The sequence below is a fragment of the Panthera pardus genome, unplaced genomic scaffold (assembly GCF_024362965.1).
Source record: "Panthera pardus isolate Hobbes unplaced genomic scaffold, ASM2436296v1 HiC_scaffold_11, whole genome shotgun sequence".
Lineage (NCBI taxonomy): Eukaryota > Metazoa > Chordata > Mammalia > Carnivora > Felidae > Panthera > Panthera pardus.
In genome coordinates this window covers 83,633,320-83,903,755 of record NW_026526666.1, presented here as the reverse complement: position 1 = coordinate 83,903,755, position 270,436 = coordinate 83,633,320, and the positions used below count along the sequence as shown (strand labels likewise).

At 46.9% G+C, this 270,436-nt stretch overlaps 2 protein-coding genes, 3 long non-coding RNA genes and 3 other non-coding genes across 23 annotated transcripts in view; 6 read left to right on the top strand and 2 right to left on the bottom strand.

The window, feature by feature from the left end:
- The first annotated feature begins 13,536 nt into the window (after window positions 1-13,536).
- Window positions 13,537-19,392, top strand: LOC109255331 (uncharacterized). The gene is made up of 3 exons (XR_002075179.2): window positions 13,537-13,957; window positions 14,232-14,437; window positions 18,806-19,392. It is a non-coding gene; the product is annotated as an uncharacterized LOC109255331 (long non-coding RNA).
- A 389-nt stretch (window positions 19,393-19,781) lies between these two features.
- On the bottom strand, window positions 19,782-21,311 carry LOC128775688 (uncharacterized). The gene is made up of 2 exons (XR_008420621.1): window positions 21,144-21,311; window positions 19,782-20,126 (listed from the first exon to the last, which is right to left on the bottom strand). It is a non-coding gene; the product is annotated as an uncharacterized LOC128775688 (long non-coding RNA).
- Window positions 21,312-81,457: 60,146 nt separating this feature from the next.
- On the top strand, window positions 81,458-214,723 carry PUM1 (pumilio RNA binding family member 1). 16 transcript variants are annotated; one of them, XM_053898238.1, is made up of 22 exons: window positions 81,459-81,616; window positions 86,260-86,633; window positions 122,371-122,439; window positions 140,435-140,540; window positions 141,514-141,692; window positions 151,338-151,504; window positions 153,536-153,806; window positions 164,437-164,530; window positions 166,544-166,648; window positions 171,021-171,172; window positions 176,086-176,224; window positions 177,524-177,667; window positions 178,586-178,882; window positions 179,969-180,205; window positions 192,626-192,893; window positions 194,453-194,582; window positions 196,629-196,763; window positions 200,378-200,515; window positions 202,636-202,761; window positions 204,061-204,182; window positions 209,553-209,745; window positions 212,861-214,723. In XM_053898238.1, exons 1-22 carry the CDS (start codon window positions 81,517-81,519, stop codon window positions 212,990-212,992), a joined length of 3,678 nt encoding a protein of 1,225 aa, XP_053754213.1. In that variant the 5' UTR covers window positions 81,459-81,516; the 3' UTR covers window positions 212,993-214,723. The 16 variants fall into 16 exon arrangements, with proteins under 16 accessions (XP_053754234.1, XP_053754229.1, XP_053754213.1 ...); XM_053898231.1 differs by having other exon boundaries at window positions 81,460-81,616; window positions 140,432-140,540; XM_053898244.1 differs by having other exon boundaries at window positions 81,560-81,689; window positions 140,432-140,540.
- On the top strand, window positions 176,345-176,422 carry LOC128776005 (small nucleolar RNA SNORD103/SNORD85). Its single transcript, XR_008420981.1, has one exon. It is a non-coding gene; the product is annotated as a small nucleolar RNA SNORD103/SNORD85 (small nucleolar RNA).
- LOC128776004 (small nucleolar RNA SNORD103/SNORD85) lies at window positions 197,631-197,715 on the top strand. The gene has a single exon (XR_008420980.1). It is a non-coding gene; the product is annotated as a small nucleolar RNA SNORD103/SNORD85 (small nucleolar RNA).
- On the top strand, window positions 210,584-210,668 carry LOC128776003 (small nucleolar RNA SNORD103/SNORD85). The gene has a single exon (XR_008420979.1). It is a non-coding gene; the product is annotated as a small nucleolar RNA SNORD103/SNORD85 (small nucleolar RNA).
- Window positions 214,724-225,080: 10,357 nt separating the features above from the next.
- On the top strand, window positions 225,081-261,341 carry SDC3 (syndecan 3). The gene is made up of 5 exons (XM_053898224.1): window positions 225,081-225,581; window positions 251,933-252,050; window positions 254,038-254,651; window positions 256,460-256,751; window positions 257,143-261,341. Exons 1-5 carry the CDS (start codon window positions 225,084-225,086, stop codon window positions 257,307-257,309), a joined length of 1,689 nt encoding a protein of 562 aa, XP_053754199.1. The 5' UTR covers window positions 225,081-225,083; the 3' UTR covers window positions 257,310-261,341.
- Window positions 261,342-268,841: 7,500 nt separating this feature from the next.
- Window positions 268,842-270,436, bottom strand: part of LOC109255240 (uncharacterized) — a 1,851-nt gene continuing 256 nt past the window's right edge. The window contains exon 2 of the long non-coding RNA XR_002075143.2: window positions 268,842-269,290. This is a non-coding gene — a long non-coding RNA (uncharacterized LOC109255240). The remainder of the gene's footprint in view (window positions 269,291-270,436) is intronic.

Sequence of the window (270,436 nt, the reverse complement as noted above, 5' to 3'; positions counted from 1 at the left end):
GCAATGGCACTACTAGATATTTATCCAAAGGACACAAAAGTACTAATTCAAAGTTTTCAGTAGCGGTAACAACGATAGTCAAATTACGGAAAGAGCCCAAATGTCCGTTGGCTGATGAACGGATAAAGAAGATGGGGTGTGTTTGTATATAAATGGAATACTCCTCAGCCATAAAAAAAAAAAAGAATGAAATCTTGCCATGTGCAATGACGTGGGTGGAGCTAGAGTGTATTCTGCCTGGCGACACGAGTCAAAGAAAGACAAGCACCATATGATTTCACTCACGTGGAATTTAAGAAACATTAGAGCTGCCCTTTAGCGAGAACTGGCAGGGCTGGAAGGCTGGAGTGGAGCAGGGAAGCGGGAAGCAGGGTTTTTTTGTCAGGAACCGACCTCGGGTTTCTCACAGCCCTGTGTGGATGTGTGTTCTCGGGGATACGTATGTGGCCATGAGCTCTACGTGTAAACTTGGGAGGGCTAGTACAGTGGGGCAACGATCGCCATGAACTGCAGGAGTCAGGCTGTGCCTGGGTTCAAGTTCGTCACTCTGGAACCAGTCAAGCCGGTCTTTCTACCAAACCCGGTGAAGAACCCAGCTTCTGCCATTCCCTGCCCAGCAACCTCCACACATTAGAATAATCCAGGTAGGAGGGGCCATCTTCCAGTAACTGCTGAATCCCAAAGGTACCCAAGGCATTCTTTAAAACAAGAGGACACGAATTCCCCAAGGTACATTTGACAAGTGCAATAGTCTACTGGGATTTATAGACAACACTAGTGTTTTCTTTAATGCATTGGAATTGGATCTTGCAGTATTTTTGTTTTTTAAGTTTATGTATTTATTTTGAGAGAGAGAGAGCATGAGCATGGGAGGGGCAGAGAGAGAGGAAGAGACAGAATCCCAAGCAGGTTCCACACTGTCAGCACAGAGCCCGATGTGAGCCTCAAACTCACAATTGTGAGATCATGACCTAAGTTGAAATCAAGAGTTGGAAGCTTAACCGGCTGAGCCACCCAGGTGTCCCAAGACCTTGCAGTTTCTAAACATATTAGGAATGAGACAGGGCCGGACACCAAGGCCTCACTGCCTTACAGGACTCCCTAGTCCACAGGCTGCGGGCCCAGGACAGTGTTTCTCAAGTTTCCAGAGCATAAGAACCCCTTAACATCCAAATTCCTGATCCTGATCCAAAATGCACAGACCCAACAGCTCCTAGGCAGTGACAGGAATCTGCATTTTTTTTCAAGTGCCCCCTGTGCTCAAGGTTTGGGAAATCCTAGACCTGGGTGAAGAGACGTCCAGACATTTTTGAAGCTCCCCCTAACGCCAATGTCCTGGACGTCCCATCAAATTACGCCTGCCCGCTTCCTCACGTCAGAGCTGGACTTTAAGACTCCCCTGAGCTCAATTTCACTTGTTACCGACAATCAGCGTGCAGATGCGTGTGCGTGTGTGTTAATGGCTTAGTCATTTTAAAGGCTGCGCTCTACTCCTGAGTGTAAACGTTGACATAACTTCGCCACTAGGTTAGTGGGAGCAAAGGTAGGTCCATGCCCGGCCTTCTCCCTCCCTCAGCCTCCGTCATGGTCACCTGGAGGACGTGAGGGGAGTTCCAAGTTGCCCCACTGCCACCTGAGCTGGGGGCCACACCCTCTTCCCCTCGAGCCTTCCCTGGAATCAGACGGGGCAGGCTCAGGCAGGCTGGAGCTGCAGAGAGAGCCCTGTGCCGGGCGTCCCGTACCTAAGTTCTAGTTCCTTCCCCTCCCCCGCATCCACCTGGGCCGCAGGGCAGCTCCTCCGCCTTTGGCCTCAGTGACTTCGTGGGGGAAATCAAAGGGCTGGACTTTGCACGATATTCCTGGGCTTCTTCAAACTGCTGACATTCTGGAACAGGGCTTATCCAACCTAACCCTACCCGGGACGCTTTTTTAAAATACACGATTCCTGGGCGCCACCTGCACACGAGGTTCAAGGGGACCTTGCATACTAATTCAAGGGGACCCAAGCATCTGAATTCATTCTTCAAATATTTATTCAGTACCTACAGTGTGCCGGGAATGGGGGGTACAACAGTGAACAAAGCGAAAAGCAATCCCTGCTCTGGGGAGGGTATCTATTGGGAAGAGGCATACATAAATAAACCAGTAGACTATATGGGATATCAGAGAAGTGTCACAGAGCAAAGTGGCAGGGAAGACAAGTAAAAGACATGAAGAAGGGTAAGTAGGAAGCAAAGGGAGCAACACGTGCAAAGGTCCTGAGGTGGGAGCGTGCCTGAATGTTGGAGGGAAGCAAGGAAGCCAGTGTGGTTCAAAGCAAGGGAAAGGGAGAGTGGTAGGAGATGAAGTCACAGAGGGAGGAGGGGTGGGAGGTGGCACGTCAGACGCTCTTGACCTCGAAGGACATCGTAAGGGTCTCAGCATTTAATCTGAGTGAGATGGGGAGCCACCGGGGTCATAGAGCACAGAGCTGGGGGATGAGCAATGAATGGATACTGTGGGTACTGTGTGATGAACAGACGGTAGGAAGTCAGGGGCTGGACCAGGGAGACCAGGCACACGCCATCAAGGTAATCCAGGTGACAGACGGTGGTGGTTTAGTCAGGGTGGCAGCAGTGAAATGACCGCATGTCAATACATCTCGAGGGCAGGGCCAGCGGGCATTTATTTGTAGACTGCATGGGGAATGTGAGTGAAAGAGAAGGTCAAACAGGACCTCAAGGATTGTGGCCTGAGCGCGTAGGGGATGGGATTGCCCTTGAGATGGGATGACCACACAGCGAAGGTGTGGGGGTGGACTTCAGCATTCTGGTTTTGCACAGGAAAGTCTGAGATGCCTGTGAGACGTGCACATGGAGATATCCAGGGGGTAGTTGGGTACAGGAGGAGAGCTCTGGGCTGATACAGAGAGCTTGGCATCATTAGCGTTAAGACGACGTTTCAAGTCATGAAAATGGATAAAGCCACCAAGGAATGAGTGCAGACAGGGAGGAGGGTTGCAGCCTGAGTCCTGGGGCATTTCCCCATTTGGAGTTGGAGAACATTTTTTTTTTTTTAAGTTTATTTATTTTTGGGACAGAGAGAGACAGAGCATGAATGGGGGAGGGTCAGAGAGAGAAGGAGACACAGAATCGGAAACAGGCTCCGGGCTCCAAGCTGTCAGCACAGAGCCCGACGCGGGGCTCGAACTCACGGACCGCGAGATCGTGACCTGAGCTGAAGTCGGCCGCTCAACCGACTGAGCCACCCAGGCGCCCCGTGGAGTTGGAGAACATTTGATGGAACCACCAGGGAAGGCTGAAGTCAGGAAACCAGCAAACTAGCCTCAGTGAGTCGTCTCAGTTGACTGATTTCATTCTCTGTCAAATGTTTACTGAGCACCTACTATGTTCCAGCCACCATTCTGGACACTGAGGCTACGGCAATGAACAGGACAAGCAAAGGGGCACCTGGGTGGTTCAGTGAGGCTCAGTTAAGCATCCGACTCTTGATTTCGGCTTAGGCCATGATCTCATGGTTTGTGCATTTGCAGCCCGCATCAGGCTCAGGGCTGACAGCCCGGAGCCTGCTTGGGATTCTCTCTCTCTCTCTGTCTCTCTGCACCTCCCCATCAAAATAAATAATAAAAAGCTAAACTTCAAAACAAAACAGAAGAAGACAGGCAAGGCCCTAGCTCTCTTACCCTCTAGGCAGAATTGACATGCATTTTCTTGTTCAGTCTTCATAACAATCCCGAGAAGGTAAGTTCTATTACTATCATTTATGGATGGAACTACTCAAGCTGGGAGAGGTTAAGACACATACCCAAAGTTATACACCTACTCAGTGGTGAGATAGGTGTTCCAATCCAGCCACTCTGACCCCAGGCTCTTTCTCTAGCCATGGACACACATTACCTTGCGGAGAATTTCGGTGCCCAGCTAGGTTTGGGAACCACTGCTCTAGGACCTGGGGGGACCCTGTTAGATTTCTATTGCTGCCTAGCAAGCTACCCCAAATGCAGCAGCTTAAATCCATAGACATTAATCTCACACAGTTTCGATGGGTCAGAAATTCCGAGCACCTGCCAGGGACACGGACTTCCAAACTCTCCCACCCTCTAGGTGAACACTCTGTATGCACTTCTGTCGCCCCCCTCGGCATCCTACCCTTGGAGTGACTCGAGGCTTCGTGAGCAAAGTGGGAAATAAAGCCTCCGGGACCCAGCAGGGAGGGCTGCTACTGACGAGGAGGAGGGACGGGATCAACGTTAAACGCTCACTGCGTCCCTACAATGTGTCCGACTTCCATAATTCTCTTAATCCCCATAGCAACCCTGTGAAGCAGCTGCTGTATTCCTATTTGGTAGATGAGGAAACTGAGGCATAGAGAAATGCAGTAAGATTTCCCAGGTGGTAAAGTGGAAAGTGCCTCATGGGCACTTGTCTTAAGTGATACTGTGCATCTCTTAGCCTTGCCCTTGAATAGCCCACTCTACGCCTCCCATTAGAACACGGGGCGGGGGGGCGGGGTGTCTGGGAGCACGTCTGTCACAGCAACACCTGCTGGCTGGCAATGCACCCCTCCCTGCCCATCAGCTGGCCCTCCTCACCCCCGAGTCCTAAGTCCCCCCCCCCTCCCCCCGAATACCTGGGCATCCTGCTGCCCGGTCAGCGCCCTCCCTCTCCCTCTCCTTTCTTGGCCCAGGAAGGATCGTGGATTCTGAAGTTTGCGGTCTAGCTCTGCCATTTGCTACCTGGGTACACTCAGCCAAGTCTTATCCTCTCTCACTTGAAAAATGCCTCCCTGGGCAGGGTTCTGTGAGGATCCCAGGTGGTGGTGAATGTAAAATACGAGGGGTGAGTTCCCTTCCGTTAGTTAGCCTGCAGGCGTTCGTGTTTGAGGGGCTACACAGGGGGCTGGGGGAGGTGGGCGGAGTCTGGGGCCCTGGAATGCGTCCTCTCTGCCTGCCTAGAGCCTGAGTATGACAGAGGGGCATCCCGTGAACCTCCGAATCTTGCCCTTCCCTGACACCTCACCCTTCCTGAAAGATGGCAGCCCCTGGGATCCCCATGGATGGGGGTGGGGAGGTTTGGGGGCCCCAAGAAGAGGGTAGATGGGGAGCTGGGGTTGGGAGTAAGTCGGTGGGGAGCTGGAAGGAGTGGGCGTGGCCGGACGGTGATTCTCCTTCTTCTTTTTAATGTTTATTTATTTATTTTGAGAGAGAGCGCACGCACACAGGCGCTCGAGTGGAGGAGGGGCAGGGAGAGAGAGGGAAAGAGAGAATCCCAAGCAGGCTCCAAGCGGTCGGTGCAGAGCCCGACGCGGGGCTCTATCCCACGAACTGTGAGATCAAGACCTGAGCCGAAACCAAGAGTTGGATGCTTAACTGACTGAGCCACCCAGGTGCCCCAAGTTCCTGTCTGTTTAATGGGTCACGTTAGGCAGGTTAGCCTGCCGCTCGGAGCCTCAGTATTTCTATCTGTAAAACGGCCCTAATAATGTGTGTCTTCAGGCCATAGAGAGTAAGAGTAAGGGCTCTGGAAAGTGTCAGAGCTGTCCACAGGGGAAGAGCTCATTATATTTGGGGTGGCCCGAGGCCTCCTTGCGGGATCGCACCCACAGCAGTCTGGAGGGACCAGAGTCTCAGCTCCGCCTCCTGTGGGGCTTACAGAGGCCTCCCTGGCCTGGGGGCAGCTCTCAGGGCTGCTCAGCCTTTCCTGCCAGCCCCAGCCTTCCTCCACCTGCCTCTGCAACCCCAGCTGCCCCCTGGGAGGGCAATGGGCAAAGGGCCCTTCTCACTGTCCCAGAACTTGGCCCTGAGAACCAATCAACTTCTTTCCAGCCCATGATCTGCTCACCTCCCTGCAGCCTTGCCCAGAAGCCCTGTGAAGTCTCTCCAAGCCTCCACTGTGATAAGCACTCCCATTACCTAGAGGTGAAAACAGAGCCCCTGGAAGGGAAAAAACGGTTCCAGGCCCTGGGGATGATCACCTCCATCCCGTTGCCTATAAGGACTGGCACACTACTGCCGGGGTCACACCTTAGTGTGGTCCTGGGCCTGGGCCTGTCAGAAGTCAGTAGGTGTTCCTTGAGTAAGTAAGGGAAGGAAAGAAGGAAGGAAGGAAGGAAGGAAGGAAGGAAGGATAGATAGGAGGGAGGGAGGAAGGGAGGAAGAAAAAGAAAGAGTTGAAGGAAAGATAGGGAAAAAAAGAAAGAAGGAAAGAAAGAAAGAAACAGAAAAGAGGAAAGAAAGAAAGAAAGAAAGAAAGAAGAAAGGGAGGGAGAGAGAGAAGGAGGGAGGGAGGGAAGAGAGGAGGGAAGGAGGGAAGGAAGGAAGGAATAGCAGGGTAGGTGCTATGGTTATTCCCCTTTTACAAATGAGGAAACTGAGGCATGGTGAGGCAAAGTGCCCTCTCCCTTGACAGGCCGGTCTCCGCTGCCTGCCTCGTGCAGCATTTTGTGTTCTCCATGGGTGTGGTGGGAACACTTTGCCCAATGCCTTGGGTTTTAAGGGACCTGGGCTCCCCACATTGCCCATCCTCCTCTATCTTGGCAGGGGGCGCCACAGCCCCTCCTCCAGGGTTAGTGCACATGTGCTGGGGGCCACCACTCCGTCCCCCTGGGAGCCGTCCCCCACTGCCGTGACATCTTCAAGGCCTTCTAACCCCTCTGACATGGCCAGGCCACAGTTCTAGGGCTGGAACCCAGGCTCCAGTCCCAGCTCTGTCCCCCCAACAAGCCTCAGTTTTACATGTTTGAAATGCAGATCCATTGCGTGTGTGCGCGTCTCCCTCTCTTTCTTTCTCTCCCTCTCTGTCTCTCGCTCTCTTTCTGGATTGTGCTGAGCTGGTAAAACACCACGCATCGCTGTGCCTGGCACACAGGAGGAGCTCAATATATATGAGCCCTTTCTGTTCCATGGCATCAGCGTGAGGTAAGTCAACACCTCCAGTGTGAGGTCAATGCCATAGACCACTAAGAACTCTCTCAGCTTGGGCCAGCCAGGGAGAGATGGGGTGGCCAGTGACTGCCCGTCCGTCCAGCTGCAGCCCTGCCCGGGTGCAAATGAAGCTCTCATTGCTTTCCTCTTCCCACCAGAAGATCACTCACCTGCCCTCCTGAGTCCCGGTGGCTGCCCAGCCAGCATCCTCGGTCTGGCTGCCCAACGGTCTTGTTCCCTCGGTGCCAATTATCTATTGCTGCATCACAAATCAGCTCCAAACTTTGTGGCTTCAAACATTGCAACAGATCTCACAGTTTTGTGGGTCAGGAATGTAGGCAGGGCTCAGCTGGGTTATTCTGCTCCCCATAGCATCAACTGGGGTCATCTGGCAATATTTAGTGGGTGGCTAGTTTGATCTGAGGTTCCAAGACGCCCATGAAGCTTCACTCGCATGCCTGGTGCCTTGGGGACATCAGCGGTGACAGTGAACCCAGCCGGACCCTCCCTGTGAGTTTGAGTGTTCCCACACAGTGACTCCAGCAGGATTGCTGGAGTTTTCCATGGTGACTGAGAGCTCCATGAGACCAAGGAGGGTACCGCCTAGACCAAGGGGGGCACCTGGCTGGATCAGTTGGTGGAGTATGTGACCCTGGATCTCGGGGTCATGAGTTCGAGCCCCAGGTTGGGCTTAGAGACTACTTAAAAAAAAAAAAAGAAGAAAAAGAAAAGGGGCACCTGGGTGGCTCAGTCAGTTGAGATTCCAACTCCCGATTTCCACTCAGGTCATGATCTCATGGTTTGTGAGTTCGAGCCCCACATTGGGCTCTGCACTGACAGCATGGAGCCTGCTTAGGAGCCTCTGTCTCCCTCTCTCTGCCCCTCCCCCACTTGAGTTGTGTCTGTCTCAAAATAAATAAACTGAAAAAAGAAAAAAGAAAAAAAAAAAGCTGTGTGGCTGGCACAGTATCACTTCTACCACAATCCATTGGTCAAAGCAGCCACAGGCCAGCTCAGAGTCAAGAGGAGGAACCACTCACTGGCCCTACCTTTAGATAGGAAGCCTGGCACAGAGTTTGTGACCACTGTCACCGGCCCCACCACCTGAAGTCTCCCCTCTCGAGGTACTGTTCTCCATTCCCTTGAAATTTAATATAACACATACAGCCTCAACTCCTAATGTGCCGAGCCCTGCATGGGGCAATAGTGATAACATTGTAAAGGCACAGGAAAGGGGACATCTAAACCCCCAGCTGTGTCCTAGGCAGTGGAGAGTCCCTCCTTTCACAGGCCTCTGGTTTCTTCTGAATTCCTTGAGGGGATTAGATGCAGAGACGGGTTTGGAACCAGGGGCTGGAGAGAACGGCAAATGTTCTGCATGACTGGCTGAGAATTTTGGAGGCCTTCCAGGACAAACTGGTGTTAAAAAAAAAAAGGGAGGGGGGCGCTCAGTCGGTTAAGCGTCCGACCTCGGCTCAGGTCATGATCTCACGGTTCGCGAGTTCGAACCCCATGTCGGGCTCTGTGCTGACGGCTCGGATCCTCGAGCCTGCTTCGGATTCTGTGTCCCCCTCTCTCTCTCTGCCCCTCCCCGTCTCTCTCTCTCTCTCTCTCTCTCTCAAAATTAAACATTAAAAATTTGAGAAAAAAAAAAGTTGAGAAAGGGGACAAGCAGAAGGCCTGAGAGAAACTTTGAGGGGGTTTCCCAGTGGAGGATGAACATTCAAGACGGATGTCTGATTCCATATTGATTCATTCATTCATTCAACAGCTGCCTCCCTAGCACCTAGTGAGCTCTGCCAACATGATGGTAAGATCAGTTCCTACTTATTCACTACCGGAGGAAACAAACCAAGAAAAAGTTAAAAGACATGTAAAGTAATTGCAAATCGTGATAAGTCCCATGAAGCAAACTCACGAGTTGCTGAGAAAGAGAATAAAATAGGGATCAGCTTTATATATTAAACCACCCCCCCCCCGGCCCCCAACCTACCCCAAATCTTCAGGAAAGTCTGCTACCCGCGTGACGGGGATTGGTGGCTATCAGAGAAAGAGGATGAATTCTCAATCTGGTTTAACAAGACGTCTTCCGGAGCCAGGAGAATAGGATGGAAATGTTTCCCCATGACCCGAACTAACTCAGGATGAACAGGACCTCAAACTGCCGGCTGACGGCAAGAATCCAAATTCCACCCCCCACGGTATGTTCCAGGGCTTTGCAGACAAAGTGCAAGCACCATGGGCCTCCACAGAGTATGAATGGAGGAGTCAAATGATCCATTACAACCTGACTTCACTTCCCTTGAGGGGTCACGCTCCAATGGGGGAGGTGCCCTGTCCCTCACAAGAGCACACTGGAGTCCAACGTGGCCTGTAGCTGAGGCCTAGAGGAGGGACTTGGGAGTACCACCTTGAAAGGCATGTTCAAAAGCAAAATTCAGGGGCGACTGGGTGGCTCAGTCGGTTGAGCGTCTGACTCTTGGTTTCGGCTCAGGTCATGATCTCACGGTTCTCGAGAGATCGGAGCTCCACATTGGGCTCTGTAAAGACAGTGTGGAGCCTGCTTGGGATCCTCTCTCCCCCTCTCTTTCTGACCCTCCCCCCACCCTCTCTTTCTCAAAATAAATAAGCTAAAACACACACACACACACACGCACGCACGCAAACAAGAAACAAAATTCAGGGGTGCCTGGCTGGTTCATTTGGAAGAGCATGTGACTCTAGATCTTGGGGGCCATGAGTTCGAGCCCCACATTGGGTGTAGAGATTACTTACGTAAGTAAGTAAACTTTAAAGAGTCAAGCAAATGCGAAGATCTAATCGGCTTTATTAAATGATTTGTGAATCGGGCAGCATCTCATCTCGCAAGGAGAGAGCAGCTCCGAGGTGTACAAAATGGAAGATTTTTATAGGAAGGAGGGAGGGCCAAGAAAGTTATGATCAAAAGAAAAGAAAGGATTGTTCCAGGCACGGTCAGTTTCCCTTGGGCGGAAGGACAAGGGGTCTCTTCAGGCACCTCATCTGCCTTTGGGGAATGGAGAGGGGCCATGTGACAGATTACCTCGCTGGTGCTTAGCAGAAAAATTCCGGATTGAGCGGTTAAGACTCGTATTTCTGAAGGAGGCTGCAAGTGCAAATGCAATTAGATTAGGTATGAAGTGCTGGTATGGTGACTTGAACAGGCCCAAGTGGCATCGTTTTGGGCCCGTGGTTCTCTTTTCGACACACATTGCAAGGACAGCTGATAGTTCTGGGTGAGTTCAGAGAGGACTTCACGGTGGAGGGGACCTTTGAGCTGAGCGTCAGAGGTGGAGAAGGAATTCTCTAGGCCTCAGGGAGAGTGAATTAATTGGCATAAGGCCAGGCTGCTTTTACAGAGAGACACCCAACAATGCAGGGGCTTCAAGAACAGGGAACTGTCTTTCTCACAGAGCAGCCCCCATATGAATAGTCCCTGTGGGTGGGTGGTTCTGCTCTCTGTAGTTATTCAGGGACCTGGGCCAGTCCTGGTAAAACTGTCATCACAAAAGCTCTCTACGGTTGCAAGGCCCTCACACCTTGGCTGCAGGCTCCTTTCCTGCCAGGTCACTCTACACCGGGTGAACTCGTCTCCCCACTCCACATGCCTGTGCCTGTCTCCTGGTTCCACAGCAAGGAGCTAAGTCATCGCCTCCTCGAAAAGCCAGGACGGGCCCACATCCAGGCCCTTCCTAGATTGGTTTCACCAGCTTCCCAACCTCGGGAACCAAGTGGCAGAAAGCCTAATGCCCAACAGCAAAAGCACAAAGTTATCAGCCCCAGAGCTGAACAACCCAGGAATAGGCCTGGCTGTAGGGTCTCGCGGGACGTCACCAGGGACTGGTTTCTATCTTCAGCCTGCAGTGACAAGGCCTCTGGACTGGCTCAGCTCTCAGGCCCTCATGTGAATGGGTGCTACAGCCCCCATCCTCGCGGGGCTGTCCTAACTCTAACTTCTTTCCTTTTTTTTGAACCTTTTTATTTTTTTAAGTAATCTCTCCACCCAACATGGGGCTCCATGTCACAAGCCCAAGCTCAAGAGTCACAAGCAAGCAACATGGACTGAGCCAGCCAGACGCTGGGAGGCTGGCCTAACTTCTGAAACCCATTCTGATTGGACTGGTGTATGTCATGTGACCACGCACGTACCAATCATCACAGCCAAGAGAATGTGATACAAGGATGGGACAAGCCAGGTCAGGTGTTTGCTTCATCCCTGATGCTGAGGGTATTAACCCAAGGTCGCCAGACTCTCTAAGTTGCAGGGCAACAGTGGCTCTAAATAAACAGGTTGCTAGGGAGGCATCCAACCAATGACCATTATGGTGCAAACCCCCTCCACTTTCCATCAGCCTTGAAGTCTCTTCCCCCTTCCCCAAATCAGTTAAGCCTGTTCCCGCCTCCTGCCCTTGGCGTGGACCGTCACTTAGCCAGAAGGGCTCTTTCTATTCCTCCTTTTCTTCTTTTTAAAAACAATTTTTATGTTTATTTATTTTTGAGAGACAGAGTGTGAACAGGGGAGGGGCCGAGAGAGGGGGAGACACAGAATCCCTTTCACACATCACCTCATTTAATTGACCCACAAAACATCATAGCACAGTGCTGATTAGCCTTTGTGCACACTCCCTTTTCTCAGACTGAACTTGGGGAAAATCCACCAGACTGTGACTACCTCTTCAGCCTCATCTCATGCTTGTTCTTGTTTGCACGCACCCTGCTGACCTTCCTTCAAGTCCTTGAACATACCGTGCTCTTTTCCACCCAGACAGTAAGTTCCCGTGAGGGCAAGACTGGGGTCTGCTCTGCTCACCAGATGGTTTTACCTAGCACATGAAAAGCTCAGCAAATATGCTGAGCAAATATGCCTATACCTAGCACATGAAAAACTCAGCAAATATGCTATAATCTTAGCAGATAGGGAGGACTTCGGACAGACTTGGCTTTGGGATTCAGCTTGTGCACGGGTTGAGGACGACTTCAGGGAGTTTGGGGGAAACAGTCCCAAGACTGCTTTTCTATGCTGAAGCCCCAGTGGAAAGTATGCTTTCTCGTTGAGGACTGAGAGCTATAGTCAATGAAAGCCTAGAGCTGTTGGTAGCCATCTTGCCTGGCTGCATGGAAAGAAGAATTGAGGGATGCTGAGAGAGGGGGGGCCCTGGAAACTTCTCTTGAGCCCTTAGGATCCAGCCATACCCAAAACTCCTGTACTTCTAGAGTGTGCCAGTAATTCTCCTCCCCCTCACCTCCTTCTTTGCTTTAGCTTGTGGTAGGTTTCTGTCACTTGAAACTGCTAGAAATCTGGTTAATACAATGTTGAAAGGAGTCTGGTCAAGATCTTAAGTGGGCAGGAAACCCAAGTCAAATCATAAAGGGTTTAGGATAGAACCTGGCACGTGATAGGCACTCATTGTTGAGGAAACACTGTTCTTGTAGTTCCCTTACTTTCCCACCAAAATGCAATTACACATTGCAATTTTAACCGAGTAATTATTGTTGTCATTACTTGCTCACTGTCTTCCAACTATACTGTAATCTTCATTTCTGTAGGGACTGTCACTTGTTCCCTGTATTCTTACACCCAACACATGACCTAGCACAGAGGTGATCGATAAATATCTTTGAATGAATGAATGAACGAACGAATGAATGCTAGTTAAGAGCATGAACCTTAGGGTGAGAAAGACTCCAAAAACGTGAAGGGAGACCCAAGGTTTAAGTCCTGCTGCTTGCCACTTACTTGTCTTCATGTGGGCATGCCACATAAGCGCGTGTGAGCTTCGTTTTTCTCAGCTGTAAAATGGGGGTGATAATATTACCTAGTTTATGGATTGTTTCGTGCAATAAATGGAAATGTGTGAGTGAAGTGTTAGTACAGTTATTAAGACAGTTCTTCCTAGCAAGTACAAAATAGACGTCTGTTAAGAAGATGACAGCAAGCCCTCCTCCTCACTTCCGTTCTCGCAACCCACTCTCCCAACACCCGGCAAAACAAGACCTGTCATCGTCAATTCACAGAAGAGGAAACAGGACCACGCAGGAGAAGGACTCGGTCCAGGATCCAGCCCCTAGCGGTGGAGCCTCGGGCCTGAGCACACTGGGGACGGGCGGGGCTGCGGGGCGGGCGGCGCGCAGGTTCGGGGAGCCCATCCGGCGCCCCTTGGCGAGTTCCCCACCGCTCGGCTCTCTCCAGTGGCCGCGTTCCTGGGGTAGGGGCCCCTGCGGGACCCCGCAGCTCCTCGCCCCTGCGAGCTTGGGCCCCGCCCCACTCCCCCCGGGCCCGCCTCTTTCTGCATGGGCCCCGCCCCTCCGCCCCACTCTCAGAATCAGGCCCCGCCCTACTCTGCATGGGCCCGCCCCTCCGCCCCACTCTCAGAGTCAGGCTCCGCCCCACTCTGCATGGGCCCCGCCTCTCCGCCCCTACTCTTAGGCGCAGGCCCCGCCCTACTCTGCATGGGCCCCGCCTCTCCACCCCTACTCTCAGGGGCACGCCCCGCCCCACTCTGCGTGGGCCCCGCCGCTCCCCGCCCCTCTCCCCCGGCTCCGGCCCGGCTCCTTCTTCCCCGCCCTGGCCCCCCAACCCCCCACCAGCCCCACGCGGACTCCCTTTGTTCCAGAGCCGCCCGCCTGGGTCTCGGGAGCCGCTGACTCAGCGGAGTGGAGCCAGCCTTCCGCGCTCCCGCCCCCACCCCGCTTTCTCTGGAGACCTGGGAGCCGGCGCCTGGGGAGGTGGGAGGTGCGAGCGCGCCAGCCCAGCCCTTCTTTTGTTCCCTAGGACATTCCTTTGCTCCAGTCCTCCCGACCTGGAGCGTCCGCGGTTACTGTTTCAGGTTATGTTTCAGGGAAACTGACACCGAGGAAGCAGCCCTGACACCGCGTCCTGGTTGTTGGTCTTCGGGAAGCCCTTCGACGACCCCCTCCCTGAATCTCAGTTTCCTCACTTGTAAAGTGGGAGCCAAAATGCTGCAGTGGAAGGGTCACTATGAGATTAAGTGCGAAAACACCAATATAAAGCGGCAGGTACAAAATGAACGTTAGATACTTGTTTTTGGAAGGTCTCCACAGATCAAACGCTAACATTTATGTGTTGAGGTCGCCCCTCCCTTATCCTGCTTCATCGGGACAATTTGACGTCCCCCTAGGGGCTTTGAAATCTCACTTTCTGGTGCAGACCTTCCCTGATCTCTACGCTACCCCCAGTTCGCCCACACCCCCATACCCTCCAGGAGTTACCCTGTCGTACATTTCCCTAGTATACGGTAACTTCCCTATTCAAATACTTTTTTTTTTTAAGGAGTTATCGTTTACGTTCGATGAGATGCACAGACAGAACTTACACGTGCAGTTCCACGAGTTTCCAGAAATGAAAACACCCCTGTAACCCACATCTCTATCAAGACAGAACATCTCCAGCCCCAGAGAAAGTTCTAAGAGTTCCTACCCAATGAATCCCACACACCCCACCCCAGGCAACCACTGGACTCTCTTCTCTGACAACAGGTAAGTTTTGCCTGTTCTATCTAGAACAATATAAATTAAAGCATACAATATGTTTTTTTGAGTCTAGCTTCTTTCACTCAGCATAATCTTCTCGAGATTCACCCATACCACCTTTTCTTCTTTTTTTGAGAGTCATCCATATTGTTGTATTAGTAATTTTTAAAAATTGAAACTGATGAGTAGTAGTTCATTATATAACTATAATATAACTCGTTTAACCATTTTTCTGTTGATGGACATTTGTATTGTCTTCAGCATAGGGTTATATCAACTATCAATATTATTTTTTTTTAATTTTTTAAATGTGTATTTATTATTTTGAGAGAGAGAGAGAGACAGAGTGTGAGTGGGGGAGGGGCCGAGAGAGACACAGAATCCAAAGCAGGATGTAGGCTCTGAACTGTCAGCACAGAGCCTGAGGCAGGGCTGGAACCCACAGATGGCAAGATCATGACCTGAGCAAAAGTCAGACACTCAACCAACTGAGCCATCCAGGCACCCCAATATTGTTATTTTTTTAAGTTTACTTATTTATTTTGAGAGAGACAGAGACAGTGTGAGCAGGGGAGAGGCAGAGAGAGAGGAAAAGAGAGAGAATCCCAAGCAGGCTCTGCGCTGCCAGGACAGAACCCAACTGGAGGCTCGAACTCATGAAACTGTGAGATCATGACCTGAGCTGAAATCAAGAGTCAGGGGCTCAACCGACTGAGCCACCCAGGTGCCCCTATCAATATTCTCACACAAGGTTTTATCTATCTTGGATAAAAGAGTGGAAGGAATTGCTGGGGACCCCTGGGGGGCTCTGTAGGTTGAGCGTCCTACTTTGGCTCAGGTCACCATCTTGTGGTCGGTGGGTTCGAGCCCTGTGTCAGATTCTGTGTCTCCCTCTCTGTCTGCCCCTTCCCCTCTTGCACTCTGTCTCTCTCTCTCAAAAATAAATAAACATTAAAAAAAATAATAAAATAGGGGCGCCTGGGTGGCTCAGTCAGTTAAGCATCTGACTTCAGCTCAGATCATGATCTCACAGTTTGTGAGTTCGAGCCCCACATCGAGCTCTGTGCTGACAGGTCAGAGCCTGGAGCCTGCTTCAGATTCTGTGTCTCCCTCTCTCTCTGACCCTCCCCTGCTCTCACTCTGTCTCTCTCTCTCTCTCTCAAAAATAAAAATAAATAAAATATAAAATAAAATAAAATAAAATAAAATAAAATAAAATAAAATAGGGGCACCTGGGTGGCTCAGTTGGTTACGCAGCTGACTTCAGCTCGAATCATGATCTTACGGTTCGTGGGTTTGAGCCCTACATCAGGCTCTGTGCTGACAGCTAGGAGCCTGGAGCCTGCTTCGGATTCTGTGTCTCCTTCTCTCTCTGCCCCTCCCCTGCTTGCGCTCTGTCTCTCAAAAAAAAAAAAAAAAAAAAAAACATTAAAATAATTTTTTTAAAAAAGTGAAATCGCTGGATCATAGGGTAGTTGTAGATTTATTCTTGTAAGAACTGCCAAATAGTCCTCTAAAGTGGTTGTAGCATTTTACGTTCTCACTGTCAGTGCACGAGAGGTTCGGTTGTTCCACATCCTCCGGGTCATTTGGCATTGCCAGACTTTTTACTTTACCCACTTAATGGATGCAGTGTATCTCTATGGCATTACTTCTAAAGATAATGAATCAATGTTGTTTTAAATTATTAATAAAAGTATACAATTCCAAAGGTACAAAAGGCTATTCAGTAAATAAGAGGCCCACTTCACTCGATTTTTCACCCTAAGGTATCAGTCTTATGAGTGGCTTTGGTCTCCATTCAAACTGTTCTTTTTGACTGTCTCTTTTCTACTAGAATGTACAAGCCCCAGGAGGAGAGGGGTCACCTATGGTATTCACAGTTGTGAGCTGAGCTCCTCTCCAATGCTAAATCAAAGCCCAATCAATATTGTTGAATGAATGGCAGGCACTGTTCTAGAAAAGACGTATCACCAATTACATTATGCCATTTAATTTTTGTTTAATGTTTATTTTTGGGAGAGAGAGAGAGAGCGTGAGCGGGGGAGGTGCAGAGAGAGATGGGGACAGAAGATTCGAAGCGGGCTCTGCACTGAGAGCACAGAGCCCCATGTGGGACTCAAACCCATGAACTGTGAGATCATGACCTGAACCAAAGTTGGATGTTCAACTGACTGAGCCACCCAGGGGCCCCCCCATTTTTAATTTTCTTTTTATTTTAGAGACAGTGAGAGAGAGAGAGAGAGCATGAGCGGGGGAGAGGGGGAGAGGGAGAGAGAGAGTCTTAAACAGGCTCCATACTCAGTGGGGACCCGACGTGGGACTCAATCCCACGACCCTGGGATCATGACCTGAGCCAAAATCAAGAGTCAGACCCCCAACTGACTGAGGCACCCAGGCACCCTTACATTATCATTTTAAATCAAGAGAGTAGCAGAGTCCTTTTGGACTCTGGAATTAAGTGATATCAATAAAATTTTGTTAAATGAATGAATGTTGATGAAGGGGACCCCTGGGTGTTCTTGCAGGCAGTGCCAACTCGGTTTTTTCTTTTCTTTTCTTTCTTTTTTTCCCCCAACATTTCTTACATGTCAGGCTCTGAGCAAACCGAAAAATACACGTGTTATTTTTGCTGCCCAGCATTATTTCACCCTTCCAGTAACAGGACCTCAATTTTTCTCCGGGGAACTGTCTTTGTCCGCTCAGCCCACACTTCCTTGAGCTCCAGGTGGGCATGTGACTTGAGCCTAACCAATCGGAGAATCTCAGCCCCTTGGCCACAGTGATTGGTTCAGGGATGTGCCCTTTGACCAATGAAAGCCAGCCCTGGGCTTGGGTTCCCACTGGTGGGCAAGCAGGCTCTCTTCCTTCTACTGGACTTGGAATCCTGGGGGTGGAGACCTAGGAGAGATGAGATCAAGGGAGTTGAATTACCAACGAAGTTAGGCAGCACGGCGTAGGGGTGAGGTCCTGGCAGAGGAACACCCCCAGCCCGAGGAAAAACGAGAAGCCCAGTGCAATGGAGTGAAAGAGCAAGAACCTTCACGGAGTCAGACAGAGGGTGGAGTTTGAGGGGCCAGGCAGGCCACGGAGAGGGGTTTGGATCTTATTCGGAGAAGCTAGTAGAAGGTTTCAAGCAGAGGAGTCATAGGCTTCCTATTTTTAAAAGATCATTCTGTGGAGATGAGGCTTGGAGTGAGAGGCAGGGGTGTGGGAAGAAGGGAGACCAGTTAGGAGGCTGTTGCAATCATCAAGCTAGAAACCGTGCTGTTTTGGACTCGGGTCATAGCTGTGGTGAAAAGTAGCGTGATTTAGGGGCACCTGGGTGACTCAGTCGTTTGAACGTCCAACTTCAGCTCAGGTCACGATCTCACGGTTTGTGAGTTCAAGCCCCACATGGGACTCAGTGCTGTCAGCACAGAGCCCGCTTCAGATCCACTGCCCTTCTCTCTCTGCCCCTCTCCCGCTCGTGCTTTCTCAAAATAAATACATAAATAAATAAATTAAATTAAACATTAAGAAAAAAAAAAAGTAGAGCGATTTAGCATGGCTTATTTGGGAATGGAGCCAGAGCAAAAGAAAGCAGAGCTACAAAATTGTTTCTGATGACAATATTTGAGCCACTAGATCCAGCTATGCCTGAAGCTGTTCCTCCTGGACTTTTCAGGTATATGAGCCAAGAAATTCTTTTCTTATGATTAAAGATAGTTTGATTTGGGATTATGTGTATTATTTTATTAATCCTCAGAACAAATTTTAGGATTGCCACTATTAGCCAATTTTGCAGTTGGGAAAACTGAGGCTTAGACAGGGAAAGTGAATTGCCCGGGACCACACGGAGATTACATGATAGAGATAGGATCCAGACCAAGTCACTAACCCCAAAACCTGTGCAACTAACCCTACAGGCCATTGATTGTAAACTCCCCCCCCCCCACCCCACATCCACCCCAGTCTTAGATCTTAGGCACTCGGTTCCTTTTGCTCTACCCTAAAGGAAAACCAAAGGTCTTTTATTTTCATAGTTGGGTGTGTGATCTTGTGCTCCAAAGGAACCCTCGAGGGGTCAGAATCCCACTCACCTCTTTACACCGTGTAAAATGAGTGGGATCTTAAAGTTCTCAAGCAAGTTTAGTATTGACCCTGAGTTCTGCATGGGTGTGAGAGATCCAAAGAGCACGTGTGTCAGTACGGGAGGCTGTGAAGTATGATAGGACTGATTCTCTTAAAAGAGGCAGAAGCCTAGATCAAAGAAGCCGAAGAAAAACACTAGGCAGCTCAAAATATAACACTACTGACTTCAGGTATCGTGGATCCAGGATCTCAGATCACGTCTTCCATTTCTCTTGTGTCACAGGTGCTCTGGGTGAGAAGTGTGATGGCCTCCAACAGTCCAAGACTTCGCTTACAATTTTAGGAAAAAAGATCATTTTCTCCAAAAGCTCTGGGGAAAAAAATATCTCAGGCGGACTCTATTTGACTCAGTTAGAGAGAAAGTATCTGTTCTTTCTCTGATCCAGTCACTGAGATGAGGCAAATAGGATACCCTGTTGGGCAGGACACGGTCATGCCCACCCCTGTCACCAAGAACAGGTAGGCTAGAATTAGTATTGGTCAAACCACAAAGAACAGTTCCTTATAAAAAATAAAAATGAAAATAAGGGAGGATTTTATCCCCCAAAAGAATAAGGAAGGAGTTCTGGGCAGACCAGTACAACCAGTCTACTTTAGAAAACTCTGACCATTCTATCATTATTTTATGTTGTTGAACCGGAGAATTGGCGCCTCCAGCTGAAAAGAGGCCAGATTTTGGAGGCAGACAGGTCTGAGTTCAAGCCCAAGGTCTGACACTGAGCTCTTTGAACCTCCGTTGTTAGCTCCCAGCATTGTAATGTAGGGATTCATTCTTGAAATTCTGGGTAGCAACCTTGAAAGGATTAAAAGAAGTAATCACAGTGCAAGATGGCCACAGAATTTTGACATCGCATGATGTGCTCAAAATGCTTGTAAGTATCAGGGTGGGTCAAGGGCCTTCTCTGTTTGAGAACAGTTTCCTGCCTTCGCCATGTTCTTTCATACTCAGAAGGCCAGGGTCTTGCATGTTACAGTCAAGACAGAGTCTCTCCGGGGCATCAGCTGGGGGCGTTACACCTCTCAGCCATCTGTCTGCCGGACATCATCATAACAGCACGTATGCCCAGGGAGAGCATAGTAAATGCGTTTCACACATTGATCCAAATTCAGCAACGTACCTGTGAAGCCCGTGGAACGAGGGGCAGTTGATGGCACCAGCAGGAATCGGTCACAATGCATTCTGTAGCACAGAACAGGAATCCCAACTCAAACTGGCTTAAGCAAAAAGGATGTTTATCATCTCACATCAGAGAAGGTGTAGGGGCAGGGAGAGCTTCTGGGCTGGCTGATGATGACTCCACAATGCCACGCAGGACGCGGATTCAGGCCATCTCTCTGCTCTGGCGATCTCAGTGTTGGTTCTTATCCTCAGGTCGGTTGAAAGAGCTGCAGTTCTGAGGGCTCACACCCAAGCACCACCGTGTTGAGGGAAAGAGGAGAGTCCGTACCATTCTGTGACCGTCTCTTAGGAGAAGACATGTCCCCGAAGCTCTCCGGCAGAGCCCGCCCAGGTCCCATTGGGCAGAATTGGGTCTCCTGACCAATCTTGAGCCATCGCTGTCTAAGGGATGGAATCATCATGATTAGCTTGGATACATCATCTGGGTGTGGAATGGATGTGGGAGGTGGGGACTAAGCCCGCCACCAGGGACCAATTTACATAAGAGATGTCGAGGGCCTGGTGGGTGCTGAGCTACAAATAGCTCCCTTCTCTTTCTGTCTTGGAATTGATACTGTGATTAGATGGCGTGTCCAAAGAAGGTCAATGTCAGAGAGCTGTCCCATCCAGGGATCACAAGGTCTTTGGCAGGGACCTGGTGAAGGCTATTGGTTTGCAAGAAACTGAAACTGAGCTCCGTTCAAGCTCGATCAAATAAAAAGGGGTTGTGAAATGATCGGGGAGAACTGTAAGACACTTCCCAGCGTCTCCCCATCTCCGGTGGCTCTCTCTACCTGCTCACCATACTGCAGCGGGCTTCTTTTTTGAAAACAAACATGCTGAGGTGCCTGGGTGGCTCCGTCGGTTGAACGTTCCAACTCTTGATTTTGGTTTGGGTCATGATCCCCGGGTCCTGGGATCGAACCCCGTGTCAGTCTCTGCACTGAGCGTGGAGCCTGCTTGGGATTCATTCTCTCTCTCTCTCTCTCTCTCAATCTCTCTCCCTCTGCCCCTCTCCCCCACTCATGCTCTCCTTCTCCCTAAAATTAAAAAAAATAATGAATAAAAACACACGTGTTACTTCCAGTGAATCATCTTATACCTAAAATTCTTTATTTTCCTTTTCATAAACTCTAATCTGCTTTTTGTTGCAATGCCCAGGAAGACAGAAGCACCAGAGAGAGGTAAGAGACTTCTACAGAAGATGCCCTTATCTGAGTTAAATAAATTGTCAGGATTTTCATAATTTTTGGTGGGTGCGTAACTTAGGACCAGGCCTGTGGAAGGCTATTGGCTAATATCTATTTAAAAATTTTAACTGCATAGGGGCAGCGGGCAGGCTCAGCCAGCTTGCTGGCAGGGGACTCTTGACCTTGGGGTTGTAGGTTTAAGCCCATGTTGGGTGTAGAGATTACTTACATTAAAGTCTTAAGGGACACCTGGGTGGCTCAGTCAGTTAAGCATCTGACTTCGGCTCAGGTCATGATCTCGTGGTTGGTGAGTTCGAGCCCTGCGTCCAGCTCTGTGCTACAGCTCAGAGCCTGGAGCCTGCTTTGGAATAAATATCATTTTTGAGAGAGAGAGAGAGAGGGAATGAGTGGGGGAAGGGGCAGGGAGAGAGGGAGACACAGAATCCAAAGCAGACTCCAGGCTCTGAGCTATCAGCACAGAGCCCGACGTGGGGCTCAAACCCATGAACCATGGGATCATGACCCAATTAGAGTCGGATGCTTAACCAGCTGAGCCACCCAAATGCCCTTACGTTTTTATTTTATTTTAAATGTCTGTTTATTTATTTTGAGAGAGAAAGCACCAGCAAGGAAGCGACAGAGAGAGGAGACAGAGAATCCTGTTTTTAAGTTTTTATTTTAATTCCAGTTAGTCAACATACATACATATATTAGTTTGTTTTGTTTTTTAAACTGGGTAGGAAATAAAGGGGCGCCTAGGTGGCTCAGTCAGTTAAGCGCCCGACTCTTGATTTCAGCTCAGGTCATGATCTCCTGCTTTGAGTCCGAGCCCCATGTTGGGCTCCGTGCTGACAATGCAGAGCCTGCTTGAGAGTCTCTCCCTCCCTCTCTCTCTGCCCCTCCCCCACTCTCTCTCCCAATATAAATAAAAAAAAGAGTAGAAAATATATAAATATAAGTATAAATATAAATATAAATGTATGCTTGTATATGCACAGAGTATCTCTGGTAACCTAGTTCTCCTGAGGCAAAGCAAAAATGGCTAGGGACAGGGTACATTCTTTTGTACCAACTGGTGCGTGTGCGGGGGAGGGGCAGAGGGAGAGGGGGACACGGAACCTGAAGCGGGTTCTGTGCTGACAGCAGAGAGCCCAATGCGGGGCTCAAACTCACAAACCATGAGATCGTGACCTGAGGCGAAGTTGGAGGCTTAACCTACCGAGCCACCCAGGCGCCCCCACCATTAATTTATTTTTTTAAGTTAATATCCTAGTGGACACTTATGCTTAGCCCAGATTCCCTTGGATCCTTTTTACCATTTCTATGTGCACCCCCCCCTGTTTGCATGCTGGTGATTCAGTTTCCAGTGCTCACCCCCCCACCCCCACCCCGGGGGTAGGGGGAGCCGTCTACAGAAGCCTGGACTCTGCTTCTGCAGCCACTTTGTCCTGGGGGGAGCTGGAAAAACTGGAGAGTTTAAGTTCCTGGCCTGGCCCCATTCCCTACCCCCGTGTGCTTTAGCCAGTGAGGGATCAGAGCCGAAAGGAAAGCCCCACTCCAATGCTTCAGGGCAGGACAACGGCAGAGACCGTGACCTCCCCTCTAGAACCCCCAATGACCAGGGGGATCAGGCAGATGTTACCCCAGCCCCCTTCAGGATTTTGTCTGAAATCACATCCCTGTTTGCCCTCTTCCCTGGCCCTGTCCTGTTTCCCTTACTGGTTTCTTTCTCTTGGGGGTCCTTTCTTTTTTCTTTTTTTTTTTTTAATTTTTTTTTTAACGTTTATTTATTTTTGAGACAGAGAGAGAGCATGAACGGGGGAGGGTCAGAGATAGAGGGAGACACAGAATCCGAAACAGGCTCCAGGCTCTGAGCGGTCAGCACAGAGCCTGACGCGGGGCTCGAACTCATGGACCGCGAGATCATGACCTGAGCCGAAGTCGGCCGCTTAACCGACTGAACCACCCAGGTGCCCCTTGGGGGTCCTTTCTTAATAAATCACCTGCACAAGAAGCTTCATCTTGGGGTCTGCTTCTGGAAGGAAAAAAAAACAAAAAACAAACCCAACATATTTGTTTATTTGCTTTCATGAAAACGACATCTATCTTTTTGTTTAAGTAAATACATCATACAGACATTTACTCTTGCTGTAAAAATTCAAGTAAAACTGAGCCCAAAGCAATGTTAAATGTCACAAGTCCCAAGTCGGTGGCACCCTGAGGAGGCAAATTCTGCTCTTGATGAGGGGTGTGGCCTTTCAGACCTTCGACTGTATGTTTTCACTCAGACGCGTGTTTTGTCTGCTGGGATAGCTTTGTGTGTTTCACTTGGCCAACTGCCTTTCTTCTTTAAGAATCTGTCTTGAATGTTTTTCCGTGTCAGCACATTTAGCCCAGGCTCCAGGGTGACCTTCCTAAACTGCCTGTGACTTGAAGCAGCTCCCCAGTTTAGGGGCCTTCGAAGTAATGCTCCCCACTGCTCCTGGAGGCCCCGCCCACCACTTCTGCCTCCTCTCACCCTCTTCACATCCCTCCAGCCTCACTGGACTCCCCTTGTTTACTTGAATGTGCCTCAGGGCCTTTGCACGGCCCATTTCTTCTTTCTAGACTATTCTCCCCTTTGCCTAGCTAACTCCTACTTACCTTTGAGGTCCCAGCAGAAAAGCCTTCCCTGAGGCCCCAGGCTGGGTGACATCTCATGCCCTTCGTCTTTATAATACCCTGTATTTTACCTTTGGAGTCCTTGTAAATAATTAAGTCGTCTTGTCATTAATTCGCATCGGTAATCGTGCTGCTAATTAATGAGTTAATTATTCATTTTTTTCTCCCTGACTGGAGTGCAAGCTCCAGGAGGGAGGCCTCCCTTCTGTCTTGTTCGCTCACCTCGCGAGGGACCGGCACAGCTCCAAGCAAGGAAGCTCAGTGGTTGTTGAGTGAGTGGAAGGAAGAAGGGAAAAGCCGCCAGACATCTTCTCTCTGTTTCTGTCTCTGTGAGGAAGCCCTGTCTCTTGTCTCTTGTCTTTTTTTGTTATACAAAAAAAAAAAAAAAAAAAAATACAAAGGGCTTTTTTGTTTTGTTTTGTTTTGTTTTGTTTTGGGTTTAAGAAAATTGAGATGGCAGCTACCACTTTCTAGATAAATTTTAGCTTGCTTCTTCACATTCACAGAGCCATTTGGGGCCATCTGTCCAGCTCTGATCCTCTGGGAACTGACCCCTACCACAGAGAAGCGTGTTATACATATGGTTCCACCCCAGGGGCCATAGCTGATGAGTCTTGAGCTCGAAACCTGTCTCAAACTGGGTCACTCAGAGTCCTTGGGCCAAGAATTTGGAATTTATCACAGAGCTCCAGAACTGACCCGGCAATTTACCGTCAGATGCTGAGGAAAGCAAGAAGGAGGAGGAGGAGAAGGCAGACTACAGAGGGAAGCTAGACCAGACTCTCATTCATTCAGTAAATATTCACTGATCAGGGCGCCTGGCCGGCTTGGTCAGAAGAGCACGCGACTCTGGATCTCGGGGTCGTGAGTTCAAGTCCCACACTGGGCGTAGAGATGACTTAAAAAGAAATTGATTTTTGAAAATAAGTGAATAAATATTCACTGAGTAAGTCAGGCACTATTCTGTGTGCTCAGGATATGCTGTGAAACACGAAAGGAAAAATCCCCGCTCTCTTGAGGGTACATTTTAGTAGGGAACAGACAGTACGTCATATCAACAAGGAAAATAATAAATGGTGATAGGAGCTGAGAAGGGAAAAGAAAGCAGGCTAAGAAGTGGGGCAGGAAGTGTAGGGGCAAGAGAGGGCAAGTCCTGAAATGTTAATTAAGGTGTCCAGCGAGGTTTTTACAAAGACGGGGATTTTTTTTTTTTAACATATATTTTACTTTAAAAAAATTTTTTAAAATGAATTTTCTTATCTTTATTTATTTTTGAGAGAGAGAGCAAGTGGGGGAGGAACAGAGAGAGAGGGAGACACAGAATCCCAAGGAGGCTCCAGGCTCCGAGCTGTCAGCACAGAGCCTGACGCGGGACTCGAACTCACCAACTGCGAGATCATTGGGGTCAACTGAGCCCAAGTCAGACGCTTATCCAACTGAGCCACCCAGGCGCCCCTGGGGATTTTTTTTTTTAATGCTTATTTTTGAGAGAGAGAGAGCACAAGTAGGGGAGGGCGCAAAGAGAGGGGGGGCAGAGGATCCGAAGCGGGCTCCGCGCTGACAGCAGTGAGCCAGATACGGGGCTTGAACCCACAAACCGTGAGATCACGACCTGAGCTGAGCCACCCAGGCACCCCTGCACTCATATCATTCTTTAAAAACCCCACTCCCTCCGTGGGTTCGAGCCCCGCGTCGGGCTCTGTGCTGACCGCTCAGATCCTGGAGCCTGTTTCAGATTCTGTGTCTCCCTCTCTCTCTCTGCCCCTCCCCCGTTCATGCTCTGTCTCTCTCTGTCTCAAAAATAAATAAACGTTCAAAAAATAAATAAATAAAATAAAAACCCCACTCCCGCTCCATCTGTGTAAGCTGGTTGAAAGGGGTTTCCATTCAGGACCAGCTGAAAGACAAGCCCCTCCTGATACACCTGTTCATGTGTCATTTCAGGGGCCTGAAACCTCGTAATTCTTTATATGCATGTCCGTCTGTACTGCTGGACCACGGGCTCCCCGAGGGCAGGGGCTTTGCTGCCCACGTCTGCATCCCCGGGAGCTAGCACAGGGCCTGGCTCAGAAATATCCCTGGTTCAAAAAAGGTGGACGAAATCCTGCCCGCTTCCAGGTGAGTGGGGCAGACTGAACGCACACTTACTCTGTGTTCCTTCGAACTAAAACGAGAGGAAAGCCCATTGAGCCGAATCTACACCGGCGAGGGCAGAGCGGAGAAGACGCCCGACTTCGCCGCGGCGGACCCCAAAGCTCGGGGCGTGGAAGGACCGGGTAGCTCTGGTCTACACGAGAGGGGCGAGAGTTGCTGAAACTCTGTTGGAGGCGAGGAGGCCTGAGGTCCCCCCTGCCTCCCCATTTTACACACCACCAACTTCCAATCTCTCCTTCCTTTCACACTCCCTTTCAGTCCCTCCTTCCCAAAGTTGAATTCTGCCTTGAGGTTATGAACACTTTCAGTACCGCTGAACGGTGATCCTGTCCTCTTGGAAATTTTGGGTTAAAAAAAAGGTCGAATGAATAAAACCTTTTGTAAAGACGGTCGCCACCTTCAACAGAGCCGAACAGTAAGCATTATTCACAAGAAGTATTTGTTTGAGCCATAAAATGTATCTCGTGGAAGTCCATGTACTTTGATGTGAACTATCAGAAGTGATAGTCTGATCCTAAGGAGAAGGCATTGTAACAGTTTGGATTATTCCTTAAATTCATCCTTTCAATAACCTCACGTGCCAGGGCATTCAGATCCATCGGCAAACGTCTACAAGCTCACACAGAAGAGCTTTTCCCAGAATAAGACAAGTATCACCTGAGTCAGGTTTCCCAGAAGGAATTCTTTTTTTTTGGGGGGGGGGTGAGGGGGGTGAGGGTGAGGAAGGGACAGAGAGAGAGAGAGAGAGAGAGAGAGAGAGAGAATCCCAAGCAGGCTCCGTGCTGTCAGCACAGAGTCCGATGCTGGGCTCGAACTCACAAACCCACCTTTCTCATTTCCATTACTTCCAAAGGTGATGTTTCCTTTGGTCCAAAATGCAGTGTTGACTGCACGCAAGCCAGTAAAATCAACACTTTGGCAATTACACGACCGCATCTTGGTTTAAGCTACTCACTGTGTGAGGTTGAAACTACCCTCTTGAGCTGGACCTGATACTGTGAATGAAAACGCACCATCTGAAAGGAATCTTCTCCCTCGTTCTGCACGTGGAGATGCTTTGACAAGTTCCAACCTTCTTTTCTGTGTCAAGTGATGCACAGACATATGAAACAGCCCTTGGAACTCGAATTATGAAAACACCAATGAAATTAGAAACAGTTGGGGCGCCCGGGGGGCTCAGTCGGTTAAGCGTCCGGCTTCGGCTCAGGTCACCATCTCGCAGTTCGTGGGTTCGAGCCCCGCGTCGGGCTCTGTGCTGACTGCTCAGAGCCCGGAGCCTGCTTCGGAGTCTGTGTCTCTCTCTCTCTCTCTGCCCCTCCCCCGCTCCTGCTTTGTCTCTCAAAAATAAATAAATGTTAAAAAAAAAATTTAGAAACAGAACGAAAATTACAGCCAAAGAGTTAGGAATACAGGTGTGGTAGAGCCCAATGACAGAGATGGAAAAGAACAGAGAAATCACCAGAACACCAGAGGGCCAGCCTTGGAGGTGCAGTATCTCAGTCCCAGGAGTTCCAAAGAGAACAGAGGAAACAGAGTGGAGGAAATCCTCCAAGAGCACATTCGAGAACTCGAAAGAACATTGGTTACCATAGCGAGGCCCACTAAGTTCCCAGAAAAGTAGGTGAAAATTGGCCTGTGCCAAGTTACATCGGCAGGAAATTTCAGAACAATAGGGACAGAGAGAAGATGTGAAAAGATTCCAGAGAGAAAAACAAGTTTTCCACAGGCACGCGCGCACGGGGAGTCCGGTGACGGTATTCAGACGTGCTGAACAAAGGACGCGGATTCTGTTCACTCTGCAAAACGCCGCGTGGGTGCGGGGACGTACTTTTTGTGGGAGGGAGGGAAGTGGGGGTGAACTGTCGCTTTGTGTGCCCGGAAGTACACATCGCTCTTCTGGGAAGGGGTTCTGTCCCTCTCTCCTCCACGTACACCCTGCGTGTCGAGTGGCTACTCCCCGGTCTTCTAGGCTCCTTCCTCCCTGGCCACGTTATATCAGAGCCACCTCCAAAATTGTGAAAACCCAGAGCTGGAAAGTCATTACTGATTTCCGGCTGGGTGGGAAAGATGGGAGCTTCTTTGGCGGCTGGCCGCCGCGAGCCCAGTAGATGTTTGAAAGCCTAGAGTCCCGGCAGAGAGAAGCAGAGATGAGATTTGGCAGTTTCCGAGTCCTGAGATCCGGCCGTCCCCGAAAGTAGTCGAAGCTTAGACCCTTACAACTTTCCGGGTGATGTGAGGTCTTCCAAAACAAAACAGCAGAACAAACCGTTTCTCTGACCTGGGTTTCCATCACTGGAGCAAAGTCTTGTGCCTAATACAGAAATGTAAAGGGCAACCAGACTTACCTGTGCAACAAATAATTATAACTGACCTGTATCGGGGCTGACGAGGTGCCAGGCACCGTGAGCGTGTTTCCAGTGAAACAGAGAAAGCAACTGAGGACAGAGCGGGCGGCTTACTTCTTGTTTTCGTTCACACCCTGAGATCAAAGGCATGGAAGAGGCCCTCAGAGACCCTCCCCTCAAAGGGACACCTCCCTCCTGCCCACACTTCCATTCCCCCCACCAACCCCGGCTCCTGTTTTGTCTTTTGCCAGGATGCCCTTTCTTCCGGAAAGATCCTATGCGTCCTCCAGGACCCACGCAAAAGTGTCCCGCCTTGGGGTCCCTGGCAGGGGGAGGAGGAGCACGTGACTCTCGATCTCAGGGTCGTGAGTTGGAGCCCCACGTCGGGCACGGAGCCTACTTAGAAGTGTCCTGCCCTGGTCCATCCTGAACTCGTCTTCAAACGCAGATCACTCCCTAACCTCTTCCCTCTCCTCGCCCCGTAGGCACAAGAGTATGAAATGTAAGGGCATAAACTCTGTTCCGGTGGAGTTTAAACCCCAGCTCTAGCACTGGCCTGTTGAACATACCTGGGCTTTTTAGTTTTCCTCCTCTGCAGAAGGGGATAAACTAGGGCGGCCTGACAGGGTTTTCGTGAGGATTAAGTGACTTGAACACATGCCTACGACAAGTTCTTAGTGCCCGCGTCGTAAAGAGCATTGGCTGAACGTCAGCTAAGGTGATTAGCAGCCCATGACTTCATCCTCAAGCAACTGCCTTACTCTTTCTACGCCTTCGATTCCTTCTCCATAAGCGGGACGTCACGACGGCCCGGCTCTCGGGACTGGAGTGGGATTCAGACCAGCCACTGCTGGTGAAGCACCTGGCGCCGTGGTCAGAACACCGGCGGCCGCTGCCAGAGACTGACGTCTCCATCTATTTCGAGACTTTCCACGACGCACCTTTCCGTGCGGCTCTGTCTCCGCCCCCAGCACTGGCATCTCCGGGACGGAGGCGGTGATCCAAGCGGCTGTTCCCCGAAAGACCTCTCCCTGCCTTTCCAACTGATTGGAAACCCAACATGTAAGTCTGGTCGGGTTCTCTTACTTATTTAATTTTGAAAGAGAGAAAGCGTGCGTGGGGAAAGGGGCAGAGAGAGGGGGAAAGAGAGAGAATCCCAAGCAGGCTCTACACCATGGGGCTCGAACCCACCACCTGAACCGTGAGATCGTGACCTGAGCCAGAGTCGGACGCTTGACCCACTGAGCCGCCCAGGCGTCCCTGGGGACAAATCCCATCTCCTTATTAAAAATGTGTGGAATGGGGCGCCTGGGTGGCTCAGTCGGTCGGGCAGCCGACTTCGGCTCGGGTCATGATCTTGCGGTCTGTGAGTTCGAGCCCTGCGTCGGGCTCTATGCTGACAGCTCAGAGCCTGGAGCCTATTTCAGATTCTGTGTCTCCCTCTCTCTGACCATCCCCCGTTCATGCTCTGTCTCTCTCTGTCTTAAAAATAAACAAACAGTAAAAAAAATTTAAAAAAAATGTGTGGATTATCGCCAAGACTGAAATCCGCTTGGAGCGTCATGCCAATTCCAACCCTTTCAGAGATTCCCACTATTACCGGTCTGATGGCTTATTTTCATTGAAGTTGCTCAGTAGCTGGGTACTTTCAGTCTGAGATCTGATGTCTTTCTTGTGTTCTGGAAAAGTCCTCGCCCCTGACTTCTTCAGGTACTGCCTCTCTGCCATTTGCCCCATTCTCCACTTCTGGAGTGCCTGTAACATGGCCTCAGTCTGGCCTCCAAATGGCTTCATTTCTCTCTCTTTTCCCTCCTCTGTTTTCCTTTTGGGAAAACTTAGTACTATCTTCATTTTTTATTTCCCTGAAATTTGACTGTGTTCTCATAGGCGATGAAGAGTAAGTCTAACACGTCACAACAATTATGAAAAGCATGTGACATGAATATTAAAATGTAACAATATAAAAACTTTAAAAGGAGCGCCTGGGTGGCTCAGTCGGTTGAGCGTCCGACTTCGGCTCAGGTCATGATCTCGCGGTCCGTGAGTTCGAGCCCCGCGACGGGCTCTGTGCTGACAGCTCAGAGCCCGGAGCCTGCTTCGGATTCTGTGTCTCCCTCTCTCTCTGCCCCTCCCCTGTTCATGCTCTGTCTCTCTCTGTCTCCAAAATAAATAAACGTTAAAAAAAAAATTAAAAAAAAAAAACTTTAAAAAACGTTCAATGTAAAAGGTAACTGTACTTCTTTTAAAAGTCTTGTCCATGATGGGGCGCCTGGGTGGCTCAGTCGGTTAAGCATCCGACTTGGGCTCAGGTCATGATCTCGGTCCATGAGTTTGAATCCCTGTTTCGGATTCTGTGTCTCCCTCTCTCTCTCTGCCCCTCCCTGGCTCACACTCTGTCTCTCTTTATCTCTCAAAAATGAATAAACGTTAAAAACATTGTTTAAAAAAAGTCTCGTCCATTTTGAAAAGGTGGATATCGAATTTAAAAATTTCAGGTGGGGGGAAAACATCTGTCTCGCCAAAACATTTCGAGAGCCGTGGGCGAACATCGTATTCTAAGTGCCTTGAATGAACTCTTAAGAGTTGGAACAATCTTTCAAAGGCGAGTAATGACATTCAGCTTGTGAATGCTATCTGGATTTAGCCCAAAGCGAAGTAAAGGTGAAACGGGCCATTTAGAAATAGCCACGTCACCCCTCTGTCTCTGATATGCTGCCCCGCACCGGGGCCCCACGCCTGACGCATGCAATCCCTCGGCCTCACTTGGGAATCCAGCACCATGATGATTACAAAATGATTACAAAATTACACTCCAGGGCCCCTGAGACTGGAGGGCCCGGAAAGCTGGCCAGTACCATCTGCTTTCACCAGGAACAAAGATCTCTCTGCAGCAAACTACGTTTCCAAGACCTCCTTAACCTATGACCCCAACCATGTAAAGTCTTTTTATTGCTTTTCCTGTTTACTAATTATGACTGCAACGTGTCTCAAGAGATTGTTTTTTTCCAGATAGGCTTGCTGTATTTCTGCTTCCTAATGACAGAGAACACTGGCTGTACACAGGGCCACGGGCTGCCTTTTGTCCCTTTTATTGTACTTTGGTTTGTTACCCATCAAAGGTATTTTGGGGGCAGAAAGAAAAGCTGGGAAGTCCATCAGGACGCACACATTTCTTAAGCTGAGTCACCTCCGATAACACAAGACCTCATTTAGCTTGCCCCTGGAGAAAATTCAAGCAACTTTGGTGTTTATTCAAGCATGCAGATCGTGGTGTCAATTTCGAGCATAAATCACAGCCCTCCAGACGTATGTACTTTCAACAGAAAAATAAAAGTGAGCCGTTTAAAAATAATGTTTTCTAAAATGTCATTTGATGGATTTTTATAGCAGGTTGAGTATCCAAAACTCAAGCTTGAGTATTTTTTTGAAACAGACAAACTGAAATGTGTTCACCAACAAAATAAATTCAGCACATGTAGCCGACTTGTTTACAAGGTTTTTATTTATAAAGGCACTAGTGCATTTATATTCTGCAACATTCGATCTGCAAGTCAGGTTGTTTTTATTAAGAATTGCATTTTGTAGATAACAGAGCATCACAAACTGCATTCTAGAGTAAGAAATGTGGTGTTTTGACATCAGTCCACACAAAAACTCCTGTTGAGATACTTTCCCAAATTAGTATTATGTAATCTTTTATTACTTTCCCAGAAAAACATGGAAACGCTATAAACACATTACTCTGAAAGATAAAAAAGAGGTAACAATGGATTGCTCTATTACTTTTGACTGGAAACATTAAAAAAAATTTTTTTAATGTTTATTTATGTTTGAGAGAGACAGAGCGTGGGGGGTGGGGGGCAGAGAGAGAGAGAGGGAGGGAGATACAGAATCTGAAGCAGGCTCCAGGCTCTGAGCTGTCAGCACAGAGCCTGCTTGGCTCTCTGTCTCCCATTCTCTCTCTTCCCCTCCCTCGCCCTCTCTCTCTCTCTCAAAAGAAATAAACTTAAAAAAAATCCAAATTCTTAAAAGAAACAAAAAATAAACTAAAAAAAAACCCAAAACCTAAATCTTAAGGGCACCTGGGTGGCTTAGTTGGTTGAGTGTCAGACTCTTTTTTTTTGATTTTGGCTCAGGTCACGATCCCAGGGTCGTGAGATCGAACCCTGAGTTGGGCTCCATGCTTGGCATGGAGCCTGCTTCAGATTCTCTCTCTCCCTCTGCCCCTCTCACGCTTTCTCTCCCAATAAATTAAAAACACACACACACAAAAACTAAATATTGAGCTCTTTTGCCCATCTTTTGGTATCCAGATTAAAATCAGTGGAAATGAGGGGCGCCTGGGTGGCTTGGTCGGTTGGGCGTCCGACTTCGGCTCAGGTCATGATCTCACGGTCCGTGAGTTCGAGCCCCGCGTCGGGCTCTGTGCTGACAGCTCAGAGCCTGGAGCCTGTTTCAGATTCTGTGTCTCCCTCTCTCTCTGCTCCTCCCCTGTTCATGCTCTGTCTCTCTCTGTCTCAAAAATAAACGTTTAAAAAAAAAAAAATTAAAAAAAAAAATAAAGTGTCTTCTGAATGACAGGAAAAGGAAGTTCTGCTCATTTTACTAATTCCTCATTTTTCTTTTTTTTTTAATGTTTATTTATTTATTTATTATTTTAAAAAATTAAAAAAAAATTTTAACATTTATTCATTTTTGAGAGTGAGAGAGACAGAGCATGAGCGGGGAAGGGGCAGAGAGAGAGGGAGACACAGAATCCGAAGCAGGCCCCAGACTGCGAGCTGTCAGCACAGAGCCTGACTCGGGGCTCGAACTCACGGACCGCGAGATCATGACCTGAGCTGAAGTCGGACGCTTAACCGACTGAGCCACCCACGCGCCCCTATTTATTTTTGAGAGAGAGAGAAAGCAAGTTGGGGAGGGGCAGTGAAAGGAGGACAGAGGATCCAAAGCAGGCTCTGTGCTGAGAGCAGAGAGCCCAACGCGGGTCTCAAACTCACAAACTGTGAGATCATGACCTGAGCCACCGAAGTTGGACGCTTAACAGACCAAGCCACCCAGGCGCCCCCAGCCCCCAATTTTCATCTTGAAGTAACGGCTGCTTTCTACCTTATTCGTGGTACTTTTCTTTGTTTGCTTTTTTGTAGGAAAGGATATGAATGAGGTCAGATCATATTGGTTTCTTATCAGGACGATGTCTCTGTGTCTCTTACATCCTTTTTTTTTTTTTTTTTTTTTTTTTCCTGTTAATATTGCAGGATAGGTTTCCTTTGGGCTTCCTAAGCCTTTGGTCTCTTGGCAACAGTGTTTGGTCAGCTCACAGACGCCCGTGGGTTGGGGAGGGTTGGATCAGCACAGTATCCAAGGCACTGGCTGTAGGAACCTAGGAAGCAGGAAGGCATTGCTTAACAGTCTTCAAAGGCATGGTCAGGTCAATCACCATGTCTGTCAGACGAACTCGACAGCCAGCTCTACAGGGTGAGACTTTTCAGCGGAGTCACACTGCCTGGATTGAGTATCCCATGCACCATGGAAGTCTTGAATGAATGCTGACTTCTGGGTCCCTCGGCGTGTGGTCTTGGAACAGTAACCTGATAGATGTGAGGTGGTGTATCTTGCTTGGGCACAGCACCCTTGCCTAAACCCAGGACCCTCCTGGTCTCTGTGATCAGCAGGTGCCTGGATACCTTCATGCTGGAGAGAGAGATGAGGGCAAACTCCGGGCAGGGATGAGAGGTGGCCTGGCCCAGTGAGGCTGTTCACCCAGCTCTGCCTCCCATCCACGTGTTAATTTGCATGCTTTCTGAAGTCCGTTGTAATAAATCACCACGCCCCTCTCCCCACTTTTTTTTCATTTATTCTCAGTGTATTTATTTATCTTGAGAGAGAGAGAGCGAGAGAGAGAGCATGAGCAGGAGAGGAGGAGGAGCAGAGAGAGAAGGAGAGAGAGAATCCCAAGCAGGCTCCACCCTGTCAATGCAGAGCCTGACATGAGGCTTGATCTCATGAACCAAGAGACGGTGACCTGAGCTGAAATCAAGAGTCGGACGCTAAACCCACTGAGCCACCCAGGCGCCCCTCATTTCTTAACAGACTTAAATGTCTGCAGAATGATGTCCTCAGATTGTAAGTGTGCCGTCGGATGTGTCCGACAAAGGCATACAGCCCTGTAACCCACACCCTTCTCCAGATAAAGAATATTTTCGGGGCGCCTGGCTGGCTCAGTTGGAAGATGGCACTCTTGATCTCAGGGTTGCGAGTTTGAGCCCCACGTTGGGTATAGAGATCACTGAAGATAAATAAAACTTAAAAAAAAAAAAAAGAATATTTTCATCACCCTAGAAAGGTGCCTCAGCGCTTTCCTATTAATCTCCCCCACCTCCGTCCCAGGCGACCTGTACATCCCTGATAATAACACATGGGAGGAGTTTGGCGTTCCGATATTTGCAAATAGTATTAGAGCAACAGCAGCCGTTCGTGGTAACGTATGAACATACATATCGCCCCAATGTCAAGTGCTTCACAAGTATTACCTCATTTATTTCTCACAACAACCTCATCGGGTATCAATATCCCAATTTTCCAGGTGAGGCAACTGAGGCCCAGGTTGGTGAAGCGTAATTGGTAGCAGAGGTTGTAAGGGGCGGGGCCGCTGTTGGAGGGACCCAGGCTAGGAGACCCCCAAGTTCCTGTCCCATTCTTCTCGCATTGCCTCAACATAAAGCCTTACGAGCAACGTGTGTTTCGAAGTAACAGGGCCCTGCTGGGGTGGGGCAGAGGCAAGAGTTGACCTAGAAGGTGCCAGAACCCTGGGTCTGCAGGCTTTTGGGAAGGTATGCTGGAGTCTGCTCACCTGGGAGCCGACCGTTCCATCTTCAGGCTGACGCAGGACAGAAAATCAGCTTGAAATCCGCCACAGTGAGAGCGTTCACAGCGAGGAAATCAGCCAACGCTACAGACCGGAGCTGTCTCTTCACTCCTGACAGCCGCTTGGCGAACACTTAATGGCACGCTGCTGGTGACACCCGTCATGCCGACTGCCCTTTGCTGTGCAGAATCGTCCGCTGCCAGATCAGCCCTCCTGAATAGCCCAACGGAATAGGCACAGGAGACCAGCGTCCGATCTGACTTTGGCAGCTCGCTAGGTGAGTGACCTTGAGCTCATCGTTCACACTTGAGTCTCAGGTTGGTCCTCTGAAAAATGAAGGGAGGAGCAAGCCAGGGCACATGGAGTTAGGGTCCAGATAGCACATCTACCTGGGGCTTTCTGATTCTTCCAGACCGAAGGACCCAGGCAGAGAAGGGCCAGACCAGACAGATTTTAATGGTCTCTTAGCCATTAATAATGTAGAAGGCTGCCTAGTGGCCTTAATTTTTAGTTTGGCAAGAGAAGCTGCTATTTTAAAATTACTGCCTGCTTCCCACCCTAGAAGGACATAGAAAGTCACCTAGGTGCAGAGCAGTGTAGGTAAGGATTCCTGGAGTGACCCCTGTTACATATGTAAATGTAAGACTGGTTTGCTCCTTATCTGTGTGTGTGTGTGTGTGTGTGTGTGTGTGTGTGTGTGTCTGTGTGTGTGTGTGTCTGTGTGTGTGTGTGTAGGTACCCTTTGTAGCCTGACAGAGGCTTCCTCTCCAACTGGAGTCCTGAAGGAGACAGAAGTAAGGAAATTTGCATTCTAGAAATGACCAGATTGAGACCTGCCCCCTTCCCCATGAGCGTCAGTGATCTTCAACCATTTCTGGAGGACTAACGTGTCTTCTCTCTTTCTATTCTCTTTCTGGAACTCCTCGTAGTTAGATGTTCTTCCTTCTGAACTCACTTCTCTCTCTCTTTTCCCAAGTGTGAAGTCAATTTAGAAAAATTGGAGGGGCGCCTGGGTGGCTCAGTCGGTTGAGCGTCCGGCCTCAGCTCAGGTCATGATCTCGCAGTTCGTGAGTTCGAGCCCCGCGTCAGGCTCTGTGCTGACAGCTCGGAGCCTGGAGCCTGCTTCGGATTCTGTGTCTTTTTCTCTCTCTGCCCCTCCCTGCTCATTCTCTCTCTCTCTCTCTCTCTCTCTCTCTCTCTCTCAGAAATAAACACAAAAATTTTAAAGTAATCTTTACACCCAACAGGGGGCTTGAACTTATAACACCTCTATAGTGCATAAATCTGAAACATATACTCGTTAAATTTTAGAAATAAACATACCTGACACGCCTGGCTGGCTCAGGCGGAGCATGTGACTCTTGATGTCACAATTCTGAGTCTGAGCCCCATGTTGGGTGGAGAGATTACTTAAATAAACTTTATTTTTTAAAAAATGAGCATACCCATGGAATCATCTCTCAGATCAAAAGAGAGAACGTTTCCAGCACCCCGGATTTCTCCCTCTTGCCCCTTGCAGTAAGACCGCTCCAAAAGCAACCACTTTGTGTTGTGATAGAGTAGTCTTGTCTGTTGTAAAATTTCGTACAAATGTAACCATGCAGGATGTACCCTTTGACATGTATTTTTTTTTTTCACTCTATTGTATCCATGAGATTCCCCTGTGTTACTGTGTAGGCCAGAGTAGATTCTTTTTACATTGCTCTGTGACATTCTACCACATAAATATAAAACATGCTGGGGCGCCTGGCTGGCTCAGTCAGTAGAGCATGCCAGTCTTGATCTCAGGGTTGTGAGTTTGAGCCCCTGGTTGAGTGTAGAGGTTACTTAAAAGTAAAATCTGGCGCACCTGGGTAGCTCGGTCAGTTAAGCGCTGACTCTTGATTTCGGACCAGGTCATGATCTCAAGGTTTGTGAGTTCGAGTCCCATGTTGGGCTCCGCACTGCCAGAGTGGGGGAGCCTGCTTGGGATTCGCTGTCTTCCTCCCTCTCTGCCCCTCCCCTGCTTGTGCTCTCTCTCTCTCTCTCTGAAAAATAAATAAAATAAAAATACACTTAAATAAAAAAGAAATCTTGGGTCGCCTGGGTGGCTCAGTCAGTTAGGGGCCGGCTCTTGGTTTCAGCTCAGGTCATGATCTCCCGGTTCATAAGATCAAGGCCCAAATGGAGCTCTGTGCTGACGACAGGGAGCCTGCTTGGGATTCTCTCTCTGTCTCTCACTGCTGCTCCGCCACGAGTGCACTCTCTCTTTTTTTTTCGGTCTCAGAATAAACATTTTTTTAAAATGAAATCTTTAAATAAATATAAAACATTTATTTTCGAGTTTTCTTGTTGATGGATATTTGGATAGTTTCTATTTGGGAGCTGTTATCATAAAACAGCTACAAATATGTCATATTTTACTTAAGAGTTTTTATTAGGAACAACTGATCATGCTTTTCAGGCTCAATTCATGTAATCTTACGGGTTTTCTTCCTTAATTAATATCAGTATATTCTTTCACAGCAAATGCACTCACATACTCACAATGAAGCCTGTTTGTATTATAGTCACATACCCTATGAAGGAGGCCGTAGTGTAATATGTTCTCATTATATTGCTAGATTTGAATTGTCAAGGTTTTATTAAGAACTTTTACAACTATGTAATGCGAATTCAGCATGTATCAAGTTTATTAATTTACATATTAAGGTTATGCCAGTTTCATACAAATAAATTGTGAGGCTTTCAATTTTGTGATCTAAAATAGCATTAGGGGCGCCTGGGTGGCTCAGTCAGTTAAGCCTCCCGCTTTGGCTCAGGTCATGATCTTAAGGTTCATAGGTTTGAGCCCTGCATCGGGCTCTGTGCTGACAGCTCGGAGCCTGGAGCCTGCTTCAGATTCTGTGTCTCCCTCTCTCCCTGCCCCTCCCCTGCTTGTGCTCTGTCTCTCTCTCTCACTCCAAAATAAATAAACATCAAAAAAAATACAAAAAATAGCATTAGATATACTTGAGTTTTAATGGTTAGAGAAAATTCAGCTATGAAAGCATCTGATCTGATATCCTTTTTTAAATTATTTTTTAATCATTTTGATATAACCTTAGGCTTACAGAAAAGTCATAAAAACTGTACAAGGATTTCAGATTCAATAAACATTTACATTCTGCCCTACATAAATCTCTCATTCTTCTCTCCCTCTCTCCCTCTCCTTCTCTCTCTCTCTCTCTCTCCCTCTTTCTATGTATGTGAAACAAGACCATTCTCTTATATAACCACAGTACAATTATCAAAAATCAGAAAATTTAATATTAGTGTATTACTATTACTTAATATACAGTCCACACTCACATTTTATGGCTTGTTGCAGTAATGCTCCTTGGGGCTATTTTTTTCCAGGTCCAGGCTCTAGTTCAAGGTCACACACTGCCTTTGGCTGTCCTGTCTTCAGTCTCCTGTAATCTGGGGAACAGTTCCTCAGACTTTCTCTGTTTTTCTGACTTGGCATTTGGGAAGTGCCCGGGCCAATTATCTTCGCGTGGGTTTGTCTGATGTTTCCTTGTGATTAGATCCAAGTTATGCATTTAGCTAGAGCATCACGCAAGCGAGCTGTGTCCCTGCCAGGGCCCAGGACCCCAGGAAACTGCTTGTCCCAGTCGTGGGGTGTTAACTCTGACCATTTGCTTAAGTTGGTGTCCTCTGTTTCTTCACTGCAGGGTCACTGTTTTTTCTCCTTATAATTAATAAATATTTATGGGACATTACTTTGAGTCCACTTAACTACCCTGTTCCTCCTCGAACATCTGGCCTCACCCCTTTTAGAAAAATAATAGAACTTTCATTACCTTCCAGCCCCTTCTCGATGATCGGTGTTCCAACTTTTCTGTCCTTGAGTCAGCTCTTAAAATGTTCTGCCTGTCTTCTTAGCTCTCCATTTTGTGGAATTTTGTCACCTTTCATTTAAAATCTTTTATCTGCGTTAAAAAAAAAAAAAAAAAAAAAAAAAAAAACCAACTCAAGCAATCGTGTAATTAATTCCAAGAAGACTTTCTTGTCCTCTGTTCATTTTTTAAAATGTGCTGTTACTGTTGAAGAGATGACAATAATCGAGGGTCCCCTAAAGTAACTTTGCTGCCTCCAAGATCTTTTTCCCTCCTTGCTTATATATATATTTTTATTTATTAAAAAAAAATTTTTTTAATGTTTATTTATTTTTGAGAGACAGAGAGAGACAGAGCATGAGTGGGGGAAGGGCAGAGAGAGAGGGAGACACAGAATCCGAAGCAGGCTCCAGGCTCTGAGCTGTCAGCACAGAGCCTCATGCGGGGCTCGAACTCCCAAATCGTGAGATTATGACCTGAACCGAAATCAAGAGTCAGTTGCTTAACAAGTGAGCCTCCCAGGCACCCCTCCTCCTCATTTATCTTGGTCTTCCTCTTTCCCTCTTTCCCATGGAAGCTTTCTTCAAATGCCTGGCAAGTCTTGTTTGCTGTGTGCAGTTCTAAGAAGGACGCGGTGTAAGAGCTCTCAGGGGCCTTGCACGAACTTGCTAGAGGCTTTCTGGCTGAAAGCTTCATTTTTGGAGCCGTGGGAGGGGCCCTCACGGTGCTGGAGGATCTCAAGGGGAGATTTATTCAGACAGTAGCCGCCGTCTTCCCCATCCGTCTTCACCATCACCAGAGAGTTCAATTGCTTAATTGTGTAGACAAGAGCCCCCACGTTACAGCCTGCCATTTCGTGTGGCGGAAGGGCGTCTGGGTGATACGTGCAGTGAGTGCCTCCGTTTACAGCCCATCTCTGACTTTACCACGTTATCCCAGTTCTCACTTGCCAGTCAGGAACCTCTCTGGAATTCTGCCGAAAAATAGATTCCCTCTCTTCCTGCAGCCCCTTCTCGGCATTTTCTCACTCGCTGCTTTCACCAATCTGCTTTGCCGCCCATTTTCCACCACCCTGAAATTTATTGAAACTTCTAGTTCCCCCCCCAGGGATCAATCTCCTTTTTTAGGTGCAGATATATACAATGTAAAAAAATGTTGCTATCCTTTCGGTTGCATCACCAGACAGAACATAATACAAGGGTCAGGCTGTCATCTTGGGCCACCGCCTCTCCAGTTACATTTTAATAAAAATGTCCTGTACTAAACTAACCAAAATTTGCATCTGTTACTTGTAACCAAAATATGTTGAAGATAGAAAGGCATGGTCAATTTGTAGCTCTCTGCTGTGGGCATAGGATCCCTTCTCATTCCCTCCGCCTTTCTGCAAATGCACTACAATGCAATTGACTAGCGTCCTGGCTTGTTGCGTGAGATCGCTGCCCGGTCACCTTGGATCAGAGTTTTGGTTGCTCCTGAAATCCTCCATCACAGTTAATTTCCTTTCTGATTCTCGGGGCGCCCGGGTGGCTCAGTCGGTTGAGCGTCGGACTTGGGCTCAGGTCATGATCTGACGGTTGATGAGTTCGAGGCCCGCTTCCGGCTCTGTGCTGATGGCTCAGAGCCTGGAGCCTGCTTCGGATTCTGTGTCTCCAGACTCTCTCCCTGACCCTCCCCCACTCATGCTCTCTCTCTGTCTCAAAAATAAATAAAAATTAAAAAAATATTCCTTTCTGATTCTCAAATCCAAATACCTGGGGGAGCCAGGCATATGTCACCAACGAATGAAGTGGGCTAAGTGAGGACGGGGGCAAACAGAGGGTTTATGCATCGTAGAGGAACAGCTGACACCAGACAACACAAGATCTCTGCCATGTGGACATGTGACCAAAGTTGCCAGGTCTTCTGATTTTGGGGGGTGGGAGGGGGTGGGAGGGCAGATCTTTTGAGTTTTAAGAGAAACTGGGAATCTAAAATTGATGTAAAAATTCCAGATTTTTAAATGTTGGCAACGGATTTTTTTTTTTAAATTTAAAACCCTGTTCTGACTGAAGAAAACATGCTTTAAGGCCACATTCGTTACTTCTAATTTAATCCCATAGGTGTTTAATCACAACTGATTTATGGGACACTTTTATCACTGCTACTGCTGGTGACAATTTTACTGCATATTTACTATTAGGCATTGTGCTAAGTAATTTATGAACATAATTGTATTTCATTGATATTACTTTTCCGTTTTATAGATGAGGGTGTCTGGGTAGTAAGAGTGATCCTTTTGAAATACAGCTCTTAAATCCTTAAATCTGTTCGAGGCTTCCTGTTACCCTTAGAATAAAAGTCAAACTCAAGATCCTATTTTTCTCTTTTTAAAGTCTGTTCACCTGGGGTGCCTGGGTGGCTCAGTTGGTTAAGCGTCCGACTTTGGCTCAGGTCATGATCTCACAGTTTGTGGGTTCAAGCCCCGCGTCGGGCTCTGTGCTGACAGCTCAGAGCCTGGAGCCTGCTTCCGATTCTGTGTCTCCCTCTCTCTCTGCCCCTCCCCTGCTCATGCTCTGTCTCTCTCTGTCTCAAAAATAAATTAAAAACATTAAAAAAAAAAATAAAGTCTGTTCATCTACTTTGAGAGAGAGAGAGAGAGCAGGGGAGGGGAGGGGCAGAGAGAGAGGGAGAGAGAGACTCCCAAGCAGGCTCCATTCTACCAGCACAGTGTCTGACGAGGGGCTCAATCCCACCAACCGTGAGATCATGACCTGAGCCGAAATTAAGAGACACTTAACCAGCTGAGCCACCCAGGTGGCCCGAAACTCAAGATCCCTTAGCGTGGGGCGCCTGGCTCGTTCAGTTGGTGGGGCATGCGACTCTTCATCTCAGGGTTGTGAGTTCAAGCACCATGCTGGGTATGGCGATGACTTAAGAATAAAATATTTTTAAAAAAGAGAAAAGATCCCTTAGCTTGGGTTCACAAGGCACTTAACGCCCAGCCCCTACGTATCCCTCACCCTGCCTTGCACACTCAGCTTCAGCAGCACTGAAGTTTTCTCAGTTCCTTCAAACATAGTAATTCCGCTCTTGCTACTGGGTTTTCTCTACCTGGACACTCTTCACTTCCATTCACTCTTCAGCCTCCACCCCGCTCCCCTTCTCCCCCACCCCCCGTGCTCCCTCCTCATCCTGAATTAAGTTAGGTACTTACACCATGAGTTTCCACAGGACTCAAACCATTTCATTGCCGCATGAGTTTGAGCCCCGCATCAGGCTCTGTGCTGACAGCACGAAGCCTGCTTGGGATTCTCTCTCTCTCCCGCCCTTTCTTTCTGCCCCTCCTGCGCCCTCTCTCTCTCTCTTAAAATAAATAAGTAAATAAACATAAAAAACTGATCGTAAAAAAAAAAAATTGATCGTGGTGATGGTCACATGATTCTGAGTATAATGATAACCAAGGAATTGTATATGTCAGGTGGATGAATTGTACAGCATGTGAATTATACCTCAATAAAGCTGTTAAGAAAGAAAGAAAAAAAAAAAGAGGAAGGCTTGAGAGAGAGAATATGGGGCACAACGGTGTGAACTTGTTGCAATTTATCGCACCGCGAAAGGTTATCAGTAGGTTGACAGAAATCTGTTCAGAGTACAGCGAGAGCGAAGAGGGAGGAAAGGTCACTCCCTCCAGGGAGGTACTTGGTGATACATGAGCTGGGTATTGAGAGACAGGTTGGTGTTCACCAGGCTGACAAGGCAAGGTGGGAAGGGGTGAGCGAGGCATTCTAGGCAGAAGGAACAACTTGGCAAACATCCAAAGATGTGAAACAGCAAGATACGTCTGGGAAACTGTAAGCCTTTCAATACTGTCAGTCCTTTAAGAACGTAGAGAAATTGGGGCATCTGGCTGGCTCAGTCGGTAGAGCATGTGACTCTTGACCTTGGGGTTGTGACTTTGAGACCCACGTTGGGTGTAGAGATTACTTAAAAATAAAATCTTAGGGGCGCCTGGGTGGCTCAGTGTGTTAAGCATCTGACTTCAGCTAAGTCATGATCTCACAGTTCACAAGTTCGAGCCCCACGTCGGGGCTCTGTGCTGACAGTTCAGAGCCTGGATGGAACCTGCTTCGGATTCTGTGTCTCCCCCTCTCTCTGCCCCTCCCCCACTCTGTCTCTGTCTCTCTCTCAAAAATAAACATTTAAAAAAAATTTTTTAATAAGAAAATAAAATCTTAAAAAAAAATGTAGAGAAATGGAAGTAAGGCTATTCTTGAGAATGAGCCTGGTCAGTGGAGCAGAGTTTTAGGGGGCACAGACTTTTTTTTTTTTGAAGTTTATTTATTTATTTTTGAGAGAGACAGAGCGTGAGTGGGGGGTGGGGAGCAAAGAGAGAGGGGGAGAGACAGAATCCCAGGCAGGCTCTGCATTGTCAGTGCAGAGCCTGACGAGGGGCTCAGGTTCACGAAACTGTGAGATTGTGACCTGAGCCGAAACCAAGAGTCCGACGCTTAACCAGCTGAGCCACCAGGGGACTCGGGGCACAGACTCTGGAGGCAGATAGACCTGGATTCAAATTGCCTCCTATCAGGTATACAGTGTGACCTTAGGCAAGGTAATCAACTGCTCTGGTGCTCAATTACCTCATTTATTTGTTCAACTGACTATTAAACACTGATGCTGTGCTGGGCACGGTGCTAAATATTCATAATACAAGGGTGAACGGGGCAGTCAGGGCTGATGGGTGCTTCCCTTGACGGAACTTAAAGTCTATTGGGAGAGACAGACTCTAAAACAAGCTATATTTGGGGTGCCTGGGTGGCTCAGTCAGTTAAGCATCCGACTCTTGGTTTTGGCTGATATCATGATCTCACAGTTGATGAGTTCGAGCCCCGGGTCGGCCTCCATGCGGACACAGTGCGGAACCTGCAGGAGATTCTCTCTCTTTCCCTCTCTCTCTGCCCCTCCCCACTGTTTGCCTGCTTTCTCTCTCTCTCTCAAAATAAATAAATAAACTTAAAAAAAAAAGCTATATTTATTAGATTTAGCTGCAAATGCAATGAAGCCCCAATCAACTGTGATCTGGGTGGTGGTCCAGGGTTTCTGTGTCGTTCTGTTGTCAGGAAATAGGTTTCCTCCAGTTTTGTGGCTCTGCCATGCTTGGTCTTAACTTTATGATGCAGAAAAACAGAACTACATTTCAGAAATGGATAAAGAAGTAAAAAGGGCATTACTCATCACACATAGTCTCTCTCTCTCTCTCTCTCTCTCTCTGTGTTTAAAAAAATATTTTAAACATTTTATTTTAATGTTTATTTGTTTTTGAGAGAGAGACAGAGCGTGAGCAAGGGAGGGGCAGAGAATGAGGGAGACACAAAATCTAAAACAGGCTCTGAGCTGTCAGCACAGAGCCGGACGCGGGGCTCGAACCCACAGACCGCGAGATCGTGACCCGAGCTGAAGTCAGTGCTTAACTGACTGAGCCATCCAAGTGCCCCATCTCTTTAAAAAAATTTTTTTTAATTTATTTTTATTTTTTTATTTAAAAATTTTTTTTAATTTATTTTTATTTGTATTTTTTTAAAGATTTTGTTTTAAGTAATCTCCACACCCAACATGGGGCTTGAACTCACAATTCTTGAGATCAAGAGTTAGCACACTCTTTCAACTGGGCCAGCCAGGCACCCCCACACATGATTTCTTAAGAAGAGTTCATATTTGAGACACTTAAGACTCTTTTTAAAAAAAAATTTTTTTTAACATGTATTTATTTTTGAGAGACAGAGAGACACAGAGCGCAAGCAGGGGAGGGGCAGAGAGAGAGGGAGACACAGAATCCGAAGCAGCTCCAAGCTCTGAGCTGTCAGCACAGAGCCCGACGCGGGGCTCGAACTCACAGACTGAGAGATCATGACCTGAGCCGAAGTCAGTTGCTTAACCGACTGAGCCACCCAGGCACCGCGAGATTACTTAAAAAAAATTTTTTTTTAAGATTAATATTATTATTTTTTTTACTTCAGTTTATTTATTTTGAGAGAGAGAGAGAACCAGCAGGGGAGGGACAGAGAGAGATGGGGACAGAGGATCCCAAGAGGGCTTTGTGCTGACAGCAGATAGTCCAAAACAGGACAGGAGAGAAAAACAAATTTCCACTAATTTTTTTATGAAATTAAAAATGTAAAAACCACTTCCGGCTCGCGAGTTGTATAAAAATAGGCAGCAGGCCGGATTCGGTCTGTGGGCTGTAGTTTGCTGATCCCTGTTCATCACATTCGGTATAAGCGTCCAATTAATCTTCACATCGATGAGATGAGGTGTGTGTTATCCTTATCCTCGTTTTACAGACAAGGAAACTGAGAGAACCCCCAAGAAGTGAAATAACTTGCCCAAATTCACATAATTCTTTTTTTTTTTTTTTTAAGATTTTGGTTTTTTTGGGGGGGGGGGGTGGCACCTGGGTGGCTCAGTCGGTTGAGCATCTGACTCCTCAGGTCATGATCTCACAGTTCGTGAGTTCAAGCCCCGCATCAGACTCTGTGCCGACAGCTCGCAGCTCGGAGCCTGAAGCCCGTTTCAGGCTGTGTCCCTGTCTCTCTGCCCCTCCCCTGTTCATGCTCTGTCTCTCTCTCTCTCTCAAATATAAATACACATTTTAAAAAATCTTTTAAAAGATTTTTTTTTTTTTTTTAGGTAATCTCTAGACCCAACATGGGTCTCGAACTCACAACTGTCAGATCAAGAGCCACATGGTCTGTTGACTGAGCCAGCCAAGCATCCCCCAAATTCACATAGTTCTCAATCTCTCTCTCCCTCTCTCTCTCTCTCTCTTTTTGCAAGCCCCTCTCCCAAATTCACAAAATTCTTTACCGGAGCTGGAATTTGAACCGAGGCAGTCCCACTTCCAGGGTTTGCCAGCTTAACTACCTTGTTGTGCCACACACCTAAGGCACACGCAGGACTTGTCACGTACGTATTTATTTATATATGATTGCTTCCCTTTTTCATCTCACGGGTGCCAGATTGGAGAAAGGTATCTCCAATGGAGAATGAGAAGCACAAAGAAAGAAAGAAGGGCAGAAGCCTTTAGGAGCAAAAGATCTCCCAACACTTCCAGACATGCCCCCAATAACCCTGGGACTCCGTGAGGGCAGATGTGATTATCCTCATTTGACGAACACAAAGCAGCTACTCAGAGAGGTAAAGTGACTTGCCCAAGGTCACACGGCGAGGGTGTGGCAGAGTCAGGATCGGGGCTCCGGACTCCGGGAGCTTGTCTGGGTGCATCCTATGAGCACACTGTCTCTCAGACTCTGTCCAGGCCTGCAGCCTCCTCTGTTGGATGGGTTACCCAAGACCTGGTTTTTCCCGAGAACACCGCGTATGATCTTCGGTTGTGCACCAAATCCCACAACGTTAGAACCCTTGGAAGCTCAGAAGTGGCAAGTCCATGAAAGACCATCAGGGGACCCTCCTACTTCTGTCGTGTCTGTGTACCAGGCCTTGCTGGCTGCTTGGCACTCGTTATTCCATTCAATCCTGCAGAAATCTCCAGAATCTTTCATTTGCGAATCTGTGGCCCCAACAGCAGGTCTCAGCGAAGGGAGTCAAGGCCCTGGGGTCAGACCGCTGCCCGTGGCAATCCTGGCTCAACCACTCACCAGGTCTGCAACCCCAGTTAGGTTGCTTTACCTCTCCGGGCCTCAGTATCCTCGGCGGGAAAATGGGGACAATAGAACTTATCTCGTACAGCTGTTGTAAGAATTCAGATTATTTGTATGTCAGATTCTTCTCAGTGGTGATCCCTAAGGGGCAGGATTAGGGGAGACATATTTCACAAACTTTTATAACTGTAAATATTTTACAATAATTGTGTATTATTTGGGAGCACCTGGGTGGCTCTGTCGGTTAAGCGTCCGACTCTTGTTTTCGGCTCAGGTCATGATCTCCCGGTTTGTGAGCCCGAGCCCCGTGTGGGGCCCCGTGCTGCTGACTGCTGAGCCTGCTTGGGGTTCTCTCTCTCCCTCTATTTCTGCCCCTCCCTCTCTGCTCCTCCCCCACTTTCAGCGCTCTCTCTCTCTCTCTCTCTCAAAATACATAAATATAAACTAAAAAAAAGTTACTTCTGAAGGAAGTATCTTCAAAAATAGTGTATTATTTTGTCAGTAGAAAAATACGTATAGATGAACATATATATACACACACACATACACGCAAGCTAAGTGCATACAGTAAGCACTCAGTTCACTTGCCTGTATATGTATTTGTTCAACAAACAGGGAGCATCTGCTGTCTACTGTTGGCTACAACAACGTGTCTGTGGGATTTGAGCCCTGAAGAAGTTCCCAGTATGATTCACACTGGGTGAGGGTGGGAGGCATCTGCTGTGGTGTGAACAGAGCGCTGTGTGTAGGTGACAAGGCCAGGCGGGAGCGGGGGCCTCTAATTGCCAGTTAGGGGTGATGGAGACACCGGGAGAGGCGGGCACCCAGAACAAAGGGTAGGTTTTCTGGATTAGCAGAGCTTGCCGGAGGGCAGACTGGGAAGGTACTTTCCCACAGCCAGCGACGATTTTTCGCAGGATTATAAGGAAAAGAGTTCTTTGTTTGAGGATGGCTCAGTATGTGTCAACCTCTGTAGCGGGGAAGACACGGCCGTAAGATTTTAGAACTCACCAGGTCACTCGTGGTGGGGGAGGGACAATTCTCTGAGAGAGGCTGGATTGGCATCCGGATGGAGCCCAGCTCCCTTACAGATTTAAATGTTCTACCTACAACCATCAAAGCTCAGGAAGAGGGGTGCCTGAGTGGCTCAGTGGGTTGAGCAGAGGACTTCAGCTCAGGTCACGATCTCGCTGTCCGTGGGTTCGAGCCCCGCGTTGGGCTCTGTGCTGACAGCCTGCTTGGGATTCTGTGTGTGTCTCTCTCTCTGCCCCTCCCCTGGTCACATTCTCTCTCTCTCTCTCAAAAATAAATAAACACTAAAAAAAGTTTTTAAAAAGCTCAGGAAGAAATATGTGAATAAGTTTACAGTGTAGAGTTGAAGAAGGGGTTCCTTCTAAACACCAAGCCAGAAGCCATGTTGTAAAAGATTGATTCATTTGATGGGGGAGGGTGGAGTCTAAACATAGGTACTGCACAAGAGTCCAAAACCAAAAGCAAATGACAGATTGGGGGTAAATATTTATAATAAATGTAACATGTGTGTAGTGTAAGCACAGAGCACCTGCAAATAGCAACAGAAAGACAAAGAGTGCAAATAGGCAACTCACAGAAGAAATAGCTGGGGAACGCAAGAAGATGTTTATCATTCTTACTATGCGAAGCTACAAAAAATCCAACAAAAAAATACGATCTTTTTTATCTATCAGATTGACAAACTTCATGAAGGTTAATGATAGCCTGTGTTGGTAATGGTGCATCTGTATGTCTGTGTGTATTTGTGTACTTTTTTTTTTTTTTTTTTTTTGGTAAACTCTACCCCCAATGTGGGGCTCGAACTCACCACCGTGAGGTCAAGAGTCGTGTGCTCCACTGACTGAGCTAGCCAGGGCTCCCGTGTACCCTTTTTATTTTATTTTTTTAATTTTTGAAATGTTTTTTATTTTTGAGAGAGAGAGAGAGAGAAGTGCAAGCAGGGGAGGGGTAGAGTGCAAGAGACAGAGGTAGACACAGAACCCGAAGCAGGCTCCAGGCTCCGAGCTGTCAGCACAAAGCCCGACGCGGGGCTCGAACCCATGAGCCGCGAGATCATGACCTGAGCTGAAGTTGAACGCTTAACCGACCGAGCCGCCCAGGCGTGCCCTGTGTACCCTTTTTTAAGTGGGTTTGAAATTGGACAACTACTTTGGAGAATAATTCGACCGTATGTATTAATATTTGAATGATTTGCTCTCTCTCCCTCCCCTCACTCCCCAGGAACGTAAGATCCAAGAGGGATCCAAGGACCTCAGTGGCCATCCCTGCTGTTGTATTCCCAGAACCTGGAAGAGTATAGGTATGGCATAATAGGCCTTGAGTAAATACTTAACTTAATGGAGGCATGAATTTTACATTCACGTTTCTCTAAGTGTGGAAATTCTTTTTTTTTTTTTTTAATTTTTTTTTCAACGTTTTTTATTTATTTTTGGGACAGAGAGAGACAGAGCATGAACGGGGGAGGGGCAGAGAGAGAGGGAGACACAGAATCGGAAACAGGCTCCAGGCTCCGAGCCATCAGCCCAGAGCCTGACGCGGGGCTCGAACTCACGGACCGCGAGATCGTGACCTGGCTGAAGTCGGACGCTTAACCGACTGCGCCACCCAGGCGCCTCTTTTTTTTTTTTTTTTTAAGTTTACTTACTTAGTTATTTTGAGAAAGAGAGAGAGAGTGTGAGCAGAGGAGGAGCAGAGAGAGAGGGAGAGAGAAGATCCCAAGCAGGCTCCGCGCTGACAGCGTGGGACTTGAACCCACGAACTGTGAGATCGTGACCTGAAACGAAATCAAGAGTCAAACGATTCACCGACTGAGCCACATAGGCGTCCCTCTCTAAGTGTGGAAACTCTAGTCCAGAGAATCTGTTGAAAACTTCTTTCATGAGGGGACAAAGATGTTCCTCTAAACATATTTATTGAAGGGGCTCAGTCAGTAGAGCGTGTGATGACTCGATCTTGGGGTTGTGAGTTCGATCCCCACATTGGGTGTAGAGATTACTTAAAAAATAAAATCTTTAGAAAAAAAAATATCGGGGCGCCTGGGTGGCGCAGTCGGTTAAGCGTCCGACTTCAGCCAGGTCACGATCTCACGGTCCGTGAGTTCGAGCCCCGCGTCAGGCTCTGGGCTGATGGCTCGGAGCCTGGAGCCTGTTTCCGATTCTGTGTCTCCCTCTCTCTCTGCCCCTCCCCCGTTCATGCTCTGTCTCTCTCTGTCCCAAAAATAATAAAATAAAAAACGTTGAAAAAAAAAATTTTTTAAAAAAAAGAAAAAAAATATCTATTGAAGCATTATATGACATGATGAAAAGAAAATGACAAACAAAATAAATGTTCCCCAATAAGCAGGGTGCATGAAAAAAAGTTTTCACCATGAGTGTGGAATGTCTCTTCGAAATCCTGATTTCATTTCCTTTGGATATATACCCGGAAGGGGGGTTGCTAGATCATACAGTAGTTCTGTTTTAATTTTTTGAGGAATCTCCATACGGTTTTCCATAATGGCTGTAACCCTTTCGGTTTAGTTTGAAATGTTACTCACGAGCACATATTAGAATTATAACTTTCAAAAGAAAAAAAGAAAAGTTAATGAAACATAAATGTTATTTTAGCACAAAAGCACTAAAGAGAAAAATTCAGCAGTCTGCCTAAATCACTGGGGTCTGGATTCGGGATTTTGGTTTTTTTTTTTTTCTCTTCTCCCTTCCCTCCTTTACCAGTTCTCCTCCTTCTCTCTTACTCCTCTTTGATTATTGTTATTTTTTAAGATATTTATTTTTAAGGAATCCCTACACCCAAGGTGGGGCTCAAACTCATGACCCTGAGATCAAGAGTCACATGCCCTTCCTACTGAACCAGCCAGGGGCTCCTTCCTTCTTCTTTTAGATTCAGTATCTTTTTTGTCTCAAAAATTAAAAAAAAAAACACACATGAAAAACAAAATAAAAAAAAATGAAGATGATAATGACACTTCCCACCTAGGGTCATGGTCAAGATGGAGTGAATTGATGTGCGTCAGACTCCTAGAACGGTGCCTGACACTGTTTCACAGATAAAGAAATTGAGGCAAGTCAGCAGGGATTCGTGCCCACATCCCTTGGCCCGGATACAGACACTGAGCACTCAGCACCTGCTGGGTCCTTCCAGTCAGCCCTATTTTGGGAGCCAACCTTTCACTTGGGCTCTGAGGCAGAATGGGGAGGTGGAGTTGGGAGAAGTTCCCTTCTTGGTCCTTCCTGTGTTTCTTCAGCTGTTGAGCACAACAGTGGTTTCCTTAATTAAGCAGGAGGCAGCCTGAGGGAAACCAGAAGCAAGTCCTCCGCTCTCCACAATCCTCAGAATTTTTATGCTGGTTGTAAAGTCAATTTGTGCAAGTCCCTGCCTGGGAGGGTCGCGCGTTTTTGTGGGGGGATCGGTTCCTTGTTGGCCTGAGGGGACTGCTTCTCTTCCCCACCAAGATGGCAGCCTGTGGAGGCAGGTCTGGCGGGACCCTCACAGTTCAGGCCCCGGCCTGCCCCCTACCTCACCCCAGTGACCCCGCGTGATGGCCACACAGAGATATAAGTGAGAGAGAGCTGCATTCAGAGGATTCTTTGAGAGGCACCTGGGTGGCTCGGTCGGTTGAGCATCTGACTCTTGATTTCGGTTCCGGCCATGACCTCACGGTTGGTGAGACTGAGCCCAGAGACAGGCTCAGCACTGTCAGTACCTGTCTGGTTGGCATTCTCTCCCTCTCCCTCTGTCCATGCCCCTCCCCTGCTCACATTTTCTCTCTCTCACAAATAAAAACAAAAACAAACCAAAACAAAACTTTAAAAGTAATGAAAATAATTGGGACTTCCTGGGTGGCTCAGTTGGTTAAGTGTCCAACTTTGCTCAGGTCATGATCGCATGGCTCGTGGGTTTGGGCCCCGCGTTAGGCTCTGTGATGACAACTCAGAGCCTGGAGCCTGCTTTGGATTCTGTGTCTCCCCCTCTCTCTGCCCCTCCCCCAGTTGTTTTCTCTCTCTCTCTCTCTCTCTCTCTCTCTCTCTCTCTCTCAAAAATAAATAAAAATAAGGGCGCCTGGGTGGCTCAGTCGGTTAAGCATCTGACTTCAGCTCAGGTCATGATCTCGCAGTTCATGAGTTTGAGCCCCGCGTCAGGCTCCGTGCTGACAGCTCAGAGCCTGGGGCCTGCTTCCCATTCTGTGTCTCCCTCTCTCTCTGCCCCTCCCCCCCCCGCCCCGTCTCTCAAAAATAAATAAACACTGCAAAACAATTTAAATAAATAAACAAAAATATTAAAAAATAATAATAATACATATTTTAACCATTTTGCTTCAGAAATGTTTAGGAGTGGGGTGCCTGGGTGACTCAGTTGGTTGAGCGTCTGACTCTTGAATTCACTCAGGTCATGATCCCAGGGTCGGGGATTGAGCCCCGTTTCAGGCTCAGGGTTGGGCGTGGAGCCTGCTGAACATTCTCAGTCTCTCTCACTCTGCCCTTCTCCCCCCAGTCAGGTGCGGCCTCTCTCCGTCTGAAATGAAATAACATACTTTAAAAAAAAATTTTTTTTTTTAAAGATGTTTGCGGAAAAAAAGCAGATGACAGGGCGCCTGATGGGCTCAAACAGTGGAGCATGTGAGCGGACTCAATCTTGGGGTCGTAAGTTGGAGCCCCACACTGGGTGTAGATGTTAAGTAAAAAATAAAAGCGAAAGAGAAAGAAAGAAAGAAAGAAGAAAGAAAGAAAGAAAGAAAGAAAGAAAAAAAGAAAGGAAAGGAAAAAAAAAGAAAGAAATTGAGCATATGTGAAATCATTTCTTTTTAAGAAAAGTGAGGTCACAGAGGGAATGTGGCAAAATCCGAGGCTTCCTCTGGGCTGCCCCTGGACCTGCTGGCCCCACACCCCATCCCCTCTGCCCCTCCCTCCCTCCCTCCCTCCCTCACTAGGTGTGTGCGAGGAGGGGGGTACAGTCTGCAGGGGCGTATCCCTCTGGCACTTGGTGACCGGGTCTCGTCGCACCCAAAGGTCTTTCCGCACCCTGCCCCCTCCGCAGACCTGGGATCCTCCCCCACCCCTTCTTCCTACTTATAATTCCGTGTAATGATTTAATTCCTGGGGGGTGGCCTGTGTGCGGAGCCTGCGCGTGCCTTGTGGCAAGGAGGCTGGTTTCTAGTCAACTGAAAATAAAGAATAATAAGCCACAAAATCAAAAGACACACACAAGAAGTCAACGTGGAGAGCAATGTTTATTCCGGTTTTTGCTCCTTGCCCAGGATGGAAAACACAAAATGAAAACACGGCTACTCCCGTCACCGAGAGCCAGCCAACCTTTTTGTTAACAGTTTGTTTCTGCTTTTTGGGTTACAGGACACCTGTGGTGTTTATTTAGCCCGCGGGTGGCGGAAGAGACAGCCACCTGTCCCTGCCTGCCCTCCCCCCCTTACCCCCCTCCAGCATGAAGAGGGCAGAGTCTATGGCTCAGCTCGGCCCTGCATCGGGGTTGCAGCTGTTGGCGCAGAGCCCGCTGTGGATCCTCTGTCCCATACACGTTTGTAAACAATTAAAAATAAAAATATAAATAAATAAATAAATAAATAAATAAATAAAAATAACGAATAAAGCCATCTGGGTGGCTCAGTGGGTTAAGCATCTCTCTCTTTTTTTTTTAATGTTCATTATTTCAGAGAGAGCGAGCATGAGTGGGGGAAGGGTAGAGAGAGGGGGAGACACAGAATCCGAAGCAGGCTCCAGCCCCCGAGCTGCCAGCACAGAGCCGGACATGGGGCTCGAACCCACGAACCGTGAGATCATGACCCGAGCGCCGAGTCGGACGCCCGACCGACTAAGCCACCCAGGCATCCCAGCATCTGACTCTTGATTTGGGCTCAGGTCATGATCTCACGGTTCCGGGGATCATGGGATCGACTCTGCAGACAGCGTGGAGCCTGCTTGGGATTCTCTCTCCCTCCCTCTCTGCCCCTTCCTGGCTAGCGTGCACATGCTCTCTCTCTCTCAAAATAAACTTTAAAAAATAACATTACTAATTATTACAACAACCTTTTCAATTGGAAAATGCAAAACAAAACTTTTTCTTAATGCCGACTACGGAAAGTCAGCTGAGAGGAAATCTGGTCAAGAAATCTGATCTTGGGGGGCGTCTGGGTGGCTCAGTTGGTCGTGTCTTGACTCGATTTCGGCTCCTGTCATGATCTCACGGGTTCGTCTCGTGAGTTCAGGCTCTGCATCTGGAGCTGATGGTGCAAAGCCTGCTTGGGATTTTTTCTCTCTCCGCCCCCCCCCCCCCCACCCCTTGCCTGCACTTCCTGAAACGAATAAATAAACTCTAAAAAAAAACCCCACAAACGCCTGATCTTGGGGTTATCGCAAGCCTCTTGTTATCAGCGATCCCAAACCTGGGGGAGTGGAGGAGGGGCAGGGCCCTGCCCTTTTCCAGAGGCATATCAGGAATGGGTGGGTGTGAGCTGGTTTTATTTACCAGACTTAAAAAGGTGGATTCCAGGCTGAAGGGGGAGGGCCTGGAGCGGAGAGGACTGTACTGATTAGAAAGCAGAGATCTGGGCCCTGGGGTCAAAGGGAGAGCTCGGCAAATTCCAGGACCCGGAGGGAGCTGGAGGGGAGGAGGTGCTCTGAGGGGCCTTGGCAGGAGCTGACCCTTAGAACAAAGTTTCTGCCCAGTGTCCCCAGGGCAATGGGAAGCCACAGCGGGTGTTTAAGTTAGAGTTCTTCGGTTAAAAGGGACAGAATTCCACTGGAACTATGTTAAGAAACTCTGTTAGGAAAGACAAAGCGATCTCTCTCTCTCTTTTTTTTTTTTTTTTTTTGCACTGCTTATTCAATTTTGAGAGAGAGTGAGAGCAGGGGAGGGGCAGAGAGAGAGGGGGACAGACATCCCAAGAGGGCTCTGGGCTGACAGCAGTGAGCCCGATGCAGGGCTCGAACTCACAAACTCACAAACCTGAGCTGAGGTTGTAGGCTCAATGCTCCATCAACTGAGCCACACAGGTGCCCCGACAAAGGGATCTCTTAGAGCTGAAGAGCTAACAACCACACCCAGGAAAGAGGAAAGGGGTGTCCCAGCTGCAACAGTTTGTGTGCTGGCTCTGGGTGGTGAACAACTCCTTTTACCAGGTTCCCACCGTATACCAAACCTTGCTCAGCCCTTCACGTGCATGAACCTATTTAATCCTCAAGGGATGAGGCCTCGGCAAGTATGACCTGTTGCCCCCATCCTCACTGCACAGGTAAGGACAGTTATGTGACTTGCTTTTAAAAAAATATATTTATTTATTAAAAAAAATTTTTTGAGGTTTATTTATTTTTGAGAGAGCGAGACAGAGCGTCAGCAGGGGAGGGGCAGGTTCCAGGCTCTGAACTGTCAGCACAGAGTCCGATGTGGGGCTCAAACCCATGAACCGCGAGGTCGTGGTCTGGCCAAGTCGATCATGATATCGCTGAAGTTGGACACTCAACCAACTGAGCCACCCAAGTGCCCCGAAGGTATCTTGACTTTTACGTTTTTAGTGACACAATGGCATGCACTTGACTTTCTCATTGTAGATTCAACATTGACATTCAACTTTGGAACACTTCTGTTTGAAAATACTTATTCAAAACCCTCCAACGTTTCATCAAAACTGAAAAACTCTTGCTGTGTCGTTCCTAGACGCTATTTAAAAATTCAGTGATGTCAAAGGAATCTTTTACCACATCATTCGCTATCAAGTTTAAAGGATACACAAGACAAAAAAAAAAAAAAAAAAAAAAAAAGATACACAAGGCAAAATAAAATGGATTTCCCTGGAACTCTTTCTCAAGGCTCTTCTAATCCATCATAGTTTTCCATGCATTTCTGCTACATTGTCATATTCCCGGCCCCTGGGGTTATTTCTGTCTTCCTCTTGATTCAGTTTTTGTAAGTAGTCTCCTGAGAATGTAAAATCTTTCCCCAGTTGAGTCATCTGCTAAACAAAATCCCCCAAGATGTTCACACATAGATGTATTTGCATTTTGGAAATCAGCAAATCTAAAATAATTGTTATGTATTCTGCAGAGCTTGTTTCTGGAGTTGTACTTAAAATAATGGAGTAATGTCTAACATCTCTTTATTCAACATGGTCTTATTCGTTGCATCTCTCCTTTTAATTATTTCATTTTGCCTTTTATTCCCTAAACAATGTGTAATATTATTTTGTGTCAATGTTTACATTTCGCATAAAATGTTCTGACATGATTGTTTCAAACTTGGCTATGATTCCTGCCAAGTAAAGAACGTTTCTCATTATCACACTCATTAACTTTTTTTGGATGAGCTTAGATATTCCCTCACCAAAAAGTGAATCATAAGTATCATATGCTCAAAAACAGCACCCAATTTTGTTTTCTCATTTTCACATGGATATCATATATTTTTGGAATCAGATTTCAATTTGGTTGGTGTGCATTTCACCCCCTTCATGTTTATTAGGAATATGCAGGAGACGCTGCCAATCTCTGTGTTCCCATTCTCGTGTTGATTTGATTTTTTCCATCTCCAAAGACTTTACAATGTAGACAAAATATAGAATTCCTGGAGTAGAAATAAAGTAAGGAGGATTTAGTGATTTTTTTTTTTCCTAGAAGAACTGTATTTTCTTTCTTTTTTTTTTTTAAACCTTTATTTATTTTTGAGACAGAGAGAGACAGAGCATGAACAGGGGAGGGGCAGAGAGAGAGGGAGACACAGAATCTGAAACAGGCTCCAGGCTCTGAGCGGTCAGCACAGAGCCGGACGCGGGGCTCGAACTCACGGACCGCGAGATCGTGACCTGAGCCGAAGTCGGACGCTTAACCGACTGAGCCACCCAGGCGCCCCTCTTTTTTTTTTTTTTTAAGTATTTTTAAGTAATCTCTACATCCAAGTTGGGGCTCAAACTCACAACCCCAAGAACAAGAGTCACGTGCTCTCCTGACTGAGCCAGCCAGGTGCCCTAGAACTGTGTGTATTAAGTTTCTAAAACTTTCTACCTATGATGTTATCTGGAAACTTACCATTTCTCACCTGAGATATATCATTACAACTAGAGTTCCCTGTTTAAATTTTTTAATGTTTATTTATTTTTGAGAGAGAGAGAGAGAGAGAGAGACAGAGCGTGAGTGGGGGAGGGGCAAAGAGAGAGGGAGACAGAATGTGAAGCAGGCTCCAGGCTCTGAGCTGTCAGCACAGAGCCGGACATGGGGCTCAAACTCATGGACCTCAAGATCATGACCTGAGCTGAAGTGGGAGGCTTAACAGACTGAGCCACCCAGTCACCCCCAGAGTTGCCTGTTTAATATGCAGAGTTATGTGGTCCGTACCTGTTTAATATGCAGAGTTATGTGGTCCGTACCTGACAGGCAGAAAGTGCATTTGGTTTAATGGATTCTTTTTTTTTTTTTTTTTAATGTTTATTTTTGAGAGAGACAGAGAGAGAGAGAGAGAGAGAGAGACAGAGTATGAGCGGGGGAGGGTCAGAGCGAGAGGGAGACACAGAATCCGAAGCAGGCTCCAGGCTGTCAGCACAGAGCCCGACGCAGGGCTCGAACTCACAAACCGTGAGATCGTGACTGGAGCCGAAGTTGGACGCTTAACCAACTGAGCCACCCCAGGCACCCCTGGGTTAATGGATTCTTGCAGGGTTTTGTTTGCTTTTGTTTTGCTCTCTCTTCCAGTTTTTCTCGAATTCCATCCGTGATGGGGTGTTGAAGTCCAAGGTAAACTCACAACCTGTGAGTTGTGTGAGAGCTACATTTTGCTAAAACTGGTACCTCCTTGTGTTCTGGCAATCCTTCTCATTTTTCCAGAAATCCAGTCATCTAGAGGAGCCATTAAGTTTGGCCACTGGAACCTAAATGTGTAAGAGGGTGCTTAGATCATTGTAAGCAACTAGATATATATATATATATTTTTTTTTTTAATTAAAAAAATTTTTTATGGTGCACCTGCCTGGCTCAGTTGGTAGAGCGTGCAACTCTTGATCTCAGGGTCATGAGTTCGAGCCGCATGTCCCCCCGTCCCAGGAAAAACAGTGTTATTTGGACTGAGAGTTGGAGAATGAGAAAGAACTGAGCAGCCTACTGAGCTAAGGAGTAAGATTAGGTAACCAAACGGCAGACAGAGCTCATCAACCAAATGAACTCCACTTTCTAGCAACCTTCAGTTAGTGCAATCAATAAAGTCCTGCTGGGAAATGTATTTGCCATTAAATCACCGAAGTGTGCCAGCCCCTGTTACAAAAAAAAAAAAAAGGTACAGTTTCTTTTTAAGTTTCTACAACACCTCCCAGCCACAAGTATTGCAAAAGAAAGTTTAAAAACATCACCTTTGACAGATCTTGAGCTTATCTTCGGCATTTAGCTCAAAGGTCTCACCATCCCCCCAAAATGATTCTCCCGCCAACCTCATCAGCTAAAAGTTGTATCCAAGTAGTGAGAAGTCGGTCTTGGCTGGCCCACGGTAATTCTTTTCCCGTTTTCCCCAGCCATTTAGGGCTGAACGGCAGAGTCAGGCTCGGATTGGGGGGTGAGGGAGGAAGGGCTCAAGGGCTAATTTTCCCCCCGTACAAGATGGCTTCTGGAGCTTGATGGGAGAGTGGAGCTGGAGAGGCTTGAGGGAAGCATCCAGGCCCTGTATTCAGAGTCACTGCTGGAAAAGGAGGAGAAGAAATGTTTTCCTACCTTGTGGTGTTGGCGCATCTTTTTCTGAGCTTTCCTCATTTTCTTCCTCATCTTCTTGTCCATCGTCATTCCTGGTCCTACCATGCAGGGTGCCAAGGGATTCACAGGAGGCATGCCAGGAGCAGGGGGTGGGTAGGGAGGGGTGTAGGGGCCTAGGGGTTGGGGTCCTAGATACCCCGGTCGTGCACAGGATGAGGTGGGGGAGAGCTGAATCTCCCTGGGGAGCTGCTGGGGGAGTTGGAAAGGGGCCCGGAGGACAGGCAGGATTGACAGGTGGTGGATGGGCAGGAATGGAATACAATTAGCAGGTTATTACACACAATATGTAATGCACATCATTAACGGTTTGTGCTATCCGTAAGGCTTCTGGTCAACAGTAAGCTATTCGTAGTTAAGTTTTTGGAGAATCAACAGTTACACGTGGATTTTCCAATGCGCGGAGGGGTCGAGCGCCTCTTGTTTTTATTAGATGACATTAGAGCCACAAGGTTTTCATTCTGTTTTTCTTTTCTGAGCAACAAAGTTTTTTGATTATTGTCAAAACGGAATGATATCTGATGACGTGGTTACAAAAAGACACCTCAGTGTATGCTTGAATATTGTTGCATTACGTATGCAGATCACTCGTCTTTGGAGTCAGCAAAATTATAATGAAAAAAAATTATTTTAAGGGGCGCCTGGGTGGCTCAGTCAGTTGAGCGTCTGCCTTTTGATTTCCGCTCAGATCATGATCTCATGGTTCATGGGTTCGAGCCCCACGATGGGCTCTGTGCTGGCATTGCAGAGCCTGCTTGGGATTCTCTCTCTCCGTCTCTCTCTGCCCCTTCCCCGCTCAAGCTCTGTCTGTCTCTCTCAAAATAAATAATCATTAAAAAAAAAAAAAAGATTAAGTAATCTCTATACTCAACACAGGGCTCAAACTTATGGCCCTGAGATCAGGAGTCACATGCTCTACCAACTAAGCCAGCCAGGCGCCCCTATAGTGAAATGTTTTTTAAAATTCTAAATAGCAAAACTCTCTACCACTGTAATGGCACTCCCTTAGATATGGTGGTGTTGTGCAGTGTACGACCTTAACAACAATACCCAGAGGCTCTGCTATGTGAGTGATCAATGAGAATGGTGATTAATGCCCTGGGAAGGACCATTCATCTCAGATGAGGGGCATTATTTGATCCTAACCCCATGACAGTCACTGCCAGGACAGGATGGAAGAGGAGATAAGAGGAGGGCTACAGAGATAGCCTGAAATGACTCCTCGTGAAGGTTACCCCAGTTATCCTACTGAGTGGCCTCTCTCCTCTTTTTTTTTCTGACCTGAAGAACTGGGCCTTATCAGCAACCTGGTCCTTACTCAGGCTTTCTCCTGCCTTGACTAGCTGAGATGCAATGCTCACTTCATTCATTCATTCATTCATTCATTCACTAAGCATATCAGGCTTCATGCTAGTCTCTGGAGGTTTGAAGATGGACCAGTCATAGTCCCTGGCCTCTGGGCCTAATGGAGGACCTAGACAGGTAGACTTACCATGTGTCAGGCCCTGTTCTAAATCCTTTACGTGAATTATCTCACATAAAGGCATTGCAAAGCCTGCTTAGGATTTAATCCTTGTCACACAGTCAGCGGTGGGTTGGAGGAAACCGGGTGGGAAATGGAGGCGCATCGACCTGAGGTTTCGCGGCTGCTCGGATGAAACAAAGAACTCGAGTATCATTTGGGGGGCCACCTGGGTGAGGAGTGATGTCACTTACAGACATGGGGATGAACAGCAGGTTTGAGAGGGGGAGTTAGATGATGGGCGAAAGGCCCGACAAGTTGGGTTTTCGGTGTCTGTGGGCTATCTGTGCAGAAGAGTCTAATAGACACGTGGTCACTATCAGAGAAGCCCGTGCTAAACTCTCACTTTGAGCATACTGGACATAATCATCGTAGCTGCACTGCGTGGATGGAATCAGTGAAGGAAAGACTGATACAGAAAAGAGAATCCAGGGCTAAGAACGTGGATCGCAGCAGCATAAAACGTACACGCTCTGTCTTCCAAGATTTTGTCAGTTGTAAATAATAGAAACCCAAACGTAACTGACTTTAGCAAAAACAAAGCAAAAAAGAGAGCTTTTTCCACTCAGGAGAGAGGACTGGCTTCTGGACGTGGCTGGATCTGTGGCCTCAGTGTCATCAGGTCACCGTGTCTTGGCTTTGTTTTCCTCGGGGCTGGCTTTCTTCTCGGGCAGGCCCCTTATGAGCGGGGGAGGGGCAGAGAACGAGGGAGACACAGACCGGAAGCAGGTTCCAGGCCCCGAGCTGTCAGCACAGAGCCCGACGTGGGGCTCGAACCCACGAACCGTGAGATCATGACCAGAGCCGAAGCCAGACGCTTAACTCACTGGGCCACCGAGGTGCCCCTGGCCCATGTGTTTTGACTTCCGAGGGGAGAACTGGTTAAAGAAATGGTCTAGCAAACAATGGGAATTTCAGAGTCTGCACCCACAAACATGCCTTCCCTCTAGCCATTGTAGATGAACGGTCTTCGCTCCTCTCTAAAGCCAGTCTCTCCTCTGAGCCAGCAGACTCAATGACAGCGATCTTCCCCTTTCCCCAATGTCATCAACTTTTGCTCTCTGCTGGCTCATTGCCACCAGTTTACAGACATTCTATTATTTCTCCCATCTTAAAAAGAAACTCCTCCTCATTCTACCCTTCCCTTCCCCTCCCCACCCCCCACTGGTCACAGCTTCTTTGAGGGGCACCTGGGTGGCTTGGTCGGTTCATCACCTGACTCTTGATTTCGGCTCAGGTCATGATCTCACGGTTCAGTTCATGGGTTCAAGCCCCGCATCAGGCTCTCCACTGTCAGGGCAGAGCCTGCTTGAGATTCTTTCTCTTTCTCCCTCTCTCTCTGTGCCTCCCCTGCTCTCTCTCAAAAAAAACAAAAAAACAAAAAAACAAAACAAAACAAAACCTTAAAAAAAAAAAAAGAATAAACTTCTTCAAAGCCAGTCTCCTCCAAAGAGTCAACCTACTCACTGTCTCCAATCTCTCTCCTCATTCCCCTTTAACCTTTTTCTCCAGTCTGGTTTTTCCTCCAGCATTCCACCGAAACTGCCCTGGCCAAGGTCACCAGCCACTTCCACTTTGTTAAGTTCAGTGGTTAATTCTCTTTCTTTCTCTGTTTTGACCGATCTGCTCATTCCTCAACATACTTTCTTTTCTGGTTCCAGGACACCAAATCATTCACCTCCAGTCCTCCTCTATTTCTCAGTGGACTCCTGTCCTTCTCCCAGACCTCGGTGTAGGAGTGCCCCAGGGCCCCAAGGTTGAGCTGATTCCCTTCTCCACCTCTTGTCACCCCCCCATCTCATCCAGCCTCATGATTTGATTACCGGTTGTGTGCCAGCAAGTTCCAAGCGTGTATTTCTAGCCCAGACCCCTTTCCCAAACCCCAGACTTACTTATCTGCCTACATACCAACACTGCTCAGATCTGCTTGAATGTTGAATAGCTGTCTCAGATTTAAAAATATGAAAAAAAAATTTTTTTTTAAAGTTTATTTATTTTTGAGATAGAGAGACAGAGCATGAACAGGGGAGGGTCAGAGAGAGAGGGAGACACAGAATCCGAAGCAGGCTCCAGGCTCTGAGCTGTCGGCACAGAGCCAGACACGGGGCTCAAACTCATGGACCACGAGATCGTGACCTGAGCCGAAGTCAGACGCTTAACCAACTGAGCCACCTAGGCACCTAGATTTAAAATGTTTAAAACTTGGGGGAGCCTGGGTGGCTCAGTCGGTTAAGCATCCCAGGTCACGATCTCATGGTTCGTGACTTCTGGCCCCGCATCGGACTCTGCTGTCAGCACAGAGCCCGCTTGGGAACCCGCTTGGGATCCTCTGTCTCCCTCTCTCTCTACCCCTCCCCCCTCTCCAAAATCAAGAAACGTTAAAAAATAATAAAATCAAGTGTTCAAAAGTGAACCCCAAATCTCTCCCCTCCCCACTTCCTCATTCCGTAGCCTTCCCCAACCAAATAGAGGACAACTGTCTAGTACTCGGGCTTCCAAATCCTCAAGTTATCTAAGTGACATGCCAAGGTTGGCCGTAGGGGGGTGAGATGGCCACGGGCAGTGGTCTGCCACAGTGGGGAGGGAGTACTTTATGACTTTTTAGACAATGTTTAGAATTGGCGATGCATGATGATACTACACAGCAGATTAACACCTCCATTTTATCATGATTTTAAAATTCTCTACAGACAAGGTACCCCCTTCATCCTTATTGCCTAAATCCAGGGAGAACCATCTGGTTACTATGCTTCCCATCCCTCCCTTGGGGAGGCTACTGTCTGGGTCCCCTCTTTTCTTTCACCTTCTTCGTTCTTTCACGTAAGAAGTTCTAGTAACTCGACCTTCGAAAATATCCCTGGGCGCCTGGGTGGCTCAGTTGGTTGAGCGTGTAACTCTTGGTTTCGGCTCAGGTCATGATCTCAGGGTTTGTGGGATCAAACCCCGAGTAGGGCTCTGGGCTGGCAAGTGTGGAGCCTGCTCGGGATTCTCCCTCCGCTCCCCTCCCCCACTCTCTGTTTCTCAAAATAAAAAGAATAAACTTAAAAAAAATCCAGAATCCAGCTTCTTCTGCCACCTCCACTGATGTCACTTTGAGCCACCACCGTCCCTTCTTCGCATCGATTGTAAGTAGCCGCTAGCTGGGTCTCTGTGCCTCTACCCTTGCCCCTCGGTCATTCCTGACGCCACAGCCAGAGTGACTTCTTTTTTAAGTTTGTTTATTTTGAGGGAGACAGGGTGCCGGCAGGGCAGGGGCAGAGAGAGCGAGGGGGAGAGAGAGCATCCCAAGCAGGTTCTGTGCTGTCAGCGCAGAGCCCATCGTGGGGCTCGAACTCACGAACTGTGAGATCATGACCTGAGCCGAAACCGAGAGTGGGACGCTCAACTGACTGAGCTACCTGGGTGCCCCTGGAGTGATTTTTCTAGAGCCTTGAGTCACATCGTGTGGAGGCCCTGCTCAGTACCCTGCAATGGTTCCTCACCTCCTTCACAATGGCCTCTGAGTCCCCAGTCAGCCCGGCCCCGTAGTCTGTGGTAGGTCTCACAGACTTGGACTCTTGCCTCTCCCTCCCTGGCTCTTGCTGCATCCACCCCAGTGCCTTTGCAAGAGCCGTCCCCATTGCCTGGACTGCTCTCCCCTTAGAGGTCAGCTTGGCCCGCTCCCTCACTTCATCAAGCATTTGTTCAGATGTCACCTTCTCTGAGGCCCACCTGCGTGGACCACCCTCTGGTCATGCTGCGATCTGTGCTGTCCCCCCCCCGCCCCCCCCGACACATGCGTCCTCTCATCTTCTGTTTTTTTTTTTCTTTTTAAAAAAATTTTTTTTAAATGTTTATTTTTTTATTTTTTATTTTTTTTAAATTTTTTTTTCAACGTTTTTTATTTATTTTTGGGACAGAGAGAGACAGAGCATGAAGGGGGGGAGGGGCAGAGAGAGAGGGAGACACAGAATCGGAAACAGGCTCCAGGCTCCGAGCCATCAGCCCAGAGCCTGACGCGGGGCTCGAACTCACGGACCGCGAGATCGTGACCTGGCTGAAGTCGGACGCTTAACCGACTGCGCCACCCAGGCGCCCCAATGTTTATTTATTTTTGAGACAGACAGAGACAGAGCATGAACGGGGGAGGGGCAGAGAGAGAGGGAGACACAGAATCCGAAACAGGCTCCAGGCTCTGAGCCATCAGCCCAGAGCCTGACACAGGGCTCGAACTCACGGACCGCTAGATCGTGACCTGAGCTGAAGTCGGACGCTTAACCGACTGAGCCACCCAGGCGCCCATCATCTTCTGTTTTGAAGGTATAATTGGCTTTATTAAATGATTCACGAATCAGGCCGCATCCTATCTGGCAAGCAGAGGGGAGCTCTGAGGAGGTATACACAATGGCAGGTGTTTATTTGGTTTTAAGCAGGCTCCACACCCAACATGGGGCTTGAACTCAAGACCCTGAGGTCAAGAGTCGCACGCTCTGCGGGACGGAGCCAGTCAGGGGCCTTCAAAATGAAAGGTTTTTATAGGAAGGAGGGTGGCGCGAGAAAGCTATAAGGAAAAGCAAGGATTAGAGCGCCTGGCTGGCTCAGTCCGTAGGATACTGGACTCTTGATCTCGGGGTTATAAGTTCAAGCCCCATGTTGGGCCTAGAGTTTACTTTAAGAAAAGAAAAGAAAAAAAAGGATTATTCCAGACCAGGTCACTTTCCCTTGGGGGGAGGGGCCTTATCGTGCAGATTACCTCTTCCTTTGGGGAATGGAGAGGGCTGCGTGACAGACTGACTGGCGCTCCGTGGAAAAATCCTGGCTGACTGGTTGAGACTACCTTTCTGGAGGGGAGAGGGGCCGTGTGAGTCCTCTTGCCTTAATCTCTGATTTGTTTTTCCTTTTTCTTAGCACTTTCCCTCCCCAAGGTATTACCTAATCTACTCATGATGTGTATTGCTTCTTATCTTTCTCTCCGGGACTGGACCGTCAGCTCCCTGAGGGCGGAAGCTCTTTGTTTATTTATTTACTGATGGATCCCAAAGCTTTGGTGAAAATGACACCTATCATCCCAGCCAGTGGTGAAAGAAGGTGCTGTTTTCTGTGGCTTCTTGGGTGTCCCCCACAACTCTTCCCCAGCCAACAAACGCAGACAGGGTCCAATGTCTTCACTTGCTCATCTGGAAAACTTTGAAGTTGGTGCAAGCAGGCTGGGTCCAGGGACCCAGAGGAGGGTCCTGTAGGACCAGCTCAGAGGGTCCTGGCCTCCCTGCAGGATAGAAATCAAATGGGAGCAGGAGAAAGTGAAGGCAGGGTGTGGCGGATAGGGTAAGTGACAGGTAGGGAATGGCAGAGTGTCTGGGAGACTCAAAAGAAAGAAGAATGAGTGTCCTTGTCGCTTTGGGTTAGGGGTTTATACTGGAAAGGGGTCGAGGATACGTGTTCCTTGAGGAATCCAGGGCGGGGTCCAATCAAAGGGGGGGGGTGCCAGGTGCATAATGGGTGTTATTTTATAAATCACCGAAGGTGGGGGATATGGATGCCAGCGTTGGCTGAGGTTTGTTTGAAGCTAATGTCTTGGAACCTGTTTGGTTCCAACTCTTCTTACATGTTATCAGGTGTTTGGAGCCCAGGACAAAACTCAGAGAATGATTAACTTTCTTGTCTCCTGCTTGGAGTGGGGACATAGTTTCTTTGGCTTATTCAGAGGCAAATTATGGAACATGAGTAAGGGGGGGCCTCGCAGATGGAGTCTTTCTAAAATGGAGTCCCAGGGCTCCTGGGTGGCTCGGCCAGTGGAGCGGGTGACTCTTGGTCTCAGGTTGTGAGTTCCAGTCCCATGCTGGGTGTAGAGGTTACTTAAAAATAAATAAATAGATAAAAAAATAAAGGGGCGCCTGGGTGGCTCAGTCTGTTAAGCATCCAGCTTTGACTCCGGTCATGATCTCACATCATGGTTCGTGAGTTCGAGCTCCGCGTTGGGCTCTGTGCCGACAGCATGGAGCCTGGAGCCTGCTTCGAATTCTGTATCTCCCTCTCTCTCTGCTCCTCCCCTGCTCATGCTCTGTCTCTCTCTCTGCTTCAAAAATAAATTTAAAAAAAATTAAAAAAATTTTTAAAATGTATATAATGGAGTCCCTTTAGCTTCTCTGCATCAAAGGGATCCAAATATATAGTTGACAGCACAGCTGTCCCCATCCAGAATTTTCCATCATACTTCTTACCTCTTTGTTTTCATTCTGAACCCTTTATGATACAGTCTCCCTACTGCTGCCAGAAGATATCTCCTTCCCCATTTCCATCCTCCCCAACCCTCCTCTCCCCTTAAAGACAATCATTTAATGTATATCCTTAGAATTATAATTAGGTAAAATTGTAATTACATTTTAGTACTAGTATTTGTGTGGGTTTGAGTTTAATTTATGAGAATGGGACTGTGTTTCTTCCTTAAAATTTTTTTCTTTCCTGTAATAGTATGTTTGTTTGTTTCCTTTTTTTTTTTAATTTTTTTTAACATTTTTTTTTTTTTTTTTTTTGAGACAGAGAGAGACAGAGCATGAACAGGGGAGGGGCAGAGAGAGAGGGAGACACAGAATCCAAAACAGGCTCCAGGCTCTGAGCAGTCAGCACAGAGCCCGACGCGGGGCTCAAACTCACGGACCGTGAGATCATGACCCGAGCCGAAGTCGGACGCGTAACCGACCAAGCCACCCAGGAGCCCATTTGTTTCCTTTTTAAGTAAACTGTGTGGTGCTTCTCTGGATCCTATGGGGGTGCCCCCAAAGGTGGGGCAACTAATCAGGTAGAAACTGGTGGTGCAGGCAGTGACAAGAATTCACCTGAAGCAGAGCAAAGGAGGTAGAAGTTTATTGAATACTCGACAGGGGAGTGGTGGGCAGGACAGCGGAGGAGAGGCTGTCGACAACAAGGCATTGGGCGGGGGGCCGTATTTAAAGTGGAAAAAGGAGGAGGTATGGGGACATATGGAATTTTCCCTTTTTTGGTAACTGTGCCTCGTTGTGAGTAGTTCATTGGTCAGTTAGGGCCTGTTGCCTGATAGGCCAGTCTATATTCAGCCAAGGAGTTGGGGGTCACTGTGGGCCCTTCTTCCTTCCACTGCTCAAGGCTGTTGGCCTCAGAGGGTCAGCTCAGAGGGTCTACAACTGTACCCCAACTGCTCAGAGGGTCTACAAACTCTACTCCCAACGTGGAGCTCCCACTCGTGACCCCAAGGTCAAGGGTCAGGAGTTGCATGCTCTACCGACTGAGCCAGCCAGGTGCCCCTGTAACAATATGTTTGAGAGAGCTATTCATGGTGTTACGTGGATGGAAGCATGACACTTCATTGAGCGTATCCACCCCATTTCCTTCTTCCCAGGCCTGGATGATGAACGGCAGGTGCCTCCTGGTCTCTGTTGCCACAAACAAGACCTTGATAGATATCCTTGCATAAGCTGTTGTTAGGACGCTTGCAAACATTTCTTTGGAATGGAAATGAGGAGACGGATGATTGGGTCCTGGGAGGTGTTCATCCTTAATCTGATTAAGTTCAGATCTATTGATCCATAAATGGCTGCAGGGCCTGAGGGAATTTACACTTCTCTCTCCTTGACAACATTCAGATTATCTGGCTTTTTACTTTTTGCTACTCTAATAGTGTAAAGTGATACCTCACCATGGTTTAATTTGCATTTTTCTGATGACTAATAAGTCTGAGCATCTCTTCATAAGATCCTTAGTCTTTCGCTTTTCCTTTTCTGCAAGTTATCTGCTCATATACCCTTTGCCAGTATTGATTTGCAAGAGTTCCTTGGTGTTTAGTCATTGTGGGGTTTAATCGTTGCAAATATCTTCTTCCACTCTGTCTTGTGTCTTGTAACTTTGCCCATTGTATCATGCTTTGAATAGAAATACTTAATATCGGGGCTCCCGGGGGACTCAGTTGGTTGAGCATCTGACTTCAATTCAGGTCCTGAGCTCACGGTTCGAGCCCCGTGTTGGGCTCTGTGAGCACAGCTCGGAGCCTGGAGCCTGCTTTGGATTCTGCGTCTCCCTCTCTCTCTGCTCCTTCCCTACTTGTGCTCTGTCTCTGTCTCTCTCTCTCAAAAATAAATAAACATTAAAAAGATTTTAAAAAAAGAAATACTTAATTTTGGGGGCACTGGGGTAGCTCAGTCGGTTGAGCATCCAACTCTTGATTTTGACTCAGGTCATGCTCTCGTGGCTTGTGAGTTTGAGCCCCACATCCGGCTTTCTGCTGTCAGCTCAGAACCCACTTCAGATCCTCTGTCCTCCCCTGTCTCTGCCACTACCCACCCCGCCCCCCCCCCCCCCGCTTGCACTCTCTTTCAAAAAATAAATAAACATTAAAAAAAATTCTTAATGTTAATATTGTCAAAATGGTTTGTGCTTCAGATTTAAATGGTTTTTCCCCTTAGTTTTTATTTTAAAGTAAGATCTACACCAAATGTGGGACTTGAACTCAAACCCCCAAAATCAAGAGTCTCATGCTCACATGCTCCACCAACTGAGGCAGCCAGAGGCCCCAGATTGAAGTTTTATTGAAAGAATACTCACCTGCTTCTAGGTCACAAATGTGCTCTCTTATTAACTCAAGACTTTTGCTTTTTTTTTTTTTTTCATGGTTAGGTCTCTATTTCATTTGGAGTCTATCTTTGTATACAGTGGTAAGCAGTCATCATTTTTATTATGCGTCGATTTTCCCAAATGTACCTACTAAATCAACGAGTCCTTCCGCATTGGCTGTAGTGCAACCTTTCTTGTATGTTAAGTTCTCATTTCTGCCTGGGTTTGTCTCCAAGCTTCCTATTTTATTTCATTTGTCTATTTGTTCTTGAACAATGCTACAATATATCGTGTAGCCTGACGGGTTGGTAGCGTCTTACTATCAGCACAATCGGTCTCCCTTCTTTACTCAGCACTTTACTCAAGTCTGGAGTTAGAATGTTGGGGAGATTGACATCTACTCTAATTCTGAGTTATTTCTCCTATGACATGTCTCTTTATTTATTTGGGTTGTCATCTATACCCATCTATATTCATTACTATGGTCTTCAATTCTCTCTATAGATATCTCCATATTTTTGCTTAGTTCTTCTTTTTTTTTTTTAAGTTTATTTATTTATTTTGAGAGGGAGAGGGCAAGCAGGGGAAAGGCAGAGAGAGAGGGAGAGAGAGAACATCCCAAGCAGGCTCTGCACAATCAGAGTGGAGCCCGATGCGGGGCTTGAACTCTCAAACCACGGGATCATGACCTGAGCTGAAACCAAGAGTTGGATGCTTAACTGACTGAAGCATCCAAGTGCCCCTTAGTTCTTAAATTAAGTACATGTGGTGACATGTTTCTTAATTTTTTAAATTATATTTTCCAGTAGGTTGTAGCAGGTAGAGAGATACAAACTTCCTCCTTGTCTTTTAAAGCATCTTTTGGGTAAACTTCTTTCCCAGATGCTTGATTTTCAGGTTGATGAAATCCCTTCCCTCTTTCTTAAGAGATTCTGGCACAGTAAGAACCTTCTTTTTCTTCTCTGCTGTACCCTCCATGGTTCCAGCTAGAAAAGAGGAAGAAAAAAAGTTTTTTTTAAACTAACAGAATAGATACGTCTCTGGTGAGGTTTAATGAGAACAAAAAAAGAAACACAAATAAATAATATTACAAATTAAAAAGGGGATATAACTATAGAAAAAAAGATAGATTTGAAAGATAATAAGAAGGATGTCTGGGTGGCTCAGTCGGGTAAGTGCCTGACTTTGGCTCAGGTCATGATCTCACGGCTTCTGAGTTCGAGTCCTGCGTTGGGCTCTGTGCTGACAGCTTGGAGCCTGGAGCCTGCTACAGGTTCTGTGTCTCCCTCTCTCTCTGCCCCTCCCCCACTTACTCTCTCTCTCAAAAAGTAATACAAGATAATAAGAGAAGGCCACCTGACTGGCTCAGTCTGTAGAGCAAGTGACTCCTGATCTCAGAGTTGTGAATTCAAGCCCAATGTTGGGTATAGAGCTTACTTAAAAAAAAAAAAAAAGAAGAAGAAGAAGAAGATAGTAAGAGAAAGCTCTCATAATTTTTATGCCAATAATTTTCCAAATTTGTATGAAATGGACAACTTCCTAGAAAATATAACAACTAAGATTGACTCAAGAGAAAAACAAAAAGGCAAGTAATCTTATAATTATTAAAATTGTAGTCTTAGCATTTATCGCAGAGAAATGAAAATAATGTTCACAAAACAAAACACCTGTACACAGTTGGTCATAGCAGCTTATTTTTTTGTTTGTTTGTTTTTTGTTTGTTTGTTTGTTTGTTTGTTTGGTAGCTTGTGCATTACGCTTTTTTTTAAAGTTTATTTATTTATTTTGAGAGAGAGAGAGAGGGTGTGTGTGTGTGTGTGTGTGTGTGTGTGTGTGTGGTGGGGGAGAGGGCAGAGTGAGGGAGAGAGAGAATCCCAAGCAGGCTCCTGGAGCTTAAACTCACAAACCCTGAAATCAATGCCTGAGCTGAAATCAAGAATTTGAGGCTTAACTGACTGAGCCACCCAGGTGCCCCTCAGCTTTACTTGTAATAACCTAAAACTGGAAAGAACCAAGTGTCCTACAATGCTTACATCTGTGGTTCATCCCTACATCCCTAGCCCTGAATACTATTTACTCAGAACGAAAAGGAACAAACTATTGTTACAGGCAGCAACTTGAATAAAACTTAAGGGATGCTGAGTGAAAAAAGCCAATCTTGAAAGGTTACATCCTATATGATTCCATTTATATAACATTCTTTTTTTTTTAAGTTTATTTATTTATTTACATAGAGAGAGGGGGAGATCCCACGAGCAGGGGGAGGGGCAGAGAGAGAAGGAGAGAAAGAGAATCCCAAGTAGGTTTCACGCTGTCAGTGCAGAGCCCAATGCCAGACCCAGGGCTCGATTTCACGAATCGTGGGATCATGACCTGAGCCCAGCCAAAATCAAGAGTCAGATGCTTGACTGACTGAGACACCCCAGTGCCCCAGAGCTCATTCTAATTTTATACAAACTCTTCCAGAGTGTGGAGAAAGAGGGAATACTCCCCTCCTGCCAATTCTATGAGGCCCATATAACTTCAATGCCAGCTCCAACTAAAGGAAGAAGAGGAAAATGATATTATAGACTCATTTCACCTGTGAATATAGGTGCAAAGATCCTAAACAAAACATTAGTGAATAATAGTCAATTATGAATAAAAGAAACAGTATGCTATGACCAGCTTGGGCTTGTCCCAGGAATAATATATCTCCAAGTTGGAATATCTCTAGATGTCACTTAAGAGATTATAAGAGATTAAGGAGAAAAAAGCAATATAAACATTTTAATAAATACAAGAAAGTTATTTGGCACAATTCAACATAACTTAAAAATAAAATGGTGACCCGAAGAGAGATCTATGAAAAACTTACAACAAATGGTAACATAAGCGTGGAAACTTTAAAAGCATTCCTTTTGAAATCATAAATCTGATATGCATGCCAACTCTCATTATTTCTATTCAATAATATGAGGGAGGTCCTAGCCAGGACAATAAAACAATAAGAAGAAACTCATGGCACAACTATGGAAAAGTAAGAAATGAAATGATCATTACACTCAGAGGATACTATTTTCATTAAAAAACACAAAATAATCTATAGACAAGTTATTAAAGTATTAAGAGTCTATAGTAAGGTAGCTGATTATAAGGTCCAAGTACAAAAGTCAATTGCAATTCTACACAATCTTATCATGTAATTATACAAAGAAACCATTCAAGTAGCACAAAACTATGACATGCTCAGAAATAAACCTAACAAAGGAGGTATAAGATCTGCACACAGAAAATTATAAAACTGTACTAAAAGACATTAATGAAAACCTAAAGAAGTAAGAGCTATGCCATATTAACAGTAGGAAGACTTGAATTCAGAAAAAGACAATTTTCTACAGGTTGATCTACAGATTCAACCGTTTTTTGTTTTTTTTTTTTTTCAAAACCAGTATTGGATTGACAAGCTAATTCTGAAATGTATATGTAAGAATAGACCAAGAATGGTGAAGACTAAATTTTATTTTTCAATTTTAATTTTAATTTTTTAAAAGATTTTGTTTTTAAGTAATCTCTATACCCAATGTGGGGCTCACAACCCTGAGATCAAGAGTTGCACGCTGTACTGGCTGAGCCACCCAGGTGCCTTCTAAATTTTATCTGTTATTTTTTTTTTGGGGGGGGGTTAGAGTTTATTTATTTATTTTGAGAGAGAGGGAGCACTTGGGAGTGGAAGAGAGAGAGAGTCCCAAGCAGGCTTCACATTGTCAGCACAGAGCTTGATGTGGGGCTCGAATTCATGAACCATGAGATCATGACCTGAGCTGAAATCAAGAGTAGGATGCTTAACGATTGAGCCATCCAGGTACCCCCTAAATTTTATTTTTAAACTTACTATATATATTAAAATTTTCTACAATAACGATTTTAAAGAATCTTGTCTGTTCTTGGTCTTTTATTCTTCCTATAGTATACTAAAGCTCTCATATACTTGTCATTCAATTTCAACAATGATCGATTCTTGTACTATCTTGTTTCATTTATACTCTCTTCTAACTTCCCCCACTCCAGATTATTTTGAATCAGATCCCAGACATTACATCATTTCATCCTAAATAGGGAACTCTTCTTTAAATGTTTTGACAACATAGCTGCAAGAGGAATATTTTTGTTCTCCACTTAAGTTACTCAGACATTCCAACAAAATAAAATAGCAGCGGAAGTTCGATTGTGTTTCACTTAAATATATTTTCAAACTTCTCTTTAATCTTGCCAGTTTAACAAGCCAACTAAAGTTTACAGATAAATGCAAAAAAAAAAAAATTGTGGAGTTAGTTACCCTTTCTTTTCAAACAGTCCAGGAGAAAAGGGTTAACTGAAATACATCAGGCTGTGGAATTGATTTATCTCAGACATGATATATTGAATTTTGGCCTCAAATTTGGCGAAACGCTTATCGTAATTATGGAAAGTTTTGGTCCGTGATGAATTTTAACTCCCAGACATGTTCGATCTTGTCACAATACATGTCGATGATTATTCCTATAAAAAGTGACACGTACATGCACAGTCTGGATATAATTGGTTATACGAAGTGAGGTTTTCCCAGGAGCTACCATAGGAAGTTGTTGGGGATGTGCCAGGTAAAATGATGCTGGGTGCTGGGTCGAATTAAAGATTTGAAAGTTTCATTTACTTTCATGGTAGCAACTTTATTCCTGCCATGACTCAGATATTCTGAGAATGGCAGCCACATTTTGATGGCGAACACCAGTTGTATCCTTCCAAATTGATGACCGCAGGAAAGAAGTGTGAGACTGTTGTCAAGGTTAAATGTTTCAGAAATATCTCATCAAGTGCATGGTCAGAGTGCCTGGCTGGCTCAGTCAGTAGAACATGCAATTCTTGATCTCAGGCCTGTGAGTTCTAGCCCCACGTTGGGTGTAGAGATTACTTAAAAAAAAAAAAAAAAAGTGTGATTACATATGGAGAAATAGTCCACTTTATTTTTTATCATCTGAACCGACACAAAAGCCTACACATTAGCAAATAGATTCCCAAAGCACTTATTTCTTTTTTATTTATTTATTTTATTTTATTATTATTTTTTTAAATTTTTTTTTCAACTTTTTTTATTGATTTTTGGGACAGAGAGAGACAGAGCATGAACGGGGGAGGGGCAGAGAGAGAGTGAGACACAGAATCGGAAACAGGCTCCAGGCTCCGAGCCATCAGCCCAGAGCCTGATGCGGGGCTCGAACTCACGGACCGCGAGATTGTGACCTGGCTGAAGTCGGACGCTTAACCGACTGCACCACCCAGGCGCCCCTATTTCTTTTTTAATTTAATTTAATTTAATTTAATTTAATTTTTTCTTTTTCTTTTTTTATATTTAATTTTTTTTTAAGGATATACGAATAAGGATATTTATTTAGTGTTGTTTGTACTGGCAAAAACAAAAAACAAAAAACAAAAAAAACAAAAAAACAAAACCCAAGCTGGAAACAACTTGAATGAACATTAATAGGAGAATAGTTGGACTGATTATAATAATCTTTACTAGAAACTGTTATACCAAAATTAAAAAGAGTAAACCAGATTTACATATTTTGAACTGTATGGATTCCAATGATATAATATTATGTGGGAAAAAAAAGTGGGAGATTAATGTACAAGATAGTATCACATTTTCAGATTAAAAAGAAAAATTTTTTTCAATGTTTATTTATTTGTGAGAGACAGAGCACAAGCAGGGAGGGGCAGAGAGAGGGGGAGACACAGAATCGGAGGCAGGCTCCAGGCTCCGAGCTGTCAGCACAGAGCCCGATGCGGGGCTCGAACTCACGGACCATGAGATCATGACCTGAGCTGAAGTCGGATGCTTCACCGACTGAGCCACCCAGGCATCCCAGTTTAACTTATTTTATTTTTAAATGCTTATTTATTTTTGAGAGGGGGGTGGCAGGGGAAGGAACAGAGAGAGAAGGAGACAGAGGATCTGAAGCAGGGTCTGTGCTGACAGCAGAGAGCCCGATGCAGGGCTTGAACTCCAGAACTCTGAGACCAAGACTGGAGTCGAAGTCGGAAGCTTGACCCACTAAGCCACCCAGGTGCTCCAATTTAATTATTATTATTATTATTTTTTAAGTACTTTCTACACCCAACGTGGGGCTCGAACTCACAACTCCGAATTAAAAAGTTACATGCTCTACCAACTCAGCCAGCTAGGGGCCCCATGCTTAAAGCATTTCTAAACAGTGGTATTCCCATATGTTATTACACTCATTTAAGAAGTCAAGTACTGGGCAATTTTTCAGGTTTCGTGATCTCCTCACAATATTGTAATACATTCTGGACAATAGTCACTGCTTGTGTCTATTGACTAATTATATTTATCTACACATTTGCCCACAAATAGATAGTCTTCTCTGGTGATTTTCCATCATTTTTTAAAAAAGCCCTGCAAGATCATGTAATTGACCGTGGGCACCTCCACGGAATGTAAAAACCAACATTTCTCTTGCAGTTTGATTTTTGTGTTAGTATAGCCTCAGCTTTCTCTCATAGGATCCATACATGGTTCTCTTTTCTTTTTCCTTCGGGCTTGTCCTGTAACTTTTACTAACTTCTAGAACTGGATCGGTTGGACTGTTCATTTGGAACAGTTCTATCTCCAAAAAATATATGATAAATAAAGCATTTAAAATGATATATTTTCCTCCAAATACTGTGGGGTTTTTTTCTCTATTCCATAAATTTTGAACTGTAGTGTTTTTCTTATGATTCATTTCATTTTTTCTTATGATTCATTTCTAAGTGATTTCCTTTACACATTGGGAGCGCAATTGTTGCTTAATAATGTAATTTAGTTTCCAAGTATACAGGATGTGTCATTTGTAACAATAAAAAACAAAGTTTTTAGTTTTGCATCTTCTAGCTGGAGAACATGGTCTATGTGATATTGATTTTTTGGAATTTATTGAGGCTCCCTTTACAGTATTATGCACATTCTATTTGTGAACATGTACTATAAATGCTTAAAAATCTATGACTTCTGTTGGCTGGGAATAGAATTTTACATATAACCAGTAGGCTGAGCTTATTGTGTTCAGATTTTTGATATTTTTACTTATTTTTTTGTTTACTTGACCTGTATGTATTTTCTTTTTGTTTTTGTTTATAAAAATTTTTTTAAACATTTATGTATCTTTGAGAGACAGAGAGAGACAGAGCATGAGCAGGGAAGGGGCAGAGAGAGGGAGACACAGAATCCGAAGCAGGCTCCAGGCTCTGAGCTGTTGGCACAGAGCCTGACGTGGGGCTCGAACTCATGAATTGCGAGATCATGACCTGAGCCTGAGCCACCCAGGCGCCCCTTGTTTTTGTTTTTTGAAGTTTATTTATTTATTTTGAGAGAGACAGAGAGAATGCAAGCAGGGGAGGGGCAGAGAGAGAGGAGGACAGAGGATCTGAAGTGGCCTCTGTGCTGACAGCAGAGAGCCCAATGTGGGCTCAAACCCATGAACCCCAAGATCATGACCTGAGCCAACTGAGCTTAACCAACTGAGCCACCCAGGCACCCCTTTACTTTTCTTTTTTTAAGTTTACCTTATTTTGAGAGAGAGAGAGAAAGAGAGAGAGCTGGGGAGGGACGGGAGTGGGGGGGTGGGAACAGAAGAGCCAAAGTGGGCTCTGTGCTGATAGCCCGGAGCCTGATGCAGGGCTCAAACTCACATGAGATCAAGACTTGTGCCGAAGTCCCTTGCTTAACCGAATGGACCATCCAGGCACCCCTCGACCCCATGTCTCTTAAAAGATGGGTGAAAGGACAGTCACCAACCTTCAACTCTCACCTCCACACCAGCCTTGATTTTCCTGAGGTTTCTTGTTTGCAATTCATAATGTTTCTTGAATCCATGCCTTTACTTTTTCATAAGTTTTGGTAAATTAATCTTTTCATGTCAGATATTTCTTTTCCCTACTCTTCGCTTCTCGTCCTGCTTTTCCAATTACTTGTACATGAAAGTGTCTTATTCTTGCCTCTGTGACTTTTATCCTTTCTCTCTTTTCTATCCTTTTACCCCTTTATGTTTCATTCTGGATATTTGCTTCTGAGACCTCTAAATTTGCTAATTCTTTTCAGCAGTGTGTAAATTGGTGTTGAATCCAGTTCAGTGGGTTATTAAATTCTATATTATATTTTTTAGTTACAGAATTTCCACTTGGATGTTTGTATATTTCCTACTTTTCTACTAAGGTGATCAATTTATTTATCTTCTTGAACATATTACATAATTTGATGAGCTGGCTACAATATCTGGGGTTCTTTTGGGTCCTTCTCGATTGTCCTTTGTTGCTGCTGGTTTTTGTTCATGCTATATTGTCTTCCAGTATGTGTGATTATTTTTGTATCACATATATAATACATATATATACATATGTAATTGTTCATAGAAACCATCTGACATCTGAGGCCTAGGATGGTGATCTCTTTTTTTAATTTTTAAAAAATGTTTTAATGTTCATTTATATTGGAGAGAGAGACAGAGACAGAGCATAAGCTCTCTATAGAAGGGCAGAGAGAGAGGGAGACAGAATCCGAGGCAGGCTCCAGGCTCCAAGCTGTCATCACAGAGCCTGACACAGCACTCGAACTCATGAACCTCAAGATCACGACCTGAGCCGAAGTCGGACACAACCGACTGAGCCACCCAGGTGCCCCAGTGGTGATCTCTTTTAACCAGAGACGATTCACTTCGTTTTCTTCTAGATACCTGGAGGCCTTGGCACTCTGGGATCACCTTAACATAATTACAGGATTTGAGACGGTTTGAAACGGAGTTTTGATCTCTGTGAGAGCTTGTCTATTATATTCACATTTACTTTTATTTTATTTTATTATTTTTAAGTGTTTATTTCATTAAAAACTTTTTTAATGTTTTATTTAAAAAATTTTTAATGCTTATTTTTGTTTTTGAGAGAGACAGAGACAGAATGCAAGTGGGTTAGGGGCAGAGAGAGAGGGAGACACAGAATCCAAAGCAGGCTCCAGGCTCCGAGCTGTCAGCACAGAGCCTGATGCGGGGCTCAAACTCATGAACTGTGAGATCACGACCTGAGCTGAAGTTGGACACTCAACTCACTGAGCCACCCAGGCGCCCCTATTCACTTTTGCTTTTAAATTGGAGTCCTTTGGGATCCCAATCCAAAGTGAGAGTTGTTTATTGGGTTCTCTCTCTCTCTCTCTCTCTGGGGGGTTTCTGGGCTCCAGTCTCTGCTCCCCTAACTCCCCAAGGCCGCTAAAAGCACCACTCAGTCTCTTGGCTGCCTCTCAGGAAGTGCCCCACCTGGAAAAGTAGTCCCAAATGTGGGCCTTACATTCCTTAATTTCTCTCTTCCCAGATCCCGGCTCAGTAGTTCTTCACTAATGTTAACTTTCCAATGATTTAAAGATTTTTAGATTTTTCTAGTTTTGCTAGTTTTCCTCGGTGGCAGAGTTGGTCAGAATTACGTAGTCACCAATACTGGAAGCCCAAACCAACCCTCCCTCTTACCTTCTTATGGAAAAAGTGCCGCGATAACAGAGATTTGCTAAGAAACAAAATGACAATGGAAATGTTAACAGTGTAACGATTACCCAAGCACCCACACAATGAGGGGAAGTGCCTCCGAAGGGAGATTCCACAAATATACAAAAACACAAGTGTAACACAGTTTAAAAAGCAACTCAAACCAACACTGGTGACAAATTATGTTTCCAGAAAATTGGGAGAGTTCCAACTTTGCTCAAGAATACTTTATATTCAATGTGCAAATTCCGTATTATAGCAACCTTTGCTAGCCAAAAGCAGTTGGCTGTACGTGAGAATAAAGGCCTGTGGAATTGAATAGCATTTGTCCATTCTGGAATTTGTTAGCTGTCAGCACGGCCAGGTTGGCTGACTCACCAGTTAGCCTCAGACCATACTTTGAGAACCACTACCTTACGAAGGAAGAGGCAACTGTTTGAAATCCTTGAACCAACGGGGGCGCCTGGCTGGCTCAGAAAGTTGAGCGTCCATCTTTGGTTCAGGTCATGGTCTCACGGGTTCATGGGCTTGAGCCCCACGTCTGGCCTTGAGCTGACAGCATGGAGCCTGGTTCAGACTCTATGTCTCCCTCTCTCTCCGCCCCTCCTCCACTTTCTCTCTCTCTCTCTCTCTCAAAAATAAACATTGAAATTCTTGAACCAAGTCTTACTTGAATGGCCTTCACTAAAGTTTCTATCTTGAGATCTCTGTCTTTCTCTGATTAGGTTACAGTGCCGACCAGACAACTCTCAGGAAATAGCCCTAGATAATAACACGTTTGGAGAAACGCTAATCTGGTTCCTTAACCACCCGGAGCCTCAGTTTCCTCATTTTTAAAATGGGAATAATTATGTTGTCCATGTCATAGGTATTTGGGTTTTTTTTAATTTTTTTTTTATTTTTGGTATTTGGGAGTTTGAAATGAAATAGTGAATATAAAAGTCTTAACACAGTACATGGCACACAGGTAAGCATTGTCTCATGAGTTTTTTTGGAAGACGATGCTCTGACAGGGTTGTTTTGGGGCTGGACAGGGGCCGCAGGTCCTTTAAGAGCAATGAAGGGAAACCAGGGATGGGTAACTGGTATTCTGTTGAGATTGCAGCGTTTGACTGGGTAGGGGCCTGGGTGTGGCATAGTTCCACATGGTGCCTATACTGATATTAGAATCTTTATGACTGAGTAACACAAGCTAAAGCTTAGAACTAAGGAGTTAGTTGTGGGTCTTAGGATGAAATCACGGCGCGCACAGCCTGATAAGTTTCTGGAAACTGTAATTTTCTCATGTCTGCTATGTTTCCTCCTCTTCCATGCTTTTCAATTATTGGCTCCTCAGCACTCCGCGTCTCCGCCCCATGGGCCTAAATGTTTTATCTGCTTTATTTCATTTAGTGCTCTTATATTAACCTCATGTTTCACGGGAGAAAATGGAGGCTCAGAGAGGTTAAGTAAGTAATTTCTTGTCTGGCTTAAGAGCTGGCTCTCTGAACACAGCATATTACTTTTAGGGTTGTTGAATTTGAGAGTTGATACTCCAAATGGCTGTTGGATTCATTCATTTAACAAATATTTAGTGAGCAATGACCACAGGGGATTAAAAAATGAATACAAGACTACAGCTACAATGAAACGGCCACATTTATTGAGTGTTAATTCTGTCTCTGGCGCTTTGCATATGTTAGTTCATTAAACTGTTGTAAGCCCCCCTGTGAGAAGAGTATTGACATCCTTATTTTGTAGATGAGGGGGCTGAGACTCAGGGACTTGCCCGAGGCCACACAGCCAGTAAGTGGCAGAGCTCAGGACCTCTAACTTTCAAGTTTGTCTTCTTTTTCGGAAATGAAAATGTCACTTTTTTACTTTTAAAATAAAAATAACTTTTTGTAAAGATTTCATCTTGTAAGTAATCACTACATCCAACATGGGGCTCGAACCCACAACGCCAAGATCAAGAGCCGCATGCCCCACAGACCGAGCCAGCCAGGTGCCCCTGTGAAGTAAAAGTAATCTATACTCAAACGAGTTAAACAACACGAGTGCTGATTTTCTCACAAAACTCGACAAAACAGAGTGTCTATAATCACTGATCATTTTTTTTGCCAGTGTATTTAATATGTGAAAATATTATATTTCGAAGTTGTTTCTTTTATTAATTTTCCCATTTTGTTTACAGCTGTATTGAGATATATTTCACGTACCATCAACTTCACCCATTTAAAGTATATAGTTCAGTGGGTTTTGGTACACAGTATTTCAGAGTTGTGCAGCCATCATTACAATCTAACTAAAACTTTTTCAACACCCGGAAAGAAACCCATACCCACTGGCTGTGCGTCTCCATTCCCCTACTCCGCTACCCCTCTGCCCCCGGCTAGGTATTTTTCTTCCCTTAAGTTTATTTATTTATTTTGAGGGAGAGAAAGAGAGAGCACAAGCAGGTGAGGGGCAGAGAGAAGGAGAGAGAATCCCAGACAGGCTCGGGGCCATCAGCAAGAGCCCACTGTGCGGCTGGGACTCAGGAACTGTGAGATCAAGGATCAGCTGAGCTGAGATCAAGGATCAGTAGCCTAACCAACTGAGCCACCCAGGGCCCCCAGGCTAGTTAGTTATCTTTATGTGTTTATTGGCCACTAATGACTTGATGTCTGTTTACTTTGGATTACGGGTTTTTTTTTAATTGATTAGAGACGGTCTGTATTTATCATGAAGATTAACCATCTGTCTACCATGCATATTGCAATATTTTAAAGCTATTTTCTCAACTTGTTCTCCTTTGTTGGTGGCATCCCTTCCTGACAGATGTTTAAATATCTTTCACTTTTTAAAATAATTTATTGATTTTGACCCATTAGAAACGTTTTCCCTCCTCCAATTATAAAGCTTTCCCCGGTATCCCCTTCTGGTCTTTTGTAGTATCGTGTGGTTTGCCTACGTTTTCAATCTATCTTGGGCTTAGTTGGAGATAGAATAACAGTATCTTACCAAACGCTACTGATCGGAAAAGTCACTTTGATCAAAAGATAGTATGAGTGCTTACGAACAGGGTTGACTTTGTGTCTTCGGTTTTGGTTTCCTGTTTGCTACCGTGGTCTTGCAATTCCTTAACAGTTTTGAACAAGGGGCCCGGCGCGTTCACGTTGCCCTGGACCCCGCAAACTATGCATGGGTCCCGTTTACAAGTCCCGGGGCCTGTACTAAAGATAGCACTGGCTATCTTTAAAAGGAATAATAAGCCACATCGTTTTACTTAATTTTCACGGCCATTCTGTTGAGTAGCTGTTCTCGTTTTCCTCTCTATTCTCCAAATGGGGCGATGGAGGCAGGAAGATTAAATAAGGCCACAGAGCCAGGAAGCTACAGCAAAGGGGTTCGAGGCCGGCACCCGGTCTAGCCAGAGCCCGGTCAGCGTCCCTTCACCCCCCGCAGGCCGGTGCAACCTGGCGGTGAAGCTGGGAGCGCGCGTGGCCGGGGCGTCGCGAGCACCGCGGCCGCTCCTCTGCCGGCGCGGGACCCCGCCTTCTTCCCGCCACGGCGCGCGCGAGTGCCCGGCGCGCGCTCGTCTGGCGGGCGGGCACTCGCGCGCGCAGCGGTTGTGTCGCCTGCGAGTTTCCCAAGTTCACACAGGCCCTGGGTTGGCATGGCAACCGGGCAACCTGTTCCAGAGCCGCCTGCCTTCTCCGCACATGCCGCTGCCCACCCGCCGGAGCCGGGGCCAGAGCCTATCCCAGGATGCACCGCGCCAGCCCCCGTCCCCAGTGGGCCGCCATGTTGTCGGAGTGAAAGGTAAGGGGGAGCGAGAGCGCCGGAGAGAGAAGATCGGGGGGCTGAAATCCATCTTCATCCTACCGCTCCGCCCGTGAGTATCCGCACCCCGCCGGCCCCAAACGCTGCTCCGGACCCCCAGCGAGCAGGCTGTCCCTTTGTATTGGTGTTTGAGAGCGGCTGTAGGGGTGAGAAGGGCTTTGGAAAAGCCGCCCGGGGCCCTGGCTGAGGCTTCTCACTCGCTGTTCCTCGTACATGTTTTGGAGTCAGCAGCAAGGCCCCTATTGTTATCAAAGGAGGGAGGGGGTGGGGAGCGGGGTCGAAGCGAGGAAAATGCCGGGGGTTTAGGCCCGGGCCGTGGGCACAGACATGCCTGTAGCTTTCTGCTGGGCCCTGTTGGAGCCTCCGAAGATTGATGTTGCCATTCGGGTTGCTTTTTTTTGATGGGTTTGCGAAGCCGCGAGTCTTCTGTGTGGCCATGAAGTGTAATTCTGGGCCACCCTGGATTTCTTCGACTTCTTGAGCTTCCGTGGCAGCGTCGAAGCAGGAGGAACAATAAATCGCTTTAGAAGCAGCCTTGGCCCCTTGTCTACAGGCGAGACCCACCATGGGGGAACTTTGCGAGCCTTAAATGTGGAGAAGTGGCGATCAGGAAGTTTCAGATCGCTTTTTAGTCTCCTGGGTGCTTGTGGCCTTTTGTCTCCGTGAGAGCTTGGGTTTTGGTGGGTTCTTCCTCTTTGAGCCTCCCAGTGTTGGTGAGTGTCTGTCTTAACTCAAAGAGGGGCTCACCCCTCGGTAGTAGGAAAACAGATACGCACTACCAGATAGTTTTAGCGCTCACAAAACGTTCTTGGTAAACAGACCTCGTTTGTTACCCTTGTCGTACCACTCCCACGTCAAGTGAGGAATAAGCTCCTGGAACTTTTTTCCCCCCCACTGTGGCACCCCCCCCAATCCCCCCCCCCCCCCCCCGGCGCGCGCGTACACACACACACACACACACACACACACACACACACACACACACACACACAGAGACCCGGTATTAGGGAAGGTTTTTAGCCTCCCCATAGCTTGAAGAATTGTTATTCATTGTCTAATTGAGAGAACACTGTTTTTAGTTGTCGATAATCCAGTCCGTTCACTTCCTGCTCTTCGTGGGATTAAGGATGAGAGTGGAGAGAGGGTTTTTCGGGGTTGTGTTTTAAAGTCAGCCGCTTCTGAAACAATAGACATGTAGCTTTCGCGTTTTGTGTGTTTTATGAAAACACAAAAACCCACCACAACAAGCCTCCTCCCGAGATATGTGGCTCCCGGTGCACTTTTAGTAAACAAAATAAACATTTTGACTCGTTGCTAATTTTAACTTCATAAAACACTCGCTGGGGCTGTTGATTGTTTATTTGGACCTTGGGGAAGTACTCACTGGATTTTGAACTTTGAATTAGTGTTTTGCCTTAGCCACAATTGAATGCATTTTGTCCAAGGCCACATCTTTTTGAAGTTGGGTTTGAAGTTTAGTTTGGGTTTGAAATGAACTGCTTTAAAGTAAATTTATGATCACAGAATTTTTTGTTTTCAGTGTGGCAAAAAAAAAAAAAAAAAAAAACAACCAAAAACCACCTTTTATACTACTAAGCATTTTAGTTTTTTTTTTTTTTTTTTTTTTTTTTTTTTTTTTTAAAGAAAAGGTGAGCTTTTGAGAGATCAAAGCGTATTCCTTTGCTTGAAATAAAATCTATTAGGGATATTAAGACACCTCGGTGTGAACAGTTTGAAAACTTTGGAAGAGTATAGAATCATCACTTCTAGTTGTGTATTTTTATAATGTGCTATAACTCTAAAAGGCATCAGCAGTTTAAATGTTTTATAATATTTAAGTGACTGATTTCTTAATTTTTGTGCTGTAGTTGCCAAGATATTACACAACTGCCCAAGACACATGTTAATTGCTTAGGTATTTGCTCACTTTCAAACTGTCCCTTCTGCCAGGTTTTCTCTTGTTTGAGAAACTGCCTTGCCTCATTAGGTAAAGCAGGAAGTCTTAGGGCATACAGATAGCTTTACAAAAGCCAATTGTTTCGTTTGAACTGTTTTGGAGGAACTCCTCCCCCTCCCCAGCCCCTTGTTAGAACTTAGTTGTGTTTCAGAGGTAACCCTTTTTCATATGGAAATTCCTTGTTAGAGATGTATTGTGGCAAATCTTTTATTTCAGTTAAAGATTGCGTTTGCTATTTTAGGAATCCTCTTAGAGACTGGAGCTTCATTGCCTTCACTGGTGGCAACGAATTCCTGGGGTCTCAGCATGGTGACTTTAAATTTACCAAAAACTTTTCTATAATTTTATTCTGATTAAAAAAACAACAAACAAACAAAACACATTTGTGAGTCTTAGAGAAAGGATTTCTTCCAATTTCTAGGTGAGGAAACAGGCTCCGAGAGGTTGCTAATTTAGTGGTAAAACTTGAGTTTTGGGACTCCTGGCTTACCCTAAAATAGACTATTAGATTGATAGTCCCTTGTAGAAGAAAACTAACATGGCAGTGACTTGGTTGATGAATGGTAACCAGACCTATTGTGGTGATCGTTTTGAAATATATGTAAATATCCAATTATTATGTTGTACACCTGGAAACTAATACAGTGCTCTGTGTCAGTAATACGTCTATAAAAAAAGTGCAGTTAATTCATTTGAAAATCAAATGGGGAGGTATTAGCCTGGTTGTCACTTTGCAATAGCCTATGGTAAACACAGCTATGATTTTCTGGTTTTGGTACTTAAGCATGAACACGATTCTATTCAAGAAAGCACAAACTGTAGTCTAGAAAGCTAGACTCCCCACTACCCTGGTAAAGTTCTGATGGATTAGAATTGTTAACTGAAACTAGGCATTTCCAAGTTAAGCTTTGAACAAATTACAAATTCCGTTGTGTCTCTGGCTTCAAAACATGAATTGTGAGAAGCACATGCTTTATCAGGAGGTTTAATTCTATAAAGAAATAATTGAATAGATTTTTCATAAATCTTGTAAACCTGTTTTTGAGACGTTACAGTTGAGCTTGGTAGAGAGAAGGCATGTGCAGCAGTGGGACTATTAAATTGATAGTCTTGAAATTAGACTCCAGTGACTATAGGCAGGGGTAGTCTAATAGGTTACTGATTACTTTGTGGCAATTTTTTAAGCACCCACAGTTTGACAGATGTTCTCTCTTGTGTACAAATGTAGCTTTTGGTTTTAAGAACCTAAATAGTAATGTTTCATAGTAACATTTCAGAGATTCTTTGTTCCTTCCAGGGAGGAGTTGTTGCAAGTGAGAGATACGGTATCTGTAAGGGGCTGACAAAAGTAAGCTTGAGCACAAAACAATTATTTATTTATTTATAGATTTAATTTTGTTTTATTAAAAAAATTTTTTTTAATGTTTATTTTTGGGAGACAGAGAGACAGGGCGGGGGAAGGGCAGAGAGAGAGGGAGACACAGAATCTGAAGCAGCTGTCCGCTCAGAGCCGGATGTGGGGCTCAAACCCACTGAGAGCGAGATCATGACCTGGGCTGAAGTTGGATGCTCAACCGACTGAGCCACCCAGGAGCCCCTATAGATTTTATTTTTTAAATTATTTCCACATCCACTGCTCGAACCCACAACCCCGAGATCAAGAGTTGCATGCTCCACAGACTGAGCCAGCCAGGTGCCCCCAAAACAGATTTAGGTTTGAGTCCCTCCTCTGCAACTCACTAGCTGAGTGGCTTTGGGCACATCCCATAACTTTTCTGTCCCTTAGTGTTTTCATTTGTAAAATAGGGCTGATATACTCTCTGCATTGTGTTTGTCAGTTATTATTGAAGTATCTGTTTTTTTACAGTGAGATGTTCTATACTAGTAAAGTGTTTGAATTTGGTTTGGTCTCATCCTATTTTTAAGGGAATAGTGATGTGATTACAACTGTAAATTATTGGTAAAAAATTTTGATCCCCCCCCCCCCCCCCCCCCCCCCCCCCCCGCACCATTCAACAGCAGCTAAAATGGTTCAGGCTAAGAACATCCTGTTGCTGTGCTTGGTCAGGGGGTTCTTACTGTTTCTTCAAGGAGCATCCTATGAATATATTAAACATTTTAAAGGGTCTTTTCAAATTTTAGGCAGTCTGAGTCATTGCTAATTATATACTAGGTTTGGATTTTTGTTTGGTTTATTGGCTTTTGTCTGCTCCGTTTGTAAAATGATATTTTGTAGAGCTCTTGTTCATTGAAGAAGTATCTGTCACAGTTGGCTTATGATGTAAAGAAGGTGGGTAGAGGAGCCATCGATTGGAGTCCAATTCTATATTGTTATGTTTGGTAGCAACGTAGGGCTTCCCTGAAGTTGCCGTATTGAACTCTGATCTCAATACCTTGTCAGATTGCCTGCCACCAACCAACTTACACTTATTTCCACATGTGCACATATTCAGCAACTTATAAACAGAGGTTTCAGTTTGGCAAAATTGTGTGTATATGTTCTAAAACATTTAGCTGCTTGGTAGAAATTGGTTGTGGATGTGGTATCGCAAAAGACATGGGGCTCCTATTTTTGTTTTATCAAAGCAAATATATTAAATTATGTACATCAACTTATGTTTTAAAAAATGCAAATTTTAAACGCTTGTAACCTCTTTGTCCTTAGGTGTTGGTGGAATGAGCGTTGCATGTGTCTTGAAGAGAAAAGCAGTGCTTTGGCAGGACTCTTTCAGCCCCCACCTGAAACATCACCCTCAAGAACCAGCTAATCCCAACATGCCTGTTGTTTTGACATCTGGAACAGGGTCGCAGGCGCAGCCACAACCAGCTGCAAATCAGGCTCTTGCAGCTGGGACACACTCCAGCCCTGTCCCAGGATCCATAGGAGTTGCAGGCCGTTCCCAAGACGACGCTATGGTGGACTACTTCTTTCAGAGGCAGCATGGTGAGCAGCTTGGGGGAGGAGGAAGTGGTGGAGGCGGCTATAATAATAGCAAACATCGATGGCCTACTGGGGATAACATTCATGCAGAACATCAGGTAAAAAAAAGTTCACTATTTCAGCTTTGAAACTCTTTTATAATCTCTGTCCACTCAGGATATCTGCTTTCAGTGAATGTCTTTAAAAGCCTAACTGCTAATTTCATTTGGTCCCAACTTAACAGTCACTTGTTTTAAAGGATGAATGTTGTGATGTTGTCACTGGATCATTTATCATTCTGGTGCTGAAGAGGTAACAACCAGTTCATTTAAGAAAAGACTTCAGATTGTTTGGATGTACACGTTACATTTTCGAGTACACTTTTTTTTAAGTTCTTTTTTTAATTTTTTTTTTTTTTCAACATTTTTATTTATTTTTGGGACAGAGAGAGACAGAGCATGAACGGGGGAGGGGCAGAGAGAGAGGGAGACACAGAATCGGAAACAGGCTCCAGGCTCCGAGCCGTCAGCCCAGAGCCTGACGCGGGGCTCGAACTCACGGACCGCGAGATCGTGACCTGGCTGAAGTCGGACGCTTAACCGACTGCGCCACCCAGGCGCCCCTTAAGTTCTTTTTTTAATGTTTATTTTTGAGAGAGAGAGGCGCGCGCGTGTGCACGAGTGGGGGAGGGGCAGAGAGAGAGGGAGACACAGAATCCGAAGCTGGGTCCAGGCTCTGAGCTGGCAGCACAGAGTCTTGTACGGGGCTTGAACGCACGGACCGTGAGCCTGAGCCTAATTCAGATGCTTAACTGACTGAGCCACCTAGGTGCCCCTCAGGTACACTTTTTAAACAAATAATATTTTTTCTACTTTGACATATATTCTTTTTTCTTTTTAAGTTCATTTATTTCTTTTGAGAGAGAGAGCACACAAGCCAGGGAGAGAGAGAGAAGGGGGGAGAGAGAATCCCAAGTAGCCTTCGCACTGTCAGCTCAGAGCTGGGTCTCGAACCCATGAACTGTGAGATTATGACCTGAGCAGAAATCAGGAGTCAGGCGTTTAACCGACTGAATGACCCAGGCGTATTTGGCCTGTTAAAGGATGTGTCCATATTTTCAAAGCCTTTTCTGTTGGGCGTGGGTGACTTTTGTTTTTAAGATGTTACAGTTGAAAGTAGGAAGTTGATAACAAATTAGCTGCTCAAGTGAAATTTATTTGAAATGGAACTGGTATATTTAATGTTTTGTGTCAGAGGAGTGGTGTGGCTTTTAGGTTTCAGCCATCTTTGTCCTCTTGTTGTAAGTGCTTGGCTTCATTTGGTGAATTTTAACATGCTTACTTTTAGTAATCCAAAACCACAGCTGGAATCACAGCGTTATTTTGCTGAGAAGAGAGTTCAGCTTGATCTAGGTTTCCTAACTTCCTGATAGTGACGAAAGGCTTAGAATGTTTTAATCAGGCTATTCTTTGAAATAGGATATAGGTTGAATTTGCAGAGGTTCATTTTATATTGCCAGTGTCTTGAGTACTGACTAGCAGAAGGAACTTTCAGCCTTTCGCTAGGTCCCTGCTGCTTCTGTTCTGCCTTAGAAGTAAATCAGGCACAAGCACACTTGCAAATCTGAATTCTCATTGTGCTTTGCCTGACCCTTCAAAAAAGGCAGCCCATGTGCCATGGTTCTTTATCATACTAGAAATGAAGAGGTGGGGTTTATCTTCTTCTTTACGAGATTTATCGAGCATGTTGATGATACGTCTCTGGTTTATTGGAACTGTCGTATATATCAGTGCTGCTTCAAAAGCACATACTATGTGTAAGTGAGGGACACTAAGAAGTCAGACACGTGGGAGCTTCTTGTGCACTTGGGACACTTTTTGTCTTTAAGGCAGTGTATTTGCTATTTGTTTGGAGTCTTGGTGGGAATCAGATTTTACTCATCTCACTATCCTATTCCCTAGAATTTGGCATATAATAAAGCTTCAGAGGAAATTTACTGATTGCGTGAGTCCTTTATTCTTTGGCTTTAAAATAAAATAGGAGTGGGGAGCCTGGGTGGCTCAGTTGGTTAAGCGTCTGTCTTTGGCTCAGGTCATGATCTCGTGGTTCATGGGTTCGAGCCCCGTATCGGGCTCTCTGCTGTCGGCGTAGAGCCTGCCTCGGATCCTCTGCCCTCCTCTCTTTCTACTCCTCCCCTGCTCGTTCTTTCTCTCAAAATAAATAAATAAATAAATAAATTTTAAAATAAAATTGGAGAAAAAAGACATCGTCACAAAGAGAAGGGCTTTGAATGCCAATGCTAAGATTTAGTTCGGTAGGCTGCAGGGTTTTTTGAGTGTGTATGTATGGATTGGTGTTTGGGAAGATTGAGTTGGCAGTGAGAGATGGGAGTGGGTAAGGGTTGAGACTAATTGGACAGCTACTCTCACAGTCCTGGTGTGAGCAATGGTCAAGAATGTATGAGACTGAGAAATACAGAGTTTGGTGACTGAATTAGAAATCTTAGGTCTGTGGGAAAATGAAGTAATAGAGGAAAAGGAATAGAGACAGTATCTGGTTTGGGGACAAGATAATTAAATTTGGTAATACACCTGTTGAGTTTGAGATGTAGGCAGCTGTACATGTGGGGAGACCAAAGTAGGGGGTGTTTGGTTTGGATGGTATCTGTGTAGGGGGCAAAAGTGAAAGGATTGTAATCTTTGCTTTATTTGGCTAAACACTGTTTAGAAATCATAAACGTTGGTTTTAAAAATCTCTATTATAGCTCTTATGTTGGCTTTCCTAATGATAGTCCATTGGGTAAAAGCTTAAAGGAGAATCAAGGTGCTTGCCTGTCTTGTGTAGTTGGGAAAATCAAACTCTGGGTTAGTTTTTGGCAAAACTCTAAGATCTAAAAATCTGGCTGTGCTGTGCAAGTCAGCAAGTGTTTATTGAAGGCTTAGTCTGGGCTGTGTCTTATGCTAGGCCTTATCATAAGGAATCATATCTGATTGAGCAGTTTTATCCAGGTCGTTTAGCAAACTAGAGTTAACATTGAACGGCAAAACCTGTTCCATACCCTGGGGACCTAAACCAGTGAACCAGCTTGGAATTGGCACTCGTCAGAACACAATTCTGTTGGGCCAGACGCATGATAGAGTGAACAGCATTGGAGAAACTCCGGGTAGTTGCTGTGTTGTGGCTGTGGGCCGCACACAGATTACCTCTTCTGCAGTCATCATAGTGTATTGTAATTTACTAGTTTTGGTGTTGATCTCATCTGTTGGTCTGAACTATGCCAGGGCAAAGACTGTTGTGTTTTTCATGCTGCTTTGCCTGGCGGTGTCTGTAATTTTTGTGTTGATGGTTATGAGGACGAGAAGTTCTTCAGATTTGTACTCGGGTAAAACCGTAGATCTGAGAGTGCAGCTATCCTGCTGGGAAACACTGGGTAACAGGTGAGGCAGAGTGCAGGGTAATTGAAGAGCGGAGGGGCTTATCTTTAGGTGGAGAATCACTGCCGTCATCAGCCAGTGTTACTGATTGGAGGAATAAAAAGGTGTTTGATCTGTCAGGTGGGAACCACTGATGGTGATAGAAACATTTACTGAGCATTTACATTATAGGCCCTGGATCATATATTATTTCCTGTAGTTACTCCTCAGGACAGTCCCATGGGGGAGGTAGTATTCTTTCTGAGAGATGAGAAACTGAAACTTAGTTACCAGGTAAACTCCGATTTTGAAATCAGGTCTTTGTTATTCCAGTTCCCATGCTCAGTCTATATTTCTGCCTCTCCCCCCGGGGAAGAGTTCCAGCCTTAAAAACTAGACCAAACCAAACAAAGTGATTGCAACAAAGTAGCACATTCTGAGGTCAGAGAATTAAAAGCCATGATTTTGCTTGAATTTTAGAGATGATAAACTTGATCATAAGGAGAAGAGTACAAATAATGTTGACATTTCTCCTAGAATTGCAAGAGTCCTTTTTTTCCACAGGAACGGTAATGCTAAAGTCTATTTTTTTTTTCAGATTTGTTTTTATTACATGTGTATTCTAAGTAGTAATTGTGGGAAACTTACCTATATTGAGACAGAATGACTTGCCAGCACATTCTGCCACAACCCTGGGCTATTATTACTGTTTGGTGGGCCTGTTTCATTAGCCTTTTTTTTTTAAAGGCCTTTTGGCAAAATGGAACAACATTTAAGATCAGATTGGCAGAATGCTTTTATCAAAGTGAGTTGGCGAAGTAAAAGAATATCACAGGCTATGATGCCAGTCAATAGTGTTGGAGGGAAGGAAACTATTTATTGTGCCAGGTACTTTACGGCCATTTCTCTCATTATTACTTGCATTTATGAACAATCAGGTTTTTTCACTTAAAAAAAACCTTTCTCTTTCCTTTTGAGTTAGGATTTTCTTGCCTGATGTAGAAATTCTCATAGTGTCTGAGTTTTCCCTTCTTTTAATGATGAGCTCTGTTAAGCTGTGCCTAAATATGTATGTGCCTTTTTTTTAATATGCAAGTTTTATTTTCTAAGTATAAACCTTAACATAATCAGCATGAGGCTCTTTAAAGGCTTAAACAACAGCTTGAGAACATGTGTTGAGGTAATATGCACTACTTAAAAAAATTTTTTTAATGTTTATTTATTTTTGAGAGAGAGAGACAGTGTGAGTGGGGGAGAGGCAGAGAGAGAGAGAGAGACACACACACACAGACAGACACAGAATGTGAAGAGGCTCCAGGCACTGAGCTGTCAGCACAGAGCCTGATGTGGGGCTCGAATTCACCAACTGCGAGATCATGACTTGAGCTGAAGTCGGACGCTTAACTGACTGAGCCATCCAGGTGCCCCTATGCACTACTTTAAAAATCTTGAAAACTTTATTTAAAATGTAAAGTAATTGAATTTTAAATATTTTAAAATTTGCTTAAAATAAAATAATTTAAATTTAAAAATTAAAATGTTTAAATTAAATCTTTGAATAAATATTTAAAATTAGGTGAAACTTAGACACCATAAAAATAATTTTGAGGTGAGGAATGTGTTTAGATTTGTGTGTTTTTTGTTTTTTTTTTTTTTAATTTTTTTCAACATTTTTTATTTATTTTTGGGACAGAGAGAGACAGAGCACGAATGGGGGAGGGGCAGAGAGAGAGGGAGACACAGAATCAGAAACAGGCTCCAGGCTCCGAGCCATCAGCCCAGAGCCTGACGCGGGGCTCGAACTCACGGACCGCGAGATCGTGACCTGGCTGAAGTCGGACGCTTAACCGACTGCGCCACCCAGGCGCCCCTAGATTTGTGTGTTTATTTTAAAAAGTTGTAGTGTGCAAACTCTTTATGGTTGGTCTTTTTGTATTTGTCTTTCTTTCTACCTTAAGAATACAAACATATTGTCACTTATTTTAAGTATTAAAATTACTATATTTGGCATAGTTAGAAACTTCAGACCCCCTTCTCCCCCATTTATGGGTCAAATTGAGGTCGTTGGAGGAGAATGAGGTTAAGAAATCTCATGAATTTTGTTTTTTGGCCTGTTAAACTTAACCACAGCAAGCAAGACAATGGATGTGGATCAAGGTATTATAAAATACTAGAAAGCACATTTTTCTATGTGAGTAAATAATATTTTTAAAAAACGTTGCCTACAAAAAATTTGTGTTCTTTAACAGTGATTTTTATAACCGAAGAACTTTTATTTTGAATAGTATTAAAAGTTTCATCATGTAAAGCCCAAGGTCAAGTCTTTGACTTGTGATTGTTTTATTCTCTTATTGTGAAATCTGTTTTCTCTGTAAACTGCTGTGAGATAAAGTGGGTGATGAAATAGCAAAAAAAATTTAGGGTTGACCAATTGAACTGTGTGGCCTCTGAACTGGATTTTAAGGAACAGAGGTGGGGAGCTCTACTTTGGGTGAAAAGAAATTGAGAGGATGGGCACCTGGGTGGCTCAGTCAGTTAAGCCTCCTACTTCGGCTCAGGTCATGACCTCATAGTTCATGAGTTCAAGCCCTGTGTCGGGCTCTGTGCTGACAGCTCAGAGCCTGGAGCCTGCTTCAGATTCTGTGTCTCTGTCTCTCTGTGCCCCTCCCCTGTCCATTCTCCCTCCCTCCCTCCCTCTCTCTCTCTCTCACAAAAATAAATAAACTTAAAAGATTTTAAGAAATTTAGAGGACAACTCAACAGATCTTTTTCAGTTTTGCTAGTAGTCTTTTGGCACTAGGATATTTTTTTTTTTTTAATATTTAAAAAAAATTTTTTTTTAACGTTTATTTATTTTTGAGACAGAGGGAGACAGAGCATGAACGGGGGAGGGTCAGAGAGAGGGAGACACAGAATCTGAAACAGGCTCCAGGCTCTGAGCTGTCAGCACAGAGCCCGACGCGGGGCTCGAACTCACGGACCGCGAGATCATGACCCGAGCCGAAGTCAGCCGCTCAACCGACTGAGCCATCCAGGCGCCCCGGCACTAGGATATATCAGTATCCACCATAGATTGACAGTTGGTTGGTGGGAGATAATTCTAGATAGCCTGGCAGAATTCAATGGGTGAGCCTTCTCTTTGACTCTGTATCTCTGTTTTCTTTCACTTGGTGTTGTCATCTTCTATTGGTATCTTGACACTTACCCTTGATATGTGTGTCCATAGTCTCCAGTGTCTGTTAGTTAATCCTTACATTTGTAATTAACAATATTGTGTTAAACTAGGAGGGATGTCAAGTATTCCTCATACTGAGAATCTCCTCGTTCCCTGGAGATCTTTTTCTAGTGTCCCTGCCAAATGATTGTGCTAGATTATGAGCCTCTTGTCTTTTTGGGTAGATTGCTTAGATGTTTCAGCATTTGGGCCATTGCCATTGAACGGCATCCCCTAAAGCTGAGTAATCTGTGCTTTCATATCTTGAAGCCTTTTTCATTATATTTGGAGTTCACAAAGACTCAACGTGTTATGTACTCAGTCAAAGGATCCCTTTCTTTGACTAGAACTATTTTCCATTTTTAAGAATTGGGTTCCAGTGTAAAACAAAACAAAACAGCATTCAGTCAGTTGCTCTTTACTAATTCTGTGTGTGGTACTTGATTGTATGTGCCCCCTAGATGGCAACTTGCAGAAGTTTGTGACACATCTTTACTTTGTTTTGTTTCGGAAGATGTTTGGAGTGGAATTAGGGGAAAAAAAATACATAAGATAGGTGGTAATGAGATGTAACCGTGGGGAAACTAAGGGTATGTCAGCAAAATGAAGGGGGTAATGTTAGAATTTCTAAATATGTGCCAGACTGGTGAGTTACAGAATTTGCTCTGGGTGTCCTTGTGGCCAAAGAAAAGAGGGAAATGTGGCAAATTATGAGACTCTTCGTAAGAGAAAACCACAGCAGTTATTCAGGAAGAGATTTCAGTTTCAGATGTGTTTGAAGTGTTTTGTAAAGTAATGTGGTGATGCTGGTTTTCAGTGCATTTTTCTGTTGCTGCACAAGAGTGACACATCTTTTGTGTGTGTGTCCGTTTTCTCTGAGGCAACGGCATTTACTGAATACTTTCTATAGGCTGAGCCTGATTACAGAGTTATGCTTTTGGGTACTGTGGAAAAAATACTTAAAAAAAAGTTCTAGCACTTGCTTAGAATCTCTCCGTTCTAGGGAATGGCTTAACGTTCATAGAGGAACATAGGCCTGCCAATCAATACACTTCCAAGAGCGTAGTTAGTGCTGGGGATAGGGTAAGTAACGTTTTTGTTTTTTGGTTGAGGAATTTCTGGCCCTCTTTGCTTTGTCTTTTACATTCAGTTTCTTCATCTTTGGAATATGGTAAGGAGCCGTAGTGAGAGTGTGGCTTTGGCTCAGTGGACTGCTCTGGCAGTTTGCGCCCTGCCTGTTACTGTTTTGAGAAGTGATGGCCAGCGATTGGCATTAGATTGGGTGAGTTTACTGTTTGGAAATTGGACTAAAGACCTTGGGCCTGAAGGGTGTACCTGGCATTGGTGATAAAGTCCGCAGTTGAAGAGTTACTGGACCTATTGCAGAGGAGCGCTCTTCCATGTTTTTTCCATGTCATATTTTTGGAGAACTGTGGGTTTTAAAGTGCCTTAGTAATGGTTTCAGAAGACTTGGTCTATTTCATGCCCTCAGTAAGTGCTCTTTTATGGTTAAAGTACCCTTCTTAGTGTTTTTATGAATCTCATCAGGAAAATTCTTAGGTTTGTGGAAATTGAGGGCCCTAAAGATTTTTTTTTATAACTGCTTTATTGATACATAATTCATCCATTTACAGTGCGCAATTCATTGGTTTTTAATGTATTCACAGAGTTGTCCAGCCATTATCACAGTTTTAGAACATTTTCAGCACCCCAAAAAACTATATCCAGTAAGTTTCACTTCCAGTCCTTGGCAGCCGCCAGTCTACTTTCTGTGTCTGTGGATTTGTTGGTTCTGAACAGTTCATATAAATGGAGTCCTACAATGTGTAGTCCTTTGTGACTGGCTTCTTTCACTTACCATCATGATTGATTTATTATTTATTATTAACATTTTTTTCTAATGTTTATTTTTGAGAGTGAGAGAGAGCGACAGAGTGCAAGCGGGGGAGGGGCAGAGAGAGAGGGAGACACAGAATCCAAAGCAGGCTCCATGCTGCTCCGAGGTGTCGGCACAGAGCCCAGTATGGGCTCTCACAAACTGTGAGATCGTACCCTGAGCTGAAGTCAGCCGCTTAATCAACTGAGCCACCCAGGTGCCCCTAGCATCATGTTTTTAAAAATTTTTTTTTTTTTAACGTTTATTTATTTTTGAGACAGAGAAAGACAGAGCATGAACGGGGGAGGGGCAGAGAGAGGGAGACAGAATCGGAAGCAGGCTCCAGGTTCCAAGCCATCAGCCCAGGGCCCGATGCGGGGCTCGAACTCACGGACTGTGAGATCGTGACCTGAGCTGAAGTCGGACGCTTAACTGACTGAGTCACCCAGGTGCCCCCCTAGCATCATGTTTTAAAGGTCCTTCCATGTTTTAGCATGTATCAGGACCTCATTTCTTTTTATTGCTTAATAATAATGAATTATATAGGGATACACACCACATTTTATTTATCCATTTGTCGATTGATGGACAAGTTTTTGTATACAAGTTTTTGTTTGGATGTATGCTTTCATTCCTTTTGGGTACCTAAAGATTTATTAAACATTTCTTTTAATGTTTAATTTTGAGAGAGAGAGAGCGTGCGCCCACGCGTGTGAGCCGGGGAGGGGCAAAGAGAGAGGGAGACACAGAATCTGAAGCTGGCTCCAGGGTCTGAGCTGTCATCATGGAGCCTGACATGGGGCTCGAACTCACAAACTGTGAGATCATGACTTGAGCCCAAGCTGGAGGCTCAACCGACTGAGCCACCCAGGCGCCCCTGGGTACCTAAAGATTTTTAAAAGGGCATAAGTTTCATATGTACAGATACAGAAATAATGGGAATTTTTTTCACTGATGCGAGTACTTTTATTTAATTTAATTTAAAATTTTTCATTTATTGATTTATTTTTAAGGTGGTTTTACCTTTAAAAAAATTTTTTTTTTAAGTTTATTTATTTTGTGTGTGTGAGAGAGAGAGTGTAGGTGCAGGGGAGAGGCAGAGAGAGAGAGAGAGAGAGAGAGAGAGAGAGAATGAGAATCCCAAGCAGGCTCCAAGCTGTCAGCATAGAGCCCCATGGGAGGCTCAATCCCACAATCCATGAAATTATGACCTGAGCTAAAATCAAGAGTTGGATGTTTAACTGACTGAGCCAGCCAGGTGCCCCAAGGTAGTTTTACCTCTTAAAAAAAAAAAAAAAATTTATTTATTTAGAGCATGTGCATGCACAGCTGGGCAGGGGCAGAGAGAGAGGGAGACAGAGGATTCCAAGCAGGCTCTGTGCTGTTACCGCCATAGTCTGATGCGGGGCTTGAAGCCATGAACCATAAGACCACAACCTGAGCCGAAGTCAGATGCTTAACCAACTGAGCCACCCAGGCGCACCCGTGGTTTTACCTTTATAATGACTGATTCAAACCCAGGATCTGAATCACAAATTCCAGATGTCTGGTGGCACTTTTCTGTAGGCCTGTTTTTTTGTTTTTTGTTTTTTGTTTTTTTTAATGTAAGCTCTAGGCCCAGTAAGAGTCAAGAATCGCATGCTTTACCAATTGAGCCAGCCAGACACCCCTGTATTTTTTTTTTTTTTTATAACTTTTAAATTTCAATTTTTTATGGAAGTATAGTTGACATATTAGTTTCAGGTATATAACATAGTGAGTTGACATAAACATGAAATGATCACCACGATAAGTCTAGTTACCATTTGTCATACAAACTTATTACACTATTATTGACTGTTCTGTATATGACCCTTTACTGTGCCATGACTTACTTGTCTCATAACTGGAAATTTATACCTCTTAATCCCCTTCACTTTTTTGCCTATCCTCTACCCCATCCCCCCACCACCTTGTTCTCTGTATTTATGAGTCTGTTTCTGCTTTGTTTTGTTGGTTCACTTGTTTTGTTCTTTAGGTTCCACTTATAAGTGAAAATGTACTGTATTTGTCTTTTCCTGTACCATTTATTTCATTTAGCAGAATACTCTCTGGGACCACCCATGTTGTCACAGATGGAAAGTTTTCACTTTTCCATTTGTGGCTAAGTAATATTCCATTGTAAATATATGCACAACATCTTTATTAATACCTGCATCTATCAGTGAACACTTAGGTTGCTTCCATATCTTGGCTATTGTAAATAATGCTGTAGTGAACATATGGGTGCATATATCTTTTCGAAATAGTGTTTTATTTTCTTTGGATAGATACCCACAAGTGGAATTGTTGGATTGTATGGAATTCCTAGTTTTAATTTTTTTGAGGAACCTCCATACTGTTTTCCATAGTGGCTGTACCACTTTACATTCCCACCAACTATGCACAAGGATTCCCTCTTCTCCACAACCTCAACAACACTTGTTACTTGTCTTTTTTTTTTTTTTTTAAATTTTTAAAGTATTTATTTATTTAAAGTTGATGCACTTGAGAGAGAGAGAGGGAGAGGAAGGGAGGGGCAGAGAGAATTCTAAGCAGGCTTCTGCTGTTGGTGCAGAGCCTGATGCGGGGCTCGATTTTATGAACTGTGAGATCATGGCCTGAGCTGAAATCAAGAGTCAGATGCTTAACTGACTGTGCCACTTATGCATCCCACTTCTTGTCTTTTTGATACTGGCCATTCTGACAGGTGTGAGGGAGTATCTCACTGTGGTTTTGATTTACATTTCTGTGATGATTAATAATGTTGAGCATCTTTTCATGTGTTAGTTGGCCATCTGTTTGTCTTTTGGAAAAATGTCTATCCAGGTCCTCTGCATTTTTTTTTAAATTTTTTTTTTTTAACGTTTATTTATTTTTGAGACAGAGAGAGATAGACCATGAACGGGGGAGGGTCAGAGAGAGAGGGAGACACAGAATCTGAAACAGGCTCCAGGCTCTGAGCAGTCAGCACAGAGCCCGACGCGGGGCCCGAACTCACGGACCGCGAGATCGTGACCTGAGCCGAAGTCGGATGCTTGACAGACTGAGCCACCCAGGCGCCCCCAGGTCCTCTGCATTTTTAAATCAGATAATTTGTCTTTTTGGTGGTGAGTTTATGAGGTCTTCATATATTTTTGGATGTTAACTTCTTTTTAGTTATATCATTTGCAAATATTACCTCCCATTCAGTAGGTTGCCTTTTCATTTTGTTGATGGTTTCCTTTACTATGAAAACGTTGTTTTAGTTGAATGTAGTCCTGATTGTTTATTTTTGTGTTTTTTTTTTTTTTCTTTTTGCCTTTGCCTGAGGAGATAGATCCAAAAATACATGCTGAGACTCATGTCTGAGAGTTTACTCTGCCTTTGTTTTCTTTTAGGAGTTTTATGGTTTCAGCTTTTACATTTAGGTCTTTCATCCATTTGAGTTTTTTGTTCTGTATGGTATAAGAAAGTGGTCCAGTTTCATATTTTCGCCTATAGTTGTCCAGTTTTTTCAACATGATTTATCAAAGAGACTATCTTTTCCCCATTGTATATTCTTGCTTCCTTTGTTATAGAGTAATCAACCATGTATGTGTGGATTCATTTCTGGGCTCTCTAGTCTCCATTGATCTGTGTCTTTTTGTACCAGTGTCATACTGTTTTGATTGCTATAGCTTTGCAGTATAGTTTGAAATCTGGGAGCATACCTCCAGCTGCTTTGTGCTTTCTCAAGATTGCTTTGGCTATTTGGTGATGGTGGTTTTTTTGTTTGTTTGTTTGTTTTTTGGTTCTGTACACATTTTAGGATTAATTTAGTTTTGTGAAAAATGTTCTTGATATTTTGATAGGGATTGCATTGAATCTGTAGGTTGCTTTGGGTATGTAGACATTTTAAACAATATTCTTCCATTCTGTGAGCATGGTATACTTTTCTATTTATTTGTGTCATCTTCAATTTCTTTTATCAGGTCTTACAGTGTTCAGAGTACAGCTCTTTTACCTCCTTGGTTGAGTTTATTTCTAGGTGTTTTATGAGTTTTGATGCAATAGTAAATGAAATTAAAAAAAAAAATATTAGTGTGAGCATGAGTGGGAAAGGGGCAGAGAGAAAGGGAGAGAGAGAATGCCAAGCAGGCTCAGATCATGAACTGAGCCAAAATCAAGAGTCAGATGCCTGACTGAGCCGCCCAGGCTTCCTGAGCTTGTTTTCTTAATTTCTCTTTGTCATAGTTCCTTGTTAGTGAATAGAAATGCAACAGATTTCTGTATGCTAATTTTGTATCCTGCAACTTTACTGAATTCATTTATTTTAATAGTTTTTTGGTGGAGTCTTTAGGGTCTTTTCTGTAATAGTATCATGTCATCTGCAAGTAGTGACAGTTTATTTCTTTCTTAGCAATTTGGATGTCTTTTATTTCTTTTTCTTACCTCCTGTGGCTAGGGCTTCCAGTTCTGTGTTGAATAAAAGTGGAGAGAATGGGTATCTTTGTCTTGTTCTGATCACAGCGGAAAAGCTTTCAGCTTTTCACCCTCAAGTATGATATGATGTTAGCTGTGGGTTTGTCATAAATGACCTTTATCATATTGAAGTATGTTTCCTCTATACCCGTTTTGTTGAGACTTTTTGTCATACGTGTGCCAGTGCTTTTTAGAAATAAGCTTGGGAGGGTTAGTTTATTTACAACTTACACCATGGATTTGGAATTTTTCTTTTTTTTTTTAATTTTATTTTTTTAAACTTACATCCAAATTAGTTAGCATATGGTGCAACAATGATTTCAGGAGTAGATTCCTTAATGCCCCTTCCCCGTTTAGCCCATCCCCCCTCCCACACCCTCCTCCAGGAACCCTCTGTTTGTTCTCCATATTTAAGAGTCTCTTATGTTTTGTCCCCCTTCCTGTTTTTATATTATTTTTGTTTCCCTTCCCGTATGTTCATCTGTTTTGTCTCTTAAAGTCCTCATATGAGTGAAGTCATATGATATTTTGTCTTTCTCTGACTAATTTCGCTTAGCTAGATTTGGAATTTTTCTAAGCAATAAGTTTTACTGAAACTGATAGTACCTTTCTTCTCTATGAACTGTTTTCAGGTTAACAGCATAAATAAATTTGTTTACAACTCTGGGAAGAGGTATACTTAAATTATAGAGAACAGGTGTTTTCAGGTAATTGTATTATTTAGATGTCACGAATATACAATCAGTTGATCCACTAATGAAATATCATTTTTCTCTGTTAAAGGAAGTTCCCTAAGGACTTTAACAAGGGAACAGTTCATTAACCTAATTCTAGGTATTGTATGTATTTAAAAGCACCATACCTGCTGTTAATTAAAAAATGTTCTTTAATTTGCTAAGAATTTATTGATTCAAATTGTTCTTTTTTCCCCAGTTGGCCAAATTAAGGAGATCCTACTTGTATGTGTCAGAAGCCCAGTAAAATGCAAACCAATGAAATTAATACATTGTTCTTTCTATGAAGAAACTTAGTTTCATGAACTGAGGAAGAAATTATAAACAAATTTTTTTCCAGATGAGAATTTCAGTGAGTGTCTACTGAAATGAGTGCTAAAGATGGGGCTGTGGCGTGTTTGGGTAACACAAATCAGATGAGACTAATTGTGTGTGTGTGTGTGTGTGTGTGTGTGTGTGTGTGTGTGTGTGTGTGTGTGTGTGTATTTCATTTTATTAAAAAATTAAAAAAAAAAAAGTTTGTTTTTGAGAGACACAGAGAGAGAGAGCTCAAGCAGGGAAGGGCAGAGAGAGAGGGAGACACAGAATCTGAAGCAGGCTCTAGGCTCCGATCTGTCAGCACAGAGCCTGACGCACAAACTGTGATATCATGATCTGAGCCGAAGTTGGACGGTCAACCAACTGAGCCACCGAGGCGCCCCATTTTATTTTTTTGAGTAATCTCTAAATGCAACTTGAACTCACGACCCCAAGATCAAGAGTTGCATGTTCTACTGATGGAGCCAGCCAGGCACCCCAGACTAATTTTATATTGAATACAGTTCCTTCAGTTGTTAATTTATTATCCAGAAAATGGACTTTAAGCTCTTTGTATCCCTGAAGAGTGGTGCACATGGAAAAGGACTGGGAGGAAATACAGCAAATTATTACTTTTATTTGGGTGGGTGGGGAGATTATGGGTGATTCGATTTCATCTTGTGTTTTGTAGTTTCCAAATTTCAAACCCTGAAATTTTTATAGGTTTAAACCACCTGGCTGGCTTAGTCTATGGAGCATGTGACTCTTGATCTTGGGGTCATGGGTTCAAGCCCCACATTGAACGTAGAGCTTACTTACTTACAAATAAATAAATAAAATTGTTAAAAAAAATTCAAAGAAAAATACATATGTAAAAAAAGAGCTTAATTTATTGTACTGAATTAAGGGAAAGTGAATTGGCCAATACATTTGCAGTGGAATTTTGGTATTGAAAAAGATCTTGGAAATCATTTGACTTTTTTTCTGATGCAGTGATCTCCTTTACGTTAATTATCTCTGTTTTAATAAAAAAAAGTTAGTGTTTTGAGCAGATGTTGCCAGGATAGGTTGAGTGTATCCAGTGAGATCTAGAAGCAATTTTAGTATTGAGTACTGCCTTTCTGTATCTAGAAGTAATAATGACATGTAATTCATAAGCTGTGTGCTGGAACTGTTTTAGTCTTTTTTACGTATGATTTGAATCTCCAGTAACTCTTTTGGTTTTCATCGTTTCCATTTTATGAATGAGGAGATGCAGGGTCAGAAAAACGAGCTATCGTGCTTTATGGTCTCAGATGATATATGTTGAAGGTGATTACCGTGTGCTCTTTCTACCAGACCAGTCTGTTTGGAGACCTACCTTTCTTCTTCATGGCGTATTCAACTTCTCCCTAAAACGCACACACGGTCCTCTCTTTACACATCACACATTTTAAGCCCTATCTGCTGTGCATGTATTAAAGTTTAGGGACACCAGTAAGAGTTTAGTTTGTATGTCTAATTATATGTGTGTCCTGGATGCATAATAGGTCTTCAGTGAGTGATATGATGCTGTTCAAAACTGAACTTGTTTAGTGTCTGTCATAACCTACAGCCTGTTTCTGTGGTGCCATCCCCATTACGGGCAACTTAAGAATCTTAGACTCCTCCCTCCAGCCTCCCAACAATTCCAAGGTTATATTTATACTGCCTTATTTGATAGGCTCATATTTCTTGCCAGGACATTTACAGTAGTCTTCTGGTTGGGTTTCTGTGCTCCCCCAGCCCCTCCCTCCCTCCCCCATTTTCTGTGTTGCTGCCGAATTGATATTTCTGAAGACGCAAATCTCTTGTCTCTACCTTGCCTAAATTTTGGTATTTTGTTTTTCAGTTGCTTTTAGAATAACTTCCAAACTCTTCAGCATAGCATAATTTAGGTCCTTCATGTTTTGAGCCAGTTTACCAGTCTTTACTGTTACCCTAGTTCAGCTATATTGAAGTATTTGTAATTTTCTGAACATACATGCTAATTTTATAGTGTGTGTGATTCCTCAGCATAGTTGTGCTATTTTATTTATGCAGTTTTCTCTCTTTGGAACTCTTTTCTGTTTTCATCCACTTAGCCACTTTCTCATCTTTCAAGTTCCAACTGAAGTATCTTCATCTCTGGTAAACTCTCCTCATTATTCCACTCTTTTATGGAAGGTTGGGTGTCTTGTTGGTGTTGCTGTCATACTTCATACTCATTGAAACATTCAGCTCCCTGTATTAGAGTTAAATATTTACTTTTTCTGTCACCATTGGGTGCTAGGAAGCTGGTTCAGTAAACACATTCTTGGGCTTAAGTCCAGACCTACTGAATCCAAATCTCCAGTGATGAGACACAGTCCATGTGTTTTTTTTAAAAAGCACTCCCTGGTGATCCTCATGTGCCCTTTGGTTAAAGAACTACTGTGATGGTTCCTCTTGAAGAATCTTTTAGCCTTGTATCTCCAGCACCTGGCAAGTAGTGTTTACCTCATAAATGATGAGTGAATACAATATGTTTTCAGAGCATATTGAAGAGACTCATTGAGTGGAGTGTTTTATTTTCAAGGGTATTAAGATGTTATTTTGAATTGATAAGGTCTAAGGTGTAACAGAATGTATGGTCTTGGAATACTGAGAGGCTTTTGGGCTTGAAGATAAGGAGCCAGTTAGCATTTCTTGAAAGGTTGTGTTAAAGAACTTTTAAATTATTATCAGCTCTGGTTTTATGCTTTTTCTTTTTGTTTTGCTCCTCCTCCCCCCCCACCCCCCCGCCCCTATTTGACATTTCTTGAAACCCTAAAAGATAGGCAAACAGAAGGGGCTGGAGGAGCAAGGTTTACTTTCTTTAATTTGTAAAACATTAACACTTTGTTCACAGTTACATCGCTTACTGGAAAACAGTGCTGTACTTTTTCAACCTAATACATTTACAAGGTTCATTCCTGTTCTCTGAAGTGAATACTCTGTACTAGCATAGTTGAAGATCACATACTTATGAACATAGGATCAAAGTTGTAGTTTAACCCTGTATTGTCAGTGGTTAATTGCTTTTAAGATTAGTGACTCATTTTTCCTATTTGAAGCTTTTTAAGAGGTACTCTTTGGGTTCAAGCTTTTTACTGGGGTATAGTATAAGGTACAAACTGTGAATTTTATTTTTTATTTTATGTGTTTATTATTTAAATTATTTATTTATTTATTTATTTATTTATTTATTTATTTATTTGTTAAGTGATCTCTACACCTACCATGGGGCTTGAACTCATGACCCCCAGATCAAGAGTTGTATGCTCTGTTGACTGAGCCAGCCAGGTGGCCCCAAACTGTGATTTTTAAAAGGTTTTGTGATGTAGTTCACATACCATACAATTCACCCATTTGTTTATTTAAAATTTTTTTTTAATGTTTATTTATTTTTGAGAGAGAAACACAGAGCATGAGTGGAGGAGGGGCAGAGAGAGAGGGAGACACAGAATCTGAAACAGGTTCAAGCCTCTGAGCTGTCAGCATAGAGCCCAGTGTGGGGCTCAAACTCAAGAATTGCAATATCATGACCTGAGCTGAAGTCAGATGCTTAACCGATTGAGCCACTCAGGCACCCCACAATTCACCCATTTAAAATGTACTATTCAGGGGTGCCTGGGTGGTTCAGTCAGCTGAGTGTCTGATTTTTAATTTTAGCTCAGGTCATGATCCCAGGGTGGTGGGATTGAGCCCTACGTTGGGCTCACACTGAGTGAGGAGCCTACTTAAGATTCTTTCTCTTTTTTTCCTTCTGCCCCTCTACCCTGCTCTTGCTCGCTTTCTCTTTCTCTCTCTCAAAAAATAAAATGCACTGTTCAGTGGTTGTTAGTATTCACAGAGTTGTGCAACCATCACTACAATAAAATTTTAGAACATTTTTATTATGCCCAAAAGAAACCGTGTACCCATTACCAGTCACTGTCCACTTCCCTCATTCCTTTAGCAACCACTAATCTACTTTCTGTCTAAAATGGAATTTTTTTATGATCTAAAGATTTTCATTAACTTTTTCAAAGTAAAATACTTCTAACAGCACAGGTCATTTTCTCTCTAGATGTTTTCTGTGTGTATATATATAAACACAGATTCATGTGTTGCAGTTTTAAGCCAAGTGGGAACATTCTAAGTATATTACACATGTACACATGTGCCTTTTTGCCCTTAATACATTGTGGCTATCCTTTCAGGTCAATAACGTTTGATTCTTCTTTAAGGGCCTTAGTGCATGGAGCTACAGTGATTTATTTTGACTGACTTATCTCACATTAGTGAACTTTTAGAGTATTTTCAGCTTTTGACCTTCTAAACAATGCTGTAGTAACAATAGGTAGTTTTATTTTTGTATTCTGCGGTCATTTCTTTCTTTTTTTTTTTTTTAAGTTTTTATATATTTATTTTGAGAGGGGGAGAGAGAGAGAGAGAGAGAGAGAGAGAGAAATGAATGAGTGGGGGAGGGGCAGAGAGAGGAGGGTAGAAGATCTGAAGTGGGCTCTGTGAGCCTGGTGCAGAGCTCCAACTCACGAACTGAGCGATCATGACCTGAGCCAAAGTTGGGCACTTAACCAGCTGAGCCACCCAGACGCCGCTCTGCTATCATTTCTTTAGACTGTATTTACAGAGGTGAAATTGACCGATCAAGGAAAAGAATGTATTTAAGATTTTGGTACATATTTCCACATTTTTCTCCAGATTTCCACGTTGTTCTACGAATTTAAAGTTTTACCAACATTATATGAGTATTTATTTTCTCTGTTGGTATATATATTATTTTCATAGATTTTTTTTTTTTTTTTTTGAGAGAAGAAGAGGGCACAAGTGAGTGACAGGCAGAGAAAGAAAATCCCAGGAGAGACAGAGAGACAGAGAGAAGCAGGGCTCACCTGAAGTGGGGCTGGTGCTTACCCAATGTGGGTCTCGAACTCACCAACCGTGAGGGCTAGGGCTCTAAGGCTAGAATTTTTCTTTTTTAAATTACCTTTATTGAAGTATAAGTACATAATAAAATGCACACATTTTAGATGTATAATATGATAGTTTTGACACAGAGTATTCACCCATGACAGGATCACTCTAATCATAATGACAGTTCCCATCTCTCCAAAAGTTTCATGGGCCACTTTTAATTCCCCAGCAGCAACTGCTGATTTGCTTTCTGCCTAGGCCTAGACTTTAATTACTGTATTTTAATGGCATTTGGAATGACATTAAAACAACTCTTGTTATTTCTAGAATCACAGGTATACCCCATGCCCTAAGGGATGAATGCTCCTCCATAGATGGCTGTAAAAGTTGCTCCCTCACCTCCTTCCAAGTCCTTTGCGTAAATGTTACTTTTTCATTGAGGCCTTCCATGAATACTATTTAAATTATAGTTCTGTCCCCCTTCCCTACTTTTTCTCAGTGGTCTTTATACCATTTTGTAGTTTTCTGTACTTTCCAAAATGTTTGCAGTGAGGGTTTATTGTTTTTAGAATTCAAAATTACCTTAAACACATTATTTTTAATGGGAGGAAAAAACTCCTATGTGTTTTGGTTTTTAAATCCAGTTTCAAACATTATTCCATGGCACTCACGACACCCATAAATAAACAAGTTTAAAACCTGATAGATTTGCTATAGCTGAAGTTCTTCTCAACCACAAGAGGGAAACTTGCATGCTTCATGACCTCACAGTAATACAAACTGTATTAAGGGTAAGGAACTAAAGGTAGTAACTGTGCTCAAAAAAGGAGCAAATGAAGGTTTACTTGTTTGCATAACATCAGGTGGAATTCTATAAAGAATTAAGCCACGTAAATTAATACCTGCCAGTGCTTAAGAGATTATTTTGATTAGGACTTCTTACTTTTTTTTTTTTTTTAAAGTTTATTTATTATGAGAGAGAGAGCACAAGCAGGGGAGGGGCAGAGAGAGAGAATCCTAACCAGGCCCCGCGCTGCCAGCACTGAGTCTGATGCAGGGTTTGAACCCACAAACTGTGAGATCATGACCGAGAGTCTGAGCACCTAATTGACTGAGCCACCCAGGTGCACCCCCCACCACCACTTTTTTTAATTCAGAGGAGATAAAACTCTGAAATATATTCTCCTACAGATACAGTTTTGGATTTATGTATTATGTACTCTTTTAGGATCATAAAGTCCAGAATGAGCTATTTGATGTGCTTGGTAGCTGCCTTCTTAATTATGTTGCTGTGATTTATCTGGATAGATTTACTCGGTGAGAATTCCTTATTCCCTTACATACTACAATAGAATGCTGAAACAAGGGAGTAGTAAGGGTTTGTGACAAGGCCACTAAATGGAGGAAGACATTTTGTAGGCCTCCTGGTTGAAGACTTGATAGATAATCTGTTTCTTGTGCCAGTTGTTTGTAACTGTAACAATAATAATGAAGTGTTTAACTCAAGTAACTTTGTTATCTCACCAGTGTTTATTCCCTTTATGCCGCCTGGCCTGGATGGCTCAGTCGGTCGGTTGAACGTGCAACTCTTGATATTGGGGATGTGAGTTTGAGCCCCACATTGGGTGTAGAGATTACTTAAAAAAAATACGTATATATGCAGATATGTTAAAACAAGGGTCATTTTTATTGACAGTGAATGTAATTTTGTTTTCATTATGGGCCAACTAAGGATTCTTTCCATGGTTCAATGCCATTCTGTGTACCCTCATAAACAGGGATTTAAAAATCAAATAAAATGTTTTTCCCTCCCATTAAAAATAACTTGTAGGTACTTTTGATTTCTAAAATCAATAAATGCTCATTGTAAATATTTTGGAAAGTACATCCAATTACAAAATTATAAAAACATGCAGGAAACCAACCAACTGTAATTCGGTCTTCTATAACCTTTTATGATAGGTCTGTCTGGTTTTTTATTAAAAAATTTTAAAAATGTAAATAATTATATATTTATGGACAGGAAAATCTCTTTGGTGCTAATAACAAGAACGATTGCTTCTTGAGTTTTGCCTTTTTTTTTTTTTAATCTTATGGGCAGTATGAATTTTTACTAATTATTTTTCTGTTTTGGTTAACCACTGGAGAAGTTAGAGATAAATTTATGGTTCATTTCTAGCAAGTATATTGGACCCAATTACATACATTTTATAAACAAGGCTCTTCTCATTTTCCCTTTGCCTTAATTTTCTCATTAGTTGAATTTACTCGATTTTGTAAGTCACTCTGAATCCTTTTTGGAACAAGTTCAGGTAAAATAAAAACATTTCTGTGATTATAGTTTTCTGTCTTTTTTTTTTTTTTTTTTTTGGTCTAACATATCAAAATATCCTATGACAGAATATTTCCATAGATAATTTTAAGCTTTTATAATATTCCATTATATTTAATGGTCTCATTCTTTTCTGTATTATTTCCTGATATTGGTCATTTAGGCTTCTAAATTTTTACCATTGTAGGTGGTTCTGTAATGAATATTTTGTTCATCAATATTTGCAGTTTGAATTATTTTCTTAAGTCTTAGAATGGGAAAAATACTGCTAGATATTCATAAAGCTATTCTACCTCTTGTGTAATTATTTTTCCCCCTTTTTAAGATACAATTTGTGTATAGTAAAATATGTTATTTTAGTATGCACTTTTATAGGTTTTGACAAATGCAGATATTCTTGTAACTACCATGATCAAGATCAGTTTGACCCATCCCCACATTCCGTGGAGCCCCTTCATAGTCACTTCTTAACTCTGTTCCCAGCCGCTGGTAACCATGAATCTGTTCTTTGCCCCTTTAGTTTTGCCTTTTCCAAAATGTCATATACTGTAAATGTATGTAGTTTTGAATCTGTTTTTTTTTTCACTTAGCATAATGCATTTGAGAATCTATGTTGTTGTTTATAATAATACATTGGTCCTTTTTATTGCTCAGTAGTGTTCCATTAAATGGTTTTGTGACTGTTATCCATTTTGTGTGCTTAATTTTAATTCTCTCAGCTGGAATGCTTGGTACACTCATTACTTGAAAGATGGGATGTGGGTGGCATATTTTTGTTACTTTTCTATATTGTGTTTCTGTAGCCTTTATATGTGAAAGACAGTTGTATCAAGACCAAATCTTTGGCCATAGTTTGTATGTTTTATTGTCTTTGGCATGTAGTATTTTATTTTCTTTCTTTATTTATTTAAAAAAATTTTTTTTAACGTTTTATTTATTTTTGAGACAGGGAGAGACAGAGCATGAACAGGGGAGGGTCAGAGAGAGGGAGACACAGAATCTGAAACAGGCTCCAGGCTCTGAGCTGTCAGCACAGAGCCTGACATGGGGCTCAAACTCACGGACCGTGAGATCATGACCTGAGCTGAAGTCGGCCGCTTAACCGACTGAGCCACCCAGGCGCCCTGGCATGTAGTATTTTAGAGAACCAAGAGTAACTCCCCCCCCCTCCCCCCGCTGGAATACTTAAGGAATACTACAACTTTAGGATAGTTTGTTCAGGATGTGATTTTTATGTGCTATTTGAGTGAGACCTTTTGATGTGCATTGGTTTTTTTTTTGTAGCTTGAGAAAAAGGTTCTTTTGGGTATATATTTGCTTATTTTAGGGTTTTTTTTTTTTTTTGCTCAGGACTATCTTTTTTATGGAACTATCATTTTTAAAGAAATTTATTTTTTTTCTTTATTTTTTTAATTTACATTCAAGTTAGCATATAGTGAAACAATGATTTTTGGAGTAGATTCCTTAATGCCCCTTACCCATTTAGCTCATCCCCCCCCCCCCAACCTCTCCAGCAACCCTCTGTTTATTCTCCATATTTTTAAGCCATATCTTCATTATTTCTTTATAGTGGCCTTTTTTAATGTTTATTTATTTTGAGAGAGAGAGAGAGAGAGAATAAGCAGGTAAGGGACAGAGAGATTGGGAGAAAAAGAGAATCCCGGCAGGTTCCACACATGGAGCCTGATGTGCACGGTTCAAGTCCATAACCCTGGGATCATGACCTGAGCCAAAATCAAGAGTCAGACATTTATCCGACTCAGCCGCCCATCTGCCTGTCCCCCTCCCTCCCTTCCTTCCTTCCTTCTTTCCTATTTTATTTTTTAAAGAGAGTGAGCGAGTGGGGGAGGGGCAAAGAGAGAGGGGGACAGAGAATCCTAAGCAGGCTCCATGGTGACAGTGGAGAGCCCAATGTGGGGTTCGAACTTAACAACTGTGAGATCAGGGTCTGAGCCGAAGTTGGACACTTAACCAATTGAGCCACAAGCACCCCACACCTGTCTTTTTTTAATTTAAAATTTTGATTTAGTTATTGTCAACTCACATACTATTGTAAGAAATAATACAGAGTATAATAATACAGTGTACAATCCTTTATACACTTTGCCAAATTTCTCCCCAGGGGTAACATTTTACAGTATAACATTTGTAGATAACATTTTGTAGGTAATGTTGTGTAATATGACATTACAACTGAGATGCTGACATTGATAAAATTCCATCCAATCTTACTGAGTTTTTCCAGTTTTGTTTTTAATTAAATTTTTTTTTAACATTTATTTATTTATTTTTGAGAGACAGAGAGAGAGAGTGTAAGCAGGGGAGGAGCAGAGAGAGGGAGACACAGAATCCAAAGCAGGCTCCAGGCTCAGAGCTGTCAGCACAGAGCCCTATGGGGGCTCGAACCCACGAATGGTGAGATCATGACCCGAGCCGAAGTCAGATGCTTAACTGACTGAGCCACCCAGGCACCTCTGATTTTTCCGGTTTTGATCTCATTTGTGTGTGTGTGTGTGTGCGCGTGTGTGTGTATTTTAAATGTGGTATGGGAGTTTTAAGATAAAGGGCCTCTTCTCTTTCTTTCTTTCTTTGTTATTTTAGAGAGAGCGAATGGGGGAGGGGGCAGAGGGGCGGGGTGGAGTGGGGGGCAGAGAAAAAAAGAAAATCTTAAGCAGGCTCCATGCTCAGTGTGGAGCCCGATGCAGGGCTTGAACCCACGAACTGTGGGATCATGACCTGAGCTGAAGTCGGACGCTTAACCTACTGAGCCACCCAGGTGCCTCTGAGTAGCTCTTTTTATAACCACATCCACCTTCCCCTTGAGGGGTAGGGGATAGGGGAGCTCCCCCCGAACTCTAATTTCTTATTCTCCAGTTTTGCAATTTTGTCTTTTCCAAACTATTCTGAATGGAATCATCGTATTACCTTTGGGGATTGGCCTTTTCTTGCTCTGCACAAGGTCCTGGAGACTTAGCAAGTTGTTGCATATAGTAGTTCATTCCTTCTTGTAGCTGCACACTGTGCTATTTTGTAGATGTACCACAGTTTGTTTCACCTGTGGAAGGGCATCTGGGCAGATTCTGGTTTTTAGTTGCTGGAAATAAAGCTGCCATGAGCATTCGTATTCAGGTGTTTCTGTGACCATAAGTTGTCATTTCTCTGGGATAACTGCTTTAGGAGTGCAGGTGCTGGGTCGATCATAGGATAGTTGCATGTTCAGGTTTTGAAGAAACTGCCAAATCGTTTTCCAGAGTTGGCTGTGCCATTTTGCATTCTTACCAGCCATGTTTGGTCTAATTTTTCTGAACCCTTACCAGCATGTGGTGGTGTTACGTTTTTTTATCTTGGCCATTCTGGTAGGCACGTGATGGTATCTCATTGTGGTTTGAATCTATATTTCCGTGATGGCTAATGATGTTCAGCATCTTTTCATGTGAGCAGTTATCTTTATTTTTTAATGTGGGTTTTATTCTTATTATTTATATGATCTTAATTATTGATAAAAATGTTAAATTCTGTTTGATACATTTTCCCTGGTCCCTTTATCCAATAACATTTGTGGAACTCTATTTATAAGTTTGATAAAAGATCTTTACTTAATTTATAGATCAGCATTAACTTAGCATGTATTCACTTGGAAAAATTTAAGAATGATTTATTTTTAAACTAGATTTGGCAAACTGGCCTCTGTGCCAAATCTGGCTTGCTGCCTGTTTATGTATGGCCCTTGAGCTAAGAATGGTTTTTTACCTTTTTAAATAGTTGAACCAAATCAAAACAAACCAACCCAAAGAAAGATATGATAAAGACCCTGTGTAGCCCACAAAGCCTGTATTCTCTGGCCTGTTACAGAAAAAGTGTGCCGACTTCTGTTTTTTAAATAACAGCTTTATTGAGCTATTTTTCACATACCTTAAAATTTGTCCTTAAATTTGTAATTCAGTGGTTTTTAGTACATCCACAGTATTATGCAACTTATCAGCTATGTAACTGTAGACATTTTTAGCACTTCCAGAAGAAACTTTGTACTCATTAGTAGTCATTGCCTATTTTCTCCTTTCCCAAGTCCCTGGCAAACCCAAATCTATTCTTGTTTCTGTAGATTTGTTTATTGTGGATATATTATATAAATGGGATCATATAAATATATGGCTTTTTGTGTCTGGCTTCTTCACTTACCTAATGTTTTTAGGGTTCATGCATGTTTATGTATCAGTGCTTCATTCCTTTTTGTGGCCAAATAATGCTCCTTTGTATGATGTACTATATAAATTTTACACATTCAGCAGTTGACTTACTGCCTTGTGGATTTGAATTTTGCTATGAATTTTTGTCTGTAGATCTATATTCTTTCTTCCAATAGGTAAATCATTTTCAGAAATCTTCTCTTTTATATCTTCAGGATGTGATTTCTTTTTCCTCATTAAGTAGTTTACTCCCTGTGGTCTCATGATGACTTACTTCCTTTTGATCATCCTTGAATTAACGGAGAGAGTTCTGGCCACAGATGGGCTGTGTGGGTAGCTGTTACATCTTCAGATACACAGTTGGGCGGCAGAGTAGTGTGCACAGCTCCTTCTCCACTTCTGAGTTTCTAGCAGGCTTTTGTCTGGTGCAGCTTTGTTGGATCTGGATGGGCCCTTTTGTCTTTATTGCCCATTTAAACAGTTGGAGTACCCCAGACACATTTTGATCCCCCGATATAGGACACCGGAAAGAGACACGGGAGTCAGCCTGCCTGGGTCACTTTGGGCGAGTTTTTAACCTTTCTCTACCTCAGTTTCCTCCTCCATTAAAAAAATGGGAAATGGAGGATAATTAGGAATTATTTTATAATTTGAGAATTAAATAATACATACTGCTACCTAGAACATAGGCAGTAAGTACGAACTATTCTGACAGTCATAAAAGGCCCATCCTATTTCTGTTCTGTTTCACAGTGTTTCCCTGTAGAAACTGCTTCTGAATGTACCATAACTAACCTAATTTTTATTTACTGTTGGCTATCCTACCCCTAACTTTTTGTTGAAAATTTTTTTCTTTCTTTCTTTACATTTTTGAAGCTTGTTTGTTTATTTTGAGAGAGGGAGAGCGCGAGCAAGCAGGGAGGGGCAGAGAGAGAGGGAGAGAGAATCTCAAATAGGCTCTGCCCTGCCAGCTCGGAGCCCGATGGGGGCTCGAACTCTCAAACTGTGAGATCATGACCTGAGCTGAAATCAGCAGTTGAACGCTTAATCGACTGAGCCACGCAGGTGCCCCTGTTGAAAGTATTTCTTAACTGGTTTTTTCTTATTGTTAAAAGTAACTACACAGTGAGCACCTTGGCTTATAGAACTTATTCCTCATTGTGGTTATTTAAGATGTTTTTAGAAAGAGGATTATTGGTTTGAAAGTTACTAATATTTTAAAGACATAAATATTGTCAAATTTGTTTTTAGAAGATTCTGATTTTTTTCATAGGCATTTACACAAAATATAGAAACTACTGAAGAAATTTTAACATTTGAGTATATTACCTTAGTCTTTTTTTTAACCTTCTAGTCTTTGTTTATGTCTCTGTATGGAAATGTGTTTGTATCTTTTTATATATGCAGATTTGTTGTCTTTAGAATCCCTACACATACACATTTTTCTCGAACAATTTTAAAGATGTTTTAAATAGCTGCATAAAATTCTGTAAGTGAATATATACTACACTTAACGATTCCTACTATAGTTTAACTTTTTACCACTTTTGCCATCCCATTGCCTGGTTGAAGATCTTTGTTAACACTCTTTGATCGTATTTCTGATGATTTGCTTTGGCTAAAATCCTAGAAGTGGAGTTACTAGAACAGAGGCAGTGAACATTTATAAAACTTGATGCATATTGTCAAATTTCTTAAAAAAAATTTTTTTTAATTGTTTATTTAGTTTAGAGAGAGAGGGAGAGAGAGAGAGAAGGCGAAAGGGAGGGGCAGAGAGAGAGGACGACAGAGGGTCCAAAGCAGGCTCTGTGCTGAGAGCAGACAGCCCAATGCGGGGCTCAAACTCATGACCTGAGATCATAACCTGAGCCCAAATCGGATGCTTAACCAACTGAGCCACACAGGTGCCCCATCAGATTTCTTTCTTGAAAAGCTGTAGAAAAACATGACAAAGTATTCTTTTCAGCAGGATAAGAACCATTTTAAAGAAGCTGGCACTGGAAGTCCTATTTCTGCTATTTTGATCACTCCTGAGACCAAGGGTAATTTCTCACATTACAGGTATTCGTGTGTACTGCCCGTCATGTGTTTAATACTGTGGGGGTGACTTTTAGAGAGAGAAGACGAACTGCCAGTTTTGCTACTTAGTGGTTATGACAGCAGTTAAGAGAGCAGTAGGACCTGTGCGCCATGGTCTTTGAACTTTTGTTTGCATCCAACTTCTGGTTTGCCAACAAGGGAGAGCAAATAACTAGAGAAGTAGTCTTTGCGTAAGGACCTCTCCCACCTGGAGGCTGACACTGTAGGCGAACCTTGCGGCTGATAGTTTCTCCTCCTAGCTTATGTTCCAAAATTCGTAGTTTCCACTGGTGGCCTTAATTGTACATTTGTTACAAATAGTCACTGTCTTGTAATTTGTAGAAAATTCTTATCAGTGACTGTGTAGGCCCTTCATTTGTTTCCTCTGACAAACCCTTCTTACGGTAGGAATTCTTACATGTCTGTTAGTGAGCACCAGGGATGACAAAGTGAATCTCAGAAAATTTGATGTTAGCAAGACTTTGGAAAATCCACTTCTGTACCTTTTTGGGGGGTAAATATTTGCTACTTTCACATAGACTCTAATACTCTGCCAGTAAGATTGTTCCTGATTCCAGTGAGGTCAATGGTGCCTTTGAATTTTGTTTCATTTTTTGAAAAGAGCCTGATACAGATTTGCCACAACCTGATTTAGGAACTTTTGGATGAGTATTCCTCATTTATCTTTTTTTATTTTTTCCATATGTTCTCTCTCGAGATTGGTATTTCAGAATGAAGTTTTTTTACTGCTAACGAACACTTTCTGGTGTGTTCCCCATTTGTAAATAAACATTTTTTTTTTATGTAAATGTAATCTCTATAGTGGTATAGGAGTCTCTTTTATGTTTCTGAATTTTGGGTTTTTTTGGTGGTTAGCAATATGCCAGTTTGCTCTCTGGCTACAGATAGTAGTTTCCAGACAAGAAGAGAGACGATTGATCATTATCTTAAGTTTTTAAGGTGTTTTATTTTTAAGTAACCTCTGCATCCATTGAGGGGCTTGAACTCAGATCAAGAGTTACTGCTCTACTGGGGCGCCTGGGTGGCGCAGTCGGTTAAGCGTCCGACTTCAGCCAGGTCACGATCTCGCGGTCCGTGAGTTCGAGCCCCGCGTCAGGCTCTGGGCTGATGGCTCGGAGCCTGGAGCCTGTTTCCGATTCTGTGTCTCCCTCTCTCTCTGCCCCTCCCCCGTTCGTGCTCTGTCTCTCTCTGTCCCAAAAATAAAAAAATAAAAAAAAAAAAAAAAAAAAAAAACGTTGAAAAAAAAGAGTTACTGCTCTACTAACTGAGTCACCCAGGCGCCCCGATCATTGTCTTAAGCTTTACACTTTTTATTAGGTTCTTCCATAATAATTAAACCGTTTCTTTTTGCAGTTAAAATGGCCTTGCCTTCATTATTGATTTCAGCTTGAACATGATCGGTGAAATTAAGAAAAAGACTGGCAGAACCAGCAGCTGTGAGGTTTTTCTGTGTTTAAAGGTCACTAGTATCATTAAAGATTTTGAAAATGTGTATTAATTCCTTTTACTTTCAAAATTGTTTTCTTTTATGTTTAGGAAGTGCTGACATTTACATGAGATGTATATATTCTGGTAGTCTGGTAGCAAAACAGTTTTGGTAACTTAGTTATAGTAGTTTATTATGTGGGTCTGTTAATCATCCTAGCAGAATGCCACCAGCATATTAGGAAATCTGTAATTCTAATATATTTACCTTAATTAGTAAAAGTAGTAGCAGTGTTTAATGATAGATAATAAAGAAGTGGATGGGGGTGCCTGGGTGGCTCAGTCGGTTAAGCATCTGACTTCAGCTCAGGTTCTGTGAATTTGAGCCCCACGTCAGGCTCTGTGCTGACAGCTCAGAGCCTGGAGCCTGCTTCGGATTCTGTGTCTCCCTCTCTTTCTGCCCCCTTCCCCACTCATGCGCGCGCGCTCTCTCTCTCTCTCTCAAAAATAAATAAACATTAAAAAAATTAAAAAACAAGAAGTGGACGTTCAGTCTAATCCTGGCTGTGGTGACTTCATTTTCCTCATTGTGTATCATAGAAGACAGTATCAAAATAACGTAGTAATTAGTTGCTGGAACAACTGTTGAACCCAGGTGTGCTTTTGTGTGACTTTGACGAGAACAGAGAAGGTAGTAAAGGGTAGAGACTTAAATTTGAATTCCACTCTATCTGCTATATGACTTTGCACAAATTACTTCACTAAACCTTGGTTTCCTTGTGTATAAAGTGGAATAATATCTATTTTTGTAGTACAGTGTCTTGAAACTCAGCAAATGCTGGTGTTTAGTGTTGTTACTGACAGTGAAAAAGAATGGAAACCTTCATGAGTAAGATCACGTAGTAGGGTTTGCAGCCACTTAGGCTGAAAGAGTGGGTTTTTTTGTCAATGCCACCCATCCCCACCCCGCCAAGAAGGATGCTGATTTATTTACATTTTATTTGAGGACCGTAATCAGTTTTTGCTTTTCTTACAAAGTGGGTGCTTTTGTAAGAGTACCTGCATTTTCAAATTATGATTGTTAAAACATACAAAGTATTTATAGGACAGGGTCTGGCACAAAGTAAGGCTTAGTAAGTATCAGTTATTGTTTATGATACTGATACGTAGTGGTACAAGAGCTGCTGTAGAACAGACTTAGTAGTTAATTCTCATGTTCCCTTTCCATATTTTATCGCTCAAGTTTCTCCTGCTTTTTTTTTTAGGGTTTTAGTTTTTTAAGTAATCTCTACGCCCAACATGGGGCTCAAACAGACCAGCCCCGAGATCTGGAGTCTCATGCTCTGCCATCTGAGCCAGCCAGGCACTGCTCAAGTTTCTCTTGCTTTTGCTTGGCTTTTTCTCACTGGTGTCTCCTTCCTGTAATGGTTCTTGGCACCAGCTCCCCTGCTTATATTGTTCTGGATCTGTGCTAGTGAAACAGAGCTAACGTGATCTAGGCTTGCCTGTGCAGAAAATCCTCCAGGAGAACAAAGGTAGTTGTGGAGGAGAAAAGCTCCTCTGACAACTTAGATTCAGTGGTTGAGGAAGCACATATTCTAGTAAAGGCAATTTTAGTCTCAAGGTGTAGAAATATGTTTTAACTAGCAAAAATTCAGGGCTTTAGTGAAAGAATGCCAGGGATTCTCTCTGACCACCCCTGAGTAGAAATGTAAACGTGGGCCCCCTTGGCACTAGGTGGCTTTCTGTTTCCAGCACATTCTTTCTCTACGTTGCTTGTCTTCTGCTTATTCACCAGCTGATACTTGAATCAGAAATGATAGCCCCAACTGCCAGATCTTTAGGAACCTTCATTTTATCTCTCCATACCCGTCAGGCTCACATGGTAAGAGAAGAACCTGATTAGGTCAGTTTATCATTTCTTACCAGGTACCAGGGATTTGGCCATTTAGGGGAATACTTGTGCAGTAGGTGCTGCAAAAGGCATCTCTGCAGTAGGCCAGAGATGATAGGAATCATGAACTTGTCCTTTCTAAGCAGGTGTCTTGAAACATGTCCATTACAGAGAATATTCAGAAAGTATTGATTTGTTGAATTTTATTTTTTTAAGTGCACCATATAGCTCTGAGTTACTCTTTTTTAAAATACTATATTAGGGTGCCTGGGTGGCTCAGTTGGTTAAGCATCCGACTCTTGATTTTGGCTGAAGTCATGATCTTACGGTCCAAGAGACTGAGCCCCCCATTGGGCTCTGTGTTGACAGTGCGGAGCCTGCTTGGGATTCTCTCTCTCCCTCTCTCCCTCTGCCCCCCATCCCTCGCCCCCCCCGCTTGTGCTGTGTCTCTCTCTCTCAAATAAACGTTAAAAAAAAAATAAAGATTTCCAGTGTGATTTAATAAATACCAAGTCAGTGATATCTTTGTGTCCGAGTTTGGTTCTTCTGTACAAGCAACGGAGAACTGGTCAAGCTGGCTCAAGTAGAGGGACATTCTTTGTAAAGACACACTGGGCAGTTAAGAGGAATGCTGGCAGAGTAGGGCCAAGAACCTGACCACAGCGCTGTCAAAACTTGTTTCTTTCTTATGGCTTTTGTTCCGGACTGTGTGGTCTCCCATGATTATTTGCTTCATTCCATTCTTTGAGGTATAATGTTCAACAACACCTGCTTGAAAAATGGATTAATTGTAATTGATTAAATATTTGGATCACGAACTGTTTACATCTGGATGTCTTTGTGCCTGAGTTTGTTCTTTTTTTACCCCCTTTGACTACAATGTTGGTTGGCAAAAAGAGTCAAACATGTGAATAGTGAGGTAGGAGGAGAATCAGGAGACCATAGTGGCAAGGGAAGTTCAGGAATGGAGGAATTTTATAAAGTGGTTTTACTGAGTGTTTTAAAAAATGAGAACTGAAAGAACGTGAGGTTGAGCCAGCGATGGTGGTTTTTTTTTGTTTTTTTTTTTTTTCCCTTTTGGAAGTTTCTGAATGGATGAGGATGGAGAGTGAGTGTTGAAGTTTCTTTGAATTGATGATTTAGCTGGGAATTGAGACAGAGAGATGGATGTACTTTGAGATGCTAAGTTTTAGAAAGTAATTTAGATGTTTGCATGATCTAGGTACTTTTAATACGTTGATTATGGAAATGCTGAACTGGAGAGACACCCACCCCACCCTCCCAACAAGGCATGGCCAAAACCTTAACCCTGGGGGTGTGGGGGGTGGGTGGGGAAAGAAGGGATGAATGGGTGAAGGAGACATTTCAGTTACTTAAAACAGAATAACCTGTGAGGTGGGTACAGTTGAATAAGTGCCTCCTAAGTATTGGGCATTTTGTCTCATTTAACTATTACAACAAACTTGTAAAAGAGTTGGTGTTATCTCAGTTTTACAGATGAGGCAGTAGTGACATGTATATCATTCATTGATGATTCTGATAAGTGTGTGGACCGTTGGGTATGGTAAGTAGGGTTTCTCAAGGGGTGATGGAAAGGGCAGGCACCCTTTCCATGTGATTATCTTAAAGAGAATTTGATAAGAGATTTGTAAAGTGATACTTCCGCTTAATTTTTAATTTTCCAAGTGTGATCTGTAATCCTGGGTCTATTTGTTTTTATTTTATAACTTCTGTGTGGTAAAACATGCAACTTAGTTTGCCAAATTAGGCAACAGGATCTAGTTAGGACAGGATCCCTGCTAGAAGGAGAGATAGGTGTTGAGTTTACGGAAGAAAGTTCTGGGAACTGGGAAATGGAAGGGAAACTCAGAAGCATAGGACCTGTGTATGGATGGTATTTGTGGTGGGATGAAGAGAGGAACATGGACGTGGGTCAGGCACTAAAGTGCTTCTCTTGCTTGCGTCTTCAGTAAAGGGACGGGCAGATGCCTTCATGGGGAGGGGCAGTGGTGGAGCAAGTCCTGGATGGTTATGAGAAAGTTACATGTTACTGGCAAGTAGCCCAAAGACGGAAAACAGGAAATAGGTTTGTGAAACCAAAGGAGATAGGTAAGAGCAGTTAGTGAGAGGAAGGACGTCTTCTAGACATTTAGCAAAAATGGAGAAGAAATTAGTAAGTCGTGCTAGAAATTAACACTAATGAGGCACTCAAATCTAGAGAAGGGAGAAGTAGAGCACCAGGACTGGGAAAGACTGTTCTGTCCTGATGGGAGAATTTACTCCGATTATAATTTGCAGCCAGCTCTTCTCTTTTATGACAGAAGGAGCTTCTTTGTTACCTGCCTAAAATATTTCTTCATTCTTTGATTTCTCTTGATTCCCGAGCATCTTCTTCTGATCATTAGTTTTGTTTCCTAGGAAGAATTTGTGTGGAGAGTCTGCCTGGTGTCGATGACCATACCAGGTATAGCTTCTACTATAAACAGTACGTTCCTGACTAGTTAAAACGTTTTTTTGTGAGAATGATTGGATTTGTCTGGTCTAGTCACCTGTGGGCAAATGGTTTATAATGGAGTTTCTGGACTAGCGTGGCAAACTTTGGAAACTGAGGCTCCTTCTCACCTGTGTGAGGAGAACGACCCACAGGAATTAGGAGGGTAGTGCGCAGAGGTAGGAGGAAGAGTGGTTCATCCTCTGGGTGGGAGGCGGGGGACAGAGGGAGACACCCGGAAAGAGGGAGGGCTGGAGGAGGTGAAGAGGGAACTGAAGAGAGGGAGAGAGAAGAGCTGAGAGAGCTAGCAAATAAGAACAGAGAGAGAGGGAAAGAGGGAAAGGGGGGGGAGGGGGAGGGGGGAGGGAGAGAGAGAGAGAATGAATGAGTGAGTGAGTGAGTGATGGATGGGAAGATAGATCATATAGAAGGGAATGGAAATGGCTCCAAGGGCAGGGTGGGCTGGCTTTGAAGGTGCGGGGGAGGAGACAGTGGAAAGCAAAGGCAAACACTCCAAGAAAGCACACTCCTCAAAGCCCAGGCAGAAACAGAAGGCACTGTTATCTGAGGGGGCGAAACTTCCTGTGGTTGCCTTGGAGGCAGCGTGGTCACCTAGGAAGGACGTTGCATTTTGAGTTGGAAGCCCCGGATTTGAATCCTGGCAGTGCCATTTAAGGGCTCTGCCCTCTTAACAACAGTTGGGAAGGGCATTTCTCAGAGGTTCGGTGTTCTCATCTTTTAAATGGAAATAATCGCTGTGACGTTGTTGTGACGATGACATAAATATGTGTACTGCATGTTCTGTACCTTGCCTTACTACTCTCTTTATATTTCCCTCCTTGGGAAATATAAATAGGATTTCCAACATTCTTGGTTAAAACTATTTGTAGATTGGATTTTCAAGAAATGCCTAGCTCTAGTTAAATGTATGATTGGATTCCACAGAAAGAGCTAGATACAGAGCTTTATGCATTTGATTTACATGCTTTGTAAATGTTCACTCTGGCTTGAAGGTTCAAAATGATTTCATCTGACATTTGTAGTTTTCCAGTTAGCATCTTGTCCTCATTCTCTCCTCCCCCCCACGGCCCCGCCTTTATCTTTACTACCTATAGCTTAGAAGCTTACTCAGTGTGTTTACCTAAATAATGGAAACACTTTGTAATGTGGTCACAGCTTGTTTCCAGGCCCTTTGAAACTATTTTAATCACAGTAAAAAGCTTGGTCTCTATCTATGTCTCTTTGTTCTCATTGGGCTGAATTTTAGCTTCATTTTGAATTTTATAAATTTCCATTTTTAGCAGGCATCCCAAAGCTGCTTTGTCTTAGTGACACATTGTCATTTTGTAGCGTATATCAGCTCTGGGTTTTGAAGATATGTGACTCAGAACAGCGGTGTAACTATATTTTTATGTGGTGTCAGTTCAGTCAAGTTAAGATTGTTGGGTGATAAACAGGCAGCCCTGTTAATAAAATCCTTGAGTTGGTTCTCCTAGCTGTATTCTGGCCCGTGTTCTCCATACTCTTCCCTCTGCCTGCCTGACCTCAGCCTGACCTTTGTGTGTACCCACTGCTGGCGATTGTACACCGACATTGGGAGGTAGTGATGGTCAGATGAGGGGTTTGTGAGAGTCCTGCTTCAGGCCCTCTGCTGTCTTTCTCCAGCGGTCGAAGAGCCTTCCTTGTGAATAAACAAGGGACGGTCCTCTGGCCTCAGGCAGCAGAGATGGCTTGCTGCTCATAACTGAGAGGACCTACAGGATATTAGACAACACAAGGTTTTTTGGGTTACTGTTTCGAACAAACGATCGCACACTTCTTCCTTGATCTTAACCTTATCTTGTAGAAATGACCTTAGATAGGAGTTCATTGAAGCCTGAAAAGATTGTTCCGATGTGGGCAGTAGTTTAATGATAGGTGAGGTTTGAAGGGATTCTTGTGATGAGTGCTGTTTTTTCCTCCTGGAGTTGAGATCCCAAGAGCCCCTCCGCGGAGGTCTTCCAACATGGAGAAATGTTCGGACACCCCACTATACAGTTTGCAGTGCCTTTCCCTGAGGTTTATCCAAGAAATAACTGGGTTGGGTCAAATGAGTCCCCTTGTTTCTACTTGCTTGTCACAGTTGGGGGCAAGCACTGTGGCTTTTGAGTCCAGAGCCATGTTCAGGTCACATAATCGTAGGTCATTGCCCTTCAGCATGTTGGTCTTATACATTTAAGATGTATGAAAAATAGCTAACATAATGCTCATTTGATGGAATATGCTTTTTCTGGATTATGTATTTTTCATGTTGTGGAAAAAAAAGGAATGGGAGGGGAGAAAACAGGGGTCATTGGCTCTGAACCCTGCTGATTGAAGGTAAGTGAATGTTTAATTTCAGTCACTTGCTTATTGTTATGTCTCTGTCAGTATCTGAAGGTAAACCGTTGTGTTTAATGTGAGCGTACAATTCAAGATGCTAACTCGAAACTTTTTCCTTCTCTATTTTGAACGATAGGTGCGTTCTATGGATGAACTGAATCATGATTTTCAAGCACTTGCTCTGGAGGGAAGAGCGATGGGAGAGGTAAGTGAACTGGTGTGTCAGAAAAGTGGGCCTGTTTTTAAGGGAAGTTTGGAGCTGTCTTTCATCAAATGTGTCCGAATCTAGTCTCCAGAAGTATGTGCTTGCTTTTCCTTGTTGCCATCCTCATGATAGGAATGGGATATTGCAGAATTTTGCCAAAATGATTTCATTATAAGAAGAACGTTAACCTTAGCCTAATGTCTTAAAAATAAAACAAAGCAACCAAAACATGAGCACAAATTATTGATGGTTCTATTAGCCAGTCAGCTGTAAGTCGAGGCTTTAAAGTTTCACAAGATAATTTTATATGCATCACATATCCTTACTTTTGCCTCATTTTCCACTCACTAGGTTCTTTTTGCAGCGGAAGGGGGTCTTAGATTGGCTGCTGATCAGAACATGTTGCTAACCTGTTTTTAGAGTAGGTTGAGGAGGTTGTTTGGAGCTCCATTGTGGAGAGGAAGTTGTTAGATTTCTGGTGAAATGATTCCAGAGGGTAGAGGTGTCAGTCAGAATATATAGAATTCAGGAACAAGAAGTTTGGTTTGTTTATCATGTTTAAAATTTGCAAAAACAAATTCCTGTCATCTGCACATCGATAGGGAAGGTTGCCGTAATTCTAGAAGAAATGGGAGTATAAAGCACAGCTGACTTCTGGCCATTCTTGTGGTTGACAATTAGAATGTATTGGTGATAAGGTAGAACATATAGTTTGGATTAAGAGCCAAAGGTGTAACAGGTTCTCAAGCTGGGGGCATTTGCTTGTGGTTCTCTTGTTCTGGAGCTTAACCTTAGGTTTTTTCCTTCTGTTTTATTTTTTGCATATCTAATATTTAAAAGCTCCCACATCTGTTTTAATGTTTTAAAGGAGGGAAAATAGCTGTATTCTGGATTCTCTTTTATATCATTCATTAAACACACTTGTTCTTTGATTTAGCAAATATCCTTTGATCCAGGCACTGTGCTGGGTTCTGAGGGTTCAGGATTAAGGTAATTCTTCTCCTGATGTATAGCAAACATTCATTGACTGCCGTTGTGGTTAGGCATTAGTTAAACTCTTCTGGTGTTTTGGTTCTGAGGGTCTTGCTTCCTGTGTTTTGAGATTTTGTTTCCAACTTTTCCTTGTCATCCTGTGATCAGAGTTCCAGTGTCCTATCATCTTGGGTTCATGGGTTTTGGGCCTGTTCATGGGTTTTTCTCCTAGAGCTTTAAGAGAAGTTAGATAGGTGGCATTATGTCTCCCGTGCCTGCCTAATATTAAAACAGTGCACATTAATAAATCCTCTGTGGTTAATGGGGAAGAGATTTTTCTCAGCTTTTGGAGCAAAATTTGAACAGAAAGTTAGACAGATGAATCAGATATTAAGTATAGATGGGAAAACCGTGTTTCTCTTGTTCCCCACTCCTGTGATTTTAGCCTGGTCCACTCCACCAGAAATCAGTGCCAGTTTTTAAAATTAGTTATACAAAATAAAATAATGCCTTTTGCTGTTGTGTACACTATATAATCTCTAAAGGCTTAAAGTCTGTTTAATTGAAGAAATAGTGAACAGAATCGAATAGAAAGTGAATTTTATATAAATAATGACAAAACTACACACACACACAGACACACACACAAATGCACACACTTTTTTATTTTGAGAGAGAGAGAGAGGAGAGAGAGAAAGAATTTCAAGCAGGCTCCACACTGTCAGTGCAGAACCTGATGTGGGGCTTGTACTCATGAACCCCATGAGTTCATGACCTGAGCCACAATCAAGAGTCAGATGCTCACCCGGCAGCCACCCAGACACCCTGACAAAAATATTTTTTGAATAGTTTTTTCCTTCCAAAAATACCTTTCCCCCTACCCAAGGCTTCCAAACCTCACCTTTCTTATTTGTGTTAGGAAATAGTAGTTTTTTGGTATCTGTATACTCGCACCTGGTTGTGGGCATATGTAGAGAACCAAAATGTACTCCAGCAGTTATGGGGTGTCACTCTTCTTCTTTCCTCATTACGTATTCAGAGAGTAATAATAACTACCGTTTGCTGGCAATGTATTACACAGGTGCTAAGGAGTTTGTCTCACCAGTAACTCTATCAGGACGGATCTCTTATCCAGATAAAGAAAGAGGCTGAGAGAGATGAATTAATTTGCCCAGGGCCACATATCTAGTAAGTGATGAAACTGGGATTCTGACCTGGCTTCCTCTTCAAAGCATGTTCCCTTAGAGTAAATGAAAATCTCATTTTAGTAAGCTGTATAAAAATTGATATTTTGGGGGAGGATTAAAAAAAATGCTTAATATATGTTCCTCCCAAAATACAGATACTGAGGTCGTTTTTTAAAAGTAGACTCTGCCCTCAATGTGGAGCTCAAACTCATGACCCCAAGATCAAGAGTTGCAAGCTCTACCAGCCAGGTGCCCCTGGTTTTTGAAAGCATAACCCACTGGCTAGGCACGGTGTGGACGGACTAAGTATAGAGAATGAGGTTTCTGTACCCAAGGAGCTCTTTAGCTACTTGAGGAAGCAGAGAGTACACTTGACAACAGAAAGAAGGCCCAGTGTTGCCTATATATGTTTCGGGTTTAGAGAGAAGGGAGTGGTCAGTATCGCTTGGAGAGTTTGTGATTACTGTAATGGAAGAGTGTAAGACTTGGGAATTGTTTTCTGGTTTATTTAGTTAGGGTCTGGATAGGTGCAAGGTGGGAGAATGTTTTCTGCAGTGTTACAAGGGAAGTTGGCAAAAGAGAAACGAAGAATTAATAAGCTTTTATTATAAAATAAAGCTACAGCTTCTAATTAGTTTAACCTCATTAAATTTCCTTCCCTTTAAGCAATGAAAGAGAGGGGCTGTGTATAAATGTAGTCTTTACCCCTATATACGCTAAAATTTCAAGTAAATTGCTTTGATTTTTCAGCCAGGCACAGTGTATTTTTGTTTCACTTATTTTGTGTGTATTTGTGTGTGTGTGTGTGTGTGCACGCGCTTGCACTTGTGTGAGTCCTCATTACAGTAAACGATAGATACCTCGTTTTGGTAAACGAAAAGGAGTCCTAGTTCCTTCTGTTAAGAACGTTATGAATCATTAGAATTGAGAGAGAATTGGTTCCATCAAGAGTAATTGAGCTCTAGTAAAGTTAATGCTTCTTGGCTCTTGTTAACATTTTTTCCGTCAAAGCCAACACTAGGCTCTGCAAAATGTAGAGCATTTCTTAGAACTCTTGCTAAGAAGTGGCTGCTTGAACCATCACCTCAGACCTTGTTGGCTGTCCGAGGTACAGTTGTCCTTAGCTGAAGGATCACAATACAAGTGCTTTACCTACCTCTTATTCTAGAATATCAACATAAAAAGGACGATAGTAAAATAAATGCCTTAGGGTTAGGCCACAAATTATTTTCAAATATGTCATCTACTCTCCTTGCTGGTCATTTCCATTCAACTTAAAGGTATAGTCCTGAAAAGCTGAAAGGCACATATTGGAGCAGCTTCTTAAATTTACACATGAGAAGCTTAGGCTGTTAGTTGAGTATTCAGGAGTAGATCTTTGCAGTACTGAGGAAAGGCTCACTAACCTTGGGTAACTGGGCTTGGTTTCTACATTGGTTTGGTTTCTGATTTTGTATAATTTACTTGCTTCACCTGTAAGAGGACAGCAGTGTTCCTACTTTTTGTGTCTTAAAAAAGGATGGATTTGCCAAGGGGAGAGCTGTTGATAGAAAAGGCACCTTGTTTTTTTTTGCATAATTGGTTTTCTAAAAACTGAGGACTTTTTTTCTGTTTAAGATTCCTTACTGTTTTATGTGCAGAAAACTTGATCATTTTCAGGGACGTTGAGATAGTAGTGATTATTTCTGGAATAAATGGGATGTATTTAGATACGTGGCCCTTCATCTTTGTTTTAGAAAGCTGAAGCATAGACAAGTTTGTAAACCTGAGGAAGCAGATCTGGGAGGTGCTTGTGTGTGTGGAGTCCTAATGAGAATCCTGTCATGTTCCTTGGAAGTAGAATAAGGTGAGATAGGGTTAAAATACAGCTGTAGATTCTTTTTTTTTTTTTTTTTCCAATGTTTATTTTTGAGAGACAGAGAGTGACAGAGTGTGAGTAGGGAAGGGGCAGAGCGAGAGGGAGACACAGAATTCAAAGCAGGCTCCAGGTTCTGAGCTGTCAGCACAGAGCCTGACGCGGGCCTCGAACCCATGAACCGTGAGATCATGACCTGGGCCGAAGTCGGACGCCCAACCGACTGAGCCACCCGGGCGCCCCAATCTTTTTTTTTTTCTTAAAAATGTTTTTAAATGTTTATTTTTGAAGGAGAGCGAGAGAGAGAGAGAGAGAGAGAGAGAGAGAGCAAGCGAGCACACAAGCTGTGAAGGGGCAGAGAGAGAGGGAGACAGGATCCAAAGCAGGTCTGCACTGTTAGCACAGAGCCCGATATGGGACTTGAACTCATGAGCCGTGAGATCATGACCTGATCCGAAGTCGCTTAAGTGACTGAGCCACCCAGGCACCCCTAAAATAAAGCTGCAGATTCTTATTGGACATTATATAGGAATTCTATCTGTAAGTGTAAAATTAGCAAAATGGCTAGTAAAGGAAGGAATTTGGTAGTGATTTGGAGAGCTAAAGAACGGTTCACCCAAAGAAAGGTATAACTTGGTGGGATAGAGCACGCTCTAGACCAGAACCCTGAAGCCACAGTCCAGCCTTGGTTCAGACGTTCATCTTCTTTGGACTTGGGCTTTTTTTCATCTGTAAGACAAAGATGTTGACTGGTTTCCCAGGACCCTTTCAAGTCTAAGATTTTGGAGTTTGCCCTTATTTCTATATCTTTAAAAAGATAGAAAAGAGGAATAGTTCTCCTTTTTCTAGGATATGCCAGAGAGCATCTAAAAGATGTCTTTTTAGAGTGACTTCCCCCTTGTGATGTAGAGGTTCTGTAACTTTTCATTGGGTTTTCTAAGTGACTCATTCACCAGTCTGCAGTTGTCTAAGGCGTTGACGTATCTGTTCCTAAGGGCTCATGAGTGGCAATTCTGAAATCAAGGCAAGTGGAAGCCTAATGTGGATACCAAGTCTGTTAAATTCTTTTCTACATCTTTCCATCATGGCAAACAGAATGGCTCATAGAACTGGAGGCTTTTTTTTGAGTAGCTAAAAGTACTTTTAGGATTCACAGCCCAAGAATGGCTACCTTACACTGGCAGTTTCTTGCAATTCGAGTCCCATAAGAATAACTCGATTGACTCCAAAATTGACAGAATTTAGAAAGGAGATATATTGTGTGCCAGCAAAATCATGCACCCTTTCTTGCAGAAGGAAGACGAATTAATAAAGTCTTTGGTGTATTAATATAAAAACATCTGACCAAATAATTCAGTGAATCCCTTTTCCCCCAAAATATAGCTTTTGAGTACAGACAGGAATGGTAAAACTGCCTAGTTCCTTTAGCCTTGTCTTAATACCATTTGGTTGTTGGGCATTTTTGGCATCTTGCTATTAGAATGTTTCCTTAAGAGATAACATACATAGTTAGCCAGACCAAGTGACCTGGAGGTATGAGATCTTAGTTCATGGCTTTCCTGTTTTAGGTTAGTGACTATGGATTAGAGATGAAGTAAGCGACCTCTTTAAGGTATTGTTTGGGGAAGTTCCTGAGATCTTGTAATAGTTTTGGGACTGGGCGTTTTGAAGAACAAGATAGAAAAAGGGGTCTTCTGTATTGAGGAGGGCACCTGTTAGGATGAGCACTGGGTGTTGTATGGAAACCAATTTGACAATACATTTTATATTAAAAAAAAGAAAAAGAAAAAGAAAAAGGGGTCTTCTAACCTTGAGAATGTGGGTGCATCTGACATTTGGAACCTGGTTCTCAATTCTGTCCCACCACTTTGAGACCTGTTGGGAACCTCACTCGTTCCAATATCTGCCTTCTCTCCTGTATTGGGAAGAATAGATAGACCTACCACTGTATATCCTTTGCAGCAGGATGTAGCTTATCCACATACTGCTTAGTCTGTGTTTGTTAAATTTCTCCCCCTTTATCCTCCATTGGTTGAAATGTTTTCATTCTTTTCATCCACATCACTGTGCTTTATTTGAGGGCAGGCCAACTAAATCGCTACAGTAATGCATTAACACTTTTCAAGATACTTTGGCATTGATTTCATTGCTTATGTGAATCTCTGAATAGATTTTTGGGAGATATTAATACCATTTTTTTTTTTTTTTACATGAGGAAAATGAGTCCTAAGGCCAAGTGATTCCAGCTAAGGTGATGAGTATTAAGATGTGGATTTGAATGCCAAATAAGTTCTATTTCAGTAGGCTCAGGAATAATAATAATAGCTGCAGCACATTACCGTATATAATTTTCCAGGTACTATGCCAACTACTTTGTATACGTTACAGTCTTCACAGCGATCCTACAATATTGTGATGCCCTTTTATAGACCGGGCAAAAAGGGATTTGAGAGGTTAACATGATCATGAACCAGCTGTTTGAATTCACATCTCTGTGAATCCAGATCTTACTGGGTTTTTCTGCTGTTCGTTTCTTCATGTCCAGAGTCTGTTATTTAACTTCACTTATCAGCTCCTCTTTATAAAACTTTTCTTGCTCTTACCAACCAGAATCTATGGAGAGGAATTCAAGTAGCAAGTTATTTGTGTCATTCTTATGGCTCTGATTTATTTCATATGTAGTGATTTGTGTAAATGTTTTCTGTTTCCCCGCACATAAGTTTGTTCAGGGCAGGGGCTTCAGCTTAATAACATACTTTGTAAATAGCATCTGCCCATATACTGTGTTGAATGAATCTTACAAAATAAATATTTTTTTCCTAAGCATGGCTTCCTCTTTATTTTCTCTTTTATCCAGAAGTTGATACTGTCCTCCCCGCACGGGACCTTAGTTCAATTCCGTAAATATTTATTGCCTGTATTCTTTATTCAGATTACTTTTCTATCCTAAGGGATGTAGGGTTGTGAAGGGGGGAGGATGAGGAACTGCCAGAACTAAAAAAGCCTCTATTCATTCATCCTTCTCTGCATATTTTTACATTTTCAAACTATTTGATTATTTTGCAAAGAGTAGTACATAAGATGAAGAGTAAATCAGCAATGCTGTTATCAGCCAAGTTGAATCCGATATAAGGGGTCTATTATAAAGGGTCTTTTGTTTAATATAGTTGTAACTCGATCAATGGGACACTTTCTCTGGGTGATCTGCGGGGGCGTGGAAATACCCTCATTACATATACACAACCAGACATAATTGTATTTAGAAAACAGGAATTACTTTTGTTATATTTCTTGTTCGAGTGTGTATTAAACAATATTGTGTGTAATTCTCTCTTCTTTACTATTACTTTACTGATGAGGAACCAGAATTAACCAGAGTTAATCCATTGTTTCTTGATTAATTAATGCATTCTGTGATTCTCATTATAGCAAAGCATGTAGAGGAAAGAATTTATTTTCCGTATTGGTCTTCCTGGTATACATAATAGCCATATCTATGAAATTTTCATCTCCTGGAGTGCATGAAAAAGGGAACTTGTCCATATCTGGCACACTGAGATCTTTGTCTTGTCAATTTAATAATTAAAAATGCCCTGAGGCTGACTGGGCATGTGGGTGGGTTTAAGTATTTGCTCCCATCTTGAGGCAAAGGACTCTTTCTCTTCTCTTAGTTGAGCTGTTTCCTGCTTTGGGGATATGAGGTGGGTAGGTCATGAAGCAAACTAGATGTTTTCATGGTTTTATTCATGAACTTAACAGGTTTCCTATGTGATCTGGAGGCTTATCTTTTGCACATTGGGCTCTTGGGTATTACTGCAGGAAATCACCTAGATAATCATTAAGTCTAGACCTAGTGTAACATGTATATGATTATGTTATAGGACAAACCATGTAGCTTATACATGTGCAAAAACAAATGACCTTGTTTGACCTAGATAATATAATCCTGTTTCCTTACATGCCGTTCCTTTATCCTGCAGAAAAGCCTAGTTCACCTTGGACATTTCTTCATTTTCTGAACACAGTTTACTGTCAGTCTGTCAAGTTTTATGAAGATAGCAGGGAAAAGAAGTTTTGTTTGGTTCTGTTCCAATAATTTGAAGGGGGAAGGTGTAAAGAATTTTACTTTCAATGGATTTGGGAGGTGGGGAGGGTGCAGTGGAGAAAGGATTAGTGTGGAGTTTGCCCCAGGGTAATTTATCACAAAAGAACATGGAGATTGATGTGCTAACAGTATCTCTGAATTTTTTTATGAAAGTATTCTTTCATTTCACGAATGAAGTTAACAGTGATTGTGCTCTTTGTGTGGTAAGGAACTGCTGTGCTCCTTTGAAGAGTTCACACTGTGGAGTTTGGCAGCCATCAGCTGAAGAACTGAATGCACTTCTTTTTTTTTTTTTTAATTTTTTTTTTAACATTTATTTATTTTGAGACAGAGAGAGACAGAGCATGAACGGGGGAGGGGCAGAGAGAGAGGGAGACACAGAACCGGAAGCAGGCTCCAGGATCTGAGCCATCAGCCCAGAGCCCGACGCGGGGCTCGAACTCACGGAACGTGAGATTGTGACCTGAGCCGAAGTTGGACACTTAACCGACTGAGCCACCCAGGCGCCCCTAGAACTGAATGCACTTCTGACTAACTCGTGGTTGTCCTAAAATTTAAGAGCTACCAAATTCTTCTGTCTGCTTGATTCGTCTTTTTGTTCGTACTGTTCCCTAGGAAGCAACCAACCATGGATATTCAGGACAACCTGAAAACTTTACCCATTGGACTTGTGAACTTAAACTTGGAACGCCGTATTCGTACATACTTGGGTTCTGTTGCACGACTCTACAGAATAGACTTCTCCTTAAAAGAATTTCAGTGATAGACTGCCTTATGTATACTTAGTGACTTCATTCTTGCTTGTCATAATGGGCTATGAATCCTCACTTTTGAAATTACATAGGTTTTTTTGTTTGTTGGTTGTTGTTATTATTATTATTTTTTTAATGCTTTGAAAGCCGAGAGAAGCATCTGCGTGGCAGTTTGTATCTTCCTTGCCCGATTTCCACAGGTCCCCTCTCTTACCCTTTCGTGCCTAATTATTGCCTCCTGACATCCATTTAACTTCCCCTTCCCCTTCCCCCATTTTATGGAGGAATGTCAGATTAATTTTCTGAACTTAATTTTTATGACGTTCCTTCCTGTTACTGCTTGTTGGCTTAGAGTGTCGCTGGTCGCTGGACTAGTTGGGCTAGTTAGGCTAGTCCTTACTGCTTCCCTCTGTCGCTGGCCAGATGCCTTTCTTCTTGGTGGGCACCTGCCCGTGTGCTTTCCTTTCTGTCTTTGCTCTTGTTCGAGAGTCCTTCCCACTGTCTTCTCGCTCTGTACGGACTCCGTACGGGAGTCCTGACCAGTCCTGTCACAGGTTAGTGCTCCTTTCTTCATCTGTAGGAGGTTGTGAAGTTCAACAGTCTGAAGCACACCGTAAGTGTGCTTATCTTAAAATGAAGGCCTGGTAGCTGTGTCACTTTGATTCCTGATAGGTTTTTCTTTTTAGGGTGAAGAGTGTCTTTCACTACTTCTGTTTCCAGTAGTGGCTTCTACAGGCTGTGCATTTCAGGGCCTAGTCAAGTAATACTTTACTTTTTGACATCAGTACTTCAGATGCTGAAAGCTTTGAAATTTTTCAGTAGCCAGAAGAGCAGTAGTGGTTTTCCAGATGTGGGAGAGAGCAAATTTTCTCTCATTGGCCAGGCCTCAGTGGCTTGTGTCATTTCTTTAGGGGCGGAAGAGTTCCTAAAGGACATTCAGTGTAACTATTGACATTACTTATGAAAAGTGCTTAATAGCTGGAAAATATTTTTCAAAAAACCTGTTAATTTTATATACTGCATGATTATAATCATGCAAAAAATTCCTCTTTTTTTAAAAGGAGTACATTAGATTTCAACCAAAAGAGACACTTACTTAAGAGACCGTTCATGTGGAAATCAGTTTTCAGTGGTAAGCATCTCGATGCATAGATGGACAGTTTTAGGCAGTAATTACTAGGTGCCAGGTTTTGAATCTGCCTGGTAGAGAGATGTGAAAAAATTATAGCAGATGTTGATGCTTAGTTTTTTTGTGATCTGAATGAAATGAAGCAGTCAGAAACGTTTCAGCACTGAAAAGTGATCTTTACGTGTAAGTATTGAACAACAGTTTAAAGAGAATGGAGGACACTTCCTTAATTAGTAGCTAGATCAACAGGAGGCGTGAATTGAGAAGGTCCTACTCCTTAAACTGGAAGGGAAAATGAAGAGGAAAACACCACCTTCGTTATACTTATTGTCTATTGAAAAGAGTAACTGGCTGTGATAACACCATTGAACTCGTTCGACATTCCTTATTTAGGGTACAGGTTTCAAAGTGGATTAGATGTTATGTGCTTGCTTAAAAATACTTGAGACATACAGTGTGGGCCCTCCGTAAAGTTGCCACTAACTTTTGTTACTGTGAGATTATGTTGCAGTGAAGTGTGTATGCTTAAAAGAAAATGCCTTGTTTGTAGTGAATTCCATACCCCTGTAATCTCAATTTTTATTTGTTAGAAAATCAGTTCTAAATCATCATAAACGTTGATTTTGTAGTAAGTCATTCATAATGTCACCACCCCAGCAAGCACCGATTTCAGGTTTTATTTTTCTTTCCAGTCTTGATCCAGAAGGGAAGGGTGCACCAGGAGAAGGGGTCTTTACCTGTGCAGTTTTGTCTTTTACTTTTAATTCTGTAAACATTACCTAGAGTCTTTATGGCTGTTTTGGGTGAGCTTCCATTGTGGTAGCACAGCTACCTTGCTCCTGATTGTTTTGGTCTTGTACTTTGAATGTAGAGGTGTTTTTTTTTTTTTTTTGTTTTTTTTCCTTTTCTTTTGAATTCCAGTCTTTTGTTGTTGTTGAGATATATTCTCAGGAATGAACATGACTCTTGATGTATATATATTTTCTTTACCCTTTCCAAAAGAATTATCCTAACAGTGAATGAATGGATATACCCTTAAAAAAAAAAAAAAAAAAAAAAAGTCTTGTAAAGTATATTGACATGTAATTTTGTATTTAAACTGTTTCTTGTTAAAGCTTTTTCTGAGTGTAGTTCATAGTATTTATTATGAAAGCACTACTTGATGTACTGTCTTCCTTGATATGGCTGCAACCCTGTATGGTCTGAAGGGCATGGGTAAGGTAGGGCATTAAGATTTTGAGAAGGGCTTTCTGAAAATTACATGATGTTCACACATCAGAACTCTGCCTGTGACTGTCAGTGGTTACAAATTATACTTCTTTATTTTAGTCAGTTCTGAGCGGTCCTTTCTCTGAGTTGATGTCGAATTCTTTTAACGCCATGAGAATGTAATGGGAATATGTACTAAGAGATTAAAAAATTGGGGGCGGCGTCCTGTACCTCACCACCTGTTTAAAACATCAGGTATTTGACTCCTGCACTGGTTACATTCCAGTGAGGAAACTCAGCTTGTGTTGGAAGTTTGCGTTGCCAGGATAACATGATCAAACCTGAGCATGCCTGTAGGGCTGTAGCGTGCGCCCTGTGAATGCTCCTCCTTAAGAAGCCTCATTTCTGCTCTGAGAGGCAGACAGTGTTGAGTCCTGTAAGCAGTTACCTGATAATTTTATTCCTTTTGAGAACAGAGTACCTGTCGGAGTGTGCACTGAGTACCGAGACCATCAGAAAACCTCACCGATACTTCCCTGTGCAAATGTTCGTGGTGGTGTGGTCAGACATACCCAGTCCTTAATAATGATCATGCCTCTTAGTTTCTGCAAAGATGTAATGATGGCTCTTCTTGTGGTGGTTTGTTAGGGCTCTTGATTTTATGGAATTTACACACACACGGGCTGGGTGATGCTGGGCTCACACCTGCTAGTTGAGTACCCCAGGAGCATGTCGTTTGGCTAGCCATTCGTAGTGTGAGGTCTGTTGGTTACCACTTTGTTCTTCAGTCACAGTGGCAGCCGATTTTTTGAGTGCTTGCTCAGAGTTCAGCCTTGTACTACTTTTTTGCACAGATCTCATTTAATGTTCGTGATAGTTCATTTTATAGGTGAGAAACCTGAGGCTGAGAGGGGCTAACTTCACAGAGTTGGGATTCAGAAGCAGGTCGGTTTTTAAAAGTGACTTCAGAGCACCTTTGCAGGCTTCACTACTGTACTATTGCTTAAAATAAGAAGGCTGCAGGTGCTTGATATTATCAGCACTTTATTGTCTCCACCTCTGTTACAGGGCTCTTAGTGGGGGCTAATGTTGTGATTGATTGTGCAAGTGTGGCTTTGTGTATGGTCTCTTTTGTTAGATGGTAAAAGAAAAAAGGTGTTTCCAAACAAAATTCAGAGATTTTCCGAATGGCTAACATTGCTTGTAAACCAGTGCTTGGTTTCTCTTTTGTTCTCCAGAAGCCTCATGAGTATGCTTACTGATTTCTTTACTTTCTGTTTCTTTTCTTTTATAAACCTGTGGTTCAAACTGGGATAAACAGTGTTTTTTTTTTTTCCCCCTCAAAGATTTGAGAACTCACATATTGGGGGGTTTGGGGCAACTAGGAATCCCATTTAATGGGACGATACAGGGAAGAGTACAGAGTCTGTTGTTGGCTGGGGAGGATGCTGGGACCTCCCAAGTCCTGGTTCTCAGTTAGTAGATCTTGAAAGGGATCTTGATCACTAATTCAGAGGTGATTGGATTATGGGATTGACCTATACTAACCAGAACCACAAGAGACTTCTATATGAAAACCAAAATACAGTTTACTAATTTATAAGGAGAAATAATAACTCTCAAGTGGGCAGGATAATTGTGTTCAGTGATCAGCATGCCTGGCTACAGGAGGGAGCCAAGTTCTCGTATGAAGTTTGCTTGCTCAGCAAGAGTCTGAGCCAGGGAAGTTACTTAGATGTTTTTAGTGGCTACTGTAATCAGGCTGCTATCTAGCTTGATGCATTCATTGCTTTTATGAGGATAGACTGTGCATCATATGCCCTCTCCCTAAATTTGCCACCTGGGTAATACTGCCTACATCTGACTCCCTGGGTCTCTTTTGCTTTTGTTGGACCAATTCCTAATTCCAGTTATCTTCCTTTAGAATTGTCAAATCTTTTAATCCTCTTATTGCCTAATCTTTCTTTAAAGTAAATTTTGTAAACCTCTGCTGTGATCCGTTCCTTTTTTTTTTTTTTTCCCTGTCAAAGAACAATTTTATTTCCAAGTTTTTGATGGGGTAAGCAGTAATTCACTTTTCATACAATGGTTGGTTTTAAATTTTTGGTGTTGGATTTAGGTGTGGCTTAAATGAAGGTTTGGCAACTCCTGGTGTTTATGCCAGTGGGTTGGTGAGCCAGTCAGTCTGTTTTAGCCAATACTGTAGATGATACCTCCAGAGGGGTTGCTGTTGCATTTGAAATAACAGATACTCATTGTCACTTTGTTTTATTTTATAATTCAGTAGATTATAGCTTCTTTAACTCTGATCAGATTTGAATGGTGAATGTCGTTATTTTAGTTGACTCGAATATCTGACTGCTACTAGTTTTCGGTAAGCTTAATATATCTAAGCCCATCTAATTTTGCAGAAGTTAGTACTTTTTTTTTTTTTTAATGCAGAAGGGCTATGAGACAAAGTAGGGGAAAATGGGAAATGAAAAGCATGTTATTTTTTCCAAAGTCAAAAGTCCTTGGACTGTAGATACTAGAAAAGGAATGAGAAGTGCTTCTTGAAAACAAACTTTTATTTATTTTTAAAGAGATTTTGTATTATTTATTTATTTTTAAAATTTATTTATTTTTGAGAGAGAGAGAGAGAGAGAGGGAGGGAGAGAGAGAATCCCAAGTAGGCTCTGCACTGTCAGTACAGAGCCTGATGCAGCGTGGGCTCTAACCCATGAACCGTGAGATCATGAACGGAGCCAAAATTAAGAGTCGGACACTTAGCTGACCAAGCCACCCAGGCGCCTTACTTACTTACTTTATTTAGAAAGCGCAAGTGGGGGAGGGCAGAGAGAGAGAGAGAGAGCAAGCGAGCAAGCGAGAGAGTATGTTAAGCAGGCTCCCCACTCAGCGCCGAGCCCCGTCTGGGGCTCCATCCCACGACCCTGGCATCGTGACCTGAGCCCAAATCGAGAGTCGGCTCAACCGACTGAGCCACGCAGGCAGGCGCCCCTATTGAAATCAGACTTAAGAAACGTGTTGAATATCAGAACAGCTGTATTCAAATACATTCACAACTGTATGAGTTCCTGTTGCCACCTGACACGTTACCTCAAAATCTCAAGGCCTAAAACAACAGAGTTGTTTACACCTCACAGTTTCTGTGAGCTGGGAACCCACTCATGGCTTTGGAAGACCTCTCTTTCGGGGCCCCTCCCAAGCTGCACTCAGGATTGCAGCGGGGGCTGCGGCCGTCTCCGAGTTCAACGGGGGACCGGTCTGCTTTTAAGCTCACTCGTGAGATTGATGTCGGGATTAAGTTCCTAACAGGCTGTTGTTCGGAGGGCCCGAGTTCCTAATGGATGGATGGCCCCTGGCCTCTCTTGGGTTTTGCCACGTGGGGCCTCTCCGCAGGGCAGGTCGCGGCATAGCAGCTAGCTTCCTCAAAGTGAGCAAGCAGGAGAGCAAGCAGGAGGGGTCGTCAGTGCTTGCAAGGTAATTTTGAGGCCGACACGCCATTCCTCTTACCATGTGTTGTTCCTCAGGAGCAAGTCACTAGGTCCGGCCCACGGTCAAGGGGAGGGGATCACACAGGGGCATGAGTACCGGCAGGCAGAGGTCCCAGTCTGAGGCTGATGAGCACCCAAGGGAGGGGTGGGGATGGGTATGTTGTGGAGGAAAGTGAGAAAGGCTGGGTTCTGTGTCAGACCCGAGACTGAAGAGCTTTGCTGAGTTTGCTTCCCTCTTCGCCCACGTTGCTTGGTGTGGAATTTTAACTTTCTTCCCATTTGGAGAGCACTCTTGCGACTTGGTTCCGTCTCTTTCCCTCCCAGAATCGGTGTGCTAGCGCCTCCTTCTCCCACCCCTTTTTTCATGATCTCTTACACACTTGCCCTTTCAGGCCAAGCTGTTTGCATTGATAATGGGTCATCGACCTCCTCGCTACTACTTTGCCAGAGCACGTGGACTTCTAGGACTTCTCGCGCTGTTCCTAGTCTCTGTGGAGGGTTTGCATTTACCCGATTGCTAATGGAGACATGGTTGCCTCTCGGTACCTGACAAGGGTCTTGGGGTTTTGGGTGTGTATTCGTTCCTTTGAGACTTGTTGCATCTGTTACTACTTCGAAGTAAAAGCTCCACTTTCTAGCACCTTTCTACATGTCTGTTGTGTTGTTTCCTTTTGAGAGAATTTGGCCTGGAACCAGCCTTGCTTACATGTTCACCTGCTTTTGCTGGCTTTGTATGTTATGTTATGACAGCCTGGCAAGCTATAGTGAAAGGTGACAGGATTCCAGAAGTCATTTTTGAAGCCTTGAGTTCAAGGGCTGCTGCTTTGTCGGCAGTTTGACGAATTACCGACGGATTGTATTTGCATACGGAGGCTGATATTCAAAGAAGCTTTTCCTTGAGTTCTCAGTAAAGATTTCCATATTTGTGTGGAGAGTGATGAGCGCCATTTTGACTCTTTAAAAGACAAATTATGTTTCTTTTTGAGAGAGGGAGAGAGAGAGAGAGAGCGCGCGCGTGCGCACGAGGGGGGAGGGGCAGAGAGCGAGGGAGACTCAGAATCCAAAACAGGCTCCAGGCTCTGAGCTGTCAGCACAGAGCCAGATGTGGGGCTTGAACTCATGAACCACAAGATCGTGACATGAGCAGAAGTCAGTCGCTTAACTAACTGAGCCACTCAGGTGCCCCTTGGCCATTTTTTTTTTTTTTTTGATGACCTTTGCTCTCTTTCCATCATTATGTGGAAAACATCCACTATTATATGGAAATTAACCAGTAAGTGAGGTGTCCCTTCTGCTTTCATTCTTTCTTGTACGCAGAAGAGAAGTTGACATAGACTCCTGTGTGTTCACACCACCTACAAAATGCAGGAGAAAAATCACAATTTTAGTTGGAAAAGATACAACCAATAGGGAAATACTTGTAATCTTGTGAGAGGCCATTTTTGAGACTAAAAGAAGAAAAATAAGTTTAAAAACAAGAATTCTTGAATTGTGCTTGAGTAGTTCACGTTAATTTTCAGTGTCCTTTCTGTGATTTACAGCTATTTTGCCCTGGCGTGATAACACTGAATACATTTATTGAAAACCTGCTGTGTGGTGGGCATTGTGCTAGGCACTCCTCAACAACATCTTTAATCATCACAACCTGAAAATTATTTCCATCATCAGTACAGAAAGAATGAGGCCTAGGGCAGTTCAGTTTGTCCCAGGACACATCGAAGTCGTCTAGTCCAGGACTTCCTGACGCCACTGCTTCTGACCCCACTGCTTAGCTCTCCCTTCTGCCCACCCGCCGTTCCCCCCACCCCTGCCCCCATCTCAGATTAACAGACCAGCTCTGTCTGTCCTTGTTTCCCTCAGAGAATGAACCCACGAGGCATTCTAGGCACCGACTGCTTATAACTGTTCATCTTCAAGTAAACGTAAGCTTACTGAATGCCAGACCAAGATGTGTCTTTTGACACGATCTTGCTAGATTAGAAAATAACAGATTAGGGCCTGAAGAGAAAAGTGTGTGGGAAACGGCTTTGACCAGGTTGTAACCCAGGTCTGCCAGGCAGATGTATAGAGACAGAATTGAAATTACGCTGAGAAACCCAGAATCCAGATTTGGAAATCCGAGATTGATTTCAGTGACGACAAAGTTGAGTTATTCCCCCATTATCGCTGCGGTATGGGTTATAAATTGGAAAGGCAAACCTTTATTATCAAGGAGGAGAGCAAATATTTTGCTTTCTGATTTTTGATTCTGTTCCTCTGAGAACTTCAACTCTCCAGGTGCTTCTTTTATGCTCAGAAGCAGCGATTACTGTCTCAAACTTCTGTCTTTCTTGTCTGACTAGTAGTAGCTGAAGTGAAAACATACTTAGAGGAAATAAGGGGGACATTTTAGTGAGTAAAGCTGATGACCAAAATGAAGAATGATGGAATTCCAGTGGAATTTCACTTTGTAACTGACCCTGGTCGCTAATGCTTTGCTGTTGGGCAAAACTGTACTGGTTTTGCTTAAATGGTACTTTGCATTTCTTTGGTCACAGCTGGTTTAAAGTTCTCATATTGGTTTAGGGCCAGTGATGTATACATTTCTGTGAAGCATGGAGTGTTTTGTGAAGTCACTTTAATGGTATTATTAAGTTTTGTTAAAATTAACTGAGGATAGGAGGTTTTATTTCCCTTCCAGTAATGGGGAAATTGGCTGTTCTGTCTTCCCAAGATCTTGGAATAGGTTAATGTTGTGGTTGGGAAGATTTTGCTTGTTTTTTCTTTCTGGTGATGAAAATGTTTTGGTTAACACGGTCTTCTGTACGAAGGAGGTGAGTTTTGCCTCTAGCATTCCATGGCTGGGGTCTGAGTTCATGCCCCAGCTTGAGTAACTTTGTACGGCCAGTTAGTACACATGTAGGCAAAGGAGTGTGTTAGTAGTTGTAGGTACATTCTTTTTAAAAAGGAGTCTTCTTAGCAAGTATTTAACTAATAGGTCTAATATTACTCCCCTTTCCCCTGCCCCCCATAAAATCTTGGCATAGGTTAAATGGATAATTCTAGATATTTAAGCTGAGCCTCTATTGTGGTGGGTTGATCTGTGGCCCCTCCTGGCCTTAGGCCTCTCTGTGACTTTTACCGAATATACAGTAGTGCTCTGACCACAGTCTGTGTAGTCAGAACACTGCGAGTAAAGCCCTCCAGAGCACATGAGCATCTGCAGTACCTTGTCTGAAAGAAAGTGTTGACTGCTGTACTTTCATCCTTTATGAATTCTTTAAAAGCATCTATTATTTTTAATTTGCAGCAGCTCTTGCCAGGTAAAAAGTTTTGGGAAACAGATGAATCCAGCAAAGATGGACCAAAAGGAATATTCCTGGGTGATCAATGGCGAGACAGTGCCTGGGGAACATCAGGTAATCTAGATCTAGCATCTGTACTGTGATTTATGCCTGTCTTAGAGCTCCTTTCCTCAGCAATTGGCAAGTCATGAATTTCACATCAGTGACATAAGCATGTCAAGCAATGTCCTGTCCTTTAGTATAATTGCCATGAAGGAGCTTATATGATGTAATTTATTAAAACATAATTAACACAAAATCAAATCTTCAATATTTTATTGAAGTGCTAGCCACAGGGGAGTGGTCTGTTTGAAATGACCGTAATTTCAGCTATAACTTCTTGTTCTGTACTGCTGTCAACATACTCGGAATTAGAAAATCCATGCCTGCCATTTGAAGTTCATGTTTCTTTTTCCTCCCCTTGCCCCCCTGTGTACTGTGTATGGGATGATCTATTTGTAAATGTGGTTGGGGCCAAATCAAGTTACTGGGCACGGATGCTCTTCTGACAGACTACCCCTGAAGAGGGATGGGGAGGACCTGTAGAGGCACACACTGACAGCAGAAAGAAATAACAGAGGATAGGGAGGAAGGAGACGGAAATCCCAAAAAGCCAACGTGCTGTGTTACAGCGCAATGTAAAAATGGAACCTCGGATGACAGTGAGTCATCAGAAAATATCAAATTATGTTGTTGGTTTTAAAAAGGGCAGTAAAATCACATTTTGTTTCAGTAATATTACTAATAAAATATATTAAAAAGAAATTCTGCTACTTGAAAGGGGTAAACAATTTATCCACTATACCTAGGTAAACCAGTTATGTGAACTGCTGTATTGTTCTGCTGTCCTGGATATATGAGGAGTGTGTTCCGTTTTCCTTAGTTTATGTAGAATTTATACTTAGGGAAAAACACAATAGGAGGTTTTGGCTCACCTGACCATGGCAGGCTTCCTGATTCCCAGTCATTGGTTTATCCATGAGACATCACTCATAATTTGTTTGAGCCTCTGGCTGCACTGTATCATGCTTGTGTATCTTTTTTGTAGATCATTCAGTTTCCCAGCCAATCATGGTGCAGAGAAGACCTGGTCAGAGTTTCCATGTGAACAGTGAGGTCAATTCTGTACTGTCCCCACGGTCGGAGAGTGGGGGACTAGGCGTTAGCATGGTGGAGTATGTGTTGAGCTCATCCCCGGGCGATTCCTGTCTAAGAAAAGGAGGATTTGTAAGTTGGCTTGAGGAACTTGTTCCTATATCTCTCTTTTTTTCCCCCCCTAAAGCAAAACATGCCTGTTTAGTTTCCTTAGATATTCACAGCACTAATTACAGTGTATTTTAAAACACTTTTATTGCAATTAGATGTCTGCAAACACAGTAGGAGATGTACACTGAACTTTTTAAAAACAGAGACATGATGTTTTTTTTGGGGGATACATTGATAATGATGTGAGGTAGAACCGAAATCTAGTTCTCAGTTCCTTGGTCTATCAGAAGACATTTTTGGTTTAAAACAAACAGACAGACAGACAGACAAACAAACAAACAAACAAACAAAGTAAAAACAGAAGGAATTAAAATAAGAAAGCTGAAGCTGGGAATAGATCCGAGAGCAGCGATTTGCCAAAACCCAGAAATCTTTAAAGTGAACCAGATATGTAGGACCATTCTTATTTTGCTAGCTAGGCTTTAATTATGGTATGGTCTTTGGCCCTCTTTGAACAGCTTTGCCTCTTGTACCTTGCCTGTCAGGACATTAGCATGTCTGTTAGTTCCAGATCTGCACACTTTTGTGGGGGCAGGGGTGGGGGGAGGGGACTGATCATCGTTTGACCTCTGTGATGCTCAGTTGTTGCCAAAGCAGTTCCTCTGTCTATAGCCTCTTCCCCTTTACGTCTTACGCAGTCTTTCTCAAGCATCTTTGGTAGCCTTTCTTTCTCAAAACTGGTTCTTTCTTGTCATCAACTTTCTAGATCTAGAAGTCTTACCTTGAATTTCCATTTGAGTCTTCCTCAAATGTGTTCTGTGACTGGTTTTATATTCCGTGTCACAGCCAGGAAGGTCATGAAAGGCAGCCTGAATCTGTTTTCCCTCCTTTCCTTCTGACTCGACTTGCTTTGTATGTTTTCAGAATCCTTTCTCTGTGAAGTCTTTTTTGGCTAATACTGTTTTTGGCAGTCTTATAAAAGACCGTCTTTTCCCCAAATCCTGTTAATAATTTTGCCTCCATAACGATCTCACTTTACCTTACAGCATTTATGATCAGTATTTTTATTGCCATGTATCTGTTGCTGGGTATCAGAGGCTTGGTCCTCTTTTCCTCATTCCACTTGAAACTTCTTTAGAGTAGTAGGGTATCATTTTTGGTGAAGCTTCCTTATGTGTCAAGTACAATTCTTCAGTATGTTAGTGGACATGAAATGAATGATTGTTGACGTGGTTGGTGTGAAGAGAACAGGTGACATTTAAAGTACCCAGAATCCACGTGGAGTTAGCTTTATTCTAGGCATGTCAAAGACGATGCTTCAGCTAACATTGACACTTGCCATGTGGCTGGAGCTCTTAATTCTACAGAAAAGCCAGAAAAAATGAACTCCTGTAAGAGGATGTTCTGGATTTCTCCCAGCTTCACACCTAGAAATTTGATGTGAGGAATTTAGCCAGAAGAGGATCTTTTATTTTTATAAAAACCCTTAGGGTGATGAAGGGACTAAACTGCGGCTTTTGTCTTGAGTCTTGAGTCCTGGTCATTCCAAAGCTGACCCGATCGCTTCTGGGTCTTTTGACCTTGCAAAGACATAGGTCAGGTTTAGTGGCTTGTGGATCAGGTAGGAAGCGCCTTCTTTATTTGAACCTTCCCAAGAGACTACTTGGGAAAAATAAGATCTACCCTTGGATGTGAGGAATGGGTTTGGGCAAAATGATCGTTTCCTTCTTGTCCCGTGGGAAGGATGGTGTTACTTCTTCTCTTCGTTCACCTATCCCCGGTTCACCTCTTCTTCTGCCCTCACACTTTCCCTGTCTCACGAGCACAGATTTCCCAGGAAGCGTTGCCTGCTAATTTCTGTGTATAACTTTTATTTAGTTATTTATCGCAGGAGAAAGGTTGGTATTGCGCATAGATAAGTTGTTAGTGTGGTGAACTGGATCCTGTATGCCTCCTGCCATAAATTCTCTATCATGTGTGTGCCCAGTTTCTAATTCTTGGGTATTAGCCAGGAGGCACATGCCTGGGTTACTGTAAAGTTTGGAAGCAGGTAGAAAAATAATTGGAATCAGGAGACAGATAAAACACTGGGACTGAATTACTGCGATTTTTGCCTGCTTCTCTCTTTTAAGCATTTATTCCCTCTGTTAATCTTATGACAAAGCAGTATCTTCTGCATCATTGTCTTGTGTTGGATTTTGTGAAGGTGGCTTCCGTCCTGATTTGTCTTGAGAGATTGGTAATTTTCAGCCATTGTACAGTATTGTCACCAGAGGAGTTTAAGACCTCAGGATATAGAGGTCAGAAAATTGAACTCTCAGATAATTTACTGAGCCTCTGAGATTTGCATAAAGATAAATAAAACTTCTCCAGATGTGTTTCAACTTCTTCTCAGAAAAAACTGATTGTGGGTAATGAAATACTATCCCGTATTTGACTTGAGTCAAGGGTGATACAGAGGACTGATCAGTGACATCAGGCTACCACATTGTATATCCAGTCTCTTGGTGAATGGAGGCCCGAGAAGCAGTGAACTACTTTTATCAGCTTCATGACCTGGCTTTGCTCTGCCTGTTTGTTAGACGACATTCGACCAAAGCTCTGGTAATGGAAACCTGAGTCACTTTTTGGTTGTCATAGAATGCATGCAAAAAGGTGAACCTTTTTTCTTTTTTCTTTTTCCTTTTTTCTTTCTTCTTCTTCTTCTTCTTCTTCTTCTTCTTCTTCTTCTTCTTCTTCTTCTTCTTCTTCTTTTAATTTCGTCTGTCATTGAAAGTGTTGAGTTCAGAGAAGAGCTGCTTTGTAGACAATTATTCTGAGTGGTAGTTGGTGGCTTATGGGTCAGAGCGCTCAGATATTTTTACTTTTTGGGTGACCGGACCTCCAGTAGGCCGTGGGGAGACTCCATTTTAATTCTAAGAGCTGAAAACCTCATCTTTGATGGCATAATAAATGTAGACCTCAAAGCAGGTACCAAGGGGCTATTTCTGGATACTGACAACAGATAACCCAGACTCTGACTAACTTTTTGCTAAGGGTAGTTTAGAACTAAAGTAATCTACTCATTCTACAGTGGTTTTCCATTTTCACTAAGTTTGTTTCTTGGTTACAGCTTGAATGAAGGTATTTAACTCTTTGTCTAACTTGCCTGAGCTTTCTGAAGTTCATCTTGATTGTACAGATGGACTCAGTTGAGTAGTTTTGGCTTCTGTACTTTCAGGCTGACGGTAAGAATCCCACAGCAGTATTTTATTCTTAGCACCCACTGTAAAATTTTGGTAGTATTCCACGTATGAATCAAAAACCAGGGTAGCAGGTTTCAGGATAATAGGGAAGCTCAGAATACCAGTTAAGTCAGAGATGAGTCTTTTCGTATCCTTTATTTTATTTACCCCTGGAATAAGACGGCCTTCCTCCCCTGCGTCCCCCCAAGAGCATGGTTTAGAGTGGTTACAAAATCATACGTGACTACCGTATTGTGAGGCTACTGTGTGAAATATCCCATCGAAGGACCTCACTGTTGGCCTTTGAAATACCAGCTGATCTTCAAATAGATTGAAGCCTAGCTAGTCAGCAGAGTGGGTTATAATTTCTACATTTCTGGTTTATGGTGCCTAGGGAAATGAGAAGACTACTTAAACTTCAGCTGAGGTGAAGACCACCTCAACCTTGCAGAAGAAAGATCTTTAGGAAAAAATACCTTGGGCCGGCCTTTCTACTTGTGTGTAGAGACTGGCGGCTTTCTGACCTGGAGGACGTGTGCACGTTCATGGCAGTTCCTTTGGGTCACAAAACTTATAACTGGCTTTTCTAGTGTTCGCTGCATTTGTTTTAGGTAACCAGTGCTACTTAATTGATTTTGTTTAAAAATTATGTGTAGTGTAATGCAGTTAGAAGTCAGGGGTTTGAATTTCAACTGAACCTTAATTTTCTCATCTGCAAAATGGAGTAATTAAAAACCCACAAAGTCTCATTTGTATGGATGTGTAATCTATATGAAGATGCTTTGTAAACCTTACAGAATCTTGCTCCACCAAGTCCACGGGCCAGTAGCATTCTCACGACCTGGGAACTTAACCCCAGACCTACCCCAGACCTATGGAATCAAAACCTGCTTATTAATTGACAGGATCCTCAGGTGATTTGCATGCACACTAAAGTTTGACAAATGCGTAATTTTCTTGGAGGATTAAATTACCAGGAGGCCATGGATCAAATCCAGAAAGGCAGACACAGAATCTGAAGCAGGCTCTGGGCTCTAAGCTGTCAGCACAGAGCCCGACGCGGGGCTCAAACCCATGAACAGCGAGATCATGACCTGAGCCGAAGTCGGATGCTTAACCGACTGAGCCACCCAGGCGCCCCTGGTGGAGCCCCTTTAGATTTGAACTTCTCTTGAACAGGAAATCTGCATGCTCTACTATCAATGTCAAACTTTTAAATACGGACTAGATAAAAAGTTAAAAAACCAACAGCCACCTTTTAGAAAATGGTTTTGTTGTGTTTTCATCTCTGTAATAACAACAAATACCATTCTGCATGGTCAAGATAATATGTTTTTTCCCCCCTCCTGGATCTGGTGGCTACTACGCAGAGAATACTCTTCTTACCTTTTTGCACACCAGGAATTAGGTGATCACATGCGCAGTGTATATTCTGTGTTCCACTGTTTCTAAAGTGTACACCTCCCCACCTTATTCATTTTGAAATTGGAATGCAACTTGAAAATGATAGTGTATCACAGTTTAATTGCCAGTATTTCCTTGTTAGCACATAAAATGATGGTATGTTTTATAAATCGATTTGATGAAACGTAGTAGTTGGTGGTGGCTCGATTCTGCATACATATCTCAAGAAAATCCGTGGTACAAAGGGTCTAACGATTAGAGCTATAAGTTTTTTCCCAGGGGATGGGGAAACATAAGATGTCTAGGACTTTTGAAGCTTTGGGAGGTGGGGGTGGATGTGTCTGAAAAAGGCATTGGGGAAAAGATGTGAAAATGGAATAAAGTACTTTGAAGAATTTTTTTTTGAAAGAGTCGCACTTTTATGTATTGCCTTATTTAAGCATTGAAACAACCATTTGAGGTAGATACTGTTGTCCCTGTGAGTTTATAGATGCAAAAAATGAGGCTTAGAAGGAAAGTGGTAGGGCCTGGATTCAAACTTTGTTCTAATTTCGGTTATGCAGAATGCTCTTTTTTGGAAAGAAGGGCGGAACATTACTAATCTCATTGAATGTGACTTGCCCCATGGAGCGTTGTGGAACGATCACTGCAGTAAGAGAAGAAATTAAATTCTCATTTCTCTGACTCATTCAGAATTAATAGGTATTCTCCTGAAATATTCCTCCTGTTATGTGAGGCTTTTGACAAAGCTGAGCCATAAATGGATGGATTCTGATCTGCACGACATAAAGTTCTTCTCTCTGCCTGCTCTTCTGTCAGTTCTTTATCTACTAGTGGAACACAGTCTTCCGCCTCTGTGTGGGCGGGGGATCTCTCAGAACCCTTCTTGGCCGCACTCTTGAGATTTCGATTGGGCTTGGCTACGTGCATTTTGAGCACTCATTGAATCCTATATTTGAATACTACAGGTTTAAGTTAACATTCATTCAAAGGAAGCCCACAATAAAAGGATGCTATTAATCCTTCTTTGTTTTTTCGTTTATTTAGATAATAGACTTTTTCGGTACTATTATGTGACCAAAACAGCCAAACAAAAACCCTGCCTTTATGATGCTTATGTTGGACTTAATTACAGTGGTTCTCATTTGTGAGTGCTTATTAGAGTTGCTGGAGGAGAAGCTTTTTATAATACTTGTGGGAGCTTCTGCAGACCAATTAAATCAGAATCTCTGGGTGAGAGCCCAGACACTTGTAAATTTTAAAAAGATTGTGATGTTCAACGTTAGCCATACAGCCACTGCACTGTGAAAATGAGTGTCCCTGGGAGGGCTAGATTGGCTATATACTTATATTAGAGTTAAACCGCTTAATTGGGGCATTTAAGAGTTTTAATCTTGATATCATGAATAATGTTACTTAAGAAATACCATCCCAGTGAATAGCTTTTACTAATTATCATAGTACTGTAGTGTAAAATGATTTATACTTCACAGACCTTTTGCATATGCATCATTTTATAACTGTTCTGTTATAATAAAATTATCCCTGTTCTGTAGATGAGAAAATGAAGACTCGGTTTTCATGACCTGTCCAAAGTCCTGTGACCAGTTAAGTGTTAGCAGTCGAGATAGAATGTAGGTTTTGTGCAATCTGGATTAGTCCGTCCTTCCTTCCTTCCTTCCTTCCTTCCTTCCTTCCTTCCTTCCTTCCTTCCTTCCTCTGCATTACTTCTTCCTTCTCTTCCCCTTCCCCATCCCCTTCCCCTTCCTTTCCTGAGAGAGGGCCTTGCGAGCTGAGGAGAGGGGCAGAGAGAGAAAGAATCTTAAGTAGGCTCCACGCTCAGCACAGAGCCCACTGTGGGGCTTGATCCCACGACCCTGGACCATGACCTGAGCTGAAATCAACCTACTGAGGACATTCGACCTACTGAGCCATCCAGGTGCTCCTGGATTAGGTCTTTCTTAAAGACCATATAGCTATGAATATACCCTTATCTTAAATATTAATTAAAAATCTCATAAAATGTACCATCCCATTTCTACCCCTGTTTTACTCTCTCTAGAGTGTTTATATTCCTAAGAGAACATTTTTATGATCCTGAACCCTGTATTCTCTTTTAATAGCAGACTTTTGACAAAAAGTCTTCCCACTTGTGCTCTTGGTATCATTCAGAAATCAGACTTGTGAGCCATTTTTATTTAGGGCTATCGTTGATGTACTGAACTTTTTCTCTTGAGTAAACTTTTTTTTTTTTAAGTTCACTTATATGTTTTGAGAGAGAACACGAGCAGGGGAGGGGCAGAGGGAGAGGGAGAGAGAAAGAATCCCAAGCAGCCCCCTCGCTGTCAATGTGGAGCCTGATGTGGGGCTTGAACCCAAGATCATGACCTGAGCCGAAACCAAGAGTTGGACACTTAACTGACTGAGCCACCCAGGTGTTCCTTGAGTAAACTTTTTACTGAAATGTGACCCAAGTGCTAAAAAGCATATAAGTCATATATGTTCATCTTTATGTGTTTCTATAAAACGAATACACCCAGTGACCATCCAGATCAAGGAATAGAAGCCTCTCTTGGGTCCCCCACCTTCAAATCGAAGGAACCTACTATTCTGAGGAATTAATAGCCTAATCAGAGCAGAAAACCAGGTATCTATAATTTATATGAATAGACTGTACAATATTGTTGAGAAATGGCCCATTCTAGGGATTCCTTTGAAAATCTAGCCCTTGGCAATATAATCGAGTAAGTTAAGTATCAGTGACTGTTTTCAGGCCCTGGCAGTTGGCTTAGAGATAGGCCCAACAGCTTCTCAGCAAGCCCTTCTAAAGTGTCACCGAGGAAAGAAAATGCAGAGTTGATTTGGTGAGAGCGAATCTCTCGTCACCAGGTTTCTTGCTTGTTGGTGAAACTTGCCACTACTTCTTTATCCCATTTTCTCCCTATTTGGCCACCAGACCTTTGAGCTGCATGTGAGACATTGGAGCCGAACTGTTCCTTCTGAGCCAGGAACTTGATTTGTAGATTTCTGGAAGATTACTTAGTTGTGTCAGTGGGATCATCCTTCTAATACTCTTGTTATTGGACATTAATGGTGTCACATACAGGTAGAGTTTGTTATCCAGACCGTGTCACTATCTCCTGGACTCTTACGATAAAGACAGTGGGAAGGTCCTTCTTACGGTAGTAGTAGTTCAGTTTTGCAGGACTTTTTGGTCATTTCAGTTTCCTTCGTCATACTTTTTTTAACTTCTGCCAGGCACTGTATTCAGTACTGGGGATAGGAAAATGAATACACGGTTTCTGTCAGTTTGACCTTTGCAGTAGGAGGGAAGTATTGTTTCTGGACATTTTGGAAGATGTGTCTTTAGAATCCTATCGTATTCCCATCCCTGCTCTGGGATCTCCCTGTGGCACTGAATTGGCTGTTGTTCGTTCGCTCCTTTTGAACCTGTAACGGTCTTACACTTCGAAGATTCTCCTGTGAAAGTCCCATCTCGGTGGCTGCCAAAACGGTAGTTTACCGTCTTGATGCCACATGAGTATGAAGTTGTATATCCTTTCTATGTTCCTTCTTGTGTTCCTTGGTTCATATTAGCCGTGAAACGTTTTTCTGTGTCTTGAACCGAGAATGAATTTGAAAGTCAAATGGGCTGTGACTGGCAGGTGAAAGCTCTAAGAATGTCGGGATTCGTGAGTTATCCTCTCTGGGCCAGAGTTCTCCAGGAACTCGCCTGAGAGCGTGTGTGTATTTTGCATTCGTGGGTCTTGCCTGTTCACAACGGAGCGTCTGCTGCTCCGGCCTCCATTATTGACACACCCCCACCCCCAAAATGTGGTTGTGATGACTGGAAATGCTGTAAAGCAGCTCCTCTTTTTCTCATTGGCTCTTGCCTTTTGCCGGGAGCTTTAATTTGGGCCAGGTGTATTTGTTTCTTCCTTGGACTAGAAGTCGGTGGTGAGGACAACAAGCAAGGTTGCCTCTCCAGTTTTATAAAAGGAAAGGTTACTTACCGTTCGGTAAGATTCTGCAAAGCTCTGTGAACCATGTCAAGTCACTCTACCAAATCTTCATTTCCTTTTGGAAATCAAGGCACATTTGCTTTCTATGTCCTGGTCTTAATTTAGGATTGTTGATAAGAGGAGACAGACTTAATTCCCTTAGAAGATAAGGCATCGGTGTGCGTGGCACCAAGACAGTTCTTTTAGGTCCAGTCTTCCAGTCTTTGTAGCTTGAAACACTTCAGAGGTCAAGTGTGCTGCACCAGCGATCCAGCTGTAGGTGCTCCCTCATAGTCTCATAATCTGCTGTGGGACAGGCAGAGGGTGAGACAACAGATGAGCACTTCTCAGAGTACTTTCTTTTGGTGAAAGACTTTCACACTTAGATTGAACATGTTTTGAAGGATTAAAACAAAAAAATGAAGTGAAGGATGATTGGTGAATTATCGATGCAGTCAGCCCTGAGAACTATTGTGGAGCGGAGGGGGTAGTGGTGCACATTGATTGGCAGGGCACATGTCTCGAGTTAAAGGGTAAGGTGATTGAATTGGACTGATGTCAGACCACACTTAGCACAGTATTCAGAAGCGAGGGAGTTTACACAGGCAGTGGCATAGCAGGAAATTCTTTTCGTAGGCGCAACACCTTCTAACTAGACTGTGAGCTGCCACACCTGGGGCTTATTAGGAGTCATCCTGTTATATGGAATTAGAATTGGAAGTCGAGAAGTGGGACCAAGAGATGTAAAATTGTGGCTGGGCTTTGGGTAGAAAAGAGAAAACGGGATGGTGGGGCACTGGGCATGGTAAGACCGTTCTAAACTCTGTAACATAATTGTATGTCTGTCTCCCCCATTTGGCAAGACTTTCTGCAGTGTTCCTGCCTCTATGTTGTCTGTTAATTAGATTGTACTGTCTTGAAAGGGCCCGGACACTATCCTGTTGTAATTAGCATCTAGTGTAGTCTGGTGTCCACAGTGGTTGCCCGCTATTATTAGTTGATGATGATTAGTGAAGCTGAAGCTATTTTTTAAACAGGGCCCAAGGGATGCAGACAGTGATGAAAACGACAAAGGTGAAAAGAAGAACAAGGGTACCTTTGATGGAGATAAGCTAGGAGATTTGAAGGAGGAGGGTGATGTGATGGACAAGACCAATGGTTTACCAGTGCAGAATGGGATTGACGCAGACGTCAAAGATTTTAGGTTTGTATGTTTTACACTTCTGATTTTTGAATGGGGGCTGTGGGCTTTTGTTTTGATTAGCTTTATTTTGATTTTAGTTTTCTTTTTCCTTCCTTAACTGTCCTTTTTGAGAATTGGGTCTAGTGTAGGCCATACCACAAAGATTCTAAATTTACTGGTAAAGTGGAACTTTTAAGAGCTGTCAATGCCTGGTGCTTTGCCAGAACAGGTTTTTTGCATTCGCATAGGACTCTATTATTTGCAGAAGGATTCTATCCTTATCATTGCAGTGGTTCACAAATAACAAAATCACCTGGGTGGGGGGGGGGGGGGGAGTGGTGGGTTCCTTGGGACTTTCCCCAAGTTTCTCCCAAATCACTATCTTGGGAGTAACCGTGGTCACTAATGGAAGTGTGTCCTAGCTCTCTGGCTTGTTAGTGTGGAGGGAAGCGGTTGAGAACTTACGCATTAGATCATCTGAGACTCATAAGCTCCCTTTGAGGTAGGTGGGTCAGTGTCATCTCCCTCATTTTGAAGACCCAGAGATGTAGCTTATGTGACTTGTTCTTAATTGTATCCCTTCCATGGATGCCTCTCATTCCATCTCTGGTCATGATTGATTTGTAGGTTTTACCCTGTAATTTAATGTACACGCTATTCAGATAATATTGTGTATCTGTCTTGTACATTTGGCAGTATTCTTCACTTACATAGGTAACCTTTAGTGGTGGTGCATCCTCTTCAAAATCCTTAGTGGTTGATGTACAGGTAGAGAATTTAATTTTGAATAATTTTAATGTTAGTCTAAAGCTAATGTATGTGTGTCTAAATACACACACATCTATCTCTGATCCTAATTTCTACCACAGCCAGAATTAAAATTCATTTTGGACCATCGTTTGTAGAACACGATTCAGTTGTTTAGTATTCCTAATCTAATTTTTTAATCTTGTGAGTGTAAAGAATTATAGTCTTTGGAGGAAGTTTGAGGCACAGAGTAATAACCACTTACCTGAGGTCTTTCGGGTGAAGTGGATAGCCTTTCTCTCCTGATTCTCAGGCAGCCTGTAGCAAGGTTTGGTATAGTCGACTTCTGGCCGGGTGGTGGTAGGGCATGTGCGTGAGAGGGAACACACAGTAGCTTTAATTCGTACCAGCTATAGGGTTTCTTTTAGGGATGAAGGGCACAGAATGTACTCACTGGCTATGCTCCCCTTACTAGAATGTAATGTTGTTTTATATTAGTCTGATTCAGAATAACACGGTCCTCAATCCTTTTATATAGGGAGACCATGTATCCTGGGCCACCCAAGACACTACCCGTTTATACCATGTCTGGAATATTTATTAATAGTGCCCTTTTCTTGCTCTTAGGAGTATCCTGGTTTGGATGATAAATTATACCCTCGTATTACTTACAATTCTTAGAATTGTCTCCTCAGCAGGGGCATATCCTAGATAATGAATTTATCGTGTACTGTTTTGTAATGGTTTGCTTCTTCTGGTTGCTTAGAAGGGGAAAATGGGAGACAGTCTTAGCACTGATGAGTAGTACCCAGATAATGCTTAAAATTTTTTTTCACCTATAAAAAAGTTTTTTTTAATAGAATCGTTCTCATTTATGGAATTTCCCCCTAGAAGCTACTTTTTCCGTTGGGTCTCTGTTTAAAGAGTAGGTGTTGTTTTGGGGGGGGGGGGCATGGTTTACTACCCACATTTTGGATCTTGTTTTCATGGATGCCACAGGTAGCATTTTTTTCCAGTTCATTCATTATTCCTCAAATCTGGGCCCTTTGGTTAAAGGGATTTTAAATTCTTAGTGGTTAATGTGGATTTACGGGGTGGGTTGTGGTGGGAAGACAAGGAATAGAAGGGTCGTTTTATGGGGTATGACACGTAAATACCGTAAAGTGTCTCTGGTTGTTTTGTAGAAATAGTGTTAAGTGCTATTGACAGTAAACTGCTCAAGGACCTTGTCCTTAAACTTGGGTTGCTGTAGTGTCCCTCCCCCGCTCAAAATAAGGTTTAATGCCCTTTACTTTCTCTGTTTAGCCGTACCCCTGGTAATTGCCAGAACTCTGCTAATGAAGTGGATCTTCTGGGTCCAAACCAGAATGGTTCTGAGGGCTTAGCCCAGCTGACCAGCACCAATGGTGCCAAGCCTGTGGAGGATTTCTCCAACATGGAGTCCCAGAGTGTCCCTTTGGACCCCATGGAACATGTGGGCATGGAGCCTCTGCAGTTTGATTATTCAGGCACGCAGGTACCTGTGGACTCAGCAGCAGCAACTGTGGGACTTTTTGACTACAATTCTCAACAACAGGTACTGTGTGTGTCTCTGTCACTCTCTCTACTCCCCTCCAGCCAACGCGTGATTCACGTGACTTAAGAATGGGGCGGGGGGTGGGGGGTGGGAGGAGGGTGGCATTATTTCAGGCTACCGATAGGCAGCCCTCCTTACCCCGACGGTGACGTGGGCCCACAAAAGCCTCTGTATCTTCCCCGCAAGAAGCCGATTCCCATGCTGAGATTATTGGCAAGAGATCACTCTGCTCCACATGTCCTTCCTTTGGCTCCTCTGTCCCACCAAGGCCCGGCGAGTGGGTGAGGTAGTGGCGCCTCTCGTGACACAACCCTCTCGGGTGCTGAAACTAGTCTCTCTGAAGATTAATGTAACTGTGATGCCGTTGGTTTGTTTTGTTTTTAAAATAGTAAACTCTGTTACCTGCTGCTGGCAGGAGTCCAGTGCCAGGTCATCGTATTAGTCATGTCTTTTAATTAAGTGAGCAACTATAGATGACAGACATACCTGCTGCCGTTCACCAGAGTTTAAAATAGGATTGGGGGAAAACACAAATCACTCCGTGTAAAATCTACAGTGAAATTCACCAGAGTTTAAAATAGGATTGGGGGAAAACACAAATCACTCAGTGTAAAATCTACAGTGAAATGACTTGGCTCTTTCTTTTCTTCATAATTCCTTAGAAGATACTGTATGTGTGCCTTCTGGGTTTGAACACACGGTGTGACTAACTCTGGGGTTTACTGATCCTTCTGTTCAATTAAAAAACAAAAAGCCACTAACTGTCTAAATTATAAAAGGGGGTAGGTGGCTTCCCCATCTTGTCAGGTACCACAAGTTCTCTCTTGTGGCTGGAAGCACTTTGACGGGCCGCGAATTTCTGATATTCATTAGTTTTGGACTGGAGCATAAATACAAACCTCTAGGCTTGAAAGGTTAAATTTTCATTTCGAAGTTTAGAAATTCTACATCTGTAGGGGAAATTGGCTTATGCATGTGGTCTTTGGAGATCAGTGTATCATACTGTCCCTTTGTTATTGTCACAAATAGTTGATTTTAAATGAATTTTGATTGATAGACAACTGGATAATAAAGTTAATCATATGAAGTTTACAAAAGGAAATCCCTTTAAGGGATGATGTGATACATGTGCTCTGCTCGTATCAGATGGAACTATTGGGCTTAATTAACACACTCTTTTTTCCGGAGAGAGTGAGCTGTTAAGTGTCCACCACTCTCCCTGTGGTTCCCAATAAATACGCCACCTCTTCGTAAGAATGACTCTTTGTGCTTTTTCTCTTCTTTCACTCTTTGACCCTTTCACAGTGGCTCCTCAAGACAGCCGTTTTGAGTGAAGCCAGAAATTGCTGAATTCAGGTGCTGAAGGTAGATTAGACTTAAAATCTGTGCCACATCAGCAAATGTAGGGGGACACTGCTACCACATAGACCTCAGCTGGCTCAGCTTAGGAGAGGAGTGTGGTAGTTCCGTGTCTAAATTGAGGTTTGTGAGTGTAAGCTACTTCTAATCAGAGTTCTTTAACTTGTTATGTCAAGAAGTTTTATCTGAATCTTCCTTTTACTCTTGTCTTCTTTGGTCTGAACTTCCCCAGCAACCGTTACAACTCTGGCCAGTTTTGGTGCTTAGCTTCCCATTCCCCATCTAATTCAGTCTGACCCTCTGCTTGTGAAGGAAAATCTGATGCTCTTTGATTTAATTGTTTTTTGCTTCATAATCAGAGTTGGGATTCTCTTTCGATGTATTGATCTCTGGTTTCGAACTAATTTGACCGACGTTTTAAGAGGCTGGATAATTATTAGAACTTGAATAGATGATGTCCGTTTGCAAACTTCTAAGCAGTTAACATGATTCCATTAAAGATAGCACCCACTCAGATTTATGAAACCTGGGATGCCTTTACACTTCCCATTTCAGTAATTTTGAAAGTGAACGTTACTGTTTTGAAAATGAAACTGTTGTTGGCTTTTGGCTTCCCGTGCACGTCTTGGTTGAGGCAACATAGAGGCATATTGTTCCATAGGTGAACCACCATCATGTGATGTGGTCATGGTTGTTTTATCCCACGGGCCCACAGTCCCTACTTTTCTGCAAAGATTCTTTTACACAGTCTTGTAGCGGGCGCCCTAATAGCATGCCCTGGAACTGTTGGGCCAGGACTCCTCTAACTATTTTCAAGACCCTTACCCTCCTCCAAATGTCTCCTGCATAGAGGCAGGACGAGCTGTTAAGAAGATAGGATCTCTTTTCTGCTGGAAATTGGTGTTTGATCTTCTGTTTTATCCCTCCAATATTTATTGTTATTTTTTAAAATTTTTTAACATTTATTTATTTTTGAGAGACAGAGTGAGCAGGGGAGGTGCAGAGAGAGAGAGACAGAGAGAGAGACACTGAATCTGAAGCAGGCTCCAGGCTCCGAGCTGTCAGCCCAGAGCCCAACGCGGGGCTCGAACCCACGAACCGTGAGATCATGACCTGAGCTGAAGTCAGATGCTTAACCGACTGAGCCACCCAGGCGCCCCGAATATTTCTTACTCTTACTTTCCATTACATTTCATTCCTGTTTCCCTTTCTGCTAATTTATTTTTATTTATTCTTAAAAATTGTTAATGTTTATTTATTTTTGTTAGAGAACAAGCAGAGGAGGGGCAGAGAGAGAGAGAGAGGGAGACACAGAATCTGAAGGTGGCTCTGAGCTGTGAGTGCAAAGCCCACTGTGGGGCTTGAACCCACAAACTGTAAGATCATGACCTGAACCAAAGTTGGAGGCTCAACTGACTGAGCCTCCCAGGCGCCCCTCCACTAATTTAAATTGTTGTCATTCTTGAAGGTCCAGTGCTGCTAACTTTCTTGGTTTCCAGATCAGTAAGTTGTATTATCTGTCTCCTTTGAACTCGGTGGTGCTCTGTGCTTCCCTGAAGAAAAAGAATCATGATGTTCTGCCTTGTGTTATGATTTCTTGTTTCATGGTCCTTGCTAGGTTGTAAACTCCTTGAAGATAAGCCCTGGGTCTTGTTCTTCTGTGTCTTCTGATTGGCTTTAGCAGACCAGGTTTTCAGGAAACTTCTCTCATATCCCTATTATAGTGTCTCAGAATATCCCCCATATTAAATATACTTCCCCAAACTAAAATCTGGAACTAGCCTTCTCAGAGATCTGGAGGCCCCTCTTTGAGGCCCTGCTTGTATTCTAATAAGCGAGTCCTTTAGATCTAGCCCATTAAGCTTGTGCCTCATGTACGTAACTAGACCTTTATCATACCTAGGAAATTACCTCCTTTTTAGGGTCACAGCCCTCTGTTGCCATCTGATCAGAAAACGTACGTAATTCTTCTGCAGTCTAGTTTTGTGGATAACTTCAGGGAGATCGCAGATTTGTGGATTGTGGATTATGACTTTCTTTTCTCGTTTTTTTGTTCTCGCTTGTAGTGGAGCGTATCTTTCATGAATGAGATGGGCTCCCCCCACCCACAGCTCTCCATTTAGTTGTTGTGACTCATTTGGTCATTTAAATAGTGCAGGGAAGTACTCGATGACAAGTCTAGGTCATGCCAATGTCCTAGAAGCTTAGACAAGGGAGAGCATACTCTATTCTGGGGAAGGAAGGACTTATGGAAGAGGTAGATCTTGAGCTGTACCTTGCAAGACTTGTTTATATCAGGAAAAGAATGAAAATTCCATGGGAGGAAATAGTAAAACATAAAGGCTTAATACTAGAAATTAACAGGTACATGTTTAGTAGATAATGTAGTCATCCAAGGAGGTGGGTGAAGTTGAAAAAAAGTGACTTGTGAGATTGCATAGTGTTGTGTTCTCTTACCTGCTTTGCTGTGCAGCCTTATTGACAACGACAAGACATTTCTAAGAAGGAATGACTTAATTATCACGGTTTAGTTTTTTGTGTTGAGTGTTGGTTCAGTAGCAGTTTTAGACCTTCTTTTACCCGTATTAATCTTAATTATTGACGATCGTGTCCTTCTGGGAAGCTGGGTTCTGCTTGTAGTGAACAGAGCTGGTGCTCATAGTAAGACCATGATACGTGGAACCATGTGGGGCAGTTGAGGAACTGTACATGCTAAATTGGTTGGTCAGGAATGCTGTCAGACCAGGGGAGGGCTCCATGGAGATCAAGGTTGTGTACCCCTAACTTGAAAGGTGCGGTGTGTATTGCCATAATTAAAAGAGCAGAGGTATGGAGACGAGATGGGTGTGGTGTGGTCATAGGCTGCCAACAGGAGAAGGTATACTTACAGGGAACAGCAGATGGGTGGTTCATTTGGCGAGTCCAGGTCTCAGAGGCCTTGAGAACCAGGCCTGAGTCCCAGACAGTATTGATGATTGTGAGGTTTGAACCAGAGATCTGCTGTAATACATGTTTTTCCACACATTCTGCTCTTTTATGTTGGCTTTCTTAACTGGGGATCAGAGGCTGTCTTTAGTTTTGAGTTCCTTTATTTGTGATTTTGTGATGGGATCTGGCTTGGAAATTGACAAAATAAACAATTCCTTCTTGTGTCCTATTTTCTTTTATTCCCGACTTGAATTTGGTGTGTAAATTGGTTTCATAAAACTGTTCGTATCAGCTTCTATGGAGATACATAGTAGAGAACAGCCTGAAGATATAGGAAAGGTAATTTTTGTTCAGTTCATTACACACTTAATGGTACTTAGGGGTACTTTGGGTTTTGGATAGTTAAGTTACTTGTCTAGTCATTGTAAATCATAAACTTAACCTAAGGTTTATTCAGAGCAAGTATTCCTTTTTTTGTGCCATGAACCCCTTAGCAGTTAGATGAGATCTGTGGGCTGAATTGTGTGAGTGATGTGTAGTATAGATAGGTTTACAAAGGAACCAGTGATACAGAAATAGTTACAGAAATACTTAACAAATTCAAGATGTATCTGCTTTATCATACGATGCATGCAGCAGAAATATGTACTAGTTTTCATGATGAGCATGAACGCCGCTGTGAGATATCTAGTGGTCGTAAAGGAGCATGAAACGTATTTGACTTCTGTTGATGATGAAGTCACACAAGTGTATTGCTCATGTTAATATGGTTTGTTGCCTGTGGTCATAATTGAAGGACATGGTAAATTTCATGAACATGAGGATAATTTTACCTATGCCAAGTACAGAGATCTGGGATTTAAGTACCCCTAATGTAGGGTGGTTTGAAATGTTCATTGATATCTCTGGAATATTCTCCCTTTTTCCCCTCACTTTTCCCTCATTGTCTTCTCTTTAATTGTATGTGAACAATCAACATTATAACCAGTGACCAGTTAATTATAATGTGTTTGTACCATTTTGTGTTATGATACTTGAGCGAACTTGTTTATTTTAATGAAGAGCCATACAAGTATTTATATTTCCCTAAGTATATTTTAGAAACTTACTGCTAGGTTACATTATCTTTTAATGCTGTGTAGCAGAAACCAAAGCCAGGATCACATCATTATAGATCAACCAGATTAATTGCTGATGTTCTTTATTTAGAATTCAGTTAATCTAAAAATAGCCTAATGCAGTATGTTTTACAAAATTGTATACTGATGTGCTAAAACCCTTAACCTGTTAAGCATGAATTTTACTTTAAAAGTGTTTAATTTCTGTCCAAATGTGTATTTAAATTTCTAGTGAGTTGACATACAGTGCAATATTGGGTTCAGGAGTAAAATTTAGTGAGTCATCACTTCCTTAGAACACCCAGTGCTCCATACGTCGCCCTCCTTAATACTCATCACCCATTTAGCCCACCTCCCACCCCCTTCCCTCCAGCAACCTCCAGTTTGTTTTCTATCATGAAGAGTCTCTTGTGGTTTGCTTCCTGGTAAGCATGAATTTCAGCAAAGAAACCATACTCTGAAAATCATAATTGAAGTACAGATTTGTTCCTTCACAGCCCTAGGCGCAAGGGGGAGGAAGCTGGCACGCATTGCTTTTAAAAGTGCCATACTGATTAGATGTCATCTTCTGAAGCCAAGTTTGTGCATAGTTTTCATACAGGTCTTTAATATTCTCAGCTTTCCTTTCAGTTCACAAGTGAGGAAGACTATTTTTCATTGTTGTGTGTAGTCCCTGGTAAACACTGCCTTTCGCTGGCAGGCTGACCAGTTGAAGCTTGCCTTTATTCTTTGCTGAAATTTTATATGAGTTTTCTTGAAAGATACTTACTGACTTGGTGGAAGGACGTTTTGTTTTTTCCACCTTGTTTAGAGATTATTTTGGGCTCTGATTTTTCATCTGCTACGGAAATGTGAAGAAGGTTTTCTTAAAAAATTCAGCAGCATATGTAGTTGTTTAACCAGAAGTCATTGTCGATCATCATTGTTGTTCAGATAACCTGGTTGAAAATGGGCTCTGATCTGCAAGCTTCGGACGGTAGCAGACTTTCACATATTTTATGTACTACAGCCTGGCTCCCGTGATAAACCTCTTTTCTTAAAAGAGAAATAGTCCCACCGTTGATGTAACACCTTCAGTGTTTGGAATCTCCTTTCTCTGTGAACGCTTACAACAGCCCCATGGGGCAGAGCAAGCATTAGGTTTTTACAGGGAAGAAAATTAAGACCTCAAGAGGCTGAGTTGCTGCAGGTCATGAGACCACAAGTTATGCGAACATCTCTGCCCTGGTGTGTAGCTCTGGGCTGTGTCGTTCCTGGATCCAGTACTGGAAACACAAAGCCTTTTGACCCGTGGGCTTGCCTCACCTTCCCATTCTGTGCATTCGTGGTTTTCTCTGCATGGAGTCTATGCTAACGCATTCTTCGACAACAAGGCAAAAAAGGTTTTTCTTCTGTCCTGTCACCTTTGTGAGCTGTTGACAGCATTTGGTGCTCATGAGCTCAGTGGGATTTTGACTCTCGCATTCACTCTGAAGAGTCTTGACCTCTGCTTTCCTCGTCCTGGGCTGCCTTGTCGGGAGGAGGAGCTGTTCGAGGTGCCTCACAGAAGGGGTGTCTGTATGGGGGTGCTCTTGCCATTCGTCAGGGAGAACATACATCAAGGACTGTTCCAAGTGTGTTACACGTGTTAATTTTAATACTTGCGGCAACCTTATGATTTAGATCTGTCTTCGTTGTCCCTGTTCGAGAGGAGAGTGAGTCAGAGAGAGGTTCTCTTGCCCTGTGTCGCGTAGTCTGTGTTGACGCCGAGCTATAAATCCAGGCTTTCTGGCCCCAGAGTCTCCGCTCTTATCCCCTGTCCACTGTGGCTTTGGCCTTAAACTGGCCAAAAGCCAGGGCTTTTTAGTTGCGAGGGGCAGAGGGATAATCTTGCAGACACCAACTCGATATTGAGGTATTACTCCTCCGCATTCTGAAAACCTAGTAACAGTGTTTTCATGCCAACAAGTGTTATTGATAACAACATAATGACAGTAATAGCTATCTTTGATCACTTAACACTATGCTGGGTGTTTCTGACTGCCCCTTTCTGGAATAAAAACTCTGCGGGGTATCTTTTGTAAGGTCATGTAGTGACAGAGACGGGAGTCAAATCAGCTTGCTCGTGTGGTTCCCAAATTATGCCTTCAATATTTCTTACTAGGAACCTTGATGAGCTTGAAATACTTGATGTATTTTCCCTTGCATTTAGTCTCTTGAACAACTTAAGAATTCTACCCAAGTAAATTGTAATCGGTAGTGGCACATTTATCATTATACCAACCTTAAAACAAGCATTCTCTCCAAATCTCACAGTATTGTGTTTCTCAGTTACCATTGGCTTCCTTTCTGAAAATGATGAAAATGTTAACAGAGCTCAGTGGTTTGCCCAGCAGATGGCATTTGTATGAGTTTTTCAGGATCCTTTGGAATCCATTACTTGCCAATTACCCAATTTTGTTTTGAATACCCTGTATTTCCAGTTAATATTGGGGCATTTACATAAAGAGAATGTGCCAGAATTGCTGTAATCTATGCTATAATAAAATCTGCTTGCTGTAGATGATAGTTTCTGTTAATTGTTTACTGCAAAATGCACTCAAGAAAACAATTCCTTCTCTATTCACCGTAATCACTGAGATATCAATCAACTCTCAAACACAGGGTATGTGGGAGCTCTTGTAGGGTCTGGATGTTTTTAGTTACAAGTGGCAGTTTCTCCTCCTCAAAGTATGGCTGCATGGTGGTGAGAATCACAAACTAATGTCATGCGGAATGGTTGGTATTTACACATGCTGGATATTTATGGATACGGTACGTGAGCATTGAATGAGTTACATGTCATGTTAAAAACATGAAGCGAGGAGAAGTCAGATGGAATGTCAGTGAGTACTGTTTTTGGTTAATAAGAGAACTTCAAGAGTTCTGTTCTGAGCACACTGTCTTTATCTCCCTAGCTCCCCATGTTACGGTGCCTTGCTAATAACGGGTGCTCAAAAAATGTTTCTTGAATGAATGATTTTGTTTACAGCAGGGCAGAGAAGTGTAGACAGAAGAGACTAGCATGAACAGTGCCTGAGATGTCAAATATTTCAAAAGGTTTGAGGCTAGGAAGATTCCAGAGACCCACTGAAGACACAGATATTTAAGTGAAGCTATAAGGTATTTTTACAGCCTTGTAAAAAATTTAAAAACAACTTTGCACTATTTTGCTATTATGTTTTCTCCCTCCTGGCTTCCCCTCTGAGGTGAACTGCCTCCTGTTGGTAGGAATACTCTGGGGCACTATCCTTAGGTAGACAGTCATGTGAAAAACAACCTGGCAAAAATCACAAGATCCCAGTTACCAGATAGTACTGATTGGCTGCCTTCCTGGAGGGATCAGGTCTTTTGATAGGTTGGTCTATAAATTCCAGTATTTCTTTTGAAGACTTGATATTTAATCAGTGCCTGTTAAAGTCGTGCTTGTCTTTTTACCAGCATCATAATGAAATTTCTTTTTTCTTTAACTTTTGAAAATAAAACAATTACTTTTGAAATGTGTACATAGTTACTTTTGATTTACTTTCATACTATAAAGACAAAGGCTAATTTTACTCTGGTCTTTAGAAAGATGAATATTTTACAAAGAGAGGTAACAGGTGAAGTTGGTCAGTATGTTCAAAATATTCACCCCCCCCCTTTTTTTTTTAAGTTTATTTATTTTGAGAGAGAGAGAGAGCACCAGCCGAAGTCAGACCTTTAACCAACTGAGCCACCCAGAGGACCCCTTTTGTTTTCTTTTTATTTAAAATTGTCTACTCATAGAAGTCTCTTCACCACCTAAGATAACATTACAAGTCCAATTCTGACGATAATTAAGCTGAGTTGGTGGGATGACATTATCTTTTAATGTCTGAAACAGGTCTCTTTATGAGGAAATCTGTTATTCAAGATCCATGGTGTCAGTTATATATCATCCAGTGATATCACCTGAGTTGTTGAAAACTCCTATAGAAAGAACAGGAGTTAGGGGGAAGTTCCTTTGTAGGGAGGTACTTTCAATAAGCACTCTGATTTCAGTGAATAAAGCTTTTCAGTGTGACTCCTTGGAAGGAGGCACATCGAGGCAATCCAGAATTCTTTCTTTGTACCAGTGCTATTCGTACTGAAATGTATGACCATTTTAGTCAGTGTTGTATCCTTAGTTCCTCGCACAGTGCCTAGCAGGTATTATTTGTCTCCTGATGTTTGTGGAACGAATGAGTGAATGATTGGCTTTGTATTAAGGTAGAATTTGGGGATATTCTTGGTGTCAGGGTCTTTGTACTCCTTTCCTTTTCTTGGGAATGAAGAAGTGTGCTAGGTCTGGGATGCCTGGGTGGCTCGGTCGGTTAAGTGTCTGACTTCGGCTCAGGTCATGATCTCGCAGTTTGTGAGTTCGAGCCCCGCGCTGGGCTCTGTGCTGACAGCTCGGAGCTTGGGGCCTGCTTCGGATTCTGTGTCTACCTGTCTCTGTGCCCCTCCCCTGTTCATGCACGCACACACGCTCTCTTTCTCTCTCTCTCTCTCAAAAATAAACAAACATAAAAAAAAAATTTAAGAAGCGTGCTAGGTCTGAGCTCATAATCCAAGCTTTGTTAGTAGCAGCTATATTTCTGTTGTTTGATTTCCTACACATAAAGAATAGGAAACTGGAGGGCTCCCAGAAGTTGGCAGCTGTCCGATTTCATCATTATGATAAGCCACTAGTCGAGAAAGGTATCCAGTAGATATCATTTCCCCGGGAAGAGGCAGCCAAGGATGAAATGAACACTTCTCATTTTCCTTTCCAAAATGTGAGTAGGTGAGGAGTAATTCAAAGTGTCTGTGGGGTTCTCAGAAGAACTGAGGAGAGGTAACAGCACGAGGGGCAGTGTGGTGGGTCGTTTTGTGGTAGCTTTAATGTGTGAGTGTGCCTGGGATCAGGCAGGACCCTTGGCCTGTTGGCAGCCATTAGGTCGTTTGTATGTATGTTTGTGCTCTGGGGACACCTCGCCCGGGGAGTGGGAACTGGGTGCACCGAATGGAGGTAAAGAAAGACCCGGGAAGCAGAACTCTGAAGCGTCACGATACCATCGGAGTGGGAATGGAATCGAACACAAGAACGCTTTTGTTTCAAATGCCATTCCTGAACAAGGGCTTGTCGAAGTTTTTATTCAGAGAAGGTTTAAAGTTGTCTCACGAGACCGTTTCTCTAACCTCACCGCATCCTTTTCTTTCTTCAGCTGTTCCAAAGACCTAACGCGCTCGCCGTCCAGCAGTTGACGGCCGCGCAGCAGCAGCAGTACGCACTGGCGGCGGCTCACCAGCCTCACATCGGTAGGTCCCTGGGCGCGGCTCCCGTGCCTGCCTGTGGCCCCCGCTCCAGGAGCCCCGGCGGCGCAGGCCGGGTGGGACAGAGCGCAGACAGGGCTCTCGGAGTAGATGGCCGAGGCGTTCGTCCTCTTATCCGCCTGTCTTTTAGCCACCTGCTTGATTTTTGGCAGCCTTCTAGACTTCGGCTTGTAAGCTTGCCTAGTGTCCGGGGAGTGGTCTGCCTCCGCTGTGCTGTCGGAGGACTCAGAGTCAGTCCTAAACGACAGTTGTGACCAGCATGGACTCTGTTGGTTAAGACTGGATGAAATCCATGACGTAACAACAGTTCTGTTCTTGTTAGGGTCGTCTAGACTGTGAAAATATCAACTTTTCATCTTCTTAAGTAGCAGGGAGTACCCATACGTCCATTTTCCAAGCAGCGTGTATTGATGGTCGTGAAAAGTATTTTCATTTAATGACTGGTTTTTAAAGTAGGTTTTCCCTTTTCCAGTAACATTGGTTAATGTTCTGACGTACATATTTTTATTGCCTAGACTCCCCCTCACCCAGACCTTCTTAAGGTCTCTTTGAAACAAAGTGCTATATGTGTAAACAAGTACATGTACAATTTTTTTTTTAATGCGTCAAAAGGACATGGTAGAATAGAAGGAAATCATGGGTTGAGGTGTGCTGTGGAAGGAGAGACTTGCTTCCAGCCTAAATGTCTTAAGGCGTAACGACCTTTGCCTGGGTCTGGTTTAACTTACAGTTGTAGATGCTAGTCTTAATAAATACCCATACATTTTTCTTTGAGAAAAGCTGTCCAGAATTTTTTTTTTTTTTTAATTTAGAGAGAGAGTACGAGTAGGGGAGAGGGGCAGAGGGAAAGATACAATCTTAGCTTAAGCACGCTCCATACTCAGTGTGGAGCCCGATGTGGGGCTCGATCCCACGACCCCGGGGTCATGACCTGAGCCAAAATCAAGAGTGGAATGCTCTAGGCATCCCTGGGAAATTGTTTTATTTTTGTTTATTTCTTTTTGTAAATACTTTTAAAAAAAATTTATGGGGCGCCTGGGTGGCTCAGTCGGTTGAGCATCTGACTTCGGCTCAGGTCATGATCTCACAGTCTGTGAGTTCAAGCCCCGCATCGGGCTCTGTGCTGACAGCTCAGAGCCTGGAGCCTGCTTCAGATTCTGTGTCTCCCTCTCTCTCTGCCCCTCCCCCTGCTCATGCTCTGTCTCAAAAATAAATAAAAATATTTAAAATAAATAAATAAATTTGTTTATTTATTTTGCTAGAGAGAGAGAGAGAGAGAGAGAGAGCTCACAGGCAGGGGAAGGGCAGAGAAAGAAGGAGAGAGGTTCCCCAAGCAGGCTCCATACTATTAGCACAGAGCCTGATGTGGGTCTCAAAGTCACAAACCTTGAGATCATGACCAGAACCAAAATCCAAGAGTCAGACGCTTAACTGACTGAGCCACCCAGATGCCTCTATCTATCTATGTATCTATCTATTTATTTATAAGCGTTTCTTTATTTTTGAGAGAGAGCAAGCAAGCGAGAGCGTGAGTGGGGGAGGGGCGGGCTCTATGCCGACAGCAGTGAGCCCGACTGCAAGATCATGACCTGAGCTGAAGTCAGACACTCAACCAACGGAGCCACCCAGGGGCCCCTGGAAAATTGTTTTAAATGGAAATAAATGATTCTTTCTATCTCATGACAAAGTCTTTTAAATTGCTTTATTTTAGCCTGTTATAATTTTAATAGTCTGAGAAATTGTGCTGAATTTACAACTGCGTAACAGTTTAAATTGTTAGCAAAAGTAAAAAATAAAAATAAAAAAAGACGGGAGATAAACATCACCCTAATCTTTAGTGTAGGGATTATTTCATCTTTTCAGAGCCCTCTTTCCTTTCAATCTGTCCTTTTTTCTTTTTCTCACCTGCAGCCTGGAGTTGAGTAGCCAAACTGTGTGGGTATTTGCTAGGGTTGCGGTTTTAGTCGGGTTTGTTTTTACTGACAGGTGTGTTTTCAGCAGGTTTAGCGCCCGCTGCGTTTGTCCCCAATCCCTACATCATCAGCGCTGCTCCCCCGGGGACGGACCCCTACACGGCTGGACTGGCTGCAGCGGCGACACTAGGTGAGGTGTTCTGCTGCATGTGGGATTTTATCCCCTGCTGAAAAGTCGTGTTGGCCCGCATGCATTCTTTGTACTGGGTCCCAAATCCAAGTCTCCGGTGGAGATTTCTCTCCTGGTTTCCGGTGTTCTTTCCCTGCCAGCTGGATAGCTCTCCTTAGCTGTAACCTCAGACTCGAGCATAATCCAAAGGCAAGTTAATGAGCTGCCTCCTATGTAGGCATTTGTGATCCATGGAGACACCACTTGCTTGTAGGTATTTGGGGAATTTCTCCCCTTTCCTAGGTCTTCCTACTGCCTGTAGTCTGCCATAGTCCAGGTCCTCATACTCTTTATCTAGACTTTAGCAGCTGTTCTTACATATTGCTAATGTCCTCTCCCACCCCCACCCCCCTGATTGTTCTAGAAAACTATCTTAAACATCGATTTTAACTTCTCACCTTTCAGTTTTAACCCATCACTGATTTGATTTTTCTTTTTCTCGTGCTGTATTATCTTTAATTAAGCAACCCGTCACCGATTTCCGTCTTATCCAGCCTAACAGCACACCTCAGCTGTTAAACGTGGCTGATTATTCCAGCCTAACTGGGTGGTGGTGGTGGTGGTGGTGGTGGTGTGCTATTCCTTGGAATCACCATTTTTAAGGAGCTGCCACGGCATTCTGAGGATTAGTGAAGACTGGAGCCCACTGTGTATAGGGATCTGATCTCTCTCGCCATGACTTGTATGTAGATATCTCTCCACGCATACCACTTTCTTCGCCTCTCCGATCAGCTATTACTGGCTCATACCACACATTCTCGCTGCACTAAATGAATTTTAGCTTGCTGCAGACACCACGCTGGTTTAGGTCTCTGTGTCTTTGCCTCCTGTGGTTTCCTTAGTCCTCTATAGTAAACTCCTCCCATTCTTTGGGAATCTCATTGGCTGGCAGTGTTACCCCTTAGAAAGCCTTCCTTGGCTACCACCCCCTCCCCCATTTTTCTCTCTGTTACTTCTTATTACTTTGTGTTCATTGCTGGTGGATGTTTGAGTGAGTGGTTTTAAAACCCCCTTAAGATTGAACTCTTTCAAAAGCAGGCCTTTCTGTTACTTATCTCTGTAGCACAGTTGCTGGCACCATAATGGGGTCACACGTGTATGGTAGATTGGATTCAATGTTAGGACGAAGTAAGTGTCTTCCAAATCCCTCCAAGTCATGTTAATTGTGACTAAATATTATTGTAAGAGTCTACTTTTTATCTAGCATGCAGTTTGCCATTATGAACTCAAATGTACAGTATAGAATTTATTTATTTTTTTTAGTATTCACATTTTAGCGTGGTTTTGTTGTGTTTGAAAGACAGGAGCAAATCTTGATTTTATTTTATTTTTTATTTTTATCATTTATTGTCAAGTTAGCTAACATACAGTGTAGTCTTGGCTTCGGGAGTAGAGTCCCGTGATGCATCATTTCCACACAACACCCACTGCTCATCTCAACAAGTGCCCTCTGCGATGCCATCGCCCGTTTTCCTCACCCCCCCAAGCTCCCACCACCATCACCCCTCAGTTTGTTCTCTGTACTTAGGAGTCTCTCATGGTTTGCCTCCCTCTCTGTGTGTAACTTACTTTTCCTTCCCTTCCCCTATGGTCTTCTGTTAAGTTTCTCAAATTCCACACATGAGTGAAAACGTGTGATATCTGTCTTTCTCTGACCAACTTATTTCACTTAGCGTAATACCCTCCAGTGCCATCCATGTTGTTGCAAATAGCATGTGTTTTGATGGATATGTATGTAGTATAGTTCCTCTGTCCCCCTCACCTTTGGGGTAGTACAAGTCTCTTTCTAGCAGAACGAGCTACGTAACCACCATTCATTTTTATTCAGCCCTTATTAACCATTCGCCAGACATTATGCCGAGTGCTTTTGTTTCATACGAGTTGTTGGAGGATGATTTTACAGATTAGGAATTTGGGGCTCAGAGAGCTCCTTTTTTCAAAGGTCACACTATTTAAATATCACACAGTTGGGGTTTGAACCAGGTCTAACTCAGAGTCCATGCATGCACTTTACTGTCGTGTCCAGTGCCCGTGCTATCTTGAATTGCCTTCTCTGTACTTTCTTTCCTTTGCTAACTTACTGTATGTTATTTGAAACAAAGAACTGGTTTTAGGGAAGACACACTTGTCCTCCTTGAGATCATAGTTTTGTGATGAGGGTCTTGATCGTTGTATTCATCCCTAAGCCAGACTGAAAAAGACTTGAGCTCTTTCACACAGAACCAGAAATGTTAACCACCTCAACTACGAAACCGCATACGCGTGTGGGGTGTTCGTCACACAGGAATTGGAGCAGGCATCCTGATGAGCCCAGCTCAATTGATGATGCACCCTGGGGGTATTTTCCTAAATGCAGTCAGAGGCCATGTGACCAGGGACAGCAGTAGAAATGCTAGTTGAGAGAACTTAGAGGGTCGTATAAAAGTTGATGGTAGCAGCAGTCTGCGCACAGCTGAAGGTGGTTTTGTTGACTTTTGGTGGAGACTGTCATCGCAGGTTGCAGTCCAACCTTTCGCCCTGGATGTGGCAACACCCTCACCCTTATGATAGCCATTCGTAGGTGAGGAAACTAAGGCATAGGTAAGGTCTCACTGTTGTTTCCTCTTTCGTTCTTTTCGGTAAATGTCCAAGACCACCCCATTTTGTAAACGCTAGTCAGATGAGTTTGGGTATGGTGTCTTAGACTATGCAGGTTCTGAGGCGTTAAAAGGTTTTCATTACCCTTTTGCTTATTATAAAAAAGTTGCTCATACTGTAACCTAGCTTTTCTAAGCAGCAGCATCTTTATTTTGCACCCAGATGTCATATTTCACAGTGGGCAGCCTTATAAACAGAGCTGCTTTTTGGCTAAGCCCACAGGTACAGAAAATACCAAATTAGAAATGTCAGAGCAATGTTGGGCAGGGATGTAATTTGACTCATTTGTATTTTAGAAGCTTAAAACTGGGAAACAAAACACACGTTCCAGTTTATTTTGATTTAATGAAATATATGTTTCTACAGGATTAGCTACTGTGTCAGAATAGATACATTTGAAATAGCTCTTTGGAACTCTGTCTAAAGGCACTGTTGTTATTCAGTCAGGTTGCAAATATTTTAAGTTCTGTGCTTTAAGAAACTTCTCACTGGAGATGTGTTTCAGCAGATGTGAGAAGCTGGCTCCGAGCCCTGGTCTTGTTGGCACAGTGCAGCTTTGGTGTTTCTTGCTGCCATCTTCGGGGAATCTGTGGTTTAGACACCTGCCCCACCCAGGCTGCTGTCTGCTAGCTCTGTTACCTCTGTGTTGCCTCCCCCAAAGAAGGTGAACAGATCATTTAGATTGAAGCAGAATGCTTAGTTTTGTTTAGGATACTCAGCAGGTCTGTAAGAACTCAAGGTTTTGTTCCTGTTTCTTTTCAGCGGTGACTTAGGTTCAAAATTTCATGTATCAGTGTCTGAATGTAGTTGTGTTGACTGACTTCCAAAACAGGAATGGGAGAACCAAGCCTCTTAGAAATTGAGCGGTGGAGGTTCAGTGGCGTGTCTGGGTCACGTTGTGAGAGACTGGTGGATTTTCCTGCTTCGGGAGTTAATGGAGCAGCATGGCCCCTGTCCCTGACAGTCACCTTGGGTGCCATCCTTAACCATTGAGAGCAGGGTACCCTTAATTTTTTGTTGTCTTCCTTCACTTGACGCACACAGACTCTCCATTTATTTCCCTTCAAATAACAAACTTGGTCTCTGTCTATCCCGTGTCCTTTCTTTCTCAGGGAAGCATAGGCCTTTTTGTCTTCTTCCTGACCCAGCACCCGTTCCTCTGTTCTTAAACCCAACCTTTCTGACTTTGATCAGTTATTCTCCCTTTTTAAAATGTTTTGTCCTTCATTAGCTTCTTCCTCTTGGCCTGGAGTATATTACAGGCTTTAGAAGACTTTTATAAAAATATAAAAACATTTTCTGTTTTTTAAAAAACAATCCACGATCAGCTAGAATGAATCTGTATGTTTTATGTTTTTTTTTTCTTTTAATTTTTTTTAACGTTTATTTTTTGAGAGAGGGAGACAGAGCGTGAGTGGGGGAGGGGCAGAGAGAGAGAGAGAGAGAGAGAGACGGAATCCGAAGCAGGCTTCTGGCTCTGAGCACAGAACCCATTGTGGGGCTCGAACTCATGAACCGTGAGATCATGACCTGAGCCGAAGTTGGATGCTTAACCGGCTGAGCCACCCAGGTGCCCCTGAATCCATATATTCTTAATATTTCACGGTAGGATCTGTTGAGTCTGACTTAGCCTTTGGAAACTCTGAGTGGATTCTGACTGGTCTGAACTTCCTTACCTTTCTCTTGATATCTTTAGGCCCGGCTGTGGTCCCTCACCAGTATTATGGAGTCACTCCCTGGGGAGTCTACCCTGCCAGTCTTTTCCAGCAGCAAGCGGCTGCCGCCGCGGCAGCGACTAATTCTGCAAATCAGCAGACTACCCCACAGGCTCAGCAAGGGCAGCAGCAGGTAAGTGTAAAGAGAATTTACCCATCTAAGTGTGCATTTGAGTCCTTGGCTATCATTAACATGTAATGATACTCCTGCTAGAGAAATGCTGTGAATGGGTGAGTGCCCTCCTGCGCATGTTACCTGGGTTCAGGCTCAGACTCAGCAGGGCTCACCGAATGCCTTGTATTCGCAGGTTCTTGGCCTGTGTGACTAGGTAAGATCATGAGATTGGGCACGAGAAGACTGTAGAGAATCGTGTGGTTGAGGGTCCGCGCTTAGCAAGTGGCAAAGCGAGTACTGCTTTCCGCCACACGGAGTCTGCTTCTAGACGCCGTTCTCAGAGTTCTTCTGCCTGCCCGAGGGCAGCTTGCCACCAAAGGGGACGTACTCGTTCTCCGGACTGCCTGTTGAGAACACCAGCTGAATTGGATAGAAATCTGTGACCCTATTGTACCTTTTAACTCAGAGTAAGAAGAGCTTTTTAATGAGTTGGGAAAGAAACTGAGTATGCCCTTTCGTTTTGAATAGGCCATTTTCTCCTGCTTACTAGAGAAACACCTGTTTATTGCTGAAAATTGTGGTAAATTAGAAAACTCGAAGAAAAAAATGCCTCTTGTGAGGAAAAAAACAATATTAATGTTTGGTATTTGTCATTCTAGCTTTATTATTTAACTTCTGATAAAGTCAGGGTTATGCTCTCCACACGGTTTTGAGTTTTTACACTTTTCCATATTATTTAATGCTTTTTAGAAATATTTGCTAGCTATATTTAAATGTATCAGAGTATTCCAGTCTTTTGTTCTCACCAGTTTAACGTTTTTATTTATTTTTGAGACAGAGGGACACAGAGCATGAACAGGGGAGGGCCAGAGAGAGAGGGAGACACAGAATCTGAAACAGGCTCCAGGCTCTGAGCCATCAGCACAGAGCCCAACACAGGGCGCGAACTCACGGACCACGAGATCATGACCTGAGCCAAAGTCGGACGCTTAACTGACTGAGTCACCCAGGCGTCCCATGTTTTCGCCAGTTTATTACTATTATTTGATATTTAGCTTAGCAGTATTTTGATGTTATAAAAAAGATGGACTGATATCCTTTGTATAAGTGTCTGATTATTTCCATGGAGTAAATTCCTAGAAATGGAGTTTTGTTTTGTTTTTTTCTGTGCAAATAAAATGAACAGTTAGGCTTTGATACACATTGTCAAAGCCGTCTTTTGAGGCAAAACACCATATGTGATACGATGCAAACAAGAATGGTTTTTACTAGTCTCACTAAGAGAGTATGTATTTAATATTTTAGATTCCGTAAAGTTATAGAAAAACTCAGATCTTAAAATTCTAGCCAATTCATCATTTTCCAGTAAGATCAGTCATTTTACCGTAAGATAAATTTTTGGAAGCTGATGCATGATTTTCTTTGCAAGGGTACAATTCTTGCACCAGGATATGTAAGGGAATTTAACAGATAATTTGTTGACATAATGGGTGATCCCTGTTAATAAGCCTCATAGCTTACTCTTTGTGGATAGTCAGTACTTATTTGTATGATGATCTTTATGTTTAAATGGCTGCCAAATAATCGTGGATTTGGAAGACAGAAGTAATTGCTACGTTTTCAAAGTAGTTCTAGCAGAGTGCGCAAGAAAAATAGTAGGAACTACTTGTTGAAAGCTTTTTGCTTAAAATTAAGTGCTTAAAAAAATAAAGCTGAGTGTTCCACATAGGATTTCTTTTGCTTATTCTAATTCTGATAGATTATATGATTTCCCTACATAAGATTGAGGAAATGGAATTTGTGTGGCCAGGGTCACACATATATTGTTGAGATTTGAACACAAATCTGTAATTCACAACTTGTGTTATTTTCTGACCGTGTTGTGATATTCAGAGTTCCGGAAAACCTGAGGCCTGGCCTTTGTTTTCCTGTGGCCTGGTTGCACCTAGAGGTCAAGGAGCACAGCTGTTCTGTATTCAGAGAGTCTGTCTCCTGAGCTGTCAAATGGGCATGGCAGTCATTTGCATTTCAGGGATTTCTGTCACCCACAGTTGCAGACCCTACCGAGGAAAGATTATTCACACTGCTTTTTACTTTTTAATGAGCAGCCATAGTTCAGTTCCAAAGTTATTTTGTCAGTTTCTGTTTCGGTCATTTTAGGAAAAAACAGTTTTGTTGGTGAAGTCCTTTGTCATAGTCCTTGAAACGAGAGGCCCTTTTTAAACTTTGCTTTTGACCTTTTTGGCCTTTATGTTTTAATCAGAAAGCATTTGTTGTGTTCTAGGCATGGTAACTGTTCCACACCTAATTGCTGGAACTTTCTGCACAGGCAGTGACATTCCAGCTACTCCATCATACTTCTGATTCCTTTTTCATCCTTTTTGAAGGTTCCTTTGACACCTGATAAAATTTTTGTTCTTTTCTATTTTAAGCGTTTGCTAAAGAAAAACTCCTTGTGTGTTGGGTTGAAGCCAAGGACGCGTTGGCAAACCTGGCAGTGATTTGGTGTTAGATACTGCATTTTGAGAGAGAAGCGTTGAGATTTAAAAAAAAAAAAAAAAAAAAATTAATGTTTATTTATTTTGAGGGAGAGAGAGACAGAGTGTGAGTAGGGGAGGGGCAGAGAGAGAGGGAGACTCAGAATCCGAAGCAGGCTCCAGGCTCTGAGCTGTCAGCACAGAGGGCGACGCAGGGCTTGAACTCACGGACTGTGAGATCATGACCTGAGCCGAAGTCAGATGCTTAACCAACTGAGCCACCCAGGCGCCACTAGAGAGAAGCATTTAGAATGGCTTCTGAACTTTCTAGAATGGAGGAGACTCTGTAGATGATAATTTTACCGAGCATGGTGAACTATAGAAGGATGAATGATTATTAATAAAGATATCCCCATTGAGCATCTCCTTGAGTATTAGGTATTGGTAGATCTCAAATGCTGTATTTAAATTGGTACCTTTTAAAAGAAATTTGAATTTAACAGCTTTTACATCATAAAGAGAGATAGTAAGCTAACTCCAAGGATAGTGTTTTACAAAGTAATTTTTGTGATTTTGTTAGATGTTAAAATGTTACTTATAAATTTTATACATGTGTTTCCATAAAATCCAGACTTGATAGCTACTGATGAAATTAAAATATATACATATTGGCAGTGGACCTAAGAACTTTGATTAGTCATCAGGGCCCCACACAGTTTTCTAGAGACTGGACATAAAGGAAACAACGTTTCTCTCATTAAAACGGGGCTCAATAGTCTGGACTACCTCTTTTTTCAGGCACATTGTCCATTCCCCTGTCCCCTGACCTTTCCTACAACTCCTAACCAAACATAAGCCTAGTTCATAATGCCCAATGATAATGATGGTTTCGTTGATGTTGTATTAGTTCTTGAACTATTAGTATTTGCCATATATGTGTACATGCTGTTTACTTTTCCTAGAGTGACAGCTCTTCTGGATCTTGGTGCAAACACTCCGCTGGGCAACCTCCTTTGACTCTTCTGTGTGGATTAAAGCACTCTTTCTCTTGGAAAGTCTGTTAGATTCCTTAGGTCACAAATAAATATTTCGATAGTAATTAGCTATTGGTTATTGATTATCTCCTGGGTACCAGGTATTGTGCCTTGCAGAAATTAATTCGAATGCTCCCAACATATTTGCAGGATCAGCTGTTACCCTTAACTAATTTTACAGAGAAGGAAATAAGAGACTGGGAGTAAATTGTCTACACATCTCTTCTTGCCAGTGTGGATGGTGTTGTTTCTCTTATGCTCATTTAATAAATAGCTAGTGGTGTTTCTCTTTTATATTGTTTACCCAGTGGTACCAAGAATAATCTGTACCCAGGTTCCTGACCATATGTCTAACTTTTATAAATAGCAAAGTGATAGTGAAAGTGATCCGAGAAGAACTTTGCCTTTGGAAAACATTGCAAAACGCATTTTATAATTTTAGCCTCGGTCTGTGGGTTTTGCATTTTTACTTACTGGAGCATATAGATCACGTGGAGTAGATTCTTCAGAGCATTCAGAAAAAGAATGATTACCAGCATTTTGGTGCCCATGTTTCATTAATAAAAAGTAGATCCTTCATCACAGTGGCAGAACTGGTGTTCTGTACTGAAATGGCAGTGTTCTTGACACGTCTCCATTTAGATTGCTGTCTGTTGTGAAATTTATGAGAGGAGAAATAGAAACAGCTCAGAGGCCTCCTAAATCCAGTCCTGGTGAGCTCATTTGGGACCATTTGGGCCTTGTTGAATACCAATAGTGTTATAGGGTAGAGAAGATGTTCTTATATTCTATAAAGGAAATACAGACTTTTTGGGGTGTGTGTGTGTGTGTGTGTGTGTGTGTGTGTGTGTGTGTTCCCCTTTAGACACAGCTATTTTAGTCTAATTATGTGGGTAAATTACCTCTGTTTACCTATCTAAACTCCCCTTCCCACTCCATCCTCCTCCTCCTCCTCCTCCTCCTCCTCCTCCTCCTCCTCCTCCTCCTCCTCCTCCTCCTCCTCCTCCTCCTCCTCGATGCACTTTTTGTCAGAGCACTGACACTGTGTTTAGACTTAATTATCTGTCTTCGTTCACTGGAATGAAAGCTTTAAGAGGGCAGGGGCTTTGTTTGTCTTGTTTGTTGCCTTGTCTCTAGTACCTGCCAGATGGAAGGCATTAAGTATTTGATTAATGAATCCTCACTTTTATAGGCTTTTGGCTGCTTGTAAAGGTAATAATGTTTAAGAGTGGTAGAATGAGATTTCATTCAATGAAATGCTGTTAATTGAACTTTTATCCTAACAGCCATGCCATATAAAACATTATAGGAGAAATGGTTTACAACTACCAATTTAAAAAAGTTGACCCAACTTAAGCACACGGTGGGTCTTAGGTATTTCCAATGAGAAGAAAGTAGTTGATTTATTTCTGTCTCCCAGGTTCTCCGTGGAGGAGCCAGCCAGCGTCCTTTGACCCCAAATCAGAACCAGCAGGGACAGCAAACAGATCCACTAGTGGCAGCTGCAGCAGTGAATTCTGCCCTTGCTTTTGGACAAGGACTGGCTGCAGGCATGCCAGGTGAGGCTGCATTGTTGTTCCTCATGCTTTGAGGGAAAAAACAGTCTGCTTGTTGGGGGAGACTGAGAGGAAAACAGGCGGTACTTTCGGCTTGCGTAGTAGACTTGTCACGATTTGGGGACTGGCAGGGATGACATACACTTGCCCTCACTTAGACCATCGTTCGTTGATGAGAGCACCTGATTGTTCTGAGCCAGTCTTAATCTTACACGTGTCTCTCCACACACTGCTTGGAGTATGCCGTTGTCCTTTGGTGGTGATCTGTTTTGTCCCTTGGGATTGGGGATGATGGAAGGAGTGGGCAGGCTACTTTGGCGTCACTCCCAGGTTTTAGTCTTTATGCTGATGTCTTTGAACAGTATTACGGAAGAAGTTCCTAGTGTTCCTTGATGGGGCCATCCCTTACGTTTCTGGGATTTCTCCTGAGCCGACAGCAGAGGTGCTTTGTGGTTCCCTACCTGTGGTTGATCTTCACCTCGAGCAGATGTTATTCTTGGCTCACTGTCACCTGGTCCTGTTCTTTGCACAGGTTGGAAGTAATTTGTGCTTCTTCCTTTGAAACAGGTCCTTGTGAGACCTCAGCATAAATTTATGGATTCTTACTGATCATGGAGCATAGCCACATTAACTGATCTACTTAGGAATTCACCGAGTAACTTTGACCTGCATCATTTGTTGTACGAGTTACTAAGCATTCAGCTTTTATTGGGAAGTCACCTGTAATGTCTCCTGTGGCTCAGTAGGATTTGGAGATTCCATGAGGTGCCGAAAGCTCCTATTATTTGAAGTGTGTCTAGGTTTTACCTGGTAACTTGCAGGGTATTTGTGCTCAGACTGTTACGAGGTACGGAAGTACTGCGTTGTAATCATTGATACTCTCTGTTATTTTTGTAGTCGAGGAAACTGTAAAAAAAATTGTCAGGGTATGATTTCTGGTGGTAACCTTGGTTAGCACTTGGAAGAGCGCAGGTGTCCCTGGCCCGCCGAATTCCCTTGCTGACACTTAGCGGGTGGTGAATAGTACTGTACCATACTGTGCCAGACACCATGCGAGATCTTTCGCATTCCTCCTCTGATCGTCTCAAGACTTTTATTATGAGGCAGGTATTCTTATCATCGTCACTGGGGAAATGGGATGCGCAGAGATTCAGGGTCATACCGCTGTCCAGGTAGTGAAGCCAGGATAGAAATCTGCGTCTGTCGGTCCCCACGGTCAAATCTGTGACTGTTTACAGTCTGCTAGCGCCCAGGAGGCCCTGGTAGCTTCCTGTCTACTCACATGTGGCTTGACATTCCCAGGTTATCCGGTCTTGGCTCCTGCTGCTTACTATGACCAAACCGGTGCCCTCGTGGTGAACGCAGGGGCGAGAAACGGTCTCGGGGCTCCTGTGCGGCTGGTCGCTCCCGCCCCAGTCATCATCAGTTCCTCAGCCGCTCAAGCAGGTGAGCTTCCCGCTCCGTGAACTCCTGTCAGAGATCCGAAATGGGCGACGGACGATGTTCTTACAGTCTGTTGAAATGTACTTCATTTGACAGTTCTCGATATAGCAATTCTGCCCTGTAATATTTCAAAGAGAAAAGCAGAAGCAGCAAGTGACCTCGATAGATTCTGTTGACAGCCATGTGCCAGCTGGTTAGCAGCAAGGACCTGCTCCACCGTGAACATAGGAAGTTGGATTACTCACGCACAACGGCACCGTTGGCAGCAGTCCAAGGCTGATTTCACAGAAATCCATGTCCTTATTTTCATTATTTTCAGATAATGTTTTTTTTGTTTTTTTTTAAATATGTTGTTTTTGTTTTTCGGGGTGGAGGCGGGACAGAGGGAGTAGTGAGAAGTGGCAGAGCAATACATTTTGATGGGGGATAAACGATACATAGGTTTTTGTTGTAGGCTTTGTGTGTGTGTATATATATTAGAAATGTAAATTAGGAACGACGGCGGAAACATCTAGAAGAGAGCAATATGTTCAGGAATTCGAGGGACTTGAGTATATTGATGACAGTGGTTCTGGAAAAGTCCTCAACAATGATATTTGTGGAACTTGAGATTTGAGGAAGTAGTTGTAGTTAAAACAGCTACGTTTGACATCTGTACCTGTTTTAAACTGCAGACTCCTTAAAGCCGCCACCATAGTGAATTTGGCTTCGGTGGTATTTTGACTTCACATTGGAAGCAGAAATAGAAAATAGAAGCTTCAGATGAAGGGGTCGAAGGCAGATTTGTGTAGTTGTGTACGAGGCTCACGTCCGCTTCGAAGAGATAGGACGGCGTTACGGGGTTTTCGGAAGGATGACACCGTGGCTGGGGAATGCGGCCAGTCCCTTTCACAGCCCAATGGTTTGCTTTCTTCTTCGTAGCTGTTGCAGCGGCCGCAGCTTCAGCAAATGGAGCAGCCGGTGGTCTTGCTGGAACAACAAATGGACCGTTTCGCCCTTTAGGGACCCAGCAGCCCCAGCCCCAGCCCCAGCAGCAGCCCAGTAACAGCCTGGCATCCAGCTCTTTCTATGGCAACAACTCTCTGAGCAGCAACTCACAGAGCAGCTCCCTCTTCTCCCAGGGCTCAGCCCAGCCTGCCAACACGTCCTTGGGATTTGGAAGTAGCAGTTCTCTCGGCGCCACCCTGGGATCAGCCCTTGGAGGGTTTGGAACCGCAGGTAGAAATCAGACTTTATGTGCTGTTAAAACTGAATTGTAATTATTTTTACAATCTTTATGGAACACTGACAGTGCATGGAATCCTGGACAGATGCCCCAGGCAGATCTGGACCGACCCCCGTGGGAAGCCGGCCGTCCCACATATCTGAGATGATGGACTGTTTAAATCAAGTTTTTAGGGTTGGGGCCGATTTCAGTTTTATGCTTATGTTGCTACTTATTTATACTCTCAGAGTCGATTTGTTTCAGGGATCGGAAAACCAGGGGAGATTTTTTTCAGGCATTGGGAAGAACGTGGAGGGAAGCGTAGAAATGTGGACACTAAAAACTGAGGGAGGAGGACTTACCAAAGACCACAGGGTAGCGTACCCCACAGTCTGCAGGCCTTGAAGAGTCAGGAATTTTCTCCAGTCTTCTGAGAAGAATTAAGGTGGATATTATGGCAAAGTGGGAAGGTGGAAATTAGACCAAGATATTTTTAATGTTTTGATGGGAGAGAAAAGCAGGGAAGGAGTAAGGGAAACAGTGGGATAATTGCAGTGTTTGTAAAACCATGTGATCTCCGAACAGCAGGGCATGTTTGAGAGCGAGAATCTTCAATTGGAATTGGGGGCTAGCAGTAACTCTTGATCGAACCCATTGAGAAAACAGGCTTTCATATGTAAGTCTTGTGTAGGGGGACGATACCCCATTTACAAATCTTTTTTTTTCTGTACTCCATTTTTCTACTAGAACCTTTGGGTTGATGAAAGGCATTCTTTCTAGCCCATTTTCTTTCACCTTTTCCATAGCTTATGTGGCCGTCAGAGCTTTTTAACCCATCCCCACCCCATAATATGTGACACCAAAGGAAGGTAAATTTAGCATTCGTGTGATGGTTTGAACAAAAGTTTCATGTTAAACCGAGCCATGTCCTCTTTATTACTTTACCTGCCCCTAGAACTGCCACATGAACAGTTAGGCTGTCTCTGCTGACAGATTTGCGGTGGTAAGGAGTCTGGATCAAAGTGTTAGGAACAGGTCACTGGGCTTGTTCTTCAAAGAACAGGCCTTTTCTTATCTGCATTGTTTTAATTCCATTTTAGTTGCAAACTCCAACACTGGCAGTGGCTCCCGCCGTGACTCCCTGACTGGCAGCAGTGACCTTTATAAGAGGACATCGAGCAGCTTGACCCCCATTGGACACAGTTTTTATAACGGCCTTAGCTTTTCCTCCTCTCCTGGACCCGTGGGCATGCCTCTCCCTAGTCAGGGACCAGGACATTCACAGACACCACCTCCTTCCCTCTCTTCACATGGATCCTCTTCAAGCTTAAACCTGGGTAAGAACCATTACTCTAACACCACCTTGAACTCTAGAAACCTCTTGCCACTGATGACATTACAAGTACTTTGCGTACGCAAAGGACAGTCCCTTTATCCCAGGAGCGCCCTGGGTGTTCTGTGCCTTCCTTAAGTGCCTCATGTTATATAGGCTGTACCTAGATAGCATAGCAGTTACGGGTTTATTCAGGTTTGGGCGCGTCCCCTGTATATTCACTTCAGCTTCCGTCTGAACATCTTGTTCTTGGTCTACACGTGGGAGTCTTTCATGAGAAACCCAGTACAGATTCATTTTCAGTAAAGCTGGAAAACACAGAGACACAGACAAAGAATGTGTTCACCTAGTGTCACCACTGAAATATCACAATTAATATTTTGCCTTATTTTTCAGACTCCCTCCCCCCCATGTTTACGCTTAATATCTTTTCCACAGAAAACACTCTATGTAAAAAATTTGCCAGATTCTTACAATTTTTTTATATAAACTACCTAGTATGCTAATGAGTATAGAAGTGTATTTCTCAACTATATGTTTAGGTTGTTATTGTGTATGGGGATTTAAAAAATGTTACCATCTAGATCCTAAAATGAGGAAAGAAGAGAGGATTGTAAACAGCAGACTGTAAGAATGAAAAGAAACTTTATATTAACACTTTGGGTGGCAAATTCCTAAATGTTGGAAGAGGTGGAAGACGGTGCATACTTCCTTCCCTTGGTTATTTGTTGGGTGTGGATTCTGAAGCACTGATTTATTCTTTAGGTGGGGGAAGTTGAGGCTTTGGAGTAGAGTGACCATATAATTTATCGTGCAGCCCAGGGCATGTTTGAGAGTGGATGGGAGTGCTGTTAATAATTACTCTGATGGTAGACCTAAACTGGCAGTGTCCTGGGAAAAATCATCATGTTTGGGTACTTCTGGTTTTTGTTTTTTTGTTTTTTAATCCTCTATTTATTATTATTATTATTATTTTTTAAAAAAAGACATTTTTTTAAGAGCAGTTTTAGATCCATAGCAAGATTGAGGGGAAAGTACAGGGATTACCCCCACACCCTCTGCCTTGTGCTCGTGCACGCTCCTCCATTATTAGTGTCCCTCGGCAGACTGGGACCTTTGCAACAGTGACCTCATTAGCATCGTTATCATCCAGAGTTTGTAGTTTATGTGGACTGTTTTAACCAGCAAGGTTAGAAGTGGCTTTACGGGCTCTGAAATGAGAACTGACTAAAAACAAATAGTATGCTTTCATTTGGAAGGACAAAGACCGCAAAGTGATCTATAAAAACCAAAAAAGTCTTGAAGGGGATAGGATAATAGAGTTCTTATTCTGGGACTGGAAAGTGCGGTCGCTGGGTTGGAGTGGTGGGTTTTCAGGCAAAGCTGTGTACGCACATATGCATTTGTGTGAGTGTTTGTGTCCTGCAATCTCCGAGGTCAGAGCTGTTCTTGTAGAACTCATGGGCTCAGGTTCCATATGGACGTTACTTTAGAAAAGTTGTGGGGACGCTCCAGATGGGTAAATACGTGTTGGACAGAGAAGGCAGTGGGGTCCGTCGCACGACAGGGTTTCCTAGTGACAGAATGCTTCCCTTTAAAGACTGAGGGTTAATGCAGATCATTAGGGGTAAATGAAAGTCCCCGTTTAGTATATAGATGGAGCTAACGCTTAGTGGTTATTATTGGCTGCTATTAATGGTTTTGGGTGCTGTACATATGACTCAGGCAGGGATTAGGTATTTTGCCCATGATACAAAGTGAGGAAACTGCCTTAAATATCTTGCCTAGGTCTTCGCATTCTCTGAAGAGATTTAGTGTCAAACCTCTTCGGCCCCGAAGCCTGCACTGTCAGTGTGCATGTCCTGGCCCGTGACATACCCAGGGTATCTTTTAAACCAGTGTTTTCATCACGTCCAGAAAGTCTCTCTTTTTAATTCCTCGAGTTAAACATTTGAACCGTGTCAGCTAATAATCTGACATTTGTAGTAAAGAAACTAAATCTACAAACATTTTTACTTTACTAAAAAAAATTGTTTTCAACGTTTGTTTATTTTTGAGAGAGAGTGAGGGAGTGGGGGAGGGGCAGGGAGAGAGGGAGACAGAGGATCCACAGCAGGCTCCGGGCTGACGGTAGAGAGCCTGATGTGGGGCTCGAACCCATGAACTGTGAGATCATGACCCCGAGTCGAAGTTGGACGCTTAACCGATGGAGCCACCCAGGTGCCCCAATTTTTTTTTTTTTTTTTTTTTTTAATTTAACAGTTTTTTTGGTTAAGAGACAGATGGTAAATATTTTAGGCTTGCAGGTCAGGTGGCCTCTGTAGTAAGTATTCAACTCTGTTGTGAGGTACAAAATTGGCCACAAACAAAATGAGAATGAATGTGTAGCTCTCATGCAGTCAAACTTTATTTATAAAAATAGGTGGCAGGCCAGATTTGTCCTGTGGGCTTTAGCTACAGGTTGGCTCTGTCAGCCTCTGAACTAGGTGCTGTGGTTCTTGGTGTTTGAAAATGGGGCTGGAAACAGTACTTGGGTGCATGGTGCCTTTCCTCTTTCCAGTATATCTGCAATTAAATCCTTCTTAATTATGTTTCCCCTGTGAGGTAGGCAATAACTGTTGGTGTGAGTCATTTCTCATTTTAAGGACTCCTGCTGCCCACCTGGCTTTATTTTTAAACGTATCTTCCCTTTCGAAACAGTTTACCTCATTTAAGCAACTTAGTTGTATGTGTTCGCATTGGACTTCCATTGCTACGCGTACTGTGTAAACCATACGTGTCATTCCTGAGGAACTTTGTGTCTTGATTGGTAGAGCTTTGCCTCTGCTCGGTCTGTTTGCTTGACAGAAGGGTTGTCCTATGCTTTAGTCCTAACCTAGACAAAACAGAGGTGTGGGAATTGCTTTCCTTTCCTTTCTTTTCTTTTCTTTTCTTTTCTTTTCTTTTCTTTTCTTTTCTTTTCTTTTCTTCATTTTCTTTTCTTTTTTCCTCCCCTCCCCTCCCCTCCCCTCCCCTCGTTTCCTTTCCTTTCCTTTCCTTTCCTTTCCTTTCCTTTCCTTTCCTTTCCTTTCCTTTCCTTTCCTTTCCTTTCCCTTTTCTTAAGTTTATTTGTTCATTTTGAGAGAGAAAGAGTGCCCAAGTGGGGGAAGGGCAGAGAGAGAGAGAGAAAGAGAGAGAGAATATATCCCAAGCAGGCTCTGCATGGTCAGTGCAGAGCCTGATGTGGGGATCCAACTCCAGAACTGCGAGATCCTGACCTGAGCCGAAGTCAGACGCTCACTTAACTGACTGAGCCACCCAGGTGCCCTGGGAATTGGTTTCTTTTTTAATTTTTTTTTTTTTTTTTAACGTTTGTTTATTTTTGAGACAGAGAGAGACAGAGCATGAACGGGGGAGGGTCAGAGAGAGGGAGACACAGAATCTGAAACAAGCTCCAGGCTCTGAGCTGTCAGCACAGAGCCCGACGCGGGGCTTGAACCCATGGACCGCGAGATCATGACCTGAGCCGAAGTCGGCTGCTTAACCGACTGAGCCACCCAGGCGCCCCTGGGAATTGGTTTCTAACAGTGTCCATACAGAGGTCCTTAAAGACATTTTGGTGCCGGAAACTTGACATTTCTTTACCAAATACATGTTGGGCCACACCTAGTAGAGTTTCTACTGACACCGCTGCCCTGCTGACACCGGCCATTAGTTCTTGGGTCACTAACCACCATGCTGTGCATTTGCATCCATTGTGTTAAATGCTCACGTAACTCTGTTACACACAGGGAAAATTAAACTCAGCACGGTCTGGTGACTTTCATAAGAACACACAGCTAGCAAGTGTTTGAATGTGCATGCCAGCCTGTATATCTCTCGTTTTCCCAGTGTGGGTCTTTTCTCCATGATATTTTCATACTTCTTCCCCGAAGCCACGTGTGTTAGGATACTATCAAAATGATCAATGACCTGCTTAGTTTACTTAGTTTTTTTTCCTCATTATTTATTCAATAATCATTTGTTAGTAAGACTAATGTAAGACTCCTAAAAATTTTTTTTTAATGTTTATTTATTTTTGAGAGAGAGAGAGAGAGAGAGCAAGTGGAGGAGGGGAAGAGAGAGGGGGAGACACAGGATCCAAAGGAGGCTTCAGGCTCTGTGGTGACAGCTCAGAGCCGTGATGCGAGGCTCAAACTCACAAGCTGTGAGATCATGACCTGAGCTGAAGTCAGCTGCTTAACCAACTGAGCCACCCAGGCGCCCCCAAGACTTTTTTTTTTTAATGTTTATTTTTGAGAGAGAGAGCACATGCACGCCTGAGAGCATGAGTGGGGGAGGGGCAGAGAGAAGGCAGGGACAGAGGAACCAAGGCAGGCTCCCACCTGACAGCAGCATAGCCCAACGTGGGGCTCGAACTCAAGCACCATGAGATCATGACCGGAGCTGAAGTTGGACGCTCAACCTATTGAGCCACCCAGGTTCCCCTACATGAGACTCTTAAATGCTTTTTTCCATTACCCATTGTTTAAAGACCAATATTCTTAAGGACACAACTTTATTGAGTTATATTTTACATATCATAAAATTCACCCATTTCAGGTGTATAATTCATTGATTTTTAGTAACTTTCTGAATTGTGCAACCATCACCTTAAATCGATTTTAGAACATTGTCATCCCCTCGGTAAGATTTCTCAAGACCAATTACAGTTAATCTGTTAGCATTCACACCCTTAGCCCCTGTCAACCACTGGTCTACTTTCTGTTTTTCAATTTGCCTTTTCTGAACATTTCGTATAAATGGAACTGTACAGTATGTGATCTCTTTTGTTTGGCTTCTTCCCTTCTCATGGTGGGTCGTCCTCCTACTCCTTCTCATGTTTTTGAGATTTAATCCATGATCTTGTGTGTGTCAGTCGTTTGTTTCATTTTACTGCCAAATTGTCTTCTTTTTTATGGATATGCCACATTTTGTCTAACCATTCACAGTTGAAGGATTTTGTTGATTACAGGTTTTGGCTCCTGGAGATTATTCTGCTGTGAATGTTTGCATGCAGGTCTTTCTTTGGTCACATGTTTTTATTTCTCTTCTAGTAGAATTGCTGAATTGTGTTTTAGTTTTATGTTAAACCTTTTGAGAAAGTGCCAGATTGTTTTCCAAGTTGGTACACATTTTACATTCCCATCAGCAGCGTACGAGGGCTCCAGTTTCTCTATATCCTCACCAATGTTGTGCTTTTCTTATTTAAAAAGCTCTTCTAGTGGACTTGAAACAGTTTGCCATTGTGGTTTTAATTTCCGTTTCCCTTATGACCAGTCATGTTGAGCGTGATTTCATGTGTTTATTAACTATGCGTATATCTTTGGTGTAATGTCTGCTCATATTTTTAAAAATTTGGATTGTTTGTTTTCTTATTGAGTTGTAGGAATTCCTGGAATTCCTGTGGAAATTCCTTTTTATATTCCTGGATAGAAGTCCTTCATTAGATACCTGCCTTGCATGTAGTTTCCTCTGGTTTCTTCTTGTCTTTTCATTTAAAAAATTTTTTTTCTTTAATGTTTATTTATTTTTGAGAGAGAAGAGAGAGATAGGGTGCGAGCAGGGGAGGGGAATAGAGAAAGGGAGACACAGAATCCGAAGCAGGCCCCAGGCTCCTAGCTGTCAGCACAGAGCCCGATGCAGGGCTCGAACTCAGGAACCGTGAGATCATGACCTGAGCCGAAGTCGGAGGCTTAAATGACTGAGCCAATCAGGTCCCCTTGTCTTTTCATTTTTTAAATAGTCTCTTTTGAAGTGCAGTATTTAATTTCGATGAGGTCCAGTTTTTCATGCTTTCTGGTTCAGAAGAAATCTTTGCCCAACTCAGGGTCTTAAAGATTTTCTCCTTTTTTGTTCTAAAAATGTTATTGTTTTAGCTCTTACAGTTAAGTCTGTCATCCATTTTGAGTTAATTTTGTGATATTGCCCGAGGTGGAAGTTCATCTTTTTGCGTGCACCAGTTTCCCCAGTAAAGTTTTGAAGTTTTCAGTGAACAGGTCTTACGTGTCTTTTGTTAAATTTGTTTCTGCAGATTCTATTTTTCTTACGGTATTGTGAATGGAATTGTATTCTAGGTTTGGTTTTGGATTGTTTGCCACTTGTTTATAGAAATGCAGTTGATTTTTGTATATTGATCTTGTATTCTGCGCACTTGCCATATTTATTAATTAGCCGTAATAGATTTGGATGGATTCCTTACAATACTCTATATATAGGGTCATGCCACTTGTGAATAAAGAGTTTCCCAATAAACAGACAAACAGACAAGAGTTTTCCAGTCTGGATGCCTTTTATTTCCTTTTCTTGTGTGATCGTCTAGAACCTCCAGCACTGTGTTAAATACAGTAGACGAGAGCACACATCCTTGCCTTGTTCCTGATCGTGAGGATAAAGTGTTACTCTTTTCCTCTTAAGTATGATCATTGTATGTTTTTCATAGATGCCCCTTATCAGGTTAACTTCTGTTCTGAGTTTAAGAGTTCTGCTGTGAATGGGTTTGGGTTTTGTTAAATGCTTTTTCTATGTTTATTGATGATTATGTGGTTTTTATCTTTTATTCTGTGAATACTGTATGTCACATTAATAATTTTTGGATGTTAATCCACGCTGGCATTGCAGGGATAAACTCCACTTGGTCATGTTGGAGTTGGTTAATATTTTTGTTGAGGAGTTTTGCATCTATATTCATGAAGGATATCTGTCATTTTCCTTTCTTTGTTTGACTTGTTATCATGGTGATATTGACCTTATAACATAGGTTAGGAAATGTACCACCCCCCTCTGTTTTCTGGAAGAATTTGTGGAGTACTGATATTATTTCTTTAAACTTTTGATAAAAGTCAACACTGAAACCATCCTGGCCTGGGTGTTTACTTGTACTTGTGGGAAGGAGCTCTATTACTAGCTTACTAGCTCAGTTTCTATTTAGGTCTTACAGGGTCAGATTTTCCATTTCTTCTTGAGTCAGTTTTGGTAATTTGTGACTTTCTAGGAATTTGTTCCATCTAAGTTGTCAGATTTGTTGGCATAGGGTGGAAATGTCTTAAGTAAAATCTCCCACCCGTTTCTCTCTGTCTCTCCCTCCCATCTCTCCCATCCATAAATGTGCATAGGTGTATATGCGTGTTTAGTAATGCAAATAAGTTTTTTATGACCCCGAGCAAGTCAGATGTTGAAAATATTTAGTTTGTCTTAGCATGTGTTATATTTCTCAATTTTAAAATACTGCTTTTGTAATTATTAATATTGCTTTTGATAATATTATTATTAACAGTTAGACTTACAATCCTCATTTGTGGCTTCCGTGTGGGTAAGAGGAAGCCTTTGGGCTCTTGCTGGTACCTAAAGCATTCATCTCTAACAAATTTCATCTCTACCTCAGCGAGAAAAAGTAAGGCATGTGGAGATGGGTGCCCCAAAGGTCTGATTCTTACCTAACTAGTTTCATGTCCTGCCTACCCGTAGACCTCTCCATTCTACACCCGTCTCTGCGTTTCCTAAGCTGCTGCTTCATGCTTACGGCTTTCTCCATAATCCCCAGATTGTGCCACTTTTAAACTCTAGGCATCGAGAAGTAGCAGATGTAATTTATTATAATGTACACGGTTGACAACTCCCAGCCTTTTCACGTGCCCTGGAAGAGGAGTACTGTGCTTGGTGATTCCCACAGTGTTGAGATGCAGCAAAAGTGAGCTCAAAAGTTCATGATCTCTCTGTCCGGGGCAAAAAAATACAAGCGTTTAGTATTATGTCATGATAGAATTCCTATATTCTTAAAATGAATTCTTGCTATTCTTTAAATTCAGGGTTGTAGGTACTTAGTCCTTTAAGAAAAGCAAAGTTCAAACACAAGATGGTTTTCTCTGTCCCTGCCTGAACTGCAAGAGATGTTTCTAATTTATTGTTCAGTAACCCGTACTAATTTCAGATTGTTTACTAGTCACGGGTGTGCCTTTTCATGCTTCTCCATTCTAAAAGGTAATGGAGTGTTTTGTGATTGCTCACTTAGTTCTTTGAAAGTGACTTGTCTTCTGTAAAATTAACCATGTGAAAATTAACTTATTTTGGACTGAGTCATATGCACTGAAGATAGTTCATTTTAGGCTTATTTTAATTTAGGGCTAGCTGGCTGTGGTATTAGTATTAGGGAGTGGTTTGGTTGGGGAGAACTTATAAACATTTTGGTGAGTGGTGTTGCCTTGCCTGTATTAAACCCAGAGCTAGATGTTGGGGGCCTTGGGAATTTTTCTTTAAAGGTGAAGAAGGCGGGGTTTTACCCAGTAGAATTAGATCACAGTAGATTAGATCACAGTATTAGATGTGTGAGTACAAAAAGCAAATGAAAGAGAACATTCCAGATAGCAAGAGGGTGGAAAACTAGATGGCTGCTGGCAGAAAACCTTTTCATATACTTGTAGAAAACAACTGAAGTATGTACTAATTTAGTTTAGCGCAGTCTAGTTTTTCCATCCATTTACTTTTTATCTGTATGCGTCCTCATTTTTAAAGTCGATTTCTTGTAGACGACATCTAGTTGGGTCATGCTTTTTTGACCTACTCGGACAATCTTAATTGCTACAATTAGACCTTTGACATTCAAAGGGATTATTGATACAGTTGGATCAATATCTCTGATATTTGTTTCTGTTTTCTATTTGTTGCCTTTGTTCTTTGTTCCTGTGTTGTCTTCCACTCTTTTTCTGTCATTTATAACTGATGCAGGCTCACTTTCAAATAAGGTTATACCACTTGACATGTACTGTGAGTACCTTACAATAATAAACTCCCAGTTCCTTTCTTCTGTCCCTTGTTTCAGTGCTGTTACTCATTTCACTTACATATGAGCATACCCAGCATTTCACATATCTAAGCATAAGCGTTCACTGAATGCATTGTCGCCATTATTATTTTGAACAGACTGTTATCAACTAAGAATAGAAATGAAAGTTTTTGTTACCTTCACCTATTCCTTTTTTGATGCTCTTCCTTTCTTTATATAGATCAGTTTCTGACCTATATTATTTTTTACTTCTCTCCAAAGAACTTATTTTTACTCTTCTCCAAAGAACTTTTTTTTTTTTTTTTTTTTTTTAAAGATTTCTTGCAAGGTAGATCTACTGGCAGCCAATTCCCTCAGTGTTTGTTTGCCCGAGAAAGTCTGTTTCTCCTTTGCTCTTGTGAAGCACAATTTTGCAGGATATGGAGTTCTAGATTTGTGGGTTTTCTTCTCTCAGAACTTTAAATATTTTACTCCACTCTGTTCTTGCCTGTGTGCTTTTTGAGGCAGAGTGAGATGTAATTATCTCTGTTCCTTTTTAGGTAAGGTGTTTCCCCCCACTCTGGCTTCCTTCAGTGTTTCCCCCCCTTTATCTTTGATTTTCTATAACTTGAAGATGATGTGTGGAGGTGTAGTTTTGGGGGCATTTATCCTGTTTAGTGTTTGCCAAGTTCCTGGATCCGTGGCTTGGTGTCTGACGTTAATTTGGAGAAATTCTTGGTTGTTGTTGTTCCTGATATTTTTTCTGTTTCTTTTTCTTCTCCTTCTGATCTTCCCATTATGTGTATGTTACACCTTTTGTAATTGTCCTCAGATAATTTGATTCTGGTTTTCTGAGTCTTTATTCTCTTTACTTTTAGGTTTTTGGGGATTCTGTTGATACTTCCTCTAGCCCAGAGATTCTTCCCTCATCTGTGCCTCGTCTACTAACAAGCCCATCAAAGAATTCTTCATTTTGGTCGCAGCGTTTTTTATTGCTAACATCTCTTTTTGGTTCTTAGGATTTCCATCTCTGCTTGCGTTGCCCATCTGTTCGTGGATGCTGCCTACTTTATCTGTTAGAGCCCATGGCAGATTCATTGTAGTTGTTTTAAATTCCCATTCTGGGGAAAAAAAAAAATTCCCAGTCTGGTAACTTTAGTATCCCTGCTTTGTATGTCTCTGATGCCTACTCTTTCTCTTTACATTGTGTTGTTTGACTTTTTGTATGTCTTGTAATTTTTTCTTGAGAGCTGGGTATGATGTGCTAGGTAAACAGGACTGCTATAAATAGGCTTTTGGTAATGTTGTGAGCTGTTGGGGGAGGGGAGTGTTCTGCAGTCCTGTGGTTGGGGCTCTTTTAGTGATCTCCAACTTCACAAGGGCTTCTCAGTTTTTTTCTCCCCTTTTTGGTGGGACAGGATGGTTTGAATAAGCTGGAGTTGTGTATTTCTCTTTCCTAGGTCAGTCGGTCTCTGATAACCCAGCATATTATGCTCTGGTTAACCAGTTTCCCCAGAGGTCAGGCCTGCTTAAGAACAGAGTGCTCTGGCCTATTTCAAAATTGTTTCTTTTCCCTTTACTTAATTAAGCCTGAGAACATTTTTCTCTCATATTTATTGTGGAACCTGGTTGGCCTCTCAGAGATCGAAGATTTCTGGGGGTTCCCCTCTGACTGGGTCCTCTTCCAGTTTTAACTCTGGAGGCTATCCACTCTGCGTTAATTGCAATTTGCCAGTTACCGTTCAGGTTTCCTTATACTTGTCATCCATATCTGGATGGCTTTTTCAGGAGATTGGTTCTGTTTCTCTGTTGACTTACTATTTTCCCCTAAGTACCTTTGTTAGTGACCAGGTTCCTAAAATATCTGTAAATTATTTTCAGAATTCTGTGTATGCTGTTCTTTCTTCTGAAGCATGTTCCTTGCTGTTCCCACCCTCTGTAGGACTGCCACTGACTTAACTTGATTTTCACCTCTTTGCCCATTTCTCCCCAGTCTCAGGACAGGGAAGAAAGAATTGTTTCTGAAATGGAATAAAGAACAGCCATGTGTGGCTCCTTACCCTTCTCTATTCTTATAAACCTTCTCTCTTTTCTTTCCTTAAAGAGTCCTTTAGAACAAGAAAACTTGATATAACTGAGTCTGAAAATGAGACTCACATGGCTGCAAGGGCACTTATTCTAGAGTCGAGTTCTGTAACTTCCTAGCCATGATCATCTTAGGTTTTGTATCTTTGGGTGAGCATTTCACCTTAGTCATCTGGTACGTACATGGTAGTTTAAAACTCCTTGTCGAAAATAACAGTGAGAATTCAGTGGAAAGTGTGTATGAAACACTTCTAGCGTAGTGCCTAGCATCGGACAGATGCTCAGTAAATGTTTCACAGATTGTAACATCAAGCCTTTTCCTTTTGGTCCTGTTACTTTCTGTGGGATCCAGGCCTTTGAAGCCGAGCCCTGGAATACTGTGGGGAAATCCAAGCTCGTTATCTTTTTGTAGCTGCCATTAAACTCCAGAGCAGACATTCGTTAACATCTCGTGAAGATGTTAATGGACAGTTCACACTGCGTGACTTTTCTCACGGATCCTGAGTTGTTTTTCCTCTGTGTTCTTTGTGACTTTTGTGGTGTTTCTTACCTACTTTGCCTTTTGGTTTAAAAGGAGTGAGGTAAAATGACACACAAAAAGGGCTTTTTTTTTTACCCATCTTTTTTTATAGTGTAGTCTAAAGTTAAGAAACAGCCAGTAAGAATATTGAAAAATATATACTCATAACAATTTATTTATTTATTTATTTATTTATTTTCTATTATTTTACTCATAATAATTTATTAGTCTGCTTTACATTTCGATAAGCCTTTGGTCTTTATTTTATCTCTAGGGCTTCACAGTTATTATTCCCGTGTTGCCAGTTCAAACCACAGTATCAGCGGCAGGAGAGTTGTCGCTGTCGCAGTCATTTCAGCCTGTGCCCCACTAGAAGGTGCTAAGAGCTGCCGTTCCGGATGCAGAACTTGAAAACCTTCCATTGCGAAGCATATGTGCTTTTTTTCGACTCCTTGTGTCTCCTCCTCGGCCTGGGGTGCCTTAGTGATTTTCAGATTTCTGTTTAGTGGCAAAACCATTCTTTGAAAGCTTTTTGGGAGGCTCTTTATATAAAACAGACCAGTCTGGGTACTCTGGTTTGTTTTCTTTTTTCCTTTTCCTTTTTAGAGGAAGGGTTTCCGGTGGGAGTGGGATCATTCCACTGATGGCAGGAGTCTCCCCAGAGCTCAGAGCAGAAAACCACTGAGGTCTCTGTGCGTTGTGTTTTCGGATTTCTGGTGCTCAGGTGCTGGTTCACAGGGCAGGCACTTCCGCGGTCGTTTTACTTACGAGGGGCTGCACTGTCTGTCGTTAGCAGTGCCCTGTCGGTGGACAAAAGCGTCCCCCTCTCAGTCTTTGTACTGAGTAGAAATTTCTTTCTACTTTGGTGAGCTGGCCTTATAAAAACTGTGGCATGAATGGAATTGAATCTTAACATGAAAGCAGCAGAATTGAAGCAAAATCAGAAATGATGCAGGCTTTCGTGTGTGGGATGCTTTTTCCTCTCGTAAACAAAATTCCTTAAGAGCGAGTCTTGAGTTCCCCTGTTCTGTAACCAACAGGAGGACTCACAAATGGCAGTGGAAGATACATCTCTGCTGCTCCAGGCGCTGAAGCCAAGTACCGCAGCGCGAGCAGTGCCTCCAGTCTCTTCAGCCCCAGCAGCACCCTGTTTTCTTCCTCCCGGTTGCGATATGGAATGTCTGATGTCATGCCCTCTGGCAGGAGCAGGCTTCTGGAAGATTTTCGAAATAACCGGTACCCCAATTTACAACTGCGGGAGATTGCTGGGCATATAATGGAGTTTTCCCAAGACCAGCATGGGTCCAGGTGAGGACTTGGCTTTGGCACTTAAGGTAACTGAAATCTTAATGCCTTAAATTCCGTGCCTCAGAGAAGGTAGACACTAGTAAATTGCCATAAAGCAATCGAAAGTTTGCCTTTTTGTGTGCTTCCCATTATGTATTTCAGAGGGATGTAGATGTGAGAATCACTAGATATCCGGGTGATTGAAAAGAGCCGTTTAGTAATCTGGATCACATGCTGAAAACAAACCTTTTTACCTTATTGTGGTGTTCCGAATTCATGGGAACCTCACAGATTATCTGTAATTTAAGGAACAGAAACATTAACACAAAGATATATGCATGCTTTTGCTACTGTATGTTTAAGTTTATAGATTTTGAGAGGAAGTGCATGGGGGAGGGGCAGAGCGAGAGGGAGAGAAAGAATCCTAAGCAGGCTCTGAGCTGTGAGGGTGGAGCCCGATGCAGGGCTTGAACTCATGAACCATGAGATCGTGACCTGAATTGAAATCAAGAGCTGGACACTTGGCGTCCCCACACTTTTGCTATTTTAATCACTATTAAGAGTCTAGTTCTTAAAGAGACATTATTCACATATAAGTTTGGATTTCTCCTGCTCAGGAGTAAGGTAGCTCCACCATTTTTCTTTGTTGTTCCGCTCTGTAGACGTGAGAGAGTCTGCATAGAGGTGAGAGGGAAGAAGGAAGCTGCCATATAAAACAGAGTTTACTTCTCCCTGTTTGGCTGTTCCAGTGGGCTTCACAGAAAGGGACCACCCTGGTCCTGGGGAAAAAGCCTAATTATGGTGACATCATCCGTCCTTCCTTCCCGTTTGTCTCCATGTCTCTTTCTTGCTCTCTGTGCCCACTGAAACAGCTTCTAAAGAATCCACCTCCTCTTTGGGTTCTGCCATCTCGCGACTGGGCGATTTCTTGTATTTGGATCCTATAGACCAGGTTGAGAGACAACACGGTTTTTCTTACATAGTCACCTGAACCTGAAAAATGAAAACTGAGTAGTTACTACTTCAGAAGACATTTGCAGGCATAAATAACAACTCTTCCGCGTCATGACTGACTACTGCTTTGTATTAGCATGAGTTTAAAGAAGACAGTAAGGGCTGTAAGCTCTCAGTTTATTGATGTGGGACTCGTTTCTAAAGGAAAAAGTCAGGTAGGGTTCTCCCTGTGTTCTGTCCACCTTCAACCCCCCCTCTTTTCCTGACCCCCTCCTTGTTTCAGTTTATTTTGAGAGGGAGAGAGCGAGGGGCAGAGGAAGGGGAGGGGGGAGAGAGAATCCCAAGCAGGCTCCCCCCACTGTCAGCAAGGAGCACGATGTTGGGCCTCGAACCCAAGAACCGTGAGATCATGACCTGAGCCGAAATCAAGAGTCGGACACTTAACCAACTGAGCCACCCAGGCGCCCTTCAAGTAATTCATTTAAATAACACTTGTGTGTGTGTGCCCATGTATGCACACACACACACACACAGTTTCAGAACCGATACATTATATAAATTGAGCCAATCCTTATTTCCCCAAGTCTTCCTGAGATGCTAGGATTGCCATTTCTTTTGTACTTCAGATTCATTCAGCTAAAACTAGAGCGAGCCACACCAGCTGAACGCCAGCTTGTCTTCAATGAAATCCTCCAGGCCGCTTACCAGCTAATGGTGGATGTGTTCGGAAATTACGTCATTCAGAAGTTCTTTGAAGTAAGCCTTTGTTCTTTCTATCCTTTGACGTTAGAGAATCTCCAGAGCATTTTGATTTTCATTAGCTGTTTTTAGAATGGCAATCCCATTCCAGTCCTCAAAATGAAGCGTGTGTGGTCTTTTTGAAGAGCTTTTAAATGTTTCTCCATTTAAACGATACGGCAGCAGTATATCATTTAAATACCCAAACAGATGTGCCAGTCTGTTTTAAAAATGTGTTTGGAGAACTGCTGTCCCCATTTAGAAACTAGCACGTTACTTCTGATTGTTATAATCATTTCGCCAAACGTGTCATTTTTAGAGGAAATAATCTTTGTAAGATATTTTAGTAGGATCACGATAAAGTGTTCTAAAAGATGAAAAAAATTAGTTTATTTAATTTTGAAAGACAGAGAACAAGAACATGAGCAGGGGAGGGGCAGAGAGAGAGGGAGAGAGAGAATCCCAAGCAGGCTCCACGATGTTGGCACTGAACCCGATGTGGGGCTCAAACCCACAAATTGTGAGATCGATGACCTGAGCCGAGATCAGGAGTTGGACACTTAACTGACTGAGCCATTCACATGCTCCAAAAATGAATTTTTGTTTTTAGAATTCCTAGAGAGTTATCTTTGAATGTCGACTGTAGTGTTTTTTTATTTTAAACTATAGTTCTGAAGATTATTAAACGCTTCTTTTTAGCTGATCCTTCAGCTTTGGTTTCTTATTTACTTCTATTGTTGTGAATAACATCCACTCTTGTTACCGTTGTTTTTGGAAAGGATTAATAGAGTTGGATTAAAGTCTGTTTCCACCACTAAACTGGTGTCAGAAAGGCAGGTAGACTGATATCAACAATTCCAAGTCCTAAATCCAGAAGGGAATGAAACATTGAGAAGAGTCTGGTACAGAGAAAAATGCCGGAAGTGGACATTACCTTCCCCAATCAAAAGAAATTTGTAAATTTTATGCATCTTGTTTTATGCAGTTTGTATGAAGATTAAAAAAAAAAAAATGGCTCATAGCCTTTGTCTCTCCAACTTTTCTCATAAAGACTTAAGTTTTTTTGTTAGTGATTCGTTAGTGATACACTAAGGAATCAACTTAAAATGACTTACATTATTGATTTTAGAACAGCTTTCACTCTGTGACCCTTTTGTCACAGATCTAAAAATGTAGAGCTCTCCACCTCTAGAGGTTAATATGCAGGTAGAGGTGGCCGAATGAACAGTGGATTATAGCTGTATGACTTGGGACGAGCCAGAGAACGTCCTGGCTCAGACAACGCCCCTGGTCCGTAGTTCCCTTGTGTGGGGAATGAGTGGGTTTGGGAAGCTGATTATATATAAAGTCTCCTTCACTCGCATGATTATGCCGTTCAGATGAAAATAAAAGGCCAGCAATGGGAGATCATTCTAGGAAGAGTTTTGGCACTTGTGCAGCCTGACTTCTTGCTTCAACTAATGTACCCCCAGACTCCGTTGCCTTGTGTAAATAGAACATTTCAATTCTTAGAGTGATGTAGAACCCTACTTCAAAACAGGGTGCCCCTATGTTAAGTTTCCAGTAGATGAAAGAGGAACTTTCTAATCCACGGGCCTTGGACACCTGAGTGCCATAGCTTTGCTCCAAGAAGTGCTTGAGTCTTTCCCATACACTGTCGAAAGTTCCAATAAACAATGTTTCCCACGTGTATTACTATTTTTAGAGTAAATATGTATAAATGCTCTTATAATTAATAGGAGTATAAATTCACTTAATAGTGGATTAATGGCAGCTTTGAGGAATTCCATATTTGTTTCGCGGGTATTAGTAGTGAAACTGCTGTTGTTGGGTATGTGAGAAGCTTTTCAACATTAAAGAGGGTTCCTTGCAGTCAGAGGCTGAGAACTCTTGCCTTGAAGAAACAAAGATTTTTTTTTGAACAAAAAGGTTTAGTTCATTAATCCTAGTGACAGAGCTAAAAGAGGTTATGCCAGTGGTTGATACAGAATAATGGATGTTTTGCCTTCTCTGGTTTCTTTCCTTCTACCTAAGTAATGGTGTTCACCCACACATTATGTCTAGTTTGGCAGCCTTGAACAGAAGCTGGCGTTGGCAGAACGCATTCGAGGCCACGTCCTGTCATTGGCACTGCAGATGTATGGCTGCCGTGTTATCCAGAAAGCTCTTGAATTTATTCCCTCAGACCAGCAGGTAATTGTAAGTTTCCCCTTTAACTTTTCTCTTGGTGTTCGATGTTTCTCCGTGACACGTGTAGTAGTGAATCCTGTACATTTGTCAGTCTTTAGTTTTCTTTTACGGTTTCCTTTGGTGCTTGTGGCTGCCTTTCTGTGCATGGCAAGCATGAGCTGTGTGATTAATTTTGTAAATTTACAGTAGATCAAGTGTGTTTTGTTAATAAGGCTGTTGGTTTCAAACACTCTTTTCATCAACCAGGCTTCAGTAGGTGTAATTTTACAAGAGACACTTTTGTTGGATAAGAATTAAAGCCAGTAAAATACTAGTAAGTTGTTGTTGTGTTCAACTTGAACTAACCACTCCGGCCAATCAAACTTGGATTATCCAGCCCACCTTCCATTTTCCTTCACTTCTTATTCATTCATCCCACCACCTTTTACTGAGCGAGTGCCTGGCCTGGCACACTGACCTGGTGCCCGCTCTGTGCCAGGCGCCAGCGCGGGGAGGACGAAGACTGGTCCCTGCCCACAGAGCGCAGCGTGGGGAAGAGCCGTGGAAAGCTGGGCGTGGGGGGCGGGGGGGGGCATGCGAGAGCACGTGCCCGAGGCTTGGCGGGAGGGCAAGTCTAGGCTAAGGAGGAGCGAGGAGAAAAGGGACGGAAATCTGAAATGTTAAGGTGCTGTGTGTGGGGGAGCGACGCCGAAAGCCCCAGAAGCAGCCCGTGCGTGGCTGGAGGAACAGTCGCAGGGCGGGCCCAGCCAGCAGGTGAGCCGCAGCTGTGTTTGTGCTGGGCGGTGCCGCGAGCCCCGGGGTGCGTCTGATGCGAACCCTCAGCCTTTGGGCTCTGAACTCCCTCTGCCCTATCTGAGGGGAAGGTGTTGGCCTCGGTCTGGCAGTGATGAGCCACTTGCCCTCGCTGAGAACAAAGTTCGGTAATGAGAATCTTTGTTAAGGACTCAAGTTCTGAGCCAGGCGAGGCGCCCGCCGCCTCCAGTTCGCAACACGACGCAACACGACGGGGCATCGCGGTGGTGTTGGCGATGGCAGTCGAAGGCTGGGGGCGTCCGGAGTCCTTCAAGTTGGGAGGCTCAGGGAGAGGTGTGTTGAGACGCTGGTGAAGGCAGAGGGGATGTTGGGGACACACGGGCAGGGTTGGGGTTCGCTCCGCGCTCTGTCCGGAGACGTGGCAGTGGTAAAGTGGTGTGCATGTCGGGAATTAGAAGCAGGGACTCAGCTACTCTTTTTTTCTTCTAATGATCAGAAGCATTATCAGTTTCAGTTTTCCCTGGGATTTTCATGGATGAAAACTTCATGAGTGAATCTTTCTTCTTAAATTTTCTCGTTTCTTTGGAACATGGAAGTTTCTTACTCTTTGACTATAATTCTCACTAGCTCAGAGAAAGGAGGAGTATTATAGTTTCCCAGGAATGTCCCCCATCTTTGCCCTCTCTCAGGATTGTGATAAACTGTTGATATTTATTTATGTATTTATTTATGTATTTATTTATTTATTTATTTATTTATTTATTTATTTATTTATTTATTTAATTTTTTGAGAGAGAGCATGAGTGGGTTGGGGAGAGGGACAGGGAGAGAGAAAAAGACTCTTAAGCAGATTTCACGCTCAGCACAGAGCCCCAACATGGGGCTCCATCTCACGACCATAAGATCATGAGAGCGGAAATCAAGAGTCGGATGCTCAACCAACTGAGCCACCCAAGTGCCCCTAAATTGTTGATTTTGTCTCCATCTTTTCAGAGTTTACTGTTTGTTTTTTTTTCTGATTGGATGGCTACACTGTAGTTGCTTTTCACTCTCCCCTTGAGTTGTTCTTTCTACTCTATATTTCTGTGTTTGTTTTTTTTTTTTTTTCTGGTCTGGTTTCTTTGTGTACCTTGTTGTGGACCTGGTAGGACTCTTCCTGGTGTGGATAGTTTACTGTTATTTGGATGCAAGTTTATTATTTTACATGAAATTAACTCCTCTCCAGTGGAGTTTTTATGGGCTCCAGAAAATATACAAGGAAGCCATCTCCCCTTTATTTTGATTAAAAGTGTTCCTTGTCTTTGTATATAGCTATCATTCTCCATTTGCCATTCCCATAATTATATTTCCAGAATAAATTTGTTTTCCCTGACATTTGATTAATTGCTTTAGGAAACTTTCCTCAGTCTATTGCCTTTGGCTGGTTTGGTCCCTGGCATTGTAATCTTGGATTCCACCCCCCCCCCCCCCCCCCGTATAAATGGGATAACTCTTAGCTGCTTTGACATATTGAGCAACTCAGAGATTTGAGACCTTGTGTTCACAAACATCACCGTTTTGACTGGTTCGTAGTTCCCACTATAAATACATGTTCAGCACAGGGGAGCGAGTAGACAGAGATTGGATCGAGCAAGGAGATTGGGCAGCACATACTAGGGCCCAGCCATGGTGCAGGTACTCAGCATCAAGAAAGGGATCCAGTGAAAATCTCAACACCTTTTTCTTGTCGCTTCCACTCATTCCCTACACATGTGCACGCATGCTTGCAACTCCCACGCTTACAACTCCGGTGTCTGGTCTTCTCCTGTACTTCCGGAGTTTCTCATACACACACACACACACACACACATACATACACACACGTCACGCACTCACGTAACTCAATGTCTGGTCTTCTGTATTCTCTGAGAGTGCTCTCCCTGCTGTCCTTCAGTCCTTGGCCCTGTGGAAAGATCATGTTGGGAGTGACAGACCTGTAACCAGAATTCTGGTGCTTAATCCCTCTCAGAGGCCCCTCCTTCTTAGGTGTGGGCAGTATCATATGTAATTGACACAGGTAATTACTGACCCACGTTGTTTTACCACACAGGCGCCAGATTGCTTGGGTTTGAATCTTGGCAGTGTAGGTCTGTGATTTTAACAAGTCAAATCATTTGTGCTCTGGTTTCCTCATCTGTAATGGTGTCCAGTACACAGGATTATTAGGAGGATTCACTGGGTCAAAGAGTGTTAAGCACTTAAGAGATATGTCTAGCATACTGTAAGCTGTAGATTGATTCTTCTTCTTAATTTTTTTAATGTTTATTTGTTTTTGAGGGAGAGCGGGGAAAGGGACAGAGAGTGAGGGAGACACAGAATCCAAAGCAGGCTCTAGGCTCTGAGCTGTCAGCACAGAGCCTGACGCAGGATTTGAACCCAGGAACCACGAGGTCATGACCTGAGCTGAAGTCCTACGCTTAACGGACCGAGCCACCCAGGGCCCCTGCTCTTCTCATTATTAATAATATGTACCTTACAGGGTTGTCATGTTAAGAATGTGATAAATTATATGTGAAGTTCTCGACGACAGTGTAGTTTGTACACGTTCTTTTCTAGAGATGTCTACGTTTTTATAAAGTCTCTGAGGCCTTTTGCGAGTTAGAGAACTTTTTTGAAGACAGGCTCCTATTACAGGAAGTTTGCTAACATGCAAAAACTGCGTCCTTCACTTGGTGCCGGTGTGCTGTCACAGTGCCACAGCTGTGCTGTCCTGCTGCTTCGTCACAGACTCTCTGCCTGGTGCTTTGTGTTTCGCAGGGAGACTGTCGATTGTCCAGGAGTTTGCTTGCTGTGATTCTGGTGGTGCTTTCTTTCCTTGTCTCCTCTAATAGAACGAGATGGTTCGGGAGCTAGACGGCCACGTCCTGAAGTGTGTGAAAGACCAGAATGGTAATCACGTGGTTCAGAAATGCATTGAATGCGTGCAGCCCCAGTCTTTGCAGTTCATCATCGATGCGTTTAAGGGGCAGGTAAGTGACTTACGAAAGAAACAAAGGAACCAAATTGATGGGTGTTTGCATTGTGAGCAGAGAACAGGGTAGCATTTGTGGGGTGTCCCTAAGTGGCCACCCCACCAGAGATAGCTTCTAGTTTCTCCTATTTACCTGTGTGTCGTAAGAGCCCCTGTGATCTTAGCACCAGCTTCCAGGCAGATGGTTTTTTGTTTTCCTTTTTTTATACTGTGATTTTTCCAGAATTGCCCCTTGATTGGCTGTTGCCATTCATTTCTTTTTCCTGAAGCATCATCCTCACACTCTCCTAAGCTACGCGGAACAAAGAGAGTAAAACGCATCTCCTTCTTGGGTCTGTGAAATTGGTTTTTTGTTTTTGTCTTTAAAGGGAAAAAGATGGTAAATACCAAGTAGATTTTCAGGTGCAGTCATGGGTACTGCTGAGCCTAGATTGAAGTGGGATTTTAGAGTTGTTAGGTTTTGCGGTTTGCTCAATTATAGCAGCGGTAAGGAGATTGCAGGCTTTAACTCAGGGGGGGTTGTTTGGATTTTCTGAGTTAATGAAAAAAGATCTGTTTAACATTTTACATTTATTGAAATTGACAGCAAAGAAAGTAAAAGTAGATTAAGCTACCAAATGGGAGAGAATATTTTCAAGATGAAACTGTCAATTAATAACCGGAATATATAAAGAACTCCTGTAATCAAAAGAGTACAGTACAAATTAGTGTGAAAACGGGCCAAAGGCATTAACAGACAAAAGAAACACAAATTGCCAGTCCATCTATGAAAACATAATTCTGTTAGTCAGGAAAATGCAAAATAAGGACACAGAGGATAGGCATTGTTTGCCCATCAGTCGCGGTGTCCTGGCAGGAATGTGGGATCTGATCACCGGTGGTGGGAATAGATATTAGCACAGCCATTAGGAAAATACTTTTGTATCACCTTCAAGGTTCAACATTTGTATTTCCTATGCTGGCATTCCTAGGCTAGGTGTGTCGCTGGGGGAATGTCTACATGTGGATACTACGAGACATATTTAGACATGTTGAAAGCAGCATTATTCTCCTAGAAAAGACTAAAGAATCTAGATGTCTATCAATCAGCAGAGGGTTGGACAGAAATTAAAATAACAAACTCAAATACTTGCCCAGCAGAAGTTTCACAGTATAATAAGTAAATACCTGAAACATAATGTTGAGTGAAATAAGTTCATTTGTTACAGACTGTGAGTTTTTAACCTTTTTTATAGAATCAAGCAGAACTGTGCTTTATACTGTTGAGGTACACAGTTGTGCATATACAGCTACGTCTAAAAAACCCACATAAAAAGCCCTTAGTGCATTGACACTTGGTCAACATCTAGGAAGTGTGAGCTGTTGTTTCTGTGCTTATTATTCCTGTGATTATTCCTGGTAACAGAGCAGGGGGCAGAGAGGGGGTGCGGGTTTCTCCAGGTCATTCACACTATTCACACTAGGAAGGACAGAATCGAGACTGAGTGATCTGGAGCCGAAGCCCAGGTGCCTGTCTTCTTCCAGACGCAACAAAAGAGGAAGCTTTTCTTGCTCATTGCTGGAAAAACACCCTAATTAAATGTAGAAGATTGCAGCGTTGGTTAGATGAAAGCATTTATGATCCTAGCCCTTTCTTTTTCTGTTTTTAACCCTGTCTTTTGACACCGTGGACTCTTAATTGTTTTTTATGACCTCGACTAATTCTCTGTTCCTTTCTAGGCTTCTTAGAGAAGTCCTTTTCAGCTCAGAATTTATGTACATTTGTGAATCCCTAGAATAGGTAAATGGGTTTACACACACGCACACGCGCACACACACACGCACACACATACACCCTACTATTTGTAGAGAGAACTCAAATGTGTCCTATGTATAATTGGGGCTTTTGAGTCAAGACTAGGACGTAGTACCCCGGCTCTGTCAGTTACTATCTGTATGGCTGCAAGCACATTATGTAAACTTCTAGAAGCTTCAGTTATCTCATTTGTAAGGTAAGAATAATTCTCACTCTCTGTCAGAGTCTTTGCAAAGATTAACAGAATAATGTGTATGTGAACAACACTGAAGCGTTGAAAGTGGCAACTGTCTTTTTTGGCTTTCTTTGCTCGTCTGCCCTAGGTATTTGCTTTGTCCACGCATCCTTACGGCTGCCGAGTGATTCAGAGGATCCTGGAGCACTGTCTCCCTGACCAGACTCTCCCCATTTTAGAGGAGCTTCACCAGCACACGGAGCAGCTTGTACAGGTAGTGGAGTTGCCGGTAGAGTAACTGCAAACACCTGTGGGCTCGTGCAGGCCCACAGCCCGTGCGTTTTCTCAGCACAGGTATCCGTTCCGGAAGAGTTCGCGTTCACGTGTTCAAAATGCCCATTGAAGCTTTGGGGCAGGTTTTCATGTATGCCATCCTGGTTTGTGTTTTGTGACTATGGGTGATGAAGAGAGCCCGGCCTCGGAGCGAAGGGCGCTGCCTGCCGGCCGCCTGTCGTGGACCGGCTCGCGGTGCCACCTTAGGTCGTTTAATCTCTGTGGGTCTGAACCTCATCATTTCAAATGAACTGAGTGGATTAGAGGACTTCTTTTTTGCTTTGATACTTTCTTTTGCTTCTGCCACTAAACATTTCTCCCACATCGCAGCAACCAGTAGAACACTTTCTACAAGTCGGATTATTGTGCTGAAGCAGCATTTTTGTTGGTGTTTGTGGCTTGTTTTGGTGTGAGGTATTAAATACTCACTGTAGAAAAAAATGGTATGGGCGCCTGTGGTTAAGCATCTCTTGATCTTAGCTCAGTTCTTGATCTGAAGGTTGAGAGTTCAAGCCCTGCATTGGGCTCCATGCTGGGCGCGAAGCCCACTTAAAAAACGAAAAGAGGAAAAATTGGAAGTGCAGGAAGTAGCAGTAAAACTGAAGAAAGCATCCGTAATCCTGCCACACAGAAGCAAACACATTTGGTCTGGGCACTTTTCTTTCGAAGTATTATTTGTACACTTAAATTTTTGCATCTCGCAAATCTTTTTGCCACTGAAATTCCTTACTTACACACATTTATTCTCTTAAAAGTATCTTTACCTGTAGATGAGTGAGTACATCCATTGTATGCTTGTGATGTTGTTTAATTAGGTATTGTCTGTTTTGTTGGACATAAGCATTGTTTCCCATTTTTCTTATGAGATAAATTTCTGTTTGAGAGAAAAATAGCTCTTTATTCCTACCTACACAGCCTCCCTCCCTCTCCCCCCCCCTTCCTTTTTTAAACAAGAAGAGGCCTACTTTTTGGCGTCTAGTACTTTTGAAGAACCAAACTAGGATCCTTGGGCATAAATATACAGGACTATTCCATTGTCTGGTAATACGTTCCTGTTTTATAATGATAGAGAAAAATTGTCACTCCCTATCCATTTTAAAAATTCTTCAGTGTTCGTTGGTATTCAGGCAGCCGTCATGGTGCTACAGAAAGGTAGGTAGGTGTTGATTAGATGTAAGGATTTAGGTAACCCACAGAACTAATTTTTACATCAATTTTATTTCTGTTGTTTCTCAAACAGGATCAGTATGGAAACTATGTAATCCAGCATGTATTGGAGCACGGTCGTCCTGAGGATAAAAGTAAAATTGTAGCAGAAATCCGAGGCAATGTGCTTGTATTGAGTCAGCACAAATTCGCAAGGTACGAGCTTTGAATTCATACAAACTCTGTTTTCCAGAAGGAATTATTACATTGTATTTCAAAGCGAGGGAGAAAGAATGAATTTTCATTCTCTTCTTTCAAAAATGTTTTTCTCAAGGTATATACAGCTTAAAACGTCAAATGGTTCTACTATCATAGAGTATAAAACAAAACAGGTCCCTTAGTGGCTCTTCCCGCCCCCAGTCACCCACTTTGAAATATGGGGATTGTGTTTCTGAAGAGCTTAAATCTTGTACTTTGGTGAACTGGGCATTTTGTTAGCTTACTTGTTCTTGTTCTTCACTCAGTTTCCTCTCTGGTGCCAGAATTCAGACGTAGTGTGTCATGTTGACATATAGGCATTAGTACTCTTAGAGTCTCTTTTCCAGTCTTCATGTTGTGGCAGATCAAGAATAAAACGCACTAGTTATTCCCAGGTTGTGAAAGATGTTTTAGGTGACTTACAATCAGCAGTGGTTGGAGAAGAAATTGATGGCCCTTCCAAGGGATTAGTGGTGTGGTCTTCTGAGTGGAATGGGTGTACAAATATAGTCATTTGTAGTTTGGGAATATTTTTCTCTGACTCTTAGGGTAAATTCCAAAGCAGTTGTGATTCTACAACCTTGTTTTTAAATTGTTCATCTCTAAGTTTTTAAATTTTATGAGATGGCAGCATGGAAAATAGAGAAAAGGAATAAACGCGCTCCTAGGTCCAGTGTCTTAGCAGCCTAACCATATCAGGGTCTCTCAGACCTTGTATTGCCTTTTTATTTTTATTTTTTATTTTTTTATTTTATTTTATTTTTTATTTTTTGGACATTTGCCAGGACCAGGGAAGCAGGGGCAGAATCTCTTAGAACGCTTCCTTGGGTCACTGTCTCCTCTTGTTTTTCAGTGCATTTAATATCTCACTCTTAAGTATAAATATTAATGCTACAATAGACTTGTGGTCTGGTAATGACTGAAAAGCTACTTTGGGCCCAATCCTTCCACAGATAACAGACAACTGTAAATTGTGGACAAAATGCCAAAAATTTTGCTGAAGGCATTAGGCGTTACAGTGTGGCCAAGAGCAGGTGGTTACCAGAAGGGGTTGGGGAAGGGGAGGCTTATTGATACTGGGAAGGAGGTAATTGCACTGGGGAAATTCCCCGCCTGCCCCTTTAGATTTTTCTTTTTTTCTTTTTTTATTTTGAGGGAGGGAGGGGGAGAGAGAGAGAGAGCATGTGCAAGAGAGAGAGAATTCCAAGCAGGCTCCACACTGTCAGTGTGGAGCCAGATGTGGGGGGAAAACCCATGAATCATGGGATCGGACCATGAGATCGTAGCCCGAGCTAAAATCAAGAGCCCCAGCTAAAATCAAGAGTCGGATGCTTAACCAAGGGAACCACCCAGGCACTCCAGAGTTTTCTTTTTGTATCGAGTTGTATCGAGATATAATTGACAGCACTGTGTAAGTTTGAGGTATGCAGCATGTCGGTTTGATGTATTTCTGTATTACAGTATGATTACCACAGCAGCATCAGCTAACACCTTTATCATGTCATACATACAATTTTCTTCTTTCTTTCTTTCTTTCTTTCTTTCTTTCTTTCTTTCTTTCTTTCTTTCTTTCTTTCTTTCTTTCTTTCTTTCTTTTCCTTCCTTCCTTCCTTCCTTCCTTTCAATTTTTTAAAAGTTTATTTGACAGAGAGCAGATGCGTGTACACACAGGCCCTGGGGAGGGACAGAGAGAGAATCCCAAGTAGGTTCTGTGTAGCACAGAACCCAGCTTAGGGCTCATACTCCCAAACTGTGAGATCATAACGTGAGCCCAAATTCGGACGCTTAACTGAGCCACCCAGGTGCCCCAATTACCATTTCCTTTTTTGTGTTAAGAATGCCATTCAGATCTAGTCTCTCAGCAACTTAGCATTTTTATAGTGCAGTGTTGTTGACTATAATCAGGAAATTTCCCAGTTTTTAAAAAAAATTTTTTTACATTTATTTTTGAGAGACAGAGCACACGTGGGGGAGGGGCAGAGAGAGAGAAGGAGACACAGAGTCCGAAGCAGGCTTCAGGCTCTGAGCTGTCAGCACAGAGCCTGACGCGGGGCTGGAACTCACAGACCTTGAGATCATGACCTGAGCCGAAGTCTGACGCCTAACCTACTGAGCCACCCGGGCACCCCAAGGGAATTTCCCAGTTTTAATGGCTTTTAGCCTATAGGTGCTTCTCATTCTGCTCCATGCTGGGCTTCTAAAGTTGGCATCAGAAATCTCCAGTGTTCCCATAAGGCAGAGTTTGGGACAGCCGTGGCAATGAGAGTGACAAAGTGACAGGGGAGAAATCCTGGAAAGGAAGAGAACCAGGGACGGGGAGGCTCGCATTTAACCTTCCCAAATACCTGGTTGACTCCTGAATCACATTGGTTTGCATGGGCTGAACCTGAGGCAGCCTAGCTAAGGATGGAAGTGCTGCACTGGGATCCCTGCGGCCTGGGACAAGCTTGCAGTTTGAGCTCAGCCACGTTAACTACACTGAAAAAAGGAACAGATGTCACCTTCTTGGAAGAACATAACAGAACTGTTTCTACGGTGTATCATTTATTATGTCTAGAAAAGAGGAAAATGTGCCGTTGGCCATAATCAAGAAAAAAGAAAAAATAGGAGAGTGAAAAACTGCAGCTAGTTCCACACCACCCTGACATTAGAGTTAGCAGAGAATGATTATAAAGCAGCTATTTCAGTTATGGTCAAAGATGTAAAGGAAGATATGGTTGTAATGAATGAAAAGATATGCTAGTAGAGAATTAGAAGCTTTATTATGAAAAGAACAAAATGGAAATTCTAGAATAGGAAAATAAATCATCTGAAATAGAATTCACTGTGTGGCTTTAGTATCAGCAGATTAGAGAGAACAGAAGAAAGAGCTGATATACTTGGAAATAGATCAATAGAAACAAAACAATAAAATAGATGAGTGACTTTCTGACGTTTTTGGCAGTGACCCAGAATAAAAAGTAACATTTTCATTGACTTTGCATGCACAGGCACATGCATGCACGTGTAACTGAACAACTGTGTTGTCCGTGATTAATTCTGTTTCATTAAAAAGCAGCAGCAGCTGGTCCCAAATCACTAAGTTGATCTCCCTGCCCACAAATGGGCTGGGAGCTCCAGTTTTAGAAACACTAGAATAAGCTTAAAAGACTGCAGGACCATGGGTCATGCATGAGGGTAGAAGCCTTTGGCCAAGTGGGATCCCATGGTGGTAGCTGATTGACCTGCTTGCTTCCTTGGAAGACAGGTCACTGTTGAGGCTTGAGTCCTGTATCCAGATGAGTGAGTGTCCTGTCCCCAATCCAGTTAGGAAGTTCTGTTCTGACGCAGACTGATTTGTTATGGAACGAGGCCTGGAGTGGACAAAGGTACATACAGTCTAGCCGAGCGGTCCTGACAGGGGATGAATTCTTTGCCTGAACATTTGGAGATCATGACTGGCTTTGTGCTCTCTGAACCAGTTCAGTAATATCTTAACTCCCTTTTCTGCTGAGGAGAAGCCAGTGGTCATTAGGAGATTCACTTCCACGGTGCCACACCTTAAGCTCACACTAGAATAGAACTGTATGTTAGTTGTATGTTTAGTGCTACGGGAGGAAGGTGGGAAGAGAAGGTTTTCTATGGTGTGGTGTCAGAAGGAGAGGCTCTTGTCTTAATTAGACTTGATCGATTAGCTCACCAGACTTGATCTACACTGCATATCTTAAGAAATGTCCAGTGGGTTGGTAGTTCTTGACAGTTTAGCTTGAGAATTTGCTTTTCTAAATAAAAGCATATATATAAGCTCTGTGTTCAAAATGATAGAGAACACTGGGAGCTCCTTGGAGCAGCACCCTCTTATGGTGTAAAAACTTGTGGAGTAGGGGATTATTCTGGTGATAGTTACTTAACTACTGAGATATCCACAGGTCTGGCCTCTGGAAGGAGTAAGACACAGAGTACCTGCTCTAAGGTGCCTCGTGAAGTCGGTATATATGTCCTTTTTCAGTCCCTGAAGGCAAAAGTAAGACAAATGAAGAATGTTTAACAGAGCCATTCACCCATATGGTAGGTTGCCCTAGAAAGTAATGCTTCCAAATTATTAGAAATTCCCAAGCAGAGGCTAAATGGCCATCTTTCAGGATTGTCACAGAAGAGCTTTCTTTATTTTTTTTAAATGTACTTTGTGTGTATGTATGTATTTTTTGAGGGGGGGCACAAGTGAGCGAGGGGCAGAGAGAGGCACAGAAAGAGAGAGAAGCGGGGCTCACCCAGAGCAAGGCTCATGTTCACCCAAAGTGGGGCTTTAAACTCGCGAACCATGAGATAGTGATCTGAGCTGAAGTCAGATGCTTAACAGCTGAGCCACCAAGGTGCCCAGGGGCTTTCTACATTAGCTAGGTCTGGTCATTTAAGTTCCTACTCTCTCTGAGTGTTCTGTGACCCAGAGCAGCCCTTCCCCCAGTCACGGACCCTTTACAAAGCCTTCAACTGCCCACCGGCCCACCAGACGTCCTCTTTGCCAGGTATTGGCTCCAGTAATCCACCTTCAGATGGTGTGTATTCTTTGACATCACCCAACTTCCTCATACCCACAGACCCACAAGATGCAGAGTAGTGTTGATTTTTAGAAACAGACATTAATGAGTGAATCAGTCCCTCCTTGATGAGAAATACCCATTGGCACAGCTGTATGTAATTTAATCACCCTCTCTGGCCCCTCTGGATTTAGTGTAGCCACATTCCTGTTTTCCTTTCCCAAGATGATGTATTTCTGAAGTGTTTAGAAATGCCGACAGACCTGTAAGGTGGTTCTTGTCCCTGGACTCTTAGGAGGCAGCCTGAGGTCATTGAGTGAGTGCTGTGGTTCCTCCTCGTACACTCCTGACTCAAGCCTGCAAGGCCTCTGTCTCAAGTGCCATGCTCTGTGGTAGGCACTAGAAATACAGGCAGTAAGTAAGCCTTGTTCCTGACCTTAGTACACTCAGAAGAGGAGAGAATTCATTGATTTTGGTTATGTGTTGAAATTGTAATCATTAACAAGTTCAGCTTTTAGCCAGTCATGTGAGCCTTTATGTAAGTCCCCTCACTCACCTGGGCTCATTACCCTCACCCTGTTAGCGGGTTAGGGCTCGTATTCGCCCGACACCTGGTCCCAGCCATGGGTCACATTGGAAGCCACAGATGACTCCAAGGTGGAGGCTCATAGAGTCAGGCAGTTGATGAATTCATCTTCCAAAAATGTCAGGCTCTCTTCTGCTGCTGACGGTGAGGTCAGGGCAGAGGCCGGACAAGCACAGCCTAACAAGGTTTGTTCTAAGGGTTGTCCCTGGATTTGTCTTATTATAGCAATGTCGTGGAGAAGTGCGTCACTCATGCGTCCCGTACGGAGCGTGCTGTGCTTATCGATGAGGTATGCACCATGAATGACGGTCCCCACAGTGCCTTATACACCATGATGAAGGACCAGTATGCCAACTACGTGGTCCAGAAGATGATCGATGTGGCAGAGCCAGCACAGCGGAAGATCGTCATGCATAAGGTAGGCCAGGCTGGACAGGTCACACTCAGAGAAAGCGTGCAAGGCCCGCGCTTCTTCACGTTTCTGAAATACGGATGAAGGTGGGCATCTTGCTTCTTTTTGTGCAGTTTGTCACTGGGCCGTGTCTCAATATGTTTCTGTTTTCCTTTTATCTAGAGTGGCCATTGTCTCCGTGGTTCATAGTTCACTGGTGTGAAAGAGTCTTAAACTCCATCTTTGTGAGGGTTTTCCCTCCCTGATCCTCAGGCCGTGTGTCTAGTCCTCTGTTCCCACCGCCCCCCCACCCCCCCCACCCCCCCCACCCCCAAGCTTCTCAGTCCCACAGATCAACCCGATTGTCTTACTGCCTTTTCTTCTTCTTCCCTTTTGTTCATCCCACCACCTCTTACTGAGCGAGTGCCTGGCCTGGCACACTGACCTGGTGCCCGCTCTGTGCCAGGCGCCAGCGTGGGGAGGACGAAGACTGGTCCCTGCCCACAGAGCGCAGCGTGGGGAAGAGCCGTGGAAAGCTGGGCGGGGGGGGCGGGGGGGGGGCATGCGAGAGCACGTGCCCGAGGCTTGGCGGGAGGGCAAGTCTAGGCTAAGGAGGAGCGAGGAGAAAAGGGACGGAAATCTGAAATGTTAAGGTGCTGTGTGTGGGGGAGCGACGCCGAAAGCCCCAGAAGCAGCCCGTGCGTGGCTGGAGGAACAGTCGCAGGGCGGGCCCAGCCAGCAGGTGAGCCGCAGCTGTGTTTGTGCTGGGCGGTGCCGCGAGCCCCGGGGTGCGTCTGATGCGAACCCTCAGCCTTTGGGCTCTGAACTCCCTCTGCCCTATCTGAGGGGAAGGTGTTGGCCTCGGTCTGGCAGTGATGAGCCACTTGCCCTCGCTGAGAACAAAGTTCGGTAATGAGAATCTTTGTTAAGGACTCAAGTTCTGAGCCAGGCGAGGCGCCCGCCGCCTCCAGTTCGCAACACGACGCAACACGACGGGGCATCGCGGTGGTGTTGGCGATGGCAGTCGAAGGCTGGGGGCGTCCGGAGTCCTTCAAGTTGGGAGGCTCAGGGAGAGGTGTGTTGAGACGCTGGTGAGGGCAGAGGGGATGTTGGGGACACACGGGAGTTAGAAGCACGTCCGTGACGAATACTTGTGTGCGTACTTAGGGCAAGCCCCCCTTTCGGCGGGGCTTCTGGATCTGAATACAGCGGTGCTGTGCACAGACAGCCGCGGTGGTGCCTGGGAAGTGTTGGGAGGGCTGTGCGAGAATGTGGCAGGGTCTGTTCTAATGTGGAGGTACAGAGAATGCTCCCCGAGAGAGTGACATTTGACAAAGCCCTGAACCTCTCTCCTGGAAGAGCAGGGGACAGACTGGGTATATGAAGAAGTAAAGCGAGTTTGGGAGGGCAGGCCCGTGGTTGCCGGGTCACGTTTACGTTTCACGTGATTGTCCCAGCTGACGAGTGACTTAGACGTGGGGAGGCGGTAGGAGAAGGGGCAGTGAGGAGGCGGGATGGAGACCGTAGAGCCAAGAGACGGTGGTGGCTTTGGGATTGAAGACGGGGGACAGATGGGGTGTGGCAGTTGGCTGATTGAGGGAGCCGAAAGATGAAGAAGAGTCCCACGAATCCCAGCACGAAGAGCTCTGCAGCCTTCTCCGAGACAGAGTCCTCTTGAGCAACAGGAGACGGTAGAGCAGCTCATTACTTCCCACCTCCCCCCGGATCAGGTGAACAGCGGAGCTCGACAACGGCGTACGTGCCTGTGCACAATGGAAAGGGCGAAGGGTAAAGGTTCGCCGGTGGCTGGACTGCTCAGTCGCCGGTCCTAGGGACAGGGCGGGTGAAAGAATTGAATGTCATTGATGTTTCTGAAAGGAGAGCCGCCAAAAAGCAAAAGGGTCTTGAACCTCACGTTCTGATGACCAAGACGTGTCTGGGGCCTCGCTACATCCCAAGTGCAAGTGTAGCATTGTCTCACGTCCTCTCTCCAGAGGAGTGGAGGCGAATGGTGTGGGTCACACAGCTCAGGATTGGGCCCGGGGCTATTCATGGTTCCCCACGCGGGCTTGTAGATGAGGGTGTCGTGGCTGCTGGGTCCGCATCCTGTGGTGCAGAAGCGGTGTCCGGTGTCCTCGACACTCCAGGACATGGCTGAGCAGACGGAGTCGCCACGTGGCCTCCGTGGAGCTCTCGAAGTAGAGCGTGTCCATCCACCCTGGTGTGGGCGTCCAGTGTGAGTGTGCAGGCGCGCCTCAGGATGGGGAAGCAGCCCGGTAAACGCGCTCATTCACTGTCCCTGTGGCACCAGCAGTGGCTAAACCGGCGATTGTGGAGGCAGTGTGCTCCGTGCCGTAGCCAGGCCGTGTAGAAAGCTCCAGGAGCTCCCGGCAAGGGAGCACCTCTTGTGTCTGGGATGGAGAACAGAGGAGAATGAGCCGAACCTGGGTGCTGCAAGAGCCCGGCGCGGTGGGTGGTGCTGTGAGTGCAGAGCCGGGAGGGACCCCGTCCCCCTCCCACTGCTGCGAGATCAAACACCTGTGCCTTGGGAACCATTTGACCTTGGATGTGTGACTCCAGCACTGTGAACGGGGATAAGCACAGCTGCCTCGTGAGGCGGAAATGAACAATGCCCGGCCAACACTAGTCATTTTTATTGTTGTCGTTAGAAGTTTTCTGTGATCCTCTGTGAACTAGAGGCGGGATCAGGTGATGAGCTCAGCTCAGGGTTCGTGGTGCCCAGAAAGAAACTCACAGCTGAGGGGAGCCGAGGCGCCTTGAGTGGGGGCAGAGGCTGAAAGCAGCCTCGGGAGGTGCTGTGCAGCGGCACTGTGGCTGTTGGTCAGGATGCACGTGTTCCGTGCACTGACCCGGAAGTGGTCCGCGACCAGCCGCCCCCAGAACCCTCGTGTCCCATGCCAGTGCTCAGGATAGGGGCTCCTCCTGTCGCCTGCTCGGATGGGTCACCCACCATAGCTCTAGAATCACGGCGCTTTGACTGAACCAGGGGAAGGTGTTGCCTCGTGGGCTCTCGTGAGCACTTGGGTGCCCGGAGCGCAGCGGGGGCCCCCTGGGAGCACAGCGGGAGCCCGCCCAGGTCCGTGTGCAGGCCAGAGTAACACAGCCTGTGCTTCCTCCCCAGATCCGGCCCCACATCGCCACTCTCCGCAAGTACACCTACGGCAAGCACATCTTGGCCAAGCTGGAGAAGTACTACATGAAGAATGGCGTTGACTTAGGGCCCATCTGTGGCCCCCCGAATGGGATCATCTGAGGCAGTGTCACCCTGTCCCCTCGTTCACTGACCTCACTGGCCCACAGGCGAATCCAGCCAGCAACCGGAAATGTTCTAGTACGGAAGCCGACATGAGTAAATGGTTGCTCCAGGATTACCTGCTCCTCCAAAAAAAAAAGGAATCAAATCCACAAGTGGAAAAGCCTTTGTAAATTTGTTTAATTTTATTACGCATAACATGTACTAATTATTTTTTTTAATTGACTAATTGCCCTGTTGTTTTACTGGTGTATAGGATACTTGTACATAGGTAACCAATGTACATGGGAGGCCACATATTTTGTTCAATGTTGTATCTATATTACACGTGTGGAAACTTTCAGGGTGGTTGGTTTAACAAAAAAAAAGTTAAAAAAAAAAAAGAAAAAAATGTTTTTAATCCATTTTGCCTTGCTGGCAAGTTTTGCAAATAGCTCTTCCCCACCTCCTCATTTTAGTAAAAAACAAAAACAAACAAAAAAACCTGAGAAATTTGAATTTTGTTAAATGACCCCAAACTGGCATTTAACACTGTTTATAAAACATATATATATATATACATATATATATATAATGAAAATTGTTTTAGAGTTGCTAAAGCTTCAGTTAATGACATTAAGTTTATGAAACTTCAAAAAATTGCCTTTTTTGGAGACTATTATGCTGAAGAAGATGTGTAGTGTGTTTTGTGAGGAGGAGATGTGAGCTCCTAGGATGTCTTTCAAGGCCGGGCGGGTGTAACTTGTTTACTGCCTACTGGATTTTTTTTTCTGTTAACATTGAAAGGCAAAATCTGATTATTTAGCATGAGAAAAAAAAAAAATCCAACTCTGCTTTTGGTCTTGCTTCTATAAATATATAGTGTATACTTGGTGTAGACTTTGCATATATACAAATTTGTAGTATTTTCTTGTTTTGATGTCTAATCTGTATCTATAATGTACCCTAGTAGTCGAACATACTTTTGATTGTACAATTGTACATTTGTATACCTGTAATGTAAATGTGGAGAAGTTTGAATCAACATAAACACGTTTTTTGGGAAGAAAAGAGAATTAGCCAGCCCTGTGCATTCAGTGTATATTCACACCTTTTATGGTCGTAGCATATAGTGTTGTATATTGTAAATTGTAATTTCAACCAGAAGTAAATTTTTTTTCTCTTGAAGGAATAAATGTTCTTTATACAGCCTAGTTAAATGTTTAAAAAGGAAAAAAATAGCTTGGTTTTATTTGTCACCTAGTCCCACAGTAGCAAGATCCTTTCTAAATGTTATTCAAGATGATTCAGTTCACACTAGTGTTTTTTTTTAATCCTAAAAAAGTAATGTTTTGCTTATTTTGTGACAGTCATAAGGACGTGCAAAGTTCAGCCCTGCCCTAGCTTTCCTTACAATCAGAGCCCCTCTCACCTTGTAAAGTGTGAATTGCCCTTCCTTTTTGTACAGAAGATGAACTGTATTTTGCATTTTGTCTACTTGTAAGTGAATGTAACATACTGTCAATTTTCCTTGTTTGAATATAGAATTGTAACACTACACGGTGTACATTTCCAGAGCCTTGTGTATATTTCCAATGAACTTTTTTGCAAGCACACTTGTAACCATATGTGTATAATTAACAAACCTGTGTATGCTTATGCCTGGGCAACTATTTTTTGTAACTCTTGTGTAGATTGTCTCTAAACAATGTGTGATCTTTATTTTGAAAAATACAGAACTTTGGAATCTGAGTCCGTGTTTCTGTTTTACCCCTCCCCTCCCCCCTTAGTATTAGTGCCCCAGGACAGCCCTTTCCTTCTTTGTGTCCTTTGTTCTGCTTGTTCTGTTTCTGTTTGTCGGAGGGTGGGCTTTGCGCTGGGATAGGGCCGATAGCCCTTGAGCCCATCTTGACCCAAAGATGCTGGGTTTAGCCTGCCTAGTGCTTTCAAAATTAAGACATTACACATTAGTCGGGATTCACAGCTTCTCTTGAAAAATCAGGTGCCTGGTTTCCTGGGCCCGGGGTCTGCCGTTGGGCACAGGGAACATCCTCAAGAAGCCTGTGCCCTGCGGTTTGACCCAGTTACTGTGTTCTTCGTTTGCTCTCTCTGGCCTTTGCAGCAGTGTGCACCTAGAGTCTAGATTTGAATCCAGTCCATCACAAAGGTCTCCCAGCTACGGTACGTATCGGGGCATCGAATCCTGTGACGTGGGCGGCAGCTAAGGCATCTCAGACCGATGTCCAGTCTGGCCTCCCCTCCCGAGGTCCCCTTCCCTTTTCTCTGGGTGGCTCCTGCCCACATCCCGCCCGCCTGTGTTCACACGCGGAGGCCAGCCCAGGCTGGCCCAGGGGCCTAGCTTGCTCATCTTGCTTGTCCCCCCTCAGATCGGGGATGCCTCCCAGCCTTCAGTACAGGAGGCTGTAGCTCACAGAGGTGCCCGCCACCTGTGTCTGAGGATGCCCCTCCTCTCACCAACCTTTGCTGCCACTTAGACTGGCCAGTGCTGGCAACTACAGGGTAGCTCAGCCAGGGGCCAGGTGGGAGCCTGTTCTACCTCATGTCTGCAAGCGGAGCCCCAGGCTGGTTGCAGAAGAAACTGCACGATCCCTTCCCAAAGGTAAGGGACTGTCACTAGCAGGCTCTGCGGTCCTGGGAATAAAGGGAGGGAAAGGGAGCTGTTTAGTCCAGGACCTGGTGGTGTATCAGCGGCTGAAATCGGGTCCTTCCCGGGGCTTCTCCCACTGATGGTCCTCAGTGGCCCACCAGAGACCACGCTCCAGAGGCATTGCCAGCTGTCACTGCGTGTGTGACTCTGAATGTCCTGGTTCTGGAGTCGGACAGACCAGGCTCCAGTCTGAGTACCCTCCGCTGTGCCTGTGGGTGTCCCTTCGCTTCTCACCGAATTCCTCCCTGGCCATCGAAGGTGGTGAGAAGTATTTGTGGTTCTCCCTTCACGGCTTGGAAAGTCAGGGCTGTTCAGTGGTTCGGGTTTTACGGGACCCTCGCGGAGGCAGTGTGCAAAGCCGGCCAGGTGGGAGGTGTGCATTTCTCCCATTTGGCCGCCATCTTTGTGACCTGAGGCGAGTAACAACATCTGTCTGTGCCCCGGCCCCGTTTCCTCTTCTAGAAGATGGGAGGAGGGGCACCTGGGTGGCTCAGTCTGTTGAATGTCCTACTCTTATCTCCCTCCTCTCAGGTGAGTTTGAGCCCGGCACCGGGCTCTGCTGATGGTGCCGAGGCTGCTTGGGATCCTCTCTCTCTTTTTTCTGCCCCTCCCCCGTTTGTGCGTGCTCTCTCTCTCTCTCTTTCTCTTTGTCGCTCTCTCAAATAACTTGAAAAAATTAAAAATTAGTAAAAAAGCTCTTACTATAAAAAACAGATTGGAGGAACACCCGGAGATGTGTAAACTGGAAATGCCGATGACCCTGCGTCTGGTGCCTGGCACGTCTAGGCATTCGCTCGCCTAATGCTGGTTGTCGTCCTTTCCACCTGGATTGTGTATCCTTTGTACTCGGCCAGGTTTTTCCTCCCCCTTTTCCTCTTAGCATTTAGCGAGACGTCTTGCCTCGGTGTTTCTTCGTGGTGGCAAAGCCAAGGACTCGGAAGCATGACTGGCTCTCCTCCCCAGCACCTCTTGTCCAAGCCTGTGTCTCTGAGGCCTGGGGGGGGGGGGGAGGGGCTTTCCAGAAAGTCAGACAAACACGGGGGTTTCATCCCAACTGCGTTTTGGTCCCCGGTGTCCTCTCTTGAGGCCCCGGGTCCTTCCACGCGAAAGGAGGGAACAAGCAGAAGCGACGTCAAAGGTTGATTGGGAGGACGGAGTGAAACGATGTCGTTTGGCATCGTGCCCAGCACGTTGGTGTAATGAACGAACCGTATCTGTCATCTTTTTACCTTTGACCCCACTCATCCGGCGTCTGTGCACAGGTTTGGGTGACGCCAACCACCCTTGTCCGCCCTGTGAAGAAGTTTACATGATAAAGTCATTGGCTGCGAACCAGCTCTGTCTGCACCAGAGATGGTTCTTACGTTCCTCACACGGGTCCTGCAAGGAATGGGTTTGGACAGGTCTGGGATCTGATGCAGGGCCCGAGGGTACTTCCTTTGGTGCGTTGTGAGGGGGGGTGGGCCCGGGGCAGACCCCTTCCTCTGCAGGCCCGAGTTTCAATCCTGGGCTCAACATTCACCCCCTTACTTGGCCGCCTCCCAATTTCTGCGCAAGGATGTGACGTCCCTGGGCTGCCACCAGCCAGCCATCAGCGACCTTGGTCTCTCCCAACACAGTGTACATAGTGATCTTTTCACCTGGTCGCAGCGGTTTACGGTTCACAGAGTCTACTCAGATTTGTGATTCCTCAATCCTCATGAAAGCCTTGGAGGGTAAGGTTGGGGAGACATTATCAGCCCATTATACGGATGAGGAGTTTGAGACGCCAGCCGTACGACGAATCGGTCAATAACCAAATAAGGATTTTATCTGAAGCTTCCTGACCTCAAGCCCAGGGCTCTATCCATGACTTCTTGTTCACACCACCTTCGGTTAGCCCCAGGAATAGCTGTCTTCTGTCGAGGGGGTGGGTTGCAGAAAGGTGAGGCCCTGGAGAGGGAAGCATTGGGGGTGAGGAAACCTGGAACTTCATGTAGTTACAAGCTGCAGCCACACGAGGGCGCTGCTGCCCAAAGAAAGCAGTAGAGAGGCCAAAGGGCTCCAGGCTCCAAGGTCAGGGCTGGGATGGGTTTCCCCCGGCTTGAGGGCCTCAGGAGTGGAGTATCTCCCAGGGACCAGAGGCCTGGCATCCCCTCTTCTTCCCTCCATCCGCAGCTCTTCCTGGCTTTGAGCTAGTCCCTCACTCTGGCTTGGGATGGCAGGGGATGGTCAGGCGAATCTGGCTCACAGGCCCCAGCTCTGCCTCCGACTCACTGGGTTATGTCTGCCAAGTCCCTGAGTTTCTCTGAGCCAACTGTCACGGGAGTGGCAACCCAGCCCTGCCACCCTCACGGGGATGGTATGCGGTCAGATGGCTGGGCCTGAGGAGGGCAGCCCATGCCTCTGTTAAGGTGACCCAAGGCCCTGGTGCCTCCCTGTGGGACCACATCCCTGGCTTATGCACCAAGCCTTCAGACAACTGGAACCTCTCAAGACTTTTCACGACTTATCGCTGCTTCGAACCCCAGCTCCTCTGGCCCCGTGCGACCTCTGCGAATCTTCTCCCTCCCTTTTCTCATCTGGAAAATGGGGATGATAGTAGTCCTACTTCACAGGCTACGTTGGCAGTACAGGGCTGGGCTCAGAGTAAGCCATAAATAGGAGTTGTTATTAATTATTCTTATTGCCTCCGGTTTTCACGAGGGCGGCTATTTAGCCTCCAAACTGAGATGCTTTCAAGCGCGAAGGCAGATGCGCTCCCTAGTTAGCGTGCAAGGTGGCCCCGCCTCCTGGTGTTCTCACCCTCCCGCCTTCTCTGCCCAGTGGGACAGGGCTGCATGGACGCGAGAGGAAACCGTGGAAGGGGGGGGGGGGGTGACTTCCAGGCCAGGCCACCAGGGACACTTGCAGCCCCAGCTGGCTCTCTCTCGAGGATTGCATGCTGCGTAAGTCACTCTACGGCCGAGGTCTCCGTGGTGGAGGGACTGGCGTCTCCTGCTGTTAGCCGTCGCTCGCGGCCTTGTGAGCAGCGCCCCCAGCCCCCATTGAGACTTCCAAGACCGCAGAGAGAGACCCCGAAACAGAACCACCCTCCCCAGGACTCCAGGAAACTCCTCGGGGCTCCTCGGAACCCAGGCTGGAGACGCGTGTCTCTGGAGGGGGCGGAACCACAGATTCTCGGGAGGCCACCGCTATCCTGTTCCCGGGGTGGCTCATCCTCTGTCTCTCAGTCCCAGCGGAGGGTCCCCCTGTCCCGCTGACCTCACGTGTGCCCCATGTGGGGAAGGACTGGAAAACGGTGGCCAGTTGAGCTGGGGCTGTGGGTGTGGCCCTGAGCCGGGTGCTGCCTTGCACTGCCCTGTTCACCTCCCCCAAACCCTGGAGAGGGACAGTCACTCACTGTACCTTCCAGGGCAGGAGAGAGGCCCCAGGTCACCGGCCAGGGAGTGGCAGACCCAGGATCTGACCCCAAAGTCCCCAGGCCTCCCCTCCGGGCCGGTGGTGCTCGGCCCCTCCCCACACCTGCCCTCTGCCAGGCCCCATCCCAGGGCCACCCCCAGGGCCACCCGCAGGGTGCTGGGAATGAAGGTTGGCCTCCCAGACCTGCTCCATCTATGCGGGAGGAGACTGGGGCCCAGGACAGGGAGGGGGGGGGGGACCGGAAGTGACCTGCTCAGGGCCACACAGATGGTGAGGACAGAGCAGGGACCTGTGTCACACTTAATGCGGGCCCTGGGATGGCGGCAACTTCAGCTCCCAGTCCGAGCCTGCCTGGCCGGGAGCTGGGACTCCAGAACTGGAGGCTGAGGTGTGGGTCCTAGTCTCCGTGAGCCTCGAAACCTCCAAGAAACACAAGACACATCAAATATCTCAGTGACAGTCATGCTCGCTCAGATTCCACGGCCTCAGGGGGAGGGGGGCCTCCTGGCCCCCCTTCAGGTCTTCCCGAGGCCCTGCTCCGGGTTGGTTTCCTGCACCCCAGTCTTTGGCTGTCACCCAGCCCGGCTGCTGTAGCCCCAGGAGGAGGTGAGAAAGAAAAAATATTTTTAGAGAGGCTTTTTTTTTTTTTTTTTCCCTTCTTCTTCTTCCAGGAAAATGACTCCAAATGTGCAATTTATTCCCAGGAACGGGGGTGTGTTCGTGGGATGGCTTCTGGAAAGGCAGTGCCCTCCTCCCTGCCCCCACCCTCCTGCTCTCTCCTCTTTCTCCACATCCCTGCAGTCCTGTCTTCTCCCTCCCCTCCCTGGGAAGACGGCAGGTGTGTGAACACCCACCCCTGGGCCAGCCCCCTCCCCGCCATCCCCAGCCATTTCCTAGTCCTGTGACCTTGACCTCGCAGGACTGGACCACCCCGTGGAAGGAAGGGCTTGAATGAGGGCCTTGGTTGTGGGGTGATAGGTCTCACGCTGAGAGGTTTTGCAAATAGGGCATCTGGTCAAGGGCAATGGAGTAGGGGAGAGAAACTCCCCAGGGCAGGGAATGAAGCAGCCTGGGGTTCTGCCACAGACTGAACCTGTGACCCTGGGCCAGTCACTTCCTCTTTGGGCCTCAGTTTTCTCACTTATACAAGAGGCAGGTGAAGGGAGGTGCAGTAGGGAAGAACAACACAAGGCCCCGCATGCTCGGTTCTTTCTGGGTTACAGTGAACAAGCTTCTAGAATGCTCTTCCTCATCCATGCACACCTGGAGCTGGAGCTCAAGCCCTCAGAGGCCATTCTCTTGGGCAGGGCTCAGCCTCTGCTGCCATCACCACCACTATGAAGCCTTCCCAGATTCCCTCCATGACATCTAAACCCTCAGCGTGGTGTTAACCCCTCCCTGACCAGGGTCCCGCTCGCTCATGCAAATTTAGAGGCAAATTTGTTGTAAACTTAATGAAGCTTAAGCATCAGGGCCCCGGCGTGCATATCCCCCTCCAAAGTCTTGTTCCGAATTTGGTATTTGTGATCCCCTCACACTGTGTAGGCTTCAGGCCCACAGAGCTGGGACTCACCCTGTATTTTTCTCCCTACTCAGCTTGAGGCCCCAGAACCCTTCTCTTCCCTCAAGTAGCACCACCCCCCCCCTCCCCCCCGACCCCTGCCACCTGGGTCAGGCCTGGACAGACAAGGGTTTCTGCTCAGGGTCTCTGAGCCTTTACTCACCCCACCTTCAAGGTCAGCCCCGCTCAAACAACGTCTGCCTCAGTCCTCCCCTTACCCCCACACCTGCCCTGACGGGCCTCCGGGGAGCCTTCTGGACTCCACAGTTTGTGAACTCCCGGCTCACAGATGTAGAAGAGGCCTGAGTTCAAATCCTGCCCCCTTCTGGGCAGCTGTGTGCCCAGGGGGCATCGCCCACCCCTCATCTTGAAAGGACTTGCCTAGCACACACAGGACTCAGGGCAAGCTCACGGCACGGGCCCGTCCCTCACACAGCCAGGGCCCTCGGAGGGGCAGGGGATCCCTCCCCAGATGAAGGCCCTCACGGACACAGGCCTCTCTGCCTGCTTGCTCTGGCCCCTCCACAGGCCCCGAGGACTCCCCCGGAAGCTGAGGCTCACCCCATGGGCCTCTCACTTGCTGACACAGCCGACTGTGAGCCTCCCAAGCTCTCTCTGTGCCAGATTCCTGTTTCAGTTCCTGATTTGGGGGCCACTCACTTTAGCACTGCCGCCACTTGGACTTTCTTGGAAGCCAGCCTGGGCCCCTGCCTCCATCTTGAATCCCGCCAAGACTGGACGTGGTGGCGAGGAAGGCGGGTGGGGGGGCAGCAGGGGAGGAGGGGCGGCCCAGGGGACACAGGGACGTCTCCCCCAGGGCCTAGGACTGCTTGGAGCGGACAGCCATCACGAGATGCCCTGTGCCCACAGGGGATGGCACGGCGTGCCCTCTTCTGTCCTGTGGGGCCTGCCCCCCGCTTTTCAACTGTGCCCCGCTTCTCAACTGTCCCCCGCGTTTCCCCAACTGTCAAAGGGGGACAACGTGAACATCGGTCGTGCTCGCTCACTGTGTGTGTGGGGGGGCAGGCGTTGATGGAAGGGGCTCCCAAATGTTAGCTCCTCCTGTCCTCGTGGTGAGCGCCCTGGGAGGCAAGTGTGTTTGTTGTTCCCAAGTCACAGGGGCTGTGGGGACAAGTCAATGAGAGCTTTGCCGGCAAGGGCTCAGAACAGTGCCTGGCGAGCAGTGAGTCCTCAGTGGATCACAGCTCCACAGCGAGGTTGGGTGACAAGGAGCCAATCTGTGTCACCAGACCTTGGGGGGGGGGGGGGTGGCCGGTAGAGTCAGGCGGCTGTGACCGAGCACCTAACCGTATGCCAGGGCTCGGGGACGCGGCTGTCAACGAGGTGGCTCAGGTGCCGAGGTCACGGACGTCGCTGAGGCCTGCCACGTCCCCTCAGCTGTCTCGGCTGTCCCGTTGGGAGCCCAGAGTCAAGGCCAAGAGCAGAGAAAGGTCTGAGCGGACGGGGCGGTGACGCATGGCTGTTAGGCACACCTGTCAGGGCCCTGGGGCTCCAGGCTCATCTGCGTATGTCTACGACTTGGTCATGTCCGTCCATGTGACAGTATGAATCCCCTCAGTGACTCTGTCACTCCCCATAAGCTTCCTGACATACCTCCGAACTCAGCACTACTGTGTGGCTGTTCAGAGCCTGGGTCAGGATTCCCCAGCTGTGTGACCTTGGGCAGGTGTCCTGCCCTCTCTGTGGGGATGTCATCAGGGTGCCCTTCTCAGAGCGGCGCCGGGCATGTCGTCAGCTCTGTCGGAGCTCTGTGACTATCGTCCACCGGGGGTTCCGGGGTGCTCCCGCTTCCGGGGGAAGACAGCGAAGCAAGGTGGGGAGCGCAAAGATGGGGCTTGCCCAGCCCCGCCCCGGGGGGGTCAGCGAGGCCGCCCAGGGGGCCCAAGTGGGCCGGCTGCCCGTATGGATCGTGACGGTGGTGGGTGAAGGGCAACCCCGAGGTTCTGGGACACAGCTCGAAGGCACAGGTGGGCGTGGGGCAGGTGGTTGCAGGGTGGCCTGTGTGCCCAAGGGCGGACGGATGGGAGCATCTGGGAGCCCTGGGGGGAGCAGGAGCAGGGTGAGCCCCTCAGGGGCCCAGACCCGCTCCCTTCCGGCCGCGACCCGTGACCCATATCTCTGGCAGCAGCAGGTGGCGCTCCTAGCCTGCCCAGCCCCCAGATCCTCCCTCTCCCCACCTCCTCGGGAAGTCACGGGCAAGGGGCTGCTGCTTCCAGAAGTCTCAGAACCGGCAGGAACCTCTGAGGATGAGCCATGCCCACTGCCCACCCTGTGCAGGAAGATTGTCCTAATGGCCTCCCCGATAGCTAGTTTTCGGAGCCTTGCATACCTCCCAAGACAGAGCGTTCACTACCTCTCAAGAGTAGCCATCTGTGGCCGGCTGCAATTTTCACACGTCCCACCTCACACTGAGCTGACCTGACGAGTGGCTTCTCATACTGTCCTCCCCACCCCCCCCCCCACCCCCCCCAGCCTTGCTGGCTCTGCCCCTTCGGAAGCTCCTCAGAGCCAGTCTGTTCACTGGCCTGGTCTGCAGCCCTTCTGGGAGGTGACTAGCCTGGGAACCAGGTCCCTGACAACTTGGCCACCTCTACCGGACCCCAAGCACGTGTAATCACGAACTGACACCTGCCCCTGAGCCTGACACGCGAGGGCACTCGATTTATATTTGGAGAACGAACGAACGAACGAATGAATGAACGAACGCTGTCTGGTCATTATTTCCATATTATAGTTGGGAAGCTAACGCTCAGAAAGGTAAAGCTACTCCTCCAGGGTCACACTTTTTGTAACCGGCAGGACTGGGATCCGCCCAAGAGCCAGTGGTCTTCAAATCCGAGCTGTGCCGTCTCAACCGGAACCCCCTCTTGCCCTCCCGGGCCCTGCCGGCCCCTCTCTGCCCACCTCCCCAAGGTGCCCATGGGTCAGAATTGGGGATATGATTTCCAGAGGCTGGGACTCGAGAATTCCTAGGGATGTTCACATCTCCGAGTTGGAAAGCTTCCCTCCCTTCCTGTCCAGGATCTCTGCCAAAGGGCAGCTAGCCTGGCCTTACATACCCCTTGGGGACTGGGCTCCCTCTCCCTCTGAGGGCACACTTCTAATTCAGCTCAACCTAACGCCGAGCCGATGTTTGTCCTCTGGACCTGCTCCCCAGGGCCCTGAAGGACAAGTCCCATCCCCCCGCAACACCCCAGATTATGGCCGGCACCCCAGACTCTTTTCCTCTGGGCTCAACCCCCCATCCTCTCCCCTACTGGCTCCATTTGTCCTGGTTTTAGTTCCTTTTTTCTTGGGGGAACTGTCCCAGTTTCAGCTCAGTTTGGTTCCCGTTTCCTGATAGCAGGCGCCCTGGACAGGGTACCGGACACAGGGGCAGATTGCCATCGTTAGCAAATAACCTCACCTCTCTGGGCCTCAGTTTCCCATCGAGGTACTGGAGATACAGACAACACCTGCTTTATGGGGCTGCTGAGAGAGGGTGAAACGAGACAACCATGTACAATACTTGGGGCCATGCTGGCATGTGACCAGGGCTTAACAAATATGTGCCTCCCCCTCAACACCTGGGGCCGGATGAGCTCAGGTGAATGGGAAACACATTCATTGAATCAACACATTTGCACTGAGCTCCCACTATGTGCCAGGTCCTGGGCTAGTGCTGGGGACACAGCAGTGAACTGGATGACCCAGACCCCACCCTCCTGGAGCTCATGTGCTGGGTGGTGGGGACTTGAAGAAGAAGTAAAGTGCATAGAACGCCCGAGGGGGGTGAGGGCAGTAGAGACAGGCCAGGCAAGGCACTGTCACTCAGGGACATACGTCTACACCACCCGCACTGGAGGAGGGGGTCCTCGGTTCTCAGGCATGAAATAAATGAGTGTCAGAGAGCCGGGGCCTCACAGCTGCGGGGGGAGCAGCGCCGCCGCAGGCCTGTCCCGCTTTTCCTAGGCGGATCCAGTGACAGGGGCGGAAGTCCACAACTCTCGTGGGTGCAGAGGGGGCACTGAGGCCCAGAGAGGTCCAGGCCTGGTAGCAGGTGTCCTGAGGATATCAAAGCCCCTGGACTTGGGTGACCTCTGGCCCTCTGTGTCCACCGGCTTGGGGCCGGTGGTGGTGATGGGTCCTGGAAGAGCCACGTGAACGGCCCCCTTAGGGGGAAGCCGCTAATGAGCACACAAATGCCACCCATCTACTCAGACCCTCAAACGAGCCAGGCCCGTCCTCCTGCATTCCCACGCGGATCCTTTCCTTCCGGCGCTCACCACCGCCCTCGGAGGCGCGTTCTGCTGGATCCCCGTGCTCCTCCCGACCGCGGCTCGGCGAGGCGGCCCACTAGTCCCAGGTCGCGCAGCAGCCACAGCGGCGGGGCTGGCGAAGGCCGGGGCGCGGGCGGGGGGGAAGGGGAAGGGACGGGCAGGGGGGCGCAGGGCCCGGGCAGGGGGCGGCGGGGCGGGGTGATGGTGGCGGGGGCCGACGGAGTGCCGGGGTCCGGGGCAAGGGCGGCGGGGGTCCGGGGTGGGGGGGAGGTGGGGGCGCGCTCCGGCCCGCCCCGCCCCCCGCCCCTCCTCCCGCTCCGCCCGCGCTGGGGGCGGCCCGGCGGCGGCGGCGGCGGCAGCGGCGGCGGCGGCGGCGGCGGCGCACGCTTCCTGCGGGCGCGGCTGCTGTGGGCGCGGAGCTGCGAGGCGGAGCCGGGCCGCCGAGCCGGGAGCCGCGAGCCGGGAGCGCGTCGGTCCAGCCTGCGGGCCGCGCCGCCGCCGAGCAGCCGCCCCGCGCGCCGCGCCTCGGGAACAAAGGCGCCCGCCGCCGCCGCCGCCGCCATGAAGCCGGGGCCGCCGCACCGCGCCGGGGCCGCCCACGGGGCAGGCGCCGGGAGCGGGGCCGCGGCAGGGCCCGGGGCCCGCGGGCTGCTCCTGCCGCCGCTGCTGCTGCTGCTGCTGGCCGGGCGCGCCGCGGGGGTGAGTGACGCGCGCCGGGCCCCGCGCTGCCGGGTCCCCGGTCCCCGATGTCCCGCGCGCCCCTGTCCCCGCGCCCCCGGCCCCCGCGTCCCCCGGTCCCCCCGCGCTCCCCGGTCTCAGATCCCCCGCGCGCCCCGGTCCCCGCGCTCCCCGGTCCCCGAGCCCCCGAGCCCCCGCGCGCCCCTGTCTCCGCGCCCCCGGTCCCCGCACTCGGCACCTCGCGCCCCCCGGTCCCGGGTTCCCCCCACCCTGCACTCGGCACCCCGCCCCCGCACCCCTCAGACCTCCGCATGCCCCCAACCCCCCTTTTCCCCGGGCGACCCCCGCCCCCCAGCTCCAGGCTGGCCTGGAGGGGGGGGCCGTCCCCGCCGCCGCCCGCCTTTGGGGGCTCGCTCCTCCTTGCTCTCGGGACCCCTCCCCGGCAGGCGGCCCTGCGGGAACCGGAGCGCGGGTCGTGGACCCCGCGCCCCTCCCCAGTGGCCCCGCGGGCGGAGCGGGGTCCCCTGCCCCGGTGGAGAGGCGCGGGGCGGGCCCGACTGCGGGCGAGGGGTCGCCGGGCGCGGGGCCCGGGCTGGGTGTGTCGCCAGTCTTGAGCGAACGTGGCTTTTGCTTCGTGGGTGTGCCCAGACCGCGGCCACTTTTAGGGAATTGGGTCGATTCCCCCTGGGGCACGGGGGTGGGGGGGTGCGTTTGGTTCCTCCGAGGGTCGCTGTGGGGAGGGCGGGGGGGGGGGGGCGGAGAGGGGGAGGAGGGTGACTTGTGTGAAGGTGACCTGAGGGGCTGAGTGAGGGTGACCCTGTGTGTATGACCACCTCTGTGAAGGCTGTTGGGACCCGTGGGCTGTGTGCGGGTGAAGGATGAGAAGCAGTCCGCCACATGGCGGGGTGCCACCGTGCCTTACCTGAACGTGCTGTGATCCTGTGGGGGTGACCTATTGTGCTGGCGGTGTGTACCAGGGACGGGGCTGGGCAACTGTTGGCGGTGGCTGTGTGTGCCTGGGGGGGTGAGTGTGTGTCTGGGAGGGACGTGTGCGGTGGGTGTGTGCTTGGCCCCACACCCAATGTGTGTGTGCATGTGTGTGCTCCGGGCGGCGTGGATGACCCTGTGCAGGGGGGCATGTACCCTTGAGGGGGGGCAGAGTGGGTGCAGGTTGAGGCGAGTATGTATGTAGGCAGTGACCCCTTGAGTGTCCGTTTGAGTGACCACACAGCTGTGGGGTTGAGCTCCGTCCCAGCTCCATTAGGGGGAGCAGGAGGAGGTATAGGGAAGAAGGGCGACTCCTCCCTGCTTTGAGGGACCCGGGTCCCAAGTGAGTTCCCCCATGGGCACGTGTCTGGAGCCTGGTCTGGGGATGAGCTGGGGGGTTCTAGACCCCGTTTCCTTGGTTGGCTCTAGGAGCTATGCCTGGCCCTCATTCCCCAGGTCTCTCAGGCAACCGCCAGGTGCCGACTCTGCCCCTGTGTGTCTTTTTGGGCCTCAGTTGGCCAGTCTGTAAAAGGGGGAGAAGGACAGGCTCAGAGGTTGCTTCTTGGACAGACAGGCTACTCATCAGCTTTCCCCATCTGGGGGCTGAACTGAGGGGAGAGAGAGTGTTGAATGCCAAGGCGAGTATAGTGTCTGGTAGGCTGGATGCCTCCTCCCTATGTGCCCCCCACCCCCACCCCCAGGAGGGGTGAGCAGAAGTCCCTGGGAGGGACTGGGACCCAGCCCATCCTAGCACCTGGGTCACTTTCTCAGCTCCGTTTCCGGAAGACCAATTTTGAAATCAAAGGCGTGGAAATAACACAGCCTTGGGCTCAACTCCTTCGATCCCCACTGACTCGTGGTATGACCTTGGGCATGCCGGCTCCACTCCCTGAGCCTCTGTTTCCCCCTCTGTGAAATGGGGCTGGTGTACCGCCTTTCTCAGGAATGAGATGGTATCTGTAGTCCTAGCCCGGAGTAAATGTGTGATGTACAGATGAATGAAAAGGGGCATGGGACAGAATGCTTTACATTTGGAAGCCCAGAGGGGAAGGGGCAGGAATGAGCTGTATGCCCCTGGGCAAGTCCCATCCTCTGCTGAACCACTGTTCCTCAAGATCAGAACAAGGCTAATCTAATTCATGCCCCATAAGGGGGTGGAGGGAAGGAAGTGAGCGCCGAGGTGAGTAGGGTCTCCCTGAACCTGAGGGTGAGGTAGATTGGGTGTGGTTCAGACCCAAAGCTGAGTGGCAGATAAAGGCAAGATGGTGGGCTTGACCGGGAGGGGCTCCAGATGGTGAGGGGAGAGGGGGAGCCCCTCTCCACGCCTCACATCTTCCCAGGGTGGGAGGCTGTCCAGGAGGAGCATCGTCTCATCTGGCCCCGGAGGCGAAGGGTAAATGAATGGTGCCCGGCTGCCCAGGTGCCCTAACAGAGGCAGAGGGTGATGCCTGTGGCAGGAGGGACCGAGGTTGGACCAGAAGAGCCCCACCCAGGTTGGCTTCAGGAGTGGCCTCCGTGGCGGGGTCCTCTGAGGACATCGCTCGGATGGGCAGTGGCTGGCTTAGGGCAGGGGAGGGACAAGATGACCCCTGGGTTTGCCCACCAGCTTGAAAGGGAGTGTGTGTGGTCGGGGTGGGGGGTGGGGCTTCCAGGGTGGCCTGTGGGGATAGCAGGTCCCAGTCATGCAGACGGTGCGTGGGTGGGTGGGTGTGTGTCTTCGGGCATCTGCTTTGGGGAGTCCTCTGTCCTGAGAGACCAGGTGTCTGGGATTCTGAAGGACAGCTGCCTTCAGGGCCACCTCAGTCCCTACCCAGAAAAGCTCGGAGTGTGGAGCTTCTGGAAGTTTTAGCTTCAAAACATGTTTTCTTAGAAGCTCAGGGCTGGAAGGGATTTGGGGTGTCACCTCGTCGTGTTGGAATATTCCCCGTGATGGGAGGTCACTCCTTTGTGGCTGTGTGACCTTGTGAAAGTTAGTTAACCTCTCTGTGCCTCGTTTCCACCTCTGTAAAACTGGTAGAATAACAAAAAACCAAAGAGGTTACGGTGGAAAGCTTCTAGTATGGTGCCTGGCACATAGTAAACACCCAACAAATGTTGATTTCGTGTTCTTTTGTAAGGTTGTTATTCTGTGGCTGGGGACCACTGGGAGGTGAAATCAATCAAGGAATTCTGTTTTGTTTTTGGTTTTTGTTTTGAAACATTTACTTATTTTTGAGAGAGAGAGAGAGAGACAGAGCACGAATGGGGGAGGGGCAGAGAGACAGAGGGAGACACAGAATCTGAAGCAAGCTCCGGGCTCTGAGCTGTCAGCACAGAACCCGACTGGCGGGGCTCAAACTCATGAACCATAAGATCATGACCTGAGCTGAAGTCAGAAGCTTAACCAATCGAGTCACAAGGAATTCTTTTGAAGCCCCACCCCCAGGCCTGGTGTTTCCTGCCCCCTCCCACCCCCCACCCCCACCCCCCATTTCCAGTCCTGGAGCTCTGTACTCCTCCAGCCACCCTGTGACTGAATGATGAGTTGTCAGAGCAAGATTGTCCTCACTATAAAAATTAAAAGTTGGGGACCCTGGGGCTGTTGGAGGTCAGGCCCTGACCCAGGGACACCGCAGGGGTCTGCTCTCTGTTAGCTCCCAAGGTGGCAGGGGCTCCAAAGACAGACACCTGCTGTAGTGACTTTGAGTGAGGGATTTCTCTGTTTCAACCTTCTCATCTGTAAAATGGGGACTATAACCATGCCAACCTCCCAGGGATGTGGCGATGAGAAAATGAACCCCGGGGGTAGACTGAGCACAGCCTGCCATGTCGTGAGCTCTCAGCAGAGAGGGTCTTTGCAGGAGGGAGCCCGGAGAGGTCAGGGAGGGCTTCCTGGAGGAGGAGGTTTTGAGTTCTGCAATAAAAGCCGTCACCACGTGGCATGGAGCAAGCTGTAGCCTGCCATAACCCCAGGCTTTCTTACTTGTCGACTGGAGACAAATACTTGACTTCTAGGACTGCTTCTGGGGGTTGCAACATCCTCGTGGCAGAGTTGGGATGGGGACCTGGCGCCTTCTACACCCTAGGGAGCAACCCAGTGCTTCCAGCTACCAGTTCAGTGTGTTACTTGTTCCCTCGTGTTGGGGGTTCTACTGTAGAAAAAAAGCCCTTTGGCCTTTTGAAGACGGATGACGCCTCCCACCTCATGGAACGGGACAAGGGGTCTCTGGGGGGGCCCCGGGGCAGCACTGGGGCAGGGCAGTTCTGGGCTTGGGCTCTGGAAAGTGCTGGGGCATCAGTGGGGTGGGTGAGAGGGGTCCTCCTGAAGGGAAGAAAGAGGTGGAGACAGAGTCCCCCCCTTCCCCGAGAAGCCAGGCCTCCCTACAGACACTCCCATTGGAGCTGGGATCCCCCCACCTCCCCGAGCCTGGCTGTTTGGAGGAGAGGGATGGGTCATTCTAGAAGGGGCTGCAGTAGGATTGCGGAGGGCTGGAGCAGACTGAGGCAGCTGGGGGTGGGAATGAGGATGGGAGGTGGTCAAGTCTCCATCTGTCTTTGTCATCCCTCCCCACCTCCCCCCACGGGGACTGTGGGCAGGATCTGGGAGGCGGGGCGCACACCCCCGGGGCTTAATGACAGAAACAGCAAACTAACGCTCACTGGAGCCCCGCCCACCAGGCACTTGATCGTCTTTGGAGGTGGGAATTGTTAGAACCTCCATTTTACGGAGGCACCGGGAGGTTAAATGACTTGCCCAGGGTCCCACAGCTGGAAAGTAGCAGAGCCGGATGGAGCCAGGGCCTGGCAGGCCAAGAGGACTGGGCCGAGGTCCGAATTTTACCCCCTCTTGCTCTGTGATCTTGGGCAAGCTACTTCTCCCTGGGGCCTCCTTACCACCCCCCCAGATGAATCCCACATTACCTACTGTCCCCTAAGGGCTTGCTCTCTGCCAGGCTCTGGGCCAGGCACGTCCCCCATCTCTTTTCATCTAATGCTCCCCCTGGCCTTGGAGGTGGGTGGCACTAAATACGTGTTGCGGGTGGCGGAGGGGGGAGGGGCGGCGCTTACCCAGTGCTTGAGCCTGGAGCCCTTGCTCCTCGGCCACCTCACAAGGCTTTGTCATCTGCAAAATGGGCTTCTTTGAGGGTCATGGGTTTGGATTGAGGGAGAGCTTTGTCAACTGTGCAGGATGAGGGGTGGGGCTCGTCTCTGGTCAGGGCCCAGGAGAGGGGAAATACTTAGAACTTCAGGATGTGAGGGGTCTAACCTGCCCCCCCCATCCAGCCCCATGCCCCCTGGCTCACGCTGGTTGCCCTCAGTGTTGGGGCTCACGCTGCATCGGTGATGAGGCCTGCGTGGAATCCCTTCTGCCCCTCAGAAAGCTGTCACGTGTGGAGCCCAAGTCTGCATCCCTGCGGTACCCCAAGGCCAGCTTTGCTCCTGGCCCAGAATTGAACGGTCTGAATGAGGGAATGAGTGAAGGAAGGAAGGAAGGAAACCAGGACTCTGAGCTTTGGAGCCCAGGACGGGGGGGGCTTTGTGTTCTCTCCTTCGGAGGTGGGTTGAGGGGACAGTGAGGGACAGCGAGACTGGCGGAATTCTGCTGGGCCCAAGCGTGTGCCCGTGGGCTAGGAGGTGCCCGGGGGCCGCATGGAGCGGGCCTGAGGTCTGAGTGCCAGGGTGCGGCCACCGCATCTGGGTGGGACAGGGGCACTGTGGCTCTGGGCTCCAGCTCAGCTGCTCGGAAGCCTGTGATTTGGTGTCTGGGGCAGGGGGGCAGGGTGCCAGGAGCCGTCCTAGGGCCCAGCCCCTTGCTCCTGCCCCCCCCCCCCTCCACCAGTCCCCATCCCAGCAGGGGGTGGGGTCTGGGCTGGTCTCAGACCACCTGGCTCGTCTTGCTGTCCCCACTAACGGTCCGCCACATCCTGGGAACATCAGGCCAGGACTGGGTAAATATTTGTTGACTGGCCTCCTTGGGGGCCGCCCCCCTGCTTTGGCTCCCAGCCTTCCAAGATTCCAGGAGGCTGGGTAGCCTTTACTTCCGGCCCCCCTCCCTTCAGAGTAGGCCCCGGCCAGAGGGGTGGCTGCTCCCCTCCCCCCACTGACCAGGCCTAGTCTCCACGCCAAACAGGAAGCCGTGATTACAGGGGGGAGTCTGGGCAGCAGTGGCTGAGGGCCCAGCTGCAGGATGGGGGTGGGGGTGGCCCCTGACAAATGATCTGGCCTCTTCCCTACCTGGCTGCTGAGGGTGGAGGGCAGGGAATGTCTGTGCTGGCCTTTTATACCAGATGGACAGGGTTTCCACAACCTCTGTGACCCAGCTGGCCAAGGTCTGCTGCCTTCTTTCCACCCCTGGGCCCCAACCTGGGCCTTGGTGCCGTCTGTTTTGGGGTCTCCAAACCGGGGGTGCAGCTGGAGGTAGTGGAACCAGCCAACCAGCTTGAAATCCTGGTTCTGCCAGTTTCTTGGCTGTGTGAGCTTGGCAAGTTTGCTTAACCTCTCTGAGCCTTGTTCTCGTCTTGGTTGTGCTCAGAGTACCTCTGTCTCCAGAGTTGCTGGAGAATGAACAACATGAAGTAATAAAGTGCCCGATAAGGGGTGGGTCTCCCATAAATGCTGATTTCTTCCATTTACCTGCTTTGGCTTTGCTCTTTTCCTGTCCCACTCTTGGCCTCATCTGAGGAGTTGGTTTGGGGGGGGTGGGAACAAGGCTTTCCCTTGGAGAGCGGGAACCGGGTTTGAATGATCATGGATGACCCAAAGTAGAACCCTGAAGGGTGCGGTCTACCCTGAAAGGGAGAACTTGAGCCGGATTAGAAGAGGCACTTCCCAGTGCCTCGTGGTGCTGAGTTCAAGGGCAGTTTGGTTCTCTGAGGCTACTGGCAGTTTGCAGTCCGGTCTGGAGGCGGAGGATTGGCCTCAATGGCTCTTTGGGCCCTTCTGGTCCTAGAGCTCCCGGGAGACCTTGCTGTTTGCAGCTTTAGCTCAGGACGTGGTGATGCTGGGTTCTTTCCCCTTTCCCCCCAGCTGAGGGACACCTTGGCTGTGGCCCCTGGCCCGGACTGGGTGACCGTTGTTTGTACAGGGCGTCAGAGGTGGGAGAGCCCTAAGGAGATGACCAGCCCCATGGTCTGCTGTCTCCTAGTGGGAGTCCGGAGACCCAGAGGCAGCTCGGGGCCTTGACCAAGGGTTGGGCCTTGGTATCCAGCCTGAGTTGGGCTCACTGAGCCTTCCACACTCTCAGAGGCGGTGGCATTGCTGTCCTCTAGAAGGCTCAGAGATGTCAAGCCACTTGCCAAAGCTCACACAGCCGGGTCCTGGTGGAACCAGCTGTCCAGTTGCCCTTTCACCTACTCTGGAGTTCTCTGTCCCTTTGCTGACCTGTCATCACACCCCCTCCAGAGGGGGCCGGGGTTTTCTGAGACGGGGCGGGATGGGGTGGGGGGTAATGCTTCATCCTGCTTCCGCGATGGGTAGGGGGCTTGCTTCAGCCCAAACTCTCCTAGAGCTCGCTGTGCCCCCTGTACAGCCGGCCGGCACCCCCCATCCTGCCCCCCCTCCACCAGCCCTGCTCGCCAGCCCAGACTTTACTAAGGGTAGTTTGGAATCAGTCAGCAGTGGGATCTGGGAAATCTAACTGCAGCAAGCTGATTGCCAATGCCATGGCAGGCACCAGGGGCCTGTGGGCGGCTCCCTGGGTCCCTCCTTGGGCTGGGGTGTGGGGGAGCCGCGTGGGGGCTTAGAGGCCTGAGCCGACAAGGTTCCTAGAGAGCTGGGGGTTGTTACACTGGGAGCAGGGGGGTCTTGTCGGCATGCCGGGCACAACCCATGCACTGGCATCCTCTGCGGGGCCCCCGGCTGGGGGGTGGGTGACCTTGTTTCCTGTCTGCCCTTCGCTGACCCGCCGCCTGTTGACTGCCGCCCTCTTAGGGCCAGGCTGCCCTGGGGGCCGGGGTGGGGGTGTCTGCGGCTGAATTCTGGCGCCTACCCTCAAGATGAGGGCGTCTGCTGGGAAGACGGACACGGACGGTGACAGCAGGCCAGTGCGTGCTCACACGCCTCGTCTCCGTTCTTACCATGACCCTGCGAGCCGGGGTTGCTATCCCACTGTGCAGATGGGGACCCAGAGGCCCAAGGTGAGGCGGTCCGCGAGCAGCTGGAGTCTGTGCTTCCGAGAGGCCGTGATGCCAGGGGCTGGCCGCGTGGGCTGCTGTGCGCATGCGCGGGGGCGTCTTTTGCTTGACCGACTGGCTCGTTCCGCAGACGTCGTTGAGCACCTGCCGTGTGCTGGGCCCTGTGCCAGGGGCTGGGGGTGTGCAGGGCTCTCGGGCGGGCTGTGTGTTGGCGGCGGGCGCTGGGTTGTGCCCGCGCCGGGCGTCCGGGGCTCTGCCGTGGGAGAGCGGGCCAGCGGCTCCTTGGTTCAGCCCGCATCATCTCCGCTGATCCGTGGGCCGGTGACGCCTCGCCCTCCAGGCTGCGGGGATGCTTTCCTCGAGACTGTCCCGTTTCAGAAGGGAGGCTGCTACCGGGCTGGTCACGTGACCGCGGGCACAGCCCCTTCCCGCTCTCAGCCTCCACTTCCACATCTGTGAAGTGGGGGAATGGGACGGGGCGACCCAGGGACCCCTTCAGGTCTTCACATTTGAGGAGCTGTCCGAGAGATGTGAGGCCAGGGCCTGGCCCGGGGTGGGGGTGGGGGGACCCCTTTGGGAAGAGGGAGCTGGCTGGGGGGCGGGGAGGCCTGTTTCCCGCACGTGGCCTGCGTGTGGTTCCTCTTCGGCCCGGGTGGGCCGGGCCCCTTGCCTCACCCATCGCTCTGAGCACCGCTTCGCTTCCCGGGGACATGATCGGTCAAATCCAGGCAGCCTGGGGGCTGGGCTGTGAGCCCAGTAACCCGGTCCGTGTCCCTACTCTGCTGCTGACCTGCCAGTCGCTTCAGCCACTATTTGCTGCTGCGCCCTCTGTGTCTGGCCTGTGCCGAGCACTTGGAACCCGAGGAAGCTCAACCTGGTCCCTGGTCTCAGGAAGCTCCCAGTTAGAGGACAGAGCCAGCACACGTGAGAGGCTAAGGGTAGTGAGTCAGGGGGAGGAGAGGTTGGTTCTGGCTCTGGAGAATCAGGGCGGGCTCCGTGGAGGAGGTGTGACTTGTACCAGGCCTTGAAGGATGGCAGCACATGGATAGGCCAGGGTGGATGGAGGCTCAGAGGTGGGAAAGGTCACAGTAGATTGGGGTGTGGTTAAAAGCGGCAGTTCCCAGCTGGGGGAGGTGGGGACAGAGCTACCTGTGGGGCGTCGCTGTTTCTAATGAGAGCGTATTGTTTCTTGCACTTAATACGTTCACTGGGCACCTCCTGGGTACCTGGCCCTGTGCCATGCGGTGATCTGGGCCCGGATGGGTGAACGTCACAGGGCCTCGGCTTGCGAGACGCCAGTGGCTCACGAGGTGGGCTTTGAGTCCCAACCAAGGCATCTGGGTTCCATTCTGCAGGTGGGGGATGTGGGTCTTGAGGTGGGCACAGCCACGCTGCCCTGAGGGGCTGGCATGAGGTGCCAACAAGACCACAGATGTGACCTATTCGTATTGAATCCTGCCTGTTGAGGGCCTGCCCCGTGCAAGCCAGTCGGCCAAGCGTCTTCTCTACGGAAACTCGCTGAGTCCTTACAACACCCCTGGGAAGGGGGGACCGTTATTATCTTGCTTTCACAAAAGAGGAAGTTGAAGCACAGAGAGGTTAAGTAACTTGTCCAAGGTCAACAGAGTGGCGTGCCTGCTAGGATTTGAACCCAGGCCATCTAGAATGCTCCCTGGTGTACAAGTGCTGCCTCCTGCTACCTCGCGCTTTGCAAACTGTAAAGTGTGATGCCCTGAGAGGATGAGTCTGGGGCCAGTCACGTCTCGCTAAGGCACCTGAATCCGTGTGGCTGCTGGGGGAGAGGCCCCGACCCGGCCCTGGGGGCTCCTGGCTTCCACACTGGTCTTTTCTCTGCTGCCTGTTTTCTGTCTAGGGTGGGCCAGGGGCTGAGGCCATCCTAGGCTGGGGGAAGATCAGAGGGCCAGAGAGTCTTTCGGCCGGAAGGGCCCTTGGACGCAACTCTTGTGCAACTTGTTCATTGTCCTGAAGGGGGGACGGAGGCCAAAGGAGTGATCTCTAGTCACAGCAAGAATCTTCCGAGGTCTGGTGGTTTAGCCTTCTTATTTTACATATGGGGAAACTGAGGCGCAAAGAGGAATAGTGGCTGGCCCAAAGTAACACAGCACGTTGGCCACTGAGCTGGGACAAAGGACGGTCTCCTGACTCCCCGACACTGTCTCTTGTACCGTTTCTCCTCTGTACCTGTCTCTGTTGTGCCACGACTGCAAGCCCAGCTCCCCCCACCCTTCTCCCCCAGGAAGCCACCCCTAACCCAAGCCCCGCTGCCCTCAGCCCCAAGACTCTATGCCAGATTGATTCCTATCAGTGCATTCGGTGTATTTCTCCCCAGTTTCATCCCTTGGCCCTGTTCACCCCTCACTGCTACCACTCTGTTCCCTGGGCGCAGAGTACAACCTCATTTCTCTCGCCTTCGCGTCTACCTGCGTGCTGTGCACTCTCCGTGGACTTGGCCCCTTCTCCGGTGAACTCCTACTCATCCTGCAAAACCCCGCACAGGTGTGCCCTCCTCTGGGAATCCTTTACCGACCTCTCCTCCCAGCTCTCAAGCACAGAGCGCCTTTCTTCAGCCCCTTCTTTCCTCCCTTCTTCTTCTAGATTTCTAGACCGTGCCCCTCCTCTACATGTTAGGATTCTTTGCTGGGCCCCACAGTTTTTTCATAGCTTCTGATTTCCCCACAGGGTTGCATCCTTACCTCCCTGGAGCTCTCACTTGGATACGTTGTCGCAGCAACTCTGTCATTACATCATCTCCCTGTTGGGCCCTCCCATGGGCTACTGGGTTTCATCTCCCCAAGTCCTGGCATGGCTACACTGTTGCCTTTTCCACCTTTACACATCCTCAGTCTGTTTTACTTGGAGTCCCCCCCCCCCCCCCCCACCCCGCAGTGGTCACACCTTGTCTTCCCCAGCCCCCTGCTCCTCTGATCCGCAGAATTGGAGAAGTGACCCCAGGGAGCAGCGGGTACGAACGATGTAGCCTTCCTGCCTCCTTCAGCTGGGGGAGGAGGGGCAGACTGGGTCCTTTCGGCCTCCAGCTTTCTGGAAGGTGGACACACGGTGGGCTTCCAGAGGCTCAGGCTTGGTTACCAGAGATCTTCCCCACCACCCTGGCCTCCCCCAGCAAGCCCCCTGCCCACCTCCTCCTCCTCCTCTGCCCACTGCTCCCCCCCTTCCTCTCTGCCACCCACCCTCCTCGCAGATGCCCCTGCGTCACTCCCTCTTGCCGGTTGGAACCTCTCTTCTGCCTGGCTGCCACTCAGTGGGGCTAGGACTTGAGGAGTCCCCTGGGGGACAGGGGTCTTGAGGGCCGAGGGGGTGGTTAGGGCCAGACTCTACTCTTCACCCTCCTGGACCCAGATGTCCCCCTCCCACCCCCGTATCTCCATTGATCCCTCCAGAAAGGTAGTTTCAAGGGCAGAGGGCTACAGGAAATCAGCCTCCCACCTTGCTGTTCACATGAGGACCCCTGGCCTGGTGAAGCTAGGACAGCTCCCCCAGGGCAGTGGCTCCTTGGGGACCTCTATGGAGCCGAGCCCTGGCTCGGCTGGGTCCTGTTCTCGTGCGAGGCCGGGGAGCTGCGAGGCTTGCTGGAGGCCGGTCTCCGATCCAGAAGGAGGGGTTCTGGCTCTGTGTTCAAGGGACGGTCTGCGAGATGGTGGCTGAGCCCGGGGTGATCCTTTTCCCCCGTGGAGCTGAGACCACGGTTCAGTTCAGGTTTGGACGAGGGGCTGGGTTTGTGTCCGCGCGTGTCGCCGCGTGTCTCTGCCGATGCGTGGGGCTCTCGCGTCCGTGCGGGGAAGGACATTGTGGCCCACGCCCCTGTTCCAGCGGCTCAGGTGTGGCCAGGCCCGGAGAATCGGGAGAACCCAGACTGCTGTCTCTCCGCCTCTCGGCTGTGGGGAGCCTGCCCCCCAACACCTTGGGTGGCCGTGGATATTAGCAGCTGCCGGGAGAATGCTGGGAGAATTGGGAGACGCTCTTCCCGGCGTGGGAAGGTTGATGCACACCTAGAAACGTGAACACGTGTGGACGCATTTGCATATGTGATAGAGTGTGCGGACCCGAACCTGCCCAAGCACACACAGACAGGGACACACACGCTCTCCCTGCCACCTCCGTGCACGCGTCCCACTCATGCGAGCACAGCCAGACCCACGGGGTGGCATCTGAGCCCATCTGAGACCAGCACAGGTGTGCACACACAAATGTGCCCGCAGCATGCCCGGAAACAGCCCTGAACGTGCCCGCGTGTGCACACGCGCACGCACGCACGCTGCTGGGGCTCTTGAGCTACGGGGAATGTGTCCGCCCTTAATCCCAACTCTTAATCCCAGAGTCTAGGGAGCCCAGGCCAGAGGGGCAGCTGGTCATCTGGCCTCCTTAGCGGTGATTAAGGCAAGGGCGGGGGCAGGGTGCACAGGGACGCAGAGATCCGTCTTCTGCCTGACCTCCAGGGACACCACACACTCAAAACTCGGGTTCCTTCAGAGATTCGGTTATATGTCCTTTACGGGGCCCCGGAAACAGACATCCTGGGGGGGAGGGAGATGGGTGTGGCTGTGTGTCCCTGAGGAAAGGGACACCTGGGGTCAGGGAGGCCAGGCGAGGTGGTCCCTTCATTTAACCGCTTACCCGACGTGGACCCTGAGTCAAAATCTTCAGCGTCTCTGGGAACCCTGTTTCTGGCCAGAGCATTTCCGGACCCAAGTGCAAAGATGAGGCCCAGCCGCGAGATGCCGAACTTGGGGCCCTGGGCCGGGATGGGGGTAGGGAAGCTTCTAGGAGGAAGCGAGGCCCGAGCCGGGCATTGAAGGTGCCAGCGCCTGGGCTTTTGGAAGTGCACGGGGACACTTTTGGTTGTCACAGTAACGGGATGCTGCTGGCATTTCCGGAGGGGAGGGGAGTGGTCAGGGCTGCTAAGTGGTGGCAGTGTCCCGTCCAAAGGACCGTCCTGCCCAGGTGGCAGTAATGTTCCTGCTGAGAGATGCCGTTAGGTCATGAGATGTGGTGAGGATGCTTCTGGTGGGGGGTCGGTGTGGACCACGCTCGAGTGACACTGTCCCTGGCACACCGGGGGGGGGGGGGTGGGGGACAGCCCATATGGCCCAGGGCGCTGTGGTAGAGACTGTGTGGGCTGGGTCCCCCTCCGCCCCTCCCCCACCGCCGGTGTCTGGATGGATGTGTATGGAGGTGGCTCTGCTAGATGGGGCAGAGGGTGGTGGGGCCACTGACTCCACTTGCCCTCTGCCTGTGACCTCTGCTTGGCAGCCGGGTGGTGAGTGTCACACGGCAGGGCGTTTGTGAGGACTGGGGTGCACTGAGCCCAGAGTTGAGTCCGTTGCAGTGCCCAGAGCTGGTGATCGGGACTGGTAATACGGGGGGCAGTGGTCATGAGAGGCTTCTGTCACCATCGCGGTGACGGTCGTGACCCGTGTCCTTGTCCCGGGGTTTGGGGAACAAGACTGGGTCCCAGGAACAGTCCTCGCGTGCCATCTAACTTGGAGTCCCGCTTTCCCAGTCCGGGCCCTTCTCCTGTAGGCGCTGACCGCTCCAGTCCCTGGGCCGGGCCCCTGGGACGCATCTGTCCAGCCTTCTGGAGGGGCGCTGCCCTGGCCTGGGATTGGGCTGGCCCCGGCGGAGCGCCCTGCGGGGAGCGGGGCCAGGCCGGTGGGACTGGGGCTGGAGCCTCTGACCTCCCTGCGGGGCGGTCAGGTGATGGGCCAGGTGAGACCCGAAGGCGCTTTTGGTCAGGCAAGCCGTGTTCAAGTGACACGTGAGGAGCGGAGGGCCCGTCTCATCCTTGGGCGGCAGGGCATGCGGGGGCCAGGGTGCTCAGGGTCCCTAAATCCCTAGTGGGCATCTGGACTCCCTCTGACCTCGGGGGGAGAGGGTTCTGCCTTTTGGCGGTGGACTGAAGACGGGCTGGCTGGACACAGGGATGTGCCGGACCCACGGGAGGCCACCGGATGATGTCAGGGGAGGGCACATGGGGCCCTGGGGTTGTCTCTGGCACCCTCCGCGCCACGGTTGGGACTGAGGGCCAGGGGGTCCTGGCGGAGGTTTTGGCTTCCCCTCCTCGGGATCCTTGGTGGCCCCTGCTCCGCAAAGCTCTGTGAGGTAGGTCACCCCTTCCCCTCTTAGGGACCAGATGGGGGGCTGGAGCCAGGGACGGGGAAGCTTGGTGTGGCGGTGGACCGGAAGCAGTGGACTTTGCGGGTGTAAACATCGTGCCTGAGTTCACTGGGCCCTCAGGACAGATGGGCGGCTGTGTGGAGAACGGAGAGTGGACACCAGCCTGGGGGGTGGGTGGGTGGGTGATGGTGGCCGCCAGCTGAGATGGGCGGGGACTGGTACCAGGGAGCCACGTGGAACGGGACACGGGGTGAGGGATGGGTCCTGGAGACATGTCTGCCCTCAACATTGCTTTAGACGGCCACAGGGGGCGGGGGACCGATGGGCTCGTCTTCACATTCAGGTGTGCTTTACCTCTGGGGCCCTGCCCCCCTTCCTGGCAGGGCTGCATCCTTATGCCCCTCCCTGAGGGCAACCAGGGGTCTGGGCACGGACAGAGGGCACCCCAGAACCGCGGAGGGCTGGAGGTGGGGCACTGGGGTCTGAGGGGGGGGAGGGGGGCAGCCAGCCTGACTTTGGAGCTGCCTCCCTTCTCCTGGGTCACTCTGGGCCAGGCCTGCCCCCTTCCTGTGATCCCACCTGCAAAGCGGCCTTTGACAAGAGCAGAGGAGGTAGCTGCCACACTGGGCCTGTCCCACTGCGGTCGGCAGAGTCAGTGTGTGCCCTCCTGGGGGTGAGGGCTTGGGAGGCTTCACCCGGGGCTTCGTTGGGGGATACTCAGATGGCAGAGGAGGTGAGCTTTGCCCCTGCTCACCTCCTTTCCCATCTGAGTATTTCAGTTTAGGCTCTGCTGTGTGACCCTGGGCAAGTTTCTTACCCTCCCTGAGCCTCAATCTCCCATTCATTCTCTCCTCCCCCCACCCCCGACAAACGACAGCTTTATTGAGATTGAACTCCCATACCATACAACTCACCCATCCAAAGCATCCCGTTCAGTGGTTTTGAGTTCAGGGTTACACAGCCGTCACCGATTTTATATATTTTTAGCAGCCCCCAAAGAAGCCCTGTACCGTTTAGCAGTCACTCCCCATTTGTCCCCAGTCCACCGGCCCTAAGCAGTCACTTCTGCTTTTCTACGGATTTGCCTTCCTTGGACGTTTCGTACGAGTGCAATCACACAACATGTGGTCTTTTGTGACTGGCTTCCTTGACTTGTCGTCACGTAGTTCAGGTTCGCCCGCGTGGGAGCGTGCACCAGAACCTCACTCCCTTCTCTGTGGAGCAACGTCCCGCCGTGTGGACTTGCCATCTTTTATTTATCTATCAGTTAATGGGCACCTGGGTTTGGCCGCTGTCTGCCTATTATGAATAATGCTGCTATTTTTTTTTTTAATGTTTATTTATCATCGAGAGAGAAAGAGACACAGAGCACGAGCGGGAGAGGGGCAGAGAGAGAGGGAGACACAGAATCCGAAGCAGGCGCCAGGCTCCCAGCTGCCGGCACAGAGCCCGACGCGGGGCTCGAACTCACAGACCGCGAGATCATGACCCGAGCCATAGTCAGACGCCCAACCAACTGAGCCACCCAGGCGCCCTATATATATATATATATATATATATATATATATATATATATGAACGTATGCTTTCGCTTCCCTTGGATACACACCCCAGGCGTCGAATTACTGGCTCATCTGTAACTCTCCATTTCACGTTTTGAGAAGCTGCCAGACCATTTTTGCAAAGCGGCCACCCTGGTGTTGATCCCCGCTGGTGCGTGAGGCTCCAGTCGCCTCGCCAGCCCTTGTTATTTCCCAGCTTTCTGGTCACCTTCACTCTCGCATCCGTCCGTCCCTTGGGTATTTATGGAGCATCTCTATTTGACGAGGCGGGGTGCTCGCTGCAGAGTTAGGGGGAGGACTTGCCCCTTGAGGAGCTGTTTGGATTCAGTGGCACAGTATCTCCAAAAACCTCTGTGCGCCTAGGGGCGGGCGATAAAGACGATCCGGGGTGGAACCTGGGGGTGGTCAGGAATCACGGGGGCCCCTGAGAGCAGAGGAAAAGCGAATCTGTGTGTGCTGATGACCTCCCGTGTGTCACTGCCATTGCTTCAGTCCTCACGACCCTCTGGGCTGTATGGTCTCATTTGCAGACGGGAAAACTGAGCTTCAGGGCCAGGCAGCTTGCCCCAAGGTCACCGAGCTGAGAAGTAGCCAGGCTTTGGGCCAAGAACCTGTTTGGATAATCTCACTTAATCCTCCCAATGCTTTGAGGTTGGTTCTATTCTTATGCCCATTTAGTAGGAGAAGCAACGGGGCTCAGAGAGGTGGGCTTATTTGCACAGGATCACACAGCTCCCCGGGGGCCAGTGCTGGGATTTGGATCCGAGCAATCTAGCTTCAGGACTCCTGCTCATTGCAAGGCCCTGCCTGGTGTCCTGGGGCTCAGGAGATGGCAGGGGAGAGCCTGGGCACCTGTCTGCTCCTCCCCTTTCCCGGTCAAACCCACAGTGCCGCACAGAGGGTCATCTCGGGCTGGGGCTCTGCCATGCCCCCCCGCCCCCCGCCCGCCCCAGTCTTTTGGTGTTGATTCTTTGCACCCCACTCTCCCATCTGGGCAGTGGCCGTGGTGGACCCGCATGGCTCACTACCTGAGTCTGGTTCATTCCATCCCTTGGAGCGGAGCAGCTCAGAAGCCAGTGGGACAGCTCAGGGCTGGGGGGCGGGGGGCGTGGCGTCTCCAGCACGTGTGAGTTATAAATAACACAGCAGATGGGATGGTGAGGGGGTCCACAGCCCGGGTCCGCGAGGAGGCTGGGCTTGGACACACGCAGATGGGGACACTTTGCGGGTGTGTGTGTGCACCGTGTGGCCTCAGGGTGCATGCTGGCACGTGCCTGAGAGGTTCCGGGGAGGATGGCAGAGCTATGAGGTTTCCCAGGACAGCTGGAAGGGCTGGGCCTGCCTTGGGCTACCTCCAGGGTCTGTTCAGTTTCTTGGGGGAGGGCTGGGGGTCACCTGCCTTCAGGTGGCCCCCGAGATCGGGCTGAGGATCCTGCCCGTTGGGCTGGACTTCTTTCAGGTTCTGTGGGCATGCGAACCAGACACGTGGCCCTGGGACCTCTATGTGCTCGCCCAGCGCCTTCCCCACCCCCAGGCCTCACTTCCACTTGCCTTGGCTGCCCCCCCCCCCCGCCCCCAACCACCATTCTGACTCATCGCCTGAGTTCTCTGTGACCTCCGGCAAGTCGTCTGACCTGTCTAGGGAGTAAGGAGGACCTTTGCGCCTGACTCCCGTGTAAGGAGCCTGGCATTTAGCAGATGCTCAGTAAATGCTGCTTCCCCCCCGCCAGCCCGGGGCCCGGTTGTAAAGCGGCTGAAATCACAGGTTCCATTGGGAGCCTGCTAATCTGCAGGGTTTTGCATATAATTTGCATAGTGATTTTATGAAAAAAAAAAAGGCTGGGATGAGTCTGTTTCTCGTCCCTCCTCCCAGCTCAGTTGGAGTCCTCCCGGTTGGCTTTTGCAGGGACCAGGGAGAACCTTTGTCCCGCCCCCTGGTTTTAGGTGTGGGGAGACTGAGGCCAGAGGACAGGGCCCCACGCAGGATCACATAGTGATTGGGGGTGGGACGTGGGTGGCGTGCGTCTGTTGAGGGTGATCCCGTTTACGGGATCCATCGAACAAGTATTGATGGAAGCTGGCTGTGTTCCAGAAATACCCCGGGCCCTGGGAACACAGGAGTGGCCTTGCCAGACCTGGTCAAGGGCAAACTGAGGCCTAGTGAGGTGAGAGCGCTTGACCGGGGCTCTCTGGGAGCCCGGACTGGAACATCTGACCCCCATGCTGGCTTGTTCCTTGGAGGCGTATGGGCCTCAGGAGTGGGCAGGCAGGCCCGGTCCCCTTGATCGTTGGCGGGGATTCTTGCAGAGGCTGGGGACTCCGTCCCAGAGGTAACTGCTGGTGAGTCATGGGGTGACGGGTGGGGCTGCTCACCTGAGCCGCGCCGTCTGTCCGGGGAGGACTTACCCTTCATGTCTGTTCATTCCCAGACGTCCAGTCTGTCTGTCTGTCGGTGCCTGTACAGGGTGCTGTGCGGAGGTGGGGGGACTGGTGGTGGTGTGGTCCCACCCCTGAGGAACTTACTGGTGGGGCAGGGAGTAGGTGTATGCTGTAGTACAAAGAATGTGGTCTTCGCGGTTCGGCTAATCCTGGGTTCAAATCTGGCCCCCGCCGCTGCCGTGTGACCTCAAGTCAGTTGCTTTACCTCTCTGAACTTTGGGATGCGCAACTGTGAACTGGGGATAATAACCCTTCGCCGGGAAGCTGTCTGGGAAGAGAACCGAGGGGAGGTGCATAGAGAGAGTCTGGCACGTACCGAGCGCTCCCTCCGTGGCCGCCAACTCTTGTCCATGGTAAGGGAACGGAAGGGCCCAGGCCTCATCTGGAAAAGTGCCCAGGGAAATGAGTATCACGTGACAAACTGGGATAATCTGCGCGCCTGCTCCGGGGGTCAGGAATTCCCTGAGCCCAGGATCTGGTGTCAGTGAGGCTGGGGTTCAAGTCCTGCTGTGCCCCTGCTGGCGTGAGAGTGTCCCGCCATCCCCGGCACCTTGAGGGGTTTAGGTGGGGGGAACAAGAGGGGTAGGCAGCTGGGGGAGGAGGCCTCAGTGGGTGGCCCTGCTTTCAGGCACCGGCTTGGGGACAGGAACAAATGAGCAGTGTGAGTCAGGATGGCCAAGAGGGTGGCACTGGACAAGGCAGGTGGCTGGGGCTGGCGGAGCGATGACGGGGCGTCCCAGCCCGGGGTTGGGGAGGGGGGGCTGCTTTGCCCAGGGTCTGGACGGAGGCTGCATGGTGGGCAGCTGAACGGTGGCCAGCCTGCACCCCCAGCCGCGACCGACGGGGGTGACAGGGCCAGGAGCTGGGCTCGCAGGAGACGGAGGGTGAGTGGGTGTCCGGGCCAGCCTGCCCCCAGACGTTTCCAGGCCTGGGGAGGGAGCGGGCCCCGCCAAGCCATCCCGTCGCTGCTGAGACGTGCTGCCCAGGCTGTGCCGGCTCCACCAGGCTTTTGTGTCCTTCCCTTCTGTCCCGCGTGCCCTTCCGTCTGCCCGCGAGCGTCCTCTGGGACGAGCTTACTGGTGGGGTCTCTGCAGGATGAAGGGGCCCAGGAATTTCCAGACTGGAGAGTGGCAGGGATGGGGACACAGAAAGAATGTGCTCTTTATTTATTTGTTTTGAGAGAGAGGGAGAGCACACACACGTGTAAGCAGGGGAGGGGCAGAGAGAGACGAGAGGGAGAGAGAGAATCCCAAGCAGGCCCCATGCTGTCAGCACAGAGCCCGATGCGGGGCTCAATCCCACAGACCGTGAGATCTTGGCCTGGGTCGAAATCAAGAGTCAGATGCTTAAACCGACTGAGCCGCCCAGGCGCCCCAAGAACGTGCTGTTTCTAATAATCAAAGGACTCTGAGTTTATCATAGAACATTTGGAAAATACAGACAGGTCCTGAGGGGAAAAAATGAAACACTGCCTGTCATCCCAGCACCCAGAGAGTCTCTGGAAAGCCTTAGTAGGATTCGGTGTTTAGAAATCCACTTTGGTGGGGCGTTCTTTAAAGCAGGATCGTGTTGTCTAGTTTTTTCTAACTTGTTTCCTAAACTCAACTATGATAATAGTATTCATAGCCAGCGTTCACTGAGCAATTCGTTAATGTGTCAGAGTCTCCTGTGCACCCGGACTGGGTTATTATCTTTGTTTACCAGGAAAACCGGGTCGAGAGAGTTAAATACCTGCCCAAGGTCACCCAGGTATTGAGAGACAGAACCATCTGTACGATCCCATCAATAGCCGAGCCGCATTGCCTCCTGACAACCAACGCGTGCATTTTCCCCTGTCCTTAAATATTCTTTGAAGCAAGTAAAAAACAAAAACCTTCTGTTCCCCATTCATGCCTTTTTAATGGCCTGAGAAAAGACAGCGCGGGCTTATGAAAACTCAATTATTGATAGCTACATAATATTCCATGTTATGGTTATGCCTTCATTTATTTAACTAGTCCTCTGTTGGGAAGGTCGGTTGTTTCCACTTGTCATCGGTAACATTTCCCCGGGTCTCTTGAACTGGAGGACTGGGTTCCCGACTGCCCAGAGTGTCAGAGTCAGAAAGGCCCTTAGAGCACCGAGCGAGTGAGGCATCGGGAAGTACGTAGAAGGGGGCTGGACTGGGGCTCAGAGGCTGTGGCCTCCTGCGCTGGGAGTTGCTTGCTCTCCGGGGTGCCCTGGGGGGGGGGGGTGTGGGCAGGGGTAGTCCTGCCCAGAGGAAGGGGGATTCCGGGGAGGTGGGGGGGGGCACAGGGGTGTTTTTCTGCTCCCTGAGCTGCCCAGGTGGGAGATTGGAAGTAGGCTTCTGGAATAAGGGTGGTGGGACAGGGTACGCCTCTGTGCTTTGCTGACTGTTTGGGGTGTGTGTGTGTGTGTGTGTGTGTGTGTGTGTGTGTCGGGGTGGGGGTGGGGGGGTCTGTCAAGTTTAGCCTGGGCCTTCTCTGCCCCTCCCCCACGCCCCTCCCCCACGCCCTTCTCTCTGGCCCTGGGGCTCTGTGGCCCCTTCCCCAGCAGGTGCCACCTTCATGCCCCTCACCCCTCCAGCAGCAAGCGACTGTGGCGGGTGCTGGGTTCCCAGCCAGGGCAGCTGTGGACTGGCAAGGGGGTGGGGACCGAGGCGTCCCCCTTCCTGGTCCCGGCTCTCCATTGTGAGCCCCCCTCAGCTGTCCTGCTGCCCAGAGCCTGGCCCCGGCCCACATTCCTGCCGTGACGCTCTGGGTCTCCGGGTTGGAGCCGGTGAGCGTGAGGGGCACTGAGTTCTCACAGGACGGAGGGCCTTCTGGGGACAGGGACTGGTGGGGACAGAGCCTGTGGGGATCCAGGGGGCTCTGCCGAGACCACCCTGCTCCCACCAGCTAGTGGTTACGTCACTGCGTGTCCCTGGACGGATCCCTTGACTTTCCTGAGTGCCGCTTGGCAGGCTCGGTCCCCACCCCCACCCCTCTTAGCAGGGACTGGGGTGATGCAAGCCCTTCGCCTCTCTGAGCCTCAGTGTTCACATCGGTAAGAAGAAAGGGTAGAACCCCGTGATCACCGAGGCCTAGTTTGGCCTTGAGGTGAAGACCGAGGTGGGAAACGTGCCGTGGTAAGGCTGACCACCAATTATTCTGTGCCACCTGTGTTACCAGTGTCCCCGTGTGACCGAAGAGAGGCTCAGAGAGGTTAAGTAACTTGCCCAGAGTCAGCCAGCAAGTAAGCCGAGCTGGACTTGAACCCAGGGCTGTCTGAATCTAGAGCTGGGCTCCCAACTCCTGCTCACACGCCTCTAGTCACCGAGAGCGGGGCGCCTGAGTCTGGCTCATGCAGGGCAGGAAGCTTGGGCAGAATTAATTATACTTGATTTTATTCTTGGCTTTTGCGGCACGATTAGCAGTGCTCAGGGGTGCTGGGCTCCTGGCCCCCTGCCAGCTGACCTAATTTGTGTGTCTGCATCTGTTTCTGTACCTTAGCCTTTCTCCCCGCTCATCCAGCCTCTCTTTTTCTTCTCTCTGCACCCTCCCCTGCTGTGTGGCCTTGGCCGGGCCTCTTGACCTCTCTGGGCATCCGCAGCCTGGGTGTGACCGTCCTGATTCTATTTCCCACCACGAGGATGGCGAGGCTTGAATGAAGTAAAATCTTCGGAAAGGATCACGGAACGCTGAGCGCATAAGGGACACTAGCTGCAACTATGTCCACTTATCCAACTCTGGATGTTGGGTCCTGTGCTCAACCCGTTACCTGCGTGATAGTATTTGATTCCCAGAGCAGCTAGAGGAGCAACGCACTATTAGCGGCATCCCCATTTTACAGATGAGAAGGCTGAGGTGCTGAGAGACGAGGCTTGCCTGATGTCCCACGGGTAGCGGGGGGAGCGGCCGATCCATTCCGGCTTCACCTCTGTGCTTTCCTGTTTCTCAGGGAATGCTCTTGATGGGGGAGGGCAGGTGATAGGGGCTGGGCCTGAGGGACCCCAGACTTCGAGTCTGGGAAGGACGCTGGGGGCAGAGGGAGGCTCCCTGGCTTTCTCCCTGAATGCACCCCTGCACTCAGAGGGGAGGAGACATACCTGAGGTCCACCTGATTTGGGTCCGTCCCCCCCTTCCCCCAGGTGGCAGCCCCTTGGGAAGGGCTCACCCCAGCGTTGTGTATGCTTGTTTGTACCCAGAAAGGAAGCCTGCATGGCGTGTGTGTGTGTGTGTGTGTGTGTGTGTGTGTGTGTGCGCGCGCGTGTGCGCATGTGCATGAGGGTGCGGGATTGCCTGCTGGCTGCAGTGTGTGGGTGTGTTAGGCGCGTGGATGCGTTTATCAAGCATGAGGGGGGGTTTACCCAGAGGTGGGGCGCAGTGAGGGGCAGGGGCAGGCCACAGGGTCCTGGGGCCTTTGGATTCAGTTCTCCTTTCAGGGGATGGCATGGATAAGTATGCTAATTATGCATGGAATTATGCAAATGGAGAGGTCGTTTGGGGGTCGAAGGCTGTTGTCACCATTCTCCCCTGGCACTTTGTGACTTCGGAGTCTTTCCCTGCTGCCTCCCCGGCTCAGCTCCCGGCCCCCATCTCTTTCCTCCCTCCTCCTCCTGGTCCCCTGGGAGCTGCAGCCACCAGCACCCCTGCAGTGTTTCTGGGGGGCACCCACTGAGTTCCGGCCCCTCCAGCTGACCCAGGGAGGGGTCAGGCTGGCATTCAGCTGGCTGGGGGGGGAGGGGGCTGGGCATACCCCCACCCCCACCCCCACCCCCACAGGTGTCCCTCACATTAAGCTTCCCAGGACGAATTCAGGGGTGACTGGGCTGTTGGCCACCCCTCCTTCCACCTCGTCTGGGGGCCACTTACTATGCAGAAAGGATGTTCCCTTGGATGCGGGTTTGGAAAATCACTGAAGTGGCCCCTTCCCCAGCTCTGTCTGATTGCGCGCGAGGCTAAATTAAGATGTGAGAGAATTCGCTCCCCGCGCCTGCCACTCTCGCCTTCCTGCTTTCTCTCTCACTCGCCCGCTCACTGCGTCCTCCCTGCACTGCCCCCTCCGCTTCCCCCCTGTGCCCCTCTGACCCCTGGCTTCCCTCTGCCCTGCGCCTCCCCCCTCCCCCCTCCCTGTCATCCTCTCTATTCTTCCACTATCTTTCCCTCTCCTGCCCCCCTCCATCTCTGTGGGAAGCTGGAGCTCCTGGTCCTTAGCATGGAGGAGATGGTCGCCATGGTAACGGTTGTCATGTCGATGGCTACTGAGCTAGGGATGAATAGTATCTAGGTGAGAGCTACCTGAGTGGAGGCTGATGGGTTCACAAGAGGCTCCATGCTTGTCTCGGGGCCTCAGAGCTGCACCGTGTGCCCCCCCCCCCCCCCGCCCAGTGCCTGCCCCCGATGCGTGGCCCTCTTTGTACCCAAAGGCGTGCCAATGCAAGGTGCCTCTCTGAGGCTGCCTAAGGGTGTGTGCATCAGGGTGTGTCTGTATATGTTTTCTCTCTGTCTCTGGGAGTATCATTTCAAGAGTCTGTGTGGCTTTGGGGCGAGTCTTTGGATTTGGGCAGGCCCTTCCGGGAGCAGATTGTTAGGGGCTATTGCATGGCATTGGTCACCCAAGAATCATGAGGACTCCCTATTTTGGCTCCCATGTTGACTCCGGTTTGGGCACTCCCCGGGGACCTCAGACTTCTTAGAACCCCTCCTCCCGGCTGCTCCCTGGCCTTTCCTGGAAGGATGGAAAGACAGTGAAGACAGCTCCACTCACAAGCGCGCTGTCCTGCTGTGTGGCCCTGAACAGGAATTGCACATCTCTGGCTCCTGGCTGCTTGCCTAAGAATTAGGCAGAACGTCTCCAAGGGACTCCAGCTTGGCTGGCCCAGCTTGAAGAGGCTGGTGGTACAGGGAGCCTTCTGTTTCCCTCACCGGGGGTCCTGGGGGTTCGTTCTTTTGGGCAGCGGGGGCAGAGATGGGAGCTGGGGCAAGTCGGATGATAGCTGCTCTGAGCTCCTGGAATGTCTGAAAGCGAGAAAGACCCAGCAATTAGTCACGGGAGCAATTACACTAATTGTTCCACTCCATGACTCATTGGTAGCAAGTAAATACTGATTAATTCATTACTTTGCGTGTGTGTGTGTGTGTGTGTGTGTGTGGTAACAGGGGTGGGGTGGAGGGCATCTCTTGGCTTGCTGCCCTGGCCTCTTGCCCCGGCTGGCCTGGGGAGGGCTGCAGAGCAGGTGGTCGAGGCTGGGGCAGGAAGCCAGGGTTGGGGTCCTCTCTCTAGCTGTGTGCAAACCCCAGAAGGGGGCCCATCAGGGGGCTGAGGACCGGCTCGCGGCACTGGCCCGGTCCCCTTCCTGCTCCACACTCCTTTCGTGGTTCCCACGTCGGTCAGACAGTGCGAATGCTCAGACTGTCCCTCAGATCTGCTGAACCACCGAGTTCAGTGTTCACGATATTCTGACGTGCGGTCAGGATGGAAAGGAACCGGTTTCCAGGATGGAGTTGTCAGTTGGTCGCTGAAAGCCCCCTGTGATGGGGCTTCCCCAGCTGCAGCTCCAGCCCGCCCCTGCCCCGGGCACTAGTCCCATCTCCCAGCTCAACCCTGTTTCTTAACAGGCATTTCCTGAATACCTACTATGTGCCGAGCAAGGTCCCACCTCCATCCATCGAGATGTAGTTCTGTAGGGCGGGCTGTCACCCAAGCAGACCCAGCTCACAATGGTGATAGGCGTGAATTCAGAACCATAGGATCCTCGGAAAGATCAGAATAGGGTGGGGCTTCTCGAAGGAAGTAGAGTGGAGGTTCGCTGGCCAAACACTGGACGATGAGGGGATGGGAAGGAAGAGTGTTCTGGGCAGAGGGAACAGCATGAGTGGACAGGAGAGACCAGGCACATTCCGGGAATAGAGAGCTGCCAGCGTGGCTGGAATCCAGCAATTGGAGGGGTGCAGAGGGACCCCAGATGAGGCTGGAGGGCGGGCATGGCTAGCCCGGGGAACACGGGCTGCACTTCCCCACCTTGGAGACTTGGCGTATTTCTTTCTCTTCCCTCTGCTGGAGATGCCTTTCTCTCTTGTTCTGTTGTTTCAGCCCCAAGCGCTAATCCCTCCAGATCCGTCTCACTTTCCTGGGGAAAGCCCTCAGGGGCAGGGACTGTGGCTTGACTTGGCTTGGAGCCAGGGTCAGAAGTGTAGCAGGGGATGGGGCCCGGCTGCCCCCTTGGAGGGGGAGGGACTCCTGCCTTGCTTGCCCCTTGTGCTGGCCGTCCTCCAGGGTTGCAGTGGGGAGGGACGGCCCCAGCTCCGGGCCTCCCCAGCTTCTGACACTGGGAGGAGTTTGGGGAACCTGCAAGGAGCCCCTCGCACCCCTCCTGAGGTGGAATTGGCTTTTGGGCCCTCAGCTGACTCGGGCATCGAGATCCTCTGGGGGTGGGGAGGTAGGCCACCATCCTGGTTTGGGGAGGACCCAGGGCCAGGGCTGGAGTCTACACTCCCTTCTCTCCCTCCCCCTCCCCACTCTTACCCAAAGTACCCCCCTCCCAAAGGCCCTCGTCTCCCTAAACCCCGTGTCCGACTAATCGCATTGCCTTTGAGACTTCGATTGGGTCCCCAGCAGAGTCTGAATCTCGTCGTGTCACGTGCTCTCTGGTGACCTAGGGCAGCTGGGTGGGCCTCAGCTGCCTCCTCTGCAGAACGGGGCTGATGACCGTGGCCACGCCAAGAGTCCCGCCAGGCGTCCCGGGCACCACACACACATCCGCACGCCGTGTGCTCACGGCACCAGTGAGGCAGGCACTGTGGGTAATGAGTACAGAGCGGTCACACGTTTAGTAAGTGATGAAGGCGGGACTCATCCAGCGTTCTGGCTCTAGACCCCCTGTCTGCCATCCAGCAGTTCTGCTCAGGGCGTCGGGGAGTGGTCTGGGTCCCTGGTGGGGGCAGGAAGGTGGGGCTGCTGTCCTAGCCTCTGGGGGGGCAGGAGGTGGTATTCAGGCCCACCCTGGCCCTGTTGGCCCGTGTGGTGGCCATGCCTGACGCTGTTCCTCAGTCGCTTGGCCCACGGATGTGTCTGCTGTCCCTCTGGGCACGTCCGGGCCGCAGGTGCTGAGCTCTATGCCCGCCTCTGCCTTCCTCAGGCTCAGCGCTGGCGCAGTGAGAACTTCGAGAGGCCCGTGGACCTGGAGGGCTCTGGGGATGACGACTCCTTCCCCGATGACGAGCTGGATGACCTCTACTCGGGGTCCGGCTCGGGCTGTAAGTACCCACCTTCCCCGCCCCCACCCCCCGCCCTTGCCCTGTGCCTGGGCAGTGCTGTCTGCCTCCAGTGCCCCAGCCAAGGCTCTGGGATCACTGGGAACAGGGGCCCATGCAGGCTGGTTTCCATGGTGGGGGTGAGGGGCCGGGGTGGGGGGTGGGGTGGTCAGGCAAGGGAAGCTTCTGGGCCGCAAGCACGGGGAAGGGCAGCCCGTCCTCCCGGGACTGTCTCCAGGGCTTTGAGACCTCAGAGCTCGGGACTCGCTGCTCCCCGCGGTTCTCTCTGCACTGTTTGCGTCTCCCTGAAGACCTCCTGCCTCTGCTGGGGAGCACGGACGCCCCTCAGTAACCCAGTTTTCAGTACTGCCCTGACCTCTTGGAGGAACTTAGTGTAGTCACTTCTCGGATCTGCAGGGGCGCGTCCTCAGCAGAAACCATTTGACTGACTCTGCTTGGGTCAGGTGGCCCCCTTCCTGTCCAGTCAGCTGTGGCCCAGGGTAGAGTTCAGGGAGCGGTGGAAAGGGGCAGACGCCTCCACCAGTGCCTGGGACAGCCCGGTTCTGTGGCCTGGGAAAGGCCAGGAGAGCAGTGTGAGGTGAGGGAGGTTGCCCCCGCACCCCTGGTTTGAATCCCAGCTTCGGCGCTTAAAACCTGTGCTACCTTCAGCCACTCTCCCCCTCTGAGTCCCTGTGTTCTCACCTGGGAATGATAGAAGAGCTATGCCTTCTTCTCAGAGCCTCTGGAAGGCTTCAGCGTAAGGTGTCAGGGTCTGGAACAGGGGAGGAGTTCTAAAAATGGTAGAAAAAAGGGGTGTGTGTTCGGGGCACCCGGCTGGCTCAGTCAGAAGAGCTGTGACTCTTGATCTCGGGGTCTTGAGTCGGAGCCCCGCTTTGGGTGTTGAGATTACTTTTTTTTTTTTTAATTCATTTATTTATTTTGAGAGAGCGAGAGAGCGCAAGGGGGGTAGGGGCAGAGAGAGAGCGAGTGAGAGAAAATCCCCGGCAGGCTCCACGCTGTCAGCGCAGAGCCCGTTGGCGGGGCTCGAACTCACGAACTTCGAGATCATGACCTGAGCCGAAGTCGGATGTTTAACCGACGGAGCCACCCGGGCGCCCCAAGATGACTTTTCTTTTTTGTTCAAAAGGGGTATGTGCTGAGATTGGGCCCTGTGAGAGGGCAAGGCGGTCTGGCGGGATGGTACGAGGTCTCTGTGCTCTGGGCCTGGCCACCCACAGTCCTCTACCTCTAGTCTCCCCGCTTTAGCCCTACTCCTTGTAAGCCTCTTGCAAGTTAATCTTCGTAAAATCCATCTCTGCTGGGTCATGTCTCTACTCCTGAACCTCTCTGGCTGCTCTCCACCCCTCCTCTGGCTGATCAGGGGCCCAGGGAGTGGGCTGCACCCTCTCTCTCTCTCTGTCCCCTATTTCCTCCCGGGCCCCTTCACTTGTCCTGGCTCAGAGTCCGCCAGATTGCTCAAGCATTTCCCTGTAGGAAGGGCTCCTTCTCCTCCTTGCTGTCTTCCTGTGGCCTGTGCCTCCGGAGAAGCCCTTAAGCGCCTCATGCTCGTGGCACGGGTTTATCTAGGCCTGGCTTTTCCAGAATGCCACTCCCCTGCTTCCCCCGCCCAGCTTTTAGCAAGATCTGCAGCCCGTAGGGCTTTTGTTGCCTCTGCCTGGATTTAGGCTGCCACTAGGTCCAGGCTGGGGGGTCTGGAAAAATCAGAGAAGACTTCCTGGAAGAGGTGCCCCTTCCACCCGAGGACTTTTTGGCTAGGCAGGGAAGGCTTAGGGAACATGCACCAGCCACCAGCCAGCTGTTGACCTGTGGGCAGGCTGTGCCTTACGTCTTTCCCTCATCTTGTCCCGGGGAAATTGCATGGAGTGAGGGCTGGGATCCGCCCCATCTTGGTGGCCATTGCTTACCTGGGACCCTCCTGCCCTCACGATCGGCCAGCTCCCTAGCTCTCTCCTCTTCCCCACCCCCTCAGACTTCGAGCAGGAGTCGGGCATTGAGACGGCCATGCGGTTCAGCCCAGATGTGGCCACGGCAGTGTCCACCACACCCGCGGTGCCACCTACCATGGACATCCAGCCCGTGGGCACCCCGTTTGAAGAGCTCCCCTCCGAGCACCCCACCCCGGAGCCAGCCACCAGCCCCCCGGTGGTGACAGAGGTCCCGGAAGAGCCCAGCCAGAGAGCCACCACCGTCTCCATGCCCACGGCTACCACTGCTGCCACGACCGCGGGGGCTCTGACCGTGGCCACGGTGCCCGCCACGGTGGCCACCGCCGCCCCCAGCATCCCCGCGGCACCCCCTTCCACGGCCATCACCTCTGTCATAAGGACCACCGGTGCACAGAGGCTTCTGCCTCTTCCGCTGACCACGGCGGCCACGGCCCAGGCCACCACCCCAGCGGCGCCCTCGCCTCCCACCACGGTGGCCGTCTTGGACACAGAGGCCCCGACACCCAGGTTGGTCAGCACAGCTACCTCCAGGCCAAGGGCCCTTCCCAGGCCAGCTACCACCCAGGAGCCTGACAGCCCTGAGAAGAGCACCCTGCCCCTGGGGACCACGGCCCCTGGACCCACGGAAGTGGCTCAGGTGAGCAGTTTGGGGGAGAACAGGGAGCGAGAGCAGAGGCGGGTGGGTCGGGCCTGGGCAGGGGAGGTTGCAGCTGGGCAGGGCGGGGACCAGGAGGGTCTGGAGATGGGCCAGACATGGCTAGAGAGGCTGAGGCCAGAGGGCCAAGGCTGGGGGCGTGAAACACAGGATGGGGACAGAGGTCGAGGTGGATGGGGATGGAAGGGAGACTGGCCCTGGGGCCTAGGATGTTGGGACAAGATAGGGATGGGGAAAGAATCGGGTAGAGCGTGGTTGGTGGGGGGTGGGGCAAGGGGCCTGTGCAGGGCCAGGGGGCAGGCATCCTGGAGTGAGCTCAGGAAGTCGCCGATTCTTTCTGTACGTCCCATTTCCTCACCTGTGAGAAGGAGGAAATAATAGGACGCCGACCCTAGTGTTGCGGGAATCATCCAAAGCGCCTAAAACGGGGCCTGGCAATGGTAAACCAGCCAGAAGCTTCGGTATCGTCACGGTCACCGTCATCGCCATCGTTGTTAGTCTGAGGGTGACTGGGGGGGGGGGGGAGGCCGAGGGAGAGGAGAGCCCTCAGCTCACGTGTGCGGCGTGCTGCCCGGGTGGCCGGCTCAGAGCTGAGCGTCCCCGTGCCCGCCCTCACCCTGGCATCCACGCTGTGGGCGGCACTGTGCCTGGTTGCAGACCAGGCCTCACCCGCGATGGCAGAGTCAGCATCTGAGCCCCGCAGTTGGCTCTAGAGAGAGGCCAGGGCATGTGTGTGTGTGGGGGGGGTGTTAGGGGTGAGGGGTGGAGGGTTGAAGGGGGGAGGATGTGGACGTCAGGACTGTGGGGGTGCATGGGATCAAGGAAGTGGGAGCAGTAGCCTGGTCCCTGCTGGGTGGGCTGGGCTAAGAGGGGAGGAGGTCGCACTGATTGGGGTTCAAAAGCCCTTTGCAGCCGGCCTCACGGAGGGAGGAGGGCCCTCAGGTGGGAGAGGTGCCTTCAGGTCCCCCTCAGGCCCTCTGACTCCCCAGCCCCGGCCAGATGCAGACCCCACCTTCAGCTCCTCTGAGCAGCTGGGGCAGCCTGGCACTTCGCAGACGCTGGCCAAGCAGGAAGGGGAAACAGTGACGGGATGGAGGGCGGGGCACCAGGCCCACCTCACCCCGCTCACCCCCGAGGTACCTACATCCTTGCGCCAAACACAGCCCTGGTCCTGCTTCCCTCTGGTGGGAGCCGCCGGGCTGGTTTCCTGGGCGCTTGCCTCCAAGGGGCATCACACTCTGCATTTGTACACTTGAACTGACCCCCGGGCTGAGGGCCTCACCCCTGCCCCAGGTACGTGGCCTGGGGACCAGGCAGCATCTAGCAGTCCCCAAACAGCAATTCGACAGCGATCTCCCAACGATCGTTATTACCAAGAGGCGGCTAGAGGGGGAGGTGACAGATGGGGTGGGGATAGGATGTGGCCAGGTGAGAACGGAGGCGGTGTGGGGTGGTTACAAACACGAGACGTTGGAATTGGGTGGATCTGGATTTTAGTTCTGTTTCTACTGCTTTACTAGCTGTATGTCCTTGGCAAGTCACGTCACTTCTCTGAACCTATTTCCAGCCCTATAAATCAGGGGTAGCAGTACCTCCTTCACGGGGGTGTTGTGAGGGCAAAACGCCCATGACGTGTTTAGCACAGTGCCTGGCACATAGCGAGTGCTTAGTTAAGTAAGTGTCAGACCCACTGGGAATGCGGGGTGGTTTGGGCAGAGGTGGGGGGGGGGGTGCCCCATGGCAGGAGGGGCTGAGGCCTGGCTCCTAGGCTCATGCCTCCCTCCCTCCAGACCCCAACTCCGGAGTCCGTCCTGACCACGATCCGGGATGAGCCAGAGGTGCCCGTGAGCGGGGGGCCCAGCGGGGACTTTGAGCTGCCGGAGGAAGAGACCACGCAGCCAGACACAGCCAATGAGGTGGTGGCTGTGGGCGGGGCTGCAGCCAAGCCGTCACCTCCACCTGGGACGCTGCCCAAGGGTGCTGGCCCAGGCCCCAGCCTCCTGGACAATGCCATCGACCCAGGCAGCTCAGCTGCTCAGCTGCCTCAGAAGAGCATCCTAGAGCGGAAGGAGGTGCTCGTAGGTGAGGCTTGGGGCCTGGGAGGAGCCCCGAGCGAGGCAGCTGGTCGGGCCTCAGTTTGGATGTCTAGGGACCCGAGAAGAGGTCAGGGCATGGGGTTTCTAGGAGCCTAGTCTCCTAGGAAGGGAAAGCTGGGGACTCAACCCCCAGACCCTCCTTTTGTTTCCTCCTCTGACCTTCCCCTGTCCCAGGGTCTGACCCTGCCTCCATATCCTCCTTCCGGCGAGGTCTGTGAATGCCAGCCAGCGCTGCCCGTGTGAGAATTGGCCACCCCGCGCCTCAGATTCAAGGCTCTGAGCCCCCTCCCCGCCCGGGGCCCTCTGCTCTCTCCCCAGGTTCTGAGCTTGTCCCCAGCTTGTCTTTAGCCCTTGACCTCTGCCTTCTTCCTCCGCAGCTGTGATTGTAGGCGGGGTGGTGGGCGCCCTGTTCGCGGCCTTCCTGGTCACGCTGCTCATCTACCGTATGAAGAAGAAGGATGAGGGCAGCTACACACTGGAGGAGCCCAAGCAGGCCAGCGTCACGTACCAGAAGCCTGACAAGCAGGAGGAATTCTACGCCTAGCGGAGCCTAGTGGAGCCACAGTGCCTCCCGTAGCCTCAGCGTCACCCCTCCGCCTAGCCCCCGGCCCGGCCCCACCAGCCCTGGCCTGGGACTGGGCCTGGGAGGGAGTCTGGCCCCGGTTCATCTCTGCCCGCCCTCCCAGGGTCTGCCCAGACAGCCAGCCTCACGCAGATCTTACCTGAGGGACAGGGGGCACTGCCATCTGCCCTAGACTGTGCCCTTACCAGCTCATCTCTTGTCCCCCCCCCCGCCCTCCCCACAATCAGCCTGGGGCTTCAGGACCTCGTGTCGGCCGGACAGGAGGAAGGAAGCTCCAGATTGGCTGGGAGAAGAAAGGGTGGGGCTTGAGATGGGCTCCAGGCCCCAACCTGGCCCCCCCACCAGGGCCAGCTGAAGTCTCGTTTCGGAGGCGGAGAGGCACGCAGGCTGGTTTCCAGGACGAGCGTTTGGCCAGCTCAGCCCTCGACATCATCGAGACACTGTGGCCTCTCACTACCGTCCCCGGGGCCCCTCTCTGCCCGGGAGAGACGGTACCTCTCGTCACCAGCCTGTTTTGCCCTGGCCTCTCTGGGGCGGTGGGGCCATTCTCCCCTGGCCCCTGCCCAGTGCCCACCTACCACAGGCCTCACCTCATCCCAGCGTGCCCCTAAGGAATCGACTTGCTAAGAGTGCTCTGGCAGCCACTGGTGAGGAGGGGCTGGGCCGCCTGGGCCTCCCTCCCTCTTGCAGGCGGACTCTGCACAGACACCATCTCCCACACGGTCACGCATGACATCACACACGAAGGCGACGACGCGCAACGACAAAACCTTGCGCGGCCCCGCTCACCCAGCCGGTGCAGACCTGTCACAGACACACATGCTTCCAAAGATGCTTATTCTCGCGTGTTTCTCACCCCACGCCCCCCCCCCGCCCCCCAATGCTCACAACAATGCAAGGCACTAGTCGTCGTCCCCTGATGGTGGTGACAGTGTGGCCTGCCCCTTCCTCTGTCCCCCTCCCCCCATGCACACTGTGGCACCAGGCAGGCTGTCCCCAGCTCCCGGGCTCACCGGAGAGGGTGGAGTCAGGCTGGAACAGTCAGCCCATATTGGGTCCCCAGAGTTGCCCTGCCACACTCAGCCCCTCACCACGACGCCAGCACCAACCACGCGGCCGCCGACCCCAGCATGTCAGATACGATCCCACGTGGAGGTACAGTCTCCCCCCTGCACAGCCCCGCGCTTGTGCTGCAGGGGAACCGGCGGGCCTTGCTTGCCTCTCCTGAAATAAAGTGGGGGGGGATGCTGCCACAACCCCCCCCCCCCCCAGGGCATTGCACATCGGTGGGGCCTGCTCCCCTCCCCTCCCCTCTGTAGCTCGCCGAGGGGTGAGTTCGGGGCCAGTCCCCCGCTAGCTAGGAGCCTTGCTGAGGAAGGCAGGCTGGTTCCTGGAAATGTGGAGGGGGTTTGGGTCACCCAGGACCACAAGGCCTGGCCGGGGAGGGGTGTGCGGCCTGGCTCCCGGTCTCCCTGTACCCTCTCCTGCTCTGAGCTAGGGGCTGACTCTGCCTCCCAGGACACAAGTCTCCAAAGTGCCTGCGAGGGTGGGCCCTGTCGCCTGGGCCTCCTGCACCCTCCCTGCGGCCTCACCAGGCCCACCTCGGTCCCGCCCTGGGGCCCTCCCCGTGGACACCTGCCCGCTCGCTGGCCAGACAAGCTGATGGTTCTTGAAGCAGCCCAGCCAGACACACTGCCCCAGGCCGGGAGCTGAGAGCAGGTGGGGCTGGGGGGGGGGGGGTGTCCCAGGCCCCGGCCCACCTCCCCCTTCTGTGTTACCCTTGCGAGGGGGCCGCTTCTGTAGATATTTTAAATGTGGGGTCACAAATCTCCTTGGGGGAGGAGGGTGTGCTTGGTGGGGGCTCCTGAGGACACAGGATGTGGTCTGAGTTGGGGTTGGCTGGTGCTCACCCCCCCCACAACCTTCAGCCCAGATTAAAGTCAGGAACCCAGCTTTTATTTTTGTTCCCTTTTCTAGACTCCCTGGCAGCAGATTTCTGCAGGGTGAAGGGGGTGGGGGGTGCCCGAGGCATTGAGAGCAAGGGTCCAGGGAACTCCCACACCCTGTCTTTTCCACCATCCTGCTTCTGGGCTGGGGCTTTGTCTTTCGGACTCAGTGTCCCCCCGGGCAGGGCCTGGAGGCCCGTAAGGAGCCCAGCCGGTCCCAAACTTTGCGACGGGCGGGAGTGAGGGGAGGCACCCTGGGCCCATGGTTTGTTGAAGGTGAGGCGACCTGGCCTCAGTCATCCCTGGAGTGTGGAAGGGCGAGGGGAGGAGGGACTGACGTCCCAGCAGCTCCCTGGTGGGCTGCTGTGGGGGGCCAGCAGCTCTGGTGACCAGGCCTGGGCAGGCCAAGGCTGAGAAGCCAGGGAGCATGGAGGAGAGGGGACGTGAGCCCAGGGATGGTGGGCCTGGGGTAGGAGACCCCTGCATGGGCCACATGTAGCCCATGGTGGGGCGGGGCCTGGCAAGGACGGAGGAGCTGGGCTTGATCTGGCTGGAGTGGGCTTGGAGTGGCCCCCCCGCAGGGGTCCAGTCTGGTCCCAGCAGGCCTGACTCCCCACGTAGGGCTGGCTTCTAACTTGGGACTTGGGGCTTTGCCTCCTGGCACATGGGCCTCTTCTCTCTGTCCTTAACGTTTGAGAGAAGGGGCCAAGGGCCTCGTTCATGGAGCCCTGGACCTGAGCCCAAGGCCCAGGCTTTATCCTCGTGGAACAACACAGTCTGACTGGCCCAAGTTCATTCCGGCCAGCCCGGCTGGGGCAGGGCAGTCCAGGAGAGAGGTCGGTTAAAAGGATGAGCTGGGGCTCTCCTCGGTGCAGTGTGGGTGCGGGGCTCTCACTCTGCCTGGGCACGAGGTGTGATGCAAGCAGGGCCTGGGCAGATGGGTCCCCAGACACACCAGTGTGCTTAGGGAGGGTGTCCCGCAAGGCCCTGGCATTTCCTAGAAGCCGGGCAGATTCCAAAGGGGAGGGGGCTTGTGTGGCCGGAGAACCTCCCTGGGGCCTCAGCTGCCAGGGAGGGTGGCTGGGGCCTCGGGAGGTGGGGTTCGGGCCCTCGCTCCAGCTGTGACTTTTAGAACCCAGGTTCTGTCTCCCTAAGGGGCCACAGGGGCGTACCTCTCCTGAAAGGTGCGTCCCCTTCAGCCCTGGAGGTGGCTGGGTGGCAACCAGGGCTGGGTGAGGCAGGTCTGCGGTCCGTGGCTTGGGGTGCTCAGGCCAGATCCCCACCGGGGCTGGCAAAGCCATCTGTCCAGGCCTCCAGGCTGGGGCCCCGGGCACAGGAAGCAAACCTATCTTGGCCTCTCCGGTGGGGCGGGAGTGGCCACCACCTCCTGGGCTCTCCCGGATTTCTCCTGACAGCCACCACCCTGGACTTGCTTCCTCAGGCCTCCTGCCTGTAAATAGAAGCCCACGAACTGTACAGATTTACGGAGATGCCAAGACTGGGTCCTGGAGTTGCCATCTAAGGGCTGATGGGTCCAGCATCCCCCCCCCCCCCCGGTGCCCACCCGGCAGCTTAGTGCACAGCGTGGCAAATACGTGTAAATACTTTTCGTAGGCAGTGTGGCTCCAGAGAGCCCCCTGAAGACAGTGTCCCTCCCGTGCGTCCTTTCTCCTGTACAGAACCCTTCGCGTACCCGGCCTGGGGTGGGTGGGAGTTTGTCCTTCCCTCCCCCAAGCCTTCCCTGCCCTTTCTCTCCCCCGCCACCCCCATAACCTGTTTATTAACCATACCTGTCCTGAGTTCACGGCCAAATCTCTAAATAAGGAAAAGCGGAGGGAAAAGACTGGAAAAAGAGACCCAGGTGCCTGCCCCCCCCCCCACCCCCCCCCGCTACCGGGGGTACTCACCTGTCCCAGCCTTGTGAAGGAGCTGTTTGGTTGTTTTGTTTTTGTTTTCTGTTTGGTTGTTCTTTTTTTTTTTTTTTTTTTTTAACACTTCCCGTGCTGTGCCCATTTATAAGAGGAAATAAAATTAAGCTGAAATGATACAGTGTGGCCTGAGTGTGAGATAAACAAGGAGGCTTTGCGGGAGGGGCGGCTCGTGGTTCCCCCCCCCCCCACCCCACCCCATCAGCCACTTTACCCTTCAGAAGAAATTGAGAACCAAGCAAGGAAAATTGACCGGCAGCCTCTCGCGGGAACCATTATGGTAAAAGCGACCGTTGGTTGAGAGTGTTCAGGAAACCACGAAGCTGACTGTGGTAAGGCCGCCTGGGGGCTGTGGTTGGGCTGGGGCCAGTCTGTGGTGGCGTTGGGGGCCCTGTGGTCCCCCCCCGCCCAGGGGGAAAGAACTGGTTTCAGGCCACAAAGGGAGAATGTTGGGACCACAGGATATCAGAATCAGACTGACTAAGGCCGGATGGCTTTGGGGTCGGGAGGCCTGATTTCAAGCCCAGGTGACATTTCCCAGCTGTGAGTCTGGAGAGGCCACTTCTGAGCTCGCGGAGCCTCGATTTTCTCACCTGCGAAACGGGATGACAGTGACCGCCCGCTAAATGGAACGTGGTAAGGATTCCACGAGGAAGAATAGTGCTCTGTGCTAGAACAGAGCAGAACCTCAGGAGAAGCGGTTTTCCCTGACCTGGCACCACAGACTGAGCCCTAGGGTCACAGGGTCATAGAGCTGGGAGGGCCTCGGGCCAGCCCCCAGCCCTGGGCCCTTTGGTGCAGAAGTCCTTGTGCCTACCCCTGCCGGCGTACCTCTTGTGACAGGGCTTTGGTGTATCCTGGGGACCAGTAGGTCACTCTACCTGTTGAGAAATCGTTTCATTTTTAGCCAAAATCGGCCTCTCCAGTGTTTCTCTTCTCTGCGGGCACACCAGGCTCTGCCCTCTTGCCCTGGGATGGCCCCTAGACGTGAGTGTCACGGTCGTGAACTTCCCTCCTCCAAGGGAAGCCTCTCCACATGTCCGGCAAGCATTTCCTGCAGAAATTTATTTCTCTTAAGACGTGATACTCACACCGGGTCTCCGAGTTTCCGGGTGGGTTGCCGTCCAAGGCCTGCGGATCCGTTGCTTCCTCCCTGTCTTCACTGAAGTTTCTTAAGTGCCTGCTCTGAAACTGGGGGACGAGGTGTCACCAGCACAGACCCAGCCCCTGCCCCACAGGGCGCGTACGGTCTCCTGGGGAGACAGGCCATAACCAGAGGCCCGTGACCTTGTAATGACTCCAGCCTGGGGGTGGGGGCGTCTTTTCTCCTCAGCCACCCCCTCCACCCCCATCCACCTCACTGCCAGACAGTTCTGGGACGGAGCCCCCGGGCCTGGGTCCTCGCTGTGGGACCTCAGGCCACTGGTCCCCTGACAGCCCTGGACCACACAGCTATAAAAGGGGAGAAGGGACCAGTCCGGCGCTACGTCGAGGTTTATGACAGAACCGGACCCCAGTTCAGAGCCTGCTGTGACGCAAGGGGTTGGCCTGCCACCACTCAAGGCCCAGCTCTTGACACGGCCTCTCCTCCAGGAAGCTTCTGGGAGGTCTTTGCATCCTCTTTCTGAATCCCTACAGCCTAGAGCTGTCTCCCCACCTGCAGGGCCCCCTTCACCTTCTCTGATACCCTCTGGTACCTTCTGGTACCTTCTGGTACCCTCTGGTACCACCTTCTCTTGTACCCTCCGCCGGAGGCGTGGGGACCACATGCTTCTGGGGTCAAGTGGACCCAGCTGCGCACTTGGGCACAATGTTCTCCCTCTCAGAGCCTGTTTATTCACATGCAAGTGTGGGCGATAAGGCGGGTATTTGGAGACTATGGTGGAGATTAACTGAGGTAATATATAGAAAACAATGTGTGACGCCTGGATGACTCGGTCGATTAAGTGATTTCGGCTCAGGGCATGATCTCACGGTCTGTGAGTTCGAGCCCCGTGTCGGGTTCTGTGCTGACAGCTCAGAGCCTGGAGCCTGCTTGGGATTCTCTCTCTCTCTCTCTCTCTCTCTCTCTCTCTCTTTCTCTCCCTCTCCCCCACCCATGCTCTGTCTCTCTCAAAAATAAATAGAAACATTTAAAAAATTAAAAAAAGAAAACAATTAGCATGACAGCTGAGTTCCAGCCCTTCTGTGGCTTTGGTCTTTCACTTTCTTTAAATGTTTACTTATTTTTATTCTGAGAGAGAGAGAGAGAGACAGAGAGTACAAGCAGGGGAGGGGCAGAGGGAGAGGAAGAGAGAGAATCCATGGAGCCCGACACGGGGCTTGATCTCACAAAGGGTGACACCATGATCTGAGCCGAAATCAAGGGTCAGAGGCTCAAACGACTGAGTCACCCAGACACCCCTGTGGCTTCGGTCTTTTACAGGCAAACCTTTATGCCAATCCCAGCTCTGCTCGCTGACTAGCTGTGCGACCTCGGGCGGCTTATTCAAACCCAGGGCTCAGTTTCCTCGCCTGTAAAATGGGGACCATAGTAGTACCTGCCCTATGCGTCCGGTGCTTTGAACCGTGCCTGGCTTAGGGCAGGGACTCTACAGCTGGGGGCTGTTTTCTCGCCCTGTTGCTGTCATATTATCGTTGTTATGATTTGCAGGGCCCAGCATGCTGCCTACTGAATGAGGAAATGACCCAAAACCTGGGTAGAAATCCAAACGTCAGTGTCAGCGCTGGTGTGAACGATGGCTTGGGCTGGGGCCGGCGACGCCCAGGGTCGGCGCCCGGGGGTCATACACAGGGGCGTCGCAGTTGGGCGTGTGGGCACACAGGAGCTGCTGGGAGGTGTCGCGTTTCTCTCCGGCCCCCTTGGCTCAGGGATGGGCGACAGGCAGAGGGGGAAGGAGGAGGAAGCTCGGCTTCCAGCCCGCCCACCCTGTCTCCACCAACCCTCAGGGGGGCAGACGGAGGGGCCAGGCTTACGGCCCCCAGAGCTTCGAGCCTTCTAGCCTTCTCTGCACTTGGGGAGGACAGAGGCTGGACCTGGCGTGGGAGCGGGGGAGGGGATTAGGGCCGGGGAGCAGATTGCCAAAGCGCTGGGGTGAGACACCGTGCGGGGTGCCCTGATGGGGGGAGGGCGGTGGGCACTTCTCCCATCACCTCATTACAGCCCCGGGCAGGTCTGGCCTCCTGGCCGGTGGAAATTGAGGCTCAGAGAGTTCGAGAAACCTGAGGCCAGAGAGCTATGAAAGAGTGGAGTGGGAGTCAACCCTGGGTCTCCTCCTGATGTCAAAATTCTTTCAGTGTTACCCTTTCATTTCCTTCCTCTACCGATAGCTGCTGTGCGAGCACGGACAGGTTCCTAAGCTTCTCTGAACCTCAGCGAGGCCGTCAGAGAAACAGAGGCAACGGCGTACGGACAGACTCAAAAGATATGTTAGCGCAGGACATATTTGCTGGGCGCTTTCTCGTGGTCAGTGCCCATTCACAGACGCTCCCTGCTTTCATCCTGGGAGACAGCGATTGCCCCCCACCCCTCCCAGATAGAGACAGCGAGCCTGTGAGCAAAGCCCCACACTGCGGGGGCACTTCTAAAGGACAGATGACCCAGTTTCTTCAATTAAGTTCTTACACATTCTTGCAAGGTGAAGAGGTAATTTACAGGTAAGCTTAAAAGGCTTGTTAGCTAATCAACGTGGGAACTTGATTCAGATCCCGATTCAAACAGATTCTAAAAAAACAAAAAACAAAAAACAAACAAACAAACAAAAACAAGACTCCAAGCTAATTATGAGGCAGGTGGAAATCTGAACTATGAATAAATAGTTGTTGTAAAAGGATCATTGTCCGTATTCCTAGATGTGACAGTGGTACTATAATTACGTGTGTTTTTTCTTTAAAGCATCCTTATCCTTATGTAGACTGGAATATTTGCAGATGAAACGATAGGATGCTTGTGACGGGCTCAGGGCAAGCGCAGGGAGGAGGGCGCGGGTGGGCAAGCAGAGGGGGCGACGTGAGATTTAGGCTGGTAATTGGAGAAGCTGAAGGATGGGCACATGGGGGTTCATATATTATTCTATCGACTTGAAGTTTAAATTTTGAATTCTTCATTCAAAGATGTTAAAAAAAAAAAAAGAAAAAGAAAAAGAAATTGATCGCCGGGGGCATGAGGTCTTGCCAGGGTCTCACGCCAGCAAAGGCAAAGCTAGGTCTTCTGACTTCCGGGCCCCGGGCCCCTGCCTGCCCTACACCCCCTCCGCGTCCCCCGCCCCGACCGGGGGCTTCTGCAATGTCACATCTCCCCTGCTTTGTGTGGTCCACTTCCAGGGGGTCAGCACCTTCACCGGCCTCGTCCCCTCCCCTGCCACGGACGCTGACTCCCGCGAACGGCTCTGATGGAAGAACCCCCATGGAATAGTGACGACGGACGTGGCGGTGGCCTACCCTCCTCTAGAGGTGTCAGCCTCTTGCCAGAAGGAGGAACAGACACCGCCCTTCCCACGCGGGCGGCGGGTCACGGCTTTCCGGGGGATCTTTGGCCTGGTTCGGTGTTCACGCCAGTCCCGTGAGGTGGGCTGGCTGGGGGTTACTCCTCCCACTTTGAAGGACATTGGGTTGCGTCATTTCTCTCCATCTACAAGGCTCTGGCCAAGTCTAGACCTTTGTCACGTCTTGCTGGGAATACTGAAGTAGGCTCTGAGTAGGCTGCAAGGTCAAGGCACAGGCTTTGGCATGAATGGCTGGGGGTCATCCCCCGGCCTCGGCCAGTTCTTCCCGGGCTGTCCTGGGGCAAACCACTTTGCCCCCTGACTTTGGCTTCCTCCTCTGTATAATGGGCACAGTGGGAACCACTAAAGGGGTTTGGGGGGATCCGGAGGGCAGGCAGAGCCATGTGCCCAGCACGATGCCCAGCACACAGCAGGTGCACAACAGCAACGGGGGTGGTCTTCCCAGGAACAGCACTCACCACGGACTGCATGGACCGCACTCACAACATCCTAAGCACTTTAAAATTAAAAAAAAATTTTTTTTTTTTTATTTTTAGAGAGAGTGTGAGTGGGGGAGAAGGACAGAGGAAGAGAGAGAGAGAATCTTAGGCAGGTTCCATGATCTGTGCAGAGCCTGACGCAGGGCTCGATCCCACGACCCTGAGATCATGACCTGAGTTGAAATCAAGAGCCAGACAGCCGACTGAGCCACCCAGGCGCCCCCTAAGTGCTTTTTTTTTTTTTTTTCAACGTTTTTTATTTATTTTTGGGACAGAGAGAGACAGAGCATGAAAGGGGGAGGGGCAGAGAGAGAGGGACACACAGAATCGGAAACAGGCTTCAGGCTCCGAGCCATCAGCCCAGAGCCTGACGCGGGGCTCGAACTCACGGACCGCGAGATCGTGACCTGGCTGAAGTCGGACGCTTAACCGACTGCGCCACCCAGGCGCCCCTAAGTGCTTTTTAATACGCGTGCATTTAGAACAGGGCCTGGCACGTGGTCAGTACTATATAGGTGTTTATTTAAAATAGCATCGTTTTTGACATATGAGCCCATTTTATGCTATGGACTGAATCGTCTCCCCCACAATCCATATTTTGAAGCCTTAACCCCCGACGTGACTGTATTTAGAGACAGGGCTTCTAAGGAAGTAATAAAGGTTAAGTGAGGTCATAAGACTGGGGCCCTGGGACACTAACCCAATAGGATTAGTGTCTTTACCTTGTAAGAGACATGAGAGAGTTTGAGCACTCTCTCTGTGTGAGCACAGAGGAAGGCCATGTGAGGACACGGCAAGGCAGGAAGAGGGCTCTCAGTAGAAGCCGGCCGTGTGGCCACCCTCCTCTCAGACTGCCAGCCCCCCGGACTCTGAGGGAACAAACGTCCCTTGTCTAAGACAGTAAACCCAGTCTGTCGGATCTCATTATGGCAGCCTCAGCGGAGTGATATATTTAATCTTTACAAAACTCATGAGACGTGGTAGGTACTCATTACTTTCATACTTACAGATGGGGAAACTGAGGCCTATAGACTCCGAGAAGACTGAGGGCGTAGGTAATGAAACTGTACAGGCGACCTTGACTCCCCCGCTCTCCCCTCTCCTGGCAAACTCCTATGGGTCCTTCAAAGCCCTGCTCCACGAGGCCTTCCCAGGAACCCCCAGGCAGCATTAGTCATTGGGACTGGTAAGAACAGGAGGGCAGGAGGCCAGGAGGAAATACTTAGGCCTGGAAGAGAAGAGGATGGAGAGCAGGGAAGGCCTGAGGGAGGCCGTCGGGTGAATGAGGGGGAGGGACCCAGGCTCGAGGGAGAGCCTGTGGGTTGGCTGTTGGCAAGGGTGTGAACAGAAAAGTTCTCGGTCCTTCTTCCCACCATAGGTGGCTCTGCCTCGCGGCTTGACCTTCAAGGCCCAGCCCAGCCTCCAGCTTTCTTGAGGTTAACAGACTGGGGCCTCACTGCCCTGGTTTGAGTCCTGCCTCCTCAACTTATTGGCTAAGTAATCTCAGGCAAGTTATTTAATCTCTTGTGCCTCAGTTTCCTTATGGGGATAAAATAGGGATAATCACAGTACCCACCTCATAGAAGGGTCCTGAGGTTTCGTTAAGTCTATGCACGGTACGTAGAGAATGCTTCATGGATATTAGCCAGTAGTCATCTTGAATTACTCCACGGCACGGTGCTCTCTCTTTTCTCGGAATTCCAATGGGCGTATGTAGAAACCACCCAATTTAACGCAACGGTAGTGATAAAAACAATGACCCTTTATTGGATGCTTACAATTAGCCAGACTCTATGCCTGTTTCTTTCTATAGTGTTTCATTTAGACGTCAGAAGTAACCCCATGAGGTATATACGGTTAATATGCCCATTTTACAGATGAGAACACCGAGACCCCTTTAACATGTGTCTCAGGGGCTCCTGGGTGGTTCAGGTGGTTGAGCTTCTGACTCTTGATCTCAGCTCAGGTCATGATCTCATGGTTTGTGAGATCGAGTTCTGCGTCGGGCTCCATGCTAACAGTGCAGAGCCTGCTTGGGATTCTCTCTCTCTCTCTCTCTCTCTCCCCCTCCACCCTCTCTTCTCAAAATAAATAAACTTAAAAAAAAAAAATGTGTCTGTGGGGCACCTGGGTGGCTCAGTCAGTTAAGCGTCTGACTTCAGCTCAGGTCATGATCTCGCGGTCCGTGAGTTCGAGCCCCGCGTCAGGCTCTGTGCTGACAGCTCAGAGCCTGAAGCCTGCCTCAGATTCTGTGTCTCCCCCTCTCTCTGCCCCTCCCCTGCTCGTGCTCTGTCTCTCTCTGTCTCAAAAATAAATAAAAACATTAAAAAAAATTTTTTTTGAAAAAATGTGTCTGAAATTACACAGCTAATACATGGTGAAATGAAGATTTGAACCTGGGACATCTGACCTGGAGCCCACGTGACTTGTTCCAGTCTGTTAGTCATTCACCCAATATTGGGAGATGCCTACTGTGTCCCAGCCACTGTGCTGGGTACCAGGGATGTGGAATCAAAAGACCCACAGTCCTGGCCCTTGGGAGACTCACAGGCTGAGGTAGAGAAGCCAGACCTGGAATCAGATGCCTGAGAATCCCCACGATGTGGGAGGGACGGGGCTGAGCCTCACGTCTGCATTCGATCCGTTAGAGGCTATGTTTTATTTAACCATATTCTATCAGTTATTGGGCATATGGTCTGTATAATAATTAAGGCTCCCTCTTCCCAAAGACAAGGCAGGCAGGTTTCTTCAGTGAAAGAGGGATATAAAAAGCACAGCTTTGGCATTATTTTTAGGCTTCCCAGTAAATCTGAAGTTGTCAAATATGAGCACTGCTGGAGCCGTGGTTGATCAACTGAGGTTCTTAGAAAGCCCCCGCCCTTCTGGCAATCGCCGCGCCTGTTCTCACCGGCCCAGACAAAGGTAGCTAGCTTCTGTGTGAGACGGGCACACGCCAAGTCAGAGTTCAATGACGCCTGCTGATATGGATATGCACCAAGCCTCTGGGAGTACAGAGGAGGGGACAATTAACTTTGGGGCTTCCAGGAGAAAATATTTGAGTTTTGAAGGCTGTGTAGGAGTTCCCTGTGAAAAGAAGAGGGGAAACAATCCTTAAACAAGGAGGAAAGGGTGCAAAAGGCACCCCAGGTTATTTGGGGACTGGTGGAAATCAAGTGGGTCTGGAGTGTTGGGTTCATGGGGGGTGGTGAGGGTTTCTCGTATAAGCAATGTGGGGGGTTGCTGTGCAACTTTTTAGGGAGCGATATATGGTCAGATTTACAGTTTTGTAAACGTGGCTCTGGTAGCTTAGGGGCAGGTGGGTGGGAAATTGCTGGCAAGACAATCAATTCCCCAACCAGATTGTAAGTCCCTTGGGGACAGTGACAGTCAATGTCTTTCCTTCTGGTATTTTCCATAACACCTCGCAGGGGTGGGGCACGAGGGTGGTGTTCAACAAATGCCTGCTGTGTGAAATCCATGAACGTCCCAGGACGTGTGTATATGGGTGGATTTTAGTAGCACCCAGTGCCCGTCCCCCCGAACCCCTTTCCGGTGCTGTCCGTGGTACTAACACGCACTCTAAGGCTGCAAATCCCAGGGGGCTTCCTGGGGGCAGCTTGGTGTGTGCATGTGTCCGTGCGTGCGTGAATGCATGCGTGTGTGTGTGTGTGTGTGCGCGTGCGTATGTGTATGTGTAGGATGAGGTAGGGGAGGGGACCCTCAACATCTGTTTCTTGGCATCAAGGCAGGGTCCCAGCTGCCCCAGCCTTAGAAAGGCTTCCCCTGTGTCTGCGTAGTCTGGGAGGTGGATCCTTACTTCATCTGGCCAAGGCTTAGTGCATGGATCCAAGGCAGGAAATAAAGACAGATAAAAAGGATGGGTTTAGAGTTGGGAATGGGTTTGAATACCACGCTGGAGAGTCAAGATCCACAGAAAGAGAGTGAAAAGGTCACCTTTGTGGTCCAGAAAAACTGCTCTGGTGATAGCAAGGAGGGTAACTCTGGAATCTTTGGGCCACATGTTAGCACTCAACATCATGCAACACACACGACTTAGGTGAGGGAGGAAATCGGTGAGGGTTAGAGTAACCAGGCAGGTTTTCCTGGAGGAGGTGGGACCTGAGCTGGGCCTGGAAGGATTCACAGAGAGAGCGGGAGGGGAGAGGGGTGTGCCAGGCAGGGGAACTGTAGGAGCACAGGTAGAGAGGTCAGAACGGCTAAGAAGAGGGA

What these genes read in the sequence shown, in the direction of transcription:
- PUM1 (XM_053898231.1), top strand. Translation starts at nt 81,517, where the DNA reads ATGCCGCTGCCCACCCGCCGGAGCCGGGGCCAGAGCCTATCCCAGGAT. An exon ending in AGGGAAGAGCGATGGGAGAG is followed by an intron (nt 122,440 to 140,431) that starts GTAAGTGAACTG and finishes TTTAATTTGCAG; the next exon opens with CAGCTCTTGCCAGGTAAAAA. An exon ending in CAGTGCCTGGGGAACATCAG is followed by an intron (nt 140,541 to 141,513) that starts GTAATCTAGATC and finishes TCTTTTTTGTAG; the next exon opens with ATCATTCAGTTTCCCAGCCA.
- SDC3 (XM_053898224.1), top strand. Translation starts at nt 225,084, where the DNA reads ATGGTGGCGGGGGCCGACGGAGTGCCGGGGTCCGGGGCAAGGGCGGCG. An exon ending in TGGCCGGGCGCGCCGCGGGG is followed by an intron (nt 225,582 to 251,932) that starts GTGAGTGACGCG and finishes TGCCTTCCTCAG; the next exon opens with GCTCAGCGCTGGCGCAGTGA. An exon ending in CTCGGGGTCCGGCTCGGGCT is followed by an intron (nt 252,051 to 254,037) that starts GTAAGTACCCAC and finishes CCACCCCCTCAG; the next exon opens with ACTTCGAGCAGGAGTCGGGC.